General features: G+C 42.1%; 1 protein-coding gene and 1 pseudogene across 3 annotated transcripts; both read left to right on the top strand.

Moving 5' to 3' along the window:
- The first annotated feature begins 44,950 nt into the window (after window positions 1-44,950).
- Window positions 44,951-45,033, top strand: LOC133753845 (U4 spliceosomal RNA; annotated as a pseudogene).
- Window positions 45,034-77,762: 32,729 nt separating this feature from the next.
- On the top strand, window positions 77,763-204,427 carry PCDH19 (protocadherin 19). Of its 3 annotated transcripts, XM_062183945.1 has the most exons (6): window positions 77,763-79,909; window positions 82,666-82,806; window positions 83,511-83,838; window positions 143,617-143,675; window positions 155,117-155,289; window positions 202,393-204,427. In XM_062183945.1, the coding sequence occupies exons 1-6, from the start codon at window positions 77,763-77,765 to the stop codon at window positions 202,989-202,991; spliced, it is 3,447 nt and encodes a 1,148-aa protein (XP_062039929.1). In that variant the 3' UTR covers window positions 202,992-204,427. The 3 variants fall into 3 exon arrangements, with proteins under 3 accessions (XP_062039929.1, XP_062039928.1, XP_062039927.1); XM_062183944.1 differs by lacking the exon at window positions 82,666-82,806 and having other exon boundaries at window positions 155,120-155,289; XM_062183943.1 differs by lacking the exon at window positions 82,666-82,806.
- Window positions 204,428-288,358: the final 83,931 nt, after the last annotated feature.

Below are 288,358 nucleotides of genomic sequence, written 5' to 3'. Positions count from 1 at the left end.
TTGAGAAAGAAGGCAGCTGGGGGTGGCATTCCAGTTACAGGAAAACACATAAAAATACTATTTTCTTTTTTTCCCCAAAGAACAAAATCTTTCCTTATTATTTTTTAATGTACAGATTTCTTTAGAGGAAGTTGAAGATCAAAGCTCTGTTATCTAGATCTAAGTCCCTGTGACTAATTTCCATGACATGAGGGTAAATTCCAAGGTGATAAGCAGTTTTAGGATTGCTGCTCATGTCACTGATCACTTTCAGGATATGCTGGAAGCATGTTCAGATATCTTGGGTACCTGCTACCACAGCACACACCAATCAATATTACAAACAATAAATAATGATGACTTCCCCCAAAAGACTAAAAACAACAATAACAACAACACAAACTGTAATACAGTCCTTTTTAGTGTCAATTTTCTGATTTCTTTTCATTATAAACCTGAATTGCCTAACTTTCACCTTGGTGTCATTGTCCTTAGGGTCTTAGACAGTGAAACATTTTCTCACCACTTTACTTGTGATTTTTGTTTGTTAATATTGAATAGTTTTCTACCCAGGGCACACAAAACTCAACAGGACTGAACTTACAAAGCTGCTTACTCAAAAAATGAAACAAGAAAGACTGAAAATCATCTTGCAACTTTACTATTATTTTCAGGGGCTTGATGATTCCAGTATCTAGCCAACAAACAGTTGTGGCCATTACACACTGCTTAAATACTTCCTACAGGTGTCTCTCCGACTGTGTAACAGGACCTCGGCTCTGTGGTCCAGAAACTCACAATTCTGACTAGAGAGGAGATTGGCCTTGGTACCTCCTGCTTCTTACTCAAACTGAGACCTCTCCTATCTTGGTATTCCCATACCACAATTACGACACTGGACACTCTACCAGATTGCTGATGTATATTGAGTTGTACTTTCCAGTTTAAGGATTTCCCAAAGTCAGTGCATTTATCGGATTTCTAGTTAGTATGAATTTTCTGGTGTTTAATAATAAGATTTGATCTGATGGTGAAGGCTTTTCCATACTCAGGACATATATATGGTTTCTCTCTTGTGTGGATTTCTTAATGAAAGATTTTCCACAGTCATTGCATTCGTAGGATTTCTCTCCACTATGAATTTCTTCTATGTCTATGTAAGTGTGACTTCTGGATGAAGGACTTTCCACATTCAGTACAAATATGAGGTTTCTCTCCAGTGTGAATTCTCTCATGTGTAATAAAATAGGATTTGTGGAAGAAGGCCTTCCCACGTTCACTGCAAACATAGGGCTTTTCTCCTCTATGAGTTCTCTGGTGCATATTTAGTGTCGATTTCTGAATGAATGCTTTCTCCCTTTGCTACATTCATAATGTCTCTCTCCAGTATGACGTTTCTGATATATCTTGAGACGTGACTTCCAAATGAATGATTTTCCACAGTCACTGCATCTATAGGGTTTCTCTCCATTATGAATTTTTTAGTGTTTAATGAGATTTGACCTGTCTGTAAAGGCCTTCTCACACTCAGTATAGATATAGAGCCTCTTTCCAGTGTGAGTTTTCTGGTGTATGATGAGATTTGTCTTGTGAGTGAAGACCTTACCACATTCTGAAAATATAAGGGGATTAGGGGCTGGCACCATGGCTCACTTGGTTAATCCTCCGCCTGTGGTGCTGGCATCCCATGTGGGTGCTGGGTTCTAGTCCCGGTTGCTCCTCTTCCAGTCCAGCTCTCTGCTGTGGCCCAGGAGGGCAGTGGAGGATGGCCCAAGTGCTTGGGCCCTGCACCTGCCTGGGAGACCAGGAGGAAGCACCTGGCTCCTGGCTTCGGATCAGCACAGCGCTGGCCGTAGCAGCCATTTGGGGGGTGAACCAACGGAGGGAAGACCTTTATCTCTGTCTCTCTCTCACTGTCTATAACTCTACCTGTCAAATAAAAAAAAAAAGAAAATATAAGGGGATTGTCTCCTGTGTGAATTCGCTCATGCACGTGGAGTTGTGACTTCTTAATAAAGGATTTCCCACAGTCACTGCACTCATAGGGTTTCTCTCCAGAGTGAATTCTTTCATGTGTGATAAAATGCGACTTCCGGATGAAGGCTTTCCCACATTCAGGACAGACATAGGGCTTTTCTCCTGTGTGAATGTTCCGGTGCATACTTAGTGTTGATTTCCTTGTGAAGGCTTTTCCACATTCAGTACATTCAGTGTTTCTCTCCACTGTGACGTTTTTTATGTGCATCGAGGCTGGAGTTCTGAGAGAAGTTTTTCCCACATCTTGACTTCTGGATAGCAGTATTTCCATATGCACTCCATTTGTAGTAATACACCTCATCACATGTTTTCTGATGATTTGAGGTGAGGGAGAAATCCTTCCCAAATTCAGTGCATATAAAGAGTTTCTCCCCTGCATAAACTCTCTGATGTACAACAAGTTGGGGCTTCTGAGTGACGACTGTCCCATACTTGCTGCCTTCTTGCTGGTTTTCCACTGATGTGCACAGTGGGGTGATTTCCAGGTGAAACTTTTTACATAGTCAGAAAACAAATGTGGGTTCTAAGTGCTTGTTGATGACTTGGAAGTTGCCAACACTGATTATACTCACAAGCACTAACATCTGTATGAGAAGTCACGTGAGCAAAAAATATCCCCATATCTGATAATCTTATCAAGATGGCCTACTGTACTGTTTCCGCTGCAATTACGTAAGCTTACAACAGGCTTCAAACTCTTTTCTACTGAGTCACAGTTAAGAAGTCTTTTGCTTGAAGGAAAAAGGTGTGTATTCTCATGAGCTCTTTTTCCCACATCCTTATATGCAAAGTCCATCTCATCAACCAGCGTTTCCTGGCTGGTGATGGCAAAGTGACCTAAAGCTCTGCTCTGCTTGTCCTCATAGTCCCTATCTGTTTATCATCCTTCCACAATTCTTCTAAAATGGAATACATGGCCTGTCTTGTGAATAGACTAAATCTCCCAGACAGGAGAGAAACTTCTTTAGATAGTCCCTGTTGTGAAGTTTCAATATCTCCATCTGAGCAGCTGTGACTTGAGACTTCACCAGCCAACACACATGGCCCTTCTTCTGCATCCAAGTTGAAGACAACTTCTGGTTTGGGAACATGACATCCTATTGAGATCAGGTTGAAATAGTCCTCCAGTATCACATCTCTGTACAGGCTTTTCTGCACAAGGTCCAATTGTTGCCACTCCTCTCTGCTGAAGTCTACAGTTACATCCTTGAAAGACACTGATTCCAGGGACTCATTCATTTTTGGCTCTTCTGGGAAAGGGGTAGAGATCTGACTGTCACCCATGTTGCTTCATTTGCCTCACGTGGCAACTACCAAAAATGCTATTTTCTTGTCAGTCTCTTTCAGGCTCATCAGCCCAATCACAGTCAATTCAGCACCTAACACTGTAATTCCCATTTTACAGATGAGAAAATCAAGGCTCCAGTAACTTAAATATACCCAGTTACACAGTTAAGAAGTGGCACGGCTAGAATTCAAACCCAGGCATTCAGACTCTAAAACCTACATTCTACTACCTCTCCTTTTCTGGCATAGCTAATGCAGCATTCATTGCCGCTAATCTAATTATCCAATTACACATCGGTATTCACAACTAGATGGAAAAGTGTGCAGGGAAGGGATAGTGTCTTGTTCATTTCTATATCCAAGAACCTGGCACAGTGTATGGTGCAAATTAGATGCTCAATAAGTGTTTAATGTTTTTGCCAAACAAGAAAATACAAAGCTTTTGCAATCAGAAGACCTGAGTTTGAATCCTGGTTCTGCCTGTGTGATCTTGATACAGTTACATAATTTTTGAGCCTCAGTTTACCTTTTTTGTGAAATGGGAATAAAAGATATTACAAAATCTTATCTTAAGGATTAAATATGATGAGGTTTTTTTAAAGCACCTAGCACAGTTAAGGTGCTCAGTACATGGTTTCAGTTATTTAATTCTCCTGTCCCTTAATTCATTAATTCATTCAATGAATAATTATTGAGCACCTGCTGTATACTAGGAACTATATTTGTTGGGTATACACTGTGAACAAAATAGAGTTCCTAACTTGTAGAGTTACATTCTAGTGTGTGTGAGGGAGACAAAATCATCAAGTAACCCAGTTAAAGATATATTACATTTATGGAGTAAATAGAGAGTAATTGGAGGACCACTTAGTTTACTAAGATGGTCAGGAGAGGCTTTGGAGGAATGATGCTGGCTTTGAGATTTAAAGGATGAGGAGGGGCCAGCTACATGAAAAGTCAGGGGATTATCATTCCAAGAAGAGGTAATAGTCAATATAAGGGCCTTGAACTTAGAAATAGATAGAAGTATTAAATGAAGAGAAAGGAGTAGAGGGGTAGGAAATGAGGTTGGAGAAACAGGTAGAGGCCAGGTCATCAATGGTATTCTAGTCCCTGTAAGAAAGTTTTAGATTAGGGGCTGGCGCTGCGGCTCAGCAGGTTAAAGCCCAGCCTGCAGCCCCAGCGTCCCATATGGGTGCTGGTTCTTGTCCTGGCTGCTCTACTGCTGATCCAGCTCTCTGCTATGGCCCGGGAAAGCGGTAGAAGATGGTCCAAGTGTTTGGGCCCCTGCACCCATGTGGGAGACCCAGAGGAAGCTCCTGGCTCCTGGCTTTGGATCAGCTCAGCTCTGGCCATTGCTGTCATTTGGGGAGTGAACCAATGGAATGGAAGACCTCTCTCTCTGGCTTTACCTCTCTCTTTGTCTTTCAAATAAATAAAATAAATCTTTAAAAAATACTTTGGGTTAATCAAAATGCAATAGGAAGCTATAACTAAGTTTGATGTGAAGGGGTGGCATAATATGACATATTTTAACAGTTCACTTTGGCTGTTGTGTTGTGTATAGATTTTTACGGGGCAAGAACAGAAAAAAGAAAGCCTGGTAACAGATTATTGAAGTAGTCAGGTGAGAAACTACAGTTGGTGGACTAGGGTGATAGTGGAAATGGAGAGAAATAGTCATATATGAGGTATATATTAGAGATAGAACTGTCATAACTGACTAATTTAGATATTGGGAATGGCGAAAAAGAACAAATTGTAACTTTGGATTTGAACTAGGTGGATGGTGGTATATTTATTGAAATAGGGGTGGCTGGGAAAGGAGCAGACTCAGGAGAGAAACTGAATTACATCTACAACATGTTGAGTTTGACATGCCTACTACATGTCGCAAGAAATAGCAAATAGACTGTTGGATATATGAGTTTGGAAATTGTAACGGTTAATTTTATGTATCAACTTGTCTGTGTTAAGGGATGCTTAGACAGCTGGCAAAGCATCATTTCTGAGTGTGTCTTAGACGGTGTTTCCAAAAGATATTAGTGTTTGAGTCAATAGACTAATAAAGAAGATCTGCCCTCACCCTATATAAGCAGGCATCATCCAACCCATTGTGGGCCTAGATAGAACAAAAAGGTAAAGGAATTGTGAATCTTCTCTCTCTCTCTCTCTCTCTCTCTCTCTCTCTCTCTCTCTCTCGTACCTTCCTCTGCCCTTGGACATTGGAGCTCCTGGTTCCAAGACTTTGGCCTCAGAGGAAGAATTATACCACTAGCTTCCTTGCTGCTCAGACCTTCAGACAGACTCAGATTGAATTATATCACCCGACTTCCCAGATCACTAGCTTGTAGATGACATTTGGGGGGATTTTTAGACCTCTATAATCACGAGCTAATTCCCATTAAAGATCCCCTCTTTTCCCTCCTTCCCTCCTTCCTCTCTCCCTCCTTCTTTTCTTTTCTTTTCTTTTCTTTTCTTTTCTTTTCTTTTCTTTTCTTTTCTTTTCTTTTCTTTTCTTTTCTTTCCTTTCCTTTCCTTTCCTTTCCTTTCCTTTCCTTTTCTTTCTTTCTTTCTTTCTATATTTATTGGCTCTGTTTCTCTGGAGAACTCTAGTACAGAGGTTTTAGGACAGGTCAGAGTTGGAGGATATTGATGTAGGGATCATTTGCTTATGAGTGGAATTAAAGATTATGAGAGCAGGGGCCAGTGCTGTGGTGCAGTGGATTAAAGCCCCAGCCTGCAGCACCGGCATCCCATATGGGCGTTGGTTCAAGTCCTGGCTGCTCCTCTTCCAATCCAGCTCTCTGCTATGGCCTGGGAGAGCAGTGGAAGATGGCCCAAGTGTTTGGGCCCCTGCACTCACGTGGAGGACCTGGAAGAAGCTCCTGGCTCCTGGCTTTGGATCAGCTCAGCTCTGGCCATTGCAGTCATTTGGGGAGTGAACCAGTGGAAAGGAAGACCTCTCTCTCTCTCTCTGGCTCTACCTCTCTCTGTAACTCTTTCAAATAAATAAAATAATTTTTAAAAAAAGATTCTGAGAGCAAGAATATAGAGAAGAGAATAGTGCTAATGATAATAGTAATGACAATGATTATAATGATGGTAATAATAACAAACATGTATATAGCCTTTATTACATGACAGACACAATCCTGAGTGCTTCATGTACAGTAACTCATTTAATCTTTAGCATAGCCCCTTGAAGTATATGCTAGTTTTTTTTTGTTTTGTTTTGTTTTTTTACAGGCAGAGTTAGACAGTGAGAGAGAGAGAGACAGAGAGAAAGGTCTTCCTTCTGTTGGTTTACTCCCCTAATGGCTGCCACAGCCAGTGCTGCACCGATCCAGAGCCAGGAGCCGGGTGCTTCCTCCTGGTCTCCTATGCAGGTGCAGGGACCCAAGCACTTGGGCTATCCTCTGCTGCCCTCCCGGGCCACAGCAGAGAGCTGGGCTGGAAGAGGAGCAACCAGGACTAGTACCCGGCGCCCCAACCGGGACTAGAACCCGGGGTGCCGGCGCTGCAGGTGGAGGATTAGCCAAGTGAGCCACAGTGCAGGCCCGAAGTATATGCTATTAATATCTCCCTTTATAGATGAGGAAGTTGAGGCACTGATAGCTTTAGTCAGATTGCCCAATTTCACACTAAGTAAGTAGCAGATAGGATTCAAAACCAGGCAGTTTGGTTTCCAAGTCCATTCGTTTAACTACTACAGTGTTATTACCTCTCAAGAGAAGAGTCCAGCATTAAGCCCCAGGGATTTATCACATTTAGAAGGCTAGAAGAAAAAGATCCAGCAAAGGAGATTAATAAAGAGTAACTAGTAGTGTGGTATCAAACAAGCCACACAAGTAAAGGTCATCAATGAAGAGGAAGTGTTGAAGTATATTGAAAATGTTTGAGTTGTTAAGGAAGAAGATAGGGAGGTTGCTGCTGGATTAGCCAATATGGAGATTGCTGTGTCTTAACAGGAGAGGTTCTTTCCTTGTTAATAGTTATCATTTTCCAAAAGACTCCCCTTTTCAGTCTTCAGTCTCTACCTTCCTTTGTCAACCTTGATGATTTCCTTTAGTGATGTAATTGGCCTCTTTGGCCATGGATTTCACATGCCACTAGCTATGTGAGATTAGATCACTTCTGTTTCTCATGGAATGTGTTCTGAGTGGCATTTTATATTTGCACTTTTCTCACTGCATTATTTTAGGGTGACTTGTAATATTTCTTCTGGGGGCTGGTGCTGTGGTGTAGTGGGTAAAGCTGCCACCTGCATATGGGCATCAGTTCGAGTCCCAGCTGCTCCACTTCCCATCCAGCTCTCTGCTATGGCCTGGAAAAGCAGTAGAAGATGGCCCAAGTCCTTGGGCCCCTGCACCCATGTAGGAGACCCAGAAGAAGCTCCTGGCTCCTGGCTTTGGATCAGCACAGCTCCGGCCATTGCAGCCATCTGGGGAGTGAACCAGAGTGTGGAAGACTTCTCTCTCTCTCTGCCTCTGCCTCTGCCTCTCTGTAACTCTTTCTTTTCAAATAAAGAAGGAAATCTTTAAAAAAAAATTCTTCCAGAGATATTTTCTCAAGTCATCAAAGGAGTTACCTAACATGCTTTTTCCTTAGTCCCACTGTTCCCACTTCCTTAGCTGGTTGGTTCAGGGAGGATTAGGGAACAAGATTCCTGAGTGTTTCTGCATGGCAAACTCAGGAGCTATGTCACTAGACAATTCAGATGTATAGCAGCCCCTCCCTACCATTTCTGTACTTGAATAACCAAGAGACAGTATTTCAAGGCTAACTCTCCTTTCAGCAAGGAAGATGATTGCTACTAGGCAATTTAGAGTAAGGATAGGTCACATGACTAGTGCCTCTAATTAGCCCCTTGGCCTGTTCTAATCTAGATTCCTTATTTAGGGCTCGTTGGTACTTAGAAAGAGTGTGATTCATTTCTGCCAGTGTTTTTGAACATATGTGGATACTCATTGATGTAAAACATCTATGGATACTCATTTCTGGATGGAGTCCTCTTGAACAGTGCTGCCTGGGGAGGATGAACAGTGGTACAGCTCAGCTTAGCAGGACAAGGTACCCAGAGAGGGAGCTTCCTCTTGGTCTCTGATGACAGAAAGCAATGCCCTGGATAGGATGTCATAAGCTCATAGATTCTTTCTCAAGCTCAGGTGAGCAGATGGCATGAGAATAACAAAGGTTTGACAAATGCTTATCATCACTTCTCACTTTCTCAGAACATGTCAACGTTGGCCTTCCCTGGAGACCCCAGTCAAGGCTGTGCCTTAAAGGGGATCATTTACAGAGCTGAATTCATGAGGAATTCACAGAGCCGTTCATGGAGCTGAGTTCTTCACTTCTATTTGCCAGGCAGTGTGGCGTTTGGAGCTCTTAGGAGTAACAAAGTCAAGGCCATTGGCCTCTCTTCACAAAAATGTCTTATACCCGTAGACATGGTTCATGTTTAATAGTACCCCAAAGCACTGACTACTTAATTTTTCTCGGCATTTTTCTATTCCTTCAGAATAATGAAAATCTCTTAGCATAGGTAGAGGAGGGGCTATCACTGGTGTTGAAAATACCAGTGCAAAGGAATGAGCTATAGGAGGGCCTGCGATCCTGGAATAGTAGAATTGATATACAGGCTGATGAGATGAGATTAAGTGTGGAGAGGGAAAGATCTTAAAAGCAACTAGAGAAAGGGAAATTGTAATAGTGAGGAGAGCTGTGGGCCAAATCACCTTCCAGGAGCAGAGATGAGGCAGAGGGAAAACAGGCTGAGATGATGAAGGACCACATGAATAAGAACAAGTAAGGCTTTTGCTCTTCACTCATCTCCCGCCTGCGAATCTAGAGGTGGGCAAGCAGAGAGCCTCTAGACTTTCATTTCGCCCAGTCGTGCACAAAGGGAACAGAAAGAAAGGCAGAGGGGCCTTTCCATTACATCAGAAATGGAAACATTTGAAACTTTCCACTGGAAAAACTTGGCAGGAGCAGACCCTCGTGGGACCTTAAAGGAATCTCAATTTAACTCTTCTTGGCCTGCATAGTACAAGGGTGTGGTGTGCTTGGAAGAGCTTGTAGTCCTAGGAGAGAAACATGACCATGAAAAGTTTCTTTCCTATGTGGGAGTAGAAGATGGAATATTCCTTCCTTCCTTCCTTCCTTCCTTCTTTCCTTCCTTCCTTCCTTCCTTCCTTCCTTCCTTCCTTCCTTCCTTCCTTCCTTCCTTCCTTTCTTCCTCTCTCTCTTTCTGTCTCTCTCTACTTCAGACATGCTGGAAACTTGCAATCACGGTGAAACTTGTCTCAAGGTTTGCTCTTCACTTCGACCAAGTCCCACCCTGTCAGTGATGACTTTACCTTCCTTTGAATTTCCAGAGAGAATATATTTTTAATGCCAAACCATCCATTTTTATGAGTCTTTGCCTGGAATTTAAGTTTAAAGTTAGATTCTTTACAATAAGGACAGTTTATTGGCCAAAGTTAAACCCTAGTCATAACCAATGAATTAGCCAATGTAACAGTTTCAAACTGATGAACACAAGGGGCAGCTGACCATGAGTTTCCAGAACTCCACTAGAACTTGAGGCTCACCCAGAAGGAAGTGGGTGATGAAATACTGCTGTATCAGTTTGTCTGAGTCTTGGAGGTTTTGTGCCTGAAGGATTAGCTCAGTCCTCAAAATCTGCTGTAGCCAGAAAAGTAGAGGCCCACAGGGTAGAATTTCAGAGGTCAAATTCCTAAAAATAAATCACTTCCCCAACCTGCTGGCAGATGACTGAACTTATTTTAGAAGGGGACACAGCTTTGCATTCCCTAATCCTTCTTTGATTCCCAAACTTCCTGACAAGGGCCATGATTGCAGTTCCATGGAAGTGTTAGATCCTTTTTGAGAGCAGGTTTTCTTAGCAGAAAGGAAGGCTAGAGCACAAGAATAGTGCCTGCTTGAAGTGGGAGTGGCAGGCACTGGGAGGGTGAAAAAGGAGAGGTTAGAAATGTGAAATCCAAATGATTGACTTACAGTTTTGCTAAGCATTAGCCCAATTCAAGCAGGCTTTTTAGGAAAACTGAAGGTGATGGTGAGATTCTTCTTCAAACAGCTCCTGCTGTCAGCTCCGGACATGTCAGCAGCAAGCTTCTGGGAAGTACTTGGAAAGCTGCAGCTTTTGTGCGGATGGTATTTCTGACTTAGTGCTTCTTTTGACCTTCCCTGCAAGTCTGATGAACCATAGAATATTTTTCTTTTTTCAAAAATGCCAATTTCTGATCATCCTGCTTTGCTCAGATGGTCCTTTATCCACACTACTGAATTATGTTCAATAATCCATAGATTATTTTTTTTAAAAAAATCTATTCTGGATAAGTTACCTTGTGCATAAAAAACCTTGGCATTCCCATTGAGGGGATAAGGGTTACAGCAAAGGACAACTGATCTGCAGCTTCAGTGTGTAGCACGTGCTGGTCTCTCGGGGACCATCCATCTGAGCTCCTCCTCGGCCTTGGCAGGAAGGATTTGCTGCTGCAGCTGGGCAGTGGCCTTTCTCTGCAGCAGAACAGCAGTCCCACAATTAAGTGCAAGCTAGAAAGGTGTCTGAAGTTCTCCTTGGGCAAGTTGACACCACAGCCGCCCTGCATCCTCCTCTTTCCAACTTGTTTAGCCAAGAAAGAGCTTTGTCACTTTTCATTTCAACCGAGCTGGGGTGCACCTGCAGCCACAGGGAGAGGATCAGCAGATGGCTGGTCACAGAGTTCAAATGGGTGCAGTGAAAATCAGGGGATGCTTGTAGTGTTTCTACACTGTGAGGAGTGCCTATGTGGAGAAACACATGCTGAAAGCGGTGAGACTTTTGAGCTCCTTTCCAAATACAGTGCTCTCAGTCTATGTGGCAGTCCACTAATAGGCTTTATAGTATGGCCAGCATTGCAGACGGATGTGCCACTGCCAAAAGCCCATCCCCAGCTCCCAGAGGGTACCTGGCACTCCTGTACCATCTTTTTTATTAACTTGTAAACACCCTTAACTGTTAGCTGAACTATACTAGCAACAAGAAAAGGAGCTGGAGGCCAATAGCCAGGAGACTATTAGGTTGCATATATACCCATGACCAGCCATGCCTCCTCCTGTCCTTTGGCAGAATGACCGCTTCAAGGATACATTGAGCTGAAGAGCAAATGCAAGATGAAGCATTCTAGATTGTAGCATTTGAGGTAGCTAATCCCCAAAAGCCTTGTACATAGCTGAGGCTCAAGTTTCCGTGATTAGTTTATTAAACACGGGGAAAGTGTGAACATCTGGAGACAAAGAGCTAGGTTAAAAATCATGTCATGTTTTCATTGGAATAAAACATTATGATTACATTGAAGGAAGCATTTTCAAATAAAGGAGCAAAATATCCACATGCCCTGTAATACAGCAGCTATTTTCACTTTAGAATTTCCCTTTTGGGGCCAACACTGTGGCATAGTGGGTTAAATCCCCAGCCTGCAGTGTGGGCATCACATATGGGCACCAGTTTAAGTCCTGGATAGTCCACTTCTGATCCAGCTCCCTGCTAATGTGCCTGAGAAAGCAATGGAGGATGATCCAAGTGCTTGGACCCCTGTACCCATGTGGCAGACCCAGAAGAAGCTCCTGGTTCCTGGCTTCGTATTGGCTTAGCTCCAGCCATTGCAGCCATTTGGGGAGTGAACCAGTAGATAGAAGACCTCTCTCTCTCTCTCCCTCCCCCTCCCCTCTCCCTCTCTCAGTAACTCTGTCTTTCAAATAAATAAAATCAATCTTTAAAAAAAATTTCCAGCCGGCGCCGCGGCTCACTAGGCTAATCCTCTGCCTTGCGGCGCCGGCACACTGGGTTCTAGTCCCGGTGGGGGCGCTGGATTCCATCCCGGTTGCCCCTCTTCCAGGCCAGCTCTCTGCTGTGGCCCGGGAGTGCAGTGGAGGATTTCCCAAGTCCTTGGGCCCTGCACCCCATGGGAGACCAGGAGAAGCACCTGGCTCCTGGCTTTGGATCAGCGCAGTGCGCTGGTCGCAGCGCGCCAACCGTGGCGGCCATTGGAGGGTGAACCAACTGCAAAAGGAAGACCTTTCTCTCTGTCTCTCTCTCACTGTCCACTCTGCCTGTCAAAAAAAAAAAAAATTTTCCAGGGGCTGACGCTGTGGTGCAGCAGGTAAAGCTACCTCCTGCAGTGCCGGCATCTCATTTGGGCACCAGTTGAAGTCCTGGCTGCTCCACTTCCAATTCAGCTCTCTGCTATGACCTGGGAAAGCAGTAAAAAGTGGCCCAAATCCTTGAGCCCTTGCAACTGCGTGGGAGACCCAGAAGAAGCTCCTGGCTCCTGCCTTCAGATTGGCCCAGCTCCAGCTGCTGCGACCATCTAGGGTGTGAATCAGCGGAAGGAAGACCTCTCTCTCTCTATCTCTGCCTCTCTGTAACTCTGCCTTTCAAGAAAAATAAATTTTAAAAAAGAAAAAAAAAGAATTTCCCTTTCTAGTCTGCATCCAAATGCATACACTTTTGTTTTTATATACTTGCAACCAAATTGAACATAGACTTTGAAGTCTGCATTTTTCTCATTAATATCAGATCCTAAACCTTGCCAGTGTCTCCATCTGAAAATCTGCAGTCTTTTTCAAATTTTCATTTGACATTTTATGATTATAAGATTGTTATAATTATTATGGGTATGATTATAATATTAGGCTTATTGTAGAAAGTAAAAACTTAATCAAGAAAAGACCACCCATAACTTCAGTATCCAAAGGCAAGTATCAAAAACATATTGGTGGGTCCGGCACTGTGATGCAGCAGGTTAAAGCCCTGGCCTGCAGCACCAGCATCCTGTACGGGCAACCAGTTGAGTCCCAGCTGCTCCACTTCTGATCCAGCTCTCTGCTAATGTGCCTGGGAAAGCAGTGGAAGATGGCCCAAGTGCTTGGGCCCCTGCACCCATGTGGGAGTCCTGGAAGAAGCTCCTGGCTCCTGGCTTCTGATCAGCCCAGCTCTGGCCGTTGCAGCCATTTGAGGAATGAACCAGCAGATGGAAGACAACTTTCTCTACCTCTCTCTGTAACTCTGTCTTTCAAATAAATAAAATAAATCTTGAAAATATATTGGCCTACTTACTTCTAGTCTTTTTATAATTAATGTCTTTTCCTTTACATAATTGAGATTATACTGTATATTTGTATCCTGGTTTGTTTTATTAACATTATGTAATGCACATTTCCTTATGCCCTTATGAATTACTATAAAGATACTTTATGAGGATTGCATCATTTTCCATTTTTTGAAAGTTCCCTAATGTGAGATTGTTTTGCTATTTCCCTGATATTAATGATGCTTTGATGAACATTGCATTAGTGTGGATAATGCCAACTGCTGTAACAAATAGACTTCCTAAAATGTAATGTCTAAAATCAGAGAGAAATTTGTTTCTCTTTCAAGTAATGGAATGAATTCTGAGTCAGGTCATGGTTCTACTTAACATATTCGTTCAAGAATGCAAATTTTTTTTCTGTCTTTTTCTAACAGTCCTGATGAAAACTGTCACTTGAACATCCATGCTCAGTCTCACAGGGAAAGCAAAGAGAGCATGGTAGAGGTGTATACCTACTTCTTAAGAGCCCTGGCCGAATAGCATATAGTTTTTGCTTGTATTTCTTAGGCACACTGATACACAAGCAAGTGAAGCTCAAAGCTAGTATAATTGGGCAGCCATGTGCTTGGCATGTCTATTACTGTGGATGAAGAATTAGGGAGGCCATTAGACGTCTCTGCCACAAGCATTTAAAAGAAAATTTATTATTTTTTATTTTTTAAAAGCATTTAATATTTTATTTGAAAAACAGAATTACACAAAGGCATGGGGGGGGGAGGGTCTTCCATCCTTTGGTTCACTCCCCAGATGGCCGCAATAGTCGGAGCTGCAACAATCTGAAGCCAGGAGCTTCTTCCAGGTCTCCCATGCAGGTGCGGGGGCTCAAGGACTTGGGCCATCTTCCACTGCTTTCCCAGGCCATAGCAGAGAGCTGGATTGGAAGTGGAGCAGTGGGGACTCGAACCGCCGCCCATATGGGATGCCAGCATTGCGGGCGGTGGCTTTACCTGCTATACCACAGCACCGGCCCCTATTTATTTTTTAAAGATTTGTTTATTTATTTGAATGACAGAGCTACAGAGAGAGAAGAGACAGATTTTCTATCCACTGGTTCACTCCCCAAGTGGCTGCAATGGCCAGGGCTGGGCCAGGCTGAAGCCAGGAGCCCAGAGCTTCCTCTGGGTCTTCAGCATGGGTGCAGAGGCCCAAGCACTTGAGCCATCTTCTGCTGCTTTCCCAGGCACATTAGCATGGAGTTGGATTGGAAGCAGAGCAGCCACGACCTGAACTGGTGCCCATATGGGATGCTGGTACTGCAGACAGCAGCTTAACCTGCTACGCCACAGTGCTGACCCTTGTCCTTTATTCTTTTTATCAAATGCTTTCTCTGCATCTGTTGAGATAATCATATGGTTTTTATTCTTCAGTTTGCTAATATGATGTATCACATTGATTGATTTGTGAATGTTGAACCATCCCTGAATACCAGGGATAAATCCCCCTTGGTCTGGGTGAATGATTTTTCTGATGTTTTGTTGGACTCACTTAGCTAATATTTTGTTGAGGATTTTTGCATCTATGTTCATCAGGAATATCGGTCTATAGTTCTCTTTCTCTGTTGTATCATTTTCAGATTTAGGATGCTGGTGTCGCAGGTGGAGGTTTAACCCACTACACCACAACGCTGGCCCCAGAAAAATTATTTATTTTTATTTATTTGAAAGAGACAAAGACAGAGATATCATCCATCTGCTGGCTTACTCCCCAAATATCATATGACTGACAGGTATCCAAATACTCGAGCCATCACCTACTGCCTCCCAAAGTGCACATTAGGAGGAAGCTGTAATTAGGAGCCAAGCCTTGGACCCAAAAACTCTGACATGGGATGTGGTAGTCACAAGTGGCATCTTAAACTGCTGTGCCAAACACCCACTCCCCACAAAATATTTTCATGTGCAAATATTTTGTCACCTTTCAGTATTTTTTCCTTAGGATATTTTCTTAGAACGAGACTGTTACTCCTTTTAAAACAACTGCTTTGGAGCCAGCATTGTGGCATTGTGGGCAAAACTACCACCTGCAATGCCAGCATCCCATGTGGGTACCAGTTCATGTCCTGGCTGCTCCACTTCTAATAACTCCCTGCTAATGGCCTGGGAAAACAGCAGAAGGTTACCCAAGTGCTGTGGCCCCTGCCACCCACATGGGAGACCTGGATGAAACTCCTGGCTCCTGGCTTTGGCCTAGTTCAGCCCCAGGTATTGTAACCACCTGGGGAATGAACCAGCACATGGAAGAGCTCGCTCTCTCTCTCTCTCTCTCCCTCACTCTCTGTAAATATGACTTTCAAATGATAAATAAATCTTTAAAAAATAACTCACTACTGCTTCATTCTTGCTCTCTTATTTTTAATTCATTTCTTAGTTAACCTGAATGTCCTAAACAGTTTATTTCAACAAGAACCAGTAAGTGATGTATTTCCTGAGCCCTTACTTAAAGTTCTTTTTGTGCCTTAACTTATATAAGGCAATTTCTCTAAGGATAGAATTCTTGACTTACAAACTTTCTCCCTTAATACTTAATACCATTGTCTTCTAGCATTCATTGCTTCAACAAATATGTATTGAGCACCTATGTATGCCAAGGATTTCTGTAGCTTCTGGGAAATATAGCTGTGGATGAAATAGTTACAAAGCCCTTTCCCTCCCAGAGACTAATGGGCTGCGCTGGGTTTTCTCTGTTGCCTAACCTTGAGCCATTCCAGACCTGCTCTGGGCCTTGAAAGACTGGCTTCTGTAGACTGCTTTTCCTAGCTCCCCTTATTAGCTGGTTTCCTTTTTTTTCCCTTTACTGGACAACTCTGGTAAGAAATTTGAAGGCAAGAGGAAAAACACCTGCAGTATTTCCTATCTTTGCCTTTTCTGCTTTTGCACATCAACACCCAAGACTAGTTGGAGCTATTGCTACAGAGCTCTAAACCTGAATACACTTGCCTGACACATAGAAAGCTAATCACTGTCATCATAATTGTGAAAGAATGTAGGCATTTATTGTAAAGCACAAAGCAAGAAGCCGGGGAACTGGGGAACTACTGCTTAATTCCCAGACTCCCCAAGGAATTAGGAATGAAGATTCTTATAGATTAAAATTGGGACTGAGAGGTGCCTAATCAGCTCATATCCAAGTTCCTGGTTTGTCAGTGGTGCTCATGACCTTCCTTCGATTAGTTAGTGATGCTATGCTCTTTAAGGAATTTTTAAGATGGCCAGTTTGGCTTCTGTTGATCTTTTTATGTAAATTGTAGTTACCTTCTGCCCCAGACCTGGAATTTTCCTACCTGGATGTGGAATTCCCCTACCAGAGGTGGAAAACCTTTCTTCTGCCAAGGGCTCACATCACTTGTGGGCCATGCAAAATTACCAACTTAAATTAGCCCGTTATAGATTTATTGAATTTTGAGTCCCTGCATTCAGTTGCCTTGGCAGGGCCAGACCAAATGATTTCATAAGTCTTATATGGCTTGTAGGCCGGATGCTCCCCACCCCTGCCAAACCCCTCCGGATAATACTGGCCAACGAGATTGTATGTATTGGAGGGCCAAATGACTTCTTGAGTCTGGCGATTAGAAGCTTGTAGAGCCAACTGTGCAATGATCAATTCAGTGAATTCCTTTTGATAAAGGACAGGCAAGACACTTTGAGCTAAGAGAGACAGACAAGAGGCTGGGTCCTATTTTTACATTAAAAGGGTTTGGTCTCACTACTTCTGCAGTGCATCTCTGACAATAGCTGCATCCTTCCAGAAATATAGCTCCTTCTAGGTGGCCTGTCTTCCACAGTTCCATTTTTCTCACAGAAATAATCTGAGGCTATTTCTGATTTTCTTTTGCATGATGCTGTCATGGGTGTAATAGAAATAGATAGTATACTCAAACGGTGTAGATTTTTGTATATGATGTGATATGAGAGTCTCTTTTCATTCTGTTGTGTGTGGATATCTAGTTTTCGCAGCATCGTTTATTGAAGAGACTGTCACTTTTTCCATTGTGTCTTCTTGAGTTCTTTGTCAAAAATCACTTGAGTGTAAATTCATGGTTTATTTCTGGGCTTTCTATACCATTCCATTGGTCAACACATCTGTTTTTGTTTTTGTTTTTTTTGTCAGAATGCCCATTCTTGCCTCTTTTATTCATTATAGTACTGGAAGTCCTAGCCAGAACAATTAAGCAAGAAAAAGAAATAATAGACATCCAAAAAGGAAAGTATCATTATGTTCCTGAATCGTGTATAGGAAATACAAGAAATTTGTATACCTTCAATAAAATTTTAAAAATATACAATGGTAAAAACCAATTTAACAAAAGGAAATTGTTCCTGTTGGCTGATGAAATGATCTTACAAAGGGTTATTCAAGCAGTTCATGAAAAATGAAATTTAAAAATAATTTTGTACAAAATAATTTTGAAATTTATGCATAGTTTTTTCATAATATGCATTTTCAATGAACTTTTTGAAGATCCCTCATATGTAGGAAACCCTAAAGACTCCACTGAAAACCTGTTAGAATTAACAAATTCAGAAAGGTAGTAGGATACAAAACCGATAGAAAAAGATCAGTCATATTTCTATACACTAACAGCAAACTGTCCAAAAAAAGGAATTAAGAAAACAATTCTATTTAGAATAGCATCAAAAAATAATGAAAATACTTGGGAGCAAATTGAACAATTAAGTAGATCTGTAAGCTGAAAGCTGTAAAACAATGATGAAAGAAATTGACGATGACACAAATAAATGGAAAGATATCCTCTGCTGATGGATTAGGCGAATTAATGCTGTTAAAATGTCCATATTACCTGAAGAAATCTACAGATTCAATGCAATCCTTGTTAGAATTTTGTCATTTTTCACAGAAATAGAAAAAAAAAAAAACCTTCTAAAAACCATGCAGAATCACAAAGGCCTTGAATATCCAAGGTAATCTTGAACAAAAAGAACAAAGCTAGAGGCATCACACTGCCTAATTTCAACTTATATTACAAAGCTGTAGTAATCAAAACATTACGATACTGAAATTTGTTGTTTTGAAATGAACCTATGTTTTTGTTTTGCTGTTTATAGGGTTTCTTTTTTCTTTAAATTATAAACTGCTAAATTTTAAAGTGATATTCCCTCAAATACAGCAAACTCAATATTCAGATTTCCTTTTTGGTTTTGGTGTTTTGTTTTTAGCTCAGCCTGATAAGCAGTTAGATAGACATATTCAGATGTGGAGAATTTTAAATGATACTTTTTAAAATCAGGGAGTGAACTGGAGTCTGTGGCCAGAGATCAGGAAGCTGGGTAGTCTGTGGTAGCAGAATGTCTCTGAAGTATGGTACAATTATAGCAATTATGAACATTTCTGAATATTTAAGGACTGAGGACTTTGGTAAGTGCTTTATACATATTGGCTTAATGCTCATAAAACCCTCATGAATTAGGTGCTATTGTTTTTATTATTTAATGGATTGACAGACTGGATTTCAGGAAATTTAAGTAATTTGTTCAAGGTCCCACAATTGGTAAGGGATCACTGGGTTGCTGATGTTTTCAAGGTTGTATTTCTACTAACGTTGTCCTCAGTCTGTATAAGTTGCCATTCCCAAGCAAGATAGTTGAGTTTAGCTGGGTGAAACTTTGAGAAGAAGCTGAAAGAGTGGAGGTAAATTATGTTGTGGATATTTCTGTGTCAGGATGGCCCTCAATGTGATGTTGGAAGTGATTGAGAGCACTGCTTTTTAGTCAGATTAATCAGAATTAGAAATCTGGCTTTGCTACCTACTAGCTCTATAATCTTGGAAAAGTTATTTAATCTTTGTTTCTAAGTTTACTTACCTCCAAAATTAGAATTTTTATATAGGATTATTTTGAGGATTAAATAAGAACCCGCTATATACTAAGTCCTAACAAATCACTGTTATTGATACTATGTGACTGGGCTCTGGCGCTGTGGCGCAGCAGGTTAATGCCCTGGCCTGAAGCACCGGCATCCCATATGGGCACCGGTTCGAGACCCGGCTGCTCCACTTCCGATCCAGCTCTCTGCTGTGTCCTGGGATAGCAGAAGATGGCCCAAGTCCTTGGGCCCCTGCACCTGCGTGGAAGACCCAGAAGAAGCTCCTGGCTCCTGGCTTCGGATCGGCAGAACTCCAGCCGTTGCAGCCAATTGGGGAGTGAACCAGTGGATGGAAGACCTCTCTCTCTCTCTCTGTCTTTCTGCTTCTCCTCTCTCTGTGTAACTCTGACTTTTGAATAAATAATTAAATCTTTTAAAAAAAATACTATGTGACTGGGTTGGGACAGGATAAGTCAGTGTTGGAGAGAAATCAAAAATTGTTTAACATTTGGAATGTTGTAGCATCAGAGAACAGGATACATCCCTAAGGAAGTTGACTACTGGAATAATCTAGAAGGAAAAAGTGGACATAATTTACTGAACTCCTTCTAGTCTAACCTCATGGGGTCCACTTGGAAGGACAAAATGTGACTCAGACATTTCTCAAACATTGTAGTAAAATAACTGAGTTTTATTACTAGGTAAGTTTTATCCTAGGAAGGTACGAAGAGTTCAACATTGCAATCTCTATAAATGTAATTCAATCCATATTAAAGGAGAAAAAACATCATTTCAACAGGTGTTGAAAAGACTTAGTTAAAATTCAATGTTCATTCTATATTTAAATGAATACATATATAACTCAAAGTAGGAAGAGAACGAAATTTCTCTGTTTAAGAGTTTCTACTAAAAACATATATCACATATAATGAAATATTAGGCACGTTCTCATTAAAGTCAGAAAGCATAGATACTTACTTTCACATTAACTGTTCAACATTGTTGTGGTAGACCTACCCAATGAAGTTTGAATGGAAGAAGGAGAAAGAGAAAGTGGAGGTAGGTTGGAAGCAAAGAAAGAAAGAAAATTAGGAAGTGCAAGTATTAGAAAGAATGAAACTGTCAGTAATTGCAGATAATAGGATCATGTGTTTAGAAAATCCATGAGAATCAACTGACAAGCTATTAGAATAAATAAAAGAGTTTAGCACAGTGGTAGATTTACAATCAATATATGAAAATCAGTATCTTTCCATCAAAACCAACTAGAAAAGATCATCAGTAAAAAGGGTAATTGACTTTAGTAATAAAATAACTCAAAATAAACCCTAACAAGATATGTAATAATTCTACCTGGTGATACCTATTAAAAGTAACTGAAGGACTGGGCATTTGGTACAGTGGTTGGGATACTGCACAAGATGCCACATCTCATATTGGAGTGCCTGAGTTTGAGTCCCAGCTTGGCTTTCTGTTTTGTTTTCCTGTTAATGAACATCTTGGAAGGCAGCACAGCCTCAAATATTGTAAGCATTTGGGGAGTGAACCAGCAAATGGGAGATCTCTCTATCTATGTGCGTCTCTCTGCATTTCACAACAATTAAATAATTTTGAAAAAGACTTAATGGCTTTAAAACCGATTGAAAAAATAAAGCAGGAAGTAATTTCCAAGGACATTTTGGAAAATGAAGAAATCTCATAAATGACTCTCCCTTGTAGATATCAAAACATAGTATAGATTTATAATAATTACAACAGTCTGAAAATAGTTTAGAAATAGATTAGGAAGCTAATAGAATAAAATTCCATAATGTAATAATTTTAAAAATTGAAATATAGCATGTAAGTATGACATTTTATTTTTAAATTTATTTATTTATTCATTTATTTATTTATGTTTGAAAGGCAGAGAAAGAGAGATCAGTCTTCCATCATCTGGTTACTCTCCAAATGCCTGCAACAGCCAAGGCTAGACCAGGCTGAAGCCAAGAGTGAGGAACTCCATTCACTCCATCAGGGTCTTCCATAATGGTGGTAGGGACCCACCTGCTGCCTCCTAGGTTGTACATTAGCAGGAAGGTGGGTTGGAAGCAGAGGTGAGACTCAAACTCCAGTCACTGAAAGGAGCTGAGAGCATCCAAAGCAGTGGCTTAACCACTGCACCCCAATATCACTCCTGTTAGATATTTTAAATTGGTAGAACGTGATAAACTCTTCAATAGAAGGTGCTGAGACAAAAAATAATAATTTAATACAGCAATTTCTCTACCAATCTCTGGTAAATTCCAGGTGGGTTGAAGAAATGAACATAAATATATCTATACAATCCCTAGACTAAATTATAAGAGGCTAAGAGCTTAATAAGCAAGATACTAAAGCAAACCTAAAAACTACAATGGAAAATGTTGACAAATTCAGCAACATAAAATAAAAAAGTAAAAAAAAAAGCAACAAAAACCCACTAAAATCTAGATTTCAGACTTGTGCCCCATACATGCAAGATTCTTTGTCTTTCATGGTGTGCTTTAAATTTTTTTTGAGATGTTAAAAACATTAGGTGGACATTATTGCCTATTTTCTTATTCTCTTACACCTGGTGAACATTATGTAATTATATCACTTCCCTGGCCTGTGTAATTGAATTTGTGGCCTGTGAAACAAAATTAAAATAAATATTTGCAACGTATATAAAAGACAAACAATTAACATCCATATATACCAAGTGCTTCTACAAATCATGAGAAAGTGCCAAATAACTCATTAGATTAAATGAGTAAAGCTATGTATGAATAGGCAATTCATTAAAGAAATGCTAATGGCAATGAGCATATGAAAAGATCCTCATTGTCACTAGTAATCAAGAGAATGCAAAATGAAACAAAAAATATATATCTCATTAGATTGCTAAAAGATGAAAAAGATGCATAGTATGTAGTATTGATTAGGGTGTGAGAAACTGATGTTGCACGTTATTGGTGGGAATGTAAATCCACATAGCCATTCCACTAAGTAATTTGGCACCATTATATTAATTTTTAAAATGCAAATATACTTTGATACAGAAAATTCACTTATAAAGTTGCTTGTATATCTGTACAAGGAGACTTGCACAAGGATTTTTATAGTTTCAGAAGATTGTAAACAACCCAGTGGTCCATCTGTAATCCATGCTACTTGGTATGAAATACTACTCTGCAGTTGTAAAAAAAAAATGAGGTAGAACTATCTATACTAGAGAGATCTAAGGCATATTTTTAGGTGAAAACATACAAGTAGAATAAAAGCATATAAATTATGAGCCAATTTTTATTTTAATAAAGCACCCCAACATCTATGTATATGTTGCACATGTTAGGAAAAATTCTGGAAGAATACACACAAAACTGTTAGCATTGGGGTTACCTTTGGGGAGTAGTAGAGAATGGAGGGTGATAGTGAAGAAGTCTTACACTTTTACTTTATATACTTCTGTATGGTTGACATCTCATAATGAGATTCATATATTATTTGAATAATTAAAACATTTTTAAAAGAGTAAAGATAAAGGAATGGAATTGAAAGCTTTTCATGGTAGATGTGAAAATGCAGACAAGAGAGACAGGAAGAGCAGGAAGTGAGAGTAAGGAAAGATGAGAGCCTAAGTACCCTGACACCATATATATTTTAAATAACCAATGATGGCTCAATTTAAAAGTTTGTGAAGGGGGCCTGTGCTGTGGTGCAGCAGGTTAATGCCCTGGCCTGGAGCGCCAGGATCCCCTATGGGCACCAGTTCGAGCTCCAGCTGCTCCTCTTCCAATGCGGCTCTCTGCTATGGCCTGGGAAAGCAGTAGAAGATGGCCCAAGTGCTTGGATCCCTGCACCCACGTGGGAGACCAGGAAGAAGCTCCTGGCTCCTGGCTTTGGATCGGTGCAGCTCCAGCCATTGCGGCCAATTGGGGAGTGAACCATCAGATGGAAGACCTCTCTCTTTCTCTGCCTCTCCTCTCTCTGTGTAACTCTGACTTTCAAATAAATAAATAAATATTTTTAAAAAAAGTTTGTGAAGTATCTTATATCAGTCATGGTTCACTTACAAGGACAGGTTTTCTTTTAAATATATTTGTAATATACTTAATACATTTATAATATATTTGTTATAAGAATTAAATATCTTAAAATTGTGGGAGAGGCATCTTGCAGAAGGGAAATAAAGATCTGAAAAGAGGAGCTCAAAAATTACCAGAAAGGTCACTAATCAGCTCTGGTGCAAGTTCGAACTTAGAAGAAAATCTGGAAGCTAGGCATACAAGCCTGCTGGAATTGGACCGCAAAGTGGGATTGATGTAGAAGACTATATACGTGGTTGTTTGCTTTGTGTGTCTGTACTGTCTCTGTGAGGTTATAGTGAAGCATCTGGTGGTAGGCCTGAAGATGCTGTTGGTCAGCAGGGTCAGAAGTAGGAAAAAAAAGCTGGATACAGAGCAGAGAAAGTAAAGACATACTGGAACCTGCCCACCTCTCTGTGTCTGCCTCTCATTGCTTCTAACCAATGATGACATTTTTAGAGTAATGACTGTTGCTTTACTTTTGCCTCCCTCATCTTGCACAACTTCACTTTTGGCCAACTGTAAGCAAATACCATCAAAGGAAGAGGATTGTGGGAAATGTAGCTCCCAATGCACTCAAGTTGACAAGGGGACAAACTACTGCAAACCCTGTTCAATGATCACTAGAAGATAATAGGGGCACTGCATAAGCTGAAAGATGCATCTTCATATTGAGGTTGGATTGAAAAAGAAGTCCCCATTTTGTAGCCTTCTTTGTGTTAGGCCTGATCATAAGTCTGTTTGGTTTAGCTTCGTAAATTTCTGGGCTGTAGAGTTATTTCCAGAAGTCAAGGGTTACCAAGAAGTGATCCATAATGATAATTCACTCATGTCATTTAGTCAGTGAATATGTTATAGGGTTCTCAACTATGTGACTGCCACTGGGCTAATGCTTGGGATACAGAATGAACAAAACTATGCATGATCTCTGCCCTTTATAGTTGCCATTATTGTGGTTGAATCACAAACGGGGGGGGGTGTACATTTTTAAGCAAATATAATAATTGTAATTTTGGTTAGTGCAGTCAATGAGCATGTTACAATGGAGTGTGGGGGGTAGATTAGAGAAATCAGGGAAAAGTTGTCTCAGCTGTGATTGAAGGACAACTAGGCGTTAACTAGGTGATAAGCAATGCTGGCGGTCATAGTGGAAAGAAACGTGCAGAGTGCATTTTTTTTTTTTGACAGGCAGAGTGGACAGTAAGAGAGAGAGAGACAGAGAAAGGTCTTCCTTTTTCATTGGTTCACCCCCCAATGGCCGCTGCGGCCGGCGCGCCGTGCTGATCCGAAGCCAGGAGCCAGGTGCTTCTCCTGGTCTCCCATGCGGGTGCAGGGCCCAAGCACTTGGGCCATCCTCCACTGCCCTCCCGGGCCACAGCAGAGAGCTGGACTGGAAGAGGAGCAACCAGGACAGAATCCGGTGCCCTGACCAGGACTAGAACCTGGTGTGCTGGCACCGCAGGCGGAGGATTAGCCTATTGAGCCGTGGCGCCGGCCAGAGTGCATTTTTTTAAAAAGATTTATTTATTTATTTGAAAGGTAGAGAGAGAAAGGGAGATAGAGAGATAGAGAGAGAGAGAGAGAGAGAGAGAGAGAGAGAGAATCTTCCATTCACTGGTTCACACCCCAAATGGCTGAAATGGCCAGGGCTGGGTCAGACCAAAGCTAGGAGCCTGGAACTCCATATGGATCTCCTACATGGGTCTCAAAGGCACAAGGGCGCAAGGGCTTGGGCCATTTTCCGTTGCTGTCCCAGGCACATAAGCAGGGAGCTGGACTGGAAGTGGAGCAGCCAGGTCTTGAATGGGTGCTCATATGGGATGCTGCACCATAGCACCAGACCCCAACATGTAATTTTCCATGCAAATGCATCGATCATTAAAGAACAGAGATTGAGAATAGTAAGAAAATGGGTTTGTAGTGGTTGGCAACTACAGCTCGATGGAAGTTTGTACTCAATGGGTTAGTAGAGTACACAACACTACCAGAGGGTATTAAGATTGGCAGGTAGTTTTTGTTGCATTAAGAACTGCACTTTTTTGGAATTAAAAGATGTTTATTTAGGTACAAATGATTTTTAAAATCTATGCATACCTTTTATAGTATACATTTTTATGAACTTTTTGAAGACTTCTTGTATGCATGGGTTTCCAAAATTTTTTGCAGTCAGGTAAGCTTATCTTTAATTCCATTGGCCATGAACTTTTTTTTCCCACAGATAAACTTTTTATTTAAGGTGTATAAATTTCATAAGTACAACTTTAGGAATATAGTGATTCTTCCCACCATACCCCCCCTCCCACCCCACCTCCTCCTTCCTCTCCCATTCCCAGTCCCAAGGAATTGCACTTTTTTAAACTTTTATTTAATAAATATAAATTTCAAAAGTAGAGCTTTTGGATTACAGTGGCTTTTTACCCCCCATAACCTCCCTCCCACCCACAACCATTCCATCTCCCACTCCCTCTCCCATCCTATTCACATCAAGATTCATTTTCAATTATCTTTATATACAGAAGATCAATTTAGTATATACTAAGTAAAGATTTCAACAGATTGCACCCACACAGAAACACAAAGTGTAAAGCACTGTTTGAGTACTAGTTATACCATTAATTCACATAGTACAACACATTAAGGACAGAGATCCTACATAGGGAGTAAGTGCACAGTGACTCCTGTTGTTGATTTAACAATCGACACTCTTGTTTATGACGTCAGTAATCACCCGAGGCTCTTGTCATGAGTTGCCAAGGCTATGGAGGCCTTTTGAGTTCGCCAACTCCGATCTTATTCAGAGAAGGTCATAGTCAAAGTGGAAGTTCAATCCTCCCTTCAGAGAAAGGTATCTCCTTCTTTGATGGCCCGTTCTTTCTGCTGGGATCTCACTCAGAGAGATCTTTCATTTAGGTGTTTTTTTTTTTTTTTTTTTTGCCACAGTGTCTTGGCTTTCCATGCCTGACATACTCTCATGGGCTTTTTAGCCAGATCCGAATGCCTTAAAGGCTGATTCTGAGGCCAGAGTGCTGTTTAGGACATCTGCCATTCTATGAGTCTGCTGTGTATCCCGCTTCCCATGTTGGATCATTCTCTCCTTTTTAATTCTATCAATTAGTATTAGCAGACACTGGTCTTGTTTATGTGATCTCTTTGACTCTTAACCCTATCATTATGATCAATTGTGAACTGAAACTGATCACTTGGACTAGTGAGATGGCATTGGTACATGCCACCTTGATGGGATTGAATTGGAATCCCCTGGCACGTTTCTAACTCTACTGTTTGGGGCAAGGCCGATTGAGCATGTGCCAAACTGTACATCTCTTCCCTCTCTTATTCCCACTCTTATATTTAACAGGGATAACTTTTCAGTTAAATTTAAACACCTAAGAATAAATGTGTGTTAATTAAAGAGTTCAACCAATGGTATTAAGTAGAACAAAAAAATACTAAAAGGGATAAAGTATTAAGTTGCTCATCAACAGTCAGGACTAGGGCTGATCAAGTCATTGTTTCTCATATTGTCCATTTCACTTCAACAGGTTTCCTTTTTGGTGCTCGGTTAGTTGTCACCGATCAGGGAGAACATATGATATTTGTCCCTTTGGGACTGGCTTAATTCACTCAGCATGATATTTTCCATATTCCTCCATTTTGTTATAAATGACTGGATTTCATTGTTTTTTACTGCTGTATACTCTTCTATAGAGTACATATCCCATAATTTCTTTATCCAGTCTACTGTTGATGGGCATTTAGGTTGATGGCTAGATCATATGGTAGGTCTATATTCAGATCCATACTGTCTTCCACAGTGGCTGCACCAGTTTACATTCCCACCAACAATGGATTAGGGTACCATATCCTCACCAGCATTTGTTGTTTGTTTATTTCTGTATGAGAGTCATTCTCATTGGGGTAAATACTTTGGAATAAATTTAACAAGGATGTCAAATCTCTAGGATGAAAATTATAAAACATTAAAGAAATAAATAGAAAAAGACACCAAAAAAAGAAAAAAATCTTCCATGTTCATGGATTGGAAGAATCAATATAATCAAAATGACCAAATTACCAAAATCAATTTACAGATTCAATGAGATCCCAATCAAAATACCAATGACACTTTTCTCAGATCTAGAAAAATTATGCTAAAATTCGTATGGAAACACAAGAGACTCTTAATAGCTAAAGCAATCGTATACAACAAAAACAAAACTGAAGACATCACAATACCAGATTTCAAGACACATTAAAGGACAGTTATCATCAAAACAGCCTATTACTGGCGCAAAAATAGTCATGTAGACCAATGGAAAAGAATAGAAACTCCAGAAATCAGTCCATGCATCTACAATGAACTTATCTTTGACAAAGGAGCTAAAATCAATCCCTGGAGCAAGGACAGTCTCTTTGACAAGTGGTGCTGGGAAAACTGAACTTCTGCATGTAGAAGTATGAAAGAAGACCCCTACCTCACACCTTACACAAAAATCCACTCAAAATGGATCAAAGACCTAAATCTATGACCCAATACCATCAAATTACTAGAGAACATTGGGGAAGCTACAAAACATTGGTATATGCAAAGATTCTTGGAAAAGAGCCCATAAGCACAGACAATCAAAGCCAAAATTGACAAATGGGATTACTTCAAGCTGAGAAGCTTCTGCACTGCAAAAGAAACAGTGAAGAGGCAGCCAACAGAATGGGAGAAAATATTTGTAAGCTATGTAACTCATAAAGGATTAATATCCAGAATCTATAAAGAGCTCAAGAAATTCAAGAACAACAGAACAAACAATCCAGTTAAGAAATGAGCAAAGGATTTGACAAAGCATTTTTCAAGAGAGGTAATCCAAATGGCCAATAGACAGATGAAAAAATGCTCAGGAACACTAGCCATCAAGGAAATGCAAATAAAGAATTGCACTTTTTGGTCCAGGAATTGGCTAGTAGTGAGACAACCCCCTCCCCCATCTACATTTCTGTGAGAACTCAGAATGTCTCCCTCTCCTGTGACTGAAGATTGAGATGTAGATCAAAGCCCAAACATTTACACATTTTAATACAAATCAAGACATTCTGGAGTAGCTGGTACGGCATGTAGCCACCTGCACAGCAGAGCACATAAAAAGTGTGTTATAGCTATGTTCCTATTCCAATATCAACTTGAGAAGGTCTTAGAGGCAGGGGGTGTGAGATTTCCAGCTACATGTCTAACTTCACACATGAATCTTCTGGTTTGTGACCTTGGGTGGGTAACAGGATTTCATTGAAACCATGGGCCCTGTGCAGATGCTATCAAACCCTCTGTCTCTGTTGAGGACTCTGTTTAAAGGCTAGATTAGGATCCATGGAGCCAGGGTACAACTAGAGCTGCCAAAGCTAAAAATGTGTTCAAAAGAAAGCCACATTCCCAAAGCAAGTAAAGGAATCTGGAGAGTTACCAAAGGCCCAAGTCAGGTATGTATGTCAGTCTGCTGAATCAGGAATCTGGGACTTATGATGTGGTGTCAGAGAACTAGTGGCTGAGTCAGCAGTGGAGGCGTTAAGGCAAGTCTGTGACACCTCTCTGGAAAGACAGATGCTGTCTGCCAGGTGATCTTTCTTAATGGGTGGGGAGGGCAGGTGCTTATGGAGCATCCAGTTACAAATGTCTTTGCTACTCAATATGTGTCTGCGTTCTCTTAGCTGCTGATGTGTGACCAGATAAGAAGCTGAGCTAGATTGTAAACCAAATATTTTATTCCACAAAGTATTTAGTTCAGTTATTTTTCATATAGACGGACCTATATAGAAGGAGGAGGGATGTTGATTTACATCTTTCTGGCTAAGCGCTTGAATAGCCCCAGAGATGGCTCTGGGCTAGAGTGAAATCCAAGGAGTCACTGACATATAGCTACTTCAAAAGTTAGTGGAAAATGTAATTAAAAGGTAAGTTTATTTTGGTGCAAAAATTTTTGAAATCGATGTATATGAGGGTTCTTCAAAAGGTTGATAAGAAATGTGTGTTATAAAAACCTATACATGGGGCTGGCGCCGTGGCTTAACAGGCTAATCCTCTGCCTTGCGGCGCCGGCACACAGGGTTCTAGTCCTGGTTGGGGCGCCAGATTCTATCCCGGTTGCCCCTCTTCCAGGCAAGCTCTCTGCTATGGCCCGGGAAGGCAGTGGAGGATGGCCCAAGTCCTTGGGCCCTGCACCCGCATGGGAGATCAGGAGAAGCACCTGGCTCTTGGCTTTGGATCAGTGCGATGCGCCGGCTGCAGCGTGCCTGCCACAGCATGCCTGCTGCAGCGGCCATTGGAAGGTGAACCAATGGCAAAAAGGAAGACCTTTCTCTCTGTCTCTCTCTCTCACTATCCACTCTGCCTGTCAAAAAAAAAAACAAAAACCTATACATGGATTTATTTTTTATATCAAAATGAACTCACTTTTTTGAAAATTATTTAAATTTTTTATTAACATGTAATTTTATATTTTTATGGGCTAAGTGCAATGCCTCAATACATATACACAGAGTAAACTGATCAAACCAGGCAACTAGTCTTTCCATTTCCTTATCTTTCCTTTCTGTTAGGAGCCTACCAGTTTTTCCTGTTCTTTATACAATTCTATTTTTTCCCATGAACTTTTCGAAATCCTCTTATATTTGTGGAATTCAAAACTGTGGAGTAGTTAAGCTTCTCTAGAGAGCATTCAAAGTCACATTTTACGTAGGAGAAAATCAAGGCTTCTGGTTACACAGATAGGAAGTGACAGAACTGGAAATCTAACCCAAGCTCTGTGACTCCAGACCCTGTGCTCTTAATTGTTAAGATCTACCAGGGAGCTGGCTGGAAAGAAAAGACTCCAGGGCCCCTTATCTTCCTTATTCAAGAGAGAGTGTTCTGCTAGAGAAGGAGATTGGTGATCAACAATGGCTTACTCGATGAAGGAGGTCTGAAAATAAAGACAATGAATGGGCTCAAGAGAGGCAAAGTCTTGGCATACACCAGGTTGTTGTTAATAAAAGTGGGGTTTTTTAATGGGGTGGATTTGTTGGATGAATTCTCTTGACTCATTTTTGTGGATATGATAGGATGCCATGGCTTAAAGGGCCAGGAGTGGAATAGGTGGCTCCTGGAAGTTGGAAATATTTTGAACATGTCAAACTAGCTTGGTTGAAAAGATCAGAGATCTTCATTTGGGGCAGGACCCAGAAAAGAGCTTCTGGGATGTGTGAAGAACTGAGAGTATCCTGCAACTTCAGGGTATATTGTGATCTTTGTTCTGTAATGGAATGAGAAAGATTTGGAGGTGGCCCATTAAACAAGAACAAGGAGTTTGGTCTTTTGAAGAAAAGTTAAGGGGCTGGCGCTGTGGTGTAGCAGGTTAAGCTGCTACCTGCAGTGCCAGCATCCCATAGGGCCGCTGGTTTGAGTTCTGGATGCCCTGCTTCCTGTCCAGCTCTCTGCTATGGCCTGGGAAAGCAGTAGAAGATGGCCCAAGTGCTTGCACCCACATAGGAGACCCAGAAGAAGCTCCTGGCTCCTGTCTTCAGATTGGCGCAGCTCCAGCCATTGCAGCTATTTGGGAAGTGAACCAAAGGATAGAAGAGTCATTCATATTCTCTCTCTCTCTCTCTCTCTCTCTCTTCTCTCTCTCTCTTCTCTCTCTTTGCCTCTGCCTCTCTGTAACTCTGCCTTTCAAATAAATAAATAAATCTTTATAAAAACGAAAAGTGAGCTGCAGTTTGGTACTATCTCAGTACGTAAGAGGGCATGTGATAAAGAAGCCATCATAGAGGCTGAGACATTCCTGTGAGCTCAGTACAATAGGCAGCAAACCCAACTTTGTTCAAAGAGGAAACAGAAACAGCAGGAATATGCAGCTAGTGACTGCAGTGCAGGCAAAGTGAATAAGACTCATCACTGCTTTATTTTGTCCAAAACATAAATGAGTACATGATGCTATATTTTATATCAATTTAAGATCTATTACTACCATTCACCTGCCTTATACCATTAGAAACTCTTCATGGTGGCAGGGACTTTATCTTGTTCACAGTGCCTAGCACATTGTAGGCTTTTTTTTTTTTTGACAGGCAGAGTGGATAGTGAGAAAGAGACAGAGAGAAAGGTCTTCCTTTTTGCTGTTGGTTCACCCTCCAATGGCTGCTGCGGCCAGTGCATCGTGCTGATCCGAAGCCAAGAGCCAGGTGCTTCTCCTGGTCTCCCATGTGGGTGCAGGGCCCAAGGACTTGGGCCATCCTCCACTGCCTTCCTGGGCCATAGCAGAGAGCTGGCCTGGAAGAGGGGCAGCTGGGATAGAATCTGGCGCCCCAACCGGGACTAGAACCCGGTGTGCCGGCGCCGCAAGGCGGAGGATTAGCCTGTTAAGCCACGGCACTGGCCCGGCTTTTTTTTTTGACAGAGTGGACAATGAGATAGAGAAACAGAGAGAAAGGTCTTCCTTTGCCATTGGTTCACCCTCCAATGGCCGCCACAGCCAGTGCGCTGTGGCTGGCGCACCACGCTGATCCAAAGGCAGGAGCCAGGTGCTTCTCCTGGTCTCCCATGGGGTGCAGGGCCCAAGCAATTGGGCCATCCTCCACTGCACTCCCAGGCCACAGCAGAGCTGGCCTGGAAGAGGGGCAACCGGGACAGAATCCGGTGCCCTGACCGGGATTAGAACCCGGTGTGCCAGCGCCGCAAGGCGGAGGATTAGCCTATTGAGCCGCAGCGCCGGCCGGCTTTCTTTTTTTAAGATTTATTTATTTCACTTCAAAGTCAGAGTTACACAGAGAGAGAATGAGAGGCAGAGAGAGAGAAGTCTTCCATCTGCTGGTTCACTCCCTAAATGGCCGCAATGGTCAGAACTGAGCCAATCCAAAGCCAGGAGCCAGGAGCTTCTTCCAGGTCTGCCATGTGGAGGCAGGGGCCCAAAGACTTGGGCCATCTTCTACTGCTTTCCCAGGCCATAGCAGAGAGCTGGATCGAAGTGGAGGAGCCAGGACTCGAACCAGCGCCCATATGGGATGCCAGCACTGCAGGTGGTAGCTTTACTCGCTATGCCACAGCGCCAGACCCACATCATATTCTTTCAATAAATATCTGTTGAATGAATGAAAACAAAGATAAATAGATCACGGATGAGGGAGGAGGGACTATCTCTGTAACCACAAAGATACTCATGAGAAACAGAAAAGCTGTGAAAACCACAGAGTCTTGCACTAGACTTCCTGACTTCATACCTCATGTGACCTTGGGCAAATTGGTTAACTTATGCCTCAATTTCCTCATCTGGAAATGGAGATAACAACAGTATCTATATCATAAGTTTACTGATAGGGTTGAATTAATATGTATAAAGCACTTAGAATGTGCTTGGTACATAATGAAAACTATACAAATGTTTGCTATAAAAAAAACTGTTATAATTTCAGAAAGCTTAGCACAAGAAAATATGAAGTACAAAGAAGGAGAGAGGTGAACATCTCCAAGCAGTTGCTATATGCCAGATACTTTTTTCATGAATTAGTTGCACTATATTGAATCCTCACTATAACCATGTCACACAGGTAAGATTCTTTGCCACTTTACAGATGAAGTCACTGGGATACTTGTCCTAAATCATGCAGAGATGAAACTGAACCCTGGTACTGACCTCAAGCACTTTGCAAAACTCAAAAGTACTGAGAAATGGCCATGTTTGTTTTTAGTGGTGAAACAAATAGTGGACACTTAAAATTAGTCCATGAAATTGAATGAATTAATTTTTTAAAGATTTATTTGTTTTATTTGAAATGTAGAGTTACAGAGAGGGAGAGAGAGAGAGAGAGAGAGAGAGAGAGGTCTTCCATCCACTGGTTCACTCCCCAAGTGGCTGCAATGGCTGGAGCTGAGCCAATCCAAAGCAAGGAGCCAGGAGCCTCTTCTGGGTCTCCCACGTGGGTGCAGGGGCCCAAGGACTTGGGCCATCTTCCACTGCTTTTCCAGGCCACAGCAGAGAGCTGGATCAGAAGGGGAGGGTTGCGGGCGGGAGGGAAGCTATGGGAGGGGGGAAGCCATTGTAACCCATAAGCTATACTTTGGAAATTTATATTCATTAAATAAAAGTTTAATAAAAAAAAAAGAAGAAGTGGAGCAGCCAGGACTTGAACCGGCACCCATATGATTCACACTGCAGCTTTATTGGCTATGCCACAGTGCCAGCCTATTAATGCTATCTTTTAAGAGCAGCAGAAAATTCTAACTAAAGACTAGGGAAGAGTTTAGGAAGGCTATGGAGGCTGCCAGTCAGATGGAGTCTGGATCAGAGCAGATGATTGGAAACTGTCAGAGCTAGACTGAGGATGGCCCCTGGTTGTTATAATACCAATCACAAGCCACTTTCTGTCTCTAGTCTAGGGTTGCAGGTTACAATTATGTTTTTTAATTTAAGGGGAAAATATATGTATATATTAAATACATTCTCATTAAAAACCACAGTAAAGATAATAAAGTTCTCTTTGACCTACCTTTCACCACTAATTTGATGTGCATCTCCTCGGACATCTTTTTATTTAAATATATATGTTTCCGGGCTGGCGCTGTGGCATAGTGGGTAAAGCCACCGCCTGCAGTGCCAGCATCCCATATTGGCACCTGTTTGAGTCTCTACCACTCCGCTGCTAATCCAGCTCCATGTTAATGGCCTGGAAAAGCAGTGGAAGATAACCCAAGTCCTTGGGCCCCTGTACCCACGTGTGAGACCCTGAAGAGGCTCCAGGCTCTTGGCTTCAGATCGGCCCAGCTCCAGCCATTGCAGCCATTTGGGGAGTGACCCAGCGGATGGAAGACCTCTCTCTTTCTGCCTATGTCTCTCTGTAACTCTGCCTTTCAAAAGTAAATCTTTTTAAAAGTTCTAGAAAAAACATCTATATGTACATATTTAGATACACAAATAGAAATACATTGTTGAATTTCGTGTGGTTTTCACATAAATAATATCCTAATTTTATTTTACAGCTTGCTTTTCCACTCAACAATATATGTTACAGCTCTTTCCATGTTAGTATAGACAGATCTTCTCCTTTTAAATGATTGCACAATATCCTACACAGTATCCAACTGTTTTGATAAACCAGTGGATGTAAATGTTCCCCTTTTATGCTTTCTCCCATCTTCCTCCTTCCATTCCTTCCTGCTTTCCTCTTCTCCATCCTCATTCTTTTGAAATTACAAACAGGGCTGTAGTGAGGTTTCTTCTAAACTCTTCTATTCTGCTCATGTGCAAGAATTTCTCTGGATAGAGACTTGGAAGTGGAATTGCTTGGCTGAAGAATATGCTCATGTAAAATTTAGTAGATAACTGCCAAGTTATATAATTAGGGCTTATAAAAATGGAGGCAAGAAATTAGTATTCTCTGAACTCATTGCCAATTTCAGTATTGTTTTTCCTTACCTTCTTTGTGTGGTCACTTTTCTTTCTTTCCTTTTTTAAAGATTTATTTATTTATTTGAAAGAGCTACAGTGAGGCAGAGGCAGAGGCAGAGAGAGATCTTCCATCCACTGAAGCACTCCCAAAATGACCACAACTGTGGGAGCTGAGCCGATCTAAAGCCAGAAGCCAGGAGCTCTTCTGGGTTTCCCACGTGGGTGCTGGGGCCCAAGCAGTTGGTCCATCTACTGCTTTCCCAGGCCATACCAGAAAACTGTATGGAAAGTGGAGCAGCCAGGTCTCAAACTGGTGCCCATATGGGATGCCGGCACTGTAGGTGGCAGCTTTACCCGCTACGCCACAGTGCTGGCCCCTGTGTGGTCACTTTTCAAAAGCTTTAGCCTGTCTCAGAAAAGTTAAGGAAAGAACAATTTTCTGGTTACACTAATTTCTGAGTTTAGCAGACTCGAAGAATGCCCCTAGTGGTCATATGGCAACAATGCAACCCTGGCTGTCTGGGCTCAGGTGGGACACCGGATCTAGAGATGTGTTTGGGGAGAGGCAGGATGGCTATGCCATTTGACCTTTCTGGCTTAAAATGTACCTACACACACTTTTCTTCCCTTTAGGGTATTGAAGATTTCATCATAGGTAATCCTTTATCCTCACCACACACCAATTCAAGAAAAAGGGAAGCCATACATTTTACAGAGAAATAAAACATTCTGAAGAACTAGTGCCATCTACAGTCCTAAAAAACTGCCTACAAATTTTCTTAAGAAGTTTTCCACAGTTGTCGATTTACTATTTCATGTACTTCACATTACACCTGCTTTTCCTAAAACCTTGATGGTCAAAATAATAGTAATAATAAATGAGTGATACCTGACATAATTCAGTAGTGTTTTCCTGTTAGGGTTTTAAGCCATTCCTTCGGCAATTCTGAGTTTTGGTAGTTTTCTTTGTATATGTCTGACTATATTAACATAGTCACAATTTACATATCCCTTAAAGTTTGCAAAGCACTTTTATATCCAACATTTTATTTGCTGCTTGTAGCAACCACTACTGTGTTTGATTTGATAGAAAATGAGACTCAGGGAAGTGAAGTTACTTACCTAAGGTCACATTGTTAGTGGCAAAGCCATGCTCAGACTCAGTTCTACTTGGATCCGTTTTCTTTGACCATTATATTACAATATATTGTGCTCAGGGTTTGTGAATTAATTAGATCTTTTTTTTTTTTTGGCCTGTGAATATAAAACATGTTGTGGCCATTTGGTAAGTGAACCAGTACATGGAAGATTTCTCTCTCCCCATTTGCTCTCTGTCACTCAGCCATTCAAATAAATAAATAAATCTTTAAAAATAAAAAACAATGTCCAAGATATGGCAAAAAAGCAGAAATGGAGCAGTAATAGTGACTTTTTGGCTTGAATGCTATCTTTTTAACAATGGACAAATGGCTTCCAAACACAGATTGGTTTATGAATTTTGGAGTCTCCCAATTCTTTTTAAAAAGATTTATTTATTTGAAATGCAGAGTTAGAGAGAAGACACAGAGAGAGAGAGAGAGAGAGAGGGAATCTTCCATCCACTAATTCACTTCCCAAAGGGCCACAGCAGCTGGGACTGGGCCAGGCTGCGGCCAGGAGCCAGGAATTCCGTCCAGGTCTCCCACATGGGTGGCAGGTGTTCTAAGCACTTGGGTCATCTTCTGCTATGTTGCTAGGTGCATTATCGGGGGGGGGGGGGCTGGATTGGAAGTGGAGCAGCCAGGACTTGAACCGGCACTCATATGGAATGCAGGCATTGTAAACTGTGGCTTAACCTACTGCACCACAATGCTGGCCCCATTGGGGTCTCCCAAATTTGGGTTCAAATCTCAGCTCTGCCTTTTCTCCATTCCTTGGTTTCATTATCTGTAAAATGAAGATAATAATAATAATAGCCATGTTGATAGGGTGATTGTGAAATATAAATGAATTTGAACATGTAAAGGATTAGAACTCTTCTTGGCCCTTAGATACAGTTATGTAATAAGGCTCTGCTGAGGAGATAGAAGAGAAATTTAGATATTTGTCCTTTCTTTGACTCATTGGGCACAGAGGAACACTGGAATGGCGATACTGTTGCCTACCAGAAAGGAATTGCTATTCACTCATGCCTGTTGAGGCAACAGCAGGGGTATATTTGCAGCTATCCCTTGTCTGTTTGGTGTCTCCCTCATCTACTATACACACACACACACACACACATATGTATATATATATTAGCTCCTCAACAACTCTTCTTCCCCTTTGTGCCTTATCTGCCCCCTGTGCCTGTGGAGGGAGCCAAATACTCCTCACCCTATGACTGATGAAACTGTGCAGTTGCTGGCATGTGTACTAAGCACTAAATACTCAATTAAATTCATACTGGTGTTTTAAGCATTAATCAGTGAGCATGACTTAGTTCAGGCTGCCATAACAAAATAATATTAATAATGGTAATGATAATAATAATAATAAAGACTAGGTGGCTTAAACAACACAGATTTATTTTTTATAGTTACAGAGGCTGAAAAGTCCAAGATCAAGGTGCTAGCCAGCTCATTTCCTGGTGAGGGCTCTCCATGGTTTGCAAACAAGCGTTTGTCTCACCGTATCTTCACACAGTAAAAATATCACCCTTGCTGTCTCTTCCTCTAATCATAATCACTAAGGTCTCACTCTCATGAAATCATCTAAGCCCAGTTATATGCTAAATGCCCCATCTTCAAACAGCATCATGTTGGAGCTTAGGGTTTGAATATATGAGTCTGGTGCTGGTGACGAGGTAGGGTGGGGAACACAACTCAGTCCATAGAAGGTCAAAAAAAAATGTTTGAACCTCAGGGCCTTTGGGTACCACTGAAACCATAGCAAATTGCGAATAAACCAAGTCCCTCTCTACCCTAGACCTCTATATGGTGCAGAGTGGGCATATTCTATGAGGTCCCCAAGAACCATCCTCTCATGTGTTGTAAAGTAGGGAGAGTCTCCTGCTTATGTATAGATATGGTTCAGGAGTCAGGTTTTAGAAACACAGGCTAATGCACATTATCAGGCCGTCAAGAGAATGAGATTCTGTTTGGCTTAATGATTGTTTTCTTTTATTAACTTTTTAGTGAAATTTTTCCCTTCGCTGTAATTAGACTTAGTGATTAGAATCTCAAGAGTTTGCTCTTTAAGTACCAGCAAGTGTTAAGGTGCCTACCACGATGAAGAAAACTTCAGTGTGAGTTGTTGGTGCAAAGGGAAGGTTTGAGCAAGCTCCAGCCTCTAGGGCTGTTGATTTAGAACCAGCATTAGGTGCCCAGAGAGACTTGGGAGAAAAGGTGTTTATAGAGACCATTAATGAATCCATAGGGAAGACTGAATTATTTCTCTAATAACGTGGTCCATTTATTTTTAAGATCATTGTGGGTTCCTTATATCTTCTAGCTTGTGGTGGAAAGAGAGAAAAAATATTTCTGTCCTTTTCCCTCTTTGGATTCTGAAAAACTTTGCCCTGATGAATACATAAAGACTCCAGAGAAATACAATAATACTGTAAGTGGGCAGATACCTTTCAAAGGTAAGTCTTTGTGATAGACAAATGTTTGATATTATATTACTACATAAACATCTCTTAAATATTAATAAAAAAATAAAAACATCACAACAGACAAAAAGACAAAAGGGATAAATGGACAATTTACATACCAAAAAGACAAAGAGGGGTGGGTTTTAGTCTAGTTGGGTTAAGGCTTCTGCATCCAGGCTTGTGGTTTTGTGGTAGGGACTCTTAGGGATCAAAGTGGAAGTTAAGGACCTGCCCAGAACAAAGGGAAGGAAACCATTATCAGTATCCACCTGTGTATACACAACCCTGTTACAACCCTGTAGTATTAGAGCGTCCAATCAGAATGCATTTTACCATATAAGGGAGACAAAGGGACTGAAGGGGAAGTAACAAAGGAGCTACAAGACAACATTCCTCTGTGTTAGGGGCTCAGTGTATGGATGTGAATCCGCTGAGCCAGGGCTGACAGGAATAAACATTGCTTCCTGCTGAAAGTCCTGGTGTCCCGCCCCTCTGTTTGTGAATCCCACTACAGTTCAGCATGTTAAGCCAACCATATTGGAGTGCCAGTTCGAGTCCCAATTACTCTACTTCTGATCTAGCTTTATGCTAATACATCTAGGAAGGCAATAGACATGACTCAAGTACTTAGGTCCCTGCCACCCACAAGGGAGACCAAGATGGCACCTGACTTCAGCCTCACCCAGACCTGGCTGTTGTAGCCATTTGGGGAGTGAATCAGCACAGGGAAGTGCTCGCTCCCCTCCCCCCCTTACTCTGCCTTTCAAATAAATAAATTAATCTCTTAAGAAATAAAGATGCCTGCATCCCCTATCAGAGTTCATGTGTTCGATACCCACCTCTAGCTCCTGACTCCAGCATTCTGCTAATGCGTGGCTCAAGTAATTGAGTGTCTGCCACCCACACAGGAGACCTGAATTTAGTTCCTGGCCTTTGGCTTTGGCCTGGCCTAGCCTCTGCCATTGTGTGCATTTGGGTAATAAGCCAACAGATAGATGGGTACACTCTCTTGCTCTCTCTCTGTCTTTGTCAGCGTGCCTCTCAAATACATAAATAAGCAAAACACAAGAAATGAATGAAAAATAGCCAATACACATAATTTAAAATAACAATGTACTCATATTTCATTAATGTCTGACACATTAACAGTTGCTAAAAATTTTAAAGCCAAAGATCAAAGGCAGTGTTGGCCAGGTTAACGCAGAAACAGGCACTTCAGTAATTTCTGTGGAGGTACAAATTGGTATAACCTTTCTGAAGGGTAGTTTGAGAATACAAACCAACAACTTTAATATGCGCATATCTTTTGACCCAGCATTTCTACTCTTAGGTATTTATCCCAAGGAAATAATTAAGGATGTGCAAAAAGATTTAGCTACAAGAACAATGGTTGCTGCAAAATTTGGAAGCAACTAAATACTCTGAAATTGGAAACTGGTTAAATAAATTACAGTATAGGCATAGAATAGAAAATTATGAAGCCATTAAAAATCATGTTTTCAAATGAGAAAATGCTCATGGTATCATAATATTAAAATAAGAAAGTAAGATATGAAATTGTGTATACAGAGTGTGCCTTCCATTTCATAAACAAAAGTAGATTAAAAGACTAGAGAAAATACACTTAAATGTTAGCTATGATTATCTCTGGGTGGTGGGATGACAAATAATCTTTACTTTCTTCTTTTTAGGCTTTTATGTCTTTTCCAAATTTCATACAGTGAATATGTGCTACTTTTATAATTAGAAAAAACAACAGCAACACAGAAACTATTAAAAAAAGACATTTAAGCTTGTTTCTGAAAGCTAATCTTTGATTTAATTTTTTTCTCTTCAAATTTAAACACAGCCATTTCCTTTAGGAAATGAGGAAAACATTTTAACTGTCTGGTGGGAGAAATTAGATAAAGGCAAAGTTTTTCTGAGGTATGTAGAGAATATCCCAAGATAAATAGTGTTCCAGTGGAATGTATATATTCCACACTGACCCTTCTTTGGAAGGTTTTATTTTACATTTTTTAAAAACTGCTTTATCAAGGTAGAATTCCTGCACCATAAAATTTACCCATTTGATGTGCACAAGTCAATGTCTCTTAGTAAATTACAGGGTCTTGCAGTCATCACTACCATCTAATTCCAGAAGGTTTTTCATCACCCTAAAAAGAAAATCCATGCCCATTAGTAGTCACTCTACATTCCCTTCCTTTTTTCCAGCTCCTGGCAACCACTAATATACTTTCTGTCTTTATAGATTTGCCTATTGTGGACATTGCACAAAAATGCAATCACATAATATGTGAGCTTCTGCGGGCTTTCGCTTATTCTAATGTTTCCGAGCTTCATCCATGCACTGGCATGAAACAGTACTTCATTTATTTTTATGCCTGAGGAATATTACATTGTCTGCAGAATGAAATTGTATGTGTATATAAAGTGTATTTTGCTTTCTCATTTATCAGTTGAGGGACATGGTTGGTTTATAATTTTTGGCTTTTATAATAATGCTGGAATGAATATATTTGTGTACAAGTTTTTGCCTGAAAATATATTTTAATTTCTCTTGGATGCATACCTGGAAGTGGGGCTGCTGGATCAAGTGGTAGCTGTATGATTAACTGTTTGAAGAAATACCAAGCCATTTTCTGAAGTGGCTGCACCATGTGTATTCCCATGTTACTTTTCATCCAATAATTCATGTACCCTAGGAAATATGTACAAGGATGGCCATTTGTAATAACAAAAACTAAAAACGACCAAATGTACATGAATAGGGGACGAGTTAAATATTCTGTGGTAATTTAGATTATTAAATACTATGTAGCTGCTACAAAGAATAGAATGTTATATATGTTCTTACTGGGAAAGAGATCTAAGATATATTAAATTGAAAAGCAAATCGTAAATAGTATGTATGGTATTATTTATGTGTATAAAATACACTTTTATATATATATATATATATATAGCAATTTCTGAAAGGAAATAGTGGTGGCTGGGAGGGTGTTTGGCACAGTGGTTAATATTCTGGCTTGGGATGCCCACATCCCATATAGGAGTACCTGGCATGAGTCCCAACTCCTTAATTTGGATCCATCTTCCTGCTAATACTGACCCTGAGAAGCAGGCACCTTGGGAGGCAGCAGATGATGGCTCAAGTACTTGAGTTCCTTCAATCACTTGGGAAATTGAGATGGAGTTCCTGGCTCCTGGCTTTGGCCTGTCCCAGCCCTGGCTGTTGAGGCCATCTTGGGAGTGAACCAGCAGATGAAAGATCTCTTTGTCATTCTACCTTTCAAATAAATAAATCTAAAAAAAAAAAAAACAGTAGTTACTGCTGGAGGTTGGGACTGGTATGTATTAGTGCTAGTCTGAGTGTGCTGTGGGGAGAGAAGTTGGTTTTCAACTTAAAGCCTTCTGCATATTTTTTAAGTAATGTGTATTATTTTTCCATAATAAAATATCATAAGAAAGCTTGCATTATTAAAACTTAGCTTTTTCATTGGTATAGACAGATTTTCATTATGCAAGCAAGTACAGCAGGAGAGAAGTACATATTTAATAGTCTCAGTAGCACCCTGTTATAGTACACAGCCTCTTCTTCAGTAACCCAGGATTCTTTAATCACTCATAGGATATTGAGCCAACATTTAGGAATGAACCCCTTTGTTTTTTTCTTCCTGATGGGTAAATTGATGTTATCAAGAAACATGTTTCCAAGCAAGATTTATGGTTTGCAAACACTTCAGTAATGGGGCAGTTTATTGTGTGACAGAAATTTCTAAAGTCATTTCTGGATTAGAAAAAAAAATACCTGAACAGTATCAGACCATGTGACTACACAGGATTTCATCATCTTAAAATGAATCAGTTGTTGACTGCGGACACACAAGAGTTCTGCTTTCTGAAAAACTTTGCATTAAAAGCCCCTGTGATATGAACTCTAGTAATGGGGAGAGGGTAGGCAGGAGGGCTTGGTGCAGTCACTTTTTCTGATAATAGGTAAAAAGTGGGCCTGAGTTCTCACATTAACAGAGCCACACGAGATCAACAACTTGGTGCCCTAGGTGGAGTCAGGATGTAACTTGCTCCTTTAAGTATCTTTACAATGGAGTACCTCTATTAATTCCTTTCAACTTGGTTTGCACACCTTTTTCAATTCAATTATAACAAACTCAATCAAGTACCTACTGGGCGCCAGGCACTATGTTAATCCCTGCTGTGGGTTCAATTATGAATGAGACTAGGTTCCCACCTGGAAGGAACTGATTTGGGGGGCTATTTTCAGCTAATTTAAGTTTTTCATTTCTATTTTAAGACACATCTTTTATGTACATTGCCAGTTCTGTTTTTCTCAAGCTTTTAAAGGCTTAAGTGGCAAGTAGAACACTAATTAAGTGGCCTAATTCATCTCAGAGAAGCTGTGGAAGTCACTTGGGGAGTGGTCCGGTGTGGAGCTGAAGCATGTTATGTTACACTGTAGGCAGAAGAATTGCAGGCTGTGTTCATCATCGGCCTCTGATTTTCCTTTCTTAAAACCTGGACTCCCCTATACCCTAGAATAGCCATGTTTCACCAAAGTTTTCTAAAAGTGAACTTTTATGAAAGGAATCCTATGTTCCATCGACCCCTGTCTGCAAACTGTCAAACAAATGAAATATAGTCAGCTCTTAGTATCTGTGGGAGGTTGCTTCCAGGGCTCTCCTCAGATACCCAAATCTACACATGCTCTAGCCTCTTATGTCAAGTAGCATTGTATTTACATTTGACCTACGCATATGCTCTTGTATACTTTAATCATCTCTCGATTATCCACAGATGCTCCAGTTCCTTATATAAAATGGCCTAATATTTGTCTATGACCTGGGAACATTCTCCTGTGTACTTTCAATCATCTCTAGATTACTTCTAATGCCTCATACAATGTAAACTACATGGAAATGATCATTGCTTGTATTGTTTAGGGAATAATGGCAAAGAAAAATTTGTACATGTTCAGTACAGTTGTTTTTTGAACATTTTCTCTTTTAAAAACTTAGTCACAATGAGAAGTATGTATTTTTGGAGAGGTCACAAGAGATGCACAGGAATTGGAGAATTTTAAAATGTATTTCTTTGAGAGGCAGAGAGAGAGGGAGAGGGAGAGGGAGAGGGAGAGAGGTGGGGGGGAGAGAGAGAGAGAGAGGTCTTCCATCCACTGGTTAATTCCCCAAATTCCCAGACAGCTGGCGGGGGGGGGGGGGGGCAAGGTGTGGGTGTGGCAGGGACTCCACTAGTTTGAGTCATCTCTGCTGCCTCCCAAGATCTGCATTAGCAGGAAGCTGGAATCATGAGCTGGAGCCAGGAATGAAACCCAGGTACTATGGTGTGGGGCATGGACATCCTCACTGTCAGCTTAACCACTAGGCCAAATGCCCACCCCTTTTTGAACATTTTTAGTCCTCAGTTGGGAAGATCAGTGGGTGCAGAACCTGGTTATCTGGAGGTTCAACTTACATGTATTTTGATGTAAATAAATTGACCCTCCTTTCGACTATAATCAGAATAAAGGAGTTAATGTACCTCCCCCACACCATGTTAACAATTCTGTCAGCTGGGCTGCAAATCAATTTCATTGAATAATCAACAGCAACCCATTGGTAGAGATAATATATAATCAAGAAGGACTTTATTACTCCTCCACCCTCTTTTGCTTCACACAGTTCCTGCTAGAGGAAGATCAATCTCGAAAACTTTAACACATAGGCTGATTTCACCGGCCCTGAACCTCCTCAGCATTTCTAAATATACATCCAAGAGGAGTCTATTATTAATTCTCTCACCTTTCACATCCCTTGAATGCAAAGGCCTCTTTTCAAACATTTGCAGGTGACTCCTGTACAGTCAATTACAGTCTCCTTGACTGAGAGAAACTAACAGCTGACCCTCTCTTAGACAGAGGTTGCTCCAGCTGCAGTTTCTGCTGGGAGAGGGTCCCACGTTCTGTGGTAACACTGTGTTAGCTAGCTGCCTTTTGAGGATGAACACATGCAGCATCTCCTGGCCATGGTAAGTTCATTGGCATATTTCAAGAGTCATAAAGATGGATTTAGCCTTTGTGTTGGGGGACACAGCCAGCTGAAATCAAAATGGAAGAATTAGTACAAGTAAGCACATTTGACTTGAAACTGAGAAATAAACACTCATAGCCATTCTCTAGATATTGTGTGCCTTATAGAGGTAATTTTGGTCTAGGGGTCATGGTCAATGGCAATGCAACTTTTGGTAATCAAATTGAGATGAAAATTATCTGGGGAAGGGAATAGTGAATGGAGAACAATTTTCATGCCAAAGAATTGTTTTCTCCAGGCTTGGCCCTTGCAAAGTATGTAAATTTGCATGAGTTATCTGTCTTCTCCAGGCCTCAGTTTCCTCAATTGTGCAGTGAAAGTAATCTCTTTCTTGTAGATTTGCTTTGGGGACACTATTTTTGGTGCCAAAATGTTTTAAATCCTACTTTTTTCATACATTTTTCCCATGAACTTTGTGAAGACCCTTCCTATTTGAGACTGTGATATAGTAAAGTAATCAAGCTTTGCGAAGCGGCAGTATCGTAGCCAATGAGATTTATCCGAGGCATGATTATTGCTAATTGAAAACTTTTCCCGGCTCACTTGGCTCATCCTCCACCTGCGGCGCTGGCACCCCGGGTTCTAGTCCCGGTTGGGGCGCTGGATTCTGTCCCGGTTGCTCCTCTTCCAGTCAAGCTCTCTGCTGAGGCCCAGGAAGGCAGTGGAGGATGGCCCAAGTGCTTGGGTCCTGCACCTGCATGGGAGACCGGGAGGAGCACCTGGCTCCTGGCTTCAGATCTGCGCAGCGGCTGTTTGGGGAGTGAACCAACTGAAAAAGGAAGACCTTTCTCTCTGTCTCTCTCTCTCTCTCTCACTGTCTAACTCTGCCTGTCAAAAAAAAAGTGAAGTAATCAGAGACAGAGCTTGGGTGCAATGATATTACTAGGGATCAACACTTGTGAAAAAAAGAGGTAGGAAGCCCTTTTTAGTAACACCTCATACTTTAACCAAGAAAAGGAGCTTTAAGTCCTCAACATTTGCTGTTCCCTTTGCTGAAATGTTGTTTGCTAAAGCACTCCATACCTGTGATAAGGACCATGAAGAAAATAAAACAGTAGTGCGTTTACCTTTCAACCCCTATCTTATTTTGTAAAAATCACCATTCATTGCTTTCCCTAGGAAAACTCTCCTTAAATTCCAAGTTTCTTTTATTGAAAATATTTATTTATTTATTTATTTATATTTTTATTTGAAAGGGGAGAGACAGGCAGAGGGAGAGAGAGATATCTTCTATCTACTGGTTCGTTCCCCAAATGCCTGCCAACAGCTAGGGCTGCGTCAGACCAAGGCCAGGAGCTTAGAATTTCACCCTGGTCTCTCATGTAAGTAACAGAGACTCGAGTACTTGAGTCATCACCTGTTGTCTCCCAGAGTGTCCTTTAGCAGGAAGATGGACCAGAAATGAAGTAGCTGGGATTGTTGAACCAGGCACTGGGATATGGAATGCAAATGTCTCAAGCAGCAAGTAGAGGCCTACCTTCCTTTTCTTGACATGACCAATTTATTTTATTATTCATGTTTAATTTCTTTGTTAGGAGAGAGAGAGAGAGAGAGGAGAGAGAGAGATCCTGTTAACTCCCCAAACGTCCCCAGTGGGTCAGGGAGCACAATCCAGATCTGTCATGTGGCTGTCAGGAACCCAGTTACTGAAATCATCATTTCTGCCCACCCACCCCCCGCCCCCCGTGTCTGCATTAGTGAGAAGCTAGAGTCAGAAGCTGGAAGCCAGTATCAAACCCAGGCACTCTGATGTGGGATGTAATATGTGGGATGTGAGCCATCAGGGTAACCATAAGCCCCAGGCCCAAACTTCTTAACCCCTACTCAAGGTTTTCTATGACCTTGGGCAGGCATTTGAGGCAATTAAGAAGCTTCCTGGGATACCCAGATCCCATATCACAGAGTGCCTGCATCCTGCTTCTCATTCCAGCCTCCTGCTAGTGCATACCCTGGGGAACAGCAGGTGAGGACTTAAGTAGTTGGGTTCTGCCACTCACGTGGGAGACTCAGATGGAGTTCTGGGCTAGTGGTTTCGCCTAGCCCAGACCCGCTGTTGTGGGCATTTGGGGGGTAATTAATGGATGGAAGATCTCTTTCTGTCTCTGCCTTTGAAATGAAATGAAAATAAATAATAATAAAATGGTCTCTATGATCTGCCCATAACTTTGCAATTTCAAATTTTGTATGCTACCAACCTCAAGCAGACTGGACTCTGCTGTTCCTAGGACAAGACATTTTCATTCCTGTATTTCCCACCCTTCCTCACCCCCATACCACTGATCGTGCTCTCCTGGCTGCCCTTTGCTCTTTCAAATGCTCCCCATTGCTGGAGGAGCTCAAGGATATGCCATGGATGTGTTACTGGCCTATGGAGCGCAGAGTACTTGCTTTCTCTTCTGAATTGCTATGTCTTATGCGTGGACCTACTCATGTTATAAAACCTTGTAATGCCTCTTGTTTCATTGCCATGTGTTTTTATTACAGTCATGATGCGGTTATGTATTAAGCATCTTCTATGTTCCAGGCTCTGTTCAATGACCGATGATGCAGTAGTGAGCAAAGGCAGGCAAGTTGCTGCTCTCAAGGAGAATATATTTCATTGTACCTAGAAAGATAATAAACGAAGGAATAAATGAATAATTTAAGGTAGTGATAAGAACCATGAAAACATAAAACAGTAAAATAGGGGGTGGGAAAAAAGAAGAACTACAATTTTATTTTCCTCATGGTCACTGTCACAGGCTTGAAAGGTCTAGGGGAAAAGCATCTCTGGCAGAGAGAACAGAAAGCATTTGGGGGCCAGCATTGTGGTGTAGCAGGTAAAACTGCCACCTGCCACGTTGGCATTCCAGGTGGACAATGGTTTGAGTCCTGGCTGCTCCACTTCCAATCCGGCTCCCTGCTAATGCACCTGGGAAAGCAGTGGAAGACAGCCCAAGTCCTTGGGCCCCTGCTACCTGTGTGAGGGACCCAGAAGAAGCTCCAGGCTCCTGGCTTCAGAACAGCATGGAAGATCTCTCTCTCTCTCTCTCTCTCTCTCTCTCTCTCTGTGTGTGTGTGTGTGTGTGTGTTGGGGAGAGGTGGGGGTCTCTCTCTCTCTGTAACTCTACCTTTCAAATAAATAAATAAATCCTTAGGAAAAAGGAAGTGTTCAGTCTCCCTTTTTGGCTAAACTATGAGGTCTTACTACTAAAGGGTTTATAAGGAAAACACATGGAGAAGGATAACTAGATATCTGTATATTGGAGTAACTGAATCTTATATTGATTGCTGTATAAATTGCTTCTTTTGTTTGCTTTATAAATTAAAATGCTATACAAACAAGTTTCCAGGCCAGTGCCGTGGCTCACTTGGCTAATCCTCTGCCTGCGGCGCCGGTACCCCAGGTTCTAGTCCCGGTTGGGGCACCGGATTCTGTCCCGGTTGCTCCTCTTCCAGTCCAGCTCTGTGCTGTGGCCCGGGAGGGCAGTGGAGGATGGCCCAAGTGCTTGGGCCCTGCACCTGCATGGGAGACCGGGAGGAAGTACCTGGCTCCTGGCTTCGGATCGGCATAGTGCCAGCTGTAGCGGCCATTAGGGGAGTGAACCAATGAAAGGAAGACCTTTGTCTCTCACTGTCTATAACTCTCTCTCTCTCTCTCACTGTCTAACTCTGCCTGGCCAAAAAAAAAATGCTATACAAACAAGTTTCCAAACCACAATTACTCTTCAGGTTTGTTAAATTAGGTGTTGTTGTCCCCAATTTTCTATGAGGAAACTGAGTACATGGATGACTTGTCCATAACCACATGCTTAACGTGTTTGTTGGGTAGGCCTCATTTTACCCACCAGCATAGAAATACATCAAGGCCAGGACCTTAAAGTGAGAGTAATAGAACTCTAGAGGCAGCCAGATCAAAGTTTCGGTCCTGACTCTGCCTCTTACTATCTGTGGAAACTTGGGCATGTTATTTCACTCCCATGCCTCAGTTTCCTTTGAAAAATGGTAATAATACTTCCTTGGGGTGGGGGGTGTTTTGCAGAATGAAAAAGATAATGCATGGAAAACCACTGACACAGTGTTTGACACATTAATAGGTGGTTCCATCTGTTATCATTTTAGTGACTATAATAACAAGTATAATAAACAACAATAGCATAATTTGTCCTGAGATCATACTTCTCAGGGAGCTGCTCCCTCCATTTGTATTATACATAAGACACCATTAGCTATTGGATGGTGTTCTTTCCTGTGTCTAAAATGACCTCCATTCTTTATTACACACCACATGATTTGAGACACAATGATTTTGTGATAGTTGGATGTGAATAGGACCTATAAAAGCACTTAGCAAAGAGCCTGGTATAAAGTAGGTCCCCAATTAATGGTTGCTATTATTATATAAGCCATTATTTCTATCTTCCATTTCTATCTTCCTAGATTGCCTGGCATTGTGCTGAGTGCACAGGTGTTCAATTAGTATCGAATGAGTGAGTGAATAAATTAATATAAAATACAAAATGGCCTTGTTCAGTTGCAGCTATAACAGAGCCAAATGAATTAATATTGGCCTCTTCTCTTGTTGTTTCCTGGTATCCCTACTACCATCTTAACCAACGTGAAGGGAGAAACCAGGCCTTTCCTTTCCTTTGTGTCCTGCCCCATTCCCATTTTACCAGTCACTGAGCTTAGTTCAATTCTTTGTACAAAGTGAACAATCAATAAATACATGCTAAATCAATTACTGGTTCACTTGTCTTGAGGCCCATTTCCAATAGATCAAATTCCATGACACCTCAATGACTTACACCTGCATTACTGTCATTTTTGAAGAGAAACTGAGTCTGAAGGCTCTGGAAATTTGATGATAGGACTTCACAATTCTGGTTTAAATTCAATACCTGTGACATACAGCAGGTAGTCAATACAGAGTTGTTGCGGAAAAAAGAATGAATGTTGAATGAGTGCGTTCTTCACCCTTGCTACTAGATTCTCGTCCATGTCTCCATGTGTCACAGCAGGAAAGGCCACATCCTTTGTTTTTCAAGTGCTGAGAGCCAAAGGCATCCCTGAGAGGCTCCCTTAGGCAAGGGCATCCTAGTTGAATGCCATTAGGCAAGTCTCTCAACAGAAGCAATTTGGCCTTTGGGTCATCTGATGCCTCCTTTTCTGATGACTGTTCTGCCCAAGGCAGCAAGAAACAGAATCTGCTCAGCCTTGACGGAGTGGTCTTTTGTGCCCTTGGGGATAGCCAGCTTGACACCCAGCAGGGTGGGGCTACACTTCCACCTCCAGAAATAGTAGGCCTTGCAAGTGAGCTGTGACTGAAATTGAGATCTTTCTTGAACTAACAGTGGAAGCTGGTTAACCTCATTAGGGCTGCAGTTTGCGAACTATAAATAGGATTTTGGTCTTTCCATCTTTAAAAAAAAATGCCATTTGTTTTCAGGATAACTATGTGTTAGTGGCCTGGATGAGGAGGAGGCAATTGTGTTTTAAGGATGTTAGGCATGATTTAAAGGATTTTCTATTGCTTATAATAAGTTTTCATTTTTGCTGATTAAATTTATTTGCTTCTGTGGCTGGTGTGCAAGCTCCTGGTTGGGGGTGGGTGTGCGTGACCTTTTTAACTTTGTAGCACTTTAATGCAAACAAAATTTAAGAGGTGGGGAGGGGGAAGCAAGCAAAACCAACCTAACGACAATGAAATCATTTTCTAAATATGTTTACAATCAAATATCTCCCTCGATAATTTGATTTGTAGGAAATGGCAGAGTGCAGCATTTTATACAGAAGCTTTTCAATAATTCATCTTCGTCTCATTGATGTGCAAGCCTTTGGCTAGGTTGGTGAGTGCAATAGGTGCTCTGGCACGGGGCGGAGGAGGGAATTCATTTGAGCCCTGAAATTGATGTACCCCCTGTTTGACCCACCCATCTAATGCTGCTCTGGCCTGTGACTTGAGGCTTTTCAATCTTATTAGGCTCCTGTTTGTAGTACCCCTTCCTGGTACCTGCAAATTGTGCTTTCTTGTTTTTTAATTTGTGGGTGAAGGGGAGGTTATAGTTGTACAATGCTGATTAAGTTGTCCAAATGATTAAGTTCTGCAGAAACTTCTGGAAAATTGACAGCCCCCAAATGTTAGCTTTTGAGAGAAAAGAAAAAGAGTGGGAAGTGGCAATTGAGGGAGGGACCTCCACTTGTTAAAAACATAAGCCTCTCATGGGGTCAGAAGGCCAACTGAACTTGAATACACAAGTAACAAAGAAACCAAGAGGCACTTGAAACCATCCAAGCTTGAGCCAGTGTTCAAAAGTGGTCTTTTCCCTGGGAACTTATACTCTGGTAGTGGCTCCTCCAGAGCTTATGTGAGATGGAATCCCCCTGGGCTTTTGGGTGGGGGTGGGGGAAATCCTTTTCAAACCAGTTCCTGAGCAGGAGGAAGCAGGAGGGGGGTGGGAGGTGGAGGAGGCGGGAGAAAATGGCATGGCACACTCAGCCATCTCAATTAGAGTTCCAGAGTCTTCAGGCAGTGGTGTGCTGCGGCTTTGGCACACAGAGAAGCCAGACAGTGATTACCTCCTTTGTAATAATAGACAGGAGACATGAAGTTTGCTATTGTGCTGCTGCTGCTGCTCTGAAACTTTGTGAGGCCATTGATCTGACTTCAATGAACCATAATACTATTGATTTGGTGTCAGATCACTGGTAGGCACTTGACTGACAGCCTGAGTGGATGTGATGTTACATTTAAATTGTCCTTTTGTTTGCTTTCTGCTTGTCAAAACCTCTTGATAGAATGCGTGCTGCCAAGTGCCTGTACAGTCCTTATTAGAGTTCAAGTGCCAAGAGCATGTGCTGCATCATTAAACAAAATGGGTGGCTCTTCGCCAAATTCTATTGGCTAAAAATGCATAATATTTGGTGAGTTGGATTTTCTCTTTCTAGCTCAGAAGTGCACAGTGTTGTGCCATCTTAAGTTGGAGAGGGTAGAAGTAAGTCATCCTTTGTGTCCTGCCTCCTAGCCTTCTGGTAACTGTTACTGTAACCATCTCAGCTGCATTCCTGGCTGTGCCAGGACCAAGCAAAGGTTTCACTAGGCAAGAAAACTCAGCAGCTTGAGAGTGTCTCCAGCCATCACAAGGGAAATGAGGAAAGAATCACCAGAATTAGTCTGACACCTTTTCCTAGGTTATAGTTCTGAATCAGGCCTAATATTAAGCATGATATGTGAATAGAGCCCCAATGGGGATGTGAAGTAGACTAACTGAGATGTGTGAACTAGTGGAGAACACTCCTAGGTGGATTTCAATCGGTCATTACTTTTATTTAGTGATTATGTATCGAGCACCCACTAGGTGCTATGCATGGTGCTTACAGGGATACACTGTTGAATCACAACAACATAAGGCATAGATTCAAAACAAATTTTAGATGATAAGAACCAAATAAGTCTGTGAAGAATCCTAAATGTAATGCTGTCAAAGGGGAGGCAGGTGGAAAGAACGGGGCCTCTGGAGTCTGGCAGATTTACAATTAAATTTAAATTGGCTATTTGTTATTGAGCAAATTATTTGAGTCTTAGTTTCCTCCACTGTAAGTAGCGATAATAGTAATACATACCTCAAAGGGTTGTTGTCAGGATGAAATGGGAATATGTATGTAAAGATCCTAGCCTAGTGCCTGACACTAGTAGGTATTTAATTGTCGTAGGAAGGAAGTGTGGAATGGTGGTGGTGGAGGAAAGCTCAGCAGCAAAAATATGGAAGATCATGAACAAAGGCAAAGGTTCATGGCTACTTAGGAGACTGTTACAGTGATACAAGTGAAAAATGCTGATAGCCAAGACTAGAGTGGTGATGATGTGGATACAGAGGAATGGACAAATGCTTACGTTACTGAAGTAGACTGGATAGAGATGGTAATGAAGAAGAAGCTGATCTTCATGTTTTGGACTATGATAATTGGATGGATAATGGTTGTCTTTATGGACTAAGCAATAAGAGGTTTTAGGTGTTTATAAAATGTCTGTAGGACATTCAGGTGTGTGTGAGAGGCCTAGCAAGTATGCCATTGGATATTTAAGTGCAAAGCTCAGAGGAAAGGTGAGGCCTAGAGATCCAGATTTGGAAGTCATCTGCACAATGGTTGAAATTTTGGTTATGCAATATCTCATTGTCTTAGTCCAATAAAGCTGCTACAACAAAATATCTTAGACTGCCTAACGATGAAGAACAGTTTATTGCTTGCAGTTCTGAAGGCCTGGAAGTCCAAATTGAAGGCACAAGTATATTCAGTGTCTGTGAGGACTCCTTCCTCATAAACAGTGCCTTCTTGCTTTGCCCTTACATGGTGGTCCTTATAAACTCCCTTAAACCTCAATTATTAGGACACTAATTCCATTTGTGAGGGCTCAACCCTCATGAGCTAGTCACCACCTGAAGGCCCTGCCTCATAATACTATCACACTGAGGATTAGGCTTCAACAAATGATTTTTGAAGGGACATAAATATTCAGAATAGGACTTATGAAGAGAGAATGTGGTGAGGAGAGAAGAGACTCAAGGACAGATTCATAGGGGCACAATTTTGCAGGCTTCTCCTCCTACGTTCAGTACTCTTCCCACATTTCCAGAGAGGGATTTATGGGATTCTTTATGCCTTTCATAGAGTTTTTCTATTGTGTAACTGACTTATAGATCTCCTATGAAATGAGCAAATGGCTGGCATTTCAATATGTCTGTATTTTTAAAAAAATAGCTGGGAACACAGAAATGTAGGGAACTCATGAAATTATCAAGGTCAGCCAGCCAGCACCAAACTCAGGACTCCTTTTTGCCCACCTGGCCATGTCAATTCCTTCTTCACAATCCTTTTTGAAATGGAACTGTCCAGTCTTTTGAGTCTGGGTAAGGATCGTGAATCACACACGCCTTGATCTCCTAGTCTATAATGGCATGGGTTGCTATTGAGAGCTGTTCATGGTAGGAGGGAGGGCAAAAGGTAGGGAATGGGAGAGCTCTATTTTTGAGCATGAATTGTCACTGTAGACAGAGGAAACAAAAAGAAACCTGTGGGAGATGATGAAATGGTGCAGTTGGGAAGCAAAGAGGAGTCCAAGATAGGAGAGCTAAAAGAAGTGGATGTGTTATTGGAGTAAAAAGGCACTGAGGAAAATCCTGTTCAAAGAACCCAGCGTGAAGTGAGAATCCCAGGAGGCAAGAGAAACAGTCAGAGACAAAAGTGGAGGAGGTTGTGAGTACATGTGTGCACGGCCAGAGGCCTGTTTATTTCCCCTTCAGTTTATTCAGGGGTTTGTTAATGAAGGCCCAGCAGCAGGAGATGTGCAGTCCATTTAGGAATGACAAGGACTGCTAATCCAGGATTTACCTATGCTTGCTGGAGGTGAAAGCCCCTGCTACTAAATTATTTCAAGTGAATGCACGGGTGCAAGGAGGGATCTAGCTGGCTGGCTGGGCCAAGTCTTTGAGTTAATGCTTCATCCCATGACAAGGCAAGTAAAAGCCTGAACTGGATTTCCATACTTGTCCAATATAGACTCGGGCAGGAGCCTGAGGTGGAGATTGAAGCCTGCGTTTGTTTAAAGAGGCATGCAGAATTTCAATGAGCTTCATTTCCATGATTGAGTGGCTGAAATGTGACCCCTAATCACATTGGGAGGTTGAATACGCTTTGTACTGGTTGGTATCAGGGGCAGAACCTTAACCTCTTTGGTGTTAGCCTGTATAGAACTCATGCCTTACTGAGTCTGTACTTTTTCCATCATCCCCAGTGAGTCAAAAAAAAAAATCTCAACTCCCAGCAACAGGAGGTTAAATACTGGTTGATGGGAATGTTTGCTTGGTTTCTCTCTTAATCTCAACGCTGGGAGCAGGTGCCTGCCTGGCAGTTCTGGAGCCCTGAACCACCTCAGAACAGCAACATTCGTGAGTCTCCAACCCACAGCCTCTCCACAGGGTCTTTCTGCTTGGCAGACCTGCCATGGCCTGGTAAACAGGGCTCACCAGCTAGCATCTGCTCTCTGGAAACTAGTCTGATAGTCTCGCCTCAATCCCCTACCTATCTTGCTGTAGACAAAAACAGAATTTTGGTAGGATCTATGGGAAAGAGCCTTTGTAGAAAAATCATTCTACTCCAGATTTTCAAATCCTCTGCCTCCAGCATTCTTTATTTTTTTTCAACGTCTTTTAATAATGCTCCCAAGCATCTCTTTACTGTGTACTTTAGTCCTGGAGAGATTAGCACCTAGAGGTTCAAAGGACTGAAAACCTATTGTTTATGGCTGACACTGTGACATAGCAGGTAAGGCTGCCACCTATGCTTCTGCCAATCCATATGCGTGCTGGTTTGAGACCGGGCTGATCCACTTTCGATCCAGCTCCCTGATAATGGCCTGGGAAAAGCAGTGGAAGATGGCCCAAGTGCTTGGGCTCCTGACACCCACGTGGGAGACCCAGATGAAGCTCCTGGCTTTGGCCTGGCCCAGCCATAGCAGTTGAAGCCATTTGGGGAGTGAACTAGTGTAGCAGATGTAAGATCTCTATCTTCCTCCCACCCACTCTGTAATTCTGACTTTTGAATAAATAAATAAATCTTTTAAAATTAAATAGTTTTGGTAAATGTAGATACTCTGGCTATAGCTCCAGGGTGACCCTATCAGGATCAAGGTAGGGAGGCTATTTCTGCAGACAGACCACATTCCAAAGCACACAGTCTCCTTTGCCAGCCTGTTTTAGAGACTGTTCCAAACAAAAATCTCCTCTTCAGGTGCTCCAGTCTGACATCAGTAAGCCTATGTCATCATTCAAACAGGCTGTTTCTCTTATGGAAAGAACCAGAGAAATCCAATTGTAAACTCTGGTCTAAATAGTCTGAGCTACCTGGTTCCTCTTAATGCTTAATCAGAGAAATAAATCCAGTTAATCAAAGAAGAGGATCATGTTGACACCCCAAAGTCATCAAATTCACATTTTTCCTTGAAGGCGTGGCTTAATTCTTACCTGTTGTTCAAAACTTATACCGGATTTTTTGCTTGGCTGCCTAATTTTCATATGAAGCAATTTTCCCTTTCCTTTGAGCAAAGCTATTACTGAAGTGTAGGTGGTTTGGGCGAAAAGAGAGGATGGATTTTCTCAGTCGTGTAGTGTGGCAGAACAATCCATCATTAAGTACACAGAAGGCCCAAGGGAAACTACTCAAGGATTAGCCCAAAGGGGTATTTCTTGATTTGTTCTCTGTGTTGCTTTTCTTTTCATTTTGGTGGAGGTAAAAGTATTGCTGATGGGAGGTACACCTCTTCCTACATGACCACATGCAATACCAACAACCAATTTCATGGAATCAAGTAGAAAGATACAAAGCCTCCAGCAGAAGGAAGCTATAACCAAGAACATTCTGTTTATTCAACTTAACATTAAAGCTTGTTGTTGATTAGCCTTAAATAATGATACATTTATGGGTATACTTCCATCTACATATGATTCGGAGAAATTGAACAGTACTCACTATGCTGTGTATTCAGTGGCTCAATGAGTCATGATTTCACAGGGAGATACTTGAAGTAGCCAGAGACTGAGCTTACCCTGGCTTGAATTTATGTCTAACCTATGGGTACTAAAAGGAGGTGTTTGGACGAATTCTTATTCTAGAAAAACACTTGACAATCTGTGTTTCAGTGATTGTGGCTCAGAAGGATTATTTCTATGTAAAGGACAGCACATTTTGTTTTTTCAAAAATGATTACCTCCAACAAATCTTTTATTTTTTTAAATGTAAATAAATATTTTACATGCAGAATATGGATATATATATACATAAATATATATATATATGATTGGTTTATGAAAACACAGCCTGTACTTTTGTAGCATGCAATGTTTTTGCTTTCTTGCTTGCAGCAAGCAAGCAACCACAAATATCACTGTGAATTGTGTTTTGAAAGGGGGAAAACACTACTTCCCCAACTTTCAAACTGATTCTGGAATCATAAATATGGGTACAAAATGTTAAAAGTACACATTGTTTTCTCCAAAGGAATGTTATAATTGTGTGATAGACATGGCCAAAGATGGAATCATCAACATCAATTTACTGAAAAGGAAACTGAGGCCTGGACAGATTCAGTGACATTCCCAGGTGTGGTGGGTTGAACAGTGCCTTCACCTGTTTGTGTCTATCCAGAACCTGTGACTTTTACCTTCTTTGGGAGAGGATCTTTACAAATGAAATCAAGTTAGCATAAAGTTATACAGAATTAGGGTAGGCCCTAAATCCAAAGATCAGTGTCTTTATAAGGAAGGGGGATATTTGGAGACACAAAGACCTTGACCAGAGGGAAGAAGGCCATGTGATGGCAGAGGCAGGGATTAGAGTGATGCAGCTACAAGCCATGGAACACCAAGAGCTTTGCCTGTGAGCACTGACACATTAGAAAGAAAGCATGAAGAGTTTCTTCCCTAGGGTCTTCAGAGGGAGCATGGCCTTGTGGACAACTTGATTTCAGATTTCTTGCTTTCTGAACTGAGAGAGAATAAACTTTATTGTTTTAATAATAAGACAATTTATTATTTGTAGTAATTTGTTAGGGCAGTCTCCTCCCTCCTGCCAGGGAATTAATACACCAGGGTTGTACAGATATTGGATTGGGTTTGACTTTTCTGAACCCTAGTGCAGTGTTTTTCCCCCCAGACTGCCTCAATACCTTCCTATGACTGCCCCTTATTCATATGCTCTCACTCTCTCCTGTAAAAAGGAAAAATTATTATCTTTATGATTTCTGGCATTTTGTGTTTCAGAAATGAAGAGGTAGTTGATAGATTAGAGTTTTAAAGGGACAGTAGTATAGAAATCCCACGGATGCTGTCCAGAGGCAAAACTTGCTGTATCAGGCAATCTATGTCATGTGGAGAACAGACTCTTTCTCTTTGCTTTCCCCCACTGAGACAGTCTCAAAACAGAGTTGTAATGAGCAGTAGCTATCTCTGCTGGCAACCTATGATACAATTATGATAATGATGATGGTAAACATTTATTAAGCGCCCATAGTGCAAGGTGTTACTTGCTCAAAACACATAAAAGACCTGATCCCCACTGTCATGGGGATCATAGTATTGACACAGTATAGGAGTTTGACATTTTGTGGTCAGTTAATGCTTTGAGCTGATCTGGTTAGACAACAGACCATAATCCTTCATACTTCTGAATTCCTTCTGAGAACTCCTCTACTGTTCCAGTCCACGATGCTTTGGAGACCATAAGATTATGCACTCTGGAATATTTGGAATTACCATAATCATCACAATGTGTTTTTAAACCTTAATTTATTTGACAGGCAGCGAGAGACAAGAGAGAGCACCCATCTGCTGCTTCACTCTCCAAATGCTCCAACAGCCATGGCTGGCCCAGGGCTAGAGCTGGGAATGCAACCCAGGTCTCTCACATGAACGGCAGAAATTCACCTACTTGAGCCATTACTGCTATCTCCCAGGATCTGCATTAGCAGGAAGCTGGAGTCATGAGTCAGAGCCAGGAACTGAACCCAGGCACCTGTATGTGGGATGCAGGCATCTTAACTGCTAAGCCAAATCCTTGTTCCTACATAAAAATATTTTAAGTCTACTTTTCTCACCAACTTGTTACTAGGAAACTTAGGCATGGAGAGATTAAGTGATATTTCCAGATGTAGAGGTTGAATAGTATCCCCTCAATTCATGTCCACTCAGAAGATGTTAATTTGAATTTATGTGGAACTAGTCTAGGCCATACCAGAGTAGATATGTTCTCTTGGTTGTTTTGAATTATTAGAGGATTTTAAAAAATTTCTCTGCATCTAGATTTCCCTACTGTGGTTCCTTGAAGCTAGCAGCAGTCTTGCTATTGGAAATAGTTGGTGACTGTCTCAAAACCATATGTCTCAGAATTGGAAGGAACCTCAAGATATGATAAGCTGCATAGTAACAATAGCAACTAAGCTATTGTTATTTACATTTTATTTTTAAAATTTTTAAAAAATATTTATTTATTTGAAAGTCAAGAGTTACACAGAGAGAAGAAAAGCAGAGAGAGAGAGAGAGAGAGAGAGAGAGAGGTCTTCCATCCAATGGTTCACTCCCCAATTGGCTGCAATGGCCAGAGCTGCGCCGATCTGAAGCCAGGAGCCAGGAGCTTCTTCTGGGTCTCCCATGCAGGTGCAGGGGCCCAAGGACTTGGGCCATTCTCCACTGCTTTCTCAGGCAACAGCAGAGAGCTGAATTGGAAGTGGAGCAGCCAGATCTCGAATCGGTGCCTATATGGGATGCCGGCGCTTCAGGCCAGGGTGTTAACCCGCTGCACCACGGCACCGGCCCCTTTTTAAAAATATTTATTTATTTTATTTTAAAGTCAGAGTTGCAGAGAGAGAGAGGGAAAGACAAATATCTTTCATCTGCTGGTTCATTCCCCAGATGGCCACATCAACCATGGCTGGGCCAGGAGCTCCTTCTGGGTCTTCCACATGGGTGGCCAGGAACCAAACACTCAGGCCATCTTCCGCTGTTTTTCCCAGGCCATTAGCAGTGAGCCGGATCAGAAGTGGAGCAGCCACTGAACAAGTGCCCATATAGAATACCAGAATTGCAGGCAGCAGCTTTACCTCCTATGCCACAACAGTGGTGGTCCCATTATTTCCATCTTATAGGTGAAATAATTGAAGAGATTTTCAATGACTTAATAAACATAATACATTTGGTTAGTGGCAGATAATTTCAGATTTTGGGGGTACTTTTTCTGTGTCAGCCATTGTGTTAAATGTTTAGGGATATAATGTATATAATCTCAATCATGTATTTTATGTATTATATATAATCTCCTTTAATTTCCACAACAACCTTATGAGGGAGGCACTATTATCCTGATTTAAAGACGAGCGAATTGAAACAGTAAAATTAAGGAATTTCAATAAGGTAGTACTGCTAGTGAATTATCAGAAGCAGGTATCTACACCTAAGTGTAGATAGGGTTGTGAGTCCCGGATATTCTGATTCCCAAGGCTAAGAAGTAGTAAGCACATTGTTATTGTTTTGTGGTCAGAAGAAGAAGCAGAGTCCCGTGTCCTGGTGGTTTAGTGAAGTGGTTGCCAACCATTGTTCAGGGTCTCTGAGCCTGTGTATATTCCAAGCATTACCTGTAGACTAAAAAAGTGATGTGTTCAACTAATATTACTAAATGAATATTAGTGCTTGAATAGATAGAACATAAATTCAAAGGATTATTGAATTAAGATTGACTTCTTGTCACGATTCATTTTATTAAATCCATGGCCACTAAAAGAACAACCATTCTTTTGTGGGAGTCTGAGACATTTTGATCTGAAAAGAGGTCCTTATATTCATGAAGATTGGGAGCCACAAGTTCTTAGCCAGTTTAGGAGGCTATAACAAAACAACGTAGACTGGTGGCTTAAGCAACAAACATGTTTCTCACAGTTCTGGAAGCCGGGAAGTCCTAGATCAAGGTGCTAAGAGATTTGCTATGTGGATGGGGCCCTCTTTCTGGTTTACAGTTGGATGCCTTCTGGCTTTATCCTCACATGGTGGAGAGAGATCATCTCTCTCATGTCTGTCCTCCTAAGGGTACTAATCTCACCATGAGGGTTTCATCCTTATGACCTAATTACCTCCTAAAGTCTCTACCTCCAAATATCAATCACATTAGGATTAGAGCTCCAGCATATGAAATTTGAGGGGACACAAGCATTCAGGTCACGGGAATGGGTACAGTAGAAAGACAGCTGGATTTGGTGTCAGACAGATCTGGGTTTAAGTTTTGGCTTGTTTACTTAGCTGAATGACCTTGGGCAGCTCCCTTAATCATCCGAGCTTCAGTTTCTTCATTGGTAAAATAATTATTCTGCAACTTATTTCACAGTGTTTGTGGGAGTCTCAGATGCAACAGTACATATGAGAATATTTTGTGAAAACTGGAATTTCCTAGGAATACAAAACTACAAAGAGATAATTATAATTCCCCTTTGGTACTTAAGGAATTGGGTTTAGGACTGAATATTTTTAAAAAGATTTATTTATTTATTTGAAAGAGTTATATAGAAGGTGGGGAGACAGAGAGAGAAAGAGAGACAGAGAGAGAGAGATATTCTGTTTGCTGGTTCACTTCCCAAATGGCCACAACAGCCAGAGCTGGGCCAGGCTGAAGCCAAGAGCCAGGAACTTCATCCCGGTCTCCAACGTGGTGGTAGCAGGGGCCCAAGCACTTGGGCTGTCTTCTACTGCTTTGTTAGGCACATTAGCAGGGAAGTGGTTCGAAAGTGGAGCAGCTGGGACTCAAACTGGTGCCCATATGGGATGCTAGCACTGCAGATATCAGTTTACCCACTATGCCACAATGCCAGCCCCCTGAACTTTGCTTTTTAAAAGATGTTTTATTATTCTAATCTAATTGAAAAGTATATATATATATATATGTAATTGAAAGGTATATATATATATATATATATATATATAGAGAGAGAGAGAGAGAGAGAGAGAGAGAGAGAATATATCTTGGGGCCGGCACTGTGGTGTAGCAGGTAAAGCCGCCGCACGCAGTGCTGGCATCCCATATAGGCGCCAGTTGGAATCCTAGCTGCTCCACTTCCAATCCAGCTCTCTGCTATGGCCTAGGAAAGTGGTAGAAGATGGCCCAAGTCCTTGAGTCCCTGCACCCATGTAGGAGACCCGCAGGAAGCTCCTGGTGCCTGGCTTTGGATTTGGTGCAGCTCCGGCCGTTGTGGCCATCTGGATAGTGAACCAGCGGATGGAAGACTCGTCTCTCTCTGTCTCTCTCTGTCTCTGCCTCTCTGCAACTCTGCCTTTCAAATAAATAAATAAATAAATATTTAAAAAAAAATAAAAAAGAATATATCTCTTCCATTGACTGGTTCACTACTCAAATGCCTGCAACAGCCAGAGTTGGATCAGGGTGCAGCTAAGAGGCCAGCACTCTATCCATGCGCTTAAACCATTTGCTAACTCCTGGACTGTGCGTTAGCAGGGAGCTGGATGGTTAGTGGAACACCTGGGACTTGAGCCGGCACTCTGGCATGAGATGCAGGCATTCCATGTGGCAGCTTTACCTGCTGCGCCACAACACCCACCTCCCTGGATCTTTCTTTCTTTCTTTCTTTCTTTCTTTCTTTCTTTCTTTCTTTCTTTCTTTCTTTCTTTCTTTCTTTCTTTCTTTCTTTCTTTTTGACAGAGTTAGTGAGAGAGAGAGACAGAAAGAGAGAAAGGTCTTCCTTCCATTGGTTCACCTCCCCCCACAATGGCCACTACGGCTGGTGCGCTGCGCCAATCTGAAGCCAGGAGCCAGATGCTTCCTCCTGGTCTCCCATGCAGGTGCAGGGCCCAAGCACTTGGGCCATCCTCCACTGCACTCCCGGGCCACAGCAGAGAGCTGGACTGGAAGAGGAGCAACCGGGACAGAATCCGGCGCCCCAACTGGGACTAGAACCCGGTGTGCCGGCGCCACAAGGCGGAGGATTAGCCAAGTGAGCCAAGGCGCTGGCCCCCTGAATGTTTCTTATGTCAATTTTGCTGTGGCAATTATCTAGACCTTTCTTTACCTTTATCACTGCTGCATTGCTAAGCTGGAAGGTCCTACCTCATTTTGTTCTAGACTGAGAACTACATTTCTTTCATTTCCCAGTTTCCCAGTCTGTGCTAGGGACACTAATTTTTTTTAACACAGAAGCCTGTAAAAGAACACATCAGATCCAACTGTGGCCTTCCGAGTAACATGAGAACATTCTGGGGCCTACTGCGTGCAGACAGCATTGTGAAGTATTCCTGTCAGTGACTCCAGGGGCCTTGTAGAGTTGTCTGTGGAAGCCAGCAGGGAGCAGCCCGAAGGCTCCTCACAGTTACAGCAGCCCTGCTGGACTTGATCACGGGCTGTGACTTTCCATTTCTCCCTGGAGCCCAGCCATTTGTAACTGCTGTGCTGCTGCAAGCCTTAGCAGGAAATGGTTACCTCAGCGCTCCTGGAGCTGAAGCTGCGCCGCCACCACCTGGGGTTTCGGGGGTACTTCATCAGGGAGTGTCGTTCCCTCTCTCGGAGCAGCCCACGGACAGGATGATGCGTCTACTCTGCTGTCAGACAAATTCTTCTCTCTGCAAGCTTCCTGATTCTTTGCGAGGTACTTGATTATGGATTGGGGTTTGGTTTTGGGGCTTCTGAATGAAATTTGCAAGATTGTCAGTAATTAATCTTTAAACAGGCTTCTTGTAAGTCTTTAGCTGCCACAACTCTCCATTACGATTAATAAAACAGTGCATTAGTAACCTAGGTCTGACCAGTGGTAGGGCATGATTAATCTTGTGGCCCAACTGCACTCCAACTCCTTCTGTTAATCTCTTGTCTAAAGACATACAGGTATCAAGAGAAACGGAGAGTTTCCTTGTTAATTACTCTAGGAACCCACAGTCAGTGCATTAAAAGATTTGGGAAGTATGGGAAAGCTAGTTGGCTGCCTTATCTTCTTATCATCAACAGGTGCTGAGGGTTTTGCTCTTACCTTCTTGCTTCCATCTGTACTGCTGGATCCTGATTTGGAGTCTGGAAAGTCCATCCTCATGGCAGCTTTGGTTGTGAGTCCTGACAGAAGATGAAAATGAACTTAGGTGCTGGGTCTGTTACATTTCCTCATGCTCAAGGAGAGAGTCAGAGTGGGGATTACCTTTTTATAAATAAGTGAAAGCTGGTGCAGGATGGGTAGGTCTTAGTTCGTTTATGCTGCTACAACAAAATCCCTGAGACTGGATAATTTATAAAACAACAAAAATGTATTTCTCATAGATGGCTTGGAGACTGGAAGTCCAAGCTCGAGGCATTGACAGGTTTGATGGTTGGTGAGGGCTGCTCTCTGTTTCCAAGATGGTGCTTGTTGTTGCATCCTCCAGAATGAATGAACACTGTGTCTTCATGTGATGGAAGGGATGGAAAGGCAATAAAAATGTAGGTAAACTAAAGACCTACATAGTTTCCTGCAGTCCTTTTGGAGGGACACAAGCACTCCAACTGTAACAGTCTTACAGAAAAGAATGGTCCTGGCAAGCATTTGGTGCAGTGGTTAAAATGCTGCTTTGGATGCCCGCATCCAATTTCAGAGTGCCTGAGTTTGAGACCTGGCTCTGCTTCCAATTCCAGCTTCCTGTTAATGTACACCCTGGGAGGCAGCAGATGATGGCTCAAGTACTTGAGTCCCTGTCACCCGTGTGGGAGATCTAGATTGAATTCTCAGCTCCTGGCTTCAGGCTGATCCAGCTCTTGTGCGTGCTCTCTCTCTCTTTCTTGGTCATTCTGTATCAAATTAATAAAAACAAAATAAAGGAATCCTCTTTCTAACCCTATAAGACCGAGTAGCCTTTTTGAAGAAAAAAAGCAAAGGAATGGTCCTCTGAAATTTGGAGTTGACCCATATATCAGGCCTGACACAAGTGTGTGAATAGCACGAAGAGTGCATTTACTGGATCTACTCTTAAAGTCAGGCTTGCTTTGTATTCACATGGAAGAGGTTGGTTGTTAGTGTTGGTCTTCTGGCTGCTCTTAGACACACTGAATTTTCATTATGCCAAGGCAAGCCATAAAAAGAGGTAAGTAACAGACTTGGAACGCATGATACCTCTGGTGCAGTCAGTCATAAGATCTGACAGAGGTAGAAACTGTGGGAGTACACAGTAGCATTCTGTTTCAGAACCTTCAGTCCCCACGAGTACACAGATCATCTCAATACATGCATTTACAGATGTATTGTTATGATTCTCAGAATTAAGCATCTTCAATTTCACCACTAGCACTATACTAACCTCTGCCTTCTAGTTGTAACCTTTTGGCAAAGCCCCTTATTGTTTCTATCAAACACCTTCCTGGTCTATTGCTAGCAGCTATCTTGAAGAAACTCAGTGTTTTGGGACAGGCCATCTCATGGTATTTAGTAAATTCTTATCAGTGAATACTGATAAGATGGTCTTTGGATCTCATATTAAATGTTGCTTCCTCAGAGGGGGCCTTCCTAACCATCTGCTCTGAAGTTGCTTTCATCAACCTTCTTTTCTGGTGTAGTGGTTAAGATATCATGCTCTGGAGCCAGAAATCCATTCCCTGGATCTGCCTGCCATGATGTTACCCAAGGCAAATAACTCAGTTTCTCTCTATCTCAGTTTCCTCATGTAGAAAATGGACATAACAATCATATGTACTTCAGAGTATGGTCATGCACACTAGTTATAGTGCATAAAGGACTTAAAACAGACTTGGCTATCATCAGCAGCATTATTATTTTAGCCCATGATGTGTCACTTATGTCACTTATTATGACTTGAAATTTTTATAGGTGTTAGTGTATCTGTTTGGGGGGTCTCTACCTCACTGTTCTCAAAAATTTGTGGGGGAAGAAAAGGTTTTGTCCATTTTTTTCCCGAGTGCCTAGTACAGTGCCTAACACATAGAGCTCAATGAATACTTTCCAAATAAATAAATGATAAATTAGGAAAATTTCCATAAAGAGCTCAGATATTGTAAATCTCATTCCTCTAAGCTCCCATTACCATAAAATCTCTTTATACAAAAAGACTCCCAGATCTCAATCAGTGGAGCATTTTATTTCAAGGAACATTTACTATAAACAAAATGCCAGGACAACACATTCTAAATGTCTTCTGTGTCAGTCCCTCTTTTTTTTACTAATGCCTTTGCCTTCTGCAGCTATTTCCAGAGAAATCTACTAATGAGAGCCACCTCTACACCTGGGCTGAGAGCCCAAGTCAATCATTCAAAGCACAACTAAGGCAGGGTGATTACAGTTTTAGTCTAGGGTACAAGAATGATGAAGGTACAATCACACTGAATAACTTAAGCGTGTTGGGAAAACCAAAAAGTTCCCTTACCACAGCATGAACTGTGTTAGAGATTAGTCTCAGGTGTTCAGGTAGACTCCAAGACATGGATCCTGATCTCTGTGCCCTCTGTCACAGATGGCCAGATCTTCTGGGACCAGCAAAAACTCCACTTGCACTTGTTACCTGGAATCATCTGCTGACATATCCTGTCCTTTGTTCCCTGAAACATTTTGGGACTTGATGATTTCCTTGGACACAAGGCCTTGGCCATCCAGCTGCCATTGCTGATACAGCCTCCCCTACCTTGCAATGACTCAGTCTCAGACTTGCTACCCATTCTCAGCTATCCTTGCTCCTGAACTCACTCTAGTTGTATTGGTTTGAGATAGGTAGTGTTGTAATGTGGCCTGAGTAAGAATCAGTGAGTTATCCTAAAATGTGGACAAAGAAGACAAAGGTCAAGAAAGTCAACCTTATGTTTTGAGGTAAGCCACAAATCATTAAAAAAATGATATTAAGTTGTTCCCCAGCACAAAAGCCGTCAATGATTCCACTGCCCTTCAGTATAAGGTTCTGATCATTCCTTCTAGCAATCAAGGCTCTGCCCAATTGCCTTCCATTTACCTTTCCAAGCTCTATTCCCATTGTTCTTCTCGACAATCCTTCTGTGACATCCTTGAGGGCAGAGGCTTTCTCTTCTTTGGTTGTTTGACATCTTGAAGTGTATCTGGCACATTGTGGTGCTCAGTAAATGTAACGTAGAAATTAGTTGGTTATTTATTCTGTGCTAGGCATATAAAACATGAAATGCTTTATAGGTATCATCTCATGTTATAGGCACCATCTTACAGAATCCCACAATTTTATGGAATAGCTACTATATTAATTTGCCCACTATCACTCAACTAGGAAAATAGTGGAAGTAGAACTTCAACACCGATCTGTTTAGCCTCAGAGTTTGTGTCCTTAATAGCTACACCATAGCACTTCAATGGTGTTTGTAGAATAAATGCTTAAGTCAGATTATATTCTCCGTTGTTTCCCTAACACACTTTACTGCAGCTATGTGCCTTCACAAAACATCTTTCCCCTCATTTGAAAGACTTTTCTACAGCTTCCGTGTCATTAGTTACCCCTTTGTCACGTGACGGTTATACCAATGCTGAGCACTGCTGTTATGATACCTAATGAATATATCCTTGTATTTGTAACTCTCTTTTTATGATATCCACTCCCAGACTCTGTCGTGGTGGCTCTATCCAGGTTCTTGCCTCAGATGCAAGAAGGAATTCGAGGATGAGACATAGGTGAAGGTCAGCAGAGAAGCAAGGGTTATTTGTATGGAAAGTGAAAGTACACACTGAAGAAGGAGGGTGAGCATGCTGTAGAGACAGCTGAACTCAACAAGGTTGGGGGCCTTCCCTTTATATGAACTGGAGACGTAGGCGGTGGTATCTGAAATGACTATTCATAAGGGGTGTGATTTTGGGTGGAGCATGGGTATTACCCATTTCCTTACCCTTTTTTGGAAATCTGGGAAATGTCATGGTATTAGGTCATGATGCGAGTAGGAATGGTGATTTTATTATAATGACCTTGTAATAAGCTAAAGGGCATGGTGGAGTTGCGAACGCAATCAGCAGCTCTGCTGGTTCTTTTTGGCCAGTGCCAGTTCTGAGCAGGGAAACAGTAGAAGCAGTAGTTTTTCACTGCACAAAAAGTAGGGGGTGGGTAGCTGGTGAAAGCAGGGCTTCAGGGAGAGGTTGGTGATCTCAGCTCCTCCTTGCTGGCTATCTCCTTACCTACATAAACTCTAAGCACTTGGAGGGCGCGATCTATGTCTCATACCATTATGTATTCTCAGTCTTCAGCAATCAATTAATATAGGCAATCAATTCATATTTCCTGATGATGTTGGCTTAAAATAGACAAAAGAAACCCTTGAAGTGAGGTTCATGAATAATTACAATTGACAAGATATCTATATTACACAATGTATCAAACATGTAAGTCCTTTTATGTGCAAATATTACTTACTAGAGTGAAAAATTGAAGGATCGGGGAAGAACTACTTAGATATCATCATAACCATCATCCTTACAAATAAGTCTGATTCAGAGATTGCATTTTCTTGTTATGTCTATCATCTATTTTTTAGTATATTTATTTGTTTATTTTGAAAGGCAGAGTGACAGAGAGCAGATAGAGAGACAGAGAGGGGGATAGCCTTCATCTACTGGTTTGCTTCCCAAATGCCTTCCACAGCCAGGGCTGGGCCAGGCCTGAAGTCAGGAGCTTGACACTCCATTTGGGTCTCCCACATGGTTGCAGGGAGCCAAGTATATGAGCCACCTTCTGCTGCCTTCCCAGGCACATTACTGGCACTCTGATACATGATGCATGTGTCTCAAGTGGCAGCTTAGCCTTCTGTGCCACAATGTTTGCCCCGCTTTCTGTTTCTTTTAAGCCAATCTATGGCATCTTCTAGAAATCAAAAATTAGTTGCCTACACTGAACATACTTATTTTGCATTCATGCAGTAATTTACATTTATAAACTCGCTTTACAACAATTTTAATGTTCACTAGAGATCAAAAGAGACTGAACAGGAAACCTGGGAGGGTCTTAAAAGGCTTCCTGATGACCAAGGGCTGCCTATGGTAGGAAATCTTTGGTTAAACTCCATGTAGAGCTTCTATTCTCAAGAGAGGATCAGATTTCATTGATCTCCATGTTCCAAAGCTGTTCGTGAACCCTGCTGTTCTGGATGTGTGACAGCTATTTATTTCTCAGGGAAAAGGGAACTAAATTAAGCATCTTTATTTTACTCTCCTTGGATAGAAACATCTAATGCTATATTGGAACAGGTTAATGGTCCACTAAGTAATATTCAGAGTCCTGAGTTATAAAGGAAGAGAGGTCTATGCGTGAATCTCCTGGAATGTACAAAAAGAGATGTGAAATTCAGCGTTGTGAATTTTCTTTTGACACTTGTAGGTGATTACCTCTGATGGAGTTTTAATTTGATAGTTCCATAGATTATGAGATCAAGTATGTTTCTTTACTAAAAAGAAAAATATATATATATATATATATGTATGTATGTATATAATAGCACCGATTTTAATCTTCTCTACATTAGGAAGAGAGCTCTGGGAAAGATATCTTCATATACATTGCATTGAAGAAAAGCTCTAAATATTTTTTTTTCAGATTGCCCTGATCTCTGCTGTGGAGCATGCAATTTGATTACCTTGCTAGTGTTCACTTATATTGCATGACCAACAAAATTATTAATAGCTATAAAATTATTCAGGTCCTTAAAGAGGCAGTTCACTATCCTCTCAATGGTCTCTCACAGCAGCAAATTCTAGGCTGATTAGAAGTTGTACGCCCATTTTAATCTTAACTTCATTTTCTCTTAATTTAATGAAGGCCACTCTTGCTTCCCAGCAACTGGCATTAACAATCAGAAGGGCTTGCCTGTGTCTCCCACCACATCCTCCATGAATGGAAGAAATCAGGCCGGGTCTTTCTCACTTCTCCTCTTGGAGCTGAGTCTGTCTTTTCCACTTTACCGTTTCTCCCTGAGTGACCCTGTTCTTGACCCCGGGCATGCAATCTGAGAGCTGGCTGGGGGTGGAGTGTGGGGAGGATGTTCTGGAGCTCAGCAGATGGATCCCAAGAGCACAATGGCTTACCAGCCCTTCTGTGATTGTTGCCAAAATGCCTTCCTGTTTTCAAAAATGTCTCGCCCCTTGCTCCTTTGTTTTTGTTCTGCTAGGAGACTGCAGTTCTGATTTTGCTAGGAACCAAATCTGTTGTTTCAAGGAAATGCAGCTGCTTGCTTTGGTGGGTGGCTTGAAAGAGAGAATCTTTCTACCCTCCCTCCCCAGCCTCCTTCCCACCCACCCCCATGTGAACTCCACTGGCTGGCACATCATCTCACGAAGCATTGATTTTAGAAGCTGACTATTTGCTTTTGATTGTTTGGCTGGGACTGCAACAAAGTCATTGATGGATCTCATTTTGAGCTATCATCCTGTCCACTCTTTTCGGTCAGCCTTCCAGAACTGATTGCCTGTTCCCCTCAAATGAAATTGCACAGCCAGACAGAGAGGCGTTCTCAAGTTCCCCCATTTCCCAGGGCAGAGAACACACGCAGAGCTGTACGGGCCCCAAGCTGGGCCCATTCCCCTCTAAGACTGTTAGTTCCCCTACCAACCCATCATTAGGCACGAGACTTAATTTGATCACTGCTGCCGAGGCTGCTATCTCTGAGTGGATATTGCCTGGTACTGATGGCGCTGCATTTTGTGATCTTTGCTGAAAGAGACCAGCCAAGCTCAGCCCAGCTGGTGTCTCCTGTGATACAGGACACTCCCTTACCCCTCCCAACTCCCAGCTTTTGGAAGAAAGGTCAGTGGTTCTCTATGGCCATTCTGGCTCTGGCTGGGGGCAGCAGACAAAAATGAATGTGCTTCCCCTCTGAGCCTGGTGCACCAATATGCAAGCTCTTAGACCCCAAGTCAGGTTGTTCCTCCAGCTGACAAGTCATTGTTTCCTTCTCATTCAAAAAAGGTACAGAACTTTCCTGCTGCTAAAATGATTTTTCCGTCACTTCTGCTCTATCTGTCCCCTTTGTGGTGCTCTCTCTGCCTCCTTCTGGGATCTCCCTCTTTCAGTTTACTCTCCACTGCCCCAGGGCTTGTCAACCTGAACAGATCCTGTGCATTGTGCTGTTAGTGGCATACGTGACATGCCTTTGGTACTTACATTGCTAGCCCAGGTAATGTAACTGCAGCTGTCAAACTGGCAGTTCTTCATGTTTATTAGTTTTCTTTCTTTGCTTCTTAGGTTGACATTAGCCAGGCACTAAGTTTCCTAATTCAGTGAAATTCAGCTGGTGGAGCAGCTGGAACTCTCAAGGAGCTGCACAAGGCCCCTCCTGAGTTCTGGGAGAAGCCTTGGAGGAAAAAGAACAAATCTAGGTCCAGCCTGGTCTCCTAGACAAAACAGTATATCACAGTTGTACCTGCTTGAGATCATCTTTTGCCCAAGACACCTAGAGAAGCTCAAAAGTCAGCTCATCAGCTCCAGCACCATATATCTCAAGGTCTTGAAGGATCTTGTTTCTTTTCTTCAGTCCTGTGGACATCCTTATAAGGAATTTGGCCTTATATGAGACCAGGCAATCAGATGGATTATTATTGTTGTTTAATTTGGAAAGCTGATATTCAAGGCCCATCCTGTAGGGCTGATAGCTTTGTCAGGGGTCTTTTAGCACCTTCCACCATTGCTTGCAGTGATATCTCTGCCCCCTTTCTTGCCCCACTGGAACCACTCCAGAAATAGCAGAAGAGACTGAGAGAAAAGGCTGGGCTGAGAGTCCGAAGCCAAGCCCTGGTCAGGAGCTCTAAGGTGAGGGAGTCACACAAGGTCCCTGCAATCAAGATGCAGCATTAGAGGTTGGGGACAGTAATGAAAAAATAAATAAATAAAGAGTTTGGCCTGAAAGATGGCATCCCTCATCTGCTCATTTTCAAAAACCCTCTGTTTTTAATGTTGTGGCTCAAGTTTCCATTGGTGTTTGAGGTCCCTAATTTGGTGATAGTTTTGCTTTTCAAATTGGCAAGAAGACACTTCCTCAGGGGTTTGTGAAATGTGGCTCTTGCCCTCCTCCTTGGGGTGAGAGGCAGCAGAGGAAAGGCTGTGCATGATCTGATCAGAGGGCCTTTGAAGGGAGAACTTTCTGTTTTCAGAAGTGGTGCTGGGGGAATAAATAATAACAGTTGGCATGAGGTGGCACTTAGGACACCAGCATTTGGGATCCACTTGGAGAGAATTCACTTGAAAAGATTGAGGCAGTAGTGCTGAGAGCCCAAATGGTGCTGTCAACACATCACAGGTGATCACCGCAGGGTAGTACAGAAGGTGTTAGAGAGCAGTGTCATTTATTGAAATGTATCTGCTGATTTAGCCTTTGCTAATTAAATGGTCCCCACAATGTGTGTTTATTTAGGGACAATTAGGAGCTGGGCAACAGCAGGGGCTTGGCCCTGTGGGAGGTACCATTCCCAAAGAGAGGGGATCTGACAACTTGTTGAGGGCTGTTGGCCTTGGCAAAGTGGGAAGGCTTACGGTGATAAATAGCTTTCTCAGTCTCTTTTCCCCACTGTCTCCTACTTCCTTTGTGTTTCTTGGAAAAGGCAGGCGTCTGTCCGGGCCATGGCGGACAATTTTAGCACTTAAGAAACACTTTCTCTGTTTTGTTTATCTGCTGAGGCTCCCTGCTGTCATTGCTATCCTCTGTTGCTGGGTGGGAATGGGGGCGGGGTTTGGGAGGAAGAGAGAGGAAAAAAAAACGCGAGGGACCTCAAAGACTTTTCTTGGCCTCTTTCCCCAGTCTTCCTGGTATTTCAGAGGGATCAGAAACAGCATCCAGGATGGTGGCAACTGCACTCCACCCCTGGTCAGCAGGTCCAAATACCAGACTGTTGTTCTCCATGCCTTTCCTTGTGCTGCCTGGGACAGTAGGGGGGAAGGGTGGGAGGACCAACTAGAAACCGGGCAGAAGGGAAACAGAATTTCAGGAAGCTGCCAGCATGATATAGTTCATCCTCGTTTCTCCTCTAGGATAATTTATAGGGCGCACATTTATATGCTGTTATTAAATCAAGCAATTGAATTTGAATCTTCACAAGCGCGAGGTCCATCTTTAAAAAAATATCCTCAGTCCCTAACACAATGCTGGGCACATGGCCAGCACTTGTTGATTTCACAAGGGAAGTGGTTGAGTTTTGTGTAATGAGGTCATCTTGGCAAATCATTGAACTGCTCTGCAACTCCCTTTCCACATTTGCAAAATGTTTTTGCCTCCCAGGGACATCATGCACCTCCAGTAAGATGATGACTTTAATAACGACGCCCGGCCTTTCCAGTTTTGTGCTGTTTCCTCCTTTTCGTTCTTTGAGTATCTCTACTCTAGATGTTGTAACTGAAGTAAGGAGATCAGATTTGCAGGCAGAAACAGTTTAATTGACTTTGGCTAATTTTAAAATCACATCAGGCAGCTGGTCAAATTATTTGGGTGGAATGGGATGCTCGTGAGATGCAACAAAAGCTAAGCTAGAAGATGATCCATCTTTCTGCAGTGAGAGTGGGGAGAAGAGGAAGAAGTAAAGAAGGGGGGAGATTGTCTCTGGAGCTTAAAAGCAAACATTTTAGAAAACACATCTCAGAAAACCCCTTTAAACTGCTTAGTCTCTCATATCCTGGCATTTTAGTTCCTACCATCAATTTTAACATTTCTGAACAAAAATCCTTTATCTTACCTTTTTCAATCTTGGACGGCAGCAAGAATTACTCTCGCCCAGTGGCTTGATTTAAAAGTATGGATTTCTCCATTTTGGTGTTCTTCTATTGTCATTCTGTATTATTTTAGTGGCATAGCCGAAATTTTAAAGACCAAAGCCAAAATCTCATTACCACTTTTGATCCTGGCCGCAGTGGCCCAAGGAGCTGCTGTGTTTGGCAGAGCTGCAGCAGGAGGCAGAGCCCCATTGTTAGTACCCAGGGCCCAGAGTTTCCCAGCCGCAGTTAGAGAAAAAATACTGAAGACGGTCACTAGATGGCCCTCTTGTGTCTCTAAAGAGGCTGAAGAGGCGGGGCTCCCGTCGGGCTTGAAGTAAAAGGAAGCGAAAACGGAGAGAACTTTTTGTTTTTATTATCTACATCCAGAATGACTTTATCCAGTTAGCTAATAAATTCCTGATCTTGAAGGTTTTTGGGCCACCCATTTAGTCAATAGCATTGTTGGAATGCAATGATCAAGTGTGCTTATTAGAAAAAAAGAAATTCTAGGAGCAATGGGTGTTAAGATTATCTGTAGAAATAGACTGGGGGATGGAAAAGCTATTTTATGTGTGAGCGTGTGTGTGTGTGTGTGGGGTGTAACTGTCACTTTGAGCTTGGGGGTGGGAGGTAATGGGAAAGAAGGAAAGCAGAGGCGAACGTCCCCTGCCTTCCTCAACCTTTGGTGTCCGTAAATGCGGTTCGGTAGCTGGAAATAACTTGGGTGCCCTGCCTAGAAGAGAGGGGCGCCTGAAGTGTGAACAGCGAGCAGGAAGCAGCGAGCCAGGTGCCATCATCTTGGCAAAGAGCGTTTGTCTTTGCAAATGCAGAACATGTCTTTACAATGTGATTGCAATTACAAAGGTAATGACATTGTACATGAATTGAATTCTCCTATTTATCTTTAAAAGACAGCAGAATATAGACATTCTATTAGCACTCCCTAAGGTAAGAGGTCCACAGGCTTCGTATCTTGTTGTGTGCATCTTTTCAGATGCCATGGCAATGTTAATCATTTTACCTGAGTAATTCTTCCATTTCTCGTTACCTGGGGGATTGTTAATGGCCGAGACTACTTCTCAGACTCTTTGCTCCCGCTCAATCAAGCCGTGGAGGCGCCAGTTTACTTTTATTGATCAGCGGGTTCCTGACAGCCTTCGCCACAAGGAAGCAGCATCATCCCTTTTTAACTTAAAGGGGAACAGATCGCCTTAAAGTTTACAGCTAAAAGCTTCTAAGCATAGCATGCAAACATTTTAGCATGCTGCTAATTGTTCTGTTTAAATAGTCCAAGCAATATTTTAGAGAGCTGCCAAACACCGAGCTCACATCCCATGATCAGATAGGAAGCCCGTTTCAAATGCCTTCTTAGGCCTTTTTAATTAGACCAAGATGCACTTCATTCCCACTCGCTGACATCAAAGGTAAATAACTGTGATAAATCAAATGGAACCCTTGTTTTCGCAGAGCCCGCGAGGTGCGCGCGTGCTGCCTGCCATGTTGTCATTCTCTACTACTTGCCCATTTCTCCAAGGGTGTCCGCAGAGAGCAGGGCGGGACGCGGAGCTCCCTCAAGCCACTACTATGCTCTCCGTTGGCAGCTCTAAATGATCAAAATTAAATGATGCCCATTGCAGATGCCTCGGTTTTCTCCCTGATGTTCTGGGCTGAATTGCATCCTAATGGGAAAGAGTGAAACGACCGCCACGCCGAAGGCGTATCCAGCTCCTGGTGCTCTCCCTTCGGCCTCCGCTGTCTGTTCAGGGGTTTGCAACCTCATTCGCAAAATAATTCCTTTCTGTAGAAGGAAGCTGTCTTTCTCTCCTCCCACCGCCAAGGTAAAGGTTGCTAAGTTAGCTTCTCCTGGAAAGAGAAATTTTAAGGGCTGTTATCTGTAAAAAGATGGCAGTTTTGAGAAAACCCATTATGTGTCCGAATTCCTTTTTTTCTTTTCTTGTTTAATGTTTCTTTAGAAGGCAAAATGAGACTCATTCTAAGCCCACAAGCTCGGGTCTATGCCGGTGGTCTAGCTAAGAGTTTGCTCACCTCAGACTCCCGAATATCCGAGATGACTCATTCAGAAGGGAGATTTACTCTTCCAAGAACTGTGAATTGAGAATCTGTCCCCCACCCCCACTCTGTGTTCAGCGAGGGAGCTTTTATTCTATCCGCCAGTGACCTTAATTAAGAGTCTCCGATCAGGGAGTGGAGGAGACTCCCCCTGTCCCCAGGGCGCCTTCGGTCCAGAAGTCAGGCTGAGCTTGATGTCAGCCGTGGCCACGTTGTCCTCCCACTTCCCAGCATTGGCACATGCCGCAGCCGCCACTGCCGCCCAAGCGGAGCTGGCAGCCCCCTGGGACAGAGGCCCCGCGGGAAGGCTGGGGCGCCCTGCACGCCAGCGCCGGCTCCCAGCTGCCGCTGACCTCCGCGGACGGCGCGCCCGCCCTACAGCTCCCGCCGGGCTCGGGGCTCTCCTGGCTTGGCTCCGCGCGACGCGGCACGGCGCGGCGCGGCGGCGTCCGCTCCACTAGCTCTTCTCAAACGTACAGTTTATTTATAGGGAGCTAAATTCTTCTACAGCGTGGGGTGAGGGGCAGCGAATGTGCCCAACCCCTTCAGTGGCTCAGTCCCTGCGCTACAGATCCCATTTGATTATCAAGCAACAGACAAGAGCGAACCGAACCGGACCAGGCGCCCTGCTGCTAGCGGCGGTGAGGAGTGCGGCATCTGGTCGGGGAGGAGAGATGGGGGTGACGGTCCGAGAGGATGGCGACCGTGGTTCTTGGCTGAAGTGAAGAGGCACCGGCCCAGAGCCGATTGGATGACCACCTCATGGGTGCTTCCTCCTTCCCTTTCTTCCTTTCACTACCCGAAAATGAAAAGAGAGGAAAACAGAAACAGACAAACCCAGGGCGAAGAGACAGAGGAGAGAGAGAGAGAGAGAGAGAGAGAGAGAATTATTATATTCAAGATATGAAAATGTGTGAGGGAGATAAACATGCCAAGAGAATGAAATCCGCCTCATCTTTCCTTCATTCTCTGCAAATATGAGAGGCGCGCAGTTCCCGGGGAGGCTCAGGCGCAGCATTAGCACACCCACTCCTCGTTCCACCGTGCCCTCTGGCCCCCGCCTGGCCCGCCCGGCGAGTCTCCTCGCACTCTCGCCCGAGCTCCGCAGGCCGGGGTACCGGTAGGTCCCGCCGGTGTGTAAGTTTCCGCCTGGCCCCGCCCCGCCCCGCCCCCATGCCTTGGCCACGCCCCAATGCCGGCGCCCACTGGGCGGCGCGCTGATTGGCCAGCGCCTGGCGTAGCCGGGCTCGGCAGCTCCGGCTCTCTCCAGCTCTCTCCAGACTCCACGGCCAGTAGTTTGCGGCATCGAGAGGAGCAGCAGCAGCAGTAGCGGCGGCGGCGGCTGGCGCAGGGGGGACACGGACGAGCGGGCGCAGACGGCAGCACATCCTCCTGCGCATCATGCCTGGCTTGCCCGGGGGGCACTGGCACCCGCGTCCCTAGTCTGGCGCGGGCCCTTGGCGTGTCGTGCTCCGCGGCTTTCCAGCTGAACGGATTCATCGGGGATCCGAAGCCTTGCACCCGGCACCCATCGCCTCCTGCTCTCTCATAGCCCACGCGCACACTGCCCACACCACACGCTCACTCTTCCTCTCTCTCACACGTTCACACGCGGCCCGAAACAGCGAGACAGACCTCCTGAGTGCGCGAGCGCCCGGGAGGGAGGGAGCCCCAAGCAGCGCGGCCAGCGCCTCTCCGGGAGGATGGAAGCAAGACGCTCCTGCAAGTAAACTTTGGCGGCGACCACACCGTCGACCGTGGTAGCTGCTAAGGCGGACCCCAGCGACATGCGACTGAGCTAGGGGGACTTCCTCCCGCGGCGGCGGCGGCGGCGGCGGCGGCAGCGGCGGCGGCGGCGGCGGCGGCGGCGGCCCTCGGAGAGACTCCCCAGCCCAAAACGAGGGAGGAAGAAAAGCCCCCGTTACCCGCGGCGGCAGCCCCGCCTCTCCTGGCCGGTACAGTTGTCGCTTGCCTTCCCCTCCTCCCCGTTCCCCACCCTCCCACCCCCGGGCCACTGGAAAGACTGGGACTTCGATTTTCCTGGACAGATTGCCATCTCCTCATGTTCACAAACTTGACGTGGAGGCTCGAGCTGCGTTGGTAACTTTGATTGCCAAAACGCAAACGCCCTTAGCCCCTCAATTACTTTGTGGGGGGGATTCCGGGCCCACCTCGGATCCTGGACAGACGCGTTCCCCAAGCCCCCCAAAGCCGTCCTCAGCGCAAAGGAGCGCGCTCTCGCCTCAGCAGCCTCTCTCCCCTCCCCCTTCCTCTGCCGGCCCGGGGACTGCCATCCAGCTCAGCCTGCGGCGCTGGCCAGCAACTCAGACTCCCGCCTGCGACCCTCTTTTCTCCCCCAGAGGCCTCGAAGAGCCCAGTGTGGCCCCCCCGGACCCCGGAGGGCGCGCTCCAGGCGGGTCCTGTCTCCGCAGTAAGCCGGGAGCGCTGCGGGGAGGTTCTTGCGCATGCCAGGTGCACAGACAGCGCGCTCACCAGCCCCAGTGCCGGTGCGCTGCGGCGGGTCGGGCAGTGCCTGAAAGGCTGCGCCCCCGCCGCCCTCCGCGACTTCGCCCCAAGTGCGGACCGGACTCGGCTGCGCGTCGTCTGCACCGCACAGACGCCGCCCGACCCGCAGCCCTGCGCCGCTGCGGCCAGTTGCGCCTGGCTAACTTTGAAAGGGGAAAACTGAGTAGCCGGGCTGGAGGGAGGGGGCTCGGGGCCGCGCGGCGCTCCCTCGGCCCCCCGGAGCCCCCGGGCCCCCCGCGAGCCCCCTCCGAGTCCACCGCAACCTCAACGTTGGAGCCGGCGCGGGTGTCCCCCCCGCGCCGCCGGGCCGCCCTGGGCGGGACTCCTCCCGCGGCCTCCGGGGCCACGAGGCGCGCGCAACAGGCGGCCCGAGCCGGCGGGAAGCTGGAGCGCCGGCGGCGTCGACCTCGGAGGGGTGTGGAGAGGCGAGGCCAGGCAGAGCCCCGCGCAGCCATGGAGTCTCTCCTGCTGCCGGTGTTGCTGCTGCTGGCCGTTTTGTGGACGCAGGCGGCCGCTCTCATTAACCTCAAATACTCGGTAGAAGAGGAGCAGCGCGCCGGGACGGTGATAGCCAACGTGGCCAAGGACGCACGGGAGGCGGGCTTCGCGTTGGACCCCCGGCAGGCCTCGGCCTTCCGCGTGGTGTCCAACTCGGCTCCTCACCTGGTGGACATCAACCCCAGTTCCGGCCTGCTGGTCACTAAGCAGAAGATCGACCGAGACCTCCTGTGTCGCCAGAGTCCCAAGTGCATCATCTCGCTAGAGGTCATGTCCAGTTCAATGGAGATCTGCGTGATTAAGGTGGAGATCAAGGACTTGAACGACAACGCGCCCAGTTTCCCGGCGGCACAGATCGAGTTGGAGATCTCGGAGGCGGCCAGCCCGGGCACGCGCATCCCGCTGGACAGCGCCTATGATCCGGACTCGGGCAGTTTTGGCGTGCAGACTTATGAGCTCACGCCCAATGAGCTGTTCGGCCTGGAGATCAAGACGCGTGGCGACGGTTCACGCTTTGCCGAACTAGTGGTGGAGAAGAGCCTGGACCGTGAGACACAGTCGCACTACAGCTTTCGCATCACTGCACTCGACGGCGGCGACCCGCCGCACCTGGGCACTGTTGGCCTCAGCATCAAGGTGACCGACTCCAATGACAACAACCCGGTGTTTGGCGAGTCCACCTACGCGGTGAGTGTGCCAGAGAACTCGCCTCCAAACACACCTGTCATCCGCCTCAATGCCAGCGACCCAGACGAGGGCACCAACGGCCAGGTGGTGTACTCCTTCTACGGCTACGTGAATGACCGTACACGGGAGCTTTTCCAGATTGACCCACATAGCGGCCTGGTCACTGTCACAGGTGCCCTAGACTACGAAGAGGGCCACGTGTATGAACTGGACGTGCAAGCCAAGGACCTGGGACCCAACTCCATCCCGGCACACTGCAAAGTCACCGTCAGCGTTCTGGACACGAACGACAACCCGCCGGTCATCAACCTGCTGTCGGTCAACAGCGAGCTTGTGGAGGTGAGCGAGAGCGCCCCCCCGGGCTACGTGATTGCACTAGTGCGGGTGTCTGATCGCGACTCCGGCCTCAATGGACGCGTACAGTGCCGTTTGCTGGGCAACGTGCCCTTTCGGCTGCAGGAGTACGAGAGTTTCTCCACTATCCTGGTGGACGGACGGCTGGATCGCGAGCAACACGATCAGTACAACCTCACGATTCAGGCCCGCGACGGCGGCGTGCCCATGCTGCAGAGTGCCAAGTCCTTTACGGTGCGTATCACTGACGAGAACGACAACCACCCCCACTTCTCCAAGCCTTACTACCAAGTCATCGTGCAGGAGAACAACACGCCCGGCGCTTATCTGCTCTCCGTGTCTGCCCGCGACCCCGACCTGGGTCTCAACGGCAGTGTCTCCTACCAGATTGTGCCGTCGCAGGTGCGGGACATGCCTGTCTTCACCTACGTCTCCATTAACCCCAACTCGGGTGATATCTACGCACTGCGATCCTTCAACCACGAGCAGACCAAGGCGTTCGAGTTCAAGGTGCTAGCCAAAGACGGCGGCCTGCCCTCGCTGCAGAGTAATGCCACAGTGCGAGTCATCATCCTCGACGTTAATGATAATACCCCAGTCATCACGGCCCCGCCCCTGATCAATGGCACTGCCGAGGTCTACATCCCCCGAAACTCTGGCATAGGCTACCTGGTGACCGTTGTCAAGGCAGACGACTACGACGAGGGCGAAAACGGCCGAGTCACCTATGACATGACCGAGGGTGACCGCGGCTTCTTTGAAATAGACCAAATCAATGGCGAAGTCAGAACCACCCGCACCTTCAGCGAGAGCTCCAAGGCTTCCTATGAGCTTATTGTGGTGGCCCACGACCATGGCAAGACATCTCTCTCTGCCTCTGCACTGGTCCTTATCTACCTGTCACCTGCTCTCGATGCCCAAGAATCAATGGGCTCGGTGAACCTGTCGCTGATTTTCATTATAGCCCTGGGCTCCATTGCCGGCATCCTCTTTGTCACTATGATCTTCGTGGCAATCAAGTGCAAGCGAGACAACAAAGAGATCCGGACCTACAACTGCAGGTAGAGCCAACTTTTCTTTTTTCTGCTTTGTCGTGGATGAATAAGGTGTGTGTATCTGTCTCAGTGTGAAAACCCAGTGCTTTTGTTTCCCACTTAAATGCATGCAGCATACTCACGGCGCTTCTTTTTGGAGGGTGAAAAGTTTGTGACAGTCCAAGTTGATCAATTCTTTTGATCTGACAGTTTGCTGGAAGACAATCATTTACTGTTCGAATGGATTCTGTCACATAATGATGATGAGCAGAAAAGCAATTATCATTTTAAAATTTGCACAGCTGTCTCCACAAAGTTATGGCAGGAGAGAGAGAGAGAGAGAGAGAGAGAGAGAGAGAGAGAGAGAGAGTCATATTTGCAGCAAAACCAAGTACAACCTGATTTGTTGGGGGCAGGTACTGAGAAGAGGGGAGTGATGGCAGTTGGCCCATTCTGTTGCACAGGTATACTCCGGAGAGATCCTGGGACTGGGAGCCTAAGGTGGAAACTAGAGTAGGGGAAAGAGAGAACCGGAATATGTGGGAAAGCAGGTGATTGGTGTTTTTAGTCTTTTCTTGGCTTTTTTGGTAATCATTGTCCAAACATCTGGCTACATAAAGTGACATTCTATCAGACATCTGCATGTTTTCAAATATCTGGTTGGTTGGTATGTAGCAACCAAACATCTCAATGAGGGACAAGACTTTACATCCAGATGTTTTAGTAAAAATAGCAATCTTTTTGGGGTTGATGGTGCTTTCCTCTAAAGTGGAAGTGCTGTAGCATTAAAATCTTGTCGCTACCAGTGGATGTCACTATGTGCTATTGTGTTACAGTTTCTCTTGAAGCATGTGTGGAGAGAGAGAACAGAGAGGGGTAGGTGACAGAGAGGCTGAAGGGAGAGAAAGAGAAGGGAAACATGGAAACTCAAATGACAGGTAGTGTTTTTCCCCCCAAAGGTTTCTTAATAAGCACATTGAAGGGTTTTACTGAAGCCCTTCCCTGTTACAATCTGATAGGCCAAATAAGTGTAAGCATTCCTGGAACCTAATTTAGGATAATACATGTATTTTTTCTCCAGCAGTGTCTCATCGAAACGGTTGAAATAAAAAGTTGTTTCTTTACTTTGCTGAAAACGAATGATGCTGCTATTTCCAACCAAGGTGTGTGTGTGCTTTTCACACACCTACACATCCAGTGTGTCTCCTGTGCCATCTGTGCTTGCATGTTAATCAATCGAAATATGTTCCTGAGGTCCGATTTGTATTTGACACCGCCTGAAATGCACACTTCTCTGAATCAGAGCCCCCTGAATATGTAACAGCCATGCAATTATTGTTTCCCTTTTACTATTCTCTGCGTTACACAAGTTAGTAGACAAATGCTAACCACACATGAATATCAATCAGGTGCCATAAAAGAGCAGCTGCAATGCCTCATAAATGCTTTAATCCTGTTACTAGTGAAATGGCCGTGACTTTTCTTTCCTTCAGAACCAAGCCATTTCAGATGGGAGAAATGGAGATTAATATTGCTGTTACCTTTGAAACCTGTGACTGCCAGTAGCAATTTTTATAGGAGAAAAATTCGGGGTCAATAAAATTTTATTTATATGGAGATAATGGTAGAGGGGACTCTTTTAAGCCATTTTCTCAACATAAAGTAAGTGCACAAGACCCTTTCCTTGATGAAAAAGAAATCAGCTTGAAATAAAGATATTGAAGGCTTTGCCACCTCTTGGTGATGTATGACTAGAAGTGAGAGCTCTTTCTGAGAGCTTGCCAGGGAGATCATTAAACAGGGAGGAGAGCATTTGAATTGGAAAAAAAAAAAAAAAGCAAATCTCAGTGCTCTCCAACTTCACCCAAATGTGTATTTTGTAAAGTGCTCTGTTCCCTGTGATGGTTTGGGATTAATGAAGTACAGTTTAATTAAATAATTGGTCAATACAGAGAGGGCTGTGCGATGAATGCCTCAGCTGAATAATTGGACGGGACATTGCCAAACTTACCCATCATGGGTAAACAAAATGATTAGAACTTCCCATTGATTCTGTAAACAGATGAGGAGAGAAAACCAACCCTAGTCCTGAGGTTTTTGGGATTTGATCTGCTCCCTAGCTCCAGAAGCAGTAGCTTGCATCACGGCAAGGCTGCCTGGGCACAGAGTGAAAGGTTGAGGGGATCTCCGAGGCTTTGCTCTAGGTAGAGCCCAGGGTCAGAGCAAGCATTTGCCTCTGCCGATATGCAATCTCCCCATCTGCTCAGACTTTTTAGAGGCCTAAAGTTCAGGAGCGTGTCTTTCCATGTGATTAGGCAGAGGTTTCCTGTTCTCGGCCTCTGCAGAGGCTCTTCCTGAAATGCATTCATTTATGAGACTTGCGAGATGATCTGCAATTGCTGCTTGAATTGGGCTCCCTTTTTGTATTCAGACAATTAGCTTTGTCGAGTGAGAATACAGGCACAGTCTTTCCCTTGTAAAGATCAACCTGTATTATTTATTAACCCTATTGTTTTCCTGATTATTGCCCAGAAATTGAATTTCCAAACAATAAGCGGAATCATTATGTGCAAAGTCATAAATGACTTTGAGGATCTGGCTATATTTTAATGTATTTCTTTTGACAAGTCTCGTAATGCTTGGTGTCTTCGGTGCACGTTGCTGGGTCTGTGTCAGTGTTAATTAAATTGAGCTCTTTATGTTCCAGTTGCAGCACAGCTGCTTGTAGGTACACCTGAATGGAGAAGGATGCTGAATGCACTAACCTTTAAATTCCTTTGCAGTAATTGTTTAACCATCACTTGTCTCCTCGGCTGTTTTATAAAAGGACAAAACAGCAAGTGTCTGCATTGCATCTCAGTTTCTCCCATTAGCGAGGAGCAAGACAAAAAGGCAGAGGAGAAAGTGAGCCTAAGGGGAAAGAGGTAAAAAGGCATTTCCCCTCATTCCTCTGGGTCTGGCTATCAGAAATCTCCTGGAGAGGAGGGGTGGGGTGGAGCAGGAGGGAGCTGGGCTAGGGCAGGGGGGAGGGTGCTGAGGAGAGCTGAGGAGGATCAAGGGGCCGGGTCAGATCTCCCACCCTCGTCCAACACCGAGCAGGTCAGTCACAGAGGAAGCTGATCCAGGGTGCTTGCCACAAGGCAGATGCCTGGAGGAACTAGCAGGGGTGTGGGTTTTTTTTTTTTTTTAATTTAAATTTCCCTCTGTCTCCTATTAAACTGGGACTTACCCTTTATCTCTCCCAGGAGTTCCTTTGGGTTCCAGGAAGCTCCAGATTTGAGCATTTCCATGCTTTCTCTCCCATAGGCTCAACTTTCCATACCCCCCACCCCCACCCCACCCCTGCTTATTGGCCGCTCACAGTGAAAAATATCAAATCCCAATCCAAAGCGTAGAAACTTTTTGGGGACTGGGGCGGGGGAGGTTCCTATGTTTAATATGAAAACTTCATGGCCCTCGGCTTGTTTTCACATGTAGAAAGCACAGGGAGAAATGCGGTGATGTAATGCGCCAGAATAAGGAGCTGGAGCGGAGATGGGGCGCAACCCTCTGGGGTGCTTAATGTTTATTAATCAGAGTATGGTTTGGGAGGGTGTTAGCGATTCATGCTGCCTTTTCTGTCACATAGAATCGCTGAGTACTCCTATGGGCATCAAAAGAAATCAAGCAAGAAGAAAAAAATCAGTAAGAATGACATCCGCCTGGTACCCCGGGATGTGGAGGAGACAGACAAGATGAACGTTGTCAGTTGCTCCTCCCTGACCTCCTCCCTCAACTATTTCGACTACCACCAGCAGACGCTGCCCCTGGGCTGCCGCCGCTCTGAGAGCACTTTCCTGAACGTGGAGAACCAGAATACCCGCAATACCAGCGCTAACCACATCTACCATCACTCTTTCAACAGCCAGGGCCCCCAGCAGCCAGACCTGATCATCAATGGCGTGCCTCTGCCCGAGGTGAGTGCAGCTAAGTGGCTCTGGGACGCCCTCCCAGACTTCCCTCTCCTCCTTGAGCTGCTCTGTAAGCCGCTCTGCTGCCACCACCCCCCCCCAGCCCCCTCAATACCCCCGCCCCGGGCAGACCTGGAGAGAACTTCTCTGCCTAAGCCCCTTTGCATCCTCAGGTTTGCTTGCAATGTTTCTTGGGGACGAAGGCAACGGGTTGGGCCTTTCTGTAGGGCTAGGTGTTGGGAATGGAGGCCCAAGGGGTCTCAGCCCTATAAATCCCCATGTGGTGTCCTGGCATAGTGCAAATTTGCTCCACCTGTTGCAAATACTGCATGTGGTAGCCCTAGGCCATTGGCGGTGCCTAGCAGGAGTCGTCAAGCAGTCATGAAAATGAATGAAACTCTTGACTGCATAGAGACCTTTTCCCATTGTGAGTGTGATTCAGCCCCTAAAGTCTCCTGTCTGCTTTTTCTTTTCTCAAACTACTGTTCTCTAGCCTCTTGTCGAGCATGTGGATAGGCTGCTTAATGGGATGCAAGCAAAAAAATTTAAAAAGCTACTTTGCCATTTCTTCGCAGTTCTGGTGGTAACATTTGACAGTTGAAGAATTTGAAACTGTCATGAATAATGAAAATTTTAGGATTTAGCTACACATTTGAGTTAGCTCTGTTTCTCTTTACTGGGGATGAATGTTTTCAAATGCAAGTGCTTTTAACAGCACCATGTGGTCAGATGTTTGCTGGCTATTGGATGAGGGTGAGTGGGTGGCTGGGGGAAGGCTATGCATAACAATTGTTAAGTTGATTTCATTTTTCTGTGAATTGCTTAAATTCCTCTTTGGTTCAAAATTTGGTGCACCCAGAGGCATATACTGGCATATGCCTTCTTCTAGGCCACTAATGAAAGGAATACTTCACACTTGGAGGGCATTTCCACACTTTTCAAAGCACCTTCACAACCATTGTCTCCTTTGATCCTTAAATCAGGTATCTTGATAGATTGCCTTTCTGTAGATGATGAAACAGAGATCCAGAGATGCTAAGGGACTTACGGAGACTCACAGAGCAGATCATTGAGACAGGGTGAACTAGATTGTGGGCTTTATACCCTGTTCCTGAAAAATAATTCTCACCAGAATTCATGGGACCAAAGAGCAGGGCCTTTAATGAGCAGCTGATGGTATTCTGCTGGCAACAAATTCAACAATGTTTTCTATCCACACTCTATAAATATTTATTGAAAGTCCAGTGTTGTCCCAGGTAGACTCAAGTTAAATTATTTTTAAAATTTTTATTTATTCATTTTCATTTTATTTGAAAGAGAGTCCCTCTATCCACTGGTTTACTTCCCAGCCATGGTTAGGTCACACCAAAGCCAGGAACCCGGAACTCCACCTGGGTCTCCCAAGTGGCGGTGGTGAGGGGGAGTAAAGGAAGGGGGCAGGAACTCCAAAATGGGATCAAGGTGTCCCAAGCAGCACCTTAACAGCTCTAACAAACACCTGCTCCTCAGCTATAATTGTTAATTCCAGTGACTACTACTGGGGCTTAAACAGTAGAGTAGTTGCAGTACTACTTATGGACCATCAAAAGTTCAGCAATGGAGAAGGAGGAGTAATGTTGTGTCATGGAATCAGACTGTGATTTTGAATCTGGGGTTACCTCTTGTTATAGAATCTCTCTGTCTCTGTTTCCTCATCTACAAAATGAACACAGCTACCTTCCATGTAATATTGTTCCAAGGAATAAAATGACATTGTGTTATGTAAAGGATCTGACTCATAGGAAACCACTAAATGGTAGATTTCTTCATCATGCAACTGCAGAATCACCATTGCAATGGCCTGAACTTGACTGTGGTTCCCTAGGCACTTATAACCAAAGAGGAATTTAGGCTGGTCCTGTGTGGACAAGATGTACAAAGTGGTATGGTCACACTGCTTATATTGGTCATTTAAACAATAGGAGTGAAAGAGGCCAAAGTTGTGAGTTCAGGTGCTGACAATACTGTTGCTTGTGGAGATGGACAAGAGGATTGAATCTTGAGGGCTTGGTGGTCTTTTATGCAGTTATTTGAAGGCACTAGAGAAAAGTGAGTCCCGGTGTCTACTAAATAATGCGGCGAAGACAGGAGACAGATGTGTGACTACGTCTACATGGTTTATTGAAGATCTTGTCCTTTCTGAGAGTCTCCTATGGGCAGAATGAAAGAAATTATTGCTTCAATTATTTAGACAAGCCATTTAAAGTCTCAGTTTTGATCCTGTGCCTGAGTGACAAAGTCAGATGCTCTCCTTATTTAACAAAATCACACAGATCTGGTGTATAGGGCTCACAAGGCCAACATAGCAGGTACTGTACAGGGTAAGGTTAAGTGTGCATTGCCAGCATGCATTCCTGGAAATATCAACTGACAAACATCATCAGAAAGAGGAGGGGCCCACACATAGCCAAGCAAGGACCAGGCCATTTATCCTGCATCTGAAAAAGGAAAATGACACTTGCCTTTTTCGTCCATACCACAAACCCCTGTACATGGACTAGATTGAATACTGATGTCCAGTGAAGTCTATGTAAGAGCAAGAATAAACAACTCATTCATTGTACTGATATTTGTTGAGTGCCTACTCTTTGTAAAGCACTACTCTAGTCTCTGGAGTTAAGAGATGAAGAAGATAAGAGATGCACATTCTAACGGGGAGGCAAGCATGTAAGTAAGTGATTTGCAGCGTGGAGTGAGAAACACAACTACAGGGTGCAATGGGACAGTCTACAATCCTAGGGTAATGATGTCCTGATATATTTCCTACATTTGCTTTATGTTTTCCTCATTAATTAATTGATCATCCAAGGAAACAATATTTATTAAGCAATTATAGCACAGAATGATAAGTGCTATGGTGTGATGAGTCTAAGAGTATATGGAAATTTCTCTGTTAAATCATATTACTTCATTTACACTGTCGCTTATATTAGTTTATTTAACCATTCTTTTATCATCAGTTCGACCCACTAGCATTTACTGTACATTTAGAATGTGCCAGATACTTGCTGGGGATACAAAAATAAACCACTTGATCCTGGACCCTAGGGAGCATACTGGGAGACAGACAAGTAAACAGGTAATTGCAGTTCAGGATATAAACTCTTTCCAGAGCATATGTTACGTTCTTACTCTCTAAGCTGGGACCAATTGGGATCCTCTGCTGGGCTACCTTTTGTGCCAAACCCACACCCTTCATTAGCCGTATAGACAGGCTTACTCAAAATGGCATTATAGACTGCTGGAGTCAGAATTGCCACACGTATTTGCTGTGTGCTACTTCTATTCCATGGTACTTTGAAATTTATCTCCATGGCATTAGATAAAATCAGTAAGCATAATTTTGGAGTATCCATCGTGTGCTCAGCTGTGTGGCAGGTACCTCGAGAATTCCAAATAAGTTATATATAAATTTCTAGGGGCCAGCGCTATGGCATAGTAGGCTAAGCCTCTGCCTGCAGTGCCAGCATTCCATAGGGTCCCAGCTGCTCCACTTCCCATCCAACTCTCTGCTGTGGCCTGGGAAAGCAGTAAAAGATGGCCCAAGTCCTTGGGCCCCTGCACCCGTGTGGGAAGACCCGGAGGAAGCTCCTGGCTGCATTTGGGAAGTGAACCAGCAGATGGAAGACCTTTCTCTGTGTCTCTCCCTCTCTCTGTCTGTAACTCTCCTTCTCAAATAAATAAATAAGTGAATCTTTTTAAAAATTCCAAAAAAGTTATATGTAAGATATAACTTTTGCCTTCAGAGAATTCACAGTCTAGTTGGGGAGCTCAGATCACCCACATGACTTCACTAGGAAGCACTACACGGTAGTTTCAAAATTACCTGTTTCTCTGTAGGCTACTTAGTATTCCCTTCTACTCTTTCCATGGAAGCCCTACCATCATTGATATGTAGAGTTACTGTTGTGCTCTCAAGGTTTCAAGATAAATTGAGGGTTGAGGGTAACTTTTGCATTTGTGTGCAAACCTAGCCACACCTGAACATGGGTGGCTCTAGAAACTAAAGAGAACATGAGGCCGGCACCGTGGCTCAATAGGCTAATCCTCCGCCTGTGGTGCTGGCACACCAGGTTCTAGTCCCGGTTGGGGTGCCGGATTCTGTCCCGGTTGCCCCTCTTCCAGACCAGCTCTCTGCTGTGGCCCGGGAGTGCAGTGGAGGATGGCCCAAGTGCTGGGCCCTGCACCCCATGGGAGACCAGGAGAAGCACCTGGCTCCTGCCTTCGGATCAGCGCGGTGCGCCGGCCGCAGCATGCCAGCCACGGTGGCCATTGGAGGGTGAACCAATGGCAAAAGGAAGACCTTTCTCTCTGTCTCTCTCTCTCACTGTTCACTCTGCCTGTCAAAAAAAAAAAAAAAAAAGAGAACATGATTTTGAATGCAGTTATGTCAGTAAGGTAAAGGGAATGGAGCACTAGTCTAGAGAATTGCAACTCAGCCTTTAGTATTAGAGATAATCTTACATGGAATTGGGCAGAGGTACTTCAAAAAACTGATAAAATGGAGTAAAAAGATAAATTTATTTTGGTGCAAAAGTATTTCAATCCATGGATAGTTTTTTCATTGTATACATTTTCCATGAGCTTTTTCAAGATTCCTGGTATACCTGTCCCTCTGGTGTTGGTTGAGAAATCAGCTATGTGGATTTTGTGGTTTTGTACAGAAATCTGAGGAGGCAAAGTGGATGCCTTTGCAGTTTGCAGAATAATTAGTGGTGTCATGTGTCTTTTAAATATTATAAATCGAAAGAGAAGATTTGCATTTGGTTCATGGACTTTGTGCATGAGTAAATGAGAGAGAGAGAGAGAGAGAGAGAATATGAAAATATGGAGGGAGGGAAGAATGAAGAGAGGAGAAAAATTGAAAAAGGAGAATGGAGAATAAAGAGAGTAGGTTTGTCAGTTTGCTAAGATTTTTCTAAGAATATTCCAGTTTGTTTAGAGAGCTCCTCAGTATGGCAAATAATTTTTCTTCCAAACTTAGGGCATCGAAGCACACCTACTGGGTGCCTCTGGATGCGGAAAAGTGTTATTCCTTTGTACATCAACATTCTTAAATTACATTTTTGGTCCTAAGGGTCCAGGTGATTGTTGGAGGAAGAAAACACAACTCATTTCTTTGAGAATGGAGACTCAGGGTCTCCTAACTTCAGGAGGTGTGAGATGGCTCAAATATCCAATCTCTTTCTTGAAGCATTTTTAAAAAAATTTAGTTTTCTGGTGTTGTCTGTTTCTGAGCTGACAACCCTAAGGGAGTGATAGTAGGCAAGAGCTTCCAGACTTCTAGTCATAGGTGCACAGGGATTTAGATTTTGGTTTCAGTCTCAATCCTGAGTTCTCTCTATTTTCTACCCTTTGCCTGCAAATTGTACTATCTTTTATATGAGACATCTGAAGGTGTGTGTGTGTGTGTGTGTGTGTGTGTGTTTATGCTCTGCCAGGGTCGTTCTTGCAGCAGCTTCACAAGTAGCAATGTAGTAGCAGTGGAAGAGCTGGCAGGTGGAAGAGAATACTTCCAGTTATCCTACACAGAGTCTGAATGCATGGCCACCTTGGTGCAAATAATGAAAATAAGACAGCAGTTAGGCTTTGAAACAATAAGAAAGAAAGAGAGGAAGGAATTGTTCAATGTGCTTTGATTCCTAAAACAGAGTTTTAAAGTTAGGCATTTACAGTGATTTGAGTGAAACTCTAGGCCAAGCCCATCCACAAAGGGATCAGATGTGGATTCAGAAAGCACTAGAAACTTAACACAAACAATGAGACTGGTTTGAGCAACATGGAGCTGACACAAAGCATCACCTCTCAACCAACCCTTCAATGTGCATTTAAAAAATTTTAGTTTAGTTTTCTTATTAGGATGGGATATTGGAATCATCAAAAGTAAACCTCAGGCTATAGGACGAATCAATGCAACCCCTATCTTTGCAAAGGTGCCCAGTCTAGTTTTCTTAAAAAATCAAGGGCTCTTCCTGTAGCAGCAGACAAACTGGGGCCTCCTGTTGCCTACATTGTATCTTATTGGCCCTTTCTTGTCTAGCAGAGGCAGCGCACTCCCCAGGGGATAGGCTTGCAAGATGTGTTCCAGAATAAACTGTTCCTCTGTCGTCTCCATGCAACTGCCACAGAACTGAGTTAGTTTACATTAGTATTTGCTAATTTATTATTATCATTCCTTATTGGCAATTAACTGGTTACCTTAGAGATCATCCCTCTCCCCATACACCTTCACTAAAGGTGAGCTCAGCCAGAGCGCTTGCTAATGATCCTGAGATTTCTCTCCCTAGGGGTCTGGAGGCAGGACATTTTCCAGTGAGGGCTCTGAGGCTTTGGAATTCCTCTTATTTTAGGACCACTTGTTTGGGGTTCCAGGGGTCTGCCTGGTTTTTCTCTCCCCATCAACCAGACTTAAAAGGTGGGAGGACCTGCAGTCCTCTCGCTTTGCAACTTGTTTCATTTTATATATATATATATATATATATATATATATACACACACACACATATATATTTCATTTATTTATTTGAAAGATGGAGTTACAGAGAGGAGAGACAAAGAGAAAGGTCTTCAGTCCGCTGGTTCACTCCCCAAATGGCTGTAAGGGCCAGAGCTGAGCTGCTCTGAAGCCAGGAGCTAAGAGCTTCCTCTGGGTCTCCCACGTGGGTGCAGGGGCCCAAGTACCCGGGCTATCTTGCACTGTTTTCCCAGGCCATAGCAGAGAGCTGGATAGGAAGTGGAGCAGTTGGGACCCGAATCGGTGCCTCTATGGGATGCTGGTGCTGCAGGCAGAGGCTTAACCTACTATACCATAGTGTCAGCTCCTATTCTTTATATTTTAAGGATTTATTTAATTGTTTGAAAGGCAGAGTAAAAGAGAGAGACAGAGAGAGAAAGAGATCTTCCATCTGCTGTTTCATTCCCCAAATGAGTACAATCTCCAGGACTGGGCCAGGCTGAAGCTGGGGGCCTGGAATGCCATCCGGGTCTCCCACAGGGGTAGCAGCGGCCCAAGTACTTGGGCCATCTTCTGTTTTCCCAGGTGTATTAGCAGGGAACTGGATGGAAAGTGGAGCAGCCGGGACTCAACTCCTGCTCATATGGGATCCAGATGTTGGCTTCGCAGGTAGCACCTTTACCTGCTATGCCACAACGTTGCCTCCCCAACCTCTAAAAAAAATATTTACTTATTTAGTTGAAAGGCAGAGTGTTAGAAGAGGGGGCTTGATCTCTTCCATCTGGTGATTCACTTCCCAAATGTCGTCGGCAGCCAGGGCTGGGCCAAGCTGAAGCCAGAAGCCTGGAACTCCATCTGGGTCTCTGATGTGGGTGGCAGGGATTCAAACACCTGGGCCATTATCTGCTGCCTCCCAGGTGTGTTAGCAGGAAGCTAGATCAGAAGCTCCTAGTAGCCACTCCAACCAGACACTCTGACGTGGGATGCAGTTGTCCTAAGCATCATCTTAACCTGTTGTGCCACAGCTCCCACTCCTGCTGTCACTTATGTATATTGTGTCCAGAGGCTGAAGCTAGAGGCTTGGAGGATTGCTTATTAGGAATTAGAGAACCAAGAAAGGATGAAGTTACCTCTTGGCAAAGCCAAGTTATGATATGGTGCTGCAGTGGCTCTGAGGTGTCTGCCTGTAGCTTCAGATGTTAGCCCCTCTGCATGTGTATCTCAACTTCCAGGGCTTAGAGGAGGCCACGCCTGGCTGGATCGAGTGTCTCAGCTATGGAGAAGGGAAGCGGTGTGTACAAGAGTCCTGTGTGTGAGAGGTGGGAAGCTGGCTGAGAGGTGGCTTGATTTCTTAATGTGTGACTGGTTGGCCTTTGATGTGAGCCTCATTTGCTTGGAACAGTTGAGAGGCTTGAAGCGAAAGTCCCAGAGGATCCGTTGTTTGCAGAAGGAAATGCTCTTCAAGTTACATTTCCCCTTTGGTTGTTGTGTCCTTACCAGTGTTTTTTTTTTTTTTTTTTTTTTAATTTTTGACAGAGTGGACAGTGAGAGAGAGAGACAGAGAGAAAGATCTTCCTTTGCTGTTGGTTCATCCTCCACCTCACCACGCTGATCTGATGGCAGGAGCCAGGTGCTTCTCCTGGTCTCCCATGGGGTGCAGGGCCCAAGGACTTGGGCCATTCTCCTCTGCACTCCCGGGCCACAGCAGAGAGCTGGCCTGGAAGAGGGGCAACCGGGACAGAATCCAGTGCCCCGACTGGGACTAGAACCCGGTGTGCCGGCGCCGCTAGGCGGAGGATTAGGCTAGTGAGCTGCAGCGCCGGCCTATTACCAGTGGTTTTTGTGTAGGCTGCATAGAGGGGTCACTCAGCTTCCAGTGGGTGTTCCCAGGCAGTGAGCACCTCCTGGTGTCCCCTTATCCCCAGCCCACCCTTTCCCAGGAATGATGAGGAAGGGGCTGCAGCCCCAGGAAGAGCCGCTCTGCCAGCTCAGGGGCTCGTCTTCCCTTGTAGAAGGCTTGCTTGCGCTCATTCAGCATTTTCTTAGAAATATTGACCAGGGCCACATGGCTCCATTTCCGGGAAGAGCTGGTCAGAAGAGATCAGTGTTTTCACTCTGCAGTCAGGAAAATGCAGTTACAGAAAAGGCAAATGACTTGCCTAGGCACCAACATTTCACAGCCAAACTGGACTGTACATTGCTTGCTAGTGAGCCCCGTGGTGGAGCTTGCAAACATCATAGAAAACCTGCCTGGGTTCTGTGGGAGGACCTGCAGCTATACCTTTGATTGCAGTTGTCTTCTGAAAAAGCTGAGCGGCTGACAGCATTTGTTTTGTAAATTAGACCCCTTGTAAACCCCAGTGGGGTCATTCTACATTGAAAGAATCCCTGTGGTGGATTCTTTTCCAAAGGTAAGAGTCCTTCCAGAATGTGAATTACCAACCCCTAACTGCTTTCCTTTGTTAAGTCAACATTTTCCCCCAATCTTGTTTACTTAGAGTGCAGTTCCTCACATCCACAGGATTTACAAAGCTGTAGAAAGGTGGGCTAATTCATTTATTTCCTTGAATGTTTTCTGGCCCTTGAATTGTCACTGGTTAGCCTTCCTGGTTGAATTTCATTTCATTTAAAAAAACATTGCCATTGTTTAAGAAGTAAAATATACAGGGTCAGGAAAAGACAGATAGATACATGTTATTCAGATTTAGCAAATGATACCACTTCTTCCAGTTTGACAAAGTGAAAGACTATGTTTCTGTATTCCTCTCCCTCCGCCCTTTGTAAGCATGTGGCTGAAGGTTCACAAGTCCACCACCAAAAATGTTGGGGCTTTTTGTCTTTGCCTCGCTGGAGCTCATCCCTAAAAAAGAGAGATGGTTCCCCCTTTGCCTTCTGAAAGGTCCTGAAGTCTGCTTCTAACACGCGTCTGTCAGTCTGTCTGGCTCACTCTTTTTTTTTTTTTGCAAAAAGTAATTTTCTCCCTCCCCAGATGCCTTGAGTGTTTTGAGCAGACCATTGGAGACTGAAGCCAGCAAGACGCTCAGTGTCAGGCCCCGTTCTCCTTGAGCTCCCTGTTCATGGACTAGCACCAGGGCTTCTTAATGTCAGATGCTTAAGCACTGCCTTGATATGCATAGTCTTCTGATGCTCCATTAAGTCTCTGAGTGCCAGGGTGGCCAGTTTTCAGCTTCTCCCACTGGGCCCCATCTGGCCGCTGTTCTGTGGCAAGCTGCTCTCCCTCACTGCCACCAGCACTGGCCTTGGCGGGCTCTGCTTTCTGGATTATTTTCGCTCTTCAATCTGATTTCCAGAGCATGAAGGGCACCTCTTCTCAGATTGTGTAGTTTGCTTTTCTGAACAAAATGGATTCTCTGTGTAAGCTGGCAGCAAGGAAAGGTCAATCCAAAGGCCAGACTCCTCTTTAGGAGTGCACACGTGTGTGTGTGTGTGTGTGTGGTGTGAGAGAGAGAGAGAGAGAGAGAGAGAAGCATTGTTTGCATTGCTCCCTCACTTACCTGCCTCTCCAATGAAGGAGCCTAACAGGCTAGATTGGTATCTATGCTCTTAGATCCTCAGCCCTCTATGCCCTTTGACACTCTGTTGGTGGCCTCTCTGAGCAACTGCTCATAAGGCTAGTCACTCTAGGGTATGACTACTCAAATACAAGCTCAGAGATTGAGACTTGAGTAGGAAACACCCCGATAATCATTGCTGTGCATAAACCTAGCTTGAGAATATCTTATTGTAAATATGTTCAATTCCTTGGAAATTATGTTCTAAGGCTCGGTTTTTCTTTTTGTCTTGTTTGAGTGCAATTTGTTTCAAGCCTTTCTCATTAATTCACTTGGCTTGGGGAAGTATGTGCTTTGGGCTGCTTATGTGCACAGGTAGTATGCTATAAAATCATATATTTTCATTTAAAAAATCTATTCATTTGAGAGTACTTAATTTTATTTATTTGAGGGTATTTTGTTTGAGTAGGAGAGAGAGAGAGAAAGAGAGGGCCCCCATCCACTGGTTCAGTTCTCAGCTACCTGCAATGGTTGGGGTTGGGCTGAAGCTGAAGCAGGGAGTCAGGGAAACTCAGGTCAGGTGTCCCACATGGGTGTTAGGGACATTTGAACCATCACCACTGCCCCTCAGGGTCTGCATTAGCAGGAAGGTGGAGTCGAGCTGGCGCAGGGAATTGAACCCAGGTACTCTGATAGGGGATTCAGGCCTCTTAATGGCTAGGCCAAATACCCATGCCCATATCTTTTCTAAATCAGACTGCGTTCAGAGTGACTGGCTTAACCTTTAAGCAAAATAACCTAGTACTTGGATTTGAAACTTCACATGCTTGAGGGAGGCAAGGGCTGTGGAAATACAGCGATGAACAGAAGCATCTGGCTGCAGGTGATGGTAAATAGGTTGTTGGAAGATAGATTTCCTCCTGTCTATTGCCAAGCACAGAGGTGGCGGTGAGAACACGGGCACATTGTACTCCTAAGACTGACATTGACTATGATCTTGCTATACTGACCATTCTTTAATTAGTGCATTTCCATGTTCTCGAGTATAGATTTTCAAGCAATAGACTGTGCTAATAGTAGTGTTTGTTCCAAACAGCTTAGGCGTGAGAACACCATGGCACTGATATTAAATAATTTTTTTTTGTGGTGGGATTTTTGCCTGATTTTTTAAAATAGAGAAACAATTTGTGGTAGTTATGGCTCTTTAGAAACAAGCCTCAAATGTTGCAGATGAAACATCAGTTTTCTTTGTTGTTTGTGAGGCTGCGAAATGGGATGTGTATCCTTTCACCTCTAGGTCATCCTTTCTCATTTTGCCTCTACTGGTAATTCTTTCAAATGGGAAAAGAGGTGTGCTTTGTTGCAGTAAAAATACAATAAGATAATATATGAAAGAAAGGCAGTTAAACTGCCTTTGTACAAACTATCCATGCTTATTTCCATAATGTTGGCCTTTCCATAATGGAGTGGCCTGATGGAGCAAAGCCATCTAAAACAGGTAAGCTGTAAATGCCATGGCATTGGACATTGTTGGACTCATATTCAGGGGCTGGGTCTTTGTGTGTCTGATCATCAGGTGCCTTCAAGAGGAGATCATGGAAGGTGGAGAAAAATCCAGAACTGCAAAGGTTTGTTGCTTTTTGTGGTATCCAACTTGGAGATATGGGATGAAAAAATGTGTGATGCTTATGACACTTTGCTGTCCTCACTCTTTGAGCCTATCAGATCCCACCAAGGCAGTTGTCTTTACTGTGTGAGTGACCCCATGTCACTGTATCACCAAAGATAACTGTCTAGAACTCTGCAATTGTGGGTTAGGGGAGGGGGTTACTAGCAAAGCAGATGAAACAGAATTTAAAAGCGTCATAAAAGAGGAGATTTAGTTTATTGAAATCTGTTAGTACTAAGGAAATTAGAATTTATAACATCAAGAATTTGGAAAAATCCAAACAAATGCCAAACTGCAGCAAATCTGGAATGATATGTGAGGAGATTGGATCAGGGGATTGCTAAGATCCCCTCTCGCTCTGGGTGTATTTCTGTGGATTTCTGCAGCATTGATTTGAAGGGCTTCAGATAGCAGATTTCATGAAGGTTTTAGTCCCTGTTGTGACAGCGGTTGCTCTGTAGGTGGTACTGAGAGCAAGGGACTTAGGCACGGCAGGTGACAAAATAGGTACAGCCCTTTAGCTTTTAAATGAGGGCAATATATTCTGTGAGTAATCAAAGTCCTGAATGTGTATGTCAAAACTCAGTAGCCTGCCCACTCAAACATATCTTCCTGTCCAAAGTGAGTTCCTTTGTAAACGCAGCAATGAGTACACTAACCTTGCTCTCCTACGTCTGTACTTGTTCTTGGGATGAGTAGGGAATATATTCCTTTTGCTTGGCAAACTAGACCTTTCAGGAGAACATAAATTCACTTAAATATAAATTATGTTGATTATCACGCTACCTAAAAATGCACAGAGCTGGAAGTCACCGAGCTCTCCTTTTAAAGTTAGATATTCTTGAGAACTGTTTTGTGTATCATGATAAATTATCTAACCTTTTATACCATTGAAGGCCAACATTATGGAAATAAGCAGCTTTTGATTCTATTCTAAGGTCAGTCTAACCAAATTATGCAACTTCTAATGCAATTGCTTGAAGCTTCCACTTTGAAAGTTTTCTCATTTTAATACCTTGCAACAGAGATAAATATTTTAGCTACTATTCATGCTTAACAATGTATTTCACTGATTGTCATTCTCTTTGTGGGATTTGTTGGCACGAGAGGCAGTTCACTATGGCTTTGCTCATTTTGCTATTTGCTATAGATTATCAGCAAAGAGCCAGAATTCAATAAAAAAGTATTGTTGTTATTTTTAATTTCAGGCCATAGGAGGCTAACTGAGCCCAACAGAATCAATAAATATGAGACACTTGGGGTTTTGCTTGAGAGCCAAAAATGAAGTAGATTTTCTTTCAAACCAGATTTGATTCCAGAATTATTAAACCAAATGCTTGTTGGAGGCTAGTGGATTGCATTCAGCAAGACTGGGTATGCCGTCCGTGACAAGGGGATGGGGAGGTCCTTGGGGGCACCCTTGGGAAGCCCCCTAAAGAATAATTTTCAGAATCTTCTTGAGGGCAGGACCAACTCTACACAATTCCTTTTGCACAGCATCAGGCGTTTACAAATGTGTTTTGTGACTGATGAATTTAGTTCTACGGAGGTTATTGTGTCCTCTATGACAATTTGCCTTCAGCTTTAACTGTTCAGTAAGTAGTTAGCCTTTTTTCAAAAAAATATTTTGGCTTGAAAATTTTCATTCATTCATCCATCCATCAAATATTTGTAGATCATCCTTTACTGATCTGGTACTTAGCCCTGAGACATATAACCCATACACAGTACCTACCTCATAGCTTATACTGTAACCCAGGAGACAGCACTAGAGGTTAAAGATATTTCTTTCGTTCTTTCTTTTTTTTTTAAAAAAATTATTTTTATTTATTTGAAAGACAGAGTTACAGAGAGAGAACTGTAGAGCCAGAGAAGGAGAGAGGTCTTCCATCAGCTGGTTCACTCCCCAAATGGCTGCAGCGGCCAGACCTGAGCTGATCTGAAGCCAGGAGCCAGGAGCTTCTTCTGGGTCTCCCATGCTGGTGCGTGGGCCCAAGGACCTGGACCATCTTCTGCTGCTTTCCCAGGCCATAACAGAGAGCTGGATTGGAAGTGGAGCAGCCGGGACTTGAATCCATATTGGGTGCCGGCACTGCAGGCCGGGGCTTTAACCCACTGCACCACAGCATTGGCACCTAAACATATTTTCTTTAAATCAATGAGAGAAAGCAGGGTTTATTCACTAAATTATGCCTTGTACCAGGTTAATGATTGGGAAAAATATGATTTTATTTCTCACTATCTGACAAAATAAATTCCACATTAGCTGATGAGTTAAAGATGAAAACTCAAATAATAAAATTATTAGAAAAAAGCAAATGCATATCCATCTAATTTTGAAATTAGAAAGGACTTCAAAAGCGTAAAAGCAATGGAAATGAGCACAAAGAAAAATACCAGCAGTTCTGAGTACATAAAATTTAGAAATGTCTATATGCCCAAAAATATCATAAGCTAAATTAAAAATAAGCCATAGGCTGGGGAAATATTTTAGATATATATAGCAGACAAAGAAGCTGTATTTATTCATCTTGTTTTTCAGCTTTCTTGGGGGTAATTGACAAATAGAAATTGCATGCAATTGTGTATGCTTAGTGATGTTTTGGTCAATGATGGACTGCAAATATGACCGTGAATACATAACGCTATAGAGTTTAGTGACACTGTAGCTGCCTTACTTTGTTCAAGACCACACTATAATGTTCACACAATTACCAAATTTCTTTTTTTTTATTTTATTTATTTATTTTTGACAGGCAGAGTGGACAGTGAGAGAGAGACAGAGAGAAAGGTCTTCCTTTTGCCATTGGTTCACCCTCCAATGGCCGCCGCAGTTGGCGCGCTGCGTCCGGCACACTGCGCTGATCCAAAGCCAGGAGCCAGGTGCTTCTCCTGGTCTCCCATGGGGTGCAGGGCCCAAGGACTTGGACCATCCTCCACTGCACTCCCTGGCCACAGCAGAGAGCTGGCCTGGAAGAGGGGCAACCAGGACAGAATCCGGTGCCCCGACTGGGACTAGAACCCGGTGTGCCGGCGCCGCTAGGCAGAGGATTAGCCTAGTGAGCCACGGCGCCGGCTACAATGACCAAATTTCTAACAACGATGTATTTCTCAGAAAGCATTACACTGTTAATCTTCTCATGACTGTATATTTAAGGTGTGTAGCTTGATGTTTTGATATAAATGTACCTTGTGGAATGATTACCACGATCAAGCTCATTAATATATCCATCACCTCATATGGTTACTGGCTTTTAAATGGTGAGAACATTTAAGATTTAGCCTGTTGGCAAATTTCACAAATACAATCCAGTGTTGTTAACTATAGTGACCATGCTGTACATTATTAGATCTCTAGAACTTAACTTTGCACAACTGAAACTGTACACGTTCATCCATATCTCCCAGTTTCCCCAACCCAGAATCTCTGGACACCATCATTCTACTCTGCTTCTATGAAGAACTTAATTTTATTAATTCCTTAACTAACTCAGCCAATATTTATAGAGCATTCACTACATGCTAGTCACCATTCAAGGTACTGGGGATGAAACAGTGAGCAAAACGAAGTCCTGTCCCTATTGAATTTGCATTTTTATTTGCAGGGACAAATAATAAGTGCATCTATAAAATGTTAGATGGTGATATGGAGAAAAATTAGGAAGTATGAAATGTACATGTTCTGTCAGGAATGAGGACTGCTATAAGGAGGTTAGGGAAGACATCTTGGATAAGGGGACATTTAAGAAATACCCTTATACATAAAGATCTCTGACAAATCAATACAAAGACAAACACTACAATAGAAAAAATGTTATATGAATAAAAATAGGTAATTAATAAAGAAGCTGTACACATGGTCAATAGACATAAGAAAATATTTTAATATTAATAAATAATAGCAATGGAATGCATTATTAACTTTTAATTGCAAAAATTATACATATTCCTAAAAAGTCAAGCAGTATAGAATTGTATAAAATAGAAGTTAATTTTCCACAACTCTTTGCTCACCAGTCCATCATCTTGGGGGAATCATAGGCAGCAATTTGATATGTGAGATGTTATCTTTTAGTTATGAAATTAACAAAGATTTAACAAATACTCAGGGTGGCAAGGATATGGCTTTGATACATTATTACATAGAATATAATCAATAGAATTGATACAGTCTTTATTGGGGCCCATTTGTTGAAACATATTAGAAGTCATAGGGTACCCAATATTTCTGCTTTGGGACTCTAGCTCAAGGAAATACTTTTATGTCTACATAGAAATTAATGTACATGGCCTGACACTGTGAGGAAGTGGGTTAAGTCACCCCGTGCCATGCTGGCATCCCGTATAAATGTCAGTTCAGGTCTTGACTGCTCTACTTCTGATTCAGCGCCCTGCTGATGCACCTGGAAAAGCAGCAGAAGATGGCCCAAGTACGTGGCCCCTGCACCTATGTGGGAGACCCCGCTGAAGCTCCTGGCTCCTGGCTCAGCCTAGCCTAGCCCTGACCATTGCAACCATTTGGGGAGTGAAATAGTGGATGGAAGATCAATCTCTCTCTCCCTCTCTCTTTGTAACTCCACCTTTCAAATAAATAAATAAATAAATAATTCTTTTAAAAAAGAAATTCATGTACAAGGATGTTAATCTCAGTATAATTTCTAGAAATAACATTCTGAATATCCTAAATAGCATTGATATGAGAATAGCTAAAATATATTTCAGATTAAGCATCCCTAATCTGAAAATCTGGAATTTGAAATGTTCCAAAAATAGTTTGGATTCCAGGGCCCTAATTTGAAATTCATATTAGGGATGCGCAATTGTTAACATCTATGCAGACATTCCCAAATCTGAAAAACTTCAAAATCTGAAGCACCTCTAGTCCCAGGCATTTCAGATAAGGCATATTCAACCTGTGTGATACATACATATGCTGGAATACTATGAAACTATTGAAATAATATTTTTTTTGACAGAGTGGATAGTGAGAGAGAGAGAGACAGAGAGAAAGGTCTTCCTTTTTGCCGTTGGTTCACCCTCCAATGGCCGCTGCGGCCGGCGCATCTCGCTGATCCTAAGCCAGGAGCCAGGTGCTTCTCCTGATCTCCCATGCGGGTGCAGGGCCCAAGGACATGGGCCATCCTCCACTGCCTTCCCGGGCCATAGCAGAGAGCTGGCCTGGAAGAGGGGCTACCGGGATAGAATCTGGCACCCCAACTGGGACTAGAACCCGGGGTGCTGGTGCCACAAGGCAGAGGATTAGCCTGTTAAGCCACGGCGCCAGCCTGAAATAATATCTTAAACAATATTTAATGACACAAGAAAATGCTCATGGTGTAGCAGACATCAATTTAAAAATTCAGACACCAAAAATGGCATGTATAAATGGCTTCCAATTGTTTGAAAATATATGCACATAGAAAAAAGACTGGAAGGAAAATTAGCAAAGCATTAACTGTTGTCTAAGTTTGCAAGAAATCAGGCAAATTTTAATTTTAACTATACTTTTCTAATTTTCTAAATCTCCTAAGTGTATTTTTTGAACATATATTATTTTCGAGATAAGAAAAACAGCTATTCAAAAATGTTGACTACTGCCGGTGCCGCGGCTCACTAGGCTAATCCTCTGCCTTGTGACGCCGGCACACCAGGTTCTAGTCCCGGTTGGGGCGCCGGATTCCGGTTGCCCCTCTTCCAGACCAGCTCTCTGCTGTGGCCCGGGAGTGCAGTGGAGGATGGCCCAAGTGCTTGGGCCCTGCACCCCATGGGAGACCAGGATAAGCACCTGGCTCCTGCCTTCGGATCAGCGCGGTGCGCCAGCCACAGCGCGCTTGCCACAGCGGCCATTGGAGGGTGAACCAACGGCAAAGGAAGACCTTTCCCTCTATCTCTCTCTCTCGCTGTCCACTCTGCCTGTGGAAAAAAAAAAATGTTGACTACTATTCCATAAAGTACAACGGTACTTCCAAAAGCTCATAGAGAAAAATGGAATTAAAAGCTAAATTTATTTTGGTGCAAAAAATGTTGAAATCTGTGAACAACTTTTCCATAATATGTATTTTCCATGAAGTTTTTGAAGACCCTGGTATTAAGAGACAAAGTGGCATAGACAGGACATATAAGTTATTTTAAGGGGGGGACAAACCAAGTAAGTTCCTTATTTTCATTTTTCAATGAGATCACACCAGCTTTATTTCTTCTTTTTCTTTCTTTTTTTTTTTTTTGGAGATTTCTCTCAGTTGATAACAGGTATGAAGGTTTATGTTTAGAACTAACCCTTTTCTTTACAGTTTATATTTTAAATGTGAGAAATACTGTTATGAAAAATGTTTTTTTTTCCTCCTTCATTCTTTCTGCCCATATGTACACTCTTGTAAAAGTAGATATTCTCACCAGCATTAGACATCTGGTTCACAAATTTTATGCTTAGGATGAGAAGTTTTAAAATAGAAATATTTAACTAAAGCCTATACAGTTTTTTAAAAGATTTATTTATTTATTTGAAAGACAGAGTTAGAGAGAGGCAGAGAGAGAGAGGGAGAGAGAGAGAGTTTCTATCTGCTGGTTCACTCCCCATATACCTGCAACAGCTGGAGCTGTGCCAACCCTAAACCAGGAGCTTCTTCTGGGTCTCCCGCATGGGTGCAGGGGCTCAAGAACTTGGGCCATCTTCTACTGCTTTCCAAGCCATAGCAGAGAGCTGGATCGGAAGAGGAGCAGCTGAGGCTAGAACTGAGCCCTCATGGGATGCCAGTGCTGCAGGCCAAGGCTTTAACCTGCTGCACCACAGCGCTGCCCCCCCCCCCAGATTTTTAATACTATAAAATGATACAGGCTTTATCTACTGTCGTAAAATATTTTTTAGTGCCCTTTTCAGTACCAAGTGGTTGATTTAAGGGGTGACCTTTTTAATGTTTTCCAGTATTTGATTTCCTGTCCCTATTCTCAGGGTCCAATGCATACATACTGCCAGAACATGATTGCCTCAATAATTTGGAAGGAAAAAAGGGAGTTAGTGAGTTGCTGAAATGCTGAAAATTTCCAGCCCAACTCTGCTTTCAATAACATAGAAGAGGTTCAATGTTTTTAAAAAACGCAAATTTATTTGACTGCTTCTCCATGTAGTAGCCTGGTTTTGAACAGCATAAATACAAAAACCAGTATCCTTTGGAGCACCTCTCTTGAAAGCTTCTCTCATACTCAGCACTGCACTTAAGCAAAATATTTAATTCGGTGGACTCTGTGTAGGTGGACGTAACAACCATTCAGACATTATGAAGAAAATTCTTATAGAGAAACAAAACCCACTGAGATGCTTCACCTCCAACCCCATAGCTAAGAGATGGGAACCCTGTACAGTGGCACTCTGTGGATGAACTATTTGCCTGCTGCAGGAAAACATTGGCGGCCTAATTCTGTTGCTCTGATAAATGGAGATTATGGCCTTCAGCAGAACTGTGTTTCTCATTCGAGGGTAAGGGAATCAAAAAATTAGTTTATTATGGTACCCCAAACACCTGGAAACCATGCATTTTTAAATTATACAGAATTTCTATGTATGCATGGATTTCAAAATTGCACCAGAATAAACTTATGTCTCTCTTTTTTTAAAGATTTATTTATTTATCTGAAAGTCAGAGTTACACAGAGAGAGGAGAGGCAGAGAGAGAGAGAGGTCTTCTATCCGATGGTTCACTCCCCAACTGGCCGCAATGGCCGGAGCTTCGCCGATCCAAAGCCGGGAGCCAGGAGCTTCTTCCAGGTCTCCCACACGGGTGCAGGGGCCCAAACACTTGGGCCATCTTGTACTGCTTTCCCAGGTCATAACAGAGAGCTGGATCGGAGGTGGAATAGCCGGGTTTTGAACTGGCTGCCCATATGGGATGCCAGTGCTTTAGGCCAGGACGTTAGCCTGCTGCGCCACAGTGCTGGCCCCTATAGTTATCTCTTAATTCCATTTCCATGAACTTTTAAAGTACCCTCATATGTGCAACTACTTCCTTAGTTGAGTTTAGATTTGAATTAAAAGTGTTTCTTCATGCTATAACTTGGAGCATTTGATAGTAGTAAATATTTGTTGTTTTTGTGTGTAAGGGGGGCATGAAAGAAGGAACTAAAAATAGAATTAAATGAAATTCTTTTTTTCCCCAAAGAAACCTTTTATATAATGAGTACAAATTTCTTTTTTTTTTAAGAGAAGGGGTTTATTGGGGAAAACCCAGCATACCCAGGGGTGAAGAGGGAACAAAGAGAGAGGGAGAGTGTAACAGAGAGAAGGAGAGAGAGAGACGAGAGGAGCTAGCGAGGAGAGAAGAGAGAGACGAGAGAAGAGAGATCGAGCAGGAGAGAAGAGAGAGTGAGAGAGAAGAGAGAAGCCAAGAGAGCCACGTGTTCAGGAACAGGTCCTGTTAAAACTTTGCCAGAGGGTGGGCAGGGAAGTAGGAGCAGCAAATCCCATTAGGATGGGAGTGGAGCTTGACACCAGTGGTTGGGCCATGTGGCCCCTGGCTTCAAGCAATGGCGATGGGGGCTAGAGCCTAGGATGGTGTCAGGGTGTAGATCGCGCCATAGATAAAACTGCGCCATTTTCCTAACATCCCCCCTTTCGTTTTTTATAAAGCACTTGTATGGGATTACATTAGTCCGAAAAGTCCAGGAGGGGTAGAGGGATGATGATCTGTCTTTAGAGCTACTTCCTGCTGACATGGGGCGACGAGGTAATTGAGTACAAATTTCATAAATACAACGTTAGGAATATAGTGATTCTTCCCACCACACCCGCCCTCCCATCCACACTCACACTCTACCTCCTCCTCCCTCTCCCATTCCCAGTCCCATTCTCCATTAGGAAAAAAAAAAAAAAAAACAACCTGCTCCTTGACAGTCAAGACAAGGGCTGTTCAAGTCATTGCTTCTCAGAGTGTCAATTTCACTAATACAGATATCCTTTTAGGTGCTCTATTAGTTATCACAGATTTAGGGAGAAAATATGGTATTTGTCCCTTTGGGAGTGGCTTATTTCACTAAGTATGTTTTCTAGATTCATTCATTTTGTTGCAAATGACTGGATTTCATTTTTTTTACCACTGTGTAGTATTGCATAGAGTACATATCCCATAATTTCTTTATCCAGTCTTCATGATGGGCATTTAGGTTGATTCCATGTCTTAGCAATTGTGAACTGAGCTGCAATAAACATGGGGTGCAGATAACTGTTTTATTTGCTGATTTCATTCCCCTTGGGTAAATTCCCATGAGTGGGATGGCTGGGTCATAGGGTAGGTCTATATTCAGATTTCTGAGGTATCTCCAAACTGACTTCCATAGTGGTTTTACATTTGCATTCTCACCAACAGTGGATTAGGGTACCTTTTTGCCCACATCCTCACCAGCATCTGTTGTTAGTTGATTTCTGTATGAAAGCCATTCTAACTGGATTTGTGAAGTGAAACCTCATTGTGGTTTTGATTTGCATTTGCCTGATGGCTAGTGATCCTGAACATTTTTTCATTTGTCCGTTGGCCATTTGGATTTCCTCTTTTGAAAAATGTCTGTTTAAGTCCTTGGCCCATTTCTTAACTGGATTGTTTTGTTGTTGTGGAGTTTCTTGATCTCTTTTTATATATTCTGTTTATTAATCCTTTATCAGTTGCATAGTTTGCAAATAATTTCTCCCATTTTATCAGTTGCTTCTTCACTTTCCCAAGTGTTTCTTTTGCAGTACAGAAGCTTCTCAATTTGATGTCATCCCATTTGTTGATTTTGACTTGGATTGCCTGTGCCTCTGGGGTCTTTTCCAAGAACTCTTTGCCTATGCCAGTGTCTTGCAGGGTTTCCTCAATGTTCTCTAGTAATTTGATGGTATCAGGTCATAGATTTAGGTTTTTAATCCATTTTGAATCGACTTTCGTGTAAGATGTAAGGTCAAGGGTCCTGCTTCATACTCCTGCATGTGGAAATCCAGTTTTCCCAGCACCATTTTTTGAAAAGAATGTCCTTGCTTCAGGGATTGGTTTTAGCTCCTTGGTCAAATAGAAGTTGGTTGTAGATGCTTGGATTGATTTCTGGCATTTCTATTCTATTCCATTGGTCTATCTGTCTGTTTTTGTTCCAGTACCAGGCTGTTTTGATTATAACTGCCTTGTAGTATGTCTTGAAATCTGGTATTGTGATTAATAGAGTTATTTTATCTCGGTTTCTCAGGGTAAAAGTCTTCATTTAAAGAAATATTCAGAATGTTTGAAATTTGATTGTGAAACAATTTAAGAAAGGATTTACATTTTCCCTTTGTATTAAAGATTAGACTGGTTAGATTAGAAAAGAATTTCCTGAAAATTAAAATACTTAATTGCTTTTAATCGAGGATTTGGAAGAAGTTAATATGATAAAGCAGAGTGCTCTAGCCAAAAAATTTGTAATACTTTGTAAATTCATATCATCGCTAAAATGAATGTAAAACTGTGGAAGGTAATAAGATAGAAAGCAAGGAGTTTTGTTTATCGAATTTTCATTCTATTTATACTTGACAGCCAGTGGGATTTTGAATTTTCATTCTATTTATACTTGACAGCCAGTGGGATTTTGAATTTTCATTCTATTTACAGTTGACAGTCAGTGGGATTTTGAGAATGGCTCTCAGAAAGGCCCTACTGAATGCATAGGATGTGTGTGAAGCCCTGATTCTGAACTTGTTTATGGGCCCTGGATAGGCTTGAGGGCCTTGAAGTATCCCTCCTCCTCCACTCTAGTCCCCATGGCTACTGTTGCCTAGGACCCAAGGACAGAAATCTTGTATGCTGAGAGCCTGAGATGTTCTCCTTTACTAGTGCTAATCTGAGGAAGATTGATCCATGGAGGGGGATAGAGATTACATGAAAATCCCCTGCAACAAATGGTGATCTCAGTTGGTGTCTTTGAAGACACATCATGACCATGTGTAGTATCTGGCTTTAACTTGACAATTGTTACGGAACCTGTTGCTGTCTGGGGGAAAAGTAGGCTGAGTCCTAAGAGTCTTTTCTGATTGTTTCTATTGGTCACTTATAGTCTAATAAATTCAGATTATGAAAAAAAAAGAAAAGTACAGAAATATTTGAAGAATAATGTCCCACTTGGGGACAAGCACCATTAACTTTCTTTTCCATGCATGGCACAAAATAAATTAATGGTCAGTAAATTTTGGATTAATCAAAAAGAAAGTTCCAGGGCCAGCGCTGTGGCATAGTGTGTAAAGCCTCCGCCTGCAGTGCTGGCATCCCATATGGGTACCGGTGCGAGTTCTGGCTGCTCCACTTCGGATCCAGTTCTCTGCTATGGTCTGGGAAAGCAGTGGAAGATGGCTCAAGTCCTTGGGCCCCTGCACCCGCTTGGGAGAACCGGAAGAAGCTCCCAACTCCTGGCTTTGGATCAGCGCAGCTCCGGCTGTTGGGGCCATTTGGGGAGTGTACCAGAGATGGAAGACTCTCTGTCTCTCTCTCTCTCTGCCTCTCCTTGTCTCTATGTGTAACTCTGACTTTCAAATAAATAAAAAATACATCTTCAAAAAAAAAAGAAACTTCTAGTTTTTATATTTTAAAGTTGAGAAAATTGTTTCTTTTACTATATTTATATAATCTCATAACATTTTTCTTTGTTAGAAATAATTACAAGCAATATTTTTTTGATGGCTGAATTGCATTCTGTTCTGTAGGTAGGGTTTGCTTTTACTCAGCCTTTAGTGTTGAATTTTGAGGTTATTTGTCTTAAATAAATAGCACTGTGCTGGATATCCTTATACATAAATCTTGTGATCTCTGATTGTTGCCCTAGAATAAATTCTCTAAAAGTGAAATTGTTTTATCTAAAGATTTATGCTTGTGTATCTTTAAGAATTCTGGTAAATATTTCCCCCAGAAGAATTCAACCAAAGTACACTCCCACCAACAGTATAGAAGAGACCATTTCAACATACTCATGAAGCCTTATAATTGTATGACTGCCAGTGTGGTAAAGTCATGGGGAAACAGTCAGTCTCATATGTTGTTTTTGGGAGTATAAATTGGTACCATCCCCTATGGAGGACAAGTAGACAATCTCTCTCAAGATTACAAATGCACATACCTTTTGACCAAGAAATTCCACTTTTAAGGGAATTAATTCTACAGATTTGCTTGACTATGTGAAAATGACGTGTACAAGGTTCTTCATTGATTATTTAAAATAGTAAAGATAGAAACAATGTGTGTGTCTAGGAGTAGAAAAAATGCTTTATATACTGATATGGAAGGACCTCTAAATGTATTCTTAACAAAATAAAAGGAAGATTCAGAAAAAATGTGTAGGGCACACTATAGTTACTTTGAAAAAAAGAAGGGCTAAAGAGATTATATATACTTTATTGGTTTGTATATGAATGGAATCATATGGCAAGATAGACAGGAAATTGATCAAGATGGAAAGATGGCAAATAAGAGAGGGAAGGAGAATTTTCAGTTTCATAGATGAACATAGGTATCATGTTTTAGTGTCAATTTGTATTTCTGTGATTTTTAGTGTATATATTAAGGTAAATATCTTCTTTAAATTCGTTTTAAAAAACATTAATTTCATCTATTTGAAAAGCAGGGAGTGTAAGAGAGATCTTTCATCCACTGGTTCACTCCCTAAATGGCCATAGTGGCCAATGTGAGACCAGGCTGAAGCCAGGAGCCTGGAACTCCATCCAGGTTTCCCACACGGGTGGCAGGGGCCAAAGCACTTGGACCAGGTGCATTATTAGTAAAGAGCTGGACTGGAGTGGAGCAGAAGAGACTTGAACCAGCATTCAGATATGGGATGCTGGCATTGTAGGTAGAGACTTAACCCTCTGTGCTACAATGAGGCTGGCTCCCTCTTGTTTAATTTCTTGCAAAGGCCTTTTTTCTTCATTTTGCTGTATCATTTTTAATTCTGTTTATGTTTATTTTTGGAATCATTATATAGAAATATTTATGTATCCCAACACAGAAGTTATATAGGACATTTCTTATAATATCTATAAATTCATTTTTCATTACATTTTTAATTTATTAGGGATATTTTAGCATATGATTAGATGTTATAATGCAGAAAAATATTTTCTGAATGGTTAATTTGTTGGCTTTGTACCATTTTTTATTCTTCTTTGCTGCTTTTTGGTGCTTCTTAAAAACATCGTATATTGGGGCAGGCACTGTGGCACAGCAGGTTAAGCCACCACTTGGGATGCCCACATCCCATATCAGAGTGCCTGAGTCTGGCCCCTGCTCTCCTCTGCTTTCTATCCAGCTTCTTGCTAATGCATCTGGGCTAGGGTGGGGGCGTATGGCAGATGACCTAAGTATTTGGGTTCCTGCCACCCATGTAGGGAAATCTAATTGAATTCTGGACTGATGGTTTCAGCCTGGCCCAGTCCTGGCTATTGTGTGCATTTGAGGGGTATACCAGTGGATGGAAAAAAAGTCTCTCTCTTTACCATTTAAATAAATGAATCTTGAAATACCATTGTGTATATATATATATATATATATATATATATATATATTTTTTTTTGTATACAGGGACATTTCTGAGTTATTCATGTGTTTTCCACTAACCCGTTTGTCTACTCTTATACTAGTACCATGCTGATTTAATTATTGGTGCTTTAATAACGAATGTTTGATAGATGGTAGAATTAGTTTCTCCTTATTCTTTATCTTTACAAATGTTTTAAGGTTTTTATTTGTTCTCTCAGATGAACTTTGCAATCATGTTATGCTTCAGAAATGATTATGTTAGGATTTCGACTGGAAATGTATCGAACTGATGAGTTTAGGAAGAACCGACATATGTATAATGTTTAGTCTTTTAACGAGGCATACAACATCTTTCCATTTAGTCACATTTTATTTTAATGTCATCGGTACATTTTTATAGCCCCCCTTACATTTCTTGTTAAGGTTATTTCTGGCTGTTTTACAGTTTCCTTGTGATTTTGAGTGGGCTTTTTTTTCCCCCCTGTTACATTTTCTAACAGAGTAAAGCTGGGAAGAATATGTAGGACAGCTCTTGACTTTTGCGTCTATATTATGTATCAAGCCCTTCTTGTTGTCTTAGACATAGCTTGTCACTTGGGTGTTCATGGAATAGTTATTTTGATTTATTGCTTCTTTGGTTTTAGAAGTTGGAGTCAGTTGCTTAGTGACTTTAGAGAAATTACTTCCTTTTTGCACTCCAGTTTCCTCCACTGTATCATGAGCATAATGGTACCTATGAGATTCTTTTAGGAATTCAACGTGAGTGTTCTAGCACTGGCACACAGTAAGCCTTCAGGAAGTGTTCAGCAGCTATGATCATCCTCATCTCCTTTTGCCTAGGAAGATACCTCATTTGCATCTGGAAGATGGTGATCGTCTTCTTATCACCCAACAATGTACTGTAGAGGGCAACACAAGGCAATTATGAAATTTAGGAGAACTTGTATTTGCTTCTATTTAATCATTGCAAAGAAATTCCTCCCAGCATACTTTCCTGCATTTAGTTACATGAAGACCCTTTTACGTGACAGTGTTTAATCTTTTCAGTTGTGGCTCCTTCAAGGTTTCTCATTGTCCTTTCCTGTGACACCCATCTCTGATTCAACCATGAAGTTGCAGGAGGTCCTACAAGAATCAGAGTCAGTTACATGTGCTGGTGAGAGAGCCAAACCCCTTCTCTGATGTTATCTGCTTGTATTTTCTTTCCAGAGTCAGTGGATATCAATTTAGGCCTTAATCTGGCATTTATCAACCTCTCTTCCACGTGACTGTGTTCTGGGCATCTCCATTAGCTAGGAAGCTCAGGAGATGGCAATTTCATGGACCACTGGCTTGGGGTTGTGACCTGCACTTTAATAAATACTGCCCCAAGCCTTTCTTCTCCTCTGACCTGCTGCTTCTGCAGACCTGGGCTGTGTTTCAGGGCCACTGCTTTTTCTTCTTTCTTTCATGCAAGTGACTTACAAATGAATTTTAAATAGCCAGTTCACGGTGAGATGCTTTTGAGTTCATGTTCCCAAGTCTGCACTCTGTTCCAGACATGCCTTCCTTCCACCCAGGAAACCAGCTCCTGGTATCTCTCAGTCAGTGAAATTTTATATTCTTTTTTCAGTTTTTTTGCATGAAATATAGTGGCCTTGGGTAGGGGCTTCAATTCCATTTTGGCCACTTGGAGACAAATTTATACACTGGAAGGTTTGTAAAGAGGTGCCAGGAGGCTTGGCTGGGGCGAGTGGGGGAGTTGGTGCCAAAGCTTCAGTCTCTATTACAATGTTTAACCTGAATGAAATGTGTGGACCCTGGCAAGCGGGATCTCATTGTGAGTGAATGATTGCCAACAAAATAATAGGTAGCTGGTTGCTACTATTTGCTAATCAGGCTGTGCATAGCCCTGATGTACCAGTTTGCTTTTTGAAATGACTAGGTATTGTTCCCTGTAGAGTCAGTGGTTGAGTATCAACCTCTTTCCTTTTCATTTAAATACAGCCTGAATTTTGTTTCTTTCTCTAGCTTATAGAGTTGTAATCCCTGTGTGTATAACTAAAATGATATCCAAATGCAGCTCAGGATTCCCTTTGAGTTTGTAGTGGCTTTTGTGCATAGAGAAAGTTGTTGCTTTGCTGTAAACCACGGGCCCAGAGTAAACCTCAGCTGTGCTGTAGCTATTTTGGACGACAACTTTCTAGTTGCTTGTGTGTAATTGCCTGTATTACATCATCCTAACCATTGTGAAATGTGCAAAATACAAGGCTTACTTAATGATTCATTTCAGGTGGACAGTTTCTTTTACTGTAATTTGAGAAGTGATTCCCCGCACTAAACAGATCCCCCACTTTATTATTGCCTTCTTGTTTAGGGCCAAGATAATTCAGTGATTGGTAATGAAGTAGCAGAGAGAAGTGTATCTCATGCATTGTGCCCCATAACCTTGACAGTCTGCCTAAAATGTTCCCTGAGATGGGCAAGTAAAAAACAAAGGAGAGAACAATTCCCTCTACATCAAATCAAGTAAGCATGATCCCCCAATGAAATTTAATTTCCTTGTCACTGAATAGCAGAGAAAAAAAAATCTATCTTCAATGATCATAAGAGGATTGGTCTTACTGGGGTTTCAGTTTGTCAGCTCATGCTGTCTTTTCTGATGGTAAGTGCATGCCATAGGGAAAACTTTAAAATGTCTCTGTGATGGAGTCTATTAACCCATCTTTAAGTCAAGTATGTGAAATTCCAATAAGCTAACACCATCTGTTTTTCTTTTCTTGCCAATGTTAAACGTTTGCAAGCTAGGTGATATTATGTGTTTACTGACCTACCAGTAGGAAGAGGAGTTTTAAAATAACAACATTTATCTTTGGCCTTGGGCCTTATATATTGTGCGCAGAGTACAGTTTGTTAAAATGTCTTACAGATAATATTTCACAGTGGGCATAAAAAGAAGATTGCTTAGAACCTGAAAGATCAGAAATAGATCAAATAATTCTGGACCTTTTTATTGCTGAATAATGGACTTTGTAAATATCATATATGACTATTAGACCAAATGTGAATACATAGAACTCAATATTAATTGGTTCAGTATCAGCTGATGGCCTGTTTGGAGGAGACAGCAACATTATGTTATCAATATAATGTTTTATCGATTCCTTGGCTTGAAAAATTAAATAAACATAGCATGAGCACTTGCAGTGGTAAGATGTAGCAGGGAAAAAGGTTTTGATTTGGAACGTGAAAATAAAATTAAAGGTAATTGAAGCAGAAAGTGAGCTACGGTGTAAGATTTCTGCCAGCATCTCTTGAAGTAGCCAAGTATATCTGGGTGTTTGGGAGGAATAAGAACCAGAGAGCAAAGACTTTAGGGGGAAGTGTTCCAAAATGCTTTCCTAAGAGTTGTGTCAATATTAGCACATCCTTTTGTTGAATGGTTTTCTTTGGGTTGTATACATTCATTTATTTCATTCTTTGCTTCTTTTTCAGTGTCTACCCTATTCTTGATATTGTTCTAGATACTGACTAAACAGCGAAATTTGCATAGCTCCTGCCTTCGTGGAGTGGGAAGACAAAAATATCACCAATATAAAATTACTGTGCTATGGAAGAAAAGAGCATTTTATTTTCAGAGACAAAAATGGGGAAACCCGACCTAACCTGGGGGATTAGGGAAGTAATATTTGAACTGATCATTGCAGGGTGAGTAGGAGTTGTAAGGCACAAAGGTGTGGACAGAGGAAGATGGTTGAAAGCTGAGGGGGAGTGGCATTGTGGCTGCTGAGGTATGGATCTAAAATTAAATCCTGGGTCTCATCTCAGGGAGCTATTCTTTCCCCCGGTGGTCTGAATCTGAATGTTGAAGTCTTGAATCCAATACATGGCCATTGGTTCAAAAAATGGAAAGAGACACAGGCAGGAGGGTGGTGGTGGATACACAAGAGCCGACTGTGCATTCTGCAAACGGCAAATTCATTTCCAACAAGCAGCTATGGAAAGACTCTTTCCAAGTGAGGTAAGGAGCAGCCTGCAGCCAGCAGGCAGCTTCAACTGGATGGTTTGTGGCTCCAGTTCCTTCTCCCAGTCTCTGCTCCCTGGCCTTTTGTGTCCATGCTGCCCCCTTGCGCTCCCGCACCCCGCCACATCGGTGCGTGGTGAGCAGATGCAGCAGCAGGGGAAGATGGTGTTTGCAGAGTACGCAGGGCTTCTGCAGTCACTTTCACGACGTGGGATAAGAGTAGTGAAAGGGCAGTACCTGTAATTTCCTCTTCTTTCTCGGCTGCTCGACAGATAGGAAGACAAGGAATTCCACCTCTTCATCTTCCCTCTGGATAAACGGACAGCAGCACCAAAGAAAGGCCTCTCTTCTTCGCTATTTCCTGCTTCCAGTCTCAGTTTCCTTTTCCCTCTTTTTCTGCGGCAACTTTTTTTTAAAAAAAATTTTTTGGTCAGTGTAGTTCTGACGAACTGTCAGCAGAGGGCGCACAGACGCACTAAAATCCAGCCTTTCTTCCTTTGGCCACAGTAATTTCATTGTCTTTATCTCTTCATCTGTACATTCTTCAGAGACAGAGATGTATCCTGGATTTTTCTCTTTCTAATATTCCTATCAAAGGCAGCCATTTCCCACCTATTTTGTAAAAGTGGTAACTGTCTAGATTAAAAAAAAAGTGCAAAGGTTTGCGTTCCTGAGATTTGGGAGTGTGTGTGAGAGAGAGAGAGAAAGAGAGCGCTCAGAATTGCTGGTACTCTACGTGACTCGTTTGGGAAGGACTTGTTTTGCCAGTAGCAAAGCAGACAGGCTGGGCTCCTCTGCTTTCCCCAGGCTGTTGTCCTGATCGCAGCCACCCCACTCTCTGACATGTCCTAATAATGACGATGATGTGGCCAGGGGGAGATTCATCTTCTTCCCCGGTCTGACTTCTTCATTGAACTTGCCCCTTGCTGAAGTCCAAAGAGGACTGTCTCCTCTTAACAGTGTGCCCTATTCACTCTGCCCAAGGTCAGCGAATCCAGCTGTGGGCTGTCTGCCTCCAACATCACTGGCTGCAAAGAGCGATTGCATATGCCTGTGACAGTTCTGTGGATGATGTGCGAGAGGCGGAGGAGAGCTAGTTTAAGCTCCTCCAAAGATGTCTTGGCATAGCTGTGCTGACGAAAGGGGAGACTTGTTTGTGTCAATGACATAATCAGAGAAGACATCCAGGCCCCAGCTGCAGGGAGCAGGGAGGTATGCATCTTAGTAAGGCCCTCGGACAAAGGCCCACACACTTCACATTCATCTGCCCCTTGTGTCAATCTCCTTTTGATGTCTTAACCTGACTTTTTGTTCTAGTTTGCTCAAACGATTCTGGTGCCACGAAGAATTGCTTGGCTGATGGTGTTTATGCTGGCTGGAACGTTAATACAGGGGCAGGGTGCTTTATAACTAACTAGTCTCAATCATAATGAGAACTCCACACAAGGAACAGCAAGGCTTAATTTTGCATATTCTGCTTATTGTGAAGCATCAGGCACAGTTACAGCTTCTCATAAATAACAGCGATGGCTCCTAAAGGCCATTTTCCATGGAAAAGCACTGTATTGAAGAACAGGTTACTTAAATAACAGGGTGATTTCCCAATACAATGCTTTTCAGTTTTTCTCTCTGGGGCCCTGAGGGGCTTCCCTTGTGTCAGGGATCCATGTTAGCTTGCAAACCCAATAGAAGCATTCTTACTTCTCATGCCAGCAAAACACTAATACCCTAAACACAAAGGCATTTAACACAGTAACTGTTTCTGATGGAGCCGTCGGTGCTGCCAGCTTGCTGTCTCTTAGATGGCTTCTGTATGATGGGAGCAGGATTGGGAGTTGGGCCCAGGCTACTCCTTGGTTTCTGTGCTCTAAATGAACAACTTCAGAAAAGTGTTTGTATAGCCAGGGTCATTTCTGCCCATTCTCAATGGATTTGCAATCCTGGGCTGAATACTTATCCGGCTTGGTTTTGTGTTTTTGGAACAAAGGAAACTTCCAGTGACCAGGCTGGTTAATCACTAAAGCTTATTCTCTCTTCACTACTACTCCATATTGGGTTTCCTTCTACTCCAGTACATTGGATTTCCAATCACATCAAACCCTATTAGGCTACTTTCCATTCATAGCAGATTAGATTCCCTTACACCTCACTGCCTGGCAGGATTTTCCTCTCCACAATGTGTAGAGTATTAGATTGCCTTACATAGGTTGCTGCTTGTTAAGTTGTGTTTGGTGCTGCGTAGTATTGAATTCTCTTTCTCATCAGCAGTCACTGGGTTGTTAATTACACACTTGCAGATTCACTTCTGTTGCACATTCTCTGATGCACAGCTCTCCACAAGCTCTGACCTCACACTTCAGCGACTCACTCAGCCAAATCCTCCCTGATTCTCTTTACTTCGGCTGTGTGGTGCCAAGGGCCTGTGCACTGGGGCCTGTGCTTACTACTGCAGGGCTTACAAAAATGAGTCCTGATTAATCCTCACGCTCAAGGAGTCTACAGTCTGCTGGGGCGGGGTGACGACAGAGTGGTACATAAGATGAACAATTATATTTATGAAGGCCAAGGGTTGATTTTACTCTTTCCTACAAACACTTGTGTATTGGGCATATTTAAAGTACCTTGGAAGACATCTTGTTCATTATAATGCCATTATTGCCACCACTTTGTTCCATAATAAGAAAAAAAAAACATTAAGAAGTACAATGTTATAAAAAGACTTCTACTGTGTTCCAGTGACATAATTTGCAGAGTTGAGCTAAAACTCTTGCATTTCTTACCACACTGTCTTAACGTCATGCTTTCATATGGGCCTAGCACAGTATCAGAGATGATGGGATTCAAAGAGAAATCCATTATGCCTGGGGAAATAAAGATTCATATGTAGACTCCCAGACTACTGTTTGGATGTGCCTTGACACTACATACTGACTAGGGTTTCTCTATTTTTCTTTCTCTTTTTTTTAAGATATATTTTTATTTATTTGAGAGGTTGAGTTACAGACAGAGAGAGAGGTCTTCCATCCACAAGTCCGCTCCCCAAATGGCTACAAAGGCTGAAGCTGAGCCAATTCGAAGCCAGAAGCCAGGAGCTTCTTCCGGTTCTCCCCTGTGGGTGCAGGAGCCCAAGCACCGGGACCATCTTCCACGACCTTCCCATGCCATCAGCTGGGAGCTGGATTGGAAGAGGAGCATTCAGGACATGAACCAGCGCCCATATGGGATGCCAGTGCCACAGGCATTGGCTTTGTGCCAGCTCCTATTTTTCTCTTTTGACACCATAATATTGTGCAATTTTATTCATCCCTAAAAGGAAGGGAACTAAAAGGTTGTACAAAGTTCCCCAGAAGCAGCAGAAAGTAGAAGAGGCATTACCAGTTGTGACCTTAATGCTCAAGAGTCTCAATTTATTTTTTAAGATTTATTTATTTATTTGAAAGTCAGAGTTACACAGAGAGAGGAGGAGAGGCAGAGAGAGAGAGAGAGAGAGAGAGAGAGAGAGAGAGAGAGTCTTCCATCTGCTGGTTCACTTTCCAATTGGCTGCAATGGCCAGAGCTGCGCCAATCCGAAGCGAGGAGCCAGGGGCTTCTTCTGGATCTCCCATGTGGGTGCAGGGGCCCAAGGACTTGGGCCATCTCCCACTGCCTTCCCAGGCCATAGCAGAGAGCTGGATTGGAAGTGGAGCAGCCGAGACTCGAACCTGTGCCCATATGGAATGTTGGCACTGCAGGCGGCAGCTTTACCCATTACGCCACAGCGCTGGCCTCTCAAGAGTCTCAATTTGGAGGCAAAATAACAATCTTGTGTCTCAGAAGGGTGGTAGTACTGTTCCTTCTTCATATTGCTTCTCATTCCTTAAACATTTACCACATCCCAGGCACTGTTCCAGCAACTTTACTGTAGAATCCTAGTAATTGCTCACCATGAATGAACTTTCCATCTCTGCATTTGCTTGACATAAAAAAGTCCAAGTTTACTGGCAACAAAGGGATGTGTTTTGTATGTTTCTGCCAACTCAACCAGAGTGCTTCATTAATGCCAAATTTCTAATTTGACATGAAGAGTACTCATAGCATCATCTGGAGCTTGAAATGACAAGCAATGATCTCAAAAGAAACAGTTTAGACAGAGACCTAGCTGATAAGAAAAATTATCTGATACAGAAATTAAATAAAAACCCACACTTTGATTTGTTTTTTCCCCCTTTATCCAAAATATTGCAGCATTAAAAATATCTTTGGAAAGAAGAGAACCAAAAGGAAGGCAAAGTGAAAAGAGGTGACAGGACCAATGCTTTTGCGATCTGCTCAGTTTTTTCCCCCAACTTGTCAAATGTATCATGTGCCCAAAACCCAGAGTAGGATATCTGTATTTCCTAATCCAATTGTGTAAAGAGATTTTGCTAGCATGGAAAAGTGATAGCAACATTCAGAACTCATTTTTTAAATGCATGTTACTATTCGAAGTGTTGGGACCATAATTCATTTTATATATGCATTAAGATAATAACACATTGATCTTCAGCTGAGTGCTCTACTTACTTGACCATGGTCATTACCAGTAGGCACAGAGGTTTTCTTTTTTGAGTCTTGTCCTTTCTGCATATGACTTAACATGCACATCTGGATACAGACTGTTCTTTCACACTGGCCCTGTTATGATTTGAACAGGATTTGGCTCCCCACACTCTTGTAGGCACCTAATCCCCAAAGTCTTATCCTAACTGTTATTGGATTACTGTTAATGGTTGATGGATTAAGGGTGGAGTCTTGATCTAGTTAGGATATCTGAGTGATGGGCTTAGTGGGGGGTGTTTAGGCCATTGGGGTTGTGCCTTTAGAAAGTAGTTTTTATGAAAGGGTGGGTTATATAAACATAGTGCACTTCCTGGCTCTGCATGTGGTCATCCTTCTGCCATCTTATGACCTCACAGATGCCTGAACGAATGGGGCCCCAGATCTTGGACTGTGAATCTCCAGTGAGCTGAAATAAAGCTTACTTCCTAAGAAGCTCCTTCCAGGTATTTTAGTTGAAGTAACAGAATGCTGACTAATATGGTTCCCAAACCTTTGCTGAACTCCTTCTGTGTATAATACAGTATCTACTGCACCTCACACATACTCCTCCCAAAGCATGTCCTCCTGTAACTCAAAATATTTTATATTTTAACCTCTTTTGATTCCAAGACTTGTGACCATAGCTTGCAGATTATGGATTCAGAGAAATAGTTACAATGCACCCTACTGTTCCTTGGCTATACCTTATTCAGTAGGAAAGTTTCCATTTTCTGCAGTTGCTTGTTTTTAGCTATAAAGATTGTGGATTTAGTAACTCCCTCAAATCTAACCATCCTCTTTCACATTAATATCATAATGGTGAACATTCTGTACATTGCCTGTGACTCACATAATCACCATGCAAAATGCATCATTCATAAATTGTTTAGTGCGACCTTTTGCACAGTAGCACTAATTATTATTATCACAGAAGCCCAGTAAACTAGACTGGTAATTATCAGGGATTTATTTGAATGGACAGCTAAGCTATTCTTGGCAAGTTAGTCAAAGCAGTTGTCATGACAGCCATACAAATATATCTCATGAATTGGGTTAATTGCGGTAATTAATAACTGTTATTTGGCCCCCTGTTCCCAAGGTATTGCTTGAGCATTATCAAAATGGGGAGATCATTTTTAAAAGATTTATTTATTTATTTAAAGGCACAGTTACAGAGAGGCAAGGCAGAGAAAAGGAAGTCTCCATCGGCTGGTTCACTCCCGAAATGGTTGCAATGGTCAGAACTGAATCAATCCAAAGCCAGGAGCCAGGAGCTTCTTCCTGGTCTCCCACGAAGATGCAGGGGCCCAATTACTTGGGCCATCTTCCACTGCTTTCCCAGGCCACAGAAGAGAGCTGGATTGGAAGTGGAGCAGCCAGGACTCAAACCAGTGCCCATATGGGATGCCAGCACTGCAGTTGGAGGTTTAGCCCACTATGCCACAGCACCAACCCCAAGGAGATCAAGTTTTTCTGAAAGTTTGAATCCTGCTAAGAACGCTACTCTTGAAGTCAGTGAAAGCTAGCCACCCTTCAAAGGTGGCTTCCCTGTAGGAAGCTTTGTTTTTATGGAATCTTCTTCTACTTTTGGACATTTCAGAGTCAGCAAGCACAAGCCACACTGAAAAAAAAAATGTAGTTAAGAAGAGGAGCTAAATAGTCAGTTCCCTGAGGCTGCTGCTGTCCTTTTAGTCACCTGTGAGAGCTCCCAAGAGACTATCCCTCTGGCTTCCCCTTTTGTCAGAATTCTGCTTTGCTTTTTGCTCATCTGGAACTTTCTTGCTTTGCTCTGCAGCCTTTTCACTGTATTAGTTTTCTTCACTTATTTTTCCTTCACAAGGAAGTTGTGAGTTTTTCCCACTCGAGTTTCTGCCCCTGTGAGGTTTTCCAAGTTTTAATTTTGTTGGAGGCCTTTTTTTTATTGAATGCCTTGGGGACCATCTAACATTGCCTGATGGTGGTTTTGCTCTTTTTTCAAAGAAAGAAAAAGAGGCTAGCTCTGAAGAGTTTTCTCTTTCTCTTCCCTAAAAAAGTAAAGGGTAAAAGTCCAAGTTGCTTCTCTGTGCATCTCAGCATATTAAGTTGTTTTTCTTCTTCCAGTGCAAAGAAGAGAGAAAGGGGGAGGTTAAAACTGAAATTAGTTTCTCCCAATCCATTCAGAGGATACTGCTGTCCACAAAAAGTATTTGAGACCTTCTGTACTGATTTTGAATGGCAAATCAATTTCCCTTTGTTTTAGCATATGACAAGGAGAAGGCCATGGGGAGAAAAGAGAACCGAGCATGTGAATTGATCACCTAATCTATGTCAGTTCTTGGGCTTGAAGCTTTTCACATATTAACTAATTTAATCCTCACAACAACCCCATGACACTGGAAATATTATTCTTAGTTTTACAGATGAAGAAACTAAAGTATATGAGTAATTTTCCTGGGGTCACACCTCACCAGGACTTGAACCCAAATCTGATGCAGAGTCCTTTCTCCTATACCAGCTGGAATAGTTACCCCCGAAGTGAGAGGCTTCTAGTGCTTTAAAAATTCTAGATGCTTTGTTCTTGCCCCAAACTCCTATTGAGTGGAAATGCCTATTCTTTCTTGCTTGCTTCTCTGCCTCTTTGGCAATTGAGACTTCTAGGTCAGGGGGCTGGCATTCTGGCTGACTCACAAAATTAAAATTTGGGGCCAATTCCTGTAAAAAGCTTTTAGCAGAGGGCATTAGGTTAATATCTTTGGAATGGACCAAAGCACTTTCTTCCTAGGTTTTGATGGAGATTCATGATCAGGAAAGGGCAACTTCCTTTTTTTTTTTTTGAAACATTCAGTTGCGCTAGTGGGGAAGAAAGACCTAGTGTTGTCAGAAGTGTCTCGGTGGCGCTCAGAGGCTGCACAGTGTACACGAGACATGGAGGTGGTTAGATCTCCTGGGTGTGTCTGTTCTAGGAAGCCAGAGGTCAGGACTATGTTCTGACACTTTAAGAAGCTGAAAACTGAGAAAAGAGGCTATTCTTGGCCAATTTCTCTGATGTATTGTTACTAAATTTAGATTGAGCAATGTTATTGTACATTTAGTATTTAAAGTTTCGTGTGTGTGTGTGTGTGTGTGTATACTCATTTACCTGGTCCATAAAGAACATTTATTTACTTGACAAATGTTTATTGAATACGTACTTTGTGCCAGGGGCTATTTTCAGGCTTCCAGGAACAGCAGAGAACTAAACAGACAAAGATTCCTAACATATTGCAGTCTATGTGCCCAGATCATTTATGTTTAGTTGTCATTGTTGAACAGGGACAAAGTAAGTATAGAGGTGTAGGGGGAAACTGAGAAGGGTGATGGAGTAACTCCATGTGATCTTTAAACATTTTTTATTTTATTTTAGATTTTAAAAATTATTATTTTTATTTATTTGAGAGACAGAGAGACCAAGACTGAGACAGAGTCAGAGAGACAGGGAGAGGTCTCCCGTTGGCTGGTTCACTCCCCAAATGCTCAGCTCCCGCTGAGGCTCGGGCTGGGCTGAGATCCAGAGCTGGGAACTCAAGCCTGGTCTGTCACGTGGCAGGAGCCCAATTACTTGGGCCATTTCCACTGCTTCCCAGGGTTCCCATTAGCAGGAAGCTGGGGTCCATAGCTGGAGACAGGAATCGAATACAGTGTGGGGTGTAGATATCTTGACTTCTAGGCTGAACACCATACTTTTTGATTCATGTATCAACAAAAATGCAAATATACCTTCCTGTGACTTTGCCAAAAAAAAAAAAAAAAGTCCTAACATGGTGTTAACATTCTAGTAAGCAGAGAGAGAAAATAAAGTAAATAAATGAGATGTATGGTATTTTAGAAGGTAAATGGAGAAAATTAAGGCAGAGAGGGAGGATAGAATTGGAGAAAATTTGGAAATTTAAATAGGGTGGTTAGGTAATATTAATCTTTATTTTACTTTTTACCGATTCATACGTAGACTTTTTTTTTTTTTGACAGGCAGAGTTAGACAGTGAGAGAGAGAGACAGACAGAGAGAAAGGTCTTGCTTCCATTGATTCACTCCCCAAATGGCCGCTACGGCTGGCGCTGCGCCGATCCGAAGCCAGGAGTCAGGAGCCTTCTCCTGGTGTCCCATGCGGGTGCAGGGCCCAAGCACTTGGGCCATCCTCCACTGCCTTCCCGGGCCACAACAGAGAGCTGGACTGGAAGAGGAGCAACTGGGACAGAATCCGGTGCCCCAACCAGGACTAGAACCCCGGGTGCCAGCGCTGCAGGCAGAGGATTAGCCTAGTGAGCCGCGGCGCCGGCCAGAACGTAGACTTTCTTTTGTAGCCAGGCTAATGGTTTGCTTACTCATTAGTGTCTACCATAGCTACCCTTATATCCCATGCATGGAATGCACATTAAAGGAATAAATAGACATTGCTCCCATCCTTTTAGAACCCATAATGTAGTTCAGGAGACAGACATTAAAAAATGATTACACAGATAATTACTTCCAATCATGATATGTAGGATGGAAAGCAGTGTAAGGTGCTAACATGTATTACACATGGAGGCCAGTATACAGTTACTGATTCTATTACGTTAAAGGCCACAGACAGGGGCCAGCATTGTGGTGCAGTGGGTTAAGCCACCTCGTGCAACCCTGGCATCCCATATCAGTGCAACAAGTTGAGTCCTGGCTGCTCTGCTTCAGATTCAGCTCCCTGCCTATCCTCCTGGGAAAGCTGTGGGTGAAGGCCCAAGTACTTGGGTCCCTGCCATCTACATGGGAGACCCAGATAGAGTTCTAAGTTTCTGTTTTCAGCCTGTTCTAACCCTGACTGTTGTAGGCATTTGGGGAATGAACCAGCAGATGGAAGACTTCTCACTCTTTCTGTCTCTCTGTCCATCTCTCTCTCTCTCTCTCTCTCTCTCTCTCTCTCTTTCTCCCTTTCCCTCTCCTTCTCCCTTCCCTTACCCTGTCTCTCTATCTCTGTCACTCCGCCTTTCAAATAAATCTTTTTTTAATCAAAAGACCCATCTTTTTTTTAAAAAATATTTTATTTATTTGTTTGAGAGACAGAGTTATAGACAGAGAGAGGGAGAAACAGAGACAGAGAGGTCTTCCATCCGCTGGTTCATTTCCCTAATGTCTACAATGACCAGACCTGGGTGAAGGGGCCCAAGTACCTAGGCTATCTTCCATTGCTTTCCCAGGCCGTCAGCAGGGAGCTGGATTCGAAGTGGAGCAGCTGAGACTTGAACTGGTGCCCATATGGGATGCCAGCGCTAAAGGCGGAGGCTTCACTTACTATGCCACAGTGCCGGCCCCAAATAAATATCTCTTAAAGAAAAAATACAGACCACTGAACATTAGGTCTCACTGGATTCTAGTAGGAAGGCCAATGATGATATGATTACAAAGCAGCAAGTCTCATTGGTTTAGGTTGTGTCTAGGGATTTGTGAATTTGTGATTTCAAATGTCTGATTGCCATAATTGTATATAGGTACTGTCAGCCTTCAGCCTAGCTAATTACTGGCATTTGATTTTTTAAATACACACACACACACACACACGGCTGTATTTTTTTTTTTGAAAAACCAGTAAATGACCTTTTGATGCTGCACATTTTGGAGCTGCTTGAAAACTGACTTTGAAGGAGAGAAAGCATTAATGAAGATAATGGCTGATTTTCAGAGCAGAGTTCCTATTTGCTTGTTTTCTTATGTTTTCATTGTGCCTCCAAATCTTCAAAACACTCTCAAAATGAAAGATGGTAGGACAAAAATGTATCTTTTAAAAAAATTTTTTAAACTGTGGAGAGCAAAGTATTTTAATGAGGAAATATATTATATTATTCTCCTGCAAACCAAGGGCTAATAGCCTGGAACTGATACTTTGGCTCCCTAAAAAGTCCAACAAGACAAGCCAATTATGGACTCTGAAACATTTTTATTTTTAGTTCCTTGTAATAGCAATTCATTCTCTGCTATGGTACATTAACTGGGAAACAAGTTGAAATGAGAGTTTTGGCACCTTTAGAATAATTGCCTATATTTACCAAATTCTTAATTGCACAGAGATCTTGTAGGGGGGAGAGGAGAGCAAAAGCCTGCATCTGGAAAAGTCTGACTTTCAATCAAGGCCAACCAAATGGGCGGCTCACTGCCTTTCCTTTTGGTTTATTCTCCAAGCAAACAATAGCTTGGTTATTTCTGCTGATTTTTGCTTTTATGTGGTAGTACTTTGGTGAGCAGGAGTAATTAGCTGTTTACTAATAAGGTATGCAGTAGGCGCAGCTGCTATACTCTTCTCCCTATCATAATATCTAGTAGTCTCCTATTGTCCTCTCTATGGGGACACGTCAACAAGGCCATGGAAAAATGGAAACAAAAAAAGGTCAGCTTATTTTGATGCAATTCTTTGATTCCTTGCAGGTTTTTTTGGCCAGGAACTTTTTGAAGAGCCCATGTATCCAAACTCATGGGTAACACGGAGCTGGCTTGTTCCATTTCCTTTCCAGTAGATTTTGTTTGTTTTGTGAGGTCTGCTACTTTCCCTTTTCCATCTACTTTCCCTTCAGTGGCTCTGCTTTCCTATCAGGTGGTCTTTTTGGAAGTTCCAACGTGATGCCAGTGTGGGGTGCAGCTGGTGATGCTGTACTGGAAAGGCGTCTTTGGGAAGGGGCAATAAGTTAGCCAGGAAGTAAGTTAGAAGGTTAAATGGACTGCTAAAACAGATGTCATCTTAGGCCTCACTAAGGAAGCATAGTTTTCTGATATGGGAGCTCCTAGCTGCTCTGAAGTCTTTGCTGCTCTGACTACATCTGAAGCCTTCTGTTCATCCTGGATGCCTTACTTTAAGTGGTACGTGGGCAGAAGAAGCTTCAGAGAAGGTATTTGCAGGTATTCTGTTATAGCAGTGCAAAATGGAGTAAGATAGCGCCCTTTGCAGTTTTGTAGTTGTGTCACTTTAGTGGGGTTAGGAAAGAGCTAATCTCATAGAATAACCTTGAATTTGACTCGTTTTCTTCTTAGGGATTGTTGTGAAGATGAACACTTACTGGGAACTTTTGAAAGTTCCTGGTGCTATAGGCTCTTTTCCAAAAGACGTTTTTCATAATAATAATAATTCCAAATGACAGAAGAAACATTAATTTATAAAAATAAAATTTCAAAAGATAAATTTTATGAAATGGTTCAGTGCTATAGAGTCCAGAACCTTTCTGGGACACATAGAGAGGGGTCATATGTACCTTTATTTATTCATCCTGTATCCTCTTGAGCCTTATTTTTATTTGTTTTATTAAAGCAGAGCAGAGCAACCTGGAGTGGGGTGTGTGTGGCTGATAAAAGCAATCCGTGTTGCAAAGGAACACAGTGTGTACTTTGTTGGCTGAAGGCCCTGCGGTAGACAGAAAGAGCCTGGCTTCAGTGTCTCCTAGGCCCTGCCATCCAGGAAGTGAAGGCACAGAAACGTTGTTCTCAGGATACAGACTGTGTTTCTGAACATGCTAAGATTTTCCTTGCTCATTCTTGCTACATCCTTTTGCTTTGTGGCACTGAATGGGATCAGGCGCGTAGGAATGGTGCACAGTGAGATTTTGGCACACAGGGAGCTGATTGAGAACAGGGAGGGACTAGGGACCCACCAGCACCTGGAAGGCAGGAGGGTGTCCCAATAACTTTGAGCTGCTTTTGGAGAAAAGGCACAGTGTCAGCCCATTAGGAGAGGAGGAGGAGAACCAAGGATAAAATCCACATCCTGAAACTCCATGAAAGGAGAACGGAAAGTGCTCTTTCTGCTGCTCACAAAATGTGCGTGTTTTATGGTAATCTCTGTTTGTAGGGCTGAGTGTGGGTCTGACCTGTGGAGGAAAGTGAAGGTCTCCACCTACAGGCTGCTGCAGGAAAGAGCTCCTTCTTCCTGTCTGTCTTCTGACAAGGGGACTAGGGCAAGTTTTCAGAGGTTATCCAAGCTTTGGTTGACTTGTCTCAGGACTCATCCTTATGCAAAGGCTGCAAAAAGAATTTGAAAGTCATGAACATCTGACCACTGGAGAAAACCTTTACTGGCTCAAAAATAAGTCTCTGTGGTTTAATTAGCTACCCCTTCGGACATTGATTTTTCTAGCACTTGTACAGAATGTAACTTGTCTTCAACTTTACAGAAGAACCAACCCCGATCCAGCTGGATTTGTGGCTGTAGGGAAGTTGCTTGATTTTATTAAGCATGGCTTACGCACTCTCTCTCCCTCTTTCTCCCCTGACACTCATACACAACTTAGAAAATCAAGAAATCGACCTATAGAGAAGGAAATTCTTCCCCCAAACCAAATGTTTTCCCTAGTTCCATACCCCTGTAGATCGCATGTGGTTGAAGGCAGTCCTGATGGCACCTGTTACATCGAAGGGCCTTCTTCTCCACTGCTCTCTTCTCTGTGCTCCTGTGGCACACTGCATATACCACTTGCTGTGGTTTGAATGTATGTGTTCCCCTTAAAGTTCCTACGTTAAAATCTTCAACACAATGGGATACTAGTGGGGGGGGTGGCTTTAGGGAATGATTAAATCACAAGGACTTCACCATTCCAAATGGGATTCATATCCTTATGAATGTGTTTGGGAACTAGCCAGCTCTTTGTGTCCTTCTGCCTACTGACATGTGAGGACACAGTGTTGGTCCTTTCTAGAGGTCGCGACAACGAGGCACCAACTTGGAGCCAGAGAGTAGCCCTCATCAGACACAGAAGATATGGCACCTTGATTTTGGGCTTCACAGCTTGCAGAACTGCGAGAAGTCAATTTGTGTTATTTGTGAATTACCCTGTCTCAGGTGTTTTGTTAGAGCAGCACAGAGACTGAGGTAGCACTGTGGGAGCAGTTTGAATATTGCATTGTAGTTGTTTCTTCACCTAGCCACCCCAACACTAGAAATGTGAGCTCCTTGAGGGCAGGAGTGGAACTGAGTTCATGTCCATATCCCTAGCATCTACCATGCGGCCTGGCACATAGTCCTAACCATATTGTGTTGAATTGAATTAAATTATTTCAGCCCCGAGCTGTACTGGCTGCCATTTGTTCTGCAGAAGTCAGTCAAGGACAGCCAAGGAGCATGAGACAAATCTTTTCAATTGTGGGCTGGCTCTGAATGATCTCTGCCTTTGCTTCTACTCTCCATTGCTCCTATCTACACCCTCCCCCCGACCCCTTTTAACTACCCGTTGCCTACAGTTTGTACAAAGAAAGAGCTTAAACATAGTGCAGGATTTTCTGTGACTTTTATGTCTTTCTATTCGGAGCTGATGGCTTTGTCATTCTACTCAGCCTTTATATATATAGTAGCACAGTCAAATTTGATTAATTGAGACTAACTTGGGGGAAGGCCAGTCGGAATTATAGATAGAAATAATGCAATTTTATTACTTTCAAGTTCATAGAGTAATAAGAAGTAGACTAACAAAGCCCTTGCCAGGAATTTTTGCCAAGTAGAAGTCCTTGGACCTGTTTTAATGAATAAATAAGAATGATGTGCAATTAACATATTTATTGTTTGTAAATTGCTTCTAACGTGCTTAAAAACAATTTATTCACTTAAGTAGTTTAAATACTTCCCTTGTAATCTTGTTTACACTATAATTTGCCCAGAAAACCTTTTTAAAAATAGATACAGCAGTGTAGCTCTATCTGAATGATCACCAAATATGAAGTGTGAAGTCTGAACCGCAGAGGTGTGACTCCAACACCATGAAGTCAGGAAGCATCTGAGACAGATGCTTTTAGGAAGTGGGCAGAACGGATTCTGCTTTTCCTACTTAGTTGTTCATCGTACCGGCAGAGGCTTATGTTTACTTGCTCATTCCTATTCTGAGAAGAAAAAACCTCCCTCGCCAGGAAGCAATACTTGCCATCACTCCAGTCCCCCTCGGTGGTCTCATGCCTGAGAGAAAATTTACCTTTTGGATAATTTCACTATGATCAAACAATCCCCAGTGGGCAAAACTAATAGAAGATACTGTATTTTGCTTGCAGTTTATCTCTAGCAATTATAGATGAGCAATTTAAGTGGCAACAAAGCAAGTCATTTGCTAGAATGAGGCTGTATTTCACAGAGCTTTATCATTCGACATTCTCCAGATCACTCAGCTAGAGAGTCTGTTTCCCTGGGTGGATCATACATCCTTTTTATACAGTATCCCTAGGAACAATTATTTTTCTGGATGATAGCATATTGACAAGAAGCGATTTACAAACATCATTTGCCCTAAATTTCACTTTTTTCCTCGCATGAGAAATTTACTTGATGGGACTTTGAACATTAGATTTTATTCTTCTGGGATTATATTAGGAGCAGTAACGGGAAGGAGCTAGGCAGGTGGGGAGGGATGAGCTATGGCCTGGGTGTCAGAAGAGATGAGTTCTAAACCCATGCTTGGGTTTCTATTAACCAGTTAGATTGCTTTGGAATGATTGTAAGGTTCTCTGGGCCCATTTCCTTGTCTTCAAAATGTGTGTGTGTGTGTGTGTTTGAGAGACAGGAGACAGAGACACACACTGACAAATTAGATATTAGATAATCTCTAAGATTGTATTGCATTTTCATGTGCTTATTGGGTATTTGAGCCTGTGATGGTCATGAGTCCACATGGCAGCTTTTCAAAGCCCGTAGTGGAAAGTACAGCATTGTCAGATTACAGTAACAATTTCAAGAACCTTTGAAAATGACCACGTTTGGCAGTAAGCAACTGAAGGTTCTATCATGATCTGAAGAAATAATTAATATTGCATAAAAGGATTTTTTTTAATTTATAAAGGATAGACCACAGAAGGGACTATAGATTGAAAGCAAACACAGTAAATCAGCCAACTGGGCTTCCATTTCCTACTGTCTATAAAGTTATACTGGTGGAACGTCCCCTGGTTTTGGGAGCAGGCATCTGAAGTTCTTCTGACTCTGCCAGTAATTGGCTTATTTGATCAGGGATTCAGAAACTCTCTGGGCTTCAGTTTTCCTATCTGTTAAAAAGAAAGTAGTAGCTTGCCTATGTACCTCTTCAGACTATTGTAGTTCAGGGGCCAGCACTGGGGCATAGTAGGCGAAGCCTCTGTCTGCTGCACTGGCATCCCATATGGGTGTCGGTTCATGTTCCTGCTGCCCCCACTTCTGATCTAGCTCTTTGCTATGGCCTGGGAAAGCAGTAGAAAATGGCCCAAGTCCTTGGGCCCCTGCACCCATGTGGGAGACCAGGAAGAAGCTCCTGGTTCCTGGCTTCAGATGGGCTCAACTCCAGCCATTGTGGCCATTTGGGGGAGTGAACCAGCAGACTGAAGACCTTTCTTTCTGTCTCTCCCTCTCTCTGTAACTCTACCTCTCAAATAAATAAATAAAATATTTTAAAAAGACAATTGTAGTATAAGAGTGCGTAGGTCAAGGGTGTGTAAAAAAATTGTCATGAGAAAATAATTTGTAAAATTGAGGCATTGAGATACACAGCCCTGCATGTGTTTCTCACTGTGCTGGATTGTAAAACACTCTCTTTGGAGATGTAGGATATAGCATGTTTAGTATTATGTGTATTGCATTCTGACATCATAATATTAGTAAGCATGGGATTCTATTACTTTTAGATTTGTAGGCAAGACATTGGATGGATGAAAGAGGGATGGAGAGAGAGAATGAATTTTTGGCTTAAGCCAATTCCCCCCTGCTGTCTAAAGTTTTGAGAAATGTTGCAACAAGTACAAGTCTAGCAGTACAGCAGCTTTTCTTAAAAGAGCTTTGTAAACTTTGCATTTCTGATTCCATCTGTGAAAGAGACAGGTGAGATACTCCTATCACATAGACAAGTCATACACCGACTATTAATCAGTTGAAAACAGTGAGTGAGCACCTGCTGTGTGCCAGGAAGAGTGACAGGCACTGAAGATACAGACACTAAAGACGTGGTCCTTGCCCTTAATGAGCTCCTGGCCTCGTGAGGGTGACAGATAAATGTATGGTGTGGCATGAGAGAAGTAGTATACTCCTTATGTTTCCTTAGCCCACCAAGTGCATCATGTTTCAGAACTCAAGGATCCTGAGTCACAGGCCAACAGCCTTGCTCAAAGGCATGGCTGTCCAGTAGACTTTTCTGTGGTTATGGAAATAATCTACACCTGAGCTGTCCAGGATGGTGGCCACTAGGGACATTTGGCTATTGAGCACTGGAAATTTGGCTGCTATAGTTCTTGAGGAATTAAAATTATAATTTAATTTTTATTAACTCACATTTTAGTTGCTGCCTGTGGCTAGTGTCTATGCTGTGGAACAGCATAGCGCTCAGGAATGGTAAAGGGGACACGCAGTCAGGCTCCAAGGCAGTCCTGAGTTGGTCCTGGCTGAGCTGCCTCAGTCCCTTAACCCTGTTTTTCTATCCACATACTACACTAGCCTTGGAACAGCTCATTTCCAGCTGACGGCTCTGAATTATGCATGCTAATGTGCTTTACTTAACCCTGAGATGAGGTTTTTATTTTTTAAGAAAAGATATTCTGTGACAGTTCAATCATAACAAAGGAAGGAAATGGGGCAAAAGAAAACTAGTTTATAAAGGCTTTTAAAATGTCTCAAATCTTGCCTTTCACATAATTTCAAATGTTGTGAGGTCATTTCAACTCTTTTTAAGCTGAATACTCATTCTCTGTCTCTATCTCGCATGAGTACACACACACACAATTCAGCTAAGGTGTCTATCGTAGGAACTTGAGCTCCTTTCATTCCTCTTTAATAATCTCCCATGCTAAAAGCAAGAGGGTTCACAATATTATTACTTTTTTTTTGTTAGGCCAGATGGGGCAGAATAAGATAAAATATTCTAGGAGGAAGATCCTCAGGAAGAAAACTATTCACAGTACTCAATGGTGATTTAGTTGGAAATGGCAAAGATATACATCAGAAGTCAAGTTTATGATATGATAATAAGAAGGTGTGCTATTTGTCTAGTGGTTCACAATTTTAGGAAATTGTTAGGAAATCAAGGCTTAAAGAGGTTCCGTGATGTCTCTAAGGTCACACAGCTAGTAAGAACTTTTTCTATTTTCATCTTGCTCTGTGTTTCGAGACTTTCTAGGATTTTTCTTTTAATATTCCATGATCTTTTCTAACTTTATAACCATCCGCAGAAACAGTCATCAGAATGACTTTTGGCCCTCTCTGAAGCTGGGTCTACCAGGAACCATCATTTAAAAAAAAAACTTGCTTATTTTCATTTTATTTGAAAGGCAGAGGGAGAGAGACATATTTTCCATCCAGTGGTTCACTCCTGAAATACATAGGTGACAGGGACTCAAGTCCTTGGGCCATCACCAGCTGCTTCCCAGGGTGCACGTTAACAGGAAGCTGGATTGGAAATGGAGGAGCTGGGACTTGATTCCAGGTACCCCAACGTAGGATGCAGGCACCCAGAGCAGCAACCTGACTGCTGCAGCAAACACTGACCCCCATGGCATAAGCATTTTAAAATATCTTAACATAACGGTACAGACTTATTTCCCTCAGAAAAATTGTGTGTGTTTGTGCACACAGGGGGTGTGCACACAGAAATGACTGCTCACACCTATTTGTACTGATGTGGCCCCAGACAAAATGTTTCTTTGTTCTTATGTAGACGCGGGAATTGAGCAGACCAAGATGAAGAGTGGGTGTAGCAGTTTCCTTTGAGAGCAGGGTGTGGATATGGAAGAGTGAATGGAGAGCTTGTCTCTGAATTTATTTGAAAAACTGACCAGGAGAGAGCAGGGGAGTGAAGACCTGGGAGAAGTGCGGGGAAAGGAAGGGAGACACCAGCCACACAGGTTGAGGGGTACACGGTCCCACACAGCGTGGTGTTATGTTTTTCACAGCGTTAATTATTTTTTTTTGCCAGTTAGGTTTGGAATTGTTCCTGGATTTTACTGTTGCAAGTCTGATGGTAGAGGGAGAGTGAAGTGTTCCCCCTCATTATTTCTTAATCTTCCTGCAGGAGGAAATTGCTCTGGTTGTGTTCACCGCCCTTGAACCTGTCATGTTTAAGCAGGCTAGGGTATTTTTTTTTCTCCCCAATAGTACATGCAGTCAGCCAGTCCTAATTGCTTCCATTTCATTGCATTTTCCAGAACCCTAATGAGGTGTGGCCTGCTGGTGTGAGTGCAGGACCCAGTGTGAGAAGTCTGGAATTCTAGTTGTATATGCAAGCCTCTTAACCTCTTCTGTGGTGCTGTTAATGGAGTTAATAATATTTATTTAGCTCATAACGGTAGCAAGAGGATTAACTAGTTAATGTTGGTTAAAAGGCTTTGAGCAAAAGAAATGGCAGTTTTCTGTGTACTGTGTCCATTTTCAAGTGCTCATTCTTATTAATAGGAGGCATCTGCTCTATTACAGTCATTAAGCACCTCACAGAAGCCTTCCTGGCTGCAGAAGAAACAAAATTCTCCACTTCTGCGCCATGAGCTCTGTAGAAAATGTAGCTACCGTCAGGCCTAGTTTCCAACTTGAGTATCTGTTTTCTGTCCCTCTAAAAATATTCCTCTCCTTTATGGGTTCTTGAAGTTTTAGTAATTTTTCTCTCTCCTGCAGTCCTCTATATTGACTGCCTCTGGTGCAAAATGACTATTGTGTTTCAGCGGTGGGGGGAAATGATCCCTTTTTATACCAGCCTGTTAAACATTCTGGAAGTCTTTGTGATAAAAGGTTCCATATAAATACAAGGTACTTAAGTAATCGTTCTGTTGGTGCATTGCATAGTGCATTACAGATTTCTAATACTCTGACAATTTCAAGCTGCTGATAATATTAGCCACTTTGTGAAGTGTAATTATGGCTTTCTTGTGCTTGGCTGCCAGCACTCTTATGTCAGATAGTAGCCTTTTGATTAATCTCTATTTTCAAATCATGTCAAATTCTAACCTCCCCTTCCCTCCTCCTTTCATCCTCTCCCCCCAAAACACCCCCCCCCCCGCACATAAAATGAAGTTCTGTTAGGGTTGGGAGAAGGGCAGGTAGGGAGTTTTAGAGAATCAGTAAACGTTTCCATTACTTCCTTGAATCCTCTTACTGCTTTTCATTTGTAGTTTACGGAGCGATGCTTTTAGCTCTGTGTTGCTTCCAACACTGATTTGCTGCAGTACTTACCTGAGTCGCTAGAAACTGGAAGCTACTGTGGGTTTCCTTCAGTGGCTAATAATTTCAACAGAACTAGTTCCCTTATTTAGGCCAAGTCATCATTAGAGGGTTGTCAATGTTAAGCAACCACGGAGTCTGGTTTTGAGAAACGTTTACTGTGCCTTGTCAAATGTGAAATGAGTACTTACAAGGTCTTAAATAAATGACCTGTTTATATTTTTTGGGACAATAAGTGGATGCTGAGAGTAAACACTCTTGACTCATTCCAGTGCACTGAGACAGCCCTCTGTTTGCTGTGGCAGTAATCAAAGTATCTGCAACAAAGAGGACTGTGGAAGGGTTTCATTGGCCACAAACGAGAAAATGATCTATTGTATGGTATCTAATTAGAAAACATCAATATCAGAAGCTAATGCATTCTGTATTTCTCAAATGGTATATTACTCGATTGTTTTTTGTCAGCATGATCACATATTACAGGCTTGAGCAGCAAGCTGGTACAAGGGAAATGAATTTAGAATGATATGCCAAAGGCTGTTACTCCTTCACTCTTAAATAATCTTGTGGAGGCAACTGGGTTTTAAGTGAGGTATAATATAAATAATGGGATTGGGGTTGGAACTGAATTTGGGGGTGTTGTTTTGGCCCACGGGCACAGGACCACCCGCCGCTTTCCCTCCAAATATTTTGAAAGTCTTTTCAGCTGACAAGACTCGCTCAATAGAAATTGCGCTCTGCAGGCAGTCGGGGCTCTGTAGCTGCTAAATAGCGGAGAATTGAAGCATGGATAAAACAGAATTTAGTAGAAGGGAATAGGCCAGCTCAGGTTCTAAGAGTGCTGGGCCTTCTGTGAGCCAGAGGGGCTTGCTGATAGGCTGGATCCAGGAGAGCTTATTTTGTGGATCCCTGGATCTTACTGCTTGTTTCTTTCTTTCTCTCTCTCTCTCTCTCTCTCTCTCTCTGTGTGTGTGTGTGTGTGTGTGGGTGGGTGGAGTTGATCTTAAATAGATTTGTTGTTGTTGTTGTCATTTGGATCAGCTTTACCAAACCATAACTTCTGAAATTGAAGCCACCACCTTAGACATCATTACTAGTCATCTTAGATCACCTTCGAAAGATGGTAGCTAGAGCCTCTAAAGGACAATTGAAATGGCCATCAAGATTCCAGGGAACAAAGTGGCTCAATTTTTGATTCCTTGAGTTATGCTACTGGGTCCTCCAGCTACGACTAGTTAGTATGTGCCAGATATTTCCTTTGTCTAACTGCTAGACTGTACTCTCTGGACTCATTCATTGGAAATACCCAAGACCCAGATATTACCATCTTATGCCTGCTTTCTGTTTCAGTAGTAGATAATGCCAACAACAGTGCTCCCCGGGGGATTTCTTGTTGTCCTTGTTGTTGTGGCTTGTTCTAGCTGAGCCAGTACTTAACATGGCTGAATTATTTAACCTGTGTGTTTTCTTGGCTGTTTAAGGGCAGGGGAACAGTTGGCACTTGCTTGTAAAGGGCTTTGATATTTGGGGATGAAAGTCTCTTTATGCCTGCAAAATAGCTTTAGTATGTTGTAGTTTTGGGATGGCGACTGGACTCCAGGGTTTGTTCCTGTGGCAAATGTGGGTTGGTAGCTATTTAGTCCTTTGCTCATGTGAGATTTGATAATTTGACTTACGTGACTGCGTTCTTCATTTTATTTACTCTTAAGCTGCTTTTACTCACACCAAGGTCGTGTTGACTCTGCATTTATAGCATTTATACATACAATACACATTCACTGGTTCCAGAGAGCTTTTTTTTTGTAAGCAGGTACTATTTCAGAGTGTACTATGCCCCATGAAGGACTTAGAAAAGCATCTAAGGGCTTTATTCTAGTTTTTTCTCTAATCGTGTGGTGGTTAGCCTGGTCTTTTAGCAGACCCTTTGCCTCTGAATTGCATGGATTCCTGCAGAAAGCTGCTAGGTTTCTCAAGGAGGCCTTTGTAGTGCTATGTGCAACTAGGTTGCTCTTGCAAAGGTACAGTTTTGACTCAAAGAGGAGAGCAGAGCAAACCACTTTCCTTAGGCCATCCCTGCCACCTCTAGGTAGTCTATCCGTGTCAATGGTGCCAGTTGGACTTCAGGAGTTATGATGAAAGGCCACCAAGGGGGAACTCTTTCAGTTTAAGTTGTTGGATGTGAACCACATGCCCTGTGTTTCCATGGATAGCCCTGTCCTGAAAGCCACTGGAACCCTAGAGTTCTCTACCACATTGTCAATCTGTGACTCAGAGGTCTGCATTCTGGTGAGCACTTATCTTTTCACAGAAACTTTATCAAACTCTCATGTAGTACCACTGTCATTCCCAGAGATGTGGCAGGACCGAAGGAGTTACATTGGCAGAAAGAACCCAACTGTGCTTTCTGAACCTTGACAATTACAGCCAGGCCATTGTGTATTTATAAGGTAGTAGCTGGGAGTGATAATAGAGAATGGATTGTAACTAAAGGTGACAGTGTGCAGAATGGATGCTTTCTGAAGAAACAGGATCACCTTGGCCTAACAGAATTGGTCATCTGCAAGTAACCTCATTCTTAGCTCTTTCCATCTCTTTTCTTGTCATCCATTAATGCATTACATGAATACTTTTTACATGTCTGGGATTGTGACACATGACATAAGGACTTCAAAAGAGAGCTCTCAGTCAGTTCAGGAATGAACTGACATGCTACACATGAAATAATCATAGATACTGAGGAAGTACATACTTACCTGCACAGTCTCTTGTACAAAGGGCTGAGAAATTGCTAAGCACTGTGGGGTGATCAGTGATGTAACTGTATTAGAAATGAGGGAATTAGATATGGGGAAGTAGTAGAAGGCTGGTATTGGATAACTGCTTAGGTAAAGATTTTATTTAGATTTAATGCCAATTGCAACAAGGAGCCACTGTGAAGTCTTGAAAAGAGAAATGATGTGATGAGAGTAGTGGGTGAAGAAAATGATCCAAAGAGCTTTTTTTGCAGAATGGGCTGGAGCAAAAGGAGACCAATAGAGATGAGGAAACAGTGGTACAGGTGATAAAGGGTGTGGAAGTGGAGCCAAATGGATGGATACATAAGCTGTGTCTCAGAACTGTAAACATTTGTAATCTATTTGGCAGGAGAGAGAGGTTTTCTACATTTTTTATGTCGGTTATGTACATATTACCAATATAATGGCCAAATTCTCCTAAGTGAGCCACCTACCTTCTTCAAGTCATTATGGTGTTATTTACTTCTATAATGTATCTGTGTAATTCTCCAAGCTGTGCACCAGTAGCCTGTGTATGAGTGTAAACATGTATCCGTAGGTAGGTTTGTGCTAGTCTCAGTGTGGGTATTCATTGGAGTGGCAGACATTTTGACCATTCCTGGTAAGAGGTCCATCAGTTTGGGAGCTCCTTTAGGGTGCAGACTATGTCTTTTTTTCATCTTCAGGGCTTGGTGCACACTTATGGATAACTGACTGAGTGAGTTAATAAGAACTGCTTTGTTTTAGAAGCCAACAATTTTTGAGCTTGAAGGGAACATTGGATGTTGATCGTCTGGTTATTCTTCTCATTTTAAAGATGGATAAATTAAGGCCTCAAGAGTTATAAAGTGGTTTATCCAAGGACATCAGTGAGCCAGTGACAACTATGTGAAGGGAGTCCAGATTTCCCCCATTATACCACATTATTTTCTGTAGTCAAACTGTATATGCACAAATGCAGGTGTATACTTTTATGTGTTTGTGGATGAAAATTAGGGCTGGAGTGTGTGAAAAGCATTTGACCAAAAATTAGTGTGGTCAGTAAGAGCATGTTTAGCTGGGTTTCCAGTTCAGGGTAAATATGAGCTTTCAAGTGATGGCAGCTCTGGGGATGGTGCCTTTTGTTCTACCTTCACTAATTCTTGCTTCAGCTCCTACTGTCTGGATGGATGAATCTTTGCATATACATTCTAGCTGGAGGCATGGTGGCCTTATTTTTATATAGAATTTACATTTTCATTTTTACGTGTTAGGGATAAAAAGTAGGGAAAAGCCATTTATCAATTCATTTCCAAAAATGCTTTTGTAAGGAAATGGCTGTTTGAACATCTAAAATAACAATCACTTTTGGGAAAGGTTGATCAATAGGCACAATTATCATTATTGGAAATCATCAGTTAAAAAAATGAACCAGCATTTACAAACTACTTTCCTGTGCATCTGAGTTGGAATTCCAGTTTTCTGTTGATATTGGTAAAATGAGTTGTTAAAAATTTAAGAAAATTAGTTATAATGTTTTTTTACAGCATTTCATTAGCTACAATGCAGTTATACTGCTTTTCAGTTTGATGGAACTTGAAAGGTTGTTCATTTTTAAAATGAAAACATTAAAGTTTGGGAAATCTCTCTGTGAGTCCCAGAGTCTGTGACCTTTTTTAGCTCAGTGTAGTGACCTGGGGATTTGTGCCACTGGGCAAAGAATGTAGTCCTAGATATCTGCATTTATTGGACTTCTTTCTCCTTAGGGTTGCAGTCTCTCCTGGTGATAAATGTGGTGCTGAGAGAGCTGCAGTCACTCTTCCAGAGACTAGGGCATGATTCAGTGAACTGTAAAAGTAATGCAAAATGACAATTAAAGTAGGGCATCCTCTGGTACCTTGGGGGCCTGACAAAGTGGAAGTATTTGACTTCTGATGTGCCAGACTTATTAACATGGAAGCATAGTAACAGATCACCCACCCAAGAGTCTCCCTAGAAACCTCACGTGTCCGGAAGGGTGCTGGGAACAGAAAGCAGTAAGCAAGAAAGGCTTCTGAGCATGGGACACACAAGCGCACAAACCATGACAGAAACCAAAACGTGATATCCCTGAAAGCCCATAGATGAAGACCATACAAATTCCTTCTTGGGGCAGCGACTTCTCAGCTTTCCTCTTCAAACTTGCTGTTCTTTTCTTGACTGTTCTTAGAAACATAATTATATAGTTTCCAAGAACAAAGTAGAGTAGAAGCATCAAACTTGAAGTGGGAGATGAGCTGCTTTTGGTATATTGACAGCTCTGAGAAGTCACAAGACTGAATGTTGGGTAGCCAGCTGGTGAAGGACATATGTTAAAAATTAAAGATGAAAGCCCGAAAGACAGAGTGCTTTTGGGTCATTAAGTGTACAGTCAAAACTTGCATGGTACAATGACTTATGTTTAGAAGGATGCTTCTAAGTAACCAATAAGAGGATAAATTATGCTTTTGGTACTCTTTTTTGTTGTAAAAATTTAACCTACACATAAAAATGGTACATATTTATGGGGTACCATGTGATGTTCTGATACATGTATATATTGTCGAATGTCTAATCAGGGTAAATATATCTTTCTCCTTGAACATTTAATGTTTCTTTATGGTGAAAACATGCAAAATCCCATCTTGTGTGTATTTTTTAATAGAGACACACACAGTACATTAACATAATTTATAGTCACCCTATTGTGCAATAGAACCCCAGAACTTCTTACTTCTACTGAACTATAATTTAGTACCCATTAATAGGCCTTCCTCCATCTCTCTCCTTGCTTTCCTTCCCTGCCTCTGGTCATCACCATTATACTCAACCTCGATGAGATCAATTTTTTTGTTAGATATGAAGGGCAACCTTGTGATACATTTCAGAAATAGGGCAGAATGGTTAGGGTTTCAAATCAGAGTTTTAATTCTTACAGGGGAAAGCCCTACACTATCTGGAAAACTGAGCTTTCCAGAATTATTTATTCCTGGAAGGCTTTAGAATTGTGGTTTTATAAACGTAGGCCAAGTGAGAAGCCTGCTTTCAATCAATTCCTAGGAAAAAGTCTTCTAATTAGAGAACCTATTTGGAAGAAATCATATTAAATGATGAAAAAATGAATCTTGTTTGTCATTGAGACTGGAAATAAAGGTTTGCTCTAGTCCTGTTTTTTTTTTTAATGTCAAAATTAGTTTTTCAGAAACCAATGTTGTTCTTGTCTCTTCGCTATGTTTCTGCGTTAACCTGGCTGTCTCATTAAAGATGGGGACATTTCCTAGTGAAATTAATATGACATTTAGAGAAAATTTCCTTTCTCAAATGTTTCATGTTACTTGCCATTTAGAATACTTAGAGATTGAATTGGAATAATGTCAAGCAAATTTTGATTAAATAAGGCTAACCAGGAGCCAATACGTTCACGCAAAAAAAAAAAAAAGAAGAAGAAAAGAAAAGCTGTTGAGTTATTTCTTAAAAAGTGTATTCCTCCTGTGGATCTTAATCTTGTGTTGAGACAAACCATCTTCTAAACAGCTGGACTTGCATTAGAAAACACAGCACAAGGCCAGCATTGTAGCATAGCAGGTTAAGCTGCTGCCTGCAATGCCGGCATTCCATGTGGGCACCGGTTTGAGTCTAGCTGCTCCACTTTAATTCAGCTCCTTACTTATGGTCTGGGAAAAGCATCGGAACATGGCCCACGTATTTGGGCCCCTGCCACCCACATGGGAACCCGGATGATGCTCTTGGCTTGTGACTTCAGCCTGGCCCAGCCCTGGCCGTTGTGGCCATCTAGGGGGCTGAACCACCAGATGGACTATCTCATTCTGTGTCTGTCTCTCTCTCTTTGTAACCCTGACTTTCAAATAAATATAAATTTTTTAAAAAGAAAGCACAGCACATCAGTTGAAAGCCTGCAGTCAGACTATTGGTCACAACAGTTGTTCTCCATCCCTGGAGGTACATTAAAATTACCTGGGAAGCTTTTTTTTTTTAACCCAATGTCTGGGCCCTACTCCAGGCCAATTACCTGAGAATCTCTTGGAGTGTGTCTTTGGTGACACTGTTTTTTTTAAAAGTTCCTGAGCTGATTCTAATCAGCATTTTGGACTGAAAAGTACTGGTTTCAGTCATGTAAACTATTGATTAAGAAAATATTATTTCCTTCTCTGAAGTGGTCTGAGTCTCATTCTTTGCTCCACCAGAAGTGAGAAAAAAATATACTCTTTCATTGCACAGGAGCTAGATTTAAGTATATACTTTGAAGAAATTTGAGCTAAAATACTTGATGTCAATACACACAGACCTGTAATATAATAGAGCATCAATGGCCAGTTAATTCAGTTTCTTGGAATGTAGGACTAATGAGTTCAGTATAGTGTATTCTATCCAATTAGGATGGTTTGGTTGCATGGGTTGTTCCCATAACTGCAACCAAGCTGCTTCATAAAGAGATCTGAAACTGATTACCAAGGGGAAAGACAATAGGTGAAGCAGCATAGCTCCATCCACTCTGGGAAAGTTGGTGCTAGGAACCTGCCTCACTTATGAGGCTTCTAATTGCATTAGGATGCAGCACAGGACGTCTGCCCATTATGGTTTATGCTGATTTGGAGAATGGAATGTTTATATTTGAAGGCCAGGACTCAAAAGAATGAGCAGTTTACTTTTTTAGAGAGGGGAAAGAAAGGTAGGAAACTGATAAACCTCAATGATACTCTCCTACCTACAATGGCAGATCAAGCCTGGTGGGTCTGCCTTAGGGTGAACTGATCTATATCCAGGAGTGGATGGTGGGAGGGAAGAATAGTTAAGGTCACCACAAACAAGTGTTCGAGACATTTTTCTATTCTCAACTCAGTGTTTAGGCATGGGAATCCTCATGGTGAGGCATATTATTCCATTAGGATTAAGAAGTAGTACAGTCATCAGGGATAAAATTTGCATGGTTTGCTTCTTTGCCCACACATACGGTTCTGGCACAATGCCTGGAGGCCAGATCTCCACAGAGCTCCGTATTTGATGCACAGTGCACACAGATTGGAGCCATCATGTGCAGAGCTTTGTAAAATTTTCTACTTGAAAACTGTCTTTTAAAACTCGACCGTGGGTTAGAATGTTATTCATGCTTCTGCAGAGCCAATATCCTCTAGGTTTCCTTCTTTGCATATTGTATCTATCTACTAACTTTTTTTAAGATTTATTTTATTTATTTGAAAGAGTTACACAGAAAGAGGGAGAGAGAGAGAGAGGAGAGAGAGGAGAGAGGTCTTCCATCCACTGATTCACTCCCCAACTGGCCACAATGGTCAGAGCTGTGCCAATCCGGAGCAGGAGCCAGTAGCTTCTTCCAGGTCTCCCATATGGGTACAGGGTCCCAAGGACTTTGTCCATCTTCCACTGCTTTCCCAGGCCATAGCAGAGAGCTTGATCAGAAGTGGAGCAGCCGGGACTCGAACCGATGCCCATATGGGATGCTAGCACTATAGGCGGCAGCTTTACCCACTATGCCACAGCGCCAGCCCCGCTATTGTTTTATTGCCCGACTGCAGTAAAATTGCGGACCCTAATTGGGGTTTCACGTTTTGTTAAACAAGAGGTAAGGATTCTCACCGTTCCCACCATGCACCATGCTACATGCAGTTAAAATTCTTCTTTGGATTCACTTTCTATTATCCCTGTTTTACAGATAAGAAAACTGAGGCACACAGAGACTAATTTGTCCAAGATTGCATATGAATAATTGATAAATGCATAATTGAACTGCCGAGAGTTTAATCAATTCCCTATTTTAACAGGATAGTATACTTTTTTGAGGGCAGGGGATTTCCACTTATTATGCATTGCACTGAATACCATTGAAGAGCACATTTAACCAACATCATTTTCACCTATTATGTTGGTACAACAAATGAGGCCAAGAAGTTTTGGTAGACGGATGGATAACCTCTTCCGGCAAATACTTAGATCATATTGCCAACACAGGCCTTCTTCTCCTGTAATTCTTTTCATAACAATGTCAGTATTCATTTTATTTTTAGACAATGAAAATATTTTAATAGATATAAAAATTGTATATATTTTGGGGATACTATGTGATGCTTTATTACATGTATACATTATGTGATGTCCAACCAGGGTAAATGTATTTTATCCTTTCACACATTTAACATTTCTTTACAGTGAAAACATCCCAAATCCTATCTTCTGCTTTTTTACATAGAGAAATATACAGTATATTAACAGTACTATAGTCACTCTACTGTGCAATAGAACCCTAGGACTTCTTATTGCTATCTGGCTACAGCCTAGTACCCCTCAGTTACCCCCTCGTCATCCTCCCCTCCCCACTTCAGCATATGTTTTCTTATGAACAATTTAGAAATGAACTGAGCATTTAATTTTTATCCTCTCAACACACTTCTCTGAATAGTACCAACGATTATTTGTGGTTTACATTACAGAGGATGTAAACTTCTAGATAAAAGCAGTGTGAGTGGATATCATACAGTCTATCTTCAAATGAGGGGAGTTGCGGGGAGGCATGGACATGCCTGAATAAGTATAGCACAATGTTGTGATTTAGCTTCTTCCTGCTGTTTGCCCTTCCTTTCTCCAACCTATTCACCACTTCCTCCTTCCTACTTGCTCTTGGTATTCAGGGTCTCTGTCCGGCCTGTCGGTGCCCGTTTGAGAGCTGGAGCTGCTGTTACCTGTCCCATTTTCTCCTCTTTCAAAACTGTGAGCTCTTGAAAGCAAGGACTGCATCTGAAAGCCTAGAGCAGTTACTATCTGACAGATAGTCTTCTGAAAGGAATCTGCTCTTTTGTTTGCTGGACAGCTGTAGAGTTTCCTTTTTCCAAGCATTCTCAGTTGCAGTGATAGCCAAAGGCCCATAGGAATGGTGGTGATTTTTGGTGGAATGGCAGGAGGGTGGAGGAAATGTGTTTGGGCATTTTTCAGTTGATGCAATGGTTCAACAAGTGTGGTACTTTAGCGTTGGGGGTAAGATCACCTTCACAGTTACTTCGGTGTCTTCTCTGGCCTCCACCCCTTCTAAGGCTGTCTCCCTTTGGATCTTCCCACTTCTGGGTGCTTATCAGCTATTTTCCCCTTTCATCTGGCAGGTATTCTGCATTTGCTTTTATAAAGCCCTTGCTCCAGCAGTCTACTGTAACCAGATTAGATGGTGGTGTTTTAATGATAGGATCTGAGACAGCGGTTTGCTTGCAAACTTCGTGTTTCACATGAAAGGCTTTGGAACCCCCTGTGGACTGCCCTTCACCCTGTTTTAGGCATTATACTTGTTTGCTTTTATATTTATAATAAAACAAAGGCCTCCCTGCATAACTATTGCTGAGCAAATGTCTTAAAACAAAGGGAAGTGTGCAGAGTTTAAAACCACAGTGGGGGATTACCTTGCCTGCATTTCCATATCTTTGGGATAAATATTTTAACATGTTAATTATCTACTACTAATAAAAATACCTTTGAACTTCCAGTCAATTCGATGGGCATAGATTTGTCTCCACTGGGGAATGGGAAGCAATTAGTTTCGGTAATGATTGTGAGTCATGTTGTCTCTTCTTTGTAAGTGGTTGCATGGTCAGTAGCCAGCTGTCTTTTAGAGAATGTTTGTATCAAGTTTGTCCTAATCTGCTGGGGTGAGCTGCTATCTCCACAGTGACCCCAGAGCCCCAAGGAGGCAGGGAGTTCCTCAGGCTGCTGCCCTACTATGGCTTTGGTTTCTCAATCATTCATTGCTTCTTGCCCAGTAGAGAAATTCTTAATAGGAGTGGGCATTTAGTCTGAGTGCATTGGTCATTGCAGAGCCTGGGTTGGATTTCTGATCCAGCTCCTGACTCCAACTCTGCTAGTGCAGACTCTGGGAGGCAGTGGTGATGGCTCACGTAGTTTTGTTCCTGCCACTTATATGGGAGACTTGGATTAAGTTCCTGGCTCCTCACTTTGGTCCTGGTTCAACCCTGGCAATTGTGGGCATTTGGGGAGTGAACCAGTGGATGGGAACTCTGTCTCTTTCTCTCTTTGTCTCTCTGCTCTCAAATTAAAAAGAGGAAAAGTTCCTTCTAAGCAGGACATTTTGATTCTTCTTTTGAGTCTTCTATATAATCTCTTTTTTTTTCTCATTACAGACTGAAAACTATTCTTTTGACTCCAACTACGTGAACAGCCGAGCCCATTTAATCAAAAGGTATGTTGGTTTGCTTGCCTGTTTCTACAACTAAGCTTGATTTCATATAAAAAGCAAAACAAATTTAAAAGACTTTAAAACATGTTGTTTTGGATTTGGAGATGAATATGTCACTGTTTATTATAGCAATTGTAAAAATTCAGAAAAGTATAGAAAGTAAATAAATGTCTGTTAATTCCATCACTCAGTGGTAATCACTATTGATATTTCATTGTACTTGCTTATGTTAAAATGCATATATAAATATAATGAAAAAATCAAATCAGGGTGATATTACAATAGAATTTTACATGATAGTTTAGAAATTTTACATGATAGTTTAGAAAAATTTCAAAATCATGTGGATTTCAAAATTCTGATTGCTATCCACTTTAAGGAGAGGGAGGCCTTAAAATATTTTCTCATGTGGAACTTCCAATGAGTTCTGACAAATTTGAATTTTTAAAGGATATTTTAGCAACAGATAAATTAATTCTTTATTTTTTTAAAAAATACTTATAGATGAAAGAGAAATAGAAAAGATATTTGCCTGATTTAATACTTCCTAAGATGTTTGAAAGCTTTTCACATGAATCACTGAAAGTTAAGATATGTGTGATTGGTTGATCATAACCTAGTTATCCATGCAGCCACAGTGTATGTTAGTATAAAGCTGAGTATTGACATAGAAGATTCCATCTGGTACTGTGAGAACTAAAGTCACCCAATGGAAGAAAAGACAAGGGGTTCAGGAAGATCTCTAAGGAGAGAAAACTTCTTGTGAGAAAACCCCAGTACTGACCATTCAGAGGATGCCTTTATTACTGCTTTATGTAAAGAACCTCTTGAATGGTCCACTGGTTATTCTGCAGCTAAAATTGAACACTGAATATGCTTGTTAAAATAATAGAAATGAAATAGAGAGGCAAGCAGAGTATGTTAAAGCTATAGTAGAAAAGACCTGGAAATTCTATTATTTTGCTGGCTCTAATCCCATAAATTTACATCGCCAGAAGGGTAGGATTCAAGGAATAAAATAGCTTTCTGTACAACTAGCTTGAATTCATAGCTAATTTAATTCACAATGCAGCAATACACACTGACAATGCGCTACATTAGTCTGTATTGGTCTGGGATCACTTGTGACCTTAAGTGATGATTATTAGTCATCTGCAAATGGATAGCTCTATATCACCAGTCATAGCATAGTCTGGAATTTTTCAGAGGGGTTGAGAATAATCCTTTCAGAATATTTTCTTGGATTATAGAAAAAAGCAAAAGTCAAGTTCAAAATTATGTGACTAATTTGTTTTAGGAGGATTTTTAAAAAACCCATTTTATGTGCACTGATTAGTCTTATGGCAGAAATGTGCTTTGTTTTCTGCTTTAGGATTGTTATTCTCAAAGCTTCTTATTTATTTATTTATTTGTATGTATCTCATAAATACAATATTGGGAACATAATAATTCTTCCCACCGCCCCTGTCCCCCCACCCACTCCCACCTTCCTCCCCCCTTTCCTGTTTGGTCTGAGAAAGAAAAGGAGAAAGAAAAAGAAAGAAAGAAAAAGAAAGAAAGGAAGAAAGAAAGAAAGAAAGAAAGGAAGGAAGAAAGAAAGAAAGAAAAGAAGAAGGAGGAGGAGGAGGAGAGGAAGGAAGGAAGGAAGGAAGGAGGGAAAGAAAAATAATGGAGTAAAAAAACCAAGAGAACTGTTACTCAACAGTCTAAACAAGAGCTGTTCTTTGTTATTGCTTCTTGAAAGTGTTTTCGCTTTTTTCCCCCTTCTTTTTCCATCCTTCCTCCTCCTCCTTTCCTTTTTGAAACTTAATTGTCTTTAAAGAAGAACCCAAGGATGATACATGAGCTCAGACATGACTATTACTTATGAGACATAATAATATCTTCCTTTTAATACACTAAGAGGAAGTGATTCTTGGGAACATGTTTTACTATTAAGTCTCACGATACAACAATTTGTGGACAGAGGTCCTGCATGGGAAGTTAGTACACAGTGACTCCTGTTGTTAATTTCACAATCAACACTCTTATATATGATATCAGTGATCACCCAAGGCTCTTGACATGAGCTGCCTTAGCTATGAAAGCCTTTTGGATCCAGTAGCTCAACAAGGCCATAAGCAAGGTGGAAGTTCTCTCCTCCCTTCAGAGAAAAGTACCTCCTTTGGTGGCCACTTCTTTCTATTGGGTCTCACCCACAGGGGTCCTTTAAGTAGGACATTATTTCCCAGAGTATCTTGATTCTCCATGCCTTAAATGCTCCCCCTTGGCTTTTCAGCCAGACTGGAATGCCTTAAGGGCTGATTCTGAGGTCAGAGTGCTTGCTTAAAGTGATTGTCATTCTATGAGTCTGCTGTATGGACTGCTTCCCATGTTGGAGCCTTCATTCCTTTTTAATACTGTCTATTCTTGTTTCCAAACACTTAGTCCTATTAATATGATCACTTTAACTCATGATTGTATCTATATGGTCCCTTTACCATTTATTCCTATCCGTTTGATCTTTATAACACTTAAGTTGCTATTTTTATCAGCTAGCTTAAGGGATTTTGGTGTCTTACGGCTAGTTGTTAGGTTATACCCTTAAAAGAATCTCCGTAGGAATGTATGTAGGACTATATTGCTTTACAGTTGCATACTTCATATATTTCACAATTACAACTTTATGATTTTGGTGATTCTTCCCACTGTGCCTGCCCTGCCCTCCCACTCTCACTCCCACCCCCCCTTCCCTTTCTTATTCTTGCTCTTATTCTTTACAAAGATCTATTTTCACTTAACTTTACTGTATGTTAAGATTAGCATACAATGAATTGTATGAAAGAGAAGAAGATAAGGAAAATATTATAAAGTAAAAGAAAGTAAAGGATAAACAAAGATATAGAATAAGAAGCTGTTCCTCAACAGTCAAGAGAAGGACTGTTCATAATCATTACTTCTCAAAGCATCAATTTCATTTCTACATGTTGTCTTTTTCGGTGCTCTGTTAGTTATTATACATCAGGGAGAAACCATAGAATTTGCCCTTTGGGACTGGTTTATTTCACTAAGTATGATGTTTTCCAGTTTCACCCATTTTGTTGTGAATGACCATACTTCATTTTTTTTTTTTACTGTTGTGGAGTATTCCATGGTGTACATATCCTATAATTTATTTACCAGTTTTCAGTTGATGGACATTTTGCTTGATTCCGTGTCTTTGCTATTGTGAATTGAGCTGTGATAAACATGGAGGTACAGATAGCTCTTTCATATGATGATTTCATTTCTCTTGGGTAGATTCCCAGGAGCAGGATAGCTGGATCATGTGGAAGGTCTATATTCAGACCTCTGAGGTATCTCCACACTATCTTTCATAATCGTTTCACCAGTTTACTTTCCCATCAGTAGTGGATTAGGGTACCTTTTTCCCCACATCCTCACCAGCATTTGTTGTTTGTTGATTTCTATATGAAAGTCATTCTAACTGGGGTGAGGTGAAACCTCATGGTGGTTTTGATCTGGATTTTTCTGACAACTAGTGATCCTGAATATTTTTTCATGTGTCTGTTGGCCATTTGGATTTCTTCTCAAAGCTCCTTTTTAAAACTTGTGGTAAAACAGTGATTTGCCTTATCCTGGCAGATCCCTTGGGCTAGCTAGCTTTGGGTACCTGGGAATTTTATGATTGCACTGATAACATGAGCCTGATTTTCATAGTCTGGCAGAAAGCTAAGACTCCTGGGAACCCTTTGCCCTAGGTCAGCTCCCCATATCTAATTTACAGCAAAGATGGATGAGATTCAAATGTTAAGTTCAAACACTTAGCTTTTGGAATACGTGTATTTCCGCAGCAGCTTTGGGACTCACTAAGAACCTCTGATTTTGCCTAATTACATTATATATTTTTGTTTACACACATATCACACAAAGGGCACAGCATGGACTTAACGGGCTCTTGGTAGAGAATCTCCTGACATAGCCTGAAATGACAGATAGTAGTTTGTACAGGAATTGGCTTGATTAAGAGGAAACATCTGAACACTCAGGAATGCACACATTTTTTTTTTTGGTCAGATTCTCCTTATGGAACTAGAAGGGATTGGGAAAACCAGGAAGGCTTTGGGATATATGGGGTCAACTGAGTTTAGACAAAGCACAGTGCCTAGAAAGATGCAGACAATCTTGTGTGCTGTGCTTTTATGGGGGCTAACAATTTTAAATGTAAAATGTGTGGAAAATGCTAAAAGAGTGATGACTAACACCAGGGGATAAAACCATGCAAATGTGTTCAAGTACCTCACAGCAGTGTTTGAAAAAGGTTTATATGTGGTTTACAGTCATAGAGAAAGCTCCTGGCAGTAAATTATAAATCTGATTATTAGTTTCAATTTTACTGTCAAATGCTTGCTTTTTAGACTGCCAGTCCAATCTCAGTCCAGCTTTGAGAATTTGTAATCCTATCTGTTTTCTTTTCTTCTACTCTCTTTCTAGTCAACTGGTGATGTTTCTTGGACCCTTCTTTTTTTTTTTTTTTTTTTCCTTCAGCTGTTGTTAGCTTTCTTGGCCAGACTGTTTAGACGTAAGTCTCTTTACCTCTCTCACATCTGTCTTACTCCAGGTAGTTGACCAGCAGCTGCAACTGTCCACCTCTCATTCTTCCCTGCAGCAGCCAGGATTCCTATATAAAACAGTCAGTGTTTGAGGGGAGCTGGTGTTGTGGTGCAACAGGTTAAAGCCTCTGCCTGAGGCACCAGCATCCCATATGGGCTCCAGTTCAAGTCCCAGCTGCTCCACTTCTGATCCAGCTCCCTGCTAATGTGCCTAGGAAAGTAGTGGAAGATGGCCCAAGTCCTTGGGCCCCTGAACTCCTGTGGGAGACCTGGAAGAAGCTCCTGGCTCCTGGCTTTGGCCTGGTGCAGCCCTGGCTGTTGTGGCCATTTGAGGAATGAACCAGCAGGTGGAAGATATTCTCTCTCTCTCTTTCTCTCTCTCTCTCTCTGTAACTCTGACTTCCAATCAATAAAATAAATATTAAAAAAAGAAAAACTTGAGGGAGATTTATTTACAAAGGGAATGTATGCAAAGGTTTGGGCATGGTTAGTGAACCACATGAAATAGTGGCGTGAAGAATGGTGGAGAGACTAAAGTTCAGAAGAAAAGACTAAGGGAGAGACCATGTAGGGAACAGTGACTTCAGAGTCAACAGTAGCTTCTGCCCTGTTGAGGAATATGGTCATAATGAGGTGACTCCTGCAGGCAGGAAGCAGGGACAGTCACTGCCCTAACACCACTGTCCTCGCAGCCTCTGATCTCATGTTGGTATACTCCACTGGCTATACCCAACAGAAAGCCAGAGGGTAAGGAGGTTCTCAATAGATATAAATCAAGATAAAGAAGGGTGAAGAGTGGATCTGGAAGGAAAGGGGAAGATAAACGACATGATCCCTACATTTTCTGCACTAGGAAATCTAGGATTATATGAAGGTATTTCAAAGTTCATGGAAAATATATACTATGAAAAAAACCATACATGGACTTCAAACATTTTTTTGCACCAACATCTTATCTTTTAATTCATTTTTCCATGAACTTTATGAAGGACCCTCAGATTTCTGAGGTGTGTTTTTTTTCCTGAGACCATCACCTACAACATGCAGGTGTACCCGAGGAGGTTCACGTGCGAATCCCAGATTAACAAACCAAAATAGTTTGGCAGTTTTTCTGGAGGGACTTCCTTCCTGCTCTGCTTGTATCCTTGCTGTCTGCTCAGAGCAAGGAAAGCCAGCAGTGGTACTTTGCTCCTGCGGCAACACTGGCTTCGCTCATGCCTGCTTTCTGTGCTGCCCTGTGATCACCACTCCTGCGGTGCTTTTGGAGCAGCATCAAGCAGGGCATGAGTCTGTAATGTAACTCAAAGAGAATATAGTAGGAAATGAACAAGGCGCTGAAGTGGTGTGGAAAGAAAAAGAACACTGGCTTCTAAGTCATGCACGGTGTTTTCCTTTTCCTCCAAAATTGTCCTGGGGTTTTGTAGCACCTTGTATAGCGCCTCAGACATAGTAAATGCTTGGTCCGTGTTTCTGGAATGAATGAATGGAAGGTGAAGGATACCTCAGCATTTTCCCATTAAAAACCAGCAGTAAACTTCCCTTTCAGTCAGTGATTTCTGAACTGGAATGTGCACTGGAATTGCTTGGGCAGCTTGTTAAATGCAGAGTTTCTAGCTTCACCCCTGGTGAATCTCCAGTTTGAACTGGTTCCCAAGGTGACTGTGATGCAGGTAGCTTATTAACCTCCAGAGGATCCTCCTATGTTCCTTAAGTATAATGGATCCTTAAAAATTTATGGAAAGTGCATATTATGGAAAAACTGTACATGGATTTCAATTTTTCTTGCACCAAAAAAAGCATATTGGGTAAGCCCATTTCCATGAACTCTCTGAAGCTCCTTGTACAGTCTTTTGACTTCTACTCCCTTCTGTTTCCCAATGTCAGTTGCTATTTCCTAGGTGTGTGGTGTCACCTGGTAGGAAGATATGGCCTATTTCCTTTCAGATTCTTTGTTTTGGAAAACAGTTCCAATACTGTAAAGGACAGATATGGCTCAGAACTTGTGTACTGTTCATTCTTCAAGCATTTGCTGAGTATCTTTTGGGTGTAGAGCTGCCCTGGTCTAAATGCTTTCAAACATAGCTGTCCCTCGGTTGGCCACCAGAGTGGTAATAGAAGCATTTGCATTTACAATATCATTGTAAATAGGGTACCTGTAATTTATTGTCCTACAAAAGTTGTATTACCAGTTTTTCATCTCCCAAAAGGTACACAGGTAATAAAGCAAATGAAATCAGCATTTTTTATGCCTAGCATAAATTGTTATTTGTATGGGGCGAGTAGCCATTTACCAGGTTGTTTTACAATTTGCAGCATCGTGCTCACTGGGTCTTAAACTGCCTTCCACAAATCCATTCATTAAGCCACTAAATATCCTTACAGGATCAGTGCAAGTGGCAGTTAGTTTGTCAGATTGGCAAACTGATCTTTAAAATGAGTCTAACTATTCCAGGCTTGGGGTGGGGGATCGTCATAACTCTTGCTTTTTCTTCTGAGATCTTGCTGTGCTTGTACTACCAGCCCCTTAGTTCCTAGGAGCTAATCCTTTGCTATTCCATTATTTCTATTCCTTTAACCTGAGAAATAAAAGCCCTGGGGTGGTTTATAGTAGTCACATGCATACAAAATAGATGAGCACGTTTTATTTTATTTTTTTTTTTATTTTTGACAGGCAGAGTGGACAGTGAGAGAGAGAGAGAGAGACAGAGAGAAAGATCTTCCTTTGCCATTGGTTCACCCTCTAATGGCCGCCACAGCCGGCGCACTGCGGCCGGTGCACCGTGCTGATCCGAAGGCAGGAGCCAGGTGCTTCTCCTGGTCTCCCATGGGGTGCAGGGCCCAAGGACTTGGGCCATCCTCCACTGCACTCCCGGGCCACAGCAGAGAGCTGGCCTGGAAGAGGGGCAACCGGGACAGAATCTGGCGCCTGGACCGGGACTAGAACCCGGTGTGCCGGCGCCGCTAGGCAGAGGATTAGCTTGTTGAGCCACAGCGCTGGCCATATGAGCACGTTTTAAAAAGGCATCTCCCCAAAACAATTAGGAGAAGCAAGCTAGAGATCCATGGCGTCCAGGGAGGTAACTCTACAATTAAACATCACGTTTACCTTGAAGCTTTGGAGAAGCCAAGACAAACTGACAGATACATCAGGTCATATAGTTCTCGTTGTTCAATAAAGGAAGGATACACATTTGACAGAACTGTTTTTTCCCCCTTGTTCCTGAATTTTAGGAGAAACGGACAATATCTGACTTGTTAACAGAAGATATGTAATTTAAATCTAAATCTCCTATGCCAATTCCATCAAAGACCATGCCATAATATTTAATTATAACTCAGTGAAGGCATTGCCATATAGAATGATGATCATATTCTGAAATGACCATTTATTGAGTATCTATGAGTATCTGATACTTCAAGCACAGTGTCTCATTGAGCCCTCAAAATGGCCCAGTGAAGGAAAGTTTAGCAAATGCAATTATAGACAAGGAAAGTGATGCTCAAACACATTCGAATTTAGTGCCAGGATAACATCTATGACGTGGCAGATTACAGATTACTACTTGTTTTAACAACTCCAAGTTCAGTGCTTTCTCCATTATAGTTTGATACAGGAATAGAGTATTAAGAACCTACAGCAGTTATTCTCAACTAAGGGTGATTTGGCAGTATCTCTCTGGAGACTTTTGTCATCTTTTCTCCTGACTGAGGATCACTACTGGCATCTAATGGGTAGAGGCCAGAGATGCTGCTAAACATGTTACAATGCCCCCAGGACAGCCACAGCAATATTTGTTTTAAAAATACTTATTTATGTATTTGAGAAGTAGAGTAACAGAAAAACAGAGACAAAGGTCTTCCATCTGCTGGTTCACTCCCCAGATGGTCAAACAGTCAGAGCTGGGCCAATCTGAAGCCAGGAGCCAGGAGCCAGGAGCCAGGAGCTTCTTCTGCATCTCCCACACTGGTTGAAGGGGCCCAAGTACTTGGGCCATCTTCTACTGCGTTCCCAGGTCATAGCAGAGAGCTGGATTGAAAGAGGAGAAGCCAAGACTTGAACCAGTGCCCTTATGGGATGCCAGCACCACAGGCGGAGACTTAGCCTGCTATGCCACAGTGCTAGTCCCCACAACAAATAATTATGTGATCAAAGCTATCAGCAATGTAAAGAAGCAGAAGAAGCCCTGCTCTGAGAATGGTTAAGTACTTTGCTCTTAGACCATATCCCTTACTATCATGCATCTCAAGCAAGTGTTGGCAGCCATGGAAATACAGCCCATTCAGAGTTGAATTGTCTGCCTTAAAGTGATAATTTCCTCTTGTGGATTAAAGAAATTTTCATATGTATCAGATAGATACTAGATATACAGGTGGGAAAATTAATATTTCCTATAAAAATGGAAGAGCCTATAATACCATCCAGGCAGGTCATTTCTTCCATCCTGAGGTATATGGGTGCTTGTAAAGGCAGGGCCCAGTTATTTCAGAGGAACTGCATTTATTTCAACTGTGGGATTAGAATTTATTAAAAGTCCTAGAGTCTGTGTCATAAGGCTAGAAATGGTGAAGCACTTTAAGTTATGTGTTTTCAGTTGGCCTTCTTGACCATAAAAGAACTATAGGATGATTTTTTTTTAATAGAACTACATCCTGGGGAGTTCGTAGGGCCAAGTTAGCTGTGTGACATAATTTGGAGGAGCTGAGTGAGCTGGCCGATTGAGTGATTTTAGTGTTAGTGCAGTTGATGCCAAGTTATCCTTTCTGAAAATAATTAGCTAACAGGTCAATGCTTCACTCTCTCCTACTCTTCATTTTCTTATAATTATGGCTTTCCAGCTACTGCCCTCTTGATCTTTTCCCTTTTATATTCGGGTCAGCAAGCATTCTTTATCTAAGTTTGTCATATGTTAAAAGTCTGCTGTGATTCCTCTTGACCAAGTGTAGAGAGTGACAATGTGTCCATTGTGTCCATGGCATAGCTCTTCATTATATGTGCAGAATGTTCTTATCAAAGTCTCAGAGAGCCAGCCCTGTGAATGTTCAAGGTTGAGCAGATCAAGCGAGTTTGTGGTGTCATCTCCACGGGGCACCCTTTTCAGAGGCATGGTAGGTCTGTTGGGGCTTGTCCTAATTCACAAGCGTGTCACTCTCCTTGTTGAGACAACAACACATTTTCTTGAGTGTGCCTTTGTGGCTTCCTTACTGACTAGGGAATGGATTCACCATCCACCAGGTATTTCAGATGCATAATTTATAATCCATGGTGTAGCACAGCTGCAGACTCAGTACATACAAAATATTAGAAGTAGCAGGTGGGGATGTACCCTATGTATTATTCTCTATTCTTTGAGAAATGGTGGGGGAGTTCTTGGATAGTAGGGTAGCGTATTGTATGGTGCATTAATTTAATAAATGCCAGAAAAATTTTACCCACAAACACTTGAACTGCATGTTTCCATGTTCTTAGTATAACTGTACTCACAGTTCTATTAGTGCTCATTCTCTCATTCTCACTTTTATTTCACCTTCTGTTTTAGGGTTCTCTAGAGAAACAGAATCAATAGGTATATCTACATCTATACTTATCTCGGTATCTGTAGCTACATCTTTATATTTATCTCAAAAGAGTTTTATTGTAAGAAATTTGCTCATGAAATTCTGGAGGCTGAGAAATCATGTGAGCTGACATCTACAAGCTGGGGAACCTGGAAAACTGTTGGTGTAGTTTAAAGGCTTTAAAACCAGAAAACTAATGATACAAATTCCAGGCCTGATCTGAAGCTTTGAGAGCCAGGACCACTGAGGGCAGAAGATTAATGTCTCGGCTTCATCAGTTATGCGGAGTGCAAATTCAACATTTCTCCATTTCTTTTTTCTATTTAGGCCCTCAATGGGTAGAAAGAGCCATGGGCACACTGGGGAGAGCGTATGCTTTGCTTAGTCTACCAATTCAAATGCCAATCTCTCCTGGAAACACCCTCACAGATGTACTCAGAAATAATGTTTCCCTTGCTCTCTGGGCATTCTGTGGCCCAGTCAAGTTGACACATCAAATTTTCCATGTACCAGGGCTGTTCTCTTCTCAGCTCCTGTTTCTCCTCTTTTCCTTTGAATTTGTCCCTCTGACTTTCTCAGTGAAAACTAACCTGGATTCTCCAATCCTGGTAATTCTTTCTACCTTAATGGTACTACCCCGATTTCTACCACTTTTTTTTGTTTGTTTTCTTTCTCTTTTTTCCATAAATGTTTGGAGTATACATGGTGGTTAAGGTTCCAAGCTCTGGAGCTCAAATACCTGGGTTTTGCCTTACATCTGCTACTTTTTAAAACCAGCTGTGTGACCTTGGTCAAGTTATTTAACTTCTAGGCACCTCTGTTTTTCATCTTTAAATGGGAATATTAGTAGCACCTTTCTCTTATAGAGTTGTGATGGTTTAAAAGTTAATTAATGTCAAGCACTTCAAACAGTGCCTCATGAATAGTAATCCATCAGTAAACATTAGCTATTATTTTACTTTGATTGTAAGGGAAGTGAGAAAAGCCTTCTGAAATGATGAAATTCTTTAGAGGTGGTTGTTTTAGATTTGTACTTCTTATGCTGTGCCTGTAGTGATTCATTGAAAATAGGTGAATGAAAATATTAGCCAGATCAGCATCCAATAGTGGGAACCTCTCTGCAATGTTAAATTCCATTATGTTTAAACAGAGATTTCTTTTCCCCTTATTCCTACCCTGTTGGGCAATCCAGCCACGGTTGGCCCTGTTACAGAGCTGACATCATCCTGGCTCAGAAAGATTTTTTAAAAAGCAGATCTCTCACAGATGTAAATTATCATTCTTTCTTCAACCCAGCAGCTCCACCTTCAAGGACTTAGAGGGCAACAGCCTGAAGGATAGTGGACATGAAGAGAGTGACCAGACTGACAGCGAACATGATGTCCAGCGGAGCCTGTATTGTGATACTGCTGTCAATGATGTGCTAAACACCAGTGTGACCTCCATGGGATCTCAGATGCCTGACCATGGTAAGGGCTGGTTGGATGTAAGTCGCAACAATAGACTCCAAAGAATCCAGACACTTTTTCTGTAATGAGTGTGTAACCAAGGTATCTGCTGAGCTCACACCTCAGCAGCATCTACAGGTTTTTGAGATGTCCTGACACCTAGCCAGATTCTTCTTTGCGCTCCCTGAGTGGATCACCTAGGGCGGTATAACGTTCCAACATTTTAAAATCTGACTGCATGTACACTTTGCATACATTCTCTTCAATAATAACTGTGCTGAGTACATAGGAAACAACCAGTTGCCTTCTCATCAGGAATAAATATCTCTTTTCGGTTTAGTCCATGAACTCAGCTGATCAATTGAGTCACATAGAACACAGCGATGATGAGATCAAAGGGGTGTGTGTTACTTTCCTACCAGGCTTTACCTGGAGAGGCTCTGTTCTCTGACCACAAATTGTATACTTACTTTACTGAGGAAAGAAAGTCTCAAACTTCTCATTTTACCTACAGGGCCACTATGCCAAATCCCTGGAACTGTCACACAAATCCATGCCATTAGTCATAGGGGCAGCTGAGTCAACATAAAACATTCTGCTAATGGGCACAGCATCTCAAAGTGGCCCGTCAGGAGCAGCATCCTCATGTATGGAGAAGAGTCTGTTTTTTGTAAACTCGGCCACACCTGCTTCTGTAAGAATCACTGTTTAAAACTATGCTAGGTAGAAAGCAGGTAGAAAACATTAGCAGAGTTCAAGTAAGGCAGAATAGGTGGACTCGGGCACCAATGTCATTTTCAGTATTTTACTGATGCACACATGCAATGCAAACAGCCTGTCTTTTTCAATTAAGAAGTATGAAATCAGCTTGGTGTTTAGGCTCAGTGAAGCTTCCGAATGCTTGGCTGTGTCTTGAGAGAAACTAGACTCAAGCTCAGCTGGAAACCCTACTGCTGAAAGATGTAAAGAAGAGAAAACAAAATATGGTGATTATGTGCTGGTCTTCAGCTGTTTCATTTCACTGTAAACATCATTAAATGCTTTTGTTTTGCTTTTGTAAATGAATCCAAAGAAAAAAATGCATGATCCACAAAACAAAATGTTTTCCATGGAAAAAAATTAGTCACTGTAGAGTCTATTAAATTGTCTAATCCATCCCCACCCAAGCAGACTGGAGTGTCAAAGTCTGTAATATATAGAGGTCACTACCAATTGTGCACTGCTGCCTTCCCTAATTGGTGAGTGGTGACATCTGCAGAGATAATATACTTTCTGGGAAGCCTTACTATGACTAAAGATGAAAAAAATTAAACATTTATATAGCTGAAACAGAGGCAATTTAATTCTCAGAGGATTAGCAGTGTGTCAGAAGATGCAGACTGATACGTATCATTTACTAGTCATGTGTCTCAAAGAAAGCCTTTTTCATTTATATCAGAAAGGGTTTTAGTTAGATGCTCTCTAAAATGAAATGACTCCAGGAAAGGAAATAGTCATAATTGATTCTCACTTTATGCCTGGCTTGAACAACATCTGTTTTAATTTTTGTCACATTTCTCTTGGAAAACAGTATCTGTGGACTGCAGCTAGTTTTTCTTGGAGGGTGTTTCTTACAAGTGGGCTGTATGTATATATCTTGTGTGTGTATTTATTTACATATCTATATATACATATTGTGCATGTTAGATAATAATGACAGTATTCAGAAGCAAATCAGTGGCAGTGTTCTGCATATGATTCCACACATGCACACACACATTTTTTGCTATTACATTTTCGCAACACTTTCACATTTTGTTTCCCATTATTTGATTTGCATGTATATATCTTCATTTTTCCATTATTCCAGCAGTGACTAAACCTTGAACTAACCCTTATTTGGGTTGATTCATTTCAACCTGAGTGAGTGACAGAAGTTTAGGTACAAAGGGAATTTAGGTCTTGCTTACACCTCACTCTCTAGCTGGTGATATCCCACTACTTCTGAAGCTTTCTGTAATGATACTTAATTGTATGTCCCAAATAAACTCTGGGTTTGCCACACAGATTGTGTCACGAGTTCACTTGAGTTGATTACTGCCATCTCACAAGACAACTATTCCAACAGTTTACATTTTATAGCACTTGATTATCTCAAACCTGCATTCTGATAACAAGTGTATCTCATTTTATACTGAGGCACCTCGATAGGCAGTCACTGGGTGAAGCCACCATGCATGCTGGATCTTGAACTTGTCAGGCTAACTCTGATTTTGATATGGCTTTTGGTCCTTCCAGAACCACTCCAAAGTTGGGCCAAATGTACCCAATAGAGTGTACCTTATACCTTTGTTTTGGGAAGTTTGCCTCATTCACCTTGGATTCCATGTCTGTGGATTTCTCTCTGATATTTCTAATTTGGATGTTAGAAATGCATCTTTCTTGGCAGGTGCATGGACACATGATGGATGGGGAATTTCAGGATTGTCAAACTAAGATAATTTTATGCATCTGTTAATTTTTTTCCATGTGCAGGAATGGGTTGCTAAATGAGCTGATACTGTGTTGTCACTGTTTGAGGAGAGTACAAACTGTATTTGCTCCTCCCTTTCTGGGACACACCTGGGCCCTGTGCTTCTCCACACTGCTAAAAGCTTCTATGGAATTTGTTCTTATAACTTCACTGTGTCGGAAGAATGCTCAGTGTGAATGACTGCAAGGGCTCAAATGTCTTAATGCTCAGTAGCTTTTCTTTGAGAACGTTCCTAGGGTTAGTAATCCAGAATCACTATATTCAATATAGAAAGGAGAATATCTAGAGGACTTTTTGATTCAGAGGGCAAAAGTCAGGTGTTTACTCACTGGTGAGTTTGAATTGTGTTTTTTATTTATTTATTTGAAAATCAGAGTTACAGAGAGAGGAGGAGACAGAGAGGAGAGAGAGAGAGAGAGAGAGAGAGAGAGAGAGAGAGATCTTCCATCTGCTGGTTCACTCCCCAAATGGCCACTACAGCTGGAGCTCAGCAGATCCCAAGCTAGTAGCCAGGAGCTTCTTCTGGGTCTCCCATGTGGGTGCAGAGGCCCAAGTACTTGGCCCATTTTCCGCTGCCTTCTCAGTCACATTAGCAGGGAGCTGGATCTGAAGTGGAGCAGCCAGATGCCCATATGGGATGCTGATGTCACAGGTGGTAGCTTTATTCACTATGCCACAGCACCAGCCCTTGGATTATGTTTTGTTTGCCCCAACCAAACGTATCCATGAGCTGGGTCAAGGTGGAGGTAAGAGGGAATGAAAGGAATCTCTGCTGTCTGGATTGCTGTCAATCCTAGTATCTCTGTTGACATGTCTAAAACCAGGTCAGTAGGTTGATGAACTGACTCAGCTGAATTACTGGGTCACCAGCTGATTGAATTATAAATTGATTTGTCATCCACGGTGCCCATGCATTAATGTGTCTCGGTCTGTCCCTGGTACAGTCTGCCATTAGCTCTGTTGTCATGGCTCATCAGAACAGAAGGTGATGGAGAATTCTTTATCCATGCTTTCTACTGGCATAAGGTACTTTTGGAGTGCTGTTTCGCAGTAGCTCTAAGAGTGCCTTAAGAACAAGTAAGTGTTGTCATTTACCAGGTTTATATCACCTGATTTGGTTCCTGAGGTGGTTTGGTCCTGAGGTTGAGAGTCACTGTCAAATCTCTTGACTAATACTTTCACTGCTTGAATTTGAGTACCTTCTGGTGGGGATATGAATTTTGCTTTATTTAATTCCTGTGGATGATTTCTAAGAAGAGTAACTAACAATAACGTGGTCAGAGGTGTCAGAAGCTCAGGGATTTGTTGCATGATTTGGTATTACTGGGTTTGTAGCTCCTCTTGTCTGGGTTTGGTAATGCCAGGGTCAATTGGCTTCTGGCTCCTCCTTGTTTCTTTGCATGACATGAGCATTCCATTATGCTTACTTAAACATATAATCCTGATACGAAATTGAGATTTATGGAAATCATAACCTAGGACTGTATACTAGTCCCACACCCCACTAATTTGTCTCAAATCAGACTCAGTCTTTTTTTCCTTATGATTTTAATTATTGATTATATATTCATCAACTGAAAATATGGCTTTAATTGCTCTAATATGCACCCAATTTTGAGTTTACTGCAAAACTGGGTTGGTTTCCCTCCCATGCTAATTGATACCAAATGAAGGCAATGTACAGAAATATGCAGTAACATTTATCTGCTTTTCACATCCAAATGCACCCAAATGCAACATAATGATTGCTTTACTTCTGGAAGTGTAGATTCTTATGCATTTTGCTAAACTTGTTTATTTACTAGTCTCATCACCTGAATAGCACTTAACATGTTTGCTGTATAAAATGTGGATTTGAAGAACTTGATCTGTGCCTAATGCAACTGCTGTTACAAATTAGCCATGAAAATGTTCTGTAGGCTACATATTAGGCATAGCATAGTGTCAACCACAGGTGTATTAAGACATTCACACTTTTAACACTCTACCAACAATGTATAATTTCATTTCCTCTAGACTTTTAATGAAATTATGAGTCAGTGACTGAACATTCTTTCCTGTATCCTCTTACCTATCCCCCTGACTCACCTCTCACCTCACTAAATTTCCAAACACTCACTTCAATTAATCTCTTGGCAAAATAGGGCATTCTCAACGGAGAATATTTTGTGACATTGCAAAGCAGTGTGCTGCTGGGCTCTAGAAATGGCAGCATGTACCAGATGTTCATAGAGTAATTGAAAATTCCATTTTATCAGAATAGCATTTGCTGTCAAAAAGTTTTATCTTTACTTCAACAAAGAGGTTGATTAGATCCCCCTGGACCTGAATTAGCATCTTTGAGGCTTGATATACTGTTTTGCAATTCATGTGGTTGTTTCTTCCCCAGTTTCGCTCATATAGAATCTTTTAAAATATATTCATCCTCTTGCAAATATACCTAGTGAAATGTTTAACTACTTGAACGTAGGAATGTATATATGCTGTTTCTATATATGTGACTTAGCTTCTTTCATCCTGCCTCAGGTATACCGTATTCTAATGCCAGTCAGGAACAATCTGTGCACAGACATATATCCTTCACTCACTCACTCATTTGTTAATTCGGCAGTATGTTTGAGAGCCCACTGTGTGTCTCCCTCTGGGAATTGAATGTGTCAACGACTGCTGTTATTGACTGTGAAAGTTATTTTTTTCTTTGTTTTTTGGGTTTTACCGAGGTGACCAAGGACAACTCAATGATGAAGGAAATAATATTTTCCAATTTTAATAATCATAAGGGTAGAGCTTGGGACTCAACAAAACCCTTGTTAGTTTTGTGCCAATAAAACAAAAGAAATGATCTGAGGAGACTGTTACAATAAAAATATTTTTTTTAAAAAAAGCTTTATTCTTTTGAAAGGCAGAGTGGCAGAGGAGGGTGGGAGAGAGAGACAGAGACAGAAAGAAACAGAGATATATTGTTTTTTCATCTGCTGGTTCATTTCCTAAATGGCCACAACATCAGGGGCTGCACCAGGCTGAAGGCATGATCTAGGAACTCCTTCTGGGTCTCCCAAGTAAGTGGCAGGAGCCTAAGCACTTGGGCCATCTGCTGCTTTCAGGCACATTAGCAGGAAGCTGGGTCAAAAGCATAGCAGCCAGGACTTGAACTGGGCATTACAGGTGGTGGCTAAGCCCACTGCTCCACATTGCTGACCCCCCAAAAATTATTTTAAATGAGAGTATCAGAAAAAATTCTTCTTTTATGTTCTAATTTGAACAATATCACATGGTAAGCATTTTAAAAAATGCACCTGTTGGCCGGCGCCGTGGCTCAACAGGCTAATCCTCCACCTTGCGGCGCCGGCACACCGGGTTCTAGTCCCGGTCGGGGCACCGATCCTGTCCCGGTTGCCCCTCTTCCAGGCCAGCTCTCTGCTGTGGCCAGGGAGTGCAGTGGAGGATGGCCCAAGTGTTTGGGCTCTGCACCCCATGGGAGACCAGGAGAAGCACCTGGCTCCTGCCATCGGATCAGCGCGGTGCGCCGGCCGCAGCGCGCTACCGCGGCGGCCATTGGAGGGCGAACCAACGGCAAAAGGAAGACCTTTCTCTCTGTCTCTCTCTCTCTCTCACTGTCCACTCTGCCTGTCAAAAAATAAATAAATAAAAAAAAATTAAAAAAAAAGAAAAAAAATGCACCTGTTGTGAGGTTGAATTTCATGCTCATCTTTAGTTGATGTCAGTATAAGATGGTAGGTTTTTTTTTTTACAGGTTTATTTATTTATTTGAAAGGTAGAGTTACAGAGAGGCAGAGGCAGAGAGAGACAGAGAAAGTCTTCCATGCATTGGTTCACTCCCTAAATGCCTGCAGTGGCCAGATCCAAAGCCAAGAGCCAGAAGTTTCTTCTGGGTCTCCCACGTGGGTGCAGAGGCCCAAGGACTTGTGCCATCTTCCACTGCTTTCCCAGGCCATAGCAGAGAGCTGGATCAGAATTGAAGCAGCTGGGACTCGAACCGGCACCCATATGGGATGCCAGCACTGCAGGTGGTAGCTTTATCCGCTATGCCACAGCACTGGCCCCAAGATGGTTGGTTTAATCTCTGACAGGCCCAGCTACCTTGCTGGTTTCGAGGCGTGCAGTGGTATTCTAAAGATCTAAAGACCTTTTCTTCTGATGCCCATAAAGTTTATCCTTTCTCAGCCTCAGCAACTTCTGGGTAGGTAGGAACAGAGGTGATAGGTTGAGCATTTATTTATTTCAACTACATTGCTGCACCAGATAATTGGATTCCTTCCAAGGCATTATTTACATTCTATTGACAAGACAGTCACTGGAATAAAAAGCTGTCCTTAACTAATGGAAACATCTATGCCGTTAGCAGTTGTTTGCTAGAATTATTGTGGCATAGCCCCTTTGGTAAAAGAATTCTTTTAGGACAGTTCAACATCAGTTTCTCCATGCAGGACACCATGAATAATACCAACTGTTCATCTGCTTTCAAATGGAAATGCTACTGTGTGTGTGTGTGTATCTCCTGACTCACATGGATCTTTTAGTTGTCTCATTTTCAAGGTCATTTTAAAATTTATTATTAATAATTACCTGTGGTAAAGGATTCATTATTCATCAAGAGAATAAATGCCAGGGGCTTTCTTGACTAGTTGAAGCTAAGAGTTTCTACATTTCTAAGCACTTGGAAGGCATTGGAGGATGGATGCTATATAAAGGGAGCACACTGAACAATTAAGAATTTCATCCTCTAGGAGTTTATGGCCCAATAGCACAAATGATCCAGAATGGAGTAGACTACATAGGATCAGTGAAGAAATTAATTAAGGTTATTTGAGCTGGAAAGCAAAATGCATTTTAAAAGGACACTTTGGTGTAATGGGATCCCTTTGGAAAAATAGGAGAAGCCAAGCCCCAACATGGTATGCTTGGGTGATTGACTAGATGAATCTCTTCCAGCTGCTTCATGACAAAGCAAGTTCTGTAGGTCATGATGAGTGGGGACATTGCCAATAGGATGGTAAATGAGATGCAAATCAAGTTGGTTGCTTTATAGGGCCAAATTATATTGACTATTTTACATACTCAAAAAGTCAACCAAAATATCAAGATCATTGGGTTTTTTGGGGGGGATCTTTCTATTCAACATCATTTGTGTCCTTTCATAAGATGCCTAAGAAGCATAAATAAGCTCCACCAGGCTGAGAAAAGATGAATGTAAACATGGTATTTACATATTTATAGAATACTTTTGTTTATTTTTCCTTTAATCTCTTTATTATGCAATAAATATGGCCAATTAAGTCTAGTCAGTTTTAAAATCAATTTAAAGAAACCAGAGAAAGCTTTTTGGTACATAAACTTTGGAAATGTGGCTTTTTAAAACATGTTTATTTACTTACTTGAAAGATAGAGGTGGGCAGGGAATAGGGAGAGGTCTTCCACCTGCAAATGCTGGCAACAGCCATAGCAGGGCCAGACTGAAGCCAGGAGCTAGGAACTGAATCTAGGTCTCCCATGTGGGTGGCAGGGACCCGAGTCCTGAGCCATCACCTGCTGCCTCCCAGGGTGCACATCAGCAGGAAGCCGGAATTGGAAGTAGACCCGGAACTTGTACCCAGACACTCCAATATGGGATGCAGGTGTCCCAGGTGATTTAACCAGCTACGCCACAATACCTGCCCTGCAAATGTGGCTTTTCGACAAGAAAATCTTTGCAATTTCTCTTCCTACAAGGATTACCCCCAGTAAAACTCTGGCCTGGAAAAATCACCAAGAATCAGACTGGAAAATGGCCTTTAGGGCCATCAGAAAAGGTTCTTTTTTTTTTTTTTTTTTTTGGATAGTTCACACAGATTCTTCTTCTGGGGATGTTTTTAAAAATCCCACACAGTCTAGGCTCAGGTATTATATGATCTTTCCTTCCTCCCTTTTTTCCTCTCTCCCTCCCTTATTTCTTTTTTGTTTACAAGAATCATTTCATTTTGCTCATAATGTGCTAAGAATTTAAGAAGGCCTTAAGAAGGCAGTTTAACTCTTTTCCATGGGATCACAAGTGTTGCAGTTGGGGTTGGAGAACCCACTTCCAAGGTGGCTTCTGCACTCACAAGTTCAGCATTTCTATTTTCTTTGGCCTCCATGTCATTTACCAGGGTTTTCCATGTGGCTTGGGCATGGTGATCTCCTTAAAGCTCAAGGTACATAGACAAAACAGACTCATTTGCAACTGTACATAATGGAACCCTATAAGTCAATCATTCTGCCACGTAGAGAATACAAAGCAGTTCCTCATAGTCAGGGATAGAGAGATTATCAGTGAGAGATCCATCTCCAGAGTTGTTTTGAAGCATACCATTTAGGATCAGACATGTGTATGCAGGGAGAAAAGTCAGAAGGTTATTGTGGAATTTTGGGTTTTAGGGTGAACACTGGGCTTCCCTTAAAAAATCTGCAGATTGGGGCTGGTGCCATGGTGTAGTAGGCTAAGCCTCCACCTGCGATGCCAGCATCCCACATGGTCACTGGTTCGTGTCCTGGCTGTTCCTCTTCCAATCCAGCTCTCTTCCAATAGCCTGGGAAAGCAGTGGAAGATGGCCCAAGTGCTTGGGCTCCTGCACCCATGTGGGAGATCCTGGGGAAGCTCCTGGCTCCTGGCTTTGTATTGGCCTAGCTCCAGCTGTTGTGGCCATCTGGGGAGTGAACCAGCGGATGGAAGACCTCTCTCTCTCTCTCTCTCTCTCTCTGTCTCTCCCTCTCTCTGTAAACCTACCTCTCAAATAAATAACCAATGGCAAAGGAAGATCTTTCTCTCTGTCTCTCTGTCTCACTGTCCACTCTGCCTGTCAAAAAAAAAATCTTTTAAAAATGTGCAGGTCAAAGGATATGTTGTGTGGTTGGAGGTATTTTCATGATGGTGTGTAGCAGGGGTGATTTAAAAGGCACTGAATCCAGAAGGAATTCATTGTGGTGGGTTTGTAAGAGACGTTTTGTCTTTGGAGGGTCCCTGGTAATCAGACATAAGTCTACTCTACTATCCTTCACAACAGATCAGACAAAACACACACACGCTGATAAATAAGAAATAATAGACAATGATCTTATCATCAGTTTTATTTTTTTCTTGACATTACTGTCCACTTTAAGGCAAATGAGACTCTCTAGATTCCTGTCCTAGTTTAATGGGAAGATTTTTCTGTCTTTTTTTTCCCACAAACAATAACATAATTTTATTTATATAAAGTTCAAAACCAGGCAAAAATAAACTAGAATGTTTAAGGTTGTGTATGTAGCAGGTCAGAGTATAAAGAATGGAATATTATAAAAATTAGGATAATGACTGCTTTGCGGGGAAGGAAGGGATGCTGATTTGACTGAAGTTAGAATCCTTTAGAAATAAGTTTATCTTTCCCTACCCAAGTCAGCTAAGCTTTAAATCATGGTCTAGTACATAGACTTTAAGTTAATGCAGTTCAATTACAATCTGCTTTGATTAAAAGCATAACTTACTCACAATGTGGCTTCCTCTTGAAGTAGAAATCTGTCAATATACACAGCTTTAATAGCCTGGAAAAACTTGGTAGCCTTGGTTGATGGCAGCAATGCAGCTTCCCAATCATGAGTTTGCAAATTCAAATCTAGTGCCAGAGATATATGTTCCAATTTCTGTGTGGCCACTCTCTCCGTGTCTAAGCTCATATATTCATTCTCTTTCTATCCTTGGCTTGGACAATAATAGATGTTTGACAACTTACTTTCTTCCTTAGTCTTTCAGGCTGTGTGGAGTTTCCAATCTGTGTGAACAATAGAATCTTTCCCTTTTAATACATAGAAAAGAGGGGAAAAAAGGAAAGATGTATGTTTCAAGATATTTAGATTGGTCAAACTGTTCCAAGGCATCACCACCTGCTGTTTTTCATCATTAATGAGGCTGTCAGTTGCTCTAATCTGGGAGGTGAACCAAAAGAATGGTTTTGATTTTAATTTAATTTAAAAGTCAGCTTATTTAAAAAATGCCTCTAATGTGAAAGTCAAGTTGTACACTGTTGATAAACCAAAGCAAATCAAATGCAGTGACTGAACCATCATTCATATGCAAACATAAACTATTTTAAAATTGAGGAAATCTTACGATTACAATCATTAGCTAGAAATTTTAGTCTTTTTAATTCAGTGAGCCATGCTGTATATGAGTGCATATCTGTTCTATTTTTTTTTCTGGAAGAAAAACTGATGGACCAAAGGTTTAAAGACTTTATTAATGTCAAAGTAAAGCCCAAAGTACAAATTACTTTGCTTGACTCAATGCCCATCAAACTGTATATGTTAGAAGTTGAGTGATTATCTGTGAATTTTCTTACACTGGATAATTTTGCTCAGTAGAAAAAAAAGGAGAATTCAGAAATACAGTGTCTATGCATGAAGTGGATTTTAAAGACTTAAAGCCAGACCTTTGTTTGTGCCAGTTGTCAAGTTAGAAGGTTTCGTTTTGCCTCTCTGAGCTTCACCAAACCCTTTCAGATTTATAATTGATGTCCACTGAAGTTGAAGGCAAAGAAAACCTTTGTTTTTTGACTGTAAGAAACATCACCTCACTTTTGGGCTCTAGTTAGCTGGAGGGTAGGTGTATCAAATCACACTACCCTTCTGCTAACACAGCAAGTGAGCACTTCCTGAATTCAGCTGATAATCAATGTGTGTATCTAATGAGTCTGCAAACAGACCAAGTGGCTGGAGCTGGCACAAGGAAACCACCATTCCAGACTAACCATCTCTTATTAACCTTTTGGTGTTCTCTTTGTGACACTAATTAGAGACCCATAAAACTATCTGCCCTGTACCTTTAGTTTAAAATAAAATTTTCAAAGAAACACAATCCACCTTAGGCTTGTATTACTATGGTGTTTCCCCTCATACAGGAAAAGGACTGACTTGCCATTTTAAAGTTTGGATAATTAATCTGTAATGTTCTGGCAAATAAAATGCCACAAAAAGTTTGTATAATTTATAATGCTCTCCAGATTGTGGTGGTACTGAAGCGGGTGGCAGATGTTTCTACCACCATCGTGTGTTGATGGTATGAAGGTCCCCATTCCCAGGCTGTAGCCCTGTCTGTCCCAGGCTGTAGCACTGCCTGGCTGCCTCCTGCTTTGGCCTGAATCCCTCCTGATGGCATGAGAGGGCTAGAGGTGTATTTTGCTCCCTTTTTGTGGGTTGATGAATCAAGGAATGAGCATTGTACTCTTGGGAGGGAAACATCTCTTAAGCTGAAGTTCTATTCAGCTTAAAATGATAGGTTGTCACATGGGTTCCTCCAGCATTCAAACTATTACAATTGCAGGATCAAAGTGGAAGAACAGCATTCTTTGCTTTTATAGTTTCCCTCCCACCCCTTCTTAGATATTTTCACACCCGGAAGTCCGCCCAGTAAGCATGTCGTTTGACAAAGAGCATTATGCAGTAAGTGTTCCAAGCATGTTGGAGCCATGTAGTCATCCTGTGCTTTTGTTTATCTATCTGCAGCACCAGGTCGTACCTCATTTCTCTCTCATTTATTCTAGATAAAAATTATCTGGAATAAATGACTTCCATGATCCTAGGGGAAAGAATCTCTAGATGGAGTGTTGGGTGTGTATTAAATAAGTGAGAGTTGTGAAGTTGATTTGGAAAAGGGGTGCTTCGTCCAGAAGACTAATATTATCATCTGGGATCCTTCAGAGATTAAAATACCTATGCCAGAAATGCAGGCACAGAGTCCAATATTCTACTTACAGCACTACCTAGAGCCCTTTTGATATCTTAAGTTTTCATGATCATCAATATAGAATTTCAAAGTCTTGAAACGTCTCCAAAATCATGATAGGGAGTTCATGTTAAAATACATCATTTATCCCTTACAGCAGCCCTGAGAAGGAGACAAGCATAGAATTCCAAAAAAGCAACAAGAGGAATGATAACCATTTAAAGTAAAGATCCAAGTCAGAGTCTTGGCTGACTGAGAAAGGTTCAGAAAGTTAGAATGAGGTGATAAGAGAAATGAAATTAAGAAACAAATATCTGTGGCTGAAAATAAGATTGCCAGGGCTGAGTGTGCATGTGCAATGCAGATTTCCTTTAGTATGTACTATCTAGGTAATCCTTATAGACAAACCTGAAAATTCTAACTCTCATGAGAATCTTACAGACAGACAGTGTCCCATCCATCCAGGCTCCAATTAATATGAGTCAGTGCAAGCAAAGTGAACACACCTACTTCTACCCTGCTCCATTTTCTTCAGCATTGACGCCACTAGTCTACCTGTAAACCTAAAAGCAGGTCACGGTAGCTGAGTACAGACTGTGGAATCAGACAGATCCAAGTTCCATGCTTATCTTTGCCACCTGTCTCCTCAGTCAAGTTACTTATTTTTTTGCACCTCAGTTTTCTCCTCCGCAAAGTGGGAATAATTGTGGAAATGACCTATCAGGGTGGTTGTGAGGTAATCCTGATAAGGTAGTTAGTGTCCTTCGTGGCACATCAGATGTGCTGCAGTCACGGAAGGTGCTGTTACTCTTGTGGAATATCCACTCGGTGGGATTCCAGGACCTCACCACACAGAGCATCTCAGCTGTGTGCTGCTGTTGCCTCTAACCGAGGGTGAGGCGTTTCATGTTATAATTATAGTTCAAACTTCAGGTAGCCCGTGGGAAGAAGAGATGGATGTATTCAAATTCACACTAAGTTGTCAGTGGCTGCTATTAGATTGTTTCCAGGTTTGGAATTTGAGGGGGGCAGCGGGAGGACGGTTTCTAGGATATTGAACGTTAAGAGTCTCAGAGGAGAGAATGCCCAGAAAAGAGTTGCCAAGGGGTAACATGAATTTTCCCAGAACTATGAATGTCCAAAGAACATGGAATAATTGTTGCTGGGTTTACTCACTGTGAGATCTCTGTATGCCAGAAAGCTCCCTTCACTCTGAAATCATGTTTCTGGGTCATCTCAGACTCTAGCTTGAGAAATTATAGGATGTCCACCAAGGGTTTGGAAGAGAGATCTGTGTGCACACATGCTTGAGCGCTTGAGGTGAGGTAAGCAAAGCTTTAGTTCTTTTTTTATTTTTAAGATTTCTTTTATTTATTTGAAAGAGTTACAGAGAGAGAGAGAGAGAGGTCTTCCATCTACTGGTTCACTCCCCAGATCACCGCAAAGGCCAGAGCTGAGCTGATCCAAAGCCAGGATGCAGGAGCTTCTTCTGGGTCTCGCAGGTGGGTGCAGGGGCCCAAGTACTTGGGCCATCTTTTACTGCTTTCCCAGGCCATAGCAGAGAGGTGGATCAGAAGTGGAACAGCTGAGACTTGAACCGGCATCCATATGGGATACTGGTGCCGCAGGCCAGGGCTTTAAGCCACTGTACCACAGCACCAGCCCCTCTAGTTCTTTTATGATGGCCTGGCCTGGCCTCTACTTTGCCTTCCCTATGTCAAAAACTGCACCACTCCCCACCCCCCTCCTGGGTTCCTATCACTCTTTGCTGCTCTCCTTCTCTTGCCTCACTGCTCTTCAATGGTAATGAGTGGCAGACATCATTTTGATTCTTTTTTTTGTTCCCACCTCATGCCCAGACTTTCATTAAAAAATAAATGAGGAGATGCATTTTTCATTTCTACTTTTCTTCTAAAAAATCACCCTGTAAAGATTCCCTTCTATTCTTTTTTTTTCTAACAATGGACTGAAAAATGCCCAGCTTCTGCCTGAAAGGTCATATCTCCTTGCCATATGAATGAGCTCACAGCAGATCCATGGGGACAGTGTCATCTGAGTGATGATGGGAATTTATGTGCCTTTGGATTTCTACCTCTTTTTGTAGTGGAATGAATTTGTTAATGACAGAAAAAATTCGACCAGAGCCCCTAATAAAATCCTTTCTATATAAATTCCAGGACATAACAACTCACATACAACTGGTAAGTGAAAAACCCATGTATTTTTTTTTTAATCCTTGCCTTGCTTTGAGCTGTAGTGGCATAACATTTTGGTTTGTGACTGACCTTATGACATGTTTGTGTCTGTCAACATCCAAATGGAAAGGTAGGGGGCGGGGAGACATGCCACACACAGAGCTGTGTGAAAGTAGGGATATGCAAAACACTTAAAGGGATATCATCATGTTTTTGCAAAAAGGCAGATTCATTGTGAAAATAAACCTTCTTTCATAGCTTGAACATAACATTCCATGATTAATGTAACTGGAAGTGCTTTTCTCTTTGCCTTCCAAAGAATCTAAATTCTTGTGCTGTATACAAAATGCTGAAATTGTTATAGTCCCTAAAATAACTTCATGCCATGTGGCCCAGTGAGAACTGGGACTTATAGTTTTTACTCTGTAACTTGTTCAGCATAGAGCCTTGAGTGGGTTACTAGCTTCTCAAAAATCTTTGTGCATTTATCGATGGAATGATGAATAACGTGGCTATGATCAATGATAAGTGACATTTACACATAATATTATACCTTTTCTTAATATCCTTGTGGAACAGATAACTAGTTGTGTGCATGTGTTTTTCCTACACTGTCCTCCTCTTTGGTCTGCTGACCTGAGTGCTTTCCTCTCAGCAGGATCAAGCTTAGCAGTGAGAACACTGAGCTGACAGTCAAGGATTTTAGGTTCTTCTCATATTCCACAAATACATAATGGTGTAACTGGGAGCAAGATATTTCTCCTGGCCAGTTCTGGGTTTCTCATCTCCAGAATGGGGGTTACTGATAGTATTTGCCCTGTAGGGTGGATGTAAGGGTTAAGTGAGATACTGTTGAGTAAAATGCTTAGTGCAGTGCCTTTACTATAGTGGACACTCAAAACATGTAGTGGTCAAATGATGCTGATGAACCATTCTTCCTTGGTTTCCTCTCCTACATCTTCATTTATCCATGACTCTTGCTCAATTTAAAATGATGGACAAAATATATGTCCTATAAGTGTCCTTTCTGGACAATCTTAGTTTGCTATGATCTCTTCTTTACTTGGCACTCTTACAACACCTATCTGCATGCTTTATATAGCATGTTAATTTGCTTTTTGTCTTTTTTTTTTTTAATGTAGAATGAGCATGTTGATAATTGGTAAAACCCTTCAACTTCTCACCTTCTTTTGTTCTGATTTTGGGTTCTGTCCCCAGTATTTTCAGATTCCTGAGCACACAGCCATTTGCCAGTGGATCTGTACTGAGTGCCATGCTCGTGTTAACAGATGGTATGGTGTGCTTGCTCTGAGGGGTCATTGTTCCTTCATCTTCATCTCCTTTTGGCATTCCTTCCTTGAAAACTGTTCAGTGGCAGTCTCATGAAGCACGGGGTAAAAATCAAAGTGAAGTAGTGAGACATATCATGATATAAAAATATGGTTGAAAACTAAGAACCGTTGATATTCTATCAAGGGATGGGCTTTTAGCTCTAGTATTAGGGAAAAAAGTGAGCCTTGAGTGGACAATGGATTTAATTGTTCATCCCCTCTTTCCTAGTTGATAACTCCATTTTCCCTAAACAAAGTTTAAGAAGACGACTCCTTCTCAGCTAACATTTCACACCTCTCATGGTCCATCTGTTCTTTTTTATGTCTATTTATTTATTTGAAAGTGAGCGAGCAAAGAGAGAAAGAGAGAGAGAGAGAGAGAGAGATTTTTCATTCATTCACTTCTCAAATGCCTGCAGCAGCTGAGGCTGAGCTGGGAACTCCATCTGAATCTCCCATGTGGATTGCAAGAACTTATGAACTTGAGCCATCACCTGCTGCCTCCCAGAATGCACACTTGCAGGAAGCTGCATCAGAAGTGGAGTAGTGGGGACTCAAACCAGGCTCTCTGATATGGGATGTGGTAACTTAGCCCACTGTGCCACAATGCCCACCCCAGACCATTTGTTCTTGAACTCTAACACTTCAAGCCAAATAGTGTGTCCTTTCTTCTGTGAGGCCAATTGTAAACTGCTAACTGTACTACAGACTCTCCCTCCCTCTGCCTTCACCTTCTTCCTATGTCCACACACATTTTTTTCCCTCAATGTTTTTTATTTAGTTCTTCCTCCAATCCTGTCCCTTTTCAGTTTGGCCCAATTCTTCCCTCTTTCCTTCTAGGGAGAATTTCTTATACAAAATTATAAAAATAGAGAAATTTTCAAAGCCATTGAATGAAGATAGTTTTAGTGGTTCAGTCTTCCCTCATTGAAGATTGTTATGGCTCCTTTTATATCATACAGTTTCCTTCTTCACTACTCCCCCTAGCCTGAGCTCATAGCATGCTTCTGTGAATGGAGAAGGCTCTCAATGAACAAGTGTTGATCAACTCATTTTTCTGAATGCTACCAGACAGCAGATGCTACCCACCGATGTTTCATACCCAGGGCACTTCTCATCCACCTCATTTTACGGATTCTGGAAGTAGAATGATTTACTCCAAGACAGAGCATGGACCAGAAGAGAATTTGTGTTTTCTGGATACCTTATGTGACTCCAGGGCATTGTTCTGTTTTTCCATTTGAAATCTCGAAGGCTACTGGAAGTTTTTATTTCTGTTATGAGAGAGCTACCTCCTCCGGTTTGGAAGAGATGTTGCTTAGGGAAACTGCAGCAGAATATAGCAGTGAAAGCAGAAAGATCAGGAGTCACAGCATTACTATGAAATGGAAGGAAACAACTGGGGTGCCTAACCAACCCTAGGGGCATGTTTGAAAGTACCAGGTTTATCTGCAGCATTGGCGTCTGTACAAATACTGGTCTGTCACTTAGTTGCTTGCATTTTACTCTTTGAGGCAGCCTGCTGTGTTATCTTTGTCAATGGCAATTTCGTTGACCACAACACTTCAATTGAATCACAGCTTGAGTGTTCTCAAACTTTCCTTCCCACTCACCTGTTTTCTTGCTCATGTAAGTGTTTAAAACTTTATCTTTTGAAAAATGCCTGATGAAGTCCAAGCCTTTAGCTTCTGTTTCACTCATCATTTCCTCTGATCGGAGCTGTTTTGGATTGGTGATTTTCATTAAGATAAACATCAGAAGTTTTATTTGACAGTTCTGTTCGTTTTGGCTTATGGGACTACAAGTCTGCAAGTTTGCAAGGCTCAGTTATTCTAGATTGGCCATTTTTTTTTGTGGTACTGTATGTATGGGCGTTTTGGTAATGGTCATTTCTCGACGATGATCTAAAAATAATATCCACATTGTTAGAAGACACTGTGATTGTCCTTGACGCCTCAACATTTATTTCAGTGTTTCCTATTGTCTTTTCTTTTTATGGGATTTTTATTAGATAGAAAGGTGGAGAAAGCTCTGATTAATGCATCTGGATTCAAGTCTTGGTTCTGCCACTAACTTCGTGTGTGAACTCAAGTTCCCATTTTGAGAACCTGGTATCCACAACTGTAATTCAAGAGCTCAGTGCAATGATTTATAGGGGATCATGATGGCACATCCTCATGCCTGCTATTCATTTTGTATGAAAAAGATTATTGGGGAAGTCTTAGGAATTTTCGCTGAATTTATCTAAAGATTTATTTATTTATTTGAAAGTCAGAGTTACACAGAGAGAGGCAGAGTGAGGCGAAGAGAGAGAGAGAGAGGTCTTTCATCCGCTAGTTCACTCTCCAATTGACCACAATGGCCGGAGCTGCACTGATCCGAAGCCAGGAGCCAGGAGCTTCTTCTGGGTCTCCTACTCAGGTTCAGGGGCCCAAGGACTTGGGCCATCTTCTACTGCTTTCCCAGGCCATAGCAGAGAGCTGGATTGGAAATGGAGCAGCCAGCACTCAGACCGGCGCCCATATGGGATGCTGGCACTGCAGGTGTTGGCTTTACCCGCTATGCCACAGCGCCGCCCAGCCCCACACAGGCAGTGTGGGAAATCTTCCTTTTAGTCATGGAGCTTTGGGTTGTAAAAATCTTCCATCATGGCAAGGGAAGTGAGGATGAAAAATGGGTGAAACTAGCTTGTGTTAAACATTCTGAATTTCTTCCTCCTCTTCGGCTTTTGTTTGCAACAGCAGCTTAACTCTGCTTCGAAATGTGTGTATTTTTGTAGAAATGGTCCTCTTTTCCTTTTACACCCAATTCATGTTCTCATCCTCCTTCCCCCTTACTGAATCATCCATTTTTGAATAGTTGGCAATTTTCAACTTAATTAGGTCTTTCCCCTAAGTGAAGAACACAGCTGTTCCCCCTCTGATGCCTTGGCAGCTGCCTATGCCTTTCTCAGAATGGGCTGATAAGCTCTTTCCTTTGGTTTCTTAGCTGGCCATTAGTTCAGGACTACTAGCCTGTTTCCTGTGAGATAGAACTACCAAGTCCCATGGCCACAGTTCCAATTTGCTGTTGGTGTCCTGCAGTCTTTCGGAGCCTTAATTCAGATGAAGGGAAGGAGGATTTCTCCATCTTCCAGAGCTCCATTGGCCTCATTATCTCCACTAATTCCATTGTTCAGCCTGTTGAGGAGCTGGTCTCTGAGAACCCAGTCCTATATCCCTGATGTGGTTTTGATGAAGGAATAGAGGATGAGAAGACCCTGAATGTGTTTTGCCCCTCAATTAAGTGGCCCTCATTTGTCACAAGTTCTCCAATTTAATTTCTAGATGCCCTTTTGCCTGTTCAACTTTCTGTTTTAGTTGGATGCACCTGCATTTATGAAAATGCTTGCTGTATTTCCCTAGGTGCTTTGACTTTATCTGCTCCTCTTGCCTTTACTTTTATGATTCTACTTCTACTAATTGTTGAGATTTCCTCTTGCCATACCTTTCCCTTCCATTTAAGATACTCAAGCAGCATCCCTACTCCACTCCACCTCCCCTCTCACATTGTGCTCCCTGTTTATAAACCACAAGCTTTCTGTACTGTCAGGTTAGTACTGCCTTTCCAAATGTGTGCGGTGCAGCCTGGTTTTGCTTTCCCGCTCCAAGTGCCTCATTCAATTTAATTCTGCATACTTAGCATATAAGGCATCTTGTCAGTATCCCCTTTCTGAGGTCTATTTTTTTTTTTTAAATTCGAATGCATTCTGTGTATTTTTTTTTTTTTTTTTTGAGAAATGAGATCTATTGCAACAGAGTCAGAATTAGCTCTGTGGCTAGGAGGACAGGAAAGCACAAGGGAAGAGCATTTTTTACCTTCTCAGAAGGTACATGCAAGGGCCAGCCCTCAGCAGCACAATTGTGCAGACAGTGCCACTGTGTCTATCTGCCCGCACTTTTCTCTCCACTTGGGAGCATAGGCATGCAATACTCTCTGTAGGTTTTCTTGGTTTCTGGCACCAGTAGCCCTTCTACTCAAGGCCCCGCATTCTCAACCATTCTTTGCTTCTTTCCTGCTTTCCACATAAAAGCTTACCTGTCCCATGTTCCATTTACCCAAGGTCCTAATTATTCCCAAGGACGTGTCAAATGAACAGCTTTCCTTTTCCAAATAGCATTTGCATACTAATGTAATGATAATCCAAAGGAATAACTAACGGTGGCATTTGGGTCACCCTGACAGACCCACCCTCATGGGGTTTGTCTTTAAGATGTGGTCGTTCTCATCACTTCTCCCTTTATGTCTCACTAGTAACTGGCTAAATGATCTAAGAATAAGGAATGCCCGTGATGCACCCCAAATAATTAGAGCTGCTTGATGGATAATACTACCTACAGTGTCTTGAATTCTTCCTTTGTGCCAGGCCCTCTTTAGTTCGGTTTATGTACATTTCCTCTTTTAATCATCCCGACAATCCCATAAGATCAGTGCTGTTCGTTCTGTCTTAACAGATGAGGGAAAAAAAAAAACAAAACCTCACAAGACTAACCAACGTCCACAGGATATAGGATAGGGCTATTAGGTCTTTGAGCAGGGACTCTAAGGTAGTCTTGCTCCTGAGCCCACAGTCTTAGACCTTTGGCTGCAGTATCTCTGGGGAAGAGGAGGTCCCTATTCCCATGTACACTTCACTGAGAGGAGCTGCCTTCAATGCGCTGCAAGCTGGTAAGATTCCCTTTGGCAAAGAGTAGATGAAGTGTTAAATGGCTCCCGAAGAACCGGCTTAGGCTTTCTAGAGAGGAGCTTGCCTTTGCACACAGCGCTGTGTACACGTCATCTAGCTTGCATTCTATCTTTTCACCACTTTCTGAGCCAACCAGGATGCAGGAGGGCTGCCCTCATGTTGCTGAGTAGGAACATGACCAACTCGGGGCAGGGTTCCATGAGAGGAGAGCGGACTTACCTACACTTTCAAGGTCCCAGTGGCTAGAAACTCTGCCTCACTCGGGTCCTACCCATCTCTTCACTGTAAGTAGTTTTTTAGAATGTAGTGATATAGTGAATTGTTTTCTGCGCTGGGTGGTTGTGTTTCCCATTGTGACTGATTTTCTTTGTGGGCTGAGCTTTTATTGGCTGCTACTTCCTTACTAGCGGACAGAAAACTTCACACCTGCGGGCTGCGGCAATGGTAATGGATGTTCTGTTCGGGAGGGGAACATTTGCTCTTTCCCAGTAGTCGTTACCCCGACACTGGGAATTCAATTCATCCATTTATTCTTCTTTCAGTAAATAGGATTAAATTCAGAAGGAAACAAGGAGCAGTCCTGCTTAGTCTGCTTTGCATGATTTTCAGGGTCTGCACAGTTGCAGCTGTGTAAACATGATTGCAGAACTTAGGTATTGACTGGTGGGGGAGGATTTCAATTTGGGAGAGGAACGCCAGGGCTGGGCTGCAGCCACACATTCTTCCACCCACTTCAGTCCACACCCTGGGGTATCGGCTTGCTCAGCTCCTGGAGTCCAAAGTAAAAATGAGGCAGCTGGACTGAATTATACCATTTTATAGCTTGCTATCAGTAGTGGAGGAGAACTTGGAAGGGTTAGGGAACTCTAACATCATATCCTCAAAGACACTGCATTTATGGCAATAGGAAACAAAGAAATGGAAGACATTGGCCAAACTAAGGAAACTCAAAATATTAAACGTGATGACAACAACAACAAAAACAATAAAAAAGCTGCTAAAATTCTAGCTGCATTTATTTTCCATTTGGTTCTGTAGCCACTGGAAGCAAGGGCAGAGAAGTATTATGTTGATTGGAAAAGACTGATTTGTATTGCCTGATATCTGGACTCAGTGTTCTTGAGATTTGTTTAAATAGTGAGTAGTTAAATAATGCTAAAATCTTTCAATAAATGGGCACTGTTATTCTGAAAGGAAGTATGATTTCTCCATAACACATACAAATATATGGATCATCCAGTTCCTTTGTCCCTATACCCACCCGTAATTATGTACAAAGTTGGTTCTGGTCAGTTCAAAAGAGTTTGAGACCTACTAATTATTCTGTGCTTTTAGAGAGCAATATGGGCAGATATTTTCTTGAGCTCCAAAAGTATAGGATTAATATAGAGGTGGCAGCTTTTGTACAATGCTTTGGATTTTCCATGTTATTCTTGAGGGCAAGTCATTCATAGTTAACACAAAGTTAGTTGGGTTCCCACTGGATGTGAATGCGACAACTTGGTTCTGATTAAGGAAGAAAACAAAGCTTTACCTTTTGAATGCAATGGGTTGTTATTGCACTTAGAAATAACCCAGTCAATGATACTCATTTCTGTTACAGCTGGCTGTTGAAAAGCTCTTTTCCCCAGCAGCTTGCTTCAAAACAGTGTCTCTGAGATATAACATTCTTTTATAGGATGGGAAGCTCTGGTTTGAAAAGAAAATGTAGGTTGATAGAATGCTGTGTTTGAATTATATGAAAATTGTCCAAGGATAGAAAGTGTAGGGAGAGACTCAGTAAATTACCATTGATGTAATAATGGGATGTCGGAGAAATAAGATGCACTAAAGAGTTCCAGATTATATTGTGTATACATGCATCCCTTTGTTCTCTAGGTATGGGATCCTGAAGAGGCAGAACTATACCACCAGAGTACCAGTAGGGCATATGGAAACAGCTCTGTCTTCAGTTATATTCAACAGTAAGATGAAGTCCTGTGAACACTGCCATTTTGTGCTCCCAGAACTTGAGCCTGAAATACCTATTAGTTCTGTGCTGAATGCTGTAATTGTGGCACGTGCAGAGCATCCCATAACACTTAGCTTGTGGATACTTGTCTGAATCGTTAGGTATAAGCATTAAGGGTGCTGTAATGGCACTGGAATTCCTGCAGCTAAAGAGGAAACACATTTGGCATGTACTTCATCCACAATCACTTACACTTAAGCTATTGATAGTTGATTGGGAGCTGTAGACTGCTGGGCTTCTGCCATGGGACTTCTAAGCATATTTGATGGGTGGAACAGACAGGGAGGCTGTAGATTTTGGCAAGCGGTGGTTCCCATTAGTCAGGCTGACTGTATCTGACACTAGAGATTCAAATTCACCGAGATGAAGCTTACTTCTCTAGGCTTTGGCTGATGGCCCAATGATCTTGACGTAAAGGACAGGAAAGGACCTGTGGTATATTAGGCTGTGAGTTTCCAATGAGCCAATCATTGAGTGGCTTTTTGAATGCTCTGTTGGGTTGTTTTGGTGGTGGTGGTGGGGTTAGGCATTAAATTCACGGCTGCTTCTTTGAATTTGAGGGAATTGTAAGATTTAACATTTTATTTTATAGTTAATGCTATCCATTCACTCTCATAATGGGGAATGTGAGCTCTAGTATGGGGTGTGAAGACTATGTAGTTGCATGGTTCATATTATTTTCCTTATAAGGAGGTGCTGGTAACACACCCTGCTAAGGAAATTCCAGACACAGCTGTTTCTAATAATTGGTGGGGCCCCCACGGAACTGTCAGGCTTACTCGGAAGGTTCTTGGTGGGAAGGAGGAAATGCCCCCAGAGAACAGCCCTGTTCCATACCCGCAGGTTTTCTGGCAGAGTTGGCTGCTGCTAGTGTCTCTCATTCCTTCCCCATAGCTTCCTTGGAGGTGTAAGCTTCTAAGCAGAAAGATTTGCTGTGGTGAAGAAAGGCTACAAAGCTGAGGAAAGAGAGACAAGGTCTGTACAAAATGGTAAGATGGGAAGATATTTTGGCATGGAAGAGATAAGCTGAACACTTAGAGAACAGAGACAAGAGAGAGGAGATGAGAAGAGGAATGGGATTGCATTCATGAAAGCACTTATTATTTATGGGCTAGAATAAAAGGTTCATTGAATGGGGGAATCTTCTTTTATACAATGTCTGTGAATACGTTGAAATTTGTAAAGGCCATTCTATCTTAAATTGAGAGAGCTGACAACCTGCAGATTGCAGATTATTCTGTGTAGTACATAATCAATCTACTATTTCTATGCCCTGGACAATGTGCGGGGTGTGGTCAGTAGAGAGTAAATAGAACAGATGGACGATTTCCTCTCAGGAGAGTTCAAGAACATCATTAAGAGTGAGATGCAAGTGTCCACTTTTGTTTCCCAAACAACCTCTTGGAGAGCTATCTTGAAAAAATTTTGGGCTTCCTCACAGGTCCCACATCATTTCTGAAGCATCTAGACACTGATTAGTTTTATTTTAAAAATTAAAGTAATGCTAAAAAAATGAACCATCTTGACATGCGGTATCTCGTTGGGTGGCACAGGAAAAAGGCGGGCTCTTGTATGAGTCTTGATTCCTTCTGTAAACACACATGACCAGAAGGGAAGGCTGTTATTAATGTTAATGCAGACCAGAAAAAAGGCTATTATTTTCAGTCTGTTGAACAGTACAAAAATGCTTCTCAAGCACTGTGTTCAGATGTTTCTTTTTATTAGCCATCACACAAGGAATTAGACTCATTTCAAACAGTTCATTTCCCCACTCTTGTCTCCGTAAAATCATTACTCATGAGTGGTTTCTTTGTTGAAATGCCGCTGACCTCCCATATTGGAATGGACAACAGGGTGTTAAAAATATAAACTTTTCAGTTTGCATAAACTCTAGAAGAAGGGGGACAAAGATCTCCCAGCAGAATAAAACCGTTTGTCAATGTCCTTGTTCATTAGTGTCCTGTAAGCATCCTATCCAGTAAGTTATGTCAGCATTACAATTCCATATACTGCCTGTGTGTGTGTGTGTGCTTATGTGCATGTGATCAACAGCAGAGAGCTCTTTGAACACCAGTAGGAGGTTTTAAAATATAATTCTGTATCTTCCCCACTCTCTCCTCCTTCCTAGTTCTGCTGTCCTTCCCCCACACTCTACCAAAGAATCCAGGGCCATTAAGAGAGATAAAGGAGTTGTGCCATGTCTCAATATATGAGCAGATGAGGATCCTCAGCTCTTCAACTAGGCACCACGCGCATTTTGCCAAAGCTGATTATTTTATCTGTAGTTTTAATAGCAAGCCAGATTCTTTGCTGTTCACTAACAGAAGCAAATAAAAAATTTGCAAAGTGGAATTAAGGGGATAAGAAAGCTCCAGGGCCAAAAAAGTCTTTTTCTTTAATTAATAATTTCAGTTTGCTCTTAGAATATTTTTATTGTTGAGTCCAGCATTTTATATTAAGCAAGTTTGCACACACCCCCTTGTAACTGCCAAATTGGAATCTCAGAGACTGGAAATCATACAGGCTTGAATGAAGCTTCAAATTTTCTATTTCTGGGGCTGTCTTGTTTTCCATAAACAAAGCTGCACTCCTGAGGGCTTCTCCTGCCACAGCATGGCCTTCCTTCATTAACCACAGGTTTCACCCACCTAGTCGTAAAAGATTGGCATTGTAACCAACGAGGGGCAAGTGCAATAAACTTGGAGTTCAGGAGAGGCAATGTTTTGGAAAACTGGATTATTCCAAGGGTGTAAACACATATGATCAGAGCATTTAAATTTGCCAACTTGATTTGTAGTAGTCTTTTGATTTGTTCCACTGTTTTAATTTGTGAATGGAAATGAATAAAGATGATGAAGACTGGTGGTGAGAGAGAGAGAGAAAGGGGGGGGGGTGAGAGAAAGAGAGAGAGAGAGAGAGAGAGAGAGAGAGAATATGAGTGCCTGTGCGTGCATGTGTGTGATATTTTGTGGCCATGATCCAGGCTTATTATGCATCAGCTCCTACACAGATTTTTCTAGAGCTGTGTCAGAGTGTCTTAACTCAGGTCATCTCAACCAGAGAGCCTTCTGCTACTCCTATATGCACATATTTGAGCCAAATCAGAAAAAAAAAAAAGCACTCACAGCTGTAGCCTAAATGGATTCTAAGATTTGCCTGATGCTTCAGATGGAACAGCCATTCTCTCCTATTAAAGAAGAGTTGGAAAAAAAAAGAGTTAGGCAAGCTGGAGGCCAGGGCGTATTGCACCTTCCATGTGCTAAAATGTAAAGGACTTTTTATTCCTTGTATGAGTACTGAGACCATCATTGAGTGCCTTCACATTATCAGACTTCTTCAAAGAATAGATTAATTGGCCTTCTGACTTTGTGTGTTGCTTCTGAGGGGACATCCTAAAAAATACAACTCGCTTTCTGTGATGAAGTGGACAACTGGAAAAAATGTTAAGGAAAAGAGCAAAAGAATAACACTGAACATTGTCCATGAAAGATGGATGATGACAAGTAAACATAGAAGGTAGTGTTTGATCCCTTCAAGTTTGGTATTCATTATTCATAGTTATTATTCATAAATTCCAGCACAAATGTTAGGCCTGCACCCCAGTGACACATTTGCATTTTATTTTAAGTTGATTTCTACCTGGTTTTGCAAACAGGATTTAATAGTTTGGATTGTATCTTACTCTCCCTCTCTTGCTGTGGTTTGTCTTTTTCATATATTGGTTTCTATCTCTTTGACACTCTTTATCTCCATCATCCATCGTGTGCTTCCATTCAAGATTCATATTCTCTCTCTCTCTCTCTCTCTTTCTTTCAGTGTTTTAGGAAAAAAAGTTTATAACATGGAAAAGAGATATTTGGATAGATTCCCCTAAGGCAATCAATTTACTTTTAATTTGCTTGAAACTAAACTTTTCTTTGTTGCAATGAGGAAGGATTGGAAGTGCTGTAAAATTTACTAGCTTCCAGGAAGATATTTGAAATGAAATTTTTTAAATGATTGTGCTGTTTGCTATACCCAGAAGCAGTGTTATCTCAAGTACAGTAGCCCAGATGTTTGCTGAAGTTACACTGAAACATCAAGATAATGGTAGACACTTCTATGAGGCTTCTATTGGTAGCAAATAGTTCATCCTAGGTAGCTAATAGATATTAATCCCCTAACACTCATATTTGCTTCCAGTGGCCGTTTCTCAGGATGACTGCTCAGCTGATAAACCACAAACACTATTGCTTTGAATCATTGCAAGAGACAGTGATTGGTTTACTGAGTGTTTTATTTTTCAAGTGTGGAAAAAGTGATTGGAGAATTACTAATGCTGTTGCTTTAGCTTCCCCACCCAGTCCTACAAACATTTTGGCAGTCAATAAGTTTTAAGGAATCTAGAAATTACGATTGAAACATTTTTACTGACTCATGTACAGAATTGTCTGTTCTGAAAAACTGAATGTCCTGGGACTTGACTGAAAGAAGTGTCAGTTCCTGTTAAGGGGAACACCAGCTGCCACTAGATTTTTTTTTTTTTATCCCCACCAGCATTAAGTTTTCATTTAAAAGGGGGAGTTTGTTCTTTTGGCCAACATACCTTGTCTGCTCTTGCATTCTGTACTGGCCTTATTTGTGCCATCAGACACCTGAGATGCTCTTAACCATCATCAAAGTGGCTTTCTTACAGCTCATGATGTGCTAGAAATTTCCTTATCTTTCAGAAGAGGGTGAAACCTAGTTGGAGATAACATTAGATACAGAGCTGCTTGTAAGTGTGATCTGAAGGCTCTGGCTTCCCGGCAGCATAACTATCTGTAGAACGTGTGAAAGAATCTATTTTTAATCTACACAAAGTCAAATAACTGACTTGAACTCTTCAGAGAAATGACTAGGTGTTGGAGAAGGGAGTTAGTTTTGTGAGTATCGTAGACTGGAACTTTTGAAAACAGACCCATCTTGTTCAGAGTTGCAGTATCTCAGTTTTTCTCCTTGTGGGAAAGAGTCCATTGGCCTTCTCTGTCACCTCCTATTTTCCTGATAAACGCACTTTTTCAAATGGTTTCTAAGCGCCTAGATGAAGTCCAGCACTTTGGCAGATCATTTTCTCCATCATAGAAGCCAAAATACCAAGATTCCAGTCTAGTCAATCTCTGCTTATCTCAGTCACTGTCAGCACCTCTTATTTCTTAGTCTCAATTTCCCAGGCAGCCTTCTACTTCATTTCCTTGCTCCCCATGCATCAGCACAAACGATTTATACTTATACACATCTTGAAATCTCTTCTTTATGGATTCAATTGAATTGGGCCCTAGTACAAAAATGAAAACTCCAGGAACTATTGTGATTGCCCAAATTGCAACTTAGATTGTATGACTGTACATGCCACACTATCATCTATCATAAATATTAAATTCTCCAGCACTTATACTTCAATATGTTTTAACTTTGTCTCTTCGACCAGCTCAGCACTAAAGATTCCATTGAAGATAATTCAATTGCTTTGAATTCTGAAAGGGGCATCTTTTTAATCTATTTTCATGTTATACCGAGAGTAAGTGAATTGCAGGTGCACAGACTGTGAATGAGAAGAGAGGCCTGTGTGCCATTTGGCATCACAGAGGCTTAATATTGAGTGGCACTTGCTAACCGATGCTGATCTTTCCAATGGTCTAGGGCAAGATTGGGGTTCATCAGTCTTTTCAGCCATCCTCCCTGTCTCTGGCTGGAGCTAAACTTTACAGAATTCATGCTGTTTGGGCAACCATCCTGAAAATGCCAAGCTGTGCTAATCAGGGTTGGCTTTTTCTTCTGTGCCTATCTTCTCTCTTTTGGCAGCATCCTCTGCCAGTCTCAGGAACTTTGTTCTAACATTCCATCCCTTCCCGTGGTCCTCTATTCTATAGGGCATCTCCACCTCCAGATAATTCTGGTCTGTCTTACCCCATCACAACTCTCCTATCCTGGGTCCCCTTTACCCAGGGCTGTGCTGTATAGCTAAATCTGATGATGTCAATTGGGTGATGGAGCCTCTTATTTTAGCAGGCATTTGTTTCTTAATGTCTGCATCAAGATAAATAAAAATAAAAAGTGGGAATTTTTCTTCATTGTTACAAGGGACAGCACTTTCGGGGATTTGTCAAATAATATCACATAGACATTTCAAATGCCGATCACAGTTCTGTCATGTTACCCATCTTCCTGCTGTCTGTCAACCCCGGTGCTGTAGAAAGGGCTGCTAAGTAGGCGAGAGGACAGGAGAACAAAAAGCAAGTGTTAGGGAGGAATGCAACTGAAGGAAAATGCTTAAAGAAAGGGAAGAAGGGAGTGAGAAAGAGACAAGTAGTCATTTGTAATGTAATTTGTGATGTGCCTCTCGTTACAAAGAGTGGCTGCAGATAGCTGGGTGTCATTGGTTCAGGAGTCTCTAAAAATGCCTCAGCCTTCACTGGCATTCTCTTGAACATTTTACAGATGGAGCGCCATCTTTCCTTACTAATATTTGACTTTAGGAAGTGAGTGTAAACTCCCTCCAGTGTTATAGCCTGGGAGAGCTCCAGGAAGTTGTCATTAAGCCTTTATTGAATTTTTGCTAAATGCCCAACAGATACTTTCCAAATGGTGTCTAAACATCCTGGAAAGAAGCCTAGTCCTTAAGATGTCAATCAGATCAAAACCAAGATGGAATGTAGAAAACTTAGACAGTGCTTCCTGCTCTTCGATCATTCTTTCCCACTGTCTTTCCTTCCTGCCTTTTCCATTGAGATCATTGGTGCTCTACTTGCCTTGTGAAACAACACAAAGTATTTCCATCCTTCTGACTCTGCAGGCCTTAAAATGCTTTCAAGAACCCCCTTTTGGATAATTCTTTCCTTTGGTAATTCCCTAGCATATTAGACTGGAGCATTAGGTTTGTCGTGTGTATTTTAATTAGTTTTTTTCCAGGAATTAAGAGCAATTTTATTTGATGCCATGAAACAAAGCTTGATATTTGACTGACACATTCAGTTCACATACTCTTCTCTTTATTGTGTTTTTTTGAATTTATTTAAGTAGTTACCTTTTGAAAAAATATTTATCTATTTACTTGAAACTCAGAGTTACACACAGAGAGAGGAGAGGCATAGAGAGAGAGAGAGAGAGAGAGAGAGAGAGAGAGAGAGATCCTCCATCTGTTGGTTCACTTCCCAGTTGGCCGCAGTGGCTGGAGCTGGACTGATCTGAAGCCAGGAGCCAGAAGCCTCCTCTGGGTCTCCCATGCGGGTGCAGGGGCCCAAGCACTTGGGCCTTCTTCTACTGCTTTCTCAGGCCACAGCAGAGAGCTGGATCGGAAATGGAGCAGCTGGGACTCAAACCGGTGCCCACACGGGATGTTAGCACCACAGGTGGCGGCTTTACTCACTATGCCACAGTGCTGGCCCCTATTGTGTTAATTTATCAGAGTACAGGCCCTGTTAACCATTGTTATCATAGAAAACTCCCAAGTATACAGTAAATTTATTTCTAACTGGGTATCAAAGCATACTGGATCTCTTTAATTTCTTTAGTATGCAGGAAACCATTCAGAGCCTAAGAAGATATGACTTTAAGTTTTCTCAAATTCTACATTTATTTTGTCTTTGACAAAGCTACACAATTTACTCTTAGGTTTGTATACTGTTTCTACTAAATGGAATACTCATTTCTACTTTTAGGAGTTGTATCAGAGGTATAGTATCTGAGATGTTGACCAAGATTATTTTTTAAAGATTTATTTATTTTATTTGAAAGGCAGAGCTACTGGGAGAGAGGGAGAGAGAGAGAGAGAGAGAGAGAACCTTCCATCTACTGGTTCACTCCCCAGATGGCCACAATGGCCGGAGGTAGGCCAATCTGAAGCCAGGAGCCAGGAGTTTCTTCTGGGTCTTCATGTGGGTGCAGGGGCCCAAGCACTTAGGACACCTTCTGCTGCTTTCCCAGGCCATAGCAGAGAGCTGGATCAGAAGTGGAGCAGCTGGGACTCGAACCGGCGTCCATATGGGATTCTGGCGCTACAGGCAGCAGCTTTACCTGGCTGCACCATAGTGCCAGCCCCAAGATTCTTTATTCTTTCTCTACCTTTCTCATTCAATTAAATTAAACTGTTATTGGCTACCTGATCCGTACTGGCTTTGCTAGTAGTTTTTTTTTTTTTATTTTTAGACTTATTTATTTTATTAAATACTTTTATTTATTTACTTGACAGAGTTACAGACAGTGAGAGAGACAGAGAGAAAGGTCTTCCTTCTGTTGGTTCACTCCCTCAAATGGCTGCAATGGCTGGAGCTATGCTGATCCGAAGCCAGGAGCCAGGTGCTTCGTCCTGGTCTCCCATGTAGGTGCAGGGGCCCAAGCACTTCGGCCATCCTCCACTGCCCTCCCGGGCCACAGCAGAGAGCTGGACTGGAAGAGGAGCAACGTGGACTAGAACCGGTGCCCATATGGGATGCTGGCGCCGCAGGCAGAGGATTAACCTAGTGCACCACGGCACCGGGCCCAGACTTATTTATTTGACAGAGTTACAGAGAACAAAGGAGAGGCAAAAGGGAAGACAGAGATTTTCTATCTACTTGTTCACTCCCCAAATGGTGGCAATAGCCAACGCTGGGCTAGGCTGAAGCAAGGATCCAGGAACTTCTATCGAGTCTCCTGCATGGCTGCCGGGGTCCAAGCACTCGGGCCATCCTCCATTGCTTTTCCCAGGTGCATTTGCAGGGAGCTGGTTCAGAAATGGAGCAGCCAGGACTCAAACTGGCACCCATGTGAGATTCTGGCATTGTAGGTAGTTGTTTAACCCACTTTGCCACAGCACCACTGCCTTGGTGCTTTGCTAGTTTTGTTTTGGTGGGTCAACAACGAAACAAGACAGATATAATCTTTGCTCATTTAGAGCTTGAAAGCTAGCAGTGAATACAGACATTAAACAACTAATTGCAAATATGGTGAATTGCTCGGCGCCGTCCTCGTCCAGCAAGAGACAGAGACCGAACACTTTGCACGGGGTTCCTTTATTGCTCGGCAAGCAGGAGATCCAGCTTCGATCTCTTCTGGGCAGGAACTTCCCTTACACCCGCGTAGCAAGGGTTTATATGCACAATACACGTCACAAATCAGGTGATAGGCTAGAAGCGCGGGGATAGGACAATCTCGTGGCAAGGCGGGAAGGAGCGAGCTAGAGCGGGAAATCTAAGGCGGGAAGGAGCGAGCAAGAGCGGGAACTCCCTGAGATGAGGAAGAACCCGGAAGCAGGGAGTCGGCGCCATCTTAGGGGCACGGTTCCTCCGGTCTGGTTCCCTACATCTCCCTCCTTTTGTTTTTGCACAAATCACATCCCCGACGGCCCTGGCTCATGAGGGCCGGGAGAATATTTACTAGGCAGAGAGTAGAGGTGCATACCCAGCGTGCTTGTGATCCGTTAGTTACGGAACTTCAAGGGCCTGGCCACAACCCCTGATGTCTCCGTTAGGGATCAGTTTTTATTCCCTTTTGCTGGGGCAGGCTGGGAATTGAACCTGCATGCATATGCATATGCTCTCCCAGGACCCCCGGAACCCCCGGGTGGACTCCTGCTGCAGTACCTTTGGTCTCGCATACCCAGTTTTCGCTCCCCGTCAGGGATGGGTGATACAGCCCAATGAATGAGAGGGGGAACAAGACAACTCGAGGAAGGTGTGTGCCTGATGGAGGCATTGTCCATATGTGAGGCGTGAGTAGGGATGGGGGGACGAGGGTTTTAATCGCTGGTATGGACCCGGTCATAAGTCATGCGAGCCAGCATGGCATATGCATCCGGATCACGGTGATGGAGAGCAGCATACGCTGCCGCGCGGAACTGATGTCTGACGCTCTCCAACTTGTTGTTGATGAAGGAGCTCACCCAGCGAAGTACACAGGGACCTATGGACAACAATAGGAACAGAGATATTAACGGTCCCAGGAAAGGGAGAAGGTAAGGAAGGAATCCGTTCCAGGCGCTCCAGAGCGGGTTTTCATATAGTTCTTTGCGTCTTTTTTCTAGGGATTCTTGTAATTTTTTTTTTTTTTTTTTTTTTTTTTTTTACTCGATCTCGGACCACTCCAGACTTGTTGGTGTAGAAACAGCAGCGTTCCTGTAAAGCAAGACAGACACCTCCCTTCTCCACGGTTAAAAGATCCAGGCCACGCCTATTTTGCAGGACCACTTCTGCGAGGGAGTCTATTTGATCTTGAATTTCCTGGAGGGACTGACCTACGGCTTCCATGTCACTAATCATTTGATGTGCAAGTTTGGTATACTTATCCAAGGAAACTCCTAATCCCGCCGTACCAGTACCCACGGCGGTAGCGATGCCAAGGCCTACTAACAAGGGTACCATGTGGACCGCTCGCTTTGTACGAACAGGCCAGGTATCCAAGGCGGGTATGGGGATCGGCTGGTCTCCCGGAATGATCTCTATGTCTGGGAGAATGATGGCAAGAGCACAGATCCCAGTCCAATTAAAGGGAAGCGCGGAGTAGGCATGAGATCCGCAAACCAGCACGTGGCCAGGGGGAGCACATCTTTGAGATGGACTGACGGTTAGTACTTCGTAGTTGCATAGTGACAGGGAAATTCCTACTGGAACAGCGTCTGTAGAGTTCAAATTGGTAGTAATGCAGGAGGCATTCAGAGGAGAAGATACTTGTACAGGGAAAGGAGGAGTGGCAGAACAATTGTCAGTGGTAAGATTAAGAAGGGAAGAATTTAAGACAGGAATCGCTAGCGGGTAAGGTGTCCCTAGGGCCAAGCACAACCAACAATCCTGAGCCAAGCTGGGGGCGGTTAGATTTAATGCCCTGTGAGTAGCCTCAAGAATATCCTGAGTTTGTGGATCAAGGGCCACAGAATGAGGTCGAGGCCTGACCAAGGGGTGATACAGCAAAGGAGAAGGAGAAAAGAGGGTTTTCCAACGCTTTGTTAGCTGTTGGTGGCGGAGCTGGTCCTGTGGGCCTCCGCCATCAGAGATATGCACGGGTGCCGTAGTGCGCCAGCACGCCCACTGTCCAGGCGTACCAACACAGGGGGCTGAGAGGTAGGGGGATGAATGGACTACCTGTGGCAAATGGTCAGGACTAGAGGACCTGCGAGTACTTTGTAACTGGGTGGCATAGTACGACTGACCGCCAGAAGTGCATTGGAAGTATGAGGAATCGCAAGAGCTGTGCATGGATTCTTGAAAGGTCAAGCAAGGACAGGAGTGGTTTTTGCTATGGGGATCAGAAACGCGGGGTTTGGGCACACATATGTAGCCGCGTGGTAGGCCGGGGATCCCCTGGAGGGGCAGATATGCAGTTTTGTCCCCACAATCAGCTGTGGCGATGTGAGTACGCTGCAGTACGGTGTTGCTGGTCCCCCCCTTGCAGTCGCAAGGGTTGCCTACGTTCTGCAGTAAAGCAGTGGGGTTGGAGTTAAAGCCCGCATAAGAGCCAGGGAGCAAAGCCGCTGCCAGTATGAAGAAGCGGAAGGGGTGCATCTCACGTCTCGTTGTTTTGTTGCAATTTGTCGTCCTGTGAGAGCGTGGTAATCTCGGTTATCTCGGGGGAGATGTCGTCCGTAGGTGATAGAGGTGTATCTTGCGGCGGCGGGGCTGTTTTTCTGACCAATCTTTCCGGTATCCAGAGAGGTTCTCTTCCAGATTCCTGTGGGAAGACACAGACCGCGCCTCGGTTCCAGCATAATACCGGATCCGGGCCGTACCACTTTCCCGTGAGGACATCTTTCCAACGGACATAGCCTCGTGAAGATGGCTCCTTTAACATGTGTCTCTCAGCGGGGGACATAGAATGATCTGTCAAATTCAAAAAGTTTATAGTAAACAGTGCAAGGGAGAGGCGCATTCGAGGGGTTTTGCCCGTGGCAATTCCCTCCTTTTGTTTTAAGAGAAAAGCCTTGAGGGTTCGATGAGCCCTTTCAATTATGGCCTGTCCCTGAGGGTTATAAGGGATTCCAGTTTTATGTTGTACCTGCATACGGGTGCAGAAATCTTGGAATGATTTACTTGTGTATGCAGGACCATTATCTGTTTTTAAAGTTTTTGGTTTGCCCCAGGCTGCCCATGCAGCAAGGCAGTGATTAATGACATGGGTGGTACGCTCACCCGTCTCCAGAGAAGCAAAAATTACTTGGGAACAGGTGTCAACTGACACATGAACATACTTTAAGGTCCCAAACTCGGATATGTGGGTGACATCCATCTGCCAGATATGTCCTGGTAGTAATCCTCGGGGATTAACCCCCACCGAAGGCACAGGGGTTAAAGTAGGGCATGCGGCACAATGGCGAACAATATCGCGAGCGGCAGCACGAGAAAGACCGAATTTGGCGGCAAGGGTTTTTGCGTTTACATGGAACTCTGAATGAAACTGGATAGCCTGCTCTTCTGGGGAAGAAAATTGGAGTATCCAAATGGGGCGTGTGGCTTGATCAGCTATAGCATTGCCTGTGGTCATGGGTCCAGGTAAGGAAGAATGAGCTCTAATATGAGTAATAAAGAAAGGAGCAGACCGATTCCAAATAGATTTTTGCAGGGTGAGGAAAACTGTCGCTACGGAGGATGAAGAATTGACTAGTCCTGCGGCCTCAAGGATAGACACAGAATTAACCACATAGCGTGAATCAGACACAATATTGACAGGTCCGGGGAAATCAGAGAAGACTTGGTTAACTATAAGAAGTTCAGTTACCTGGGGGGAGTTAGTAGCGAATTGGAATGTTTTTGGCACAGATCCTGAAACAACATATGCACCGACTCCTGTTTTAGAACCGTCGGTATACACTACTGGGGCTCCCTGTAAGGGCTTTTGGGATGTGGACTTTGGAAAAATAACTGGGTGAGACTGAACAAAGGTTAGCAAAGGATCAGAGGGTGTTCTGTTTGTAATAGTTGCGGAAGTGGAGCAGACTAAAACCGCCCAAGCATCAGTACAAGCGATTAGCACACGTACCTGTTCCATGGAATAGGGGACAACAATGGTGGATGGTTCGCGTCCAAAATGTTGGATAGCCCTCTGAATGGCTAGGAGAGTTATCTCCGCCACTGCCACGGGATAGTAACTAATAGATCTAGTAGATGACATTGAGGGATGGATCCAGAGGAGAGGCCCATCCTGCCATAGGACCGCGGTGGGCTGTTTAAGGGTGTCGAGGACCCAAAGAGTAAGGTCTCCCGCAGGGTCCCAACGTTTTAGGGCAGCTTTACTAAGGGCATCGTTGACAATTGACAGTGCTTGTTTGGCCTCAGAGGTGAAGGTTCGGGGGGAAGCAAGATCCGGGTCTCCTTTAAGTATATTAAAGAGGGGCTGCAATGCAGCATTAGGAATGTTAAGGTAGGGCCTAATCCAATTGATATCCCCTAAAAGTTTTTGTAAGTCATTTAGAGTGGAGATAGCATTGATTTTTATTTGAATTTTTTGAGGTCTAATTTGAGTAGGGGCGACTATAGCCCCAAGATAAGAAACTACAGACGACAATTGCACCTTATTAGGTGCAATATGCAGCCCTGCCCCTTCCAGCACTTGTTGGAGTGTACTGTATAAGGCCAGGAGCCTCTCTGCTGTGGGGGCTGCACACAGTAGGTCGTCCATATAATGTAGGCACCTGCAGTCGGAATATCGGTCTCTAAGAGGTTTTAGTACTTGGGCTACATAGACTTGACACATGGTGGGGCTATTAGTCATACCCTGAGGCAAGACTGTCCACTCCCAACGCTTGTCCGGTTGTTCCTGGTTCTGGGTGGGGACAGTAAAAGCAAAACGTGGGGTATCCTTTTTGTCCAATGGAATGGAAAAGAAACAATCCTTAAGATCTATTACAATAACAGGCCATTGGTTGGGAAGTGCCGAAAGCAGAGGAAGACCACGTTGCACAGGGCCCATAGGCTGCATCTGTGCGTTGACTGCCCTAAGATCATGTAAGAGTCTCCATTGACCTAATTTTTTGCGGATGGCAAAAATAGGCGTATTCCATGGAGAGGTGGATGGGATCAAATGACCAGCGTTGACCTGCTCCAAGACCAGAGTGTTGACTGCCTCCAGTTTCTCCTGAGATAGGGGCCACTGTGGAACCCAGACGGGTACGTCCGTTAGCCACGAGATGGGTAAAGGCTCCACTGGTTTAGGAGGCGAAACAGTGACCCCTAGGAAAAACCCAGGCCAACTTTACTTGGTCTTTGTTTTGGTTCAATGGGGGAAGGGTGGCCCTGGAGCTGGACACCGAGTCCCTTGCCTGGGACGTAACCCATATTTTGTAGCATAGATCGTACTGCAGGGGAAGTGGTGACCAAAGCAACATCCATTTCGGCCAGGACGTCTCTCCCCCAAAGGGAAATGGGTAGAGGTAAAATGAATGGAGAAAACTGTCCTCTATGACCCTCGCTATCCTGCCATGACAACAAGGCTGCACTGATTTTTGGGAAATGAGCAAAACCAAGTCCTTGCAAGGTTTGTTCCGCCACATTTGTAGGCCATGTACTAGGCCAGTCCTTTGTTGCTATAATGGATTTGTCGGCTCCTGTGTCTAAAAGTCCCTTAATGTCCTTGCCATTAATCTGCAACACTAAAGTGGGACGTTCATTTAAAAGCATATGTAAGCCGGTAAAATTAATGCCAGAGGACCCAAAGTTACCAGCGCCGCGAACGTGGTTTTTAGCTGGGATTAAAGAGTGAAGACTGGGCAGTAATAACATTTGTGCGATACGGTCTCCAGGATTGATTACTAAAGGTCCCTGAGGGGCCTGAACCATGATCTTTACTTTACCAGTGAAATCAGAGTCAACTACCCCGGGGATCACAGCTAGCCCTCGGAGGGCGGCGGAGGACCGACCCAACACTAATCCAACCGAATCCGGGGGCAGAGGACCGGAGCAGTCGCTCTCCACTAATTGTACCCCCATCTCCGGAGTTAAGAGGAGAGGGGAGGTGGCGCGGAGGTCCAGGCCTGCGGACCCGTGAGTGGCACGGGCTGAGGGTGCACTGGGTGTAGCGCAGACACGGGAGGTGGAACCTGAGAGTAGATTTGATTTTGGGGGCTCCTCGCTGGGTTGGGGAGCCCCCTCTGGCCGTTTTTTGGCCCCTGGGCGCTACCTGTAAGTGGGTTGCCATCGATATCGAAAGCAGAACGGCATACCTCTGCCCTATGAGGGCCCTTGCGGCAACGGCGACAAGGCTCTATGCCTGAAGGCTGTGCCGTGGAATACCCATGGCTGAGATTGGGGCAATCGCGTTTTCTGTGACCCGGTTGATGACATTGGAAGCAAAGTCCTGAAGATATGGGGGGTCGGGTCGATTTAGATTTTGGACTGTTTTCTTTGACTTTTGCCAGCATCGCAGCTAGGCCCGCATTAGTAAGTGGCCCACCGGTATCTCTGCAGTATTTTAACCAGGAGTCCAGAGATTTATGTCTATATTGTCGAAGAATGTTTTTGCACTCTTTATTAGCCTGCTCAAAAATAATTTGTTTGACCAGTGGCTGAACGTCAACCTCGGAAGGGAAAATACGCGACGCAGCCTCAAGTATGCGAGCGACAAAATCAGCGAAGGGTTCGGCCGTGCCCTGAACGATCTTGGTGAGGTGGCTAGCTGAGTCACTTGGATTGGACGCCTGCCTCCACGCACGTTGGGCACAGTTGGAAATTTGCCTGTATACTTGTCTAGGGAATTGGGTCTGGTCAGCCTGATAAGGTCCACGCCCTAAAAGCATATCAGCATTCCACGTAGGGTGGCCGTCCTCAGCATTTTCATCTGCCTGGTCATGACAGCACTCTGTATTCATAGATTGCCACAAAAGAAAGCCGCCTGGACTTAAACAGGCCCGAGCCAATTGGGTCCAGTCGCTAGGTGTTAAAATGGACTGGCCGACTGATTCAAGGAGTGACAATGTGAATGGGGCTGTGGGTCCATAGTCATGGACCGCAGCCTTAAGTTGTTTTAATACTGTCATGTCCAATGGTTCGTGCCGGGCCTCTCGCGTGCCCAAAGCCAAAACAGGGTAAGCCTGAGCGGGGGCAGTGGGAGCGCCAGTTCGCAACTGTTTCCAGGCTTGTTGATGAAACTGTCTGCCTGAAAAAGGTGGCACATTTGGGACGTTTAATGGCCATGGCGGCACGGGTGTTAGATGGGGCTGAGGCACGCCTACATGACCGCCAGTAGGAGGCGCTGCGTCTTTAATCTGATGGGCGGGCACGACATCGATAGGAGGAGCCGTAGGCACTAGAGGGCGTAAACAGGCATCTTTTAACTTTTGCCGCAGCTGCGCATACGTAGGAGGCGGGGATTTAGGATCGCCGTCCCCTTCCCCCTCAGACTCAGAGGAGGCGGAGCCACATTCGGAGCCTGAGGCCAGTGAGGAAGTCTGGCATCCCGTGTCCTTAAATTGTATGAGGTCCCGGGCGCCGTCCGAGCTCTGAGAACGAACTTCCTCGAGAGCCTCGCGAACCGCCGTAAGAGTCGGGCGGTCCGCTCCCACCGACCTCTCCTCTTGGAGGCACGCCCGCAGTAGTTCCCATAAGGGGAGAACAACGGGGTCGATATCGGGTTCCTGGGGATCGTTAACTGTGCGCCGGAGATCCTTTCCTAATTTCTCCCAAGACTCAAGAGTTATTTGGCCCTCGTGGGTGAGCCACGGCGCAAAGAAATCAACACTTCCAAGGAACCTGACAAGTGTGGTCTTAGAAACCTTAATCCCTTTGCTACGCAATAATGCTTTTAACGGATTAAGCAACATTGAATGGCTAGATGAATTTCCCATTTTCAGTTTAAAGCGGGAAGACACGTCCGCTATCTTATTTTCAGTTTAAAGCGGGGGAACAAGTCTGCTATTCTTTCAGTTTAAAGCGGGGAAACACGTCCGCTATCTTAGGGTGCGTCCACCCTCCAACCACGAGATATACCTCACTCGCGGGGCCCAGACGGTAAGACTGACCTCGCTTACCTTCTACTTACCGGGCAACGTAGAGGAAGCTCCCCGTACGGGCCACCAGCTGCTCGGCGCCGTCCTCGTCCAGCAAGAGACAGAGACCGAACACTTTGCACGGGGTTCCTTTATTGCTCGGCAAGCAGGAGATCCAGCTTCGATCTCTTCTGGGCAGGAACTTCCCTTACACCCGCGTAGCAAGGGTTTATATGCACAATACACGTCACAAATCAGGTGATAGGCTAGAAGCGCGGGGATAGGACAATCTCGTGGCAAGGCGGGAAGGAGCGAGCTAGAGCGGGAAATCTAAGGCGGGAAGGAGCGAGCAAGAGCGGGAACTCCCTGAGATGAGGAAGAACCCGGAAGCAGGGAGTCGGCGCCATCTTAGGGGCACGGTTCCTCCGGTCTGGTTCCCTACAGTGAATGCTATAAAAGGAGGTACTATGAGACCTACCTTAGTCTAAGGATCAGATAAAGGAAGTGAAATTTAAGTTGAGACTTCATGGATAATCAGTCATGAGCTGTGTTCATCTGATGGTAATATAGACTGCCCATCTCCCACTACAGAAAATAAATCAATGGCCTAAACAAGAAGGAAGTTTAATTTTCCTGTTATATATAAGAAATTCAGATTTGGTGAGATGGCTTTATGTCTTCAATATCCCTAGGTCCTTGTATGTTTCTATTCTGTTACTCACAGGCACATGGCTTCCATCTTCAGGGTTACCACACAGTATTAGAATAGATTATGCAGCTCCAGCCATATGTCTTCATTGCAGACAGGACACAGCAGGGAGGAATCAGGACAAAATGGTCTCCAGCTAAGTCAGCTCTTCATATTTAAGGAGTTTTCATGACATCTTGCCTTCATCACATTGGTCCAGTCTTAGATGGCCACTCTTGTCTGCGAGGGGGGCTAAGAAATGAAGATTTAGCTGAGCACATTGCCATCCCTAGCAGAAGTAGGGCTCTGCTTTTAATGAACAAAAATAGAGAAAGGGAGTTAGATAATTGGTTATCTTTGTTTCAGATGAATAGGAACTAGGCAGATTAAAGGGGGGGGCACACATCAGTTATGTTTTCTTAATTTCTTTAGGTACACATTAACAGTTTAAACAACACTTTGTCATAATCATTGCCACAATCTCTTCCATTACATTGCACAAAATTTAGCCCTGCTTTGGTCATAGATTGTCTTGCTCATGGAGTGATGCAGACTAAACTAAGTAGATGTGTATGAGCACAATCCAGGAAGCTGCTTTGGTTTACACATCACTTGCTTGTAGGCTGTGTTACTGGGCTACTTAGAAGTAGCTAACTACTTGAACTCTTAGGAACTGGAACTTCTGCTTTCTGCCTCATTGATTGCAGGTCACTTCTGAAGAGGTAGCACATTGCTTTTGTAACTGTAACCTTGAACTCTTTCATGGTTGGATTTTTGTCTGTGATCATTAGGACCTTTGAGTTAATACACCCAAACTCTGAATTAAAGAACTGTCAGCATCATCAAACACGTCCATTGTGACTGGATATCTATACAAGCCTGACAGATCCTCTTTGCTGCTCTATTCCACCAGGATTTAAAAAGTTTTAGCAAAGCCTGACTTGGTGTTTTTGTCATTTTCTTGTATTACTTTGGTTCGGACTATGGGTAGGCTCTTTCTAGTGTGAAAGCACTTTGTTTGCCCACATCTGAAGAGACAGACATTTCAGTCCCAAGGAGAGTGATAATCGCTGCACAAAGTTTTGCTATTATCTGCACAAAATAACATATTCTGATCTTTTTCTACTTGAATTACTTCCTTATCCATCATGACTTAGTCATTGCTGGCTCTTATGCCTCCTATACCCTTACAAGACTGATGCTTTTATTCAAGATTGTATTATTTTTTGCCAGTGGTTTGGGAATTCTCTCACCAAGGTCCCTAATGGCAGATTGTGGCCAGAAAATACTTATTACTGTCTAGATTAAAGAAACATTTTTCTGTATTTTTAATCTAAAATAATCGGACGTGTTTTGAATTAAGGAGTTCTCTGGTGTCAAGATTTGTGTCCATTTTCCAAATGTATGCATTCTGTCAATTCTTTTTTATTTTTGGCAAATCCTAGGGACAATTTCAGAAGGAGGAAAGACCAATTTGCAAATTCATTGGTTAACTCCATTATGTGTATGCTTAAAGACACCTCTCTTCATTCATCTCTACATAGTAATGTGTTTGAGTGTCCACTACAATGTGTGGACTTGAAACTACTGAATTTTGCTTTGCATAGGTTCAGGCCAATAGTTTTAGATAAAGATGAAGCAAAGAACCAAATCACAAAGAGGCTCATAAGAGGAATCTTAGCAGAAAATTGCTTGTTAGCCTACCTCTGATTAAGCTGGAGCCAGAATCTTGAAAGTTCCTTTGTGAGGATGTTAGAGGGTTCCTCTCTAGTCTCATGCCTATATCCCCAGCTGCTATACTACATGATGGCAGGCATATAAACCTTCCTAGTCCTGTATTATTCCCAGTCTCCTTTTTTTAAAAAAATCTGGTCTGTGTTTGTTGCTGTTGTTAAGGGGACTTGTAATGTAATCTCACTTTTAACATACTTAAATTTCTTTATTAAGATGAAGTTTCAATTTTTGAAATGTAATTCATATGCAGTACATCTATGAATGTAGGTTACCATGTGTTGGGCAGAGATGTTCTTCCTGCATGTCTATATTAACCATGTTTTCTTTCGTATAGAAAATGGCTACAAATGCTTTAAAGCTAGGTTAGAGTCTCTTTGAATTGTATTGACACAAATGTTATAAAATGTTATTTGAAACCAATGATGATAAACTGCAACTTAAGGACTTAAGGAAATGCTGGTTTCAGATCCAAACCAGGGGTGAGACATTGTGAATAAATGAGTCTCTTTGATTCCAGTCTCTACTTGCATGAGATAAGAGCAATGAATATAATAAGCTCACATAGGGCACCGGGTTCTAGTCCTGGTTGCTCTTCTTCCAGTCCAGCTCTCTGCTGTGGCCCAGGAGGGCAGTGGAGGATGGCCGAAGTGCTTGGGCCCTGCACTACATGGGAGACCAGGACGAAGCACCTGGCTCCTGGCTTTGGATCGGCGCAATGCCGGCCGTAGCAGCCATTTGGGGAGTGAACCAATGGAAGGAAACCTTTCTCTCTCTTTCTCTCTCTCTCTCTCTCTCTCTCACTGTCTATAACTCTACCTGTCAAATAAATAAAAAAAAAACTCACATAATTAATCTGAAAATGCATATTATTTTAATTATATAGGACTAAGATAGACTTAGTAAGATGGGTAGATAGGCTTAGACTGGTTGCATCCTTGGGCCCACTGCATTGGTTTATGTTTTCCTCTTCCCAGTGATATTTTTCCCCTTTTGTCAATGGGCAAGCCAAAGGTGATTACTGTCTTTACAGAGAAGCTTCTGAGAAGACTGAATTCCTTGCTCTGGTCTTCCTGGATTTATAAGATCTTAGAGTACCTGTCTCTGGGGTTTCTGGCTTCCTTTCATGTATGCCAGGGATCCAGATCTCATCATGCTGTTCATTTTTTTAAAGATTTATTTATTTATTTGAAAGGCAGAGTTATAGAGAGGCAGAGGTGGGGGAGGGGTCTTCCATCTGCTGGTTCACTCCCCAATTGGCTGCAAAGGTTGGAGATGCACCGATCTGAAGCCAGGCACCAGGAGCTTCTTCCGGGTCTCCCATGTGGGTGCAGGGGCCCTAGGACCTGGGCCATCCTCTACTGCTTTCGCAGGCCATTGCAGAGAGCTGGACTGGAAGAGGAGCAACGTGGACTAGAACTGGTGCCCATATGGGATGCCGGCACTGAAGGCAGTGGCTTTACCCGATAAGCCACAGTGCTGGCTCCCATGCTATTCATTTTAAGACAACCTACACTTGGCTTCAAAGTGACACATGGGTGGCAATCTGTCATTGAATGCTGCTGAAGAAAACTGCATCTCAAAATCTGAAGAAAGCCACGTTATACTAAAAACTCAAAGATATAAGGGCTTTATGTTGAGCACATTGGCAAGACCATACTTGAGTGTAGTTCACCACTGTTAAGTTTTAGAAGCACGAGCAAATGCCCCATAATATCACTATGAAGATTGGCTTCACTTGGTTTTCACTTCAGAACTGGTCACAAGTCTATGGTTCCAGAGTTGAAAGGCTAAGGCTTCTATGCCTTTATGCACTAAGTTGGGGATTAAAAAGAACGGGGTTCCCACAGCCTTCTGGACATTTTTGCTGACATCTCACCCTGATTCATAAAAATGGAAGTCAATTATTGAACTGTTCCCTACCTGCAACTCCCTACTCTCCATGACTAAATAAATATTTAGAGCTATTGTTCAGAAGGTCATGAACTGGGCCTCAGAAGAGATGGTGAGACAGAAACATCTTGCTGGGAGACTATAGTATAGGATGCAAATTCTGTCCTACTAGGGGGATCCTGTGGCCTTCCTGGGGAAAGTGCTAGGTTGGGGTGAAAGTGATTTGACAGTGGATCAGTTCTTTCACAAATAACGAATGTTTCTCAAGTGTATCCCAACATGGTTCCTCTACTTTCATGTTTTTCTACCTCCCAGGGACATAGGCATGCTGAATCATGATAGAGTATCAGATGACGGCACTGAGAGTTCCCAGGGAAGGGGCAGAGAAAGGGCTCTGACAAAGCGTTCAGTTTGCTGAGGTGGCCATGCATTCCTGGTGTGGAACTCTGCTGGAGTTGGCAGAAGCATTGTCCTGTCTACAAGGAAGGCACTTTTCTTGTTGGTGATGATACTCCTTATTTGCTTCCAATTTCCCCCAAATTCTGAATGTTCCATTCCTTAGTACCAAAAGGGGGCTGCACATGGCCATCTTCAAGATAAATTGAGAAATTGTATCCAGTTGCAGTGAAAGAATCTTATCTTTAGTTGGTTTTTAAGTAGCTTAAATGAGGTCAAGGACCATGCCTAAAGTTGTGTTGAAACCCTGACTTAGCTTGGATTAGGTCCTTGACATTTAACTGATTCCAATGCCTTTTCTACAAATGATGAAGTATATAACCGATTCAACCATTATTCCTGAGGTCCTACTCCCACCTGTTTAGCAGAGAAACCTTGATAAATGAGGCAGAGCAATACGTTATTTTGTTATGCCATTTACTGTTTAAAAACAATTAAAAACAAGCAAACAAAACCTACCAAAAAAAAAAAAAAACAAAAAGCAAGGGTACACAGAAGGTGTGTTATATATAGACTGATGTCAGACAAAAACCTGAATTGCATACTTCTTTCCCCTGCAGAAAAGCAGTCACAGAATGTATTTCCAACTTTTTTTTTGCATACACACACAGACACACACACACATTTCTGTACTTACAATCTCACCTAGTCCCTCCACTTCCTCCAATCCTGCCCCTAGGTTTTCTGTAAATTTTCATTAGGTCTTTTTTTTTTATTTTTGACAGGCAGAGTGGACAGTGAGAGAGAGAGAGACAGAGAGAAAGGTCTTCCTTTGCCGTTGGTTCACCCTCTAATGGCCGCCACGGTAGCGCGCTGCGGCCGGTGCACCGCGCTGTTCCGATGGCAGGAGCCAGGTGCTTCTCCTGGTCTCCCATGGGGTGCAGGGCCCAAACACTTGGGCCATCCTCCACTGCACTCCCTGGCCACAGCAGAGAGCTGGCCTGGAAGAGGGGCAACCGGGACAGGATCGGTGCCCCGACCGGGACTAGAACCCGGTGTGCCGGCGCCGCAAGGCGGAGGATTAGCCTGTTGAGCCACGGTGCCGGCCTCATTAGGTCTTCTTTGTGCATGAGTGTAACACAGGGGTCTGTGCAGTGGGTTTAGCCGCCATCTGCAGTGCTGGCATCCGTGTGGGTGCTAGTTTGAATTCTGGCTGCACCACTTCCGATCCACCTCTCTGCTAATGTGCCTGGGAAAGCAGCAGAGGCCCAAGTGCTTGGGCCCCTGCACCCATGTGGGAGACCTGGGAAAAGCCCAGGTTCCTGGCTTCAGCCTGGCCCAACCTCAGCCAGTTGACTGTTAGGGGACTGAACCAGCAGATGGAAGATCTCTCTCTCTCTCTCTCTCTCTCGATTTTCTCCCTCTCCCTCCCTTTCCCCCACCCTGTGCACACACACGCGCCGCGCGTGCACCTGTGTGTGTGTGTGTGTTTGTGTATGTAATTCAGACTTATAAATAAATAAATTAAAAAAATGTAACAAATATAAATCTAGAAAACTAGGGAAAACTAGAAAAATATGGATCTAGAAAACTAGGGCTCTAAACCAGCATTGACATGAACAGTTTTCCAATGGACAGGCGGAAGTTAACCCTGAGTTCAAGCCCATGTTGAAAACCCCTATGAGAGCCAAATTAAAATTGTAACCCTTAATGAACCTGATCTGGAAATAGAAAAACATGTCTCGCCAATAATTATGACTTTTAATTGCTGAGATCTTCTATGATGTAATTAAAGTAATTCATGAAGTATTTCTTTATTTTAAGAAATATAGTCCTAATGAAACTGCAGATAGGAAAAATCAGATTGACTAGGTGGGTCCAGTTAAACAACGCCCAACATGTGAGTGATGTGTTCCGAGGGTCAGTTGAAGCTTGTGGATCAGCTGTAAGGATGAGATCTCAGTGCGCCTTCTGGTGGGAAATCAAGTCATGGAAATGGCGCAGTGAGGAGATTGGCTGGTGGGACCGATGGTGAAAAAGAAGTGATTTGATTGGATTTTCAAAGAGTATGATTCTGATGCAAACTTCGATTAAGCACTATGTATGAATAATAAGTAGGATGGAAGGGTGTTTGGCAGTGCTGTTGCTCAAAACAAAACAAAAAAGCCATGGCTTCTAAGATACACTGACTATTGCATTTCCTGTCCTGTCTCCACCTTTCTGCTGACTCCAGTTTCAAACACAGGTGATTTTTAGCAGGAGTTGATAAAAATGCTGACACTCAGCACCTTGACACTCAGGATAAAGTTTTTTAAAAAATACATTTTTAAAAATCATAACTTGTTTCCCTTTAGGTTTTTCATTTTGTCAGCAGCAGGAGCAGCAACAAAAATATTTTTTAAAAAGGTGGGGGCAGCGCTGTGGCATAGCGGGTAAGGCCACCACCTGCAGTGCTGGCATCCCATGTGGGTGCCGGTTTGGGTCCCAGCTGCTCCATTTCTGATCCCGCTTTTTGCTGTGGCCCGGGAAAGCAGTGGAAGATGGCCCAAGTCCTTGGGCCCCTGTACCCACGTGGGAGACCCAGAGGAGGCTTCTGGCTCCTGGCTTTGGATTGGCACAGCTCTGTCTGTTGCAGCCGTCTAGGGAGTGAACCAGCGGATGGAAGACCTCTCTCTCTCTCTCTCTCTCTCTCTCTCTCTCTCTCTCTGCCTCTCCTTTTCTCTCTGTGTAACTCTGACTTTCACGTAAATGGATGAATCTTTAAAAAAAGAGGGGGGGTATGCATAGGGGGAGAGCTGTAGCCTTAAAAAACAAAACAAAACAAAACAAAAAAACCCTCAATTCTTCACACTTATCCAAAATGGAAATAAAGGACTATCTAAAAGTGCCATTTCCCAATAGGGGCCTGTGGATACCTAAGAAGCCAGAGCACTGGGGAGTAACAATAATTTTTGGGAAAAGATGTCAATGATGAAATTGACATTTTCTTTTTTTCCAAACAGATCAGAATGAAGGATTTCATTGCAGGGAAGAATGCCGGATTCTTGGCCACTCTGACAGGTGCTGGATGCCTCGGAACCCCATGCCAACCCGCTCCAAGTCCCCTGAGCACGTGAGGAACATCATCGCACTGTCCATTGAGGCTACTGCTGCCGACGTTGAGGCTTACGACGACTGCGGCCCCACCAAGCGGACTTTTGCAACCTTTGGGAAAGATGTCAGCGACCACCCGACAGAGGAGAGGCCCACCCTGAAAGGCAAGAGGACTGTGGATGTGACCATCTGCAGCCCCAAGGTCAACGGCGCTATCCGGGAGGCCGGCAATGGCTGTGAGGCTATTAGCCCCATCACCTCCCCTCTCCACCTCAAGAGCCCTCTGCCTACCAAGCCTTCTGTGTCTTACACCGTTGCCCTGGCTCCCCCAGCCCGTGATCTGGAGCAGTATGTCAACAGTGTCAACAATGGCCCTTCTCGCCCCTCTGAAGCTGAGCCCCGTGGAGCTGACAGCGAGAAAGTCATGCATGAGGTCAACCCCATTCTGAAGGAGGGTCGTGACAAAGAGTCCCCTGGCGTGAAGCGTCTGAAGGATATCGTTCTCTAAATCAGTCTTGGGGAAGAAGAGAAAGAAACCACGCTGGCTAGCGAAGAAGCAGGAGCTGCTCGTTTTAATTTGCTCAGCAATGGTTGGTTCTTGAGTGGCTGTATTTCAGAGCTTTGCCTAAATGAGTTGTTAATAAATGACTATCATTCTGTGACAATCCCTCTCGTTTCAACAGGCAGCAGGGGTGTTCAGTTGGAGCAAATTAGCTTTGGTTTGAGTTGTTCATGGGGCCTTGATGTTGGGGAAACAGAGACAAATTCAATTGTGAAAAGTATTATGTATTAAGTGTTTGAATTTATATATTTTTCTATGTCAAAATTATAATATAAATTACCATTGTTTGTGGAGGATTACATTAAAAAAAGCAAAAGTCAAAAAAAAAAAAAAGCTCTGGACACCTTTAGTAAGCTCGCCACTGTTTTTCGTAGTGTAGACAAGTTAATGGTCATCTATTGTGTACTATTCATTGACTCAGTGATGTGAAATTGAGCCCCTAAAAGGTTGTCTCTGAAGCTCCAGTACTTTCCAATGCCGCTACTTTGCTGTGGACACCCCTGCTTTAAGAACCCTTTTGCTAGCTGTGCTATTGTTGTATTTGATATTGCAAATTGCTATGTGTGTGGTGATGGCAAAAGGCTTTTAAAGATTGGTGTTTTTTTTCTTAAAAAAATAATAAAACTACAGACAAAAACTAAGTGCAAACAGCTGAGACAGCAAATGAATGAGCAACACCACACATATAGATTGAGTACTTGGAGAATACTCACGTTTTTTAACCCATGGAGTGATTGCTCACCACCTTGCAAAGTATTTTTCCTGCCTTTCAGTCTTCTGCCTAGGCCCATGGTAGATCATTGCAGAAGGTCGTTTTGGATATGCTGCTATCTAATTTGCAGCTGTCAGAAATACTGTGGTGAAACTTTTAAGAGATCCATTTTTGTAATTTTCAGGCCCTGAACAGGAAAGTTGTTCCTGAAGTTATCGGTTTCCAGGCTTAGAAATCCCCTGTCTTCAGTCATTTAAAACTCAAAATGACTGGCTCTATTTTGAGATCTAAATTAGCATCTCTTCAGACACGTACTTCCTGATTCAGTGTTTCCCAATCATGATTGGAATTCTACTGTAAAGCAAGTCATGGGCTGGAATTGAGAACTCCATGTTGCTCTGTATCTTAGTCTTATAAATAACCAACGAGTAAGCAGTACAAAATGTACATTTAGGAAAAGACAGGTAACACGTAACAAGCAACAGCATCACAAATTCAATTCCCGTGCCTTCTAAATGGAGACACTCAGACACTTGAACTCGTCTTTTTTATGACTAGTACTTTTTTTGATTAAAAATGTGAACAGGAAACTCTTAAAATAAAAACCCTTTACATTTAGCTAACTCTTTTTTCTGTAGACTAGGACTATAACTTTTTTTTTATTATTATTAACAAGCTGCACATTCTTTTTGGTTTGTTTTAACATCCCTCTAACTTCCCCTTTTGTTGTTTGTCTATTAATATTTACTAGCCAACATAGTATTCTTGCAGCCTAAGAGTTTGTTATTTAAAATAAACGAAACAAATATGTCACCTTTGCTCTGCCTTGATCACAAACAAGTTGTTTCTAGAGAAACCAGTTTCTGTGGTTCTGTTCTCATTTTTTTTTTTTTTGAAATTCAAGATTACTCAGAAAGACGACTTAGAGGTTAGAGCACTAGAATGTGAAAGAGGATTTATTTTCTTATGTTTAGGTATATAGATAGCTCTTCTGAAGGCTTTGGTTACTTTTGCTTGAGTTCCTAGCTTTATACATTACTAGGCAGATTTTTCTTTTGCGGGAAGGGGAAAGGTTTTGAGTGGGGGGTGGGTGGGAGAGACACTAGGGATGGGGTTAGGTAGGGGAGAACATTTCTGAAAAAGAACCTATAATGAAGCTAGAAATCCATGCTTATTTCTTGTTCTGTGCTGAATACTACCTCATGCAAAATATTGGTGTGGCTGAAACTTGCCCTCTGAAACTGACACGATTAGAAATCTTCATTTTGCTTATTTCATTCTCCTTCATACATTTTTTCCTTCTCTAATCCATTTCGTTTTGGTAGCAGCTTATGAATTAGGTATTTATTCCTCTATGTGTTTAACACATTAAAACTTAAAAATCTTTCCCTTTATGATGGCTGCCTATAGAATGTAGACTATCCCTCACCCTGATCCATCCTGATAGTATGTTGTTAGCTACCAACTGAAGGTCACTTTGAAGTCAGATTTGACAGTTTTCTACAGGTGTACTTCTTACTATGCTCAGTGGGAACAAGGGAGCTGAAAAGATTGTGGAAAGTGGGAACATTGCATGTTAGGTGGCTGTTGAGCCTGAGAGGCCACTGGCTGCCATGTTTCAAGTGGTTAGAGTAGCTATGGTATTTGTTTTGCTTTTGTCTCTGGGCTTTTCTTTTATCACTTATTTATTCACTTACTAGAACTCAGTTCTAATCTCTAGATCCATCTTCTCCCTGTCCAAATGCTTGTGTTCTCAGTGGGCAGTCAGATATATTTTTGGCTTCCAAACTTTTACTGAGCAAGTCGAGATAATTTTTCTCATTAAGAAGATATTGCTTTCTTCCTTCAGTTCTTTGTGTATGTGCCCTCTGAGAAGCACAAGTGTATCTGAGGAAAGCTTTGTTTAGCTGGTTTTGTAGGCAGGGTGTGCCCGGAAGTAGGAATCTTGTGCAAGGACCCCCAAGTTTTCCTTTGGCTCATGTTTCTGCCCTCCTTTTTAACATGTCCCACAAAAAGCTACAAGAGCCAGAGGGCCAAAGATTCTTTCTTTTCCCTCTCTACTTGTGTTACACACTTAAACATGAGGGAACGGGTTCCTTTCCTCAGGCCTAGGGAGTTCTATTCCATTTATTTTGATGTCCCTTTTGAGGAGGAGTCGGTGTTGAATGTGACACCCTTTACTAATAACTTCCTTTGGCAATTCCCTGGGCAGGTGAACTTCTTCATGCATTATAAGGGGTTCAGTTTGCATTGATTGAATGTTTTTTCTCAATGTGGAAATACTATATAACAAAGACTAGGGAGAAGGGAACCATGCTCTGTGGAATTCCTATTTTCTCTTCCCTATATTGACGAATCTATGAACCTGTTCAGAATGAAACTTATCATCCTTTTGATCCTCTTGAAGCCAGCAGGCTAATTTATGGCCGATCTGATTGCTGAAATAGGTGATGGACCAAGGATCCTATCCTGTACTTCCTGCAGAGCAGTGGTTCTCAAAGTCTAGCTCCTGGACCAGCAATAACAATATCACTTAGGATCTTGTTAGAAATGCTAATACTCTGTCCCCACCAAGACCAGTGGCATCGGAAACCCTGGGGATGGGGCTCAGCGTTCCAGATGAATCAGATGCCCACTAGTGTAGGCCTTGTGAAAGCACAGCTTTATAGCTGCCTCCCTCACCCCCCTTAGATTTCTGATTCAGTTGGTCTGGGCTGGGGCCTGAGTCTTTGCCTATCTAAAAATTCCTCAGTGATGCTGATGCAGCTGGCCCAGGGCCTACACTTGAGTAGAACTGCTCCAGAGTAACACTGCCTAAATAGAGCTAATTGCACCTGAGGGGGTCCCATTTAAACGAATTCCTTGACGTGGTGACCTACTGAAAAGTAATTTAAAATGTTATAGGAAATACAACTTAGAATTTTGAAAATTGGAACCACCCAGAATATCATCCCCATGGTGTTGCTTCAGCGCTCGACTGATTGTATGAAGGGAATTCAGTTGACTTTTTCTCTAGTGCTATCATATCATCAAAAAGCAAAACAAAAGTGGTCCACTGGAAGGAGCGAAGACAAAGGGCAGTTTGGGAGAGGGCAGGGGTGAATGGGGATAGCTCAGCTGGGCATCCAAGGTGAAAAAAGGATTCTTATTGTACATAATAGCAGTTTTGGCTGGAATTCACTTTATAGGGATCATTTTGATGTTGAATGCTCCCCAAAGCATTCTGACTCTGGTCCACTTGGCTCTTTACCCAGGGTAAAAAGACCCTTACTGACTTTGAAAAAACTGGCATAAATGAGCTTAAGAAGTCCATTGTATACAGTCCCTAGTGTTTGCCTTCTTGGTAAAATTACATTTAAGGTTGTCATTTCATGAGTCAAATTGTATCTGCTGACACTGAAGTGTATTGAGATGTTGTTCTTTAGTTTAAGTATGTAACAAAGTAATATTCAAAGGGGATGTGTGGGGGTGGGACTGGGACCGGGTGGCTTTATATTGATAATGAAATATTCCAGAGCAAAACACATTGTCCTAATGAAGTTGTTGCAGCTCTCTTTGTTTTCTTGTGAGGCTGGAACTGGCCTGTGGGTCATTTGTTGTGCAAAAGTGAATTCAGTTCAAATAGGAATCATGTTGCTTTTATAAAACAAAGAAAACTGACCACCTTGTCTGAACTATATGTATGTATGTATATATACATAAATATATACATATATATAAATGCTCTTGGTAAAGGACAACCCACAAACACCTGATCTTGATTGGAAAGCATTGTAGGTCATTAGGGAAAACTGATGATGCTGACTGTTGCTCCAGCTGCGTTGGCAATTAAAGATGACCTTGTTACTAACTGAAAGTTGCTGTCAACTTTAGCAGACAAACCAGCTAACACCATTACAACACTGGTTAAGTAGAATTTTACTGGCACTGGCTGGCGTTCAGCTGAGGAAGGCTAGGATACAGACTTTAATGACCAAGAGCCAGACTAGCTTGAGCTAGAAATTTCGCAGCAAATACCTCCTTGTGCTATTTGAATGCTAAGGTATTTAGCTGCCAAAGGCTTCCGCCTTCGCTCCTCTAGTGAGGGGAATGAGCCTGATGACACTATTACTGTTTACCTGTCAAACCAGGGTGGAAATTGAGAGGGATGCAAGTACAGTATGTCTCACTAAGCAGTCTCTGTTGCTGATTATATGAAGATGAAGTTGTTGTATATGCTGATCTGTATGTTATGTACATTTTCACAGTGATTGAATCATTGTAAAAAGAAAAAAGACAAAAAAGAATCACCACTCTGTCTATTTTATGAAGATGATAAAGCAGCTTTATTAAATTATTACAGTTATGTTTTAAATGGTGTTACCTGCCACATTGTTTCCTTTTATCTGGTGGTTCTCTGTTTCCCTCTTAAATGTGTTTTCTCTGCTTCAAAAATTTAATGCATTTTAGTATTAAAGGCTATTATGGAAAATTATCGAGTGGCGAAATGTGTCTTGGAGAGTGTTGATTGCCTTGGGGGTGTTGGGGGTGGCTTCTAGACCTAGGGTTTCTTTTGCCTTTCGCATTTCACATAATCACCATCTCTCCAACTAAAAGAGGCCTCTCTCCACAGCCAGATGCTAGTCATTTCCTGATGGAAACCCATTCACATCCAGGATGGTGAAGACTTTCCTAGGTGGTATTTTAAGCAGGAGCTAAAAGGGTTCTTTAAAAGAAAGCGTTTTGGGGGGCAACTTCCCAGTGGGGCTTCCCTGAAGAATTAATTTTTTAAAAAGTGAGAAATAGTAGAGGCTGACAGCAGGGGAAAAGAGAGTTTAAAACAAAGATGACCTGGCTGCCCCTTTGATGCCTTCAGGTTTGAAAGCGAAGCAACAGGAGAGGCTCTGACTTTGCACGTAGCAAAGCTGCAGAGGAAGCTCTGACAAGCTTTTTTTATCCAAGCCATTATTCTCTGGGACTTAGCAGTTGGACTGTAAGTATTCATTCTGGCTGCAACTGACAGAGAAAAATCAGAGTAGAGGAAAAAACGGGGGCATGGCAGAACTTTTCCAAATAATGCCTTTAGTGGTTAAAGGCTAAACTACTTCAGCGTGACCTGTTCTCATTAAACAATTAAAATGATGTCAAGGAAATCCACTGTTCCCTGGATCTCCATCTCGCTCTTATCTCTGCTCACCTGTATTCAATTGAGATTGTATCTTATTTCTTAGAATTAGCCCTAAAGCCACAGCAATTGCCAGTATATCAGGGGCTGCATCTGAATGCAAGCACAGTCATGTTGGGACACGGTCACATACACTGATGTATGTCTAGATGTTCACACAGACTCAGAGATGTTTTATGGAGACATGTTGAAAAGAAACTGGTCTGTCATTGGCTTGCAGGCCATTAAGTCACAGGAGACCATATGAGTGCTTTTGGGTTAGTCCATAGGAAAAGCACAAAGAGATAGAGTTCCTTTGACTCTCTTCCATTGACCTTTGGTTTGTTTATATTGTGGTGAAGGGCTCAAAAGGGAATGGTACTTCCTCCTTAAAATAAGATCCTCTCAGGGAGTGGGCATTTTGGCACAGTGGTTTAAGAATGCCCACATCCTGTATGGGAGTGCTTGGCATTAAGTCCTGCCTCAGCTTCTGTTTCAGATTCCTGCTAGTGCAACTGGGAAGCAGTACATGATGGGCCAAGTACTTCAGTTCCTGACATCATGTGAAAGACCAGGATGGAGTTTCTGCCTCCTGGCTTTGGCCTGGGCAAGCCCTGGTAATTGTGAACATTTGGGGAGTGAACCAGTGATGAAAGATCTCTCTCTCTTTCTCTCTCTGCTTTTCAAATAAATAAATACATACATAAATTAAAAAAAAATAAGATCCAGGGGCCAGCGCTGTGGCATAGCAGGTAAAGCTGCCACCCGCAGTGTCGGCATCCCATATGGGCACTGGTTGAAGTCCCGGCTGCTCCACTCTGGCCTGGGAAAAGCAATAGAAGATGGCCCAAGGCCTTGGGCCCCTGCACCCACATGGGAGACCTGGAAGAAGCTCCTGGCTCTTGGCTTCGGATCAGTGCAGCTCCGGCCATTGCGGCCAATTGTGGAGTGAACCAACGGATGAAAGACCTCTCTCTCTCTGTCTCTCTCTGCCTCTCCTTCTCTCTGTGTAACTCTGACTTTCAAATAAACAAATAAATCTTAAAAAAATAAGATCCTCCAAGGAGTGAACAGGAGAAAAATAAATTCTAATACCATGAAGGGCGTTCATATATGCAACACATGCATATCCAAGGTCATGGATGAAGAGAGTAACTCTGCGTTAAATGTGGGAGAGTGGTAAGACTATAACAGTGTTTTTTGTTTTTATTTTCTTCTATTTGTTGAATTATTTACTTAGTGGAGGGCTAAGCTTATGTTTATAAAATAAACTGAAAGTATGCCATTGTAAAAATTGAAACAAAGAATAAGAAAGGAAGGAGGAGGGAGGGTGGGAGGAGTTTGGCGAGTGGGAGAGTAGGGTGGGAAGGATCACTATGCTTCTAAATCTGTAAATCTGAAATACAAGAAATCTGTGCATCTGATATAAATAAAAATTATTTAAAAAACCCAAGTTTATAAAACAAAAGCAAACTTAGAATAATCTACTTCACTTTTGGTAACAAAGTGCTTGTGCTACATCAGTGTTATGCTATGTGTGGGGTCAAGAAACCATGCCGCAAATTAATGCTTAAGAGTGAATTCTGATAGGAGGTGACAGTTGCTCCAGAAAGATCTCCAGATCACTTTCATCATTTTGGTTATTCTTGTCTAGAGTATCAGTAAGTTAGTGCTAATGTCTTAAGACATTTATCCATCCTGGAGAACAAATTGACATTTTAACTGAGATCTTTGGGACCCCAATGTCAAGGTCTGAAGAAGTGATTGTTGTTCTGGGATTTTCAGGCCAGGGTTCTTTTGCTCAGCCTCCTAGGCATCTCCCTACTCCTTCTCTACCCAGTAGCCTGCCTTTCAAGTTGCATTAGTCATGCATGGCCTCACGGTGGCTCCTTTTAGAGTCTGTGCACTCCAGCTAGCCAACAGCCCTTGAAATGAAGGTCTGGTAACCCTATATTCATCTGTCCCTCTGGGTTTCAGGCAATCTGTCAAGGATGTATTCATGTGTGCTACAGGTCAGCACAGCTGGAGTCAATACCGATATATGTTCACTACAGGCCCAGGTTACTCTTTAGATGCAGACAGTTGATTAAGGGTGAGGGAAATTGAAGGCTGAAGCAGGGTGGTAGCAGTGGGAGGGGAGCCATGTTTCAAGAAGAAAATAAAACCCCAGGCTACTGCAAGGAAGGGTATCAGGGAGTGCAAAAATGAGGAAAAAGTGACAGAATTGGTTGTGAGCCTGGGCCACTAGTGGTCTGGGAATTGATTCTCATGCTTGCCCCATGGTTCAGGTAGATTTGGAGAGGTGTTGCTAGGCCCCAAAGGCCTTTTATCTAAGTCAGCAAGGGCTCTGACATGAAGTTAACTTAAGAAGTTAGGATCAGATAAAGAAAAATGGGAAGGAAGGAGAGGAATGGTCCCAACTACATGGTAAAAAGGATTTGGTCATGAATAGGCCAGCTCCCCCCACCCACCCCAAAGAAGGCCTCCAGATAAAATTTTAAAGACAACTCCACTTTTAAAATTTCTGTTGTTGACGTGTTCTTGCCCATTTTGCCTCAGTGGCCTGGCACTTTCTCAGCCAGGGATGTAGTTCTCAGGGTTTTGAATGTGTGACTGGGGTTACATGCAATGGCAAATACTGAGATGCTTTAACAACACTGTTCTAGCATTCTCTTTTCTTCGTTTCTGCAGAAAAAATTATGCATACTGTCAGAGACCAAGTACCCCCAAATCAATACTCAGGAACTTTCCAAAAGCTGTCTCATAAGCTCTCTTCTTTCACGCCACCAGCAGAGTGCTCTAGGCCTCAGCATCTCTCACCCGGATGACTGAAATCGTTTCCTAATTTGCCTCCTCTCACTCATCGTGCCTCTCTCTATCACATTCTTTACACTGCAGCTAGAGGGATCTTGCTAATACAACACTGGTTAAATCACAACTCTGCTTAAAACCCTTCACTTGTTTCTCTGACGATGAAATCCAATCTCCTTAACATGGACTACAGCAGTACTCTTCAATTTTTTTTTTTGTCTGTTCCCCATAATAAGAAATGCATTTTGCATCACAACTCAATATCCCACACTCATAACTGAAATGAACATTTCACAAAAATACTTATTCTTGTTGCCTGCGATGTATTCTGAGATTTTTCTATTCAACTCTGAATACCAATGGTCAGCAAACCTTTTCAGTAATGGGTCAGATAGTGAATATTTTGCACTGTGTGGACCATATCGTCTGTATTGCAATTATTACACTCTCTCATTGTAGTTGCACACACCAGTGCTTTTGTTTTCAACTCCAGGGACTTTTTGCATCCTTTAGACAAAGATCCCCTGGTTTTCAGTGTGCAGAGTGCCCCATCCTCTACTGGAGGTGGTGAATGTTCTAACTAGGGAAATTGCAGTGTCACACAATGCCTTACTTACAGGCCCACATTGTGAGCAGCTCCACACCAACATCACCTTGTTACCTCTTATCTTTACATTCCTTCCCATAGAAGCAAAAATGAAGTATTTATTCAATCTTGATTGGCAAGCCATGATCTAGAAAATAATTTTCCCAGGTATTATAAAGGGTAAAAAAAAAATCAAGATCAAAAGTCTCAAAACAAATTCTTGCTCTTGCTTTTTCTCAATACAAATGGTTCTCAAAATTCCATTTTCCAATAATTTTAACACATTTTGTTTATTTATTTACTTGAAAGGGAGAGGGGGAGGAAGTGGGAGAGAGAGAGAGAGAGAGAGAGATCTTCCATCCATTGGTTCACTCCTCACGTGGCCACTACTGCCAGGGCTGGGCCAGGCTGAAGCCAGGATGGAGGAACTGCATCCAAGTCTCTCATGTGGGTGGCAGGAACTGAGTACATTGAACGTTCCTATGCTGTGGGATGATGGCCCAGAAGCAGAGACAGGACTCAATACAGGGCACATTAATATAGAATGTGGGGGACCCAAGTGGCTGCCTAACCTGCTGCACCACAATGCTGACATTTCCAAGAAATTTTTGAAGTGTTCTCTTGCATATAATGCTTTTGTTGTGTATATGTAAATAAGTGAATATAAAACATATATAGCAGGTAAAGCACAATTAAACATAAATTCAATCTCTATACCCTTTTACCAAGGAACGTTTTCAAAAAGCACCACTCCAAGAAACATATCAGCCTGACATTTTCATATGGTACTACACCTTACACATTTTGAGGAAGAATACTGCAGCTAGAATCTTTGTAGTTTTTGCTACAATCTCTTTTTCTGACTCTTCTCATTTTGGTGATTAGCATCATACCTGAGAAATAGAACCAATTATTGTCCTCTTCAGCTCAACTCTGTCTTAGTATCAATCCCTCTCTGACCTTCCCAAGGAAGCTAGTTGTGCCTACCCTCCTTCCACTCTAAATCTCCTGTGCCAAAACTCTACCTTCACAGCCCTGGGCCCTCAACAGTTTTGAGGGGCTTGGAAACCATCATTTCTGAGTGCTTGTTGAGTACTGGATTTTCTGTGGAGAGAATTGGATTGTGGATCAGGTCAGACTTTGGGGAGAAATGGATAAATGTTATTACAAACTAGGTGTGAGATGTGATGACCTCAGTTAGTGGCAGTGGCCCTGAAAGGAAAACTTAACAGATCTTATTTCATGATTGGAGGTAAAAGGGGGAGAATGAGAGAAAAAGGTTGATAAATGGGAGAATTTGTAAAGGCCTACTTAGAGGAAGATAATCATCTGACAGTATTTCTTATGCTATCATCTCCACTTAAAATCCTACTAACCAATACCAACGTGGAAATAAATGTGCTCACATTGTGGTTTCCAATTCACTGGTTAAATAAACAAATATTAATTGAGACTATAGTATAGAAATTCTCAGAGGGGTGGGGATACAATAATGCACAAAATGGATACAATTTTTGCTCTCATGGAGGCTACATTTCAGTGAGGAAGTTTAATAGTACATGGGCTCAGAGTACAAAACATGGACTACAATGTAGATAATAAAAGAGGGTCATCAACCCAAGGATAGAAGAACAATCACACAGGACCTGGAGACATTAAATGTCTAGACGGTTCCTGAAACTTTAGGTAGTGTTGCCAGGGAAGACCTCTCTGAGTAAGGATGTAAGGAAACCGAGTTAGTAGCGATGTGAGTATATGGTCCAGGCACAGGAGGCAGGTTCACGTGTTGGGCAGAGCGGTAATGAGACTCAGGTTTTTAACAGTATCACTCAGACTGAAGGCAGGGAAGGAAAGCCAATTAGCAGACTATGGCAACACTCTAGGCTAGAGAAGATGGCAGCTCGGAGAAGGCTGGTGACTGTGGAGGGGCTGAAAAGTGATCTGGTCTGGATTCATTCTTGACTGTCTCATTGCACCCACAAATACCAATACTAAATATCAACAGAAAATGAAGACTGGATACTGGAAAGAACAGTGGTGACATCTAGGGATGTTCAGGGTCCTTGTGGCTAAGACACAGTAGGCAATGGAGGGGGGAGAGAATTGGGAGAAGTGAAAACAGGGCCACGTGGGAGAGCAAGGGCAGGGGATTATAATGTGTTTTAAACCTGTTTTCAGCATCAGGTGCTTCTGATTACAAGGAATTTTTTGACCGTCACTGCGTGTTTCACTTTATCTCCCTGCAAGATAACTTGATTTGCAGCATTTTAAAATAATGAACTTGTTCTTTTTTATATGTATATATTAGGAAGATACTTGTTCTTCTCCAAGCTAAATGAGGCAAAAGGAAATTCTAATTGGCCCTGAGAAAAGTAATTAATGAGTCAGAACAGCCCCATCCATTTTGGGAGTACTACTCCCTGCATGAGCGGACTGTAGGCAAATCCCTCTCTCTTGTCTGCTCTTCAATCACCAAGTGTGTGATGCCTACTTCAGGGGTCCAGGACCATCTGGTGGTAGATGACAACTTAGCATTCCTTCCTGGTGGTAAAGGGCTGGAAGCCAAGTAAGTAGTACCGGGAACTTGTTTGGGCCTTGCGTTTTTGAACTTTATTCTGAAAAATTTCAAACCTGGTATTTGAGAGCCTGATATAAAGATTGCAATATCCTCATTGCACAGATTTTTTTAAAAGATTTATTTAGGGGCCGGCGCCGTGGCTCACTTGGTTAATCCTCCACCTGCGGCGCCAGCATCCCATATGGGCGCCGGTTCTAGTCCACGTTGCTCCTCTTCCAGTCCAGCTCTCTGCTGTGGCCTGGGAGGGCAGTGGAGGATGGCCCAAGTGCTTGGGCTCCTGCACCCGCATGGGAGACCAGGAAGAAGCACCTGGCTTCTGGCTTTGGATCGGTGCAGCTCCGGCCATAGCGACCATTTGGGGGGTGAACCAACGGAAGGAAGACCTTTCTCTCTGTCTCTCTCACTGTCTTAACTCTGCCTGTCAAATAAAAAAAAATATTTATTTATTTATTTGAAAGGCAGAGGTATGGGGGGGGAGAGAGAGAGAGAGAGAGAGAGAGAGAGAGAGAGAGAGAGAGAGAGAAAGAAAGAGAAAGAGAGGGTCTTCCATCTTCACTCCTCAAATGGACACAATGGCTGGAGCTGCGCCGATCCGAAGCCAGGAGCCAGGAGCCCGGAGCCCATTCCGGACCTCCCGCATGTGTGCAGGGATCCAAGTACTTGGGCCATCTTCCACTGCTTTCCCAGGCCATAGCAGAGAGCTGGATCAGAAGTGGAGCAGCCAGGATTTCAACCTGCTACCCACAGTGCAGGCCCCCCGCAAGACTTTTGTACTTAGCAATATGCCTGGACTCTATATTTTGTATAGAATTAAGAGGAAGTGCCAACCTTGGGTTAGACTGTCTTTTGGAATTCAGACACTTTTCTCCTTCTTTCCCTTCTCCCCTCCCTCCCTTCCTCCCTTCCTTCCCTTGTTTGAAAAGCAGAGTTAGAGAAAGAGATCTTTCATCTGCTGGTTCATTCCCCAAATGGCAGCAATGGCTGGCATTGAGCCAGGGTGAAGCCAGGGAACCTGGAACTCTAGCCTGGTCTCTGATGTGGGTGTAGAGGCCCCCAAGTATTTGAGCCATCTTCTGCTACTTTTCCAGGCACATTAGCAAGGGACTGGAGTGTAAGTGGGGCAGCCAGGAGGTGAACAGGCAGCTTAATCCCTGTGCCAAATGGGCTGGCCCCATGGAATTTAGGCATTTTGATCTCCCTGCAATCAAGACTCCATATATAGTCCACAAATAGGAGGCAACTCCAGATTTTGAAGATGATGTGGGGCAGCTTTGATAGATAACTTTAAGTTCACGAGCTGGAAGCCCCACCTCCTTTGCTCTATGTTGCCATATTCATCTACCTGTCAATCAGGTAGTACCTTCCCCAGGAAGTACCTCCTCTTACCTGGGATGTGGGGGTGGTACCACGTAAACACTTCTGTTTTCTAAGCTCATAAAAAGCGATGAAAATGGAAGCTCTCCCTCTTTTCCTCTTGGACTCAGGTCGAGCAGGGCAGGGTTTGATAATTCCCTTCCTTTGCCCCATTCTCTCATAATAAAGCCCTAATGAGCCTGTGTATTTTTTTACACAGGTTTTACACAGTTTATCACACTGCATGCCTGTAGTGGAATGAGAAGGCCATGCCAAGGTGGCCACTGGCAAGCGAGCGTCAGTTAGTCAGGAATGGCTTTGAAACTGCCTGGCGACAGGCTGTGATTGGATGGCTCTGGAAACTGCCTGGCGACAGGCTGTGATTGGATGGCTCTGGAAACTGCCTGGCGACAGGCTGTGATTGGATGGATTTGAAACTGCCTGGCGACAGGCTGTGATTGGATGGCTGTGGAAACTGCCTGGCAACAGGCTGTGATTGGTTGGGGTATGGACCGCCCCTTGACCAGATTGGCTGGTCTTGGCTATATAAGCTGTTGTGCCACCTGTAATAAACGAGTCTGCGGGCTGCTTGCCACAAGCCTGCTTTCACCCGACTCCCGGGGTCTGTGTGTTGACTCCGCGCCTCTTGCCCCACCACGCTGCTCTTCTCAGAAACGAACCCACTGCAACATTGTGGAGAATTCAACTGCAACATCTGGCACGCCAGCGTGACTGAGAAAGAAACAGCGTGTCGGACTCGGCGAGGTCCCCCCTGGATTTCGGCAAGTAGGCCCCTCGGTGTTTTGTGTGCTGTTCGGTTCTGTGAGGGTGAGCACAGAACCCCCTCCTACGCCCCTTTCCTTGTCCTTGTCCTCGGTCTAAGTGACCCCAGGTTAGCACACACCGCCCTGAAGCGTACATCGCTTCTCGGCTCCTCCTTTTACTTTCGGTTCGCCCGGCGAATTCACATAAGGGACTGATCATCCCAGAATTCGGAACCAAGTCATCTTCCCTCACTCGAGAGAGGTGACGCTCCGGAGACACCATGTGGGCATACGGCCTTGACCTAACGAATCAAGGAAGTCCCCCACTAAGCACAAGACATGCGTACGATCTGATACACCACTATCTGTTTGTCTAACATAGGAAACCTCCTACAAAATGCCATCCACAGCTGAGGTGCTAGGAATTTGCTTTGTTACGGCAGCAGTGCTATACGTGTCTTTCCTCTGGCTAGAGTTGGCGTACCGTGCCGCTCTTAAGCGCTCAGATATGGGAAAGATACCCCCCTCTCAGAATCCTGTGCAGATTATCAAAGATCGTGAATCTGTGAGTGATAGGAGCCTGATACTCCAGGTCCCTGTCTCACAGACAATGGTTAATGACTTAGGGAGAGAGAACTCCAACAGTGAAAAAAAACAACGTAGCAAACAAGGTAGAAATGCCTAGTCAGCTACCCCCCACATACCCGTGGGATGAACTAAGAGGACCTCATTCCTACCCCTATCTGAGCAAGCAATCCTGTGGTCTCTCGATTTGAGCGCTGGTTAGTCAATGACGGGTAAGATCCCCTGGGGGACAACCTAAGACAGGCACAGCTGCGTACGGAGACCACATGGAAACGGGGTCAACAATGGTATGGCCAAGAATCATGCCTCCTGTTGCTCAAAAATAAATGAAAAGGGGGAAATGTAGTGGAATGAGAAGGCCATGCCAAGGTGGCCACTGGCAAGCGAGCGTCAGTTAGTCAGGAATGGCTTTGAAACTGCCTGGCGACAGGCTGTGATTGGATGGCTCTGGAAACTGCCTGGCGACAGGCTGTGATTGGATGGATTTGAAACTGCCTGGCGACAGGCTGTGATTGGATGGCTGTGGAAACTGCCTGGCAACAGGCTGTGATTGGTTGGGGTATGGACCGCCCCTTGACCAGATTGGCTGGTCTTGGCTATATAAGCTGTTGTGCCACCTGTAATAAACGAGTCTGTGGGCTGCTCGCCACAAGCCTGCTTTCACCCGACTCCCGGGGTCTGTGCGTTGACTCCGCGCCTCTTGCCCCCACCATGCTGCTCTTCTCAGAAACGAACCCACTGCAACATTGTGGAGAAATCAACTGCAACACATGCCGTATTTGGGTTTGTACTTAGGATTCTGCTCTAAGTAAAAGACGAGTCTGGAAAATTAATTTAGGCCCAATTCAGCTTGTAACAAAGACTGACGACCATCTGGAGGTGAGAGTGAGGGGGAGATGATGAATTTTAGATTTGGGAAAATTCTACTCAGGAAAAGTAGGCAACACAGGAGCTGCTGGAGGAGCACACCCACAGAAGTTATGGGGTTGCCTGCTTTGGAGGAGGAAAAGTCTCCTCAAAGTAGTCAGCTCTACTTGGAGCTTTTCCTGTTTTTTTTTTTTTTTTTTTTTTAAAGATTATTTATTTGAAAGTCAGTTACACAGAGAGGAGGGGCAGAGAGAGAGAGAGAGAGAGAGAGAAAATGAATCTTCCGTCCGCTGGTTCACTTCCCAATTTGCTGCAACGGCCGGAGCTGCACTGATCTGAAGCCAGGAGTTTCCTCCAGGTCTCCCACGCGGGTGCAGGGGCCTGAGGACTTGGGCCATCTTCTACTGCTTTCCCAGGCCACGGCAGAGAGCTGGATCGGAAGTGGAGCAGCTGGGATTTCAACCGGCGCCCTTATGGGATGCCGGCGCTGCAGGTGAAAGCTTTACCCGTTATGCCACAGCGCTGCCCCCCCTGCTTTCTTTTTGAGTTAACACTAATTCGATGTGATACTTCCTCATTGAAATCTGTGGGAGAGTCATGTGCTTTGCCAACAGTTACTTTTTTTTTTTTTTTTGCAACGTGTTGACTTTTGAAGTTTAAGCTCTACATTTTGTAAAAGATGGAAGGTCTTTGCAGTTTACGACAGTGCTTCCTCGTAGAATGAATTGCACCATTTTCAGTACTGTTTCCCTGAGCCTTGATTGTGTTGGACACAGGTGCGTGTATTTGTGTGTGGGCAGGCATATGTGAGGATGTGTATTTATGGGAAAGTGCACTTAGATTCTGGGAACTGGGTGTCTACAAAGGTTTCCACTTTTTTTGTCAGTAATTGTTACCAATGAGGGGATCTAATAATTAGTTTGACACAAAGCACTAAAGTGTGGCTGTGTCATGCAGGGTCTTGCTCCTTTAGCCCAGGCTGGTCCTGGGGGATGGTGGGGCATAGAACTGGGCTGGTCCTAGACCTGCACCTGGATGGAGCTTAAGCTGAGCATATAGTTGTTTTTCACTTATTTTCAGATGGCCCTGGACCCCATCCCTCCTGCGGTCTCCAATGGCAGCTGAAAATGCAAACTGGGAAAATCCCTCCCAGCAATTTGTGAGGAAGCTGCACCTGGCTTAAATCAACCATGAAGTAATGGGATCAAAACAGCAGCCTCTGTTGGTGGCCTATGAGCGTGAGAAGGTCTTCCGTTCCAGGACAGCATAAGAATTGCACATTTGGAAACCTTGAGGGAATAAGACCACACTCCTAATGCCTCCTAGAGGTGGTTAGGGCCCTGATGCTTCCTAGCAACATGCCACAGGTAAGAAAAAGCTGTGCAAGGCCCAGGGCCTTGTTTTTTGTTTTTTTCCCCCCATCTTGCAACTCAGGCCTGGTTAAAGGAGGGGACATCCAAAGAGATTTCAGCAAAAATAGATCTGCTATGCAACTTGGTCCTATTTGGCCTCTATAGTTAAGGCTGGTTTAATGGGAAGCAGTTTCCCACCTGGTGACTTACAGATTGCACATCACGGATGAACAGGACTTGAGTAATATTAGCCACCATTTGTTGAGCATTTAGTATGTGCCAGCCACTATCAAAGTTAAATCTGTATGAGTGAGGGATCTTTACAAAGTTCATGGGAAGTGCATATCATGAAAAACTGTGCAGGGATTTTGAAATTATTTTACACTGAAGTAAATTCATCTTTTAATTCCACTTTCCTGTGAACATTTTTGAAGTACCCTTGTACATTCTTACTTGGTCCACCCAATATGATAGCAAGATAGATATTTTACTTGATTAGGCTCAAATAGCTGTTAAGTACCAGAAATGAGGTTCAAAAACAAGTAGCCTGATTTGAAAACCTATGATTTTAATGAGCGTATTATTTCTTATCTCTTAGCTGGAAGGAAACTTAGGATCAAGCCGATAGTAGGTGCTTAATAAAAATATTGAATAAGTACTGACTAAAAGAGAAAAATGGAGGGCTTGAATTATGAATCTATGTCTGATATCTTGTGTTATTTGATTCATACTAAGGATATTTAGACAGTATGTGAAGTGGGTGAACAAGGGCATGGGTTTGAAGACCAGACTTCACTAATTTCACAGTTTCTGATGAGAGATGGACTGGGTCAGACTAGAGGGACAACATTCATTCATTTGTTCATTCTGTAAACATTTCTTGAGAGTCTAATCTGTGCTAAACACTATCCGAAGCTCCAGTAGTACAAATGATAGTAATAGCTATCCTTTTCATATTTCTGTACTAGGGTCTGCTTTAACTGCTTTGTAAATAACCATTTGGTACACTTATATAGAGCACTGTGTTCCAGGCATATTCTGGACTCTGTGGTTGTATCTTTGCACAAAATGGACAAAATCATGTTTGCACTGATGAAATTTATACTGCAGTCCTCAGGACACATTTATGATATTGATTCTACCATTTGCCCCATTCTATAGAAGAAGAAACTGAGATGTAGAGAGAGAGAGCTCTCAGACAGTAAGTGGCAGAACCTAGCTAGTGTGGTTAGAGACTGTTGCTAACCATTGCATTCTACTGTTTTTCAAAGAGGAATAAGTCTTTGCATTCAAGGGACTGGAAACTATTTGGGGAAGTGGGCAAACATTTACCATTGCAAAACACTAAAAAATTCACTTACTAGGTTCCAATTCTTAAGAGTTTTACACGCTTTCTTTTATTTAATTCCCCTAACCTAAAAGAGAGATGACATTGTGACCCCATTTTACAAATGAAGCTACTGTTAGCTTCATTAGTCCTTAACTGTGAAAAAAAAATGTAGTGCTCTCCAAATAAGTGTTCGAAATGCATTACCCAAATACAGGAACACATTGTCTGACAGAGTAATGAGATTGTAATTTTCCCATGCCTGCCCCCCCTTTCCACTTACTTTCCAATCGCTGATATTTCTTGATCTTTGCTAGCACATTCATACTATAAGAATTACGCAATTTGCTGTGAGGGTTTTGGAAGGCTACCTGAGTTACCTGCTCAGTTTCTGAAATAGTGCTGGTCTGATGTCTCTAGAAAATCTGACAGTTTTGTGCAGGTGTTAAAGGCTGCTTTTGGAGGACATTTCAAAGATGGAATTGTGTTCTGGCTGAACAAGTAGTGTAGTGTAATAGGTAAACATGTCATCCTTAATAAATTCTTATTTATTTGTTTGAAAGAGAATGTGAATGTCACTTACCTAATGATTCATTCCCCAAATGCCTGCAACATCCTGTCCTGGGGTGAGGGTGAGGCCAGGAGCCGGGAACTCAATCCAGAATCCAGGTCTTCCACATAGGTGGCAAGGACTCAACTACTTGAATGATCACCTGCTGCCTCCCAGGGAGTGTACCAGCAGGAAACTGTAACTGGAAACAGAGTGGGGACTTGAACTCAGGTACTCTGGTAAGGGATGCAGGTGTCCCAACTGGTGTCTTAGCTGCTGTGCCAAATGCCTACCCTTAAACTTTAGACTTAAGGAACTTGTAGTCTAAATCCACTCTACCCATCTTTCCACCTGAGAGAACTTGGGCAAGTTGTTTAACCTCTCTGTAGCCTGGTTCCACAGCACTACAAGAAAACTTTCCTATAGACTATAATAGGGAAAAGTCTTTATAGAAAAAGGGTTAGGAGAACTACTTATTTCTTAAGTGCTGTGTGTGTGTGTGTGCACATGTATATGCATGCTTATGGGTGTGAAAGAACAGACTTGATCTCATTGTTGCCATTTGCTAGCCCAAATGACTATACTACAAAAACCTCCTTGCCATTCATCCTTCCACCTTTTTCCTTTAGAAAGTGCTATATAATTACCTGTAACACCATATTTCATATCGATACTAATAAGAGTTCACTCTTGACCACATTTTTTTTTTAAATTTATTTGAAAGAATTAGGGAGAGACAGAGAAATCTTCCATCCATTGGTTCACTCCCCAAATGGCCACAAGGGTCAGAGCTGGGCCTGGCCATAGCCAAGAGCTTCTTCAGGGTCTCCCATGTATGTGCAGGGGCCCAAGGACTTGACCCATCCTCTGCTGCTCTCCCAGGCCAGGGAGCTGGATCAGAAGTGGAGCAGCCAGGATTTGAACCAGGCCCACATGGGATGCTGGCTTCATAGGCAGTGGCTTTACCTGCTATGCCACAGCACTGGCTCTGACCACATTCGTTAACATGAGAACCAAATAGGGGCTAGTGTTGTGGTGCAGCAGGTTAAGCCCCAGACCTGTGATGCTGGCATCCCATATGAGCACTGATTCAAGTTCCAGCTGTTCTACTTCTGACCTAACTCCCTGCTAATGCCTGGGAAAGCAGTGGAAGATGATCCAAGTGCCTGGACCCCTGCCACCCTTGTGGAAGACCTGGATGGAGTTCTGGGCTTCTGGCTTCATTTTGGCTCAGTCCTGGCTGTTAGAGCCATTTGGGGAGTGAACCAATGGATGGAAGATCTGTCTCTGTCTCTCACTCCCTTTCTGTAACTCTGCCTTTCAAATAAATAAGTAAATAAATCTTAAGAAATGAGTATCAAATAATGATTTTCCACTTACTGTCAAATGTTTGCCAACTTTATATCTACCTCTAGTTATCATGTAGCAGTTGAGCATTAATATTTATTGCTAGATGTTAGCAATTTTACAGAGCTTCACTTAAAATGTTTGGTACCTCAGTCTGTTGGCACAAAAAGTGTAACAATGCAAATGACAGGAGAGCAGACCATAATGGAGTCTGATGGTTCATCTTTAAAAGGGAAACCTATTTCCAGAGAGAACATCTGCTCTCAATGGGGAATGAGGGGCCATAGCTGGGGCTGCTATACTTTGAGCAGATGGAAGTGGCATGGACTAGAAATTCACTGAGCATTGGAGATCGAAGTTTGTCACCTCACCAGATTGCTTCCTGGAGAGTTCCTTGTCTAGTAGCTTTGAACCTGCAAATGCCAAGTGAGTATACATTGTCTTCTGTGTAAAAAGATTTTCCCATATGCTGACTTTGACATCAATCTTTTGTTGAGAGGGCACAGCTCAGATAGTTACATGTTTCTCTGTGCTGTGCACATGGAAAGATCACAGTCCATTTGTCTGAGGATACATTTGTAAGAACGGGATGATAAAGTCATAGCTATCAGATTAGAAAAGAACAAATCAGGTCAATTAACTCACTTCCTTTTAAATGTGACAGCATTGTTCCCTCAGCAATCAGTTGGCCTTTGTCCGATTTTATTTTAAAGGAAAAATATTTGAGAAGTTTCCTTTTGCATAAGGCCATTAGCTTTCTGATTTAAATATGCTTTCTTTCTCCCTGTCCTCTCCTCTTTTTTTGGTCATTCATTCTCTTAAGATAATGAAATCCAGACTGTGTTACATTGCTCAAAGACCTAAAAGTAAAATCTCGTTATAATAGGACTATGTTAAAAGAATATTGCATGTTTGTAACTTTCCATTGTATTAACTTACTGCTGTGGCCAGAAGTAGAAAAGTTCAAGCCTTTAACAATAAAGCTGGTTTCTTTAACAGCCTCACTTACAGACAGGTAGTTGCATTCAGGGGTTAAATTTAACATGATATATTCACATTTTGAAAATGGCAGTCAAAATGTGATTTGAAGGCTCTTAAAATTTGTGCTGAAGTGTCATTCCTATCTCTAACAGGAAAGGACAATATATTTAATATATTTGGCTTAGTACCTATGGCTGATGGGTTAATGGACACTAGAAATATGTAGAGGGATATATTTAGATAACAGAAGATAGTGATTCATGCATGCTTATCAAATGATGTTTCATTCAGAGTTATGAATAAGCCATAATAAACACAGAGCTATGACTTGTGGTTGAGCATCAATAAAAGAAGATGAATACGAGTGGTGAAAAAAATAAGCAATAACCAGAAGAGATCCAAAAATTACTGTAAGTAAAGACCTTTTATCATTCTCCTTTTTGTATATCTGGGAAAAGATTTTTTAAGGCTTTTTTTTAAAAAAGATTTATTTATTTATTTGAGAGGCAGAGTTACGGACAGAGGGAGAGACAGAGAAGTCTTCAATCTGCTGGTTCACTCCCCAAACAGCCATAACTGCTGGAGCTGAGCTGAAGCCAGGATCCAGGAGTTTCCTCCGGGTCTCCCATGTGGGTGCAGGGGCCCAAGAACTTGGGCGATCTTCCACTGCTTTCCCAGGCCATCAGCAGGGAGCTGCATTGGAATTGGAGCAGCCGTGACTTGCACTAGTGCCCATATGGGATGCCAGCGCTGCAGAGGGAGGCTTAACCCACTATGCCACAGTGCTGGCCCCAGACTTATTTTGTTTTTAAGCAATAAAAATTAAAGACACTAGCAATAATGCAGTGTACCCTAAATGCTTGAAAGCTCTTCTGAGGGTACAGAACACTTGGCATATTATTCAACAGTCACAAAACCTTAATTGTTCACCTACTCTGTAGAAAGAACTGTGCTAGTTTCCATGGGAAGAACAGAAAGATTTATCATCTTTTTCACATATAAAATGAGAGTTCTCAGGGCCCTGCCCAATGTTTTCTCTCTCTCTGCTATGTGTGTGTGTGTGTGTGTAAGTGTAACTACCTTCTTTCTGTTGGTTTATTCCTCAAATGCCTGCAAAAGCCAGGGCTGGGCCAGAGGCCAAAGCTGGGAATGGGGAACTCCATCTAGGTCTCCCATGTGAGTGGCAGGGACCCAACAACTTAAGCTACCACCAGCTGTCTCCCAGGGTGTGCATTACCAGAAAGCTGGAATTGGGAGCAATGCTGCACCTTGAACCCAAGCACTCTGATATGGATTACAGGCCTCTTAACCAGTGTCTTAACTGCTGGATCAAATCCCTTCCCCTGCTTCATATTTTTGAAAATTCACCAACATGTGGAAAACTACAAAATCAAGGCAAACTAATGAGGCTTCTTAATAACGACAAGATTTCAATCTAAAGAGCCATGCAATGGTGCATGTATTTGTGAAGCTGGAAGGACATGTTTCAAGGCAATAGCAACTCCCATGAATTTAACTCATCCAATAGGGCTAAGGACCTAGAAGAAATCCAGAATGCAGGGTGTGAGTTTACAGATGCCTAATGATCAGGATAATCAATCTAGGTTTGGGTATAAGAAGGAATACCATGGTGTTTGTTGTAGCTGTCAGGTGTCTGTCATCACGTATCCTAATATTCTGATCATTTGGATGATGAATTCTTTCTTTCTTCCCAGCTTGTACATGACATTTTAATAATATGTTGATGGTCAAAAATATTTAGACATACAGTTTGGAATACTGAAGCATTTTGGCATTGCATACATCCATGTGTGTGCACTGAAAAATTTCAAACAGAAAGCATCAGGTTTCCTCAAAGGGTTCTTTTCATTCATTTTTGACATTTCTGAGTCCTAAGCAAAACAAATAGATCCAACCTGCCTTGTATTGGGCCTGCTTTGAAATTGGCCCTGGGCTTTTTCCTATTCTGTAGAGTTTTTTTTTTTTTCCCCACAAGTGTTTGGGATTCAATTCACAAAGACTGGGGGAAAAGTGTGGTAAGAACAGCTTGTGGGAAAACAACTCCTAGCTTTCTTATTAGCAGTTAAGAATGAGGGTGCTCCTTAGAAAAAAGCAATAGCCAACATTATCAGTACCTACTATGAGCAGCCCTTGAATTACTTCACATGTGTTCTCTCATTTAGTCTTTTTTTTTTTAAAAAGATTTTGTTTGTTTTACTTGAAAGTCAGAGTTACACAGAGAGAGGAGGAGAGACAGAGAGAGGTCTTCCATCCACTGGTTCACTCTCCAGATGGCTGCAATGGCTGGAGCTGCACCGATCCAAAGCCAGGAGCCAGGAGCTCCTTCCTGGTATCCCACATGGGTGCAGGGGCCCAAGGACTTGGACCATCTTCTACTGCTTTCCTAGGCCATAGCAGAAAGCTGGATCGGAAGAGGAGCAGCCAGGACCAGAACTGGCGCCCATATTGAGATGCCGGTGCTTCAGGCCAGGGTGTTAACCTGCTGCACCACCGCGCCGGCCCCTCTCATTTAGTCTTGACCATTAGCCTATGATTTAGTTAATATGAGCAGGATATATCAAAGTTCATGGAAACTAGAAGTAAAAGATGATTTTGGTGCCAAAATCTTTAAATCCACGCATAGTGTTTTTCATTATATACATTTTTCGTGACCTCTTTGAACATTTCTCATATATATGAGTTTCCAATTTTTTCTACACCAAAATAGACTTGATCTTTTAACTCCATCATCCATGAACTTTTTGTGGTACCCTTGTATTATTACCCTCACTCTGTATTTGAGACAACAAAGTCCCAAAGAAGGTGACTATCTTGCCCATCCTTTCATGGTCATAAGTAGCAAAGCTGCGCATCATGTCTGGCTTCAGAGGCCAAGAGAATAATTGCTTCACTCAGCTGTCCCACCCCTGGAGAGTTTCATGGACAGAGATGAGAGCTGTGTGACCTGGTCATTGGGATTTTTTTTTTAAATCTCCCCTGGGGATTCTGATGAGCTTCCAGGTTTTAGAAGCTCTGTCTGAAAGCAAGCTGACCTGGCTTCTTTGAAAAAGAGCCAGTGCCCAGGTCTGAGGGGAAATGGGAGGTAGACTGCAGGGATGCTCATGAGCCATCCAGTGATAAACACCCACCATATGGTCAAAATGATACCCACTGCCTCCCAGTGAGGGAAGCAGATACTTTGCGTATGAAATGCACTGTTTATTTTCTTGTGCAGTGGTTTCAGTTCAAATTAAATGTTTCACGTCAGACAAGGAACTAATAACAAATGATCTCCTCCCTCAGTGGTGCAGTAACAAATATGTAGTAATTTGAAAGCTGGGAAGAAAATTATTACTCCCAAAGATGCAATAAATATACGATATGTTTAGAGAGTCCTTTGATGAAATGAACACTGAAGGTGCTGCTAGCAGTACTTCTGCTTAAGAAAAAAAAGTCCAAAAAAAAAAAAAAAAAAAAAGAAAAGCAGCAGCAGCATTTAAAAATGCTGTCTGATCTGTCAACATTTTGTTAACATGTAATACCTTAAGGACACAACTTAGAAGTGGAATCTTCAGTGAAGCAAAAACTCATTCCTTCTTCACATCACAGGGGAGGAAGCCAGCAAGTAGAACAGCCAGGCATAATATCTTTCAGTTTAAAAACAACTTTGTAAGATAGGCTGTTTCTGGCCCCTTTCTTATTTTGATTGGTTCCTGAAAAGGGTGACAGCCAAATGTCCTGGTTTTTTCAAGGAAGTGCCCTGATGTCTGCCCTCAAGGCCCATTTCCATGCTACTCTCTTAGCCCTGACTGTATCCTGGGAGATCTATTTTTTCCTCTCTTTCTGCCAGGTTCCCTGTTTCAAGGACTCGAAAGAAATCAGTCTCAACCCAAATTATTTGATTGCATCTGGCTCTGATCTAATGCATTAGCAGAGGCAGGAAAAATCCAAAGCCAGGAGTAGCTACTGCTGCTAGGGGCTAGTCCCAGGGAGAGTCCAAGGTCAGGTCTCTGCAAACTGACTTGCTTGCTTACTGCTAGCTTTCCTCTTCTTGGAACCTAACAGGCAGGACCCCACAGTGAGAAGCAGCAACCCACTCATGTTAGGATTGGGCTTTCAGCTTCAATTTTTTTCCCCTGAAATAATTATAAATGTAAAAGCAGTTACAGAAGAGTTCCAAAAGATCTCGCATACTATTCATTCCTCCTTTCCCTATGTTTTCCTCTTGCATAATTGTAGTATAATATTTAAACCATGAAATTGATACTGGTGTAGTCCACAGTTTATTCAGATTTCACCAGTTACAGATACACCCATTTGTATGTGTTAGTGTGAGTGTATGGGTCTGTGTAATTCTATCACATGCCTAGTTTCATGTAACTACCAACACAATTAACATGTGAACTGTTCCCTCTTCCCAACGCAATCTTATGCTATCACTTAATAGCCATCCCTCCCTTCCAGCTCTTAGTTTCTGGAAACCACTAATCTATTTTCCATTTAAGTATTACATTATTTCAAGAATGTTACGTCAATGGAATCACAGTATATAAACTTTCCTCATTTAGCGTGATTCCCTGGAGGTCCATTTAAGGTGTTAGGTGTATCTATAGTTCCTTTACTTATATCGCTGAGTAATGTTCTTCAACGTGGATATACTACAGTCTATTTAATCATTCACTTGTTAAAGGCAGTCACAGATGTTTCCATTTTTCAGCTGTTACAAATATTGCTGCTATGGAAATTACTGTACAGGTATTTGTGGGTCATATAGCAGTTACTCATTTAGTTTTATAAGAAACACAGAACTGTTTTACAATGGGTGTATCAGTGTATATGTTCATCAGTTTATCAGCAATATATGAATGACCTCATTTATCAACACCTTTACTAGTATTTGGCATGTTATTTTTTTTTAAAACTTCACCTTTTTGAAACTATTTTATTTGAGAAACAGGGAGATATAGCTCCCATTCACAGGTGCACTCCAAAAATGTCTTCAACAGCTCCTGGTTGGGGCCAAAGTGGGGAATCAGGAACTCAACCCAGGCCTCTGATGTGGGTGGCAAGAATCCAATCACCCAAGCCATCATTGCTGCCTTAAAGGTGTGCATTAGGGACCGGCATTTTGGCGTAGCAGGTAAAGCCACCATCTGCAATCCTGGCATCCTATATGGGCACCTGTTTGAATCAGGCTGCTGCACTTCTAATCCATCTCCCTTCTAATAGCCTGGGATAAGCCATAGAAGATGGCCCAAGTGTTTGAGCCCCTGCCACCTGTGTGGAAGACCCAGATGAAGCTCTTGACCATTTGCAGCCATTTGGGGAATGAACCAGTGGATGGAACTCTGTCTCTCCCTCTCTATATATAACTCTGACATTCAAATAAATAAATACTGAAAAATATAAAGGTCTGCAATAGCAAGAAGCTGGAGTCAGGAGCACAGACAGGTATCTGAACCCAGAAGCTTCAATATGGAATGTGGGCATTTTAATGGGCAACTTAACTACTAGGCCAAGTGACCACCTTAATTTTTAGTCATCCTGATAGATTTAAGTTTCCTTTTTCTAATGGTTAATGATGTTAAAATTTTCAATTCTTTATTCTCGATCTCTGTATCCTCTTTGGTGAAATGTCTATTGTCCATTTTCTGATTTTTTTCATTAACTTTTTAAGAAATACAAATTTCATAAGTACAACTTTAGGAATATAGTTATTCTTCCCATCATACCCACCCTCCCACCCCTCTTCCTTCCTTTCCCCTTCCCAGTCCCATTTTTCATTAAGATTTATTTTCAATTAACATTGTACACAGAAGGCAAACTTTATACTGAGTCAAGTTTTCAACAGTTTGCACACACATGCACACACAAACACAAAAACTGTTTGAGAACTAGTATTAGAGTTAACTCTCATAATACAACTAATTGAGGACAGAGATCCTGCATAGGGAGTTAGTGCATAGTGACTCCTGTTGGTAATTTAACAATTCACACTCTTACGTATGAGGTCAGTGACCACCCGAGGCTCTTGACATAATCTGCTGAAGCAGTGGAAGCCTTTTGAATCCACAAACTCCATCAGTATTTAGACAAGGTCATAAGCAAAGTGAAAGTTCTCTCCTCACTTTAGAGATGGCCTCTTCTTTCCACTGGGGTCTCATTCACAGAGATCCTTCTCGAACATTTTTTGCAACAGTGTCTTGGCTTTCCATGCCTGAAATGCTCTCACGGCCTTTTCAGCCAGACCAGGAAGACTTAAGGGCTGATTCTGAGGTCAGAGTGTTACTTAAAGTGATTGTCATACTTTGAGTCTGCTGTGCAGATGGCTTACCGTGTTAAAACATTTTTCTCCTTTTTAATTTTATCTATTATTATTACCAGACACTTGCTCCTATTTATATGATCCATTTAATTCTATCTGTATGTTCACTTAAACACTTAATATAATCACTTCAAGACTCAAGATGGCATTTTTACCACCCAGCTTAATGGTATTTGGGGTCCCATGACAAGTTTTTTTTTTTAAGATTTTACTTATTTATTTGAGAGGTAGAGTTACAGACAGTGAGAGGGAAAAACAGAGAAAGGTCTTATGTCCGTTGCTTCACTCCCCAATGGCCACAATGGTCAGAGGTGTGCCAATCCAAAGCCAGGAGCCAGGTGCTTCTTCCTGGTCTCCCATGTGGGTGCAGGGACCCAAGGACTGGGGCCATCTTCTACTGCTTTCCCAGGCCACAGCAGAGAGTAGGATTGGAAGTGGAACAGCTGAGACTAGAACCGGTGCCCATATGGGATGCCAGCACTGCAGGCAGAGGGTTAACCTACTGTGCCACAGTGCCGGCCCTCCATGACAAGTTTTTAAACTGTACCGTTAGAAGTAAGTCTGTAGGAATGTATGCAGAACTATACAACTTTACAAGTTACAAACTTCCTCCTCCCTCTTTTATTCCCATTCTTAGTTTTTACTGAGATTTATCTTCAATTGACTTTATACACATATGGTTAATTATGTGTTAAGTAAAGAGTTCAACAAATAGTATGAAGAAAGAAAATGAAAAATGTAACTGTTCTTTGACAGTCAAGAAAGGAGCAACTCAAATCATCCCTTCTTGAAGTGTCAGTTTTCTTTCTACAGATTTCATTTTAGGTGCGCTATTCTCACAGATCAGGAAGAACATATGGTATTTGCCCCTTTGGGACTGGCTTATTTCACTAAGTATGATGTTTTCCAGTTTCATCCACTTTGATGCAAATGACTCGATTTCAATTTTTTTTTCTTACCGCTGTGTAGTATTCCAAAGTGTGCATATCCCATAATTTCTTTATCCAGTCTTCGGTTGGCAGGCATTTAGGTTGGTTCCATGTCTTAGCTATTGTGAATTGAGCTGCAATAAACATGGGGGAGCAGATAATTGTTTTATTTATTGATTTCATTTCCCTTAGGTTAATTCCCAGGAGTGGGACGGCTGAGTCATATGGTAGGTCTATATTCAGATTTCTGAGGTATCTCCAAACTGATTTCCATAGTGGTTTTAAAATTTTACATTCCCACCAACAGTGGATTAGGGTACCATTTTCCTCACATCTTCACCAGTATTTGTTCTTGCTGATTTCTTTATGAAAGCCATTCTAACTGGAGTTAGTTGAAACCTCATTGTGGTTTTGATTTTCATTTTCCTGAAGGCTAGTGATTCTGAGCATTTTTTCATGTGCCTGTTGGCCATTTGGATTTCCTCTTTTGAAAAATTCCTATTTAGGTCTTTGGCTCATTTATTAACTGTGTTGTTTGTTTTGTTGTTGTGGAGTTTCTTGATTTCTTTATATGTTCTGGTTATTAATCCTTTATCAGTTGCAGAGTTTGCAAATAATTTCTCTCATTCTGTCAGTTGCCTCTTTACTTTCTTGACTGTTTCTTTTGCAGTACAGAAGCTTCTCAATTTGATGTCATCCCATTTGTTGATTTTTCCTTTGATTGCCTGTGCTTCTGGAGTCTTTCCCAAGAACTCGTTGTGCCAATGTCTTGCAGGGTTTCCCCCATTTTCTCTAGTAATTTGATAGTATCAGGCTGTATATTTAGGTCTTTAATGCATTTTGAGTGGATTTTTGTGTAAGGTGTAAGGTAGGAGTCTTGCTTCATACTCCTGAATGTGGAAATCCAGTTTTTCCGGTACCATTTGTTGAAGAAACTGTCCTTGCTCCAGGGATTGGTCAAATATAAGTTGGTTGAAGATGCTTGGATTGATTTTTGGCATTTCTTTCCTGTTCCACTGGTCTGTCCATCTACTTTTGTACCAATACCAAGCTGTTTTGATTATAACTTCCCTTGTAGTATGTCTTTAAATCTGGTATTGTGATGACTCTGGCTTTGTGTCTGTTGTATAAGATTGCTTTAGCTATTTGAGGTCTCCTGTTTTTCCATATGAATTTCAGCATCAATTTTTCTATATCTGAGAGCAATGTCTTTTGTATTTTGATTGGGATTGCACTGAATCTATAAATTGCTTTTTGAAGAATGTACATTTTGATGATATTCTTCCAATCAATGAACAAGGAAGATTTTTACATTTTTTGTATCTTCTATTTCTTTCTTTAATGTTTCGTAATTCTCATATTAGAGATCTTTTACATCCTTGTTTGCCCTTATTCCAGGATATTAGATTTTTGTTAGCTTTTGTGAATGGGATTTATTTCAGAAATTCCTTCTCAGCTGTGGCATTGTCTTTGTATGTGAAGGCTGTTGATTTTTGTGTATTGATTTTATATCCTGCTACTTTACCAAAATCTTCTTTGAGTTCCTATAGTCTCTTGGAGTCTTTTGGATCTCTTATGTATCGAATCATGTCATCTGCAAATAGGGATAGTTTGACTTCCTTCTTCCCAATTTGTATCCCTTTGATTTCTTTTCCTTGCCTAATGGCTTTGGCTAAAACTTCCAGGACTATATTGAATAGTAATGATGAGAGTGGCCATCCTTGTCTGATTCTGGATCTCAGTGGGAATGCTTCCAACTTTTCCCCATTCAATATGGCACTGGTCATGGGTTTGTCATAAATTGCCTTGATTATGTTGAGGAATGTTCCTTCTATACCCAGTGTTTTTTTAGGGTTTTCATTATGAAAGGGTGTTGAATTTTATCAAATCCTTTCCCTGCATCTATTGAGGTAATCATATGGTTTTTGTTCTTCAATTTGTTAATGTGATGTATAACATTTATTGATTTGTGAATACTGAACCATTCTTGCTTACCAGGGATAAATCCCACTTGGTCTGGGTGGATGATCTTTCTGATGCATTGTTGGATTTGATTGGCTAGAATTTTGTTGATCACTTTTGTGTCTAAGTTCATCAGGGTAATTGGTTTGTAGTTTTCTTTCTATGTTGCATCTTTTTCAGGTTTAGGAATTAAGGTGATGCTGGCTTCATAGAAAAAATTTGGGAGGATTCCCTCCCTCTTAATTGTTTTGAATAACTTGAGAAGAATTGGAGTTAGTTCTTTAAATGTCTGGTAGAATTCAGCAGTGAAGCCATCTGCTCCTGGACTTTTTTTGTTGGGAGGGCTTTATTACTGATTCACTTACCATCTTGGTTATGGTCTGTTTGGTTTTTCTATGTCTTCGTGGCTCATTTTAGGTAAGTTTTATGTGTCCAGGAATCTATCTATTTCTTCTAGGTTTCCCCGTTTGTTGGCATACAGCTCTTTGTAGTAATTTCTGATGATTCATTTTATTTCTGTGGTGTCTGTTGTTACATTTCCTTTTTAACATCTGATTTTATTGCTTTGGATCTTCTCTCTAATTTTTTGGTTAATTGGGCCAGTGGTGTGTCAACTGTATTCATTTTTTCAAAAAAACAGCTCTTTATTTTTCTGATATTTTATATATTTTTTAAATTAATGTGGTTGATTTCTTCTCTAATATTAATTATTTTCTCCTACTAGTTTTGGGTTTTGTTTGCTTTTACTTTTCTAGATCATTGAGATGCATTTATAGCTCATTTATTTGGTGCCTTTCCAATTTCTTGATGCAGGCACCAGATGCCAAAAATTTTACTCATAACACTGCTTTTGCTATATCCCATGTGTTTTTTAAAAACAGTTATTTCTTTTAAAGGCAGAGTTACAGAGGTGCAGAGGCAGAGAGAGAGAGGTCTTCCATCTGCTGGTTCACTCCCCAATTGGCCGTAATGGTTGGAGCTGTGCTGATCTGAAGACAGGAGCCAGGAGCTTTCTCCAGGTATCCCACATGGGTGCAGGGGCCAAAGGACTTGGGACATCTCCCATTGCTTTCCCAGGCCACAGTAGAGAGCTGAATCGGAAGTGGAGCAGCTGGGATTCGAACCAGCGCTCATATGGGATACTGGCACTAAAGGTGGTGGCTTTACCTGCCTCGCCACTGTGCCAGACCCTCCTATATGTTTTGATATGTTGTATTGTCCTCATTTGTTTCCAGAATTTTTTTTATTTCTCTTTTGATTTCTTGTATGACCTGCTGTTCATTCAGGAGCATGTTATTCAGTTTCCATGTGTTTGCATATGTCTGGGAGTTCCTGAGTTGCTGATTTCCAGCTTTGTTGCATTGTGGTCTGAGAAGATGTATGATATGATTTCGATTTTTTTGAATTTGCTGAGGTTTGCTTTATGGCTTTGTATGTGGTCAATCCTAGAGATAGTTGCATGCACTGCTGAGAAAATGTGTATTCTGCAACTGTAGGATGAAAAGTTCTATAGATATTTGTTAGGTCCATTTGGTCTATAGTGTCGATTAACTGTGTTGTTTTCTTACTGATTTTCTGTCTGGTTGATCTGTCCATTGCTGAAAATTGAAGTCCTCCATTACTATTGTATTGGGGCCTATATCTCCCTTTAAGTCTCTTAACATTTCTTTTAAATAGCCAGGTGCCCTGTAATTATGTGTACATACATTTATAACAGTTACATCTTTCTGTTGAATTGATTCCTTAATGATTACATAGTGTACTTCTTTGTCTCTTTTAACAGTTTTTATGTTAAAGTCTATTTTGTCTGATATGAGGATGGCTATACCATCTGTTTTTTTGATTTTTTGTTAGCATGGAATATGTTTTTCCATGCTTTCACCTTCAGTCTGCATACATCTTTGTTGGTGAAATGTGTTTCTGGTAGACAGCAAATAGATGGATTTTGTTTTTTAATCCATTCAGCCAGTCTGTGTCTTTTAACTGGAGTGTTGAAGCCATTTACATTCAAGATGATTATTTATAAGTAATGACTTTGCCCTGCCATTTTTTGAAAAATATTCCTATTTTTTACTTTGAATTTTCTTTGAACTTTTACTAAGAGATTTCATTCCTTTACCTTATTTTGTAATGATGGTCATGTTTCTGTGTTTCTGTGTGCAGCATTCTTAAGCATCTTTTGTAGGGCTGGACAGGTGGTGATAAATTCTTTCAATTTCTTTTGTTATGATAGGTCTTTATTTCACCTTCATTCATAAATGAGAGCTTTGTAGGGTATAGTATTCTGGGTTGACAGTTTTTTCCTTTTAAGACTTGTAATATATCTCACCATTCTCTCCTAGCCTGTAGGGTTTCTGATGAGAAATCGGCTGTGAGTCTAATTGGAGATCCTCTGAAAGTCATCTGTCATTTCTTATGCATAGTTTAGAAACTTTTCTTTACTGTGGTGTGTTTGATTACAATGTGTCATGGTGAAGATCTTTTCTGGTTATGTCTATTAGAAGTTCTATATTCTTCCTGTACTTGGATGGCCCTTTATTTCTCCAAATTATGGAAGTTTTCTGCTATTATTTCACTGAAGGGGCCTTCTAATCTTTTTCTCTTTCCATGCCTTCAAGAACTCTTAGAACCCATATGTTTGGTCATTTGCTAGTATCCTGTATATTTCCAGCATTGTTTTTTAGTTTTCTGATTACCTCTTCTTGTTTTTGTCTTTGTTTTTTTAAGTCTGTTATTCTTCTGCTTCACCGATTCTGTTATTAAGGATTTCCACTGCATTTTTTGTACTATTGAATTCTTTATTTAATTTTGACTTCTCTTTAAGATCTCAATTTCATGGGAGAAATTTTCCTTCATGTTCTGTATGCATTTCGGTAGTTTTTGAATTTGCTTCTGATTACTTCTATGTAATCTTATGAACAATTTTTTGAATTCCAGTTCTAGCATTTCTTCAATCTCATCATCTTCACAATCTAGTATTGAAATGTTGTTTTCTTTTGGGAGATACTGATTTTGTGGAAATACTCATTGATTTCTTCTTCTTTTTTTTCCTGTGGTGGCTTTTATCTTTGTAGTATGCCTTTCACTTTCCAGTACTGACGCTTAGGCTCTTGGCTGCTGTGGTCCTGAGTTGTGGGTGACCATGCCCTCCTTGTATGTTCACTGTTTCCCTCTAATTTGTGTAGAATTTCCGCTGCTGTTTTCTCCCTAACTATTCCCTGACACTGCACGGTGCCATGGCTTACTTGGTTAATCCTCCGCCTGCCGTGCCAGCATCCCATATGGATGTTGGGTTCTAGTCCTGGTTGCTCCTCTTCCAGTCCAGCTCTCTGCTGTGGCCTGGGAGGGCAGTGGAGGATGGCCCAAGTGCTTGGGCTCCTGCACCTGCATGGGAGACCAGGAGGAAGCGCCTGGCTCCTGGTTTCGGATCAGAGCAGCGCGCTGACCATAGCAGCCATTTGGGGAGTGAACCAATGGAAGGAAGAACTTTCTCTCTGTCTCTCTCTCTCTCACTGTCTAACTCTATCTGTCAAATAAAAAAGGAGGATTAGCCTGTTGAGCCACGGCGCCGGCCTCAGTTTAATTTATAATTGCAGGCTTAGTTCTCTACTAAATAAAAAATTCAATAAGTAATTAGTAGAAAAACCACTGTTCCTCAGGTGTGTAGACCATTTGTTGAGAAGGCTATTCTTCCAATGAGTTACTTTGGCATTTTTGTCAAAATTCAGTTGGGCATGTTTGTGCATTCTATTTCTGGGTTCTGTATTTTGTTCCATTGACTTACCTATTTATTCTTGTGCCAGTAACTCACTGTCTAGATTACCGTATCTACGTGGTAAGCCTTAACAACAGAGCAGTGATTTTCCTCTTTCTAAAGAATACAAAGTTCCTGTTTTTTTTTTTAAATCATTCCATTCCCAAGTACACTCATCAGCAACTTTCTTACCCCCAAACTGACTATGGCCAAGAGTTCATACTATCTAGTCTGATGGGAATGAGTGCTTTTGGGAGAGAGAGTGGAACTGATTTACTATGGGATATTGCCAAGTGCACAGCTTAGGTTTTCCTTGGGGAAGAGAGTGAGGCAATTGGAAGATATATTTGGTTTGCTTTACTACTAACTCTTTAGAAATGCACTCACAAGCATCTCAGCCTAGAGTCATAAACAATTTAAGAAACCAATAGGGTGTTCAGTTGAGTAGCCTTCCAAACTGTTAACTAGAAGAGCCTCCAAGAAGAATTACCTGATTTTCACCTCTGTGCTTCCTTTTTCCTGTGGAGAAGTTAAAACTACAAGGGTTAATCCATTGGCTTAATTAAAAAAATCATGAAAGAATAAAATAAACACCCAAACCTCTAACTTTCTAGTGGGGTCAAGTAAAAGTCTGAGGAAGAATTACTTCCTGTTGGTGTGGTATGATTTGCGGAGTATACCAAGGCAAACTTGGCCTTCAGAGTTTCTCCCCAACTGCTGACAGCTGATAGGCTATCTCTTGCCTTCAGCATAAGCCTTTACGTCAATATACCATTTAGGAATCGCTGGGAGAGTTGATGTTTCCAAGACTTCTTGTAGTGTACATCTTAGCATGCATTTCTGCATTTCTTCCTTTATTGAATTTGCATTTTTGTAAGAGAAGGGATAGAAGAGAGACTATGAAGATACTGGAAGGTACTAGAAGCTTGAAAAGGCCAGAGGAGAGTCTACAATGGCGAGGTCATTGGTTCTGAGGACAACTGTTGGCCTGTTCATGATTTTTTAAAAATATTATTTCAACTATGGTAATGGATTTTCTATTCACCTATGTAGTTCTTTCTTACATATTTTAAGGTTATATATATTTAGATTTATTTTATTTATTTGGAAGATAGAATTACAGAGAGAGGTAGAGCCAGAGAGAGAGCAAGAGATCTTTCATCTGCTGGTTCACTCCCCAGATGTCTGCAATGGCCAGACCTGCTTCCTGGTCTCCCATGCAGGTGCAGGAGCCCAAGCACTTGGGCCATCTTCTACTGCTTTCCCAGGCCGTAGCAGAGAGCTGGATCAGAAGTGGAGCAGCCGGGACTCGAACTGGTGCCCATATGGGATGCCAGCACTGCAGGCTGGGGCTTTAACTCGCTTTGCCACAGCACCAGTCCCTCCTAGTGCTTTTTTTTTCTTTTTCTTTTTTTGACAGGCAGAGTGGATAGTGAGAGAGAGAGAGAGACAGAGAGAAAGGTCTTCCTTTTTGCCGTTGGTTCACTCCAATGGTCGCTGCGGCCAGCGCATCTCGCTGATCCGAAGCCAGGAGCCAGGTGCTTCTCCTGGTCTCCCATGTGGGTGCAGGGCCCAAGGACTTGGGCCATCCTCCACTGCCTTCCCGGGCCATAGCAGAGAGCTGGCCTGGAAGAGGGGCAACCGGGATAGAATCTGGTGCTTCAACTGGGACTAGAACCCGGTGTGCCGTTGCCGCAAGGCGGAGGATTAGCCTGTTAAGCCACGGCGCCGGCCTCCTAGTGCTTTTTAAAACTAACTTTGCCTTAGGCTGTCCACTTTCAGTGCCAACTCTACAATTATCCTTCTGTTTTAGTTAGGTGGTTATTATAAAAACAAAATTTCAGCTCTATCTTTGTTCTTTGTATATGCTGTGTGTTATTGATCATTTGGTTTTTCTCAGATGGTTTGAGGAAGTCTGAAATAAGACATTTGGAAGGGTGCCACCTATGTGAAGGGGAAGACCCCTTTTAATACATCCAGACCAATTGAATTCTGTTTAATTTGATTTGATTGCACGTGGCTCAGTTTAGTTCTATTCAATTCAGTTCAACATTTATTGCATGTTAAGCAAATGCCAGGCACTGAGCTCTGGTACTGAATGTATGTGTTAAGGCAAAACGGAATCACTTCTGTGAGATGGCACTGGCACCCGAGCCCGGCACTCTACTCAGAAAGTGGTATTTTTGAAAATGAAGATAAATGACAGTTAAGGTTCTCCATTGAGCCTGCAAAGGGGATTTGTGAATGGAACTCACATCTCTCTGAGTCTAACTGGGATGTGCTCCCTGGAGGGCAACTCCGTAATTTCCTGGCTTTGCCTTGTGTGATGTGTCAGTAGTGCATCAGAGGGCTGCTGAGGAGAGGGGTGGGCAGGGACATGACAGTCAGACCACGATGGTGTGATAAGGGTACATTCAGCCTCAGAGCAAGCATCTATTATGGGGATTTATTCCTGAAAATGGTTCTGGGTTGATGCCTCCATTACAAGCCTCATACTCTTGATTTCAGTGAGCTGCATAACAGAATGCCCATTATGTTTTAAAAGAGATGCAAGCTTGTGCTGACTTTATGTCAAGCTGGGTAAGTGTAAATGGGCTGGAATCTTAAAACATCTTCAGTGGCTTCCCCTGTCATGTTGATCTATGATGTTGCCTGGCTAGCACAACAGTGGCCTTGCTTCAGAAAATGATGCTAGCTTGTTCTTGGATCCAATTAAACTTTTGAAGTCAAGCAGAGGAATCTGGATCAAGCAGAAGTAAATTTCCACATCATATACCAATCAGCTTTAACATTTTTCCCCTCAATTCTCTGAATTAAAACACCCTCAAAGGCAAAGTCATCTCCTTCAGTCAGGAAAGTCATGTTGTCGGACCTGGTGGCAGACCTGGCTGGAAAGCGTCTACAACTTTTGAGGCAATTTGGAAATATTTCTCGTGATGTGCAGGTGGCACTGGTGGAGGGATTGTCCAGATTCCTTCCTTGACTCTGAAGGTTCAGGCATTCACCCATGAGATGCACTCATGGAGAAGCTGCCCTGCCCCGCCCCCCCACCCCCAGTCTCCTAGCATAGAGTGGAGAGCCAGTGAGGTCAGCCTAAATCATCCTTTGGGGCATGCCGCTGACAACTGCAAGAGTGTGAGGGGGTGGGACGAGAGGCAGGTGTGAGAAACATGTCAGGTCTTGATGCACAAAGACTTCCAGTAATGTCTTGTAACCCTTATAAATCGAGAGGCCTCTTAGAGGTAAGGAAACTTAAAAGCAAGCATGATGACTGATTTAAGCACCTATTAAGCAACATCTTCTGAGGTTTCCAAAGCAGGCACTTCTGGCTTGTTCTTTAATCAGCCGCTTACAAGTTCTGTTTATGAAACCCAGAGGCAGTGGGAAAGTACCTCACTTCCTGCTTCTCAGATGTGGCACAGTCAGTAACTAAAATGTTTGTGGGGGACAGATATTGAGGCAGGGAATACTGTGGGAAGGAGAATCTCCAGCCAACTGTTTATACAGATCAAGTGAAGTTATTTAGGAGCCAACTTGGACCTCTGAGGCTTTCTCCGATTATTGTTTCTGCCTCTTCCTTCTGAGGATTGCTTCCAGAATAGGAATCAGGGAAGTGTGAATCACTGAGATCTGTAACGTGTCAGCTTCTCTGATCAAAAGGTTCAGTGGGAACATATGGAAAGAAATGTTTAGCTTCAGTGGTAATCAAAGAAATGCAAATTAGAATATTGAGATTTCTTTTCCCTCATCAAAACAGTAAAGGAGGGAAAATGAAAATACTTAGAGCCAAAGAAGAGATGATGAAATAGTCACACTCATATGTTGCTGACAGGACTATAAATTGGTACAACTCTTTTGGAAAACAATTTGGCAGTGTTTATATCCTTTTTGATGTGATAATTTAACTTCTGGGAATCTATATATCCTCAGGGAGGATATTAAGTAGGTAAACTTTTAGGCACAGATACACTCAACATGGCATTTATTTTAGCCAAATATTGGATATAACCAGAATGAATGGGAGTGTGGGAATATGTTTAAGTACAGTAAGGCATGTCCACATTATCCACTGCTAGACAATCATTAAAAAATATGTTTACAAGGAGATTTAATAACATGAGAAGATACTTATGTTGTAATGTTAACTGGAGAAAAAAATAAGCACATGCCTTTATATATACAGCAAAAATAACCATATTTAACAATAAGTATTTAAATGCACAGTAAAAAGGATGGGTTGCGGGGAAATGTAACCAAATGGTAATATTAGTTGAGTTTGAATGGTGATGTAATACTGTTTTTTCCCCCCAATTTTAATTTTTTAAAATATTTTGTTTCCAAATTTTCTACACTGTGTATACCCTATAGTTATAATTGGTAACATTTTTATTCAAAAATATTCAGTGGATGGTAGGGTTGGGGATTGAAAAAAATTGATTAAAGTGAATTTATTAGATTTCCCATAGCAGATTTCTATTTATGTCTCTGTTAGGAGACACTTTGCCAACAGTTACTTGCATTTCAGCACATCTTGTGAGCAGAGACACTGACTGCTTTGTTCTGGTCTCTCTTTGTCAATGTTTGCATGGTAAGTAGCCTTGAAAGACAGAGATAATATCTTTCCAGGGCAAAGGACAGGCATACTTGCTGCCTGTTATAAAAGACTTGGATTTCCTATACTTGGGAGTTCTCCTGTAATACATCCCACTGAGTGTGCAGATATTATGTGGTCCTTTTGATATAAGCCTATAGGATTTGAGGATTAGAAAGCAGATGAGAAAATGCTAAAACTCTGACCTCTGCTGTTGCTGTGAGTGATAAGTCTTTTGTCTCTGTGCTAAAAGATGTGGTGTGTCTTCCACCAGCACCCACCACGCTTTGGCAGGTTAACTTGTTATCTTGTAAGTAAGGTAGGATCTCTGACCCTTCACAGTTCTTGAGTCTCATTGGCCAGAATGGTTTTTTTTTATATATATATAGCCACCCCTCACTGCAAGGGGGTTGATACAGAGATGTTGTGACAAAGAAAAATAGAATAATCATATTTGGCTTAGGTAAGTTATAAGTTGTTCATGGGGCTAGACACATTGCTACTCCAAGAAAGTTGAGGAAATTATTGAATAGGTTACCAATAGTGTTTGCCACAACAAGTGATCATCGTCAAAGGGAAAAATGTGACATGTACTTCAGGGAAGCAGGAACCGAGGACTTTGTAGATTCAAAGAAGACAGACATCATTTTTTTGAGGGCCTGGCATTAGAGATAAGAGGTAATATTTGGCATGTGCTATGAAAGACTGTCAGAATCTTGATAGACTATGATGGAATTGGGTAGGGTGGTAGGAAGATGTTCCAGGCAAAGGAATAATATTGGTAAAGGTAAAGCATAGAGAAAACACATGGCATATTCAGGAAGCAGTGGAGATTAGTTGATTTTTTTCCCTATGTCTGTGGGGTAAATGTGAGATATTAGGGTTTACAATAGGCTGTATGATTTTGGAAAAATGTTGCCACTGCCCCTTAGTGTTGCCACATGCCAGATGACAAAATGAAAACTTGGTGTTTAATTTCCAGTGATGTGGCATAATATCAATACTGGCTCTGGAGTTACATAGAAGTGAAATGATGAAAAATATATAATTACTGTAGTTTATGAGGTTATAAAGGGTGAACCAGTTGAGAACTGTCATTATAACTAGCTTGCCCTCTACAAGTGCCCAACCTACAGGGAGCAGAGTGACACACACTAGGAGTCAGAGGCCTGGGTTTGAGAATTGATATACATTCTCTCTCCTGATTCCTTTCCCTCATTTATAGAATAAGGATTTTGAATTTGATGTTTGTTAAAGGATTTTCTGACTCTGATGTTTTATATATTTCCACATCAGGATAATTACCTGTAATCACACAAGCCTCCCCTTGATCACCCCCTGCTACTTCTCCTGTTTACCACATATACGTACTACATGCTGGCAGTATGCTGTATAGACATGCTAAGACATGAACTTTGATCCCAGGAAATATTCTGATGTCAAACATGTTGAAGCTGTGCCTCCCTCGTGGAGTTTATTTTTAGTTTACCACTTGTATATGCCAAATCATTGTGCAGTGCATGAAGTCAAGATGAGACTAGGAACTGAAAGGCCCATAGGTTTAGAATTGGCATTTAAGATGACATCTGCTGGGTTAGCTCCCTATCCTGTGAATTCCACTAGAGAGAAAGCTGATTTCCAGAATTTTTCCTATCTGCCCTTTTTAATGTGCTATCAATTACATTATCAATTTGCATGACCCATGATGACTCCATAATTCAGCTCACAGAGGACTTAGGGTGAGACAGTCCACATGCAGAGAAGTGCTCTAGTCATCAGCTTTCACGTGGCTGCTTCTCTTTGTCATCTCCTTCAGCAGCTTGTCACTGTTGAGTGTTCCTTCGGTGCAGAAGGGCGGGAAGAAGCTCTGTCTGTTTGGAGCCTGTCATGCTTTATGTGCTGCTTTGTGATAGAAAAAGCCAGTAGGCAAGGAATCTTGTTCTGAGAGCCTCGTACAGAAGGGCAGTGAGAAACGCATCCAGCACAGAAGTCGGAGGCTCAGCGGAGAGTCTTTTGTCTTGGAGGTTACTGTGCTCTGCGTTGGCAATGCCAGTCACGGTGCTGTGTGAGCTCCCCCTGTGTGCCCAGCACTTGTCTAGGCACAGAGCCCAAGGGGAAGGATAAAGCGCGTGCTCACAAGGAGCTTGTGAGAACTGAAGAAAGAAATAATTTTGGGGGGTATGTGTGTGTGTGTGGGGGTGACAAGTGGCTTACAGTAACATTTGCAAAACAGCATATAAGTAAGTGCAAATTAATATGGTATAACTTGAATAGGGATGAGCTATGAAAGCCCAGAAGAATGAGGTGATCACAATGAAGAAAGGTTAATAAGCCAAGGCTTCCCTGATGAGAATTTTAAGCTGAGTTTCACATGAAGGAAGCCCATAACAAATCCACACAGGGTTCCTGGCACCATTCCTTCATTCAGTCAGTATTGATTTGGCATCTGTTCTAGCCTGGCACTGCAGGGTGCTTTGGGGGATACACAGCTCCAGCCCTGTCATCCCCCAGGAGTTTCAAGCCTGTTAAGTAGGTTCATTTATTCCCCACTCATGATGTTTCCTTCCATATGGAAAGGCATCCCATCAGCATAACACTCCTGGCCTTTCTCTGCCTCATGCCCTCCCTTCCTTGACAAAAGTGGCTGCTCTGATTGGTGAGTTTGAGAGATGGCACTGGGCAGGTGAGGCTCAGCTGTGCCCTCCTGCTTCTGTTTGAGAGCAAACTGCTTTGCAGAAAACACACATTCTGGTTTGCTCCTACATGCTTTAAGTCAGATAGGTACAGGTCCCCATATGGGGAGGTTTGCTGGCTTCCAGTGCCATTTGCGATTGAGTGATTGTGTCTGTGAAATTCTGGGTTTCAGAATTGGGAAGCTCACTGAAGCTACATCCTTGATCTTAGACATTAGCAATAACAAGGGTGATATTTAAAAAATGTATTATTTGATAGAGGAAGAGATCTCCCATCCATTGGTTTATTCCCTAAATGCCTGCAGTGGCCAGGCTGAAGCCAGGAGCTTAGAATTCAATCTGGGTGTCCCATGTGGGTGGTAGGAACCCAACTACTTGAGTTATCATTACTGCACACCAGAATCTGCATTGGTAGAAACCTGGAGTCAGGAGCCAGAACCAGTTTTTGAACTCAGGTACTCCAATGTGGCATATAGGGGTCATAACTACTAGTCCAAGTTCCCACTCCACAAAGGCCATACTTAATTTCCACTAGTCAGACTTCTTTGTTTATTTTGAAACTCACCCAGAATTCAGGAGAGTGCTATTTATTTGGCTTCCACGTCATGCCATCCCTACCTAAAGTTCAGCAGGAGGTATGAGGTAAGTTTATATATCATTGTAAGGAAATGTGAATAAGCATAGTGTAGCTTTCTAGCTTTCTTAAGATTCCTCTCCTGACCCTGCGAAGCTTATCACCAGTAAAGAAAAGGAAGACACTCAACATTTACAGAATTGAGTACAGGCTGGCCCAATTTTACTTGCTTTCAACTGTCTCTTGACTTCTTTCTTGTTGACTTTCACTCTTGCTGTTATTGCTAGTCCTAACTTGTCTTCTGAGTCCCTGGCTTGTATATCCAGTTTTCTGCTTGATACTCCCACTTGGATGTTGCTCAAATTTCATCAACTTGAAGTGACCAGAATTGAGCTCTTGAGTCCCAAGTGCTCCCCACCTCAACCTGTACTCTCCCAGTTTTCCTCATTTCAGTGAATGATGCCACCACCCATCCAGTGGCTAGAGCAAAAGATCTTTGGTCTACATTTCAGTAATTATTTGATCAATGCCTGCTTCTTTTGGATATCATCTCTCCTTTTGTTCTGTACCATATCTACTGTGTCTCTCTGGGTTCCTGGCACATAGTGAGTACTCAATAGGTATTTGTTAGATAAATATATTCTATGAAGTAACCCCAAGTCTAGCTTTTTAATTTGCTGTAGCAGGTATTTTATTTTCCTTCTTTTTTTTTTTGGTTTGGCTTTTGACATTTAGTTTTTTAAATCTCCTTGATTTCTAGCATCATCTTTCCCCTTCCCACCAGTACTAAGATGTGGTTTGGTTCTACACAAGTACAAAATCACCCCAGAAAAGATCATGGAAAATGAAATTAAATGATCAGTTTATTTTGGTGCAAAAAGTTTTGAGATCCATGCATAGCTTCTTTTCATAATATGTATTTTCTGTGAACTTTTTGAAGACCTTGCATATAGGTATATTACCCTGAAAATTAAGAGGAAGGACATTTGATGGGGGAGGGAGACTATGGAAGATTTGTAGAGAATACTTTGAGCTGGGCCTTGAAAGACACAGTGTAATGGTATGTGGAGGGATGTGAGCAAGGGAATGAGACTTTTTGTGGTAGAGGAAATGACTAAAAGGAAATTGTAAAAGTAGGGAAGCATTGCATACTTGGGGAATAGGCTAATAGACCAATCTATGAAGGGGTAGATTTTAAACTACAATCAGAAAGGTAGGATATAGCCAGTTTGTAGAGAGAAATAAGTTCCTAAAATCCATCTAGAAAATATGAATCTGCTTGGTAAAAGTTTGCAATATGAACCCCTCACTAAAACTGTTAAACTGTAAATGAAAGTTGCATAGATAGAGTATGAAATTAAAATCTGTTCCATTAGGTTATGACCAATTTCCTTGTGAGAAGAGTGTGCCTGAATTTTAGAGAATTTCACAGAAATATGATACTTTTGACAATGTTAATATTTCTTGTAAAATTCTTCACATCCTCAATGTTCTCTCAGATTTGCTGTGAAATTCTGCAAGTGCAATTATTCCCCTTGTCATCTCATAAAAACACGTGTTTCAGGCTCATAGGTTCCATGTGCATTCCAGTTTCCTCCTAGATTCCAGGGACAAATAAACCCTTGCCCAGGACAATGGAAATAGGGTGGTAGGAGAGAAGAGCTTTTGTTTTCTTTGGGACTTTTTAGTGAAGGAGATTCCAATGGCATTAGGGAAGAATTAGTGTGTAATGTAAAATAGTGAGAAATTGTTCAATTTCAGGAAGTACAATTGTTGAAGGAAAAGTGGATCCATTTTTCCCAGTTGTGTGCTTGAACACATTTGTGCTGGCTGCTTGCTTTTGTGAATTGGAGGCTACCCAACAAGTTGCTGTTTTTAGCAGTGATTATTTCACCAGACCCATTTCTATCTCCATTTTATTTTTGCCAAAATGCTTTCCCCTTTGGGTGGGCTGCACTGGGACAAGGATGTTTCTGAGAACATGTTCATGTTGTACATGAGTCCAAGGAAAATGAATGTTTTCCCCTCTTAAGCCAGACTCCGGAGCACTGAAGAGCTGCCTTCTAAGATGTGGTTGGTCACCATGTGGGTAGGTGAGCAGAGATGCTCTGGCACTCCAGAGGTCAGATCTAGCCCTAATGGGCAAAATTTATTAAGAAGACAACTTTGGTTTAATACAGATGCTTCAGCTGAAGCTGAGAGCTGGGAACTGAGCCCAGGCCTCCCATGTGGGTGGCAGGACCCTCCTGGGGTCTGCATTAGCAGGTGCTAGAACCAGGAGTTGGAGACAGGTGTCAAACCCAGGTTCTGTAATGTGAGGCATGAGAATCTTAACTGCTAGGCTAAATGTCCTTCATCATTTCTTTATTTTTGATTTCGTGCCCTGAGCTTTTGGTGTGATACCCAAAAATCATTGCTGAGGCTAATGTCAAGGAGTTTTCCCCTATGTTCCTTTCTAGAAGCTTTATTTATATTTTCCTGTCTTACATTTAGATCTTTTATCCACTTGGATTTGATCTTTGTATGTGGTATAAGATACAGAGCCCATTTCATTATTCTGCATGAGGAAGTCCCGTTTTCCCAGCACCATGTATTTCAGAGGCTATCCTTTTCCCAGTTGTGTCCTCTTGGTTCTCTTGTTGACCAGGTATGCTTAGATTTACTTAGCAAGGCAGAATTTCAAACTAGGACTGTTTTATTTCAGACTCATGCTCTTTCATTATGACACTTTCAAGAAAAAACAATGTTTCTTAGTTGTCCTATGGCTTGTAACTTTCTACCTAGCTGAACACTATGTTTTATAAAATGAAACTATGGTCTTTAAAGACATGGTCCCCATATTTTAGACTGCACAGAACCACACAGAAAGCTTGATAAAAATGAAGATATCTTAATGTAGTTGGGTCCAGGAATCTACATTTAACAAGTACCTACTGATTGTGCAATTCTGATGTGTACAGGCCATGGTCTGCACTTTGAGGGAGTTAAGATCCTTTGTGGCTCTAATACTTTGTGCTTGTATGGCAGTTTGACTAGTTCCAAATCTGTCATTTGTAATGTGTAGCAACACTTCTGGGATTCACTAACAGTTGATATTATGTAGTAGTCATCATCTCCAGGAATACCTCCAGCACCATCAGATGCAATTGTCTTCTATATGTAAGCCACTGGATTGATGTATTCTTTTTGGGGAACATCTGTGGAAGGGGTCGCCTTTTCTCCTCTGTAGTGACTGCCTGCTTGGCTAGCCCATATAAAAATCAACAAAATCAAATCTAGGCCTGGCTTTATAAAGCTATAAAAGTATGATTAGTGACTTGTTTTCAGATAATATGCTGTGAGACTAATCAACATTGTGGATTTTAACTATTTAGTCCTGTTGAAATTATGGTGTTCCCATTCCCTGCATTTACTTTTTCCTATAACCATGAGGCTCCTTCCTACCACCTTAACTGCTGGATCTTTGTTTTGAGAGTGAGATTGCTTGGGCACTGGCCAATAAACAATGTAGTGTTCAGTGGGTAAAGCTTGGAATTTGTTTGTTCTATCCAACATCATCTTAAGAGATTAGAATGCCCCCTATATTTTCTTACCATGGTCTGGGCTATCTCAATATACAATTTATTGATTATTCACACATATTAATTATTGAACATGCATCAGCTACTGTAGTAACTGCATCACACATTAATTACCTTGTTTAATTCTCTTAGTAGCCCCTGTTGGTGCTTTCATGATCTCCATTTTACAAATGAGGGAACTGTGGCCGGAACTCAGAAAACTTAAGTAACTTGCTCAAGCACACACAGCTAGAAAGTTACAGAGTCAGGATTTGAACCCAGTCTAATGACAAAGCTTTCCCCTCTGTACTTGGCCTGTATACTATATGTTCTATGAAAGTGAAACAGCAACATCTTAGGGGAGTATGAACATTTGGATTGAGATTAAAGGTTTACAAATTGAGCTAACAAAGAAAAGGATTTAATCATGTTTGGATTTCTCCAAAATGTAATTCTTGCTAGCATATGTCTGTTTTCTTTGTTTTTATATTAATAAATCTTTTCTATATGTTTGTATACTTGGCAAATAGCTACTTATAATGGCTGCCACCTGTATTCCTCAAAGAAGAATTGAAAGAATGCAATTACAATTAATGTGAAGGAAAATGAAAATTGTCAAATTAACCCAGAGTATTACAGTGCAGAATGTAATATGGTAACAGTTTCAGCATAGAAATAAGCATGTGATAACCAGGCATTACTTCTCCTCATTGAAGAGCCTGTGGTCTCATAGCCACTTTGTCCCTCATCTCTAGATGGGTAGTATCTCTAGAAGCAGCCAGAAACACAGTAGCTCAGTGTTTGCTTGGATCTCGGTCTCCCTTCTCCTTTCCTTTTAGCTGCCCTGTATTTGTATGGTGGAGCACAATTCCTTTTGGCATTTATTCTTGTTTTTACTATCAAGCTTCTTTTTTCATTTTAAAAAATTCATGTTCATATTTAAAATTCAGATTGTACTACAGTTTTCTTTTTAAATTATTTATTTATTTGACAGGCAGAGTTACAGAGATAGAGGGAGAGATCTTCCATCTGCTGGTTCACACCTTAAATGGCCACGATGGCCAGGGTTGAGCCAGGCTGAAGCCAGGAACTCCATCCAGGTCTTCCATATATGTGGTGTAGGCCCAAGCACTTGGGCCATAATCTGCTTTCCCAGGCACAGTTGCTGGAAGCTGGATTGGAAGTGGAGCAGCTGTTACTTAAACTGGCACTCCTATAGGAGATGCCAGTGTTGTGGGTGGTGGCTCAACCTGTTGAGCCACAACACTGGTCCCTATAGTTTTCTTTTTCTCTTTTTGTATACCTGTCTGCTTTTAGAATTGTCAATTTTTTTTATCTTTTATTTAATGAATATAAATTTCCAAAGTACAGCTTAAGGATTACAATGGCTTGCCACCCCATAACTTCCCTCCCACCCGCAACCCTCCCCTTTCCCGCTCCCTCTCCCCTTCCATTCACATGAAGATTCATTTTCAATTCTCTTTATATACAGAAAATCAGTTTAGTATATATAAAGTAAAGATTTCAACAGTTTGCCCTCACATAGCTACACAAAGTGAAAAATACTGTTGGAGTACTAGTTATAGCATTAAATCACAGTGTACAGCACATTAATGACAGAGATCCTACATGATATTTTTTTAAAAAATTGATTTTCTATATAATTTCCAATTTAACCCCAAGTTTTTTTTTTCATTTTCAATTATCTTTATATACAGAAGATCGATTCAGTATATACTAAGTAAAGATTTCATCAGTTTGCACCCACACAGAAGCACAAGGTGTAAAAATACTGTTTCAGTACTAGCTATAGCATTACTTCACATTGGACAACCCATTAAGGACAGATCCCACATGGGACGTAAGTACACAGTGACTTTTTAAATTTTTATTTATTTATTTTTTATTTTTGACAGGCAGAGTGGACAGTGAGAGAGAGAAAGAGAGACAGAGAGAAAGGTATTCCTTTGCCGTTGGTTCACCCTCCAATGGCTGCTGCGGCCAGTGCACCACGCTGATCCGAAGCCAGGAGCCAGGTGCTTCTCCTGGTCTCCCATGCGGGTGCAGGGCCCAAGCACTTGAGCCATCCTCCACTGCACTCCCGGGCCATAGCAGAGAGCTGGCCTGGAAGAGGAGCAACCAGGACAGAATCCGGCGCCCTGACTGGGACTAGAACCCGGTGTGCCGGCGCTGCTAGGCAGAGGATTAGCCTGTTGAGCCATGGCGCCAGCCCACAGTGACTTTTGATGTTGATTTAACAATTTAACACTCTTGTTTATGGCGTAAGAATTAAGTCAATTTTGGTTTCAAACAATGAAGAGACTTGTCCTTTCTCTAGGACTGATTTTAGCTCATTTGTCAAAGATCAGTTGGTTGTAGGTGTGTGGATTAATTTCTGGGGTTTCTATTCTGTTCCATTGGTCCACATATCTATTATTGTGCCAGAACCAGGCTGTTTTGATTATAACTGCCCTGTAGTATGTCTTGAAATCTGGTATTGTGATGCCTCTGGCTTTCTTTTTGTTGTTTAAGATTGCTTTAGCTATTCTGTGTCTCTTGTGTTTTCATAGGAACTTAAGATTAGTTTTTTTAGATCCAAGAATAATGTCCTTGGTATTTTGATTGGGATTGCAATAAATCTGTAAATTACTTTGAGTAGTATGGACATTTGGATGGTATTAATTTGTCTAATCCACAAACATGGAAGATTTTTCCATTTTTCTGTGTTATCTATTTCTTAATGTTTTTTAATTTTCATTGTAGAGATCTTTTGCATCCTTGGCTAAATTTATTCCTAGGTAGTAAAATTTTTTCTTGCTATTGCTAATGGAACTGATCTTACAAGTTCTTTCTCAGCCATGGGTTGTTTGTGTATATAAATGCTATTGACATGTGTGTGTTGATTTTATATCCTACAATTTTGCCAAACTCTTTTATGAGTTCCAATAGTCTCTCAGTGGACTCTTTATGTTCCCCTGTGTATAGGATCATGTCCTCTGCAAACAGGGATAATTTGATTTCCTCCTTTCTAATTTGTATCCCTTTGATTTCTTTTTCTTGCCTAATGGCTCTGGGTAAAACTTCCAGGACTATATTGAATAACAATGGTGAAAGTGGGCATCCTTGTCTGGTTCCAGATCTTAGTGGGAATGCTTCTAGCTTTTCCCCACTCAATATGATGCAGGCCATGGGTTTGTCATAAATTGCTTTGATTGTATTGTGGTATGTTCCTTTAATACTCACTTTGTTTAATGTTTTTAATCATGAAAGAAGGTTGCATATTACTAAATGCTATCTATTGAGATAATCATATGGCTCTCATTCTTCAATTTATTAATGAGATGTATTATATTTATTGATTGGTATATGTTGAACCATCCCTGCATACCAAGGAAAAATCCCACTTGGTCTGGGGGGTTGAACTTTTTGATGTGTTGTTGGATCCAATTAGCTAGTATTTTTTGAGGTTTTTGCATTTATACTCATCAAGGATATTGGTCTATAGTTTTCTTTCTCTGTTTCTTTTTCTAGTTTTGGATTTAAGGGGATGCTGGCATAAAGAAAGAGTTGGGGATGATTCTTTCTCTTTCAATTATTTTGAATAGGTTGAGAAGAATTGGAATTTGTTCTTTAAAAGCTTGCTAGTATTCAGCAGTGAAGCCATCCAGGTCTTTTCTTTTTTGGGAGGGTCTTTATTCAACCTCCATCTTGGTTATTGGTTTATTTAGTTTTTCTGTCTTCATGCCTCACTTTTGGTAAATTTTATGTGTCCAAAAATCTTTCCATTTCTTCTAGATTTTCCAATTTGTTGGCATATAACTCTTGGTAATTATTCCTGATGATTCTTTTTATTTCTGTAGCATCATTTGCTCTTGAATATGAAACAAATTAGACCTCTTTTCCTGTCAGATAAGTAGCAAATATTGTTCTTAGTTTGTCATTTATCTTTTGCTTTTTAATGATAATTTTTCCCATACAGAATATTTTAATTAGGCAAATTTATCAAGCATTTTCTTCACAAATTCTGATTTTATATCATCATTTGCAAAGCCTTTTTCCATTCCAGCATTATTTTACAATTTCATTCATACTGTTTCCATCTAACCTATCTTTTGAAACAAATTTTAAACTTTTATTTTAAAGTGATATTGAGAGGCTTAATGTGAATTAGATAACATGAGTACCCTTTAGCAGAGTTCTAGAAACGTTAGATGAATTATAACAAGTTTCCTATCAAATATATAGCTTAGACCTTAAGAAAGCAAAGGATATTGCTAAGATCCAGAAACAACAAATAGTATTAAGTAGAACAAAAAAATACTAAAAGGGATAAAGTATTAAGTTGTATATCAACAGTCAGGAAAAGGGCCGCTCAAGTCACTGTTTCTCATAGTGTCCATTTCACTTCAACAGGTTTCCTTTTTGGTGCTTGGTTAGTTGTCACTGATCAGGGAGAACATATGATATTTGTCCCTTGGGGACTGGCTTATTTCACTCAGCATGATGTTTTCCAGATTCCTCCATTTTGTTGCAAATGACTGGATTCCATTTTTTTTACTGCTGTATAGTATTCTACAGAGTACATGTCCCATAATTTCTTTATCCAATCTACTATTGATGGGCATTTAGGTTGATTCCAGGTCTTAGCTATTGTGAATTGAGCCGCAATAAACATTAAGGAGCAGACGGCTCTTGTATTTGCCAATTTAATTTCCTTTGGGTAAATTCCAAGGAGTGGTATGGCTGGGTTGCATGGTAGGGTTATATTCAGGTTTCTGAGGAATCTCCAGACTGACTTCCATAGTGGCTTAACCAGTTTGCATTCCCACCAATAGTGGGTTAGTGTCCCTTTTTCCCTACATCCTCGCCAACATCTGTTGTTGGTAGATTTCTATATGAGAGCCATTCTAACCGGAGTGAGGTGAAACCTCATTGTGCTTTTATTTGCATTTCCCTGATTGCTAGTAATCCTGAACATTTTTCATGTGTCTGTTGGCCATTTGAATTTCCTCTTTTGAAAAATGTCTATTGAGGTCCTTGGCCCATCTCTTAAGTGGGTTGTTTGTATTGTTTTGGAGTTTCTTGATCTCTTCATAGATTCTGGTGATTAATCCTTTATCTGTTGCATAGTTTGCAAATATTTTTTCCCATTCTGTCTGTGGCCTCTTCACTTTCCTGACTGTTTCTTTTGCAGTACAGAAACTTCTCAATTTGATGCAATCCTAAATGTTAATTTTGGCTTTGACTGCCTGTGCCTCTGGGGTCTTTTCCAAGAAGTCTTTGCCTGTGCCTATATCTTGCAGGGTTTCTCCAATGTTCTCTAATAATTTGATGGTGTCGGGTCAAAGATTTAGGTCTTTAATTCATGTTGAGTGGATTTTTGTGTAAGGTGAAAGGTAGGGGTCTTGCTTCATGATTCTGCACGTAGAAATCCAGTTTTCCCAGCACCATTTATTGAATAGACTGTCCTTACTCCAGGGATTGGTTTTGGATCCTTGATCAAATATAAGTTGGCTGTAGATGTTTGGATTGATTTCTGGTGTTTCTATTCTGTTCCATTGGTCTATCCATCTGTTTCTGTACCAGTACCATGCTCTTTTGATTACAACTGCCCTGTATTATGTCCTGAAGTCTGGTATTGTGATGCCTCCGGCTTTGTTTTTGTTGTACAGGATTGCTTTAGCTATTCGAGGTCTCCTGTGTCTCCATATGAATTTCAGCATCATTTTTTCCAGATCTGAGAAGAATGTCTTTGGTATTTTGATTGGTATCACATTGAATCTATAAATTGCTTTTGGGAGAATGAACATTTTGATGATGTTGATTCTTCCAATCCATGAGCATGGAAGATTTTTCCATTTTTTGATATCCTCTTCTATTTCTTTCTTTAAGGTTTTGTAATTTTCATCATAGAGGTCTTTGACATTCTTGGTTAAGTTTATTCCAAGGTATTTGATTGTTTTTGTGGCTATTGTGAATGGCATTGATCTTAGCAGTTCTTTCTCAGCCATGACATTGCCTGTGTATACAAAGGCTGTTGAATTTGTGGATTGATTTTATATCCTGCTACTTTGCCAAACTCTTCTATGAGTTCCAATAGTCTCTTAGTGGAATTCTTTGGATCCCCTAAATAAAGAATCCTATCATCTGCAAAGAGGGATAGTTTGAGTTCTTCCTTCCCAGTTTTTATCCCTTTAATTTATTTTTCTTGCATAATGGCTCTGGCTAAAACTTCCAAAACTACACTGAATAGCAGTGGTGAGAGTGAGCATCCCTGTCTGGTACCAGATCTCAGTGGAAATGCTTCCAACTTTTCCCCATTCAATAGGATGCTGGCTGTGGGTTTTTCATAAATTGCTTTGATTGTATTGAGGAATGTTTCTTCTATACCCAGTTTGCTTAGAGTTTTCATCATGAAAGGGTGTTGTATTTTATCAAATGCTTTCTCTGCATCTATTGAGATAATCATATGTTTTTTCTTCTCAAGTTTGTTAAAGTATTCAATCAATGTGATACACCACATTATCCCTTTTAGTATTTTTTTGTTCAACTTAATACTATTGGTTGAACTCTGTAATTAACACACAATTATTCTTAGGTGTTTAAATTTAACTGAAAAGTGATCTCTGTTAAATATAAGAGTGGGAATAAGAGAGGGAGATGTACAATTTGGGACATGCTCAACCTGACTTGCCCCAAATGGTAGAGTTAGAAATGTTCCAGGTTATTCTAATTCAATCCCATCAAGGTGGCATGTATCAATGCCAGATCACTAGTCCAAGTGATCAATTTCAGTTCACAATTGATCATACTGATAGGTCTAAGAGTCAAAGGGATCACATAAACAAGACCAATGGCTGCTAATACTAACTGATAGAATAAAAAAGGGGAGAGAACGATCCAAAATGGGAAGTGGGATACATAGCAGACTCATAGAATGGCAGATGTCCTAAACAGCACTCTGGCCTCAGAATCAGCCCTTAAGGAATTCAGATCTGGCTGAAGATCCCATGAGAGTATTTTAGGCATGGAAAGCCAAGACACTCTGGCAAAAAAAATAAAAAAACACCTAAATTAAAGATCTCTTGAGTGAGATCCCAGTAGAAGAAACGGGCCATCAAAGAAGGAGGTACCTTTCTCTGAAGGGAGGAGAGAACTTCCACTTTGATCATGACCCTGTCTGAATAAGATCGAAGTCGGCTAACTCAAAAGGCTTCCATAGCCTTGGCAACTCATGACTAGAGCCTATGGATATTATTGACACCATAAACAAGAGTGTCAAATTGTTAAGTCAACAACAAGAGTCACTGTTTACTTATGTCTCATGTGGGATCTGTCCTTAATGTGTTGTCCAATGTGAAGTAATGCTAGAACTAGTACTGAAACAGTATTTTACACTTTGTGTTTCTGTGTGGGTGCAAACTGATGAAATCTTTACTTAATATATACTAAATCGATCTTCTGTATATAAAGATAATTGAAAATGAATCTTGATTTGAATGGAATGGGAGAGGTAGTGGGAGATGGGAGGGTTGCGGATGGGAGGGAAGTTATGGGGTGGGGGAAAGCCACTGTAATCCAAAAGCTCTACTTTGGAAATTTATATTTATTAAATAAAAGTTAAAAAAAATTTAAAAAAGATCCAGAAACAAGGAAGAGTCAAAGCAAAAAGATCCAAAACATGCTCTGGATGAAGATGTAAGGGGGGCATTAGGCTCAGTAGTCTAAAAGCTTGTTCTTTAACATGTATATGAGGACAAGAGAGAAAGCTTTGGGTCAGTGCAATGAAAAGTAGTTCTCATATAAAACTGGGGCCCTGAAGGGCTGCAACTGCAATTTTCAGGTGAATGGGAAAAATACATGCAATAATACAGAGAAACAGCAAGGAAACCCATATTTGTTTGGGATTTGGATGAGGAAAAAGTGTCTCCTGGAAATTTATAACAAGTCCATGTCTCTCACAGGTTTGGAGTTATTTACATTCCCTGCAGGGTTTAGGAACTTGCAAACTAAGAATTTAACATAAAATTGGTTCCAGGGCAGTGATAAAAGATTTATATAACCTGCTGAAGAAGAGCTTACAACTCAAAATGCATGGAAAAAACCATATCACCTTAAGTGAGCTGTGCAAATACAACAAAAAGGATTAGAATCCCAAGCATATCATAAAATGGAGCAACACAATAGAGTCCATAAATTACGATGCTTAAAACCATAACATAATAAGAGAAAGCATTGAAAACATTAATGATAGTAATAAGGAAATTAACAGGGGCAAGAATTTGACTCAGTGGTTATTGGAGTATCTGGGTTTGATATGTGGCTGTGACTCCTGATTTAGCTTCCTGCCAATACAGATTGTGGGAGGCAGCAGTGATGACTCAAGCAGTTGGGTCGCTGGCACCCATGTGGGAAACCTAGTTGGAGTTCCTGGTTCAATGGCTACCGCCTGGTCCAGCCTCAGACATTGTGTGCATTTGACAAGTGAACCACATGGGATCTCTCTGTCTATATCTTTCTCTCTGTCTCTTAAATAATACGAACTTACAAAAACATTTTATAAAAATAGATTATCTAAAATGAAAATATAGGCATTGAAGTAAAAAAGTCCTCAATAAATAGGCTTCATAGAAAATAAGAGACAGTTCAAGAGAGAATTCAACTGGAAGAAAGTGAAGAAAATTACTCAAAATGAAACAAGGAAAACATGAAACAGATTAATATACATAGAGAAAATATGTGTGTGAGAGTGTGTGTGTTTATTTATAAGGGACACACTTGGAATGCCAAATTTACACGCACACATACACACACACACAATGTATATGATTGGCATCTCAAAGAAAGAATAGACCAAGGGAGGGGCAAAATTGAAAGAAATAAGGACTATGAAGTTTTCAGCATCAATGGAAGACTTGAATCCACATTCTGGATGCACAATGAATCCCTAGCAGGGAAAAGAAAATAGCCATCCTAGCAAAACAACAGAGCATATAGCACAGAGACAGTGTCTTCGAAGGCAGCAGAAAGGAAGCACAGTTTACCAGCCCAGAATGATGATTAGCATGGCAGCAGAATTTTCAGCAGCAACAATAGAAGTCAGAAGAATGTGGAATAATGGCTTCAAAGTTGGGTGAAATAATGAACAACACCGAATTCAGAAAGAGTGGGATGTAAGAAGAGCTGGCAAATATAGAAGTTTGTAAACAATGAGTTAAATAAGCATTTAACTGTATAAAGCATCAATACCAATAATGATTAATTTGAGGTATATGAAAATAAGATAGAGCTAAATGTACTGATATGAGTAACACAAGAGCAGAGAGATACAATTGAATTTGAAAAATTCTACAAAATTAAAACACATCAATTATGTTTTTATATACTACTGGGAATATGAATATACATTTTAAGTATACTGAAAAACATAAACTGAGACATCTAATAGACATAGAAAACTGATATAAAACTTGAGAGATAGGCCGGCGCCGCGGCTCACTAGGCTAATCCTCCGCCTTGTGGCGCCGGCACACCGGGTTCTAGTCCCGGTCGGGGCACCAGATTCTGTCCCGGTTGCCCCTCTTCCAGGCCAGCTCTCTGCTGTGGCCTGGGAGTGCAGTGGAGGATGGCCCAAATGCTTGGGCCCTGCACCCATATGGGAGACCAGGAGAAGCCCCTGGCTCCTGCCATCGGATTAGTGCGGTGCGCCGGCCGCAGCGCGCCAACTGCGGCGGCCATTGGAGGGTGAACCAATGGCAAAAGGAAGACCTTTCTCTCTGTCTCTCTCTCTCACTGTCCACTCTGCCTGTCAAAAAAAAAAAAAAAAAAACTTGAGAGATATAAAAAGAGGTCTTAATAAAGTATAGAATAAATCATGTTCATATGTGAGCATGCTATGTTACTGAGAATATGGCAATCCCTCCAAAGTTAAACTGCAATACAATTTGATCCAAAATTTCAAGAGGATTTGTGTGCGTGTATGTGTGTGTATGTGCGCGCGTGCATGTATGTGTCAATTAATAAGCTGATCCTATAATTTATATGGAAGAGTACTAGAGCAAGAAGAGCCAAGAAAATTTAAGAAGCAGGATAGTGAGAGTGTGTTTGGGAAATAAGATATCAAAATATAGGATACAAAAAAGTTATAGGAATAAAATGGACATCTTGTGATTAGGTTGTTTTTAGCTCTTGTGAAACTGTGGACTTTCTACTTTTTGCACGTTGGATATTACGATTAGTAGTGCATTGAACCTGTGATTATAGAATGGATTAAAATTATGTTTTTGCAAAAATTAAAAGGCAGGAGGGAAAAGTGGAGGGAGGAATGTACGGTTATCTTAGAATTGTATTTATGGGCCGGTGCCACAGCTCAATAGGCTAATCCTCCACCTGCGGCGCTGGCACACCAGGTTCTAGTCCCTGTAGGGGCACCGGATTCTGTCCCGGTTGCCCCTCTTCCAGGCCAGCTCTCTGCTGTGGCCTGGGAGTGCAGTGGAGGATGGCCCAAGTGCTTGGGCCCTGTACCCGCATGGGAGACCAGGAGAAGCACCTGGCTCCGGGCTTCGGATTAGCGTGGTGCGCCGGCCGCAATGGCCATTGGAGCGTGAACCAACGGCAAAGGAAGACCTTTCTCTCTGTCTCTCTCTCTCTCACTGTCCACTCTGCCTGTCAAAAGAAAAAAAAAAGAATTGTATTTATGAAATCATGAAACCTATTCTCTTTATATTAATAAAAGTTAAAAATAAAATGTATTATAAAATTCTCTTTGTTAAGGCAATGTGATATTGGCCCAGGGATAGCTAAGTAGACTCATCTTAGAAGCAATATATGGGGGCCGGCGCCGTGGTGCACTAGGTTAATCCTCCATCTGTGGTGCCGGCATCCCATATGGGCACTGATTCGAGTCCTGGCTGCTCCTCTTCCTATCCAGCTCTCTACTATGGCCTGGAAAAGCAGTAGAAGATGGCCTAAGTCCTTGGGCCCCTGTGCTCACATGGGAGACTCCGAGGCAGCTCCTGCCTCCTGGCTTTGGATCGGCGCAGCTCCGGCTATTGGGGCCATCTGGGGAGTGAGCCAGCAGATGAAAGACCTCTCTTTCTGTCTCTACCTCTCTCTGTAACTCTGTCTTTCAAATAAATAAACTAAAAATCTTTTTTAAAAAGGTGAAAGCATTTGTACAATAAAATGCAGCTGTAATGATGTTTATAACCAAACAGGGATTTTTTTTTCTAGAATGGATAAAAAAAAAATAGCTACTAATCAGTACAAACCAAACAACCCAAAAGAAAACTGGGCAAGGATAGGAACAAACAATTCACAGAAGAGGCTACTGTATTTGTCAATGATCACACAAACGTAGTTCAACCTCACTAATTACCAGGGATACTCAACAAAAATTCCACTTCATAGTCGTTAAATTGGCAAAAATTTTAGCATCTAATAACACAAAAGTGTTGAAGAGGATTTGGAGCATCAGGAACTGGTCTATAAGAAAATGCACATTATGAAAACTATGCATGAGTTTCAAAAGATTTGCACCAGAATAAGCTCATACTTTATCCTTTATTTTTCCACAAACTCTTTCAAAAAAAATTCCATATGTTGCACGTATTGATCATTAGTGAAATGATCTGTTCCTCACTCTTTTACCAACACATTATACTATTTAAACAAAGAAACAAATAGAAAAACTATCAGTGTTATATTTGAGACCTCCGCTGTTTCTATTATCAATAATCAGTTTTAGAAGATTGCACTGCTGTTATATGTTTATAGGTTGCCATTTGCCTGGTCCACAGGTCCATGAAAGTAGAATTGCAACTCCCAAAGGTAAAGAGGAGTCTTTGCCCCTGAAGGAATCAATCAATTTATATAGAGCTTTCTGTTAAATCTAGTAGACATGTTTCCTACCTTTATTTTCCTTAATCCAGTGGATTGTAAGCACTTGCAAACATGAGGCTAAGACTTTATGAAGCTTGTAATATTTGATAATTCTTCACGGAAGGATCATAATGGTTTGGGTAGAGGGAAAGCTTTCTGCTTAGATGATTGATCTGGACCAGCAATATATCTTGGGGTGGTTACTCCTGGATTTTGAGAAATGTGCACTCAGGATAGAGCAAAAATATTTATTTAACATTTATGTATTCTACATGGAGGCAGATGGCACACTTCAAGGGCAATGGAAGAAGTACTGCTGAACAGAGTATTTACAGGAGTGTTAACAAGATTAAGTGATGGTGAGGTATCCTGGGACTAGCTATAGTAGGAATGACATGAAGAGACAAGGGGAGAGCTTAGTGCTACTGAAATCTGGAAATTGGATCCATAAGGAAAGGACTACTTCATGATAGAAACTGTTAAATCATAGCCTGGTGGAGAAGGAGTGATTAGAAGAAATAATCTGACTTTTCTCTCCTTTCATCTTCTCATTTCTTGCCATTGCCCCCCTATGAAATCCCAAGGGCAAAGGAGTCCAACTGATGCTGTCCAAAGAGGTTTCCTTCTTGAGGCCCAGAGTAGAGTGGAGATGGTGGAGAATGGATATGGAGGCATAGAAAGAGAATATCCACCAAAGTCTGTATACTAGGTATCTTATAGCTGTTATCAGATTTAAGCTTTACATTAGCCTTGTGTGATATATTTATCCTCTCCTCCCATTTAACAGATAAGGCATCCAGTAATCATAAAAGCTAACTGACTTGTTCAGGATTGCACAATTAATAAAGTAAAACTAGGATTCAAACCCAGTTCCATCAAATAGAAAACCTCATGCTCTCTCACATCTTTATGTAGGGCCTTTCACATTTTTATATAGGCACAGTCTCAGGTGTTTTGTAGCATACAATGATGAAAAAGTCCCTGTCTCCAAAAAAGGTAAATCACCATTCTTCACATGTTTTGTCTTATTTAATCCTTATAACAACTCTATGAAGTAGGACCGTTATCACCATTAAATAATTACTTAGCAAATAAAATTGCTATAAACTGTGATTTTACATCTTTTATTTTACCACTTACTATTCTTCCTTGGAGGTAGTTTTTTAGTATTTTATACAGATCTCTGTTATGCTTTTAATGGTTACAAAGAAGATGATTATATATTATTTAATCAGCCCTCTATTGGGGGGGGTCATTTGGGTTGGACCCAGTTTTGTGCTAGTATAAATAAAATACATCAGTGAACAATTTGGTACACTTATCATTTAAAAAAATATTTATTTGAAAGGCAGAGTTGCAGAGAGAGGAAGGGAGAGACACACAGAGATCTTCCATCCACTGGTTCACTCCCCAAATGATTGCAATGGCCAGACCAAAGCCAGGAGATTCTTCTTGGTCTCCCATGTGGGTGCAAGGACCCAAACACTTGGACCATCTTCTGCTGCTTTCCCAGGCACATTAGCAGGGAGTTGGATCAGAAGTTGAGCAACCGAACTTGAACCAGTGCCCATATGGGATGTCAGTGTTGCAGGTGGTGGCTTTACGCTCCATGCCACAATGCTGGCCCCTACACTTATCCTTTGGTTATGTTCCTAGCAGTGTAGTTGATAAGTCAAGGAGTAGGTACAGTTATGATTTTTATGGATTTTGCTAAATTGCCCTCCCCAAAATTTGTATCACATTCCATCTATCAGAATGTAAAAGACCTTTAATTCTGTGTGGCAGGGAGATTAAGGGCCAGAGAGGTCAAGTAAATTGTTCAAGGTCACAAAACTAGAGAGTGGCAGACTGGACTTTGAACCATATTTGTTTGACTCCTGTGCTATCGTTTCCCCAGACTATATTGGAGATAACATCAATGAAAGATTAGTTTAGCTATAAGTAAATATTTTCTTAAATTTATTTATTGAGTGTAGCTTTTAATAATGTGGTTATTTCTATCTAATTTTCTTTTTAATACCGTGCTGGTACAGATGGTTTAGAACTGGAGTCAGCCAACTATGGTGTGTGGGCCAAATCTGGCCCATTGCCTGTTATATGACCTGGAAACAAAGGATGATTTTTTATATTTTAAGATGGTTAGAAATAATGAAAAGAATAGTACTATTTCATGACAAACGAGTAGTTCATGAAGTTTACTTTTCAAAATCCATAAATCAAGTTTTATTGAAACAGAGCCACCCATGCCAATTCATTCATGTATTGCCTGAGGAGGATATTGACATATTACATTGGTGGAGTTGAATAGTAGTGACAGACTTTATGGAAACTGTCTTCTCCCAGAAGGAGAAGTGGAGCAGCCAGGAATCAGATAACCCTTCCCAATTTGGTTGAGACTGTTGAGATTCCTTAATTTTAGAGTCAAGGAATTGTATTGCTTCCAGCGACTCCAGACTTGGGTGCCAAGTGATTGCTGGTGGGTCATATGGCCTTGGCTTGTAGAGTTGGTAACTCTGATGAACTTGACTGGCAAGTTTCTTTTCTGAGAATGCTCAAAAAATTACTGGGAAAAAATGGCTACTACATGACTGGATGGCAGGCTGTCTCTTGATTCAGAAAGATTTCTGTTGGATGTTTGCTGAGAGGTTTCAGTGTGGATCCATGCACTATGTAGTTTCTTATAAGAGTCTGAAGGGCCCAGCCTCCAGCTCTAGCCATCCGGGCAGGCCTGAAGATTTGGCTAATGAACACAGTAGGCCTATTTGGACCTTGGTGTAATTTAGCTTGTTGACAGTGAAGTGAAGTGTTTGTGAGGATTGTGCAAGAGAAACAGTTCTCTTGCCCTCTTGAGGTCTTCAGTGGAAAGTTTTTGTCTGTTACATACTTTCGGTAATATGATAATACAGTTGGATTGTTTATGTATTTTTTATTCTGTGCTGTGACAGTTGTCTTTTTTAATCAGTAGTTTTACATAATTAAAAACATCATAAACCTAAAATTAGAGACAAGCACAGGCAATCTTGAGTTTTTGGAGAACATCTGGCCATCTTTGAGAAATCACCTGATATCTCCAGAGTTAAGCAGTAGCTCCCAACACTGACTCTCCTCTGTCTGCACAGCCTCTCTTTAGTAATGTCTGGAATTAAATCCATCATCTGACTCCTACTCTTTACAACTAGAGGGATTGGACATGTTGGTTTGCTTGAGAACACTGATGTCCTGGTGTAATTTTCAATAGCTGACACTTTGACTCAGAAAAATCTCTGAGTGTGAATGATAAATGATATGTTCATCCTCTGATCATGAATAAGCAATCAAACTTTGAATACATTCCCTGCCCCCCACCCAATATCTCAGGCACTGTGATGGCTGGCTATTCTTCTGTGGGACCACCTCATAACAAAGTGACTTATTGATTCTGGCGATCCTCTATTACATGGCAGACGAAAGAAAAGAGTGATAAGTTGACACAGATCAGAGTCATTGGTAAGAAACTTTACCAGCCACTAACTTTTAGATAATCTTCTCTATCTAGGAATAGGATAATTAACAGAAGTTCTTTCATTTCTCACATTGCTTCTATTCTGAAGTGCAACTTCGGTTTCAAAAGCTCTGTGTTGAGGAGACTCTGATCATTTCAAATGTCTTTGAAACAGGATATCAAAGATCCCTTTTCCTGCTCATTTCACTCCTAGTAGTTCCTCATTCTAGGTTTCTGATGTTCTTTTTCATTTTGAAAACCTCTTGGCCCAGTCATGAGGCTAATGTCCTACAACTTTCTGGAAATTCTCTTTAGGAGAAGTGTTCTCAAAAGCAGCAAAACCAGACTTGATTTGGCGCCAATATAACCAGGAAAAACTTGACTTGGAGCTGTGTTTTAAAAACATCCTTTGTTGCCTGTGTGTACACATACACATAATCCAAACAAAAACAATAAAAGTTCATTTCTCTTGAGTTTCCAACAATGAACAGCACCTTAAAAAAACATGGGGGCCAGCACTGTGGTTCAGTGGATTAAAGCCCCGGCCTGCAGTACTGGCATCTCATATGGATGCCAGTTTCAGTCCTGGCTGCTCCACTTTCGATCCAGATCCCTGCTGATATGCCTGGGAAAGCAGCAAAGGATGGCCCAAGTACTTGGGCCCCTACACCTGAATGTCAGGCCTGGTAGAAGATCCTGGCTTCACACTGACCCAGCTCTGGCTGTTGCAGCCATCTGGGGCGTGAACCAGCGGATGGAAGACCTCTCTCTCCCTCCCTCCCTCCCTCTCTGCAACTGTCTTTCAAATAAATAAAATAAATCTGTAAAAAAACACTGACTACTTCAAATTAGGATACTGTAGGTTCTTCTTCTTCTTTTATAAGGTATATTTTATTTATTTGAAAGAGTTACAGAGAGAGGTAGAACCAGAGAGAGAGGTCTTCTATCCACTGGTTCACTCCCCAGATGACCACAACGGTCAGAGCTGAGCTGATCCGAAGCCAGGAGATTCTTTTGAGTCTCCCACATGGGTGCAGGGGCTCAAGGACCCGAGCCATCTTCTACTGTTTTCCCAGGCCATAGCAGAGAGCTGGATCAGAAGTGGAGCAGCTGACTTGAATCCGTGCCCATGTGGGATGCCAGCACTGCAGGCTGGGGCTTTACCTGCTATGCAACAGCACTGCCCCCTAGGTTCTTCTTGAGTGGTAACTACTTGGTTTTATGCCATACATTTCTTGTCAGTGAGCTGTCTTAGACAGTAAGCACAGTTTACACAAAATAGCTCCAACAGGATAAGAAGTATTGAGAAGGTTGCTGAAAACCATAAAACTTTGTACTTATGTGAGGTGGTGGTATCATTGTGGATTAAAAGGGATCTGTGGCTACTTCAGTGAAGGTTACCTGGGTACACTTGGCAAGCTCATTAGTGTGTGGTACTGAGGCTTTTTGTTTCCAGAGATATTACACCACTGAAATTCCAAAATCCTTTGGGTAGAGGGAATGTAGGGTTCTTGCACCACCACCCACCCCTCATTGCATGTGTGAGTAATATAAGCCATAGGTGAATCTTTCAAATGTGGGAAGTGGCCAATATTTGGGCATCGTGGATTAGATTGCACTGGGATTGGGACTGAGGGGACAAAAGAAACCCACCGAGTTTTTGACAGATTCCTTTAATATGGCTTGTTGGAGATACCTCTGAAATAAGTTCTCAATACAGTGGTTCTTAAGATAAAACTTTTGAATGCAGATCTAAAGGAATGACAAAGCCCAAATAAAAAAAGTTTATTAAAGGGCTGGTGTTATGGTATAGTGAGTTAAGCTGTTACTTGTAATATTGGCATTCCATATCTGAATGCCAGTTCAAGTCCTGACTACTCTGCTTCCAATCTAGCTCCCAGTAAATGTTCCTGGATAGGCAGCAGATAATGGCCCAAGTGCTTGGGCCCCTGCCACCCACATAGGGGATGCAGATGGATTTCCTAACTCCTGGTTTTATCCTGGTCCAGCTCTTATCATTGTGGATATTTCCTTTCCTCTGTCACTTTGCCTTTTAAATAAGTAAATCTTTTTTTTTTTTTTAAAGGAAAAGGTTAGGCCGGTGCCATGGCTCAACAGGCTAATCCTCCGCCTAGCGGCGCCGGCACACTGGGTTCTAGTCCTGGTCAGGGCACCGGATTCTGTCCCGGTTGCCCCTCTTCCAGGCCAGCTCTCTGCTGTGGCCAGGGAGTGCAGTGGAGGATGGCCCAAGTCCTTGGGCCCTGCACCCCATGGGAGACCAGGAGAAGCACCTGGCTCCTGCCTTCGGATCAGCGCGGTGCGCCGGCAGCAGTATGCCAGTCATGGTGGCCAATGGAGGGTGAACCAATGGCAAAGGAAGACCTTTCTCTCTGTCTCTCTCTCTCTCACTGTCCACTCTGCTTGTCAAAAAAAAAAAAACTTATTGGATATACATTCTTAAAAATTTAGGGCTGGCATAATGGATCATACAAACAGCTAATTGATTTTGATTGCAATATGCCTAATAAATTTTAAAAATTAAAACATGATAGTGGGTTTGTGGTATAGTGGTTGAGCCACCTCTTGGTACACCTGCATCCATATTGGTGTGCCTAGTTCAAGTCCTAGCTACTCCATTTCCCATCTAACTTCTTGCTAATGTGTACCCTGAGAGGCATTAAATGATAGCACAAGTATGTGGGTCCCTGCCACTCATGTAGGAGACTTGGGTGGGGTTCCTGTCTCTTGGCTTCAGCCTGGTCCACCCCTGACTATTGAAGGCATCTGGGGAATGAACAAGTAGATAAAAGATGTATGTCTGTCTCTTTCTGTCCTTCTCCCTCCCTCCCTGCTCTCTTTCTCTGCTTTTCAAATAAATAAATATAAAACTAAAAAATTAAGCCATGATAAAATGATATGTTTGCAATCTTTTAATTTTGTCATGGAAAGCTATTATTAAAGTGTTACCATTTCTATCACCATTGTACCAAAATAATGGACTTTTTTCTCCAATAGCAATGAGACCACATGCTCAGAATTTTAAAAATTGAATATATTTAGCTTAATGAAAAACTTAGTACTTTGCTTTTATCTGTTTTTTTTTTCCTCAGAAAGGACTGATAAATGTCTTGTAACAGGTTGGTACCTGCCTATGAAATGTTATTTGGGAACAATTGACTGAGCCCAACTACATTCTTTTTAGAGTTGAATAAAGTGAGGCTCAGAGAAGGAAATGATTTCCTAGGGATTCCAAACTGGTTAGTGAGAGAAGTAAGGATAAAACATGAATCTTATGAGTCTGTTAGGCGATTGTATGCAGTTCTGGAATAGATCCTGAATTATATGAGAGTCCATGTATTTTTTTTTTTTTTAAACTTTTATTTAATGAATATAAATTTCCAGTGTACAGCTTATGGATTACAATGGCTTCCCCCCCCCCCCCATAACTTCCCTCCCACCCGCAACCCTCCCCTCTCCCACTCCCTTTCCCCTTCCATTTGCATCAAGATTCATTTTCAATTCTCTTTATATACAGAAGATCAATTTAGTATAAAGATTTCAACAGTTTGCACCCACATAGAAACACAAAGTGAAACATACTGTTTGAGTACTAGTTATAGCATTAAATCACAATGTACAGCACATTAAGGACAGAGATCCCACATGAGGAGCAAGTGCACAGTGGCTCCTGTTGTTGACCCAACAAATTGACACTCTAGTTTATGGTGCCAGTAACCATCCTAGGCTGTCATCATGAGTTGCCAAGGCTATGGAAGCCTTCCAAGTTTGCCGACTCTGCTCATATTTAGACAAGGTCATAAAAGACAGGGTGAGGATAGTATCCAATGATCCTAAGAGTGGCATTTACCAGGTTTGAACAATTATACAGCATTAAGTGGGGAAGAGGACCATCAGTACACACATGTTGGGAGTAGAGCCATTGGTGGTAGAGTAGAGGTTATGATTACAAAGGAATGAGGCCCAAGTGCACTAGACAGGGCCTAGAACAAAGGACAGAGTCATTATTAGAGGAGCTAAGAAAGGTGCTGTCTAAGCTACAAGTAATTTTTCTGATTGAGAGGCAAATAGAACCTGATAGAAGGGGCTTGATAATAATCTGTTGGGCTTTAGGCCTTGTAAGTTCAGAGGCCCAGACCTATCTATCTCTTCACATGGGGTACATCCTAAGGGAGGTGTGAACCTCCTAGGGGAAGGCACTCTGTTGACTTTCACTACTTGGCCGGCCTGGGAGGAGAGCTGGCCAGGTAAAGGCAGGTGGCATCTCTAACAAGAAATTTACAGTTCTGCCTGCAATGTTGCTGACCCCACCTGACCATCCCCTCAGCTGCAGTGGTCCCTTTGGAAGTTGGGCTGAGTGAAGGGCTTCTCAGCTTAGAGCCAATAAGATCTGTGGCTCTGACCTGGGCATCCTTCGACTCCAGGGCAGGTCCATTTCCAGTGATCCAACTCTTGGCAGAGCTGCCAGGGCTCTTCACAAGCTGACTTCTGCTGAAGCCCAGGCTTACCACATTGAAAGCCACTGCAGTGGACTGGCCTGTTGGGTCTCCTTGAGGGCAGATCACTGTACAAATCAGCCATTAATAGGCCTGCCACCCATTGCTTCTGATGCCGAGCTTTCTTTTCCTCCTGGTTTTTGTTAAAGCAGACCAGAGGATGCAAGTCAAGGGAGTGCCCGTTTCCCATCTCTAATCTTCGGTGGCCTGAACTACAAGTCTATAGTCACAGGCATGTTCTGTAGTAGTTTTTCTAAGGTAGACAATGCCCATGAGGAAAATTATATTCTCACTTTAAAACTTTCTTTCCCTTTGGTCTGAAAGGGAGGTTTTTTCTACTTACTGTATACTTCGCTGATGGTGAAGTGAATCTAGCTATGAGATTATTATTTAAGTTCTTATTTTGGCTATGCTATTGCAGAAAAATGTTAGCCATCTCTTTTATAAGGTCTAAAGATTAAATTGTGCATCCTACAGATTCCTTCATAATAGAATTAGTTTCCTACCTTGAAGAGAATAGAGAAATGAAAGAACAAGTTGGGCTTAGAATAGAGAAGTGAGGGAGCAAGTTCTAGATCGCTTGCTGACAATAGCAATATCACATGAATACTTAGCAAACCGTTTCAACCATTAGATAACAACTTAAGAAAACATTTACCAGAAGGTCCAATGCCTTCTATAAATTTTAAGAATCATGAATTTGAAAACACCTCTTAAATATCTAACATGGTGTAGTTTGTTTAGCCAGTAAACTTAAGCACAACCATCTAAAATGTTTTTAGTTTCTTTCTACCAACAAGTCTAAAACATATGATACACAGATTCAGGTCACACAAATTAAAATGTATCTTTGATTGATTTTAGCAGCTTAAATTTATGGACAGTCTTATCTATTAGCCATTTAAAATAAAACTCTTAATAAAATTTCCCCATGTGGACATACAATATGTACACACATATAACATAGCATAATAGACCAATATAGCAATTTTAATAATAGCTTTTAAAATCTTTAACTCTTTTTGTAGATCGCCAATTGATTTGAATTGCTTTTTCTTTTTAGTAACCTCAGTTAACCATACTTTCTCTCAGTTGGTACTGTTAATACATTATTGGCTTCATCTGTTTACAGAGCCATCCCAAAGTACTGAATACAATAGTAGTGGCTGGAAAAAGTCCATAGGAACCTATAGGAGGACAGCTAAACACAGAACCAACAACGCTTTAGTTTTATGAGCAGCAGATCATATATAACTGTGGATGACAAAAGACTTTAAGTCGCCATGTTTAAAATTATAAACTCAGCAACCAACAAGAGGCACTTGCTTACTTCACAGTATTTTTGAAAGCACCTGTAGGATTTTACAAGTATTTAACCCTTTAAGCCTCTGGGGCTTTCTCATTAAGATAACTATCATGTCTAGTAACACAAGATCATTAGACTTTTTAATTCTCAAACATTTGTATTAATAGCATTTTCCATTATAGAAACTTAAAGTTTGGTAACAGACATCAAGAGAACATAATAGATTACTTTAACACATTGCTTTAACAGAGCATCAGAGTTTAATTCTATCTCAAAGAGAAATTGAGCTTCCTGTGATCTTTTGCTGTGAGGTTTCCTTCCTTTAATTTCTTTCATATTGGTGACCATGTTTCTGTGTTTCTGTGTGTAAGACATCTTTAAGCATCTTTTGCAGGGCAGGGTGAGTGGCAACAAATTCTTTCAGTTTCTGTTTGCTATGAAAAGTCTTAATTTCACCTTCATTCACAAATGAGAGCTTTGCAGGATATAGTATTCTGGGCTGGCAGTTTTTCTCTCTTAGTACCTGGGCTATGTCTCGCCATTCCCTTCTAGCTTGTAGGGTTTCTGATGAGAAGTCTGCTGTGAGTCTAATTGGAGATCCTCTAAGAGTGGTCTGACGTTTCTCTCTTGCACCTTTTAGGATCTTTTCTTTATGTTTCACTGTGGTGAGTTTGATTACAACATGTCGTGGTGAGGATCTCTTTTGGTCATGTTTATTAGGGGTTCTATAAGCTTCCTGTACTAAGATGCCTTTGTCCTTCTCCAAACCTGGGAAATTTTCTGCTAGTATCTCACTGAAAATGCCTTCTAATCCTTTCTCCCTCTCCATGCCTTCAGGAACTCCTAGAACCCGAATGTTGGGTTTTTTAATAGTATCCTGTAGATTCCCGACAATGTTTTTTAGATTTCTAATTTCTTCTTCTTTTCTTTGGTTTGCCTGTTTCCTTTCCTGTTCTCTGTCTTCTAAGTCTGATATTCTCTCTTCTGCTTCGCCCATTCTGTTTTTAAGGCTCTCTAATGTGTTTGTCATTTGATCTATTGAACTCTTCATTTCATTATGATTTCTAGTCACTATCAGAGTTTCTTTTTGCAGTAGTTGTTTCATTTCATTTTGATTTCTCCTTAATATTTCACTTTCACGAGAGAGATTTTCTATCTTGTCCATGAAGGATTTCTGTAGTTCAAGAATTTGTTTTTGAGAACTTCTTAATGTTCTTACCAATTTTTTGAGATCTGCTTCTTTCATTTCTTCGATCTCATCATCTTCATAATCTTGAATTGGGGTGTCTTTTTCATTTGGGGGTGACATAGTTTCTTCCTTGTTCTTGTTAGCTTGGTTTTTGCGTTTGTTGTTTGGCATGTTGGAGATATTTGGTTTCTTCACTGTGGTGTTTTTTCTTGTTACACTATGGCTCTATATTAAGCGGACTGTCTGCTTTCAGTGGAGCCTTAGAGGCTTGAGATGAGTGTGGACTGAGAGCTGTGTTTGGTTCGTCAGGATTGAGGGTGTGTCAAAGATGACACTCCCAGGTTAGGTGTGGTAAATCTCTCTTTCTTTTTTTGATTTAAAAGGGAAGTAATTCCACACAGCTGAACGTAATTGGAGGTAGTTAGCAGGCAAATGATATACCCACAGGAGCCAGAGATCAGAAGCTCTTTCCCAAGGACCACACAGGGAATCTCTGCTGCCCTCAGTGTGGGCTCCAATTCTCCTGCAGTCTCCCACTGGGTTGCCAAGTTAGATGCTAATCTCCTGTTATTTCACCCCTCCCCACAGAGTCAGGTTTTTCTGCTAGGCTCAGGGCTGGTGCAGACCTGAGGTCGCCCTGCTTATGACGTATGTCCAAAATGGCGCCTGCTCTGTCTTGCTCGTCTTTGAGAGGTGAGCGGAGAGAGAGAAACTTGTGTCCGTATCAGTCACTTTTTTTATTTTTTTTCTCTCTCTTCTAGTTAGCCTGGTGAACTTTTCCCCACGGAATTTCAAGCCTCGTTCCCTCTAGCCTCCTCTTTCCGTTTGCCTGCTGGTATCTCGGGCTATGGAGATTCGGCTCACCTCGCGTTCCAGCGCTGGTGCGTTGAGTCTGCCGCTGGTGTCCCGAACTTGGGCTCCCACGCTCTCCACGCAGGTCCACTGTGAATCACTAGTTCCGGAAGAGTTTCCTCTGCTGTTTCATCCCCTACTCTTCCTTGACCCTGCAGTATCTCCACTTATATTAAACTTTCTTTCCCCCCGGACTAAGTGTGCTTCCTGCCTATTCCGCCATCTTGCCGCCTCCCGAGAGTCCATGTATTATCAACAATTTTTAAAAGGCACAATTTTTTTTTCTTACAACAATTCATGTTGTAAACTCTACTTTAATAAACTTGTCTGGAGAAACTTATGTAAGTTTAGGACTGTGCCTGTATGTATAAGGAGATGAATGTGATTTGGGATACACAGCTGGTTGCATTGATTTAATTTATTCTATTATCTAGTTGACTTTACAAGAGTAAGCAGAGGGAGAAGTTAAATACAAAGAATGATTTATTAAGTCAAAAGGTTTCAAAAATTGTTTAAATTGTATTACTGTCTAAATATGAAACCTTGCCAGGGGCTTTAGCATATTTTTTTAAATCTACAATTGTTGGTAAGGCTGCCTCTTCACATCACTTTAAATGTTTGTGTTGCTTTAGAGTCAGTCAGTGAATCCCACTGCTATGTGGGGCCTCAAATACACAAATTTACATTGCATAACCAGTGACTCTACATTTGCCATGTTGATGTCAAAAACTCAAATCACACTGACGAATTGAAGGGGCATATGTCCTCACTGTATTATTCATATCCAAACACAACCTACAGATAATTGGGATCTCAGTGCTATCAACTATGCATTTTTTCAAACCCCAAGGTAGCTTATGTAGCCAACCATTTATATCTAGATACAAGCTAGAAGGTAACTGGGCTCATCAAGTAGAAATCGACTGGAGAGGCATTTCTTTCTAGTCTATGCTTATTTTACCTACATAGTAGTATGCGAGAGATTCCAGAAAGAGCTATGCCCAAATAATGGTAATCTTGTCTCTCAGTGGCCCATTCCTTTGGAATAAGTAAGTATTTGTTCCCTATCAATGAATAGCTCCCCGAGAAGGAGGGAAAAAGACATGCCAGTGTTTCATACTTTGGCCTGGAAGATTTTTTTTTTTCAAAACCTTATTAAGAAACAATTTTTCAGAAGAAAGCCACTAAAGTGAAAAGGAAGGGAAGGAAGGCCCATGGGGCTGTCTGGGAAAGGGAAGACTGTAGGGTGCTCTGATGGCTTTCCTAATCAGCATAGGGGTAGGGGGAAGAAATTGAGAGCACGACTAGTTGTTATGAGGGTAGTGGAGAAGACTCTTAAAAGGCTGCAAAGCCTGTAGGGAACCCAACCCATTTTTCACTACCAAATGGCTTTCCTCTTCCTAACACATTGATAGGAAGTTTCTTGTGCTCATAGTTATGAGCAGGATTAACAATATGGCTTCATAAGGAGGACTAAATGATTTGAGTCAACAGAAAGATTATGTTCAAGGATTGAGGATGGTGGTGGGTGGGGTGGGAAGTAATGTTGACAATGCTAACAAAATAAATCTGCTAAAGAGGTAGTCAGCCATTTATTCATAGGTCAGTGGGTTGAATGATGCCTGGTTCTTTACAGTTTAAGAAACACTTTTCACCTTAGAGTTTATTATATACTATTTCAATTAGTTATTACTCCCATGTGTTAGTCAAAACAGGCATTATTATTTTTATCTTATAGATGAAAAATGCAAATTATCCTAGTTTAAATTACTTACTCTGGGTCAAAAGAACAACATGTGATTGAACTGGGTCTAGAACCCAGGTATTCTGAATTCAAAACCAGTATCTTTCCAGTAGGTGTTAAAAGTTTTCTGTAAGCTCCTAATATTGTTTTTATAAATTCAAGGGTTCATTTATTCACTAAATATTTGGTGGCCTACTCTGCATAAAATGGGTATAGAATCTACTTTCTAGACTAGCATGATTCTACTCTCAGAAAGATCTTATATAACTATTGTCTGAAGAAATGGCTGTTAATTGCCAGAGGAACAGACTTAATTGGATGATTGAGGGATTCAGAGAAGTAGAAAGATATAGAATCATAGCACCTTGGAAATATGGATGAGTTATTCAAACCATCCTCTCCAACATAGGACTCTATAAACAATTTTCTCTCTAATATCCCTGACAAGGGGCATCCAGTTTCTATTTAAATATTTCCAGTGATAGGAGTCTTCTCTGGTTCATAGGCAATTGCTTTATCACTTCGTATAACATTATAATATTTAAAGATTTGTATCCTATAATATTCAGCCAGCTGATTTCATTTATTTCCTCAAGAACAGTGGTTTCCAACCATGTATGTGGGGTGAGCATTGTGGGTTGTGTTTGTCTTATCTGTGGGACTTTCTCAACTCATACAGACCTTTCACCACTCCTTACTGCCTGGTCCTTTCCTCCTACCCACAGATGCTGCTACATTGCTCACCTCCATTTTTTTTTAAAGTCTTATTTGAAAGGCAGAGTTACACACACACTGGGTTACTCCCCGAATGGCCACAATGGCTGGAGCTGGGCCAGGCTAAAGCCAGGAACCTGATCTCCATGCTCATCTCTCATGTGGATGGCAGAGGCCCATGTACTTGGTTCATCTTCCACTGCTCTTCCAGGTGTATTAGTAGGGAACTGGACTAGAAGTGGAACAGCTGGGACTCTAACCAGTGTTCATGTGGAATGCTAATGTCACAAGTGGCAGCTTAATCCACTATAACACAATGCCAGTCTCTCACCTCAAATGTACTGTTCTCAGTGCATATGTCCTCAGGTCCTTCAACTCTCTATCATATATTTTCTGTAGTTACTATTCTAGTTGATCCATAATGAACTTAATTTCATTTTTAAATGTTTCACTTAAAATATTACAAATAAGGTCACAAGGGTGGTGGTTGTGATACAGTGGCTTAAGCTGCCTCTTAGGACACTAGCACCCCATATCAGAATGCCTAGGATCGAGTCCTAACTCCACTTCCAATCCAGATTTTTGCTAATGCATCTGGGAAGCAGCAGTACTTGCATTCTTGCTACCCACATGGGAGAACTGGATGGAGTTTCTGGCTCCTGGCTTTGTTTTGAGCCAGCCCCAGCTGTTGTAGGCATCTGGGGAGTGGGCCAGTAGGTGAAAGACCTCTCTCTGTTACTCTGCCTTTTAAATAAATACATCTTAAAATTAACAGTATCATGAATGTGGTTGCACTGAAACAGGGTACTCTGGCTCTATTGCTTTTTGTGAACTGGACAGAATACTTCTGGTGTTGCTTTAGATTGTACTGGCATCGTTAGCAGTCACATCTCACTGCTGCCTCATATCGATCTTGAAGCCAACTAAAATCCCCAGGTCTATTTCACACAAACTGCTGTCAAGACTGGTCTTTCCCTATGCTGTACTTGCGAAATTGATATTTGAACCTGAATGCTGGACTTATAGCATAATTCAGTTAAATTGAATCTTTTTGGTTTAGGTGTTTTATTCTGGTTTATTGAGATCATTTTGAATCTTGATTTGGTCATCCATCCTATTGACTATTTCTTCTAAACTTTGTGCAATGCTTACATTTTATAGCTTTGCCTTCTGAGTTTATTCAGAGGGTAAAAAGCTTCTTGTTTGAGTGGAGGGGATAGTGGAGGTTAGAAATGGTTTCATGGAAAAGGTAGGTTTTATGTTAGTGTGTGGAGGGAATCCATTTGTGCTCCAAGGCCATAAATATTTATTGATTGGGAAAAACCATCTAAAATGACAGTCATCCCCCATTCCTTAATCTGTTCATTTATTTAGTCAATATTTACTGAATTTCCATCATATACTCAATATTGTTCAATGTACTGGGGACATAATAATGAAAATGACAGTTATGGTAACTGTTCCTATGAAGCTTACAGTCTGGTTAACTGACTCTAAAATCCATGTCATAACATCTATGACATATTGACAGAAAAGGTTAGATTTCCCAATTGTCAGTTTACTCTTTCAGTAGCTTGCTTATCTATGGAAGTTTAAAAATAGTTATATCCAACTTTCTTTAATTCAATAAATGTTTTTTTACTAAATACATTTTGTGCTAGGCACTGAGATATAATGGTGAAAAAGAAAAAAAAAGATATAATGGTGAAAAATGCTTTGTTGAGCTTACAATTTAATATGGATGATTAGGCAAGCAAATATGCAATTATAGTACAGTGTATTGGTATGCTGTATATGTGCTCTGACTGCAACACACAAACACATGGGTACTTCAGAATATATACATGAGGGTACTCTGACAAATATATGTATTTATATACTTATATGCACACATGTGTATACATAAATTTATGCACTTCAAAATATTTATTAACATCTTTTACACCATGATAAACCCACCCTTTAATTCTGTTTTCCATAAACTTTTTTCCCTCATGTATACACATATCATGCCATACTATAATATTATTCTATAGTGTTCTGGTCATATATGGTAGTGTCATGTAGCCCAGACTTGTGGGGAGGGGGTGGTCAGGGAATGCTTTGGACAAAGTGACATTTTAGTGAGATCAGAAAGATGAGTAAGACAAGTGAAGTAGCAGGGTAAGAATATTTTAGGCAGAAGTAGCATCTCATGTAAAGACTTGGGAGAGGGGCTGTGGCCTGGGAAAGCAGTAGAAGATGGCCCAAGCTCTTGGGCCCCTGCACCCACATGGGAGACCGAGAAGAAGCTCCTGGCTTTGGATTGGCACAGTTCCAGCCATTGTGGCCAATTGGGGAGTGAACCAGCAGATGGAAGATATCTCTCTCAGTCTCCCTCTCTTACTGTCTGTAACTCTACCTCTCAAATAAAATGAATAAAATCTTTAAAAAAAAAAAAAAGACTTGGGAGAGGGAGCATGGTGTATTGGAATAGCTGGAAGATGGACCTCAGCTGGAGCAGAGAGTGAAGGGCTGGGGATTGCCTGTCGATTCATCTAGGTCTTACCACTAAGTTTGAGGTACCAGGTTGTCATCTGATGTAACATTTTTAGCTGATACAGAAGACAGATCGCTATTTATACACTGTGCTGTAGTTTGGGGTAGAGGGTGGCATCATAAAATGACTTCCACTATACTAAAGGCTTAATATATGGTTGCAGTTGTAAATTTAGGAACTTGTTACTAAAATCCGTTACTAAAGCACTTTAGTGTTTTTATCAATGTTTCTTTTAATATATGGGACATTTTTATATGGATTTTTTTTTAGAAGTAGAATGGTCTTCCATCCATTGGTTCACTCCTCAAATGGCTGTGATGGCCAGAGCTGAGCTGATCTGAAGCCAGGAGCCAGGAGCTTGTTCTGGGTCCCCAGCGTGGGTGCAGGGTCCCAAGCACTTGGGGGACATCTTCTACTGCTTTCCCAGGCCATAGCAGAGAGCTGGATTGGAAGAGGAGCAGCTGGGACTAGAATTGGCACCCATATGGGATGCCAGCACCACACATGGAGGCTTCGCCCACTACACCACAGTGCCAGCCCTGTATGGGAATTTTTTAAACATAGTTTTGTAAATTGTCCATTTGACTCAATCTTGCTAAGATGGTTGACCCTAGGGATGAAGCTCATTCTTTATATATACCGCTTCTGCTTACTTTCTTGAAATGAAAGCAGTGCAGTTGCTTATAGCAAAAATGATCCTATAGCAATTGAAAATAAATGATAATATGACTGCATTGTACATTGTGCACTAAATATTTCAGTGTGAGGGCTAGGAACTCAGGTTTTTATAGAGTCAAGTTACCTGAAGAATATGATTCTTTGTATAGTGTTTCAAAGGAAGTGTATCTTTGTAACAAAAGTGAAAAAAGGCTATTATGAAGGAGACTCAAAAAGTCTGTTCACGAGATAATCCAGTGAAGAGGTAATCAGGGAGCATGGCTATGAGGAAAGCTGCTAAAATTTGGGTAGATGCCTGAGGCAAGTGGGTTGAAGGGCTGATTAGGTGCATTTGGTTAGTGTGGAGAAAAAATGATGTTATGTTCATTTAAAAAATGTAAGACCTTCGCTTCTGTAAGAAATACTTTCCCCTGGAGTGACACTTTCAAAGATCTTGTAGGATCTGAAGCCATATTACAGCTTATGATTATTAGAACTGCAATGTAGCTTGCAGGGGTGCTTGAAGGTAGATGCCACAGTTGGACTTGTGCTAGAGGGCTCAGCCAGGCACAGCTTCAAGTGGAGGCAAGACAATTTCTTTACACATGAAAACATTACATAGTACTCTAATAAAGATAGCTAAGATTTATTAAGTACTTAGTTAATATGCCAGGCACTATGCTAGATGCTTTACGTGCTTGATCTCATTTAATCCATACTGCAATTCTATGTGGTATATACCATAGCACTATTACCCTCATAATGAGAAAACAAAGACCCAGAGATAAGTCTGTTATCCAAGATCCCATAACTAGAAAGTGGCAGAATTGGAGCTTTCCCAGGTCTTTCTGGTGGGAAAGTCCATATTGGTAACTATAATGATTTTTTTTACCATTAAATTCCAGCAGAAGGGGTTCTTGAGATGGTGTGGAACCTTCTCTCGCCAATAGGTCAAGTGTACTGCTCAAAATGATCACTTCCTTTTCTCTGCTCCTCACATAGCTTGAGGCGGCAAGTGGCATTGGAAAGGGCATGAGCTTTGCATTCACACAGACTTGGTCTAGCCTTTGCTATATAAATTAGAGGCCTTGGGACCTTGGATAAGTTACTTAACCCCACTGTCAGTTGCCAAATCTATAAAACTAAGGTCATGATGTCTATTTAGTAAGGTTGTGGTAAAGATTAAATTCAACAAGATAAGCAACATGTCTAATAGAGAGCCTGGTGGATCATAGGTAGCCAGTAATGGTGCCCATTTCATTAATTAGAAGTGATCCAATTAGATTATTGAGTTGTTAGATATTCTGGTGATGGGCATTTAACATCTTGATCCAGAGCCAAGGGGATTAAAAACAACTGCAGGTGACTCTTTAAGCAGGTCAAGCTCAATGTGTGGCTTCCAACCTCTCCTACTTCTAACTGCTACATCCAATAGCTTAGCCTTAATGTAGGTAATAGAAATTGATATTCCTAAATTGTGGTATTAAACTGCATCCAATTAAAGTACCACAGTGTATCACTGTTCTCCTCTGCCCTTTGGGATTGCACACCAGACTAGATGCTGATTTCCATGGCTTTGTTTCCAGGTGACATATTCCACACAGACTCCATGTGACATATTCCACACGTGGAAAGAGAACTGCAGGGCAGTGGGAGACATGTAAAGAAGTTACTTGCACATTTAGAAAAAGAGTATTCCCGTGCACAATACCCACCATTTGTTCAGCAAAAACTGCTATGTTTATACTGTAAATTATTTGCTAGAAACTTGAACTACAGAGAGAGGCTGAGTTCAATTTCTTTGAATTCAATAGCAGCAACTCCACTTATTTTCACTCTTTTGTGTGAGAAAGTAAATCCTTTAGTCCAGTGTATTTCCCACACAGTCAAGGTTTGTTAGTTATTTATGCTTCAGTGTTGAATTTTCATCTCCATGCTTTTCATCAGAAGCAATTATGAAGCCACAATCATACAAATAATGAGCACAGATACATGGTTCAACATGTCTGTGTTATGACTCTTTGGTCCTTTCAAATAAAGCTCCAGGGTTAATTTCTTTACACACAATCTCTAATTTTTCCTCTTTGGCCCTCCATATGCTAGGAATGAGTGTTGTCACACCACCCTGCCTATGTGTCCTCTGAGGTTTGAATATGATGAATAAAACAAAAGGGGAGAGAAAATGAGCTGAGGGTAAAGGTCCCAGAGAAAAGAATCTCAAGGTGATTCATACAGCTGAGCCCCAGGGGAGGAATCTGACTCCCACCTCACAAACCCTTACAATCATTTAGAAAGTGTCACCAAGTCAAGGGTGTCTAGAAAGGAGGGTAAGGGAAGGTTCATTTCTATGAGGACCTGGGAATTTTGAAATTATTCTCACCCATTGAGATTCATCCTAAAGAAAAGGATGTGTCCCATTTCTCAGAGGTATTTTATGCCTGGAAACATAAAATTCCTCGACACAGAAAACAGTTTTGAGATTGAAGGAGACAATGCATGTGAGCACCATGCATAGTGCCTGAATCAGTATATGCCCAGTGAAGGTTAAGATTCCAATCAATGAGGACTTTGTAAGGGCATGATACTAAAGGTTATCAAGAGACTTGTGGTATGGTCTTAATTCTGGGGAAGGGGCCGGACCCACAAATGAAGAGCGAAGCAGCAATATGAGTTAGCCTAGGGAAGTGTCAGATGATGGGTACACACAATGAAGATGTAAACTGGCATTAGTTGAGCATCTACACAGGCCATGTATTCCTCACAGTAATCGTATGAGGTCAATGCTAGTATTACCTCTGTTTTATAAGTGAGCAAGCTAAAGTTCAGAGAGGTAGAATGATTTTTGCCATTGTCACACAGTGGGTAAGTGACAGATCAGGAATTTCGTCCCCTGCTCCAAAGGCTACACTCTTTCTATGGTGTACATCATACTCTATCTTGTAGACAAACAAGGAGGGAGCTCTTCATTCCTCTTGGTCATTCATTATTTGCTGTACTTCTTGCTAAATCCTTTGCAGATAGCATGTCATTATGCTATAGCGGTTAAGGGCCTGGATTGTGGTTGCTCAACTCCCTCCTTTCACCTCCTCACTATTCACTACCTGTGTGACCCTGGGCAAGTTACTTAACCTTTCTGTGGTTATGCTCACTTTATGGATGAGGGAGTTAAGCCTTAGAGAGATGAAAGAACTTTTCCAAAGTTACGAGGCGAGTCAGTGCTGGGGTTGGCTTTCAGGTCTAGGCTTGTCTGACTCCAACGTTTGCTTCTTTTCCTCACTGTGCTACAGTGCTTCCCTAAGTGCCATAGTTGCACAGGAGAGCAGCAAGTCTGTGTTAACTCGGGATGGTTGGAGAAGGTTTCATTGAAGATGTTAGAAAAGGATAGTGAGAAAAAGAATCTGGGTAGGAAGCCTCGATAAAGAAGGAAGGATGGTGTGTTGCAGGGAGGAGAGGAGGCCCAAACCTCTCTTCTTCCAGGAGACTCAGGGTGTGAGGACATCTAGTCCTCCTGTAGTGACCCCAATGCAAGCATGTGCCTGCTCAGTGGAGCCTGTCTACTTCAACAGTCGGTAGCCAGGCCCTGAGGGCAGGGGGCAGCCCTCACCATCCCAGAGGAAGGAGGCTGAGGAAAGCTTTAAATGAATGTGAAAGCAAGGGCCTAGAGCAGTGTGTGTGTGCCATCCTAAACCTGTCTCTACTGCAGTCCTGTCTACTTCCAGGTGGCTCCTCTGCTCATGCCTCTTGCACACTGGCACAGGAGAGAAGCATTACCAGAGGAGCAAATAGCACTTGAGGTATCAAATTACGGAGAAGAGAATCCAATGGCTTAATTGAAAATTTATAAAAATACATACAATTGTAAGTCCATTACATGGCGAAGCACAAACCCCCACTGCAGAATGATTTCACTGCCACTTGCTTCCCGCTCTGCCTAGCTGAGTCTCCTGGGGGGCATCGCTTTAGCAGTTTGGCGATCTCAGCTGCGACTGTGCCTCCTCATTTTCCTCCATTCCCTCGTCTCCAGTGGTGTGACGTGGGAAGCCAACCATGTCTTTTGTAAAGCCTGCTAGTTCGCTATGTGGCTGGTAAGCACTGGCGATTTATGTCTGGGAGTCTGTTTAACTGGGGTTTCTGTCTGCCTGAAGCTTCCAGTGGTAATAGCCCTCCTAATTAACTCTGTTATTCTTTACCCTTCGCCCTCTGAGTTTCCTTTGAAACCCTCCCAGCTTTGGATGACTCAGAGCTTTGGAGAGGCTTTTTGCTAGGGAGGAATTTCACTCGGACACAGTCCAGTCCTTCAAGTTTCACATCAGCACCTGCACGTTCATGCACTTTGTATTGAACCCCCAGTGTTCCAGTAGAGAATTGTCTCAATGCATCACAATTACACAGACTCTTGAGCTAAATGACTCTGGAGCAACCTACTGAGAAAATTCACTGCTTCAAGAGCTTATAAATGGACTTAATTTACCCTGCCTAAAGAAAGTGTACATGTGCCCGTTGACTCGTAAATGGATGGTGTGCTGAGTTAAAGCAATGAGAGGCTGAATGAAAAATGCCCCGAGAGCCAAAGGAGAAAGTTTTGAGCTGGCTTTGCAAAGAAATTGCCTTCCTATACTTCTGAGATGCAGTTAGGAGTTGGTTTGACATCGATTTAGGGGAGACATTTAGGCCATCTCATTTCAGGCATCATTTTCTGACTATGGGTGTTTGTGTCATTTACATATGGGAAGGGGTGCTGCCGTAATAACTTCAAGATTATCTGGAATGAACTGGTAGAGGGCAAATAGACTTTCATGTAAGCTATTCCAGGATACTTTCCAGTGCTTCTTGGTCAATGGATTGATGAGCTGGATAATTGTAGTGTAATAAAAGAACCAAAGGAAGCCTCATGGTGGAGTGGTGTACTTAGAGCTTGGTAATATGAATGAATGAATGAAAATTGTTATGTTGTTAAAACTCATGTGGATTCATTAGTTCTTAGTACCATGCCATGGTTGCATTCTTTTAATTTTTTTTATTTGACAGGTAGAATTATAGACAGTGAGAGAGAGAGAGACAGAGAGAAAGGTCTTCCTTCCGTTGGCTCACTTCCCAAATGGCCGCCACAGCCGGAGCTGTGCTGATCTGAAGTTAGGAGCCAGGTGCTTCCTCCTGGTCTCCCATGTGGGTGCAGGGACCCAAGCACTTGGGCCATCCTCCACTGCCCTCCCGGGCCACAGTAGAGAGCTGGACTGGAAGAGGAGCAACTGAGACTAGAACCCAGTGCCCATATGGGATGCCAGTGCCGCAGGCGAGGATTAACCAAGTGAGCCATGGCGCCAGTCCCTCATTCTTTTAATTTGGCTCTGATCACTCACTGAGTGTTGTGAATAGAAACCAAAAAGTATAAATGTTTTATTTTCCTTACTTTACTATGTACATGAATCTGTTGTCATACATCATTGACATGTATGCTGAAGGTCATGGAATGTTCACATACTCTGGTAAAGTCACCTCTCATTTTCTCCATTCCCTACTCAGCAAAATGCCAATGATGCAAATTGGTATTGTTATACTATGCTCTCAGGGGCACAAAAACCTTGGTCACTGCCTTCCAGTGTGATGAGTGAAATAGAAGCTTTTTCAGAGGGAAGAAGCCAGATTGTGGCCTAAAAGTATTTGGAAGAATTGTTGGGTACCTATGGGATAATCAATTGGTACCTAACTTAATTTGGATACCATGACTTTTCAAAGCACCAAAAACCTTTGTACATTTAAAAAAATTCAACCATGGTCAATGTAGAAATAAAAAGGGTACGTAGTTGCATTGATTAAAGGCTAGCGATTTTTGATGGTTTGGTAGAATTGCCTAAGAATAGTGGAATTGAGGATACTGGGAAAATATGCTTAGAGATTGGATCATAAACTTGATGCCGTAGAGAGAACAAAATGAAGCCAGAAATGGACCAATAAGCCGACCCAAACAGAAGGGTCATAGGACTGGAAAACTCAATGAAGAGGAAGAGCAGGTGAAATGGGAGTCATGGAGTAAGTTCAACAAAGAGGTAATGGCCAAAGAAAGGACTTTTGTATTGAAAACTTCTGCAGTGGAACAGTTCTGGTGGGAGATGAAGTCCAACATATGGCCCTAGGAGTAGGATTCTAAACTGGAATGGAGGAGAAAATTAAAGATGGAGGTTAAAGAACTGTAGGCTCTATGGTTGGGCATGCAGCATGGCTCAGGCACTCAGATTCATGTCTAGAAATGAGCTAGAGAGCATGACAGTGTGGTGGCAAAGACTTTGCAGAATTTAGGTGCATAGTTGAGGTGACCAATGGAAGACAGTGGTGACTAAATGATGGAATTTCAAATCTTTTTTTTACACAAAAGGAAACTTTAATTCCATTTTCATACAAACATTTTGAAATGCCCTCATAGAAAAACATATATCCTGATTCTCAAGAGAGGAGGGTAATAAGAGAGTGGGAGGTAGCGCAGTGAGGTCAGGGTAATTAATTGTTAAAATATTCTGGCCACTCTAATGCCCAGAAACAAAACTTCTAAATTAAGCGAATGTGATATAGGGAAATGATTTCGTAGTTTGTGATAGCCTCCCTGGAAAAATCCTAGGTTCATTGTTCATGCTATAAACCACTGCAATCGCTATCATTGCAGCTATCGATGTAGAGTATAAGAGCTGAGTGATTTGCAATGATTCTTCATGCTGGTCCTGTGGGATGGAGTTCAATCATTCCCATTTGCAAAGGAGGGAAGAGACGATGGTTCTGTGGTCAGATTTAAAGCAAAGTTATTGATTGAACTCTCTTTAATTGGCTATCACTTTCTAATTGGCTGATGATGTACAGGCCCCTCAAAACTCCCAAGAGAATTCTCAGGAATCCAGGCTGCACAGTAGTGATAAATGATAACTTGAGTAACCTTGTTTCTTCGCTAAGGGCATCCATTGGTCAGCTCTATGGGACTGTTAAGTGGGCCTTTTCCCATTAGTTCCAGTTAAGAACTGTGAGATATTTGCACCATCAGGAGTTCTGATCATTAGAACATGATTACTTATTTATAGCCAAGGGTGCCATGAATTTAGGTGCTTGGATGATATGCATTTGTACTTCATGTATATAAAGCAGTTTTATCCCTCTTGTATTTTATCACATTCAAAAATATCATGTTCCATCATTTGTCGAATTTATCAACATTGCCCTATGCTGTCAAGGTCAAGTTTTCCATTTCCAGAGTTCACTGTGGATTTTATAGCCAATCATGGATTTGGGCTCTGGGAGAATCAAGCTACTTTGGAACAATAATGCTCTGGACGGTTAGCAGGAATAATGTATTTGTGATACTGAGATGTATGTACACTGCTTGAATTGTCTACTCCGGAAGCTTCTTTGCAGCCAGCTATAGCTAAAGGTTTCTTTCCCTCTTTTTCTAAAAGAGGGCATTGTTTTAGTTGGCTTCCCAGAATTTCTTTCTTTCTTCTCTTCCTTCTGTTGTCCTTTATAGCAGAAAAACAAACTAGGTCATTTTACCTTGTCTGTGGGCACATGTCTCTGATTCAAAGCTTGTGTTGCTTTAGTGAACTGGCCAAATGAGAAAATGGCCAATGAGAATATGGCCGCTCCTCAGTGTACTGTTTTCTATTGATATAAATTGCTTAGATTTCAGGTTTGGCTCATGGTCAGGCACTATGTTCTTCTACTTGGCAGATGCATCTGCAACCTTCAATATTTTGGAGAACTTTAGAGTTGAAGGGAGGCAAGAAATTTCATTAAATAACCTCTTAATTGATTTCTCCTCCCATTCCCTCTCACTTAATGCCCTGGGGGTTTGTGGAATTGTTCCCAATTTGATTCTTTGATATTTTTTTCTCCAATAAGCAACAGGACTCCCTCAGGTGCCCTTCAAAGATTTGACTCCCTGTTTCTTCTGTGAATTCTCCGATGAGACAGTGACAGATGCCCACACAAGCCCTTAGATGGGGGAGACGAGGTGCCTCTTCACACCTCTCTGTAGTTTCACACTTGTACACGGATGCTTCCTTGAACACCCTCGCCCCATCTGTTCCTATATCGGCCCCATAAAACTTGATACCATTATTAATAGCACATTTCCCATGAATTTTCTTTATCTGAAAGTTACTAACAAGTTCCTGACTTTTCCTTTTCAGGTAGATTGGGTGAGCACTAGAGAAATAATTCAGAATTGGTTCTTCTGGAAGTTGGTCTCAGGATGCATTCAGGTATCCTAATGCTTCCGCATGATGCTAGCTTCCAAGAGGGTGATAAATGTGCTGGACGAAAAATAGCGTTGGAGGATCTTGTGCTGTTTGTACACACAGGTGTCTGCTGGGTTACCTTAGGGCATATTTGATGGATTTGAGCCATTGTTACTAAGTTCTCTTGGGAATATGGTGGGGGTGGAGGGCAGAGGCATCTTCTCTCCCTCCCTTCTTCTCTCCTTATCTCCTTTCCTCACTTCCTGCAATTTAACAGGAAACCTGACTAGGACACTGAACCTAAGAATTCATACCTTTCTGCTCTCTTCAATCTTCAATCTTCCTTTGGATTACTGGGAAAATCATACCTTTTCCCACTAAACACAGGGCCTGATTTGAAATGAATTGTTGAAACCCGAGGGAATGAGCAGTCTCTAAAATGTAGCACTGACTGATATCACATTGGAAAATATGCTCGGTGACCAGAAAAGAAAATTCTCCAGTTCTAACCTAAATTGTAGTCCAGTGAGCATTAACCCTGCTTTGAATTCTGATGCACTGGTTTCTAGAATATGTTTGCCTCACTAATAAAGGATAGAAAAATCTTATAATAGAGATAGGGGAACCTTTAGGAAAAGAGGCTAAGAGTGTGGGTTCCAGACTTACCGTAGGTCTATGTTCAGATTGGAACTCTGCAACTGTTGATTGTGTGACTTTTGGCACACACTTTTTAGCTCAGTTTTCTCACCTGTAAAATGGCTGAGATTTTTTTCCTCACCTCATTTGGTTGAGATTTATAAGGGTGAGAGTAGTTAAGTGCATATGTGTGGTATACAAATTCTCAATACATGTTAGATATCATGTATATGATAATTTTATAAAGGGAATAGTATGTTATTATATAGTTAAAACTTGCTAACATTTGTAACTGAAGTGACACTTCAGATTTCAGTAATGTCTTTGTAAACATGATAATAAAGTTCTCAGATGGAAGCTGGATTGTCTCTGTAACAGATTTTCTCCATCTGAAGCTTTTATCTTGTGATCTTGGCCTTGTTAACTCATTATACTTCTCAGATGCTAATTCCAAGCCTGCCATTTCTCTTAGAGTTTATTCACTTTCAACGAGTATACAGAGCTGTATCTTCCACCCCCATCTTCCATGGGTGTATGTGGAAGGATCTAGCATTGACAAATTGTTTCTTGATGATCTACAGCATGGTTCTTTGAAGAATTGCTTCAGGGAGTCTGAAAAGCCTAACAATGTCAATCGCTTCTTCTGATTTTATAGGCCACTCAACATTTCCTCATTATGATGCATTTTCTAAAATCTTTCTTGAGACAATGGGTCATATTTGGATCACAACAACCATCACCATGGAAACAGTTATTAAGCACCTACTATGATGATTTTGACTGGTTTTCTGCTTGGAGATAATATGCTAAAGCTCTAGGCAGTCTTCAAGCAAATGGTCTTCTGTCCTTCAGGTAGTAAAGCCACAGGAATCTTTTCCTACAAGTATCTTCATCCTGCCAGGGTTCTTTTTATGTTTGTCTATGGAACTTTAAATCACTTGGTTCGACAATGTATGTTAGTGGACAACTGTGGAGGAATTCCTTTGTTAGAATTCCGGATGACTCTCTTGCTTCTTTTGGCTCAAAGTAGCTCCTCGATGTTCTTAGTTCAGTTTGAAGGGGTTTACATTTATCTGTACATGCATCATGTTTTATGAGTAGCATAGTGCCTCTCAAATTTTAATGTGCATGGATTTGAGGTGCAGACTAAGATTCCACGTAGTTAACAAGATCCAAGTTTATTCTGATGTTTCTGCTCTATGGGCCACACTTTGGGCAGTAAGGGTATAACAGACAATGATGGTACCCCATCCATATTTCTTGACACCCACCTCTATGCACTGGAGGCTTATTACTGTTAACTTGTTAGTCTATCTGCCAGAGGGTTTTTATTGCCTGTGAGAGCACTTGCCCTAATGCAAGGCAAGCCTGAAGTGCCAGAGTATTATGGTCATGGAAGCAGACCTCAATGTTTGAGGGGAATTTTGTGAATAATTATTCTAGCTTCCTTGTTCCACAACTCAGGATAAATTTCTCCAGAGTGACTAACCAAGCTTGAGCTCCTGTGATTCAACCTATATTGGCTTCTTTGCCTTCCCTGTCTCACTTCCTCATTTTTGCATAGTTACATACTGTAATCAGTCCCTCCAAAACACTTTCTCTTGAATTTTCTCTCAAGATCTCCTGGGGAAAGCAACACCAAGAACTTTGCTACATATACTTATTTTGTTAGCCTGTTTACTTGAGAGATACAAGGGTATTTCCAAACATACATGGGAAATAGAATTAAAAGACAAGTTTATTTTAGTGAAAAAATTTTGAAATCCAAGCACAGTTTTTTCAGAACATGCATTTTCTTTGAACTTTTTGAAGTACTCTCATACATCCTTTACCTTAAATATCATTGCATTTGGCTTGATAAGTCATTTTAATTGATGGTTTGTGAGTTTGACCTTCAAATATCTGAAGATAAGGCTCCATATAAAGGAACGTAGCAACCTCTGAGTTGGAGTTGATTAGTACTAGCAATCCTGCAGAAACATTCTCACACCAGCTTTCTGCATTTGGTACAAGTCTAATCAGCATCATAATATCAGTTCAGGGAGATTGCTTAGAAAGAATGTTTAAATACAAAGGAATGATTAATTTTATGTACCTAAACTCAGCGTGTTTCATGTCAACAAGGATACTCATGAATTGCGTACATTGCACACATTGGAAAAATAAAATCCTAAATGAGTCTTTGAGGGTAACCCTTGGCCAGCTGGACTGTGACTCACAAAGGTGACTTTTGTACTAAAA

Source organism: Lepus europaeus, chromosome X (genome assembly GCF_033115175.1).
Source record: "Lepus europaeus isolate LE1 chromosome X, mLepTim1.pri, whole genome shotgun sequence".
Lineage (NCBI taxonomy): Eukaryota > Metazoa > Chordata > Mammalia > Lagomorpha > Leporidae > Lepus > Lepus europaeus.
Note: the sequence above shows the minus strand (reverse complement) of the source record. Positions and strands in the feature narration are given on the sequence as shown.

What these genes read in the sequence shown, in the direction of transcription:
- PCDH19 (XM_062183945.1), top strand. Translation starts at nt 77,763, where the DNA reads ATGGAGTCTCTCCTGCTGCCGGTGTTGCTGCTGCTGGCCGTTTTGTGG. An exon ending in ATCCGGACCTACAACTGCAG is followed by an intron (nt 79,910 to 82,665) that starts GTAGAGCCAACT and finishes ATTCCTTTGCAG; the next exon opens with TAATTGTTTAACCATCACTT. An exon ending in GTGAGCCTAAGGGGAAAGAG is followed by an intron (nt 82,807 to 83,510) that starts GTAAAAAGGCAT and finishes TCTGTCACATAG; the next exon opens with AATCGCTGAGTACTCCTATG.